Genomic DNA, 288,358 nt, shown 5'->3' with positions numbered 1-288,358 from the left:
CTTCTATGATGAGGTAACTGGCTCGGTGGACATGGGGAAGTCAGTGGATGTTATATACCTTGACTTTATCAAGGCTTTTGATACGATCTCCCACAATATTCTTGCCAGCAAGTTAAGGGATTGTGGATTGGATAAATGGACTGTAAGATGGATAGAAAGATGGCTAGAAGGCCGGGCCCAGCGGGTAGTGATCAATGGCTCAATGTCAGGATGGCGGTCAGTTTCTAGCGGAGTGCCCCAAGGTTCGGTTCTAGGACCAGTTTTGTTCAATATCTTTATTAATGATCTGGATGAGGGGATGGATTGCACCCTCAGCAAGTTTGCGGATGACACTAAGCTGGGGGGAGAGGTAGATACGCTTAAGGGCAGAGATAGGGTACAGAATGACTTAGACAAATTGGAGGATTGGGCCACAAGAAATCTGATGAGGTTCAACAAGGACAAGTGTAAAGTCCTGCACTTGGGACGGAAGAATCCCAAGCATAGTTACAAGCTGGGGACCAACCGGTTAAGTAGTAGTTCTGCAGAAAAGGACCTGGGGGTTACAGTGGATGAGAAGCTAGATATGAGTCAACAGTGTGCCCTTGTAGCCAAGAAGGCTAATGGCATATTAGGTTGCATTAAGAGGAGCATTGCCAGCAGATCCAGAGATGTCATCATTCCCCTTTATTCGGCTTTGGTGAGGCCGCATCTGGAGTATTGTGTCCAGTTCTGGGCCCCCCCACTACAAAAAGGATGTGGATGCATTGGAGAGGGTCCAGCGGAGGGCAACCAAAATGATTAGGGGTCTGGAGCATATGACTTATGAGGAGAGGCTGAGGGACTTGGGTCTGTTTAGTCTGCAGAAGTGAAGAGTGAGGGGGGATTTGATAGCAGCCTTCAACTTCCTGAAGGGAGGTTCCGAAGAGGTTGGAGAGAGGCTGTTCTCAGTAGTGACAGATGGCAGAACAAGGAGCAATGGTCTCAAGTTTTGGTGGGAGAGGTCCAGGTTGGATGTTAGGAAAAACTATTTCACTAGGAGGGTGGTGAAGCACTGGAATGGGTTACCTAGGGAAGTAGTGGAGTCTCCATCCCTAGAGGTGTTTAAGTCTCGGCTTCACAAAGCCCTGGCCAGGTTGATTTAGTTGGAATTGGTCCTGCCTAGAGCAGGGGTCTGGACTTGATGACCTTCTGAGGTCTCTTCCAGTTCTATGATTCTATGATTCACTTGTGGACCATCGGGGCCGCTTCCTGGACATCTACGGGGGCTAGTCCGGCCGGGCACATGACGCCCGCATCCTCCGCAACTCCGGACTCTTTCACAGGTTGGAGGTGGGCACCTACTTCCCCTGGCGGGACTTGACTGTCGGGGATGTGCCTATGCCCATCTGCGTCGTCGGGGACGCAGCCTACCCCCTGCTGCCCTGGCTAATGCGGCCCTACACGAGGCAGCCAGACCAGAACTGGGCCCGGTTCAACGACCGCCTCAACCGGGCCCAAAACCTAGTGGAGCTCGTCTTCGGACGTTTGAAAGCCCGCTTCTGTTGTTTGCTCACCCGTCTCGAGATGGGTGAGCAGACTGCAACGGAGGTACTGGCCGTGTGCTCCGTGCTCCACAACATTGTGGAGCGAAGTGGGGAGGCCTGCATGGATGGCAGCCGAGGCACAGACATTCGACCAGCCCCACACAGCTGCCGTCCGCCAGGCGCGCCAGGATGCGGTGCGCATCAGAGAGGCCCTGGTGGACATGTTTGCCCAAGCCCCATAGTAGGGTCGCCTGGGTCTCCCCAGACTACTCCCTCCCATCCTCTCCCCTTCCCCACCCCCTCCCTTTACCTCCCCCCAATTGTAAAGCGTCGGTTCAAAGCACATCGGCCGTCATCGTGACTGTTCGTCGGGTGCGTCGGGCGTAGTTAGGATTTTTCTTTTTAGTTTAGGCTAGGGTTTAGGCCACCATTGCCTGTCCCGAAGAACAAGGAAGAGGATTCGGGGTTCGTGCGGAAGGCTCAAGTCAGCGTACCTGATTCCAGTCGTCTTCGAGGGATCTCCTGGCTGTTCCTCTCCCGAGGCCCGGAAGGACCAAAGGATTGAGGTTGCCAGCTTCGCCGTCATCTTCCGTCGAGGGATCTCCTGGCTGTTCCTCTCCCAAGGCCCAGAAGGACCAGAGGATTGAGTTTGCCAGCAACACTACCCAGTCGTCCTCCCTGCACCTAGACTATGTTTAATAATCTTTAGTGTGCGTCTTTTAACCATTCTTGCTTGTTTGTTAGCTATGTTAAATATAGTTTGTGGTTTCAATTTTACTGAAAAGTCTCAGTATTTATGTATGTGCCACAAACCAATGACCACTTAAAAAGGGAAGCCCCGGTGATAGAATAAAGAATTTGGTGTCCACAGTTTGTAACCCTTTTAAATTTAGGTGGCTAATTGGCATCTCAAATTATTTCTTACAATTACTAGAGTAACACAATAACCAACACAAGAATCAACTGAAACATAGAACTTTTTATTTACAAGAGGGAGGGGGGGAGACCTTCAACTGGGATAGGGAGGGGGGAGCTACTGGGACGGGTGGCCCCTGCGAGCGCTCCTTCGGGGGCGGACCTGCACATGCGGGGCAGGCTGCATCAGGGCAGGCTGCACGGGGAGGTGGGCAGGAGCTGGGGGCAGCAGGAGCAGGGGCAGGAGCTGGGGGCATAGGAGCAGGGGCCTTTATGGGGGCAGGAGCTGGGATAGGAGCAGGGGCCATTATGGGGGCAGGGGCCAATTCAGGGACAGGAGGGGGCATGGGCTGTGCTACGAGAGGGATGGCGGGGGCATGGGGTACGGCCATGCCATAGTGCACAGAGTGAACAAAGTGTGCCGTGAAGATGGCCATGGAGTTGCCCATCCTTCGGCACTCTGCCAGGAAGGCACCCCAGCCCTCTTACCGCCACTGCAGGTCCCCCTGCACGCGCTTGCTAATGGAGGCCTGAATTGCCTCCACCGCGATGACATGGCGGCGAAGCAGCTGGTCCTGCTGTCGGAGCCTGCTCCTCCGGGGTTGGCCAGCTGGGGGTGCTGCTGCTGCCGGACTGGGGGGCTTGTGCTCGGTCCCGCTGCAGGGAAGAGAAGAAAGGACGGGTCAGTCAGGCAGGCCGTCTACTGTCCCCACACATGCCCTCCACCCCTGAGCCCAGGTGACCCCACAGTTGTGTGGCTTGGGCCCACTCGGTTCCCTCCCTGCCCCCCGTGTTGTATGTTTGCAAGGAGGACCGCCCCTGGAGTAGGGTACTCCCTCCAGTATTGTAAGCACCGGTGTGTGTCCTGGCCCCGTGGAGGGCGGGAGGGTGCTGGTGTTGCGTTCACCTGTGGAACTCGCTGCCGGTGGAGACTGTGAAAAGCTTTGGGCTAATCACTGGTGTTTGACAGGGAGCGAGATGCATCCCCACACAGTGCCTGGGAGCACATCTGGCAGAGGTGGTCTGGGCTCTCAGATCCCATCGCATGGGATATCTCCTGGACGGAACCAGAAGAGTGACTGGGGGGGTGTCCCATCCTTGCAGCAAAACTCAGGGGCCCTTCTCCCTCCCACTATCCCTCCCGCAAGCCCGGTAGCCCAGGGACATGTGTGGCCACAGTGGGGACTTCCCTCAGGGAGCCAGCCAAGGCACCTGGAGCAGGTGAGGGGCTCGGTGGTGGCCACGGTCACAGGACTGTGACGCTGCGGTGTACCCAAGAGCAGCTGGCTGTGCCTCACAGCCAGGTATGGGACAGAGTGCCGTTCTCCGTGCTGCACCCTTGGCGGAGGTGCAGGCTCTGGGCTGAGTCCCTGGGACCCTGGCCAGTTCCAGCCGGCATCCACCCTTCCCCCTGGTCCCGCTGCATGTGTGTGAGCAGCACGGTCCCAGGCGTGCCCTGCAGCTGCCTGCTGCGGCCACGTGCCACTCAGTCACCAGGCTGCACGTGGTTGCACATGCTGCTTGCTGCCTAATGCTACGCAGCGTGCTGCTCACGAGGCCTGAGTGACATGCTCTCCCCGTCCCCCCTCTGGGCACCTGGCTCCCCCCCCCCGCCCTCTGCCCCCCCGCCCTTACAGGCAGTCCCCGAGTTAGTTACGAATGGGGTTTGCTGCCCGTCGGGAAGTAAAGCCTCTGAGGACACCGGCAGCGGGACAGCCGCGGCACATCTGGGCTGTCCGCTGCCCGCGTGCTCCGCGGCTTTGCTCCACGTCTCCCCAGACCAGGGAGACGGGGAGCAAAGCCGGGGAGCACGCGGGCAGCGGACAGCCCTGACGCGCTACGGCTGTCCCGCTGCCGGCGTGTTCCGCGGCTTTGCTCCCCATCTCCCTGGTCTGTTGGTCTCCAGCAGACCAGGGGGACGCCTGTGGTAGAGCAGCTGGGGCGCTGCTGGTTAGTCCCGCAGTGCCGCTCTGGGCGCTACTGGACCAACCCGGCAGCACCCCAGCTGCTCTGCCCCAGGTGTCCCCAAGTCAGCCGCTGCTGAAACTGACCAGCGCTGACTACAGGAAGCCCGAGGCAGAGTTGCTCTGCCCCAGGCTTCCTGGAATCAGCGGCTGATCAATTTCAGCAGCAGCTGACTTGGGGACGCCTGGGGTTCTTAAGTTGTATCTGTATGTAAGTCGGAACTGGCGTCCAGATTCAGGATGGAGCCCGCCTTTTGCGGCCCCTGGGGGCCTCCTCCACTGTGGGTGCAGGGGGCTCACCAGTTGGAGCTGCCATTGCTGCTGAGAGATGTGGCTGGGCAGCACAGGGGTGCCGTGGCAGAGCTCAGGCTGCAGCATCTGAGGCACGCTCCTGCCACGTGCGCCCAGGAGCCTGCGTGCTCTTTAAGCACTCGGGTTACCAGGAAGTCCAGGGCTCCTACGGGGTCTCCAGGCATCTAAAGTTCTTTTTTCCATTTCTGCTTTTTCGGAAAAGCTGTCTATACTGGCCCTTTTCCGGAAGAGTTTTTCCAGAAAAAGGACTTTTGCCCGAACGGGAGCGGCAAAGCTTTTCCGGAAAAGCGGCTGATTTCGTACAGTAGATCGTCATTGCTTTTCCGGAAAAGCAAGCAGCCAGTGTAGACAGCTTGCAAATTATTCTGGAAAAGCAGCCGCTTTTCCGGAATAAGTGGCCCAGTGTAGACACAGCCCCTAAGTCCTCAGGAGTCCAACACCCCAAGAGTCTCTTGAGTACAGCAGCCCAAAAATCACCCAAAGTCCAACACCCCAAAAGTCTCTGTCCCTGGTCAATGCTGCCCCAAAGTTCAAAAGTTTACCTGCAGGATTTTTACCTACCAACCTGGGTGGAATGAGGGGGCGGGGGTTGATACACCTTACGTGGTCAGCCGATGGCCCCGCCTCTCTGTAGGGTTCTGCTGCTGCCTTTAATGTGAGTCACTCCGCCACACTCCACCTGCTGTCCCGTGAGCTGCTCCAGCCATCCTGCAAACTGCCCTGCTCTGCCAGCCACCTCTTTCCACTCCACCAGCCAGTTGTTCCCACAGCTGCTCCACTAGCCTCCTGTCGGTTGTTCCCACCAGCTGCTCCACTGAGTCATTCCCACAAACTGCTCTGCTAGCAGCTCAGCAATATAGCTTCAGGCTCCCCACAGCACTCAGTGATTTCAGCTCAAAGTAGAGTTCAGCTCTTTAGCAATTTCAGCTCATAATAGAGGAGCCTCAGTGCTAGTACACTATTGGCCCAAAGTGAAGGCAGCTCAGTAGTCTGTAACTAGACTCCTAATGGAATCTAAATTAGCTCTGATATTCCACAGTGGCAAGAGAAGGGGGTGCAGTTGGTGTTTCAGACCCTCACACAGTGGGCCCCACCACCAGGTACAAATATCTGTCCTTAGCCTCTCTTACTTCACAGGGTTTGGAACCCATGCCCCTTGTCTAGCGTGTGCTACTTAGTTGATGGTGAAAACCTCTATTGGAAAACAATTCCACTGTTCCACTGTCCTTGATTCACATAATCAGGGTAACAACACTTTATCCCCCCTGCCTCAATAACAGAGAGACTGGGGATCCCGCAGTGACCAAAGTGACCATTTGGGCTGCTGTTAGCTCATACTAGGTGGGGTGGGTGTTCCTATGCAAACAAGATCAACCCCTGAAGTCTTTTTGCACCACTCGCCACAATTCACTACCAGAGGTCAGGGTAGAGCTTATCCTGACCCTGCTTACGTGTCCATACAACAAATCGCCATCAAAATAGTGAAGATCTATATCAAAATAGTGTGTCCACACTCATTAGAGCTTCAATTGCATTAAAGCCCCTGAAGCATTTCAGGCAGGGCATCAGGACAGCAGTCACTTTATGGAGCTGCTGTCTCAGGCTAGCTGAAGCTCCTGCTTAACGGGGCTCACCTCTACGACCATGTCTCAGACTTTTCACCTTTGCCTACCTCCTTGAGGGACAGAAAACACCACACTGTGTGCTCTGGTTGCCCTTGTAGAAGCCACAGCACTTCCAGCATGGAGCTGGACGAGTGGCAAATCAGTCACCAGTGGACAACTGGGCTGCTGAGCTGGGAAGGAGTTGGGTGGGGTAGAGGGTATAGCCGGGACCAGGCAGGCACAGGGTGGGGCTGGCAGGGTGCAGCAAGTGGGGGGCACTCCAGGGCTTAGACATGGGTAGAAGGGAACAGAGCAGTCAGGGGGCGCTGCAGGGACTGGACATGAGGTAATGCTGTTGGGGCACAGTGGTGAGGGGCTGGTAAGGATCCTCCTTATGCCCAGCCCCTGCAGTGCCTCCCAACTGCTCAATCCTCTGCCCCTCCCTGTGCCTGGGCCCTGCAACTCCCTCCACTTGATGCACCCTGCCAGCCCCATCCCATCCCATGCCTGCCTGGTCTCTACTCCCTTCCCCTCCCCCTGTGCCATGCCAACCCTTTCCTGTACCCGGTCAAGGCAAGCAGGCGGCCTCCATGCTGCATGCCCGAGTTTGTGAACGCCGTCTTCAACGTGACCATCATGGCCACCAACACGTGTGGTTCACTAGCTGAAGAGTACCGCACACAGACCAGGGTGATCAAGTCTGGCTACAGAGAGAAGTGTTGGGGAGCATAGCAAGCAGGGGGTGCAACTCCCTAACCTTCTTACAGAATGGATTGTTTAACAATTTCGTTCAGTATCTTTCCAGGTATCAAAGTCAGCCTGACTGATGAATAATTTCCCAGGTCCTCATTATTCTCCTCCTTAAAAATAAATATTATGTTTGCCCTTCTTCAGGCCTCTGGGACCTCCCCCATCCTCAATGATTTCTCAAAGATCATGACAAATGGATCTTAGATTGCTTCAGCTAGTTCCTTAAGTACCCTACAGTGAATTTCATTAGGCCTTGCCAATTTGTGTACATCTAAATTATCTAAATAAACTTGAATTTGTCTTGACCCTATTTCATCTCCTATATTCAATGATATGTACACAGTCCAGGCCAGTAGTAAGTAGATTTGCTTTCTTAGGTCACAATTCTACAAGCTGTTTCATGGGAGCACACTCCTATGCCCTTGCAGAGCCCTTTGACCTCCGGGCGGCTACACTGATGCCATTGTTAAACTCAGCCAGCATGGCCCAATATAAATGGGACAATTGTACCATTATGAATATTCTGGGAGAGTAGTGCTCTTTGATTATGAGTACAGAATTTTAGGACCATGTAATGTATTTATGAAATGGGGAGAAGGAGAGATTATTCATAGGATGGATTAATATAAGGAAAAGACTTTGAATTATGAATTGCTATAGACAACAATATTGAGGGATAGTCTTTGCATACTAATTCCTAATTGTTCCTGATCATGTGATTACATTTGTTATTTTGTATACACATCGTATGATGTGAAGGAATGATAGAAATAAACTTTCTTCATTAAATAAAAAATCTTGATTGAAAAACAAGTATTAGAAAAGTACATTCACTCATGCCCAGGCAGGCCAGCTATCATTACCACCCCAAAAAAACAGTAACAGCAGAACCTTACAGGAAAAACAAACAAAAAGCGCATAAACAAGAGCACTCAATGAAATCATGTGAAGACAAAACCTTCCTCCTATAACATGTCCAGGGGCCACCAGTTTTCCTTTCTGTTCTTTTCCCATTTGTCTGGAGTTCCTGATTCAGGATCAGTTTGCAGCGATCAACACCCAACATGGGTTCAGAATTCATGATGGAATCACTGGATTCCTCAAGATTTAACCTGCTAGGCTGTGGCTTTCTTTATGTTTGCATGCAGTCATTTCTCCTCCCCATCCTGGCACATTTTTGCACAAAATTTCAAACTGCAGTCATATTTAGGACAAATGGTTTTGACACCTGGACAACAGGGGCTTACTTGGACAGAAATGGCTAGATTTTGTGAATAGGACACCTGTCTCTGAACACGTGCACACACATTACTATGGCAGTTTAGACTACGAAATAGTATCTTTACAAGCATGGCAATGTAAAAAATTGGTATCTTTCCAGTAAAAATACCCTTTGAAGGTTTTCTTTACTGTTTGCATGTCCCAGTTACTGTACTGAACTCTATTGCGGTGTGTGTACACTCTGCTATTAGCAAATACATGCTGCTAGCTGGTGCTGCTTATAACTTTTGGTTGTAGAGTGGAAATCCCTCACATTACTATATTAATAAATATTGTAATTAGCCAGAAATTTACCAGGCTTAGGGGCAATTTCTGTCCCATTTCCCTGCTGCAGGCTCCACAAAGGGCTGTTTTTAAGGGGTGCATCAGCTCCTCCACGTATGGAGCTAGAGGCTATGTCTACACTGGCGGGTTCTTGTGCAAGAAAGCATCCACATTGGTGGGACGCCATTGCACAAGAATGGCCCCAGAACCACTTTGGCCATATCAAGAGGTCACCAGTGGCGTCTGTGGGCGTGCGTCGGACCCACAATGAGAAATGCGCTTAAAGGGACCCCTAGACGGCCGTTTCCCTGTAGCTGCATGCTGAGGCACCTCTGTGAGGCATCGAGAGCCACAGACTTGCCCTCCACCTCAGCCCCGGCAAGTGCCCCTGGGCACCGTCACAGCCCTCGTTAGAGCCATGGAGCTGGAGGAACCCCACTCAGCAATGTCCCCCATAGCCATCACTGAGGCTATGGAGGTCCTTCAACAGGGAGCCACACTGCTCCAGCAGGAACTGGAGACCGGGAAGCACATGGTGGACCAGATGAATGCTGCAGCTGCGTTCGAGCACCCCCACCCCACCACTGACAGGCACCTGCGGAGCCATGACACCAGTGGGGAGTGGTGGGAGTGCCTGGTGTTGGGACAATGGGCTGACCAGCAATGGGTGCAGAACTTCCAGATGTGCAGGGGACATTCCATGAACTCTGCACCTGGCTCACCTCTGCGCTCCAGAGGCAGGACACCCGCCTGCACCCCGCCATCCCCGTGGAGAAGAGGGTCGCGATCACCCTCTGGAAACTGGCCACCCCACACAGCTACCACTCTGTGGGGAACCAGTTTGGGGTGGGCAGGTCCACCGTCGGCATGGTCATCCAGCAGGTAAGACCCCCTGGGGGACCGCAGGCTCCCCATGGGGGAAGGAAGGGGCCAGACCAGGGTGGGGGGGAGGCTGTAGGGGCAGGGGAAAGCACCACACCCAGGGGGTCATGCTGTCCCTCCTGCACACAGCTCTGCTGGTGGGGGGGAACCCCCTGGGGCAGAGGGCCCTGGCCTGTGTGTGGGGAAGGGCCATCAAAGGGATGGCGAGCACACCCCAAGGGACCATGTACCCACTGTGTCTCATTCCGTGCATCCCCTGTGCTCCTATGTGCCCCTCTGCAGGTCCTCTGTGCCATCAACGATGTGCTGCTACAGAAGGTCATCTGCCCCCATGACCTGGATGCCACCATCGCCAGCTTTGCCACCCTGCGGTTCCCAAACTGGGGGGAGCCATGGATGGGACCCACATCCCCATTTGGGCACCAGAGCACCAAGCGGCCAGGTTCATCAATCGGAAGGGCTATTGCTCGGTGGTGTTCCAGGTGCTCGTGAACCACCGGGCCAGTTCCAGGACATTTATGTGGGGTGGTCCAGCTGTAGGGATAACATATCAAGGTATTAAAAATGATTTCCCCAAGTGGAAGTGACTCCCCATAATTTCTTCCCCACAACTTAAAGTGTTTAGATGTATTATTATTATTATTATTATTATTATTATTAGTTAAGATTGTTAAATGTTTAGATTTATAATTATTGGCCCTCTAGAATATAATTTGTTAGGAATATAATATTGGGACTATGTAGCCAGAAATAGCTCCCCCCCACAAACAAATAGCTTAGTTTGTTTTTTACATGTGCAATTTGGTGCTTATTAGATAATACAGCAATTCATACTTTAAAACTAAAAGAGCGTATCATGCGATTAAATTAAAACGCAAAGCCATGCTTTTTTTGAGACATTATAGGGTTACCAGGTAGTCTTAAAAAAAATAGTGGACACACTTCATGGAGGGGGAGGGACCAGCTGGGAGGGGAACAGGGCTGGCCAGGAGGAAGGGGGGGGCCGGGAAGAAGAGCTGGCGGGGGGGGTCGGGGGCTGGCCAGGGAAGATCGGGGGGTGGGGAGCGGCCAACGGGAAGCAGAGCTGGTGGTAGGGAGAGGGGGGAGGGCAGAGCGGGGCTGGCCAGGGGAGATCAGGGGGAAGGGCGGGCAGCCAGCAGGAGTGGGGCTGGCCGGGGGAGCTCAGGAGGAGGAAGGGAGAACATGCCACCAGAAGCAGCGCTGGCGGGGGTGCAGTGGGGCTGGCTGGGGAAGATCGGGAGGAGGAACCGTCTGGCAGGATGTAGAGCTGGTGGCGGGGGTTGGGTACAGGAGGGCTGGCCAGGGGAGATCGGGAGAGGAGGGGAGAACTGGCTGCTGGAAGCAGAGCTGGCGGTAGGTGCAGTGGGGCTGGCCGGGGAAGATCAGGAGAAGTGGGGGAGAACCAACCGGCCGGCCAGGAGGGGGAAGTAACGTATCAGCCGGTGGGGAGCGGGACTGACCCGGGCAGTACAGATCCCAGGGCGTTCTTTCCCCCTGCACGGTCCAGGCGAAGCGCGAGTCAGTCTGGCTGCAGCTCCACCAGCGCTTGACCAGCACACAGGAGCACGGACCTGGCTGCCCCTCTTCCCCACTCGTCTGCGCGGATCTTGGTGGCGAGGGAGCGCTCCATGCACTCAATGGCGCAGATGTGGTGGCGGAGCAGGTGGTGGTGGTCCCGGGTGCACTGCGATGGCGCTGGCTCCTTGGCGCCGGCAGGATAGGGCTGGAAAGTCCCTCGCTGGCAGGGGGTCCTGCTGCAGAAGCAGATGAGAGCAAAATGGTCAGTGACCCCTGCCCCATGTTGTCCTGGGCGCCTGTGCCCTCCTCGTGCCACTGCACATGCCACAACACCTGGAGACAGGTGTGACCAGCATGGGGGTATTCCCCTAGGGGCAGCAGGAGGGCCTGAGGTGGTTCGGGGGCCCCTAAGAGGGCCACATGTGCTGGGGGGGGGGGCCTGTTGTGCCTTCCCCTGGGACAGCTACTGTGTCCCATAGGTGGCCATGGATGCATACTGTGTGCAGCAGCCTTGGGCTTCGTGGGGTCCAGCCTATGCCCTTGGAACTGGGCTGCTCCCGGACGGACCCCCCCACCCTGGGTTGGGTGTGCGTGACCCCTGGGGTCCCAGGTGTGTGCTGGGGCTGGCTGTTGTGTTCGTGTGTAGCTCAGTCTGGTTGCACAGGGTTGCACATGCTGCGTGCCACTGCACAGCATCCGGCCAGGCTCTGCCATGTGCTGTGCCCTCTCCCCCACCCCATGGCCCCCCTGACTCCTGCACACTTGTGAGTGGCAGCCGCGACACTCACCAAATGATCCCTTGCCAGCCTCCGATGAGGCCTGGAATACATCATGGCTGCTGGACCGGGCTGGTGGGCTCTGGCTGCCGTCCTTTTCCTCTTCCACCTCCTCGGTGGACCAGTTGCCCTCCTCCTCCTCTGGGTCCGTTGGCCGGACCACTGCAGGCCACTGCTGTGGCCCCCATGTCCCCGAGGATGCTGTGCAGGCTGTAGTAATGGGGACAAGCAGTGGCTCCCCCACCTCCACTCTTGCTGGCCTGCATGTAGGTGAGCCGCAGGTCTTTCACCTTGGCCCGGACCTGTTCCATGGTCTGGGTTGGGTCTCCCTGTGCAGCCAGAGCCTGGGCCATCCAGGCAAAAATCTCTGCATTTCTCCTCCTGGACTTGGAGTCCCTGAGGGCCTCCCTGGACTGCTACCCCAGAGGTAGCACATGCTTGTACTTTTCAGCTCAAGGGTCCTGTGAGACACACTGAGACAACAATTTGCAATATTCAACAAGCTGGTCACCCATGACTTACAACTCCCCTCCTCCAATGCACAGGTCCTCTAGCATCCTCATTGCCTGCCCTGTCAGCATTTCAAAAGGAGATAAGGAATGTGGGTTAGTAGGATTGTCTCTCAGGGTATGTCTACACTACAGCGCTAATTCGAAGCTAATTCAACTAACGCGTCTAGAACTAAAAACTAGTTCGAATTAGCATTTTGCTAATTCGAACTAGCGTGTCCACACTGATTGGGCGCAGGGGGGCATTTAAAACTGGTTCTGGCAGGGCATCAGGTCAGTAGTTGCTTTGTGTGGCTGCTGTCTGAGGCTATCTGAGGCTCGAGCTTAAAGGGACCCCCCTGGACAGCCGGTTCTCAGCTTTTCCTGCTTGCTTGCCGAGGGACAGCAAAGTGTTGGTCTCTGTGCCCGTCTGTGTCGGTGCTTCCCTTCGGGGACGCCACCGCAGGTGGCAACATGGAGCCACAGCTCGCCCTGCACCTTCTGGTGCATTTTCTGGACTTGCTGCTGCAAGCCTGCCACCAATGGCTCAAGGCTACCTGGCTACCTGGTGCACGTCAGTCCCCTGCCTCTCCGCCTGGCCGCCCTGGGGGCCGTGGAGGAGCCGCGGCGGTGCCCCGGCACAGGCGTGCCCCGCCACGTCTGGCGTCTGGACACCAGCACCGACTAGTGGGACCGCATCATCCTGGAGCGCTGGGAGGATCGACAGTGGACCCAGAACTTCAGGATGAGGAGGGACACCTTCCTGGAGCTCTGCGAGTGGCCCGCCATCCCCCTCCAGAAGCGGGTGGCCATCGCCCTCTGGAAGCTCTCCACGCCGGACAGCTACCGATCCGTCGGGAACCAGTTTGGTGTGGGGAGATCCACCATCGGAGCGGTGCTTATGCAGGTATGGCATTTGTCGGCCACCAAGTCAGGGGGGAGGGGAGCTGCGAGGAGGGGATGGGCTGCCCCAGGGACAAAGGGGGGGGCGGGAGGAGGCGAAAGTGCCCCGCACCGGAGGGGTCGGTCTGTCCCGGCCGTACTACACACCGCCAGGGGGGTTGCTTCTGGGAGTGGGGCGCGGGGCACTGCCAGGGCACGAATGCTCCCAGCCACCCGGGCGCCCCACTGATTGGCACTTTGCTGTGTCTCTCTCCGCAGGTGGTCAAGGCCATCAACTGGGTGCTGCTCCGCAGGGTGGTCCGCCTCGCCGACCCGGACGCCGTCATCCGGGGGTTCAGCGCCCTCAGCTTCCCCAACTGCGGGGGGGCCAACGACGGGACGCACATCCCCATCCGTGCCCCGGAACACCAGGCGTCCCGGTACGTCAACTGCAAGGGGTACTTCTCCATCCTCCTGCAGGCCGTGTGTGACCACCAGGGCCAGTTCATGGACATTAATGTGGGCTGGTCCGGCAAAGCACACGACGCCCGGGTGTACCGCAACTCCTCCGTGTGCCAGCGGCTGCAGGACGGGACCTTCTTCCCCGACCGCCACATCAGGGTCGGGGACGTGGACATGCCCGTGTGCCTGGTGGGGGATGCCGCCTACCCACTGCAGCCCTGGCTCATGAAGCCCTACACGGGGCACCTCAATCCCTCCCGCCAGGCCTTCAATGCCAGGCTGACCAGGGCCCGCATCGTGGTGGAGGGGGCCTTCGGGCGACTGAAAGCCCGCTTTCGATGCCTCCTCACCCGTCTGGACCTGGCCGAGCACAACATCCCTCCTGTGGTGGCAGCATGTTGTGTGCGCCACAATTTGTGAGAGCGAAATGGGGAGGCTTTCCTGCCAGCCTGGATGGCTGAGGCTGACCACATGGCTGGACACTATGGTCAGCCCCGCACCGCCGCCATCCGGGAAGCCCAGCGGGGGGCCGTCCGGATCCGGGAAGCCCTGCGGGAGAGCTTCCAGGTGGAGGAGGAGGACTGACCTCTCCCTTGCATGCCCCACTGGGTCCTTCTTCCACCCTACCCCCCTTCCCCTTTCCCCTCCCTACCTACTGTAAAATAAAGACACCTGTTTTTCAAACAAAAACGTATGTTTATTTCACATAACTGGGGTGGGGGAAGGGAGGAATGAGGGTGGGAGAGGGGAGGGGGAAACCTAGGACGAGGGAGCTTGAAGGGGAGGGAAGGGAGGAAGGGAAAGGAAAGCTCAGGGATGGGAGTCCGGCTGCCTCTCCTGTCTCGCCACACTGCGGGTCCGGGGGCGTCGGTGGGAAATGGTTGTGGAGGGGGGGGCAGGAGGGACGGGGGGTGTGGAGGAAGCAGGAGCGGGAGCAGGAGGGGGAGCAGGAGGAGCAGGGGGAGCAGGAGCAGGAGCAGGAGGAATTGGGAAGCGGTCAAGCAGGCTCTGGAGGTGGCCTCCAAACTCCTCCGGCGCAGCCTCAGGTCCTCCTGGACCCAGTGGTCCTGGGTGCGGAGCTGGTGATCCAGGAACCGGAGGTGCCGCCTCTGGTAGTCCTCCTCATTCCTGGCTCTCCTGCTTGCCCGGGCACGGGCAGCTGCTGCAGGCGGTGTGGTGCGCCCTGCAGGCCTAGGTGCTGCGGCTGTGGTGCAACAAGACCAGCGGTCAATTACCCCAGGGGCCCAGGTGTGTGAAACCCAGCTCCCCTCTGCAAGGCCAGGGCCCCTGCAGGATCCCCAGCTGCTGCTCCATGGTGGGCAAGGCCCAGGCGCACGGTCCTGGGGCTCCCTCTCGCCCCAGCTCCCCGTACACATAAGGGGAGCACGATGGTACTCACAGGTGGACGCCTCCCCGGCCTCAGACGACACAGGCAAGCGGCTCTGTGGGGTGCCTCGGGGGTCCCGGGTCCTGGGCAGGCTGCCAGCAGGCTCCTGGCTCTCGGAGCCCTCCTCCTCCTCCATCTCCTGGAGCGGTCCCTCTGCCCCGGGGTCTATCACGTCCCGGGGGGCAGGGACGGCATGAGCCCCCAGGAGGCGGTCCAGGGCGTGGAAGTGGGGGCAGACCTCCGGGTCGGCCTCTGGCTGGCAGGCCCGGGAGTAGGACTGCCGCAGATCTTTGATCTTGCAGCGCACCTGCTCCCGGCTGCGCTGGTGGCCCCTGGCAGCCAGGCTGGCAGCCATGCGGCTGTAGATGGCCGCGTTCCTGTGGCTAGTGCGGAGATCGTGGACATTGGAGGCTTCCCCTCAAACCTCGATGAGGTCCACGATCTCCGCACTTGACCAAGCGGGCGCCCGCCTCTTGCGTCCCCGGGCAGGCTCCTGGGAGCCGCCAGGCTGGTCCTGGGGAGCAGTGGAGGGCTGGGTGTCCTCGGGTGGCTGGCTCATGTTGTGGCAGGTGCAGGGCTCCGGGGCTGGGAGGGGGGTAATAGAGTTTCCCTGGTGTTGGCCAGAGTGGCCACCAGGGAAACCTGGGAAGGGCTAGCCTCCTACTAGTTCGAATTAAGGGTCTACACAGCCCTTAATTCGAACTAGCTAGTTCAAACTAGGCTTAATCCTCGTAAAATGAGGTTTACCTAGTTCGAACTAAGCGCTCCGTTAGTTCGAATTAAATTCGAACTAATGGAGCGCTAGTGTAGCGCCTATGAAAGTTAGTTCGAACTAACGTCCATTAGTTCAAACTAACTTTGTAGTGTAGACATACCCTCATAGACATGAGAACTTCTGGTAGGTTGGTGACCCAGTCTTTCCCTATAACAGAAAACATCTGTTTGGTAAGCTTGTTTTTAACGGTTTGGTTAGCTCTTTCTACTAGTCCTGAACTCTGGGGATGGCAGGGACAGTGGAATTTCTGTTTTGTCCCCAGTGTCATGCATACAGTTTTCATTACCTCTCTGTGAAGTGGGTACCTTGGTCACTATCAATAAAACACGGAAGTCCCCATTGGGGAATTACTTCAGTCATCAGTATGTCATCAGTTAAACCTCATTGCAGGAGGAATAACAGGTAGTTCAAAATAGGGCTTTATTTCGAACGCCCGCTTCACTGCCACGTGTAGATGCGGGCAGTTATTCCAGGTTTGTAAATTTCAACAATGGCTCCCGGACGGGAAGATGCAAATCAAGCGCGAGATATTTAAATCCCAGGCTTGATTTGCAATTCCGAATGCCTACATTTGCAGCCCTATTCCTAAATAGGCTGCAAGTGTGGACATACCCTATTTTAGCTACATCAGCCACAGTGGCCTTGGCCACAGGGAGAGCTTTTACCCACTTAGTAAAGTGATCCATGATCACCAGAACATATTCCTCCCCTCTGTATCTTGGCAAGGGCCCAATGAAATCCATTTGTAACTGTATGAAGGGCTACATTGGTCTTGGCTAATGTTGCATTTTCACTTTCACTGTGTGAGCAGAATTACATTGAGCACGTTACGCAACTTCTCACATAATCATGAATGTTCACATTAGGCTTAGGATGCCACCAGCTGTCTGACATCCAGTGGATCACTCTCTGCACCCCATTGTGTCCCAACATGTGATACATCTGTGTAATAGTTCCTATAAGTGCATTTGATAACACTCATGTGTTCCCTGGACCCCTACAAGTGTTATCATCACATGGCTTGCCCCCATTCTCTATCCATAACCACTTCTCTGCTCTTGGTGCAGCATGTTAGATGTCCCGTAATTTGAAAAAAATTGGGGTTTTTATGAGAGGCTGTGTTGCAGCATCAATTGTGTCTCTTCACCTTTCACTGCTGCTTGTTTGGCTAGTTCGTTTGCCCTTTGGTTCCCTTCACTATAGGGGTCTATCCCTTTTGTATGGGCCTTCACTTTTATCACTGATACTTTTGTAGGTTTCTGTACAACTGCCTAGAGTTTCTCCACTATTCCCCCATTTTGTATTGGGGATCCTGCACTCGGCAGGAATCCCCGATTTACCCAGAAATTAATATAATCATGTATAACTCCAAATGTGTATCTAGAATCTGTATATATGTTTACAGCATAGCCTTTCACAGCTTCACACTCTGTGACTCATGCCTGTAACTCCGCTACTTGCGCAGATGCCCTAGGTAAATTGCCATACACCACCAACTGCCCAACTTGAGTACAAACGGCCCATCCTGTGTGTCATTTGCCATCCATGTAGAAGGAAGAACAATACATGTATAGGCAAGGGCCACCAGGTATTTCAGTTTCTTTTATCAATGGAGGGTCCATGGGCTCTTCCTCAGTGCAGCAACGATGCCGGTGCTCCTCATCTGGGATAGGCATGTGGGGGCAGGGTTTAGCAATGATGCTCACTGCAGAGGTACTGAACGCATCAGCAAGCTTGTTTCTCATTGGGTCCATCTCGCCACATGGACTGCCAAGGATTTCTTTCCTGATAAAATAGCAAGGACAGCATGAAGTACAACAATATTTATATTCTGCATGCCAATAAGGGGTGACACCTGACTTAGGGCCATAGAGGCTCCTTCCACTGCTTGGAGGCATGGTGGCATTGCCTGAGCAACAGTGTCTAGTTTAGAAGAGTACTATGCTCCTGGGCATTGTTTGTCCCCATGTTTTTGCATTAACACTCTTGCCATATGTCCCTCAGGGTATGTCTACACTGAAAAGTTAGTTCGAACTAACGGATGTTAGTTCGAACTAACTTTCCTAGGCGCTACACTAGCGCTCCGCTAGTTCGAATTTGAATCGAACTAGCGGAGCGCTTAGTTCGAACTAGGTAAACCTCATTTTACGAGGAATAAGCCTAGGTCGAACTAGCTAGTTCGAATTAAGGGGTGTGTAGCCCCTTAATTCGAACTAGTGGGAGGCTAGCCCTCCCCAGGTTTCCCTGGTGGTCACTCTGGCCAACACCAGGGAAACTCTATGCCCCCCTCCCGGCCCCGGACCCCTTAAAGGGGCACGGGCTGGCTACGGTGCCCATGCCAGGAGCAAGCCTGCCAGCACCCAGCCAGCAGACCCTGCACCTGGCACGGCACAGAGCCACCCACCCGATGTCCCCCAGCCCACCCCCTCTTCCTGGGACCAGGCTGGCGGCTCCCGGGAGCTTGCCCTGGACCGCAAGAGGTGGGCACATTCCTGGGCTAGTGCGGACATCGTGGACCTCGTCCACGATCTCCGCACTAGGCACAGGAAAGTGGCCGTCTAGGGTAGGAGAGCTGCCAGCCTGGCCACCCAGGAGGAGGTGTGCATGAAAATCAAGGGGGTCCACTGAGACCCCCGACCCTGAGCCCTGAGCTTACAATGGCCGTCCTGGGTCAGACCAAAGGTCCATCTAGCCTAGTAGCCTGTCTGCCGACAGCAGCCAACCCTAGGGACTCTGGAGGGGATGGACCGAAGACAGTGACCAAGCCATTTGTCTCGTGCCATCCCTCTCCAGCCTTCCACAAACCTTGGGCAGGGACACCACTCCTACCCCCTGGCTAATAGCACTCCATGGACCCAACCTCCATGACTTGATCTCACTTCCCTTTAAACTCTGTTCTAGTTGTAGCCTTCACAGCCTCCTGCAGCAAGGAGTTCCGCAGGTTAACTATTTGCTTTGGGAAGAACAACTTTCTCTTACTAGTTTGAAGCCTGCTACCCATTCCTTTCCTTTGGTGTCCTCTAGTCCTTCTTTATGGGAACTCAGGAAGAACTTTTCTGAATGCACCCTCTCCACCCAACCCCTGCTTTTAGAGACCTCTATCCTGTCCCCCCTCCGTCTCCTCTTTTCTAAGCTGAACAGTCCCAGTCTCTGTAGCCTCTCTTCATCTGGGACCTGTTCCCAACCCCTGATCATGTTAGTTGCCCTCCCCTCTCTCAGCCTTTCTCTTCCCCTCTCCCACCTCCTTTTCCCAGTCTCCCCCAGTTTTGTTCAATAAAGACAGAGTCAATGTTGGAAGAAATGTTATCTTTATTTTGTACATCAATAAGAAGGGGGGCTAGGGAAGGATAAGTGGAAGGGGGTGAGGGAGGAATGGGGTACGAGCCCCCGATGGGGAGGACTGGGCTGGCTCTGCGGGCTTCTGGGGGTGGAAGCTCTCCTGCAGCCCCCCGATTGCCCCCTCTCCCCAGATGGCAGCCTGCGGCAAGTGCAGCCGGGCTGATGCCCGAGTGGTGTGATGTGCCCAGTGTGGGTACTCCGGGCACTCCAAGCCAGAACTTCTTTGCAAGCGGGGCACCCCTTAGAACTGTCTGTCCGGGGTGGGGGTCGGGACCCTTTAAGCGCAACCCTCGGCTAGCCTGAGACAGCATCTCCATGCTCTAAGTCCTCCTCTTATGCCCTGCCGGCACTGCTTCCGGCCATCCTTAAGCCCTGTTCAGAGTCCACTCAATGTGGACTTGCTAGTTCGAATTAGCAAAACGCTAATTCGAACTAGTTTTTAGTTTAGACGCGTTAGTTCGAATTAGCTTAGTTCGAATTAACTAATTCAAACTAAGTTAGTTCGAACTAGCGCTGTAGTGTAGACATACCCTCACTGACATGTGTGTACAATGTAAAAGGCATTAATGGATTAGCAAGTCACAATCCTGGGGCAGTACTTAGTCTCTGTTTCAATGTGGTAAATGCCTGTTCGTATTCGGGCGTCCATTCAACTGCATTGTGTGGTCCACTGGCCACCTTCAGGAGGTCATTAATGGGCTGGAAAATCCTTGAATAATTTGGGTTTTGAGTTCAGCAAAAACTGAATAACCCCAACACTTTCCTCACTCCACTGACCGTAGTTGGTTGTGGGTATGCATTAATAGCTTCAGAGCAGTCAATTGTTAAACACTTGTACCCTTTGGATATTAGGTATGCCAGATACAATATTTCCTTCTTTGCGATCTGGGCCTTTCTAGCATTACATTTTACCCCACAGTCTGCTAACTGCTGTAGGATCACATCTAAATTTTTCATATGCATTTGGCGATCTGGTGAGGAGATAAGAAGATCATCAACATACTGTACAACACATCAGCTAACGCTCTATGTAACAAAGTAGGTGAGTTATGAAAACCCTAGCTCAGGTGAGTAAAGGTGCATTGCTTTCCTTTAACAGTAAATGCAAACTAGAATTGACTGTCAGGGTGCACAGGAATGGACTAGAAGTCATTACTAATGTCCAAAGCCGAAAACACTAAGTACAGTAGAAAGAATAGTACTAGGGTCAGGAACTAGGAGAGTGAGTCTGTCAGCATGCTTGTTAATATTTTGATAAACAATAGTGAGCCGCCACAATCCATCTGACTTCTTAACCGTCCAGACAGGCGAATTACATTTTAACTGCATTTCTTTTACAACTCCCCTCTTTATCAACTCCTTGACTGTGTTTTCTATTGCTTTCAGGGCCTCTGGCTGAATTGGATAGGGACCTGTGAGAGGGGGAGGGTTTCCTATATTCACCGCTGGAGGAACTTTCATCAAACTGCAGTCGAGTTTATTGGCCACCCTCACTCCCTTCGGTCCCGGCACAATGTACACACGCTCATCCGGAGAAGAACAGATCAGTGGCACATTAGCACTAGACTTTTGAGATGGTATTTGCAAAGAAGGTGACTTGCCCAAATTTAAATGTCACCCCAATTCTTGTAACTTGTTGATTCCCATTGTTGTACCTTTGGTTTATTTTGGCACATAATAAAATTGCCCCATCTAAAAATGTTCTTCCGTCTTGATCAAAAGGGACTTTGTCAGATATGCTTTCATACTTGCTCCCCCAAGCCCTGTTAAGGTAGTAAATTTAGAAGCTAAAGGTAATCCTGGAATATTAGTGATGGATACTGAGGCTCCCATATCTATAAGGATTTTACATGATACATCCCCAACCCTAGCATTTAGATACAGGCATGCAGATGAGCCATACTGACCTGCTGCAACAGGGGCTGAAAGCCCCTAATCACAGGATTTTTTCATGGAGTTAAGGACTTTTATTAATTGTTCTTGAGACATATTCTTGAGAGGGTCTTTACCCTTGTTTTGGATCAATGCCCTGTCTGGTCACATTTCATACCTGGTCAGCTCTTCTGCCCCCTTTCTTATAACATCCCTTTTTGTTATGACCCAGCATTCCACAATTACTGCAATTACCTCCACCTAAATTTGCTTGTTTAACTGTGGCAACGAAGCTATCTTCCAAACTCATGTTCTGTTTCCTTTTTCCTTTCTGTCCTCAGGTTTGCATTCTGTGTACCTTTTCTCCTGCACCCTGTTCCTGATTGCGTTTGCTAATGTTTGAAGCCCATGTCAATAATTCAGCATAACCCAGAGGCTGAAAGCTGGTTTTCAGTGCCATCTAATATGGGCCACATACCCCATCAATTACCCCTTCTATGAATACGGCGTCTTTGCGCATAGCATTCTGTTGTCCCCCATACTGTTGATATAACTCAAACTTATCTTCCACATATTTTTCAAATGGCTCATTTGGATGCGTATAATGAGTACAAATTAGTACCCGGTCCCAAAGCCACTGTTACAGCTTGTCGGAAGTTCCGTACTGTGGTTTCCATATCAGCTGAGGAAGCAAAAATAGTCGTTATCCAGGTGGAGCTATTAAAGCCGTTGGAAATTCTACTACAGGCTGTGCCTGGACATTTCACTTTTACCTTGGTAAAAACATCAAAAGCATGTAAGCCTCCCACTACCATCCACTCCTGTATCTTTTCCCAGAAGGGTAGGTTGGGTTATTAACCTGCAAAGATGGCAATTCTTTTAACATGCTCCTCAGGTCAGACTGACACATAGGACTGTGCTCTAAGCGACTAACAGTAGCAGGGTCCCCTTCCTCTTGATTAGGATTAGGGACAGCATGCACTCTCACTGGAGCCATGGAACCAGACTGATATCCCCACATTCTGAGTGTAAAGTACAAGGGAGCGGAGGGACAAGATCTTTTTCCCTGCAAAGCTGCTTCATCATACTATTTTTCAACTGCTTGAAATGTTTCTACCTTTACTTCTAACCCTCCCACCCTTCCTTTTAGCATATCATACTTTGACCAGCTGTTTGTAATCGACAATGAAACACATACCAGCCATTTTGTCCTTTTCTATGCCATTTGTTAACCCCATACATCAACAGGCAACATAATATGGGTATTTAGTTGGGTTATTCATCATGTGTCGGATACCCTTGTTTCAATGCCTTGTCATACCAAGACAGGGAAGATTTTACCCTCAACAACCTTACATCTACACTGATGACATCGTCTTCCTCTGATAAGTATTGTGGTTTATACACAAAATCAGTAATACTCACCTGTAATGGGGGGTCATCATCCTTCTTTATTTCAGTTACACAGCCAAAATCTCAAGAAAATGAATAACCTTACTACTACAATAAGTATAAAAGCACTAATTACATACTCTTGATACTATAGATCGCTATATCTCTTCATTAATCACACATCATCCATCTTTTTCACTCAAATATCCTCCAATCTCCAAATTTTCAAATACAATTTTGTTTACAGATCAATGGCAATTTATTCAAATCAAATACCCCAGACGGAAATGCCCAATCGGTGGATTGATCAGTTTTCCAATTTATTTGGTCTGGACTTTTACAATTGTACAACTTCTGATTAGAAGATCTGGATCACCCAACACATTAACTAGAGGTACTTATGGCTATCTCAGCCCTTACAGCAGTGGTCTCCAACCTTTTTACACCCAAGATCACTTTTTAAATCTCAGAACAGGCGAAGATCTACCACCCCACCCCTTCCTAGAAGCCCCACCCCTTCCTAGAAGCCCCGCCCTCTCTATTCTCCTCCTGTCCATCACTTGCTATCCCCAGCCCTTACTTACACACTCTGATAAACAGTTTATTTTTAAATTATGTGATACATAAAATTAAAATCATGTGTTTATAGTTACGAAATAAACGGTCTGTTTTTTATTCATGCTATTTAAATCTAAAATAAAGCATTTATAATTATACATTTTGTGGGGACAGAGTTCTGCGGCTGGGGGCAGGAGAGAGGGAACAGGGTGCTGGGAGGGCAGAGGACAGGGTTCTGCAGCAGGGGACAGAGTGCCAGTGGGGACAGGTTTCTGCAGCTGGGGACAGGATGGCAGTGGGGACAGAGTTCGAGGAGTGGGGATGGGAGTGGGGACAGAGTTCGGTAGCTGGGGACAGGAGAGTGGGGACAGAGTTTGGGGAGCAAGGACAGAGTTCTGTGGCTGGGGCCAGGAGAGTGGGGACAGAGTTCTGTGGCTGGGGCCAGAGGAGTGGGGACAGCATTGTGTAGCTGGGGACAGAGTTCTGTGGCTGGGGACAGGGGACAGCGTTCTGTGGCTGGGGAGTGGGGTGCCAGTAGAAGCAGAGAGTCCCCTGCATCACCCTCCTCCCAGGATTCTCTCCCCCCCAGGGAAACCAGTGCGCGCTGGTCCCGGCGCCAACCTCCCCCCATGCAGGGAAGCCCCACGCGCACGCCTGCCCCGGGGCCGACCCCCCACTCAGGGAAACCCTGTGCGCGTGTGCCTGCCCAGGGGGCCGACCCCCCCACCCACGCAGGGAAACCCTGCGTGCGTGCTCCTGCGTCTGCGCCAAGGCCAACCTCCCCCCCAGTGCAGGGAATTCCCGTGCGTGCGCCTGCCCAGGGGGCCGAGCCCCCCCCACACAGGGAAGCCCCGCGCGCGCTTGCCCCGGCACCAACCCTCCCTCCCCCCCATGCAGGGAAGCCCCGCGCGCACGCCTGCCCCGGGGTCAACCTCCCACCCCGCATGCCAGGAAACTCCCTGCGCACCTCCCGCGGGGCTGACTCACCCCTCCTGCGTGGTGCAGGTAGCCAATGCTCCCTTCCGCAGTACACCCGGCAGAGCAGCTAGCGCACTTCTGGAATCACCGGAAGTTGTGCTAAGCTGCGGGACTTCTGTCCATCCCCGGGAAGCCGACACTACCTCCATTTTCACTTGAGGTAAGTAGTGGGGCTTCTTTGGGGTGGGTGGAAAATGGGGGCGGGGCAGACAGGACGCCTCGCGAGCGACTGGTCGAGGCCTCGCGATCGACCTGTTGGTGACCACGGCCTTACAGTAACTGTTAGTCCTTATGGACTCTTTGATTTCCCACTTCAACAACACTTAGTCAGAGGAACTTACGGCTTAACCAGCCCCCACACTAAGTACAATATCTTAAGACTGAGATCTAAATGTTTCAAAACTGCAGCAAACTCCTTGAATTCCACACCACCAAGACTCGTTTATTACAAGGGGTATGAGAGTCACCAGTCAGGTCAAAGACACACAATCAAATAAAAAAAAAAAGATGGTAAAATAAACATACAGTACTCACTTAATTTGATTGTAGGTCATTGTGACAGAGCGCCTGCCCTGCACTGGGCCTTTAAGCCCAGGGCTCATGCCCTGAGCCTTAGGGTGGCTTGAAGAACCCAGCTGACGCTGTTAGGCTAATGAGGGCCCAGCTGCCAGATATTCAGAGAAGCCCGGGTGGCTAGGAGAGCCCAGCTGTCAGCTATAAAGGGAGGAGCACAGTTTGCTTGAGAGAGATCCAGTGGAGGGCTGGATGCTGAAGAAGCCGGAGCTCCTAGGGGGGATAGCCAACAAGGGCTGGAGAGGGCCAGCCAAGACTTCCCCTGGAGAGGGGCCGGAGACAAGACCCCGGATTTGTAGCTGGATCATGATGCCGGCTTGGTAAACAAGGTAGTTGAGACAGACAATGCCGATGATGAGCAACCCATACAGACTGTAACTTGCCCTGAGAGGGGCTAGATGAGGACAGTCAGGGGGCACTGAGGCGTGGGGGGGGCTTGCTCCCTGACAGACGGTGGAGAATGTGGGCACTGTAACCCCACCCTGAGGTGAAAAGGGGGTTATTGTGAGCAAATGGTGGTCGGTAGGCCACAGGACTAGAATGGGGAGTTGGGGAAAAATAATAATAATAATAATAATGAATAAGTATTGGAGGGCCTGGGAGGCCCTACAGGCTCGGCCCTGGAAAAGGGGGAGCTGACCACTACAAAGGTGGGACCCGGGACTCCCTAGTAAACCAGGTTCCAAGAGTTGGGGGCAAGGGCTGAAAGTGAAAACTTGTTTTGCCTGTGGGCACAGGGGACACCTGAGAAGGGAGTGCCCCTATGGGGTGGGAGCCAGGAGGCCACACCCAGCGAATAGGGACAGAGGGAGAGCAACCCCTGTGAAGGCAACAGGGGAGGCATGGACATGTTGGGCCTGCGGGGAGCCGGGCCACATCCGGAGGCTGTGCCCTAAGAGGACCCAGGGAGCCCCAGCTAGCATGGGGGGAAGGTGGAGGTGACAAACTGCCAGGGAAAAGACTCAGGACCACCGGCCCGGGATGGTAAGGGAAACCAGAGGGTGGACGGAAGGTGGTTTGGACCCGGGCAAAACCAACGCACAAGGGAGCCCAGACTGGAGTCCTGCCCTGAAGTGTGATGGGCCGGGACAAGCAGGAGGCCAGCGAGTGGGCGACAACCATACAGAAGGTGCGTATGGCCAGGTGATGGCTGCTGACCTACGGGCGAGACCACGGGACAGGACAAAGATTACCCTGCAGGTATGGCTAGAGGGAAGGCCAGTGACCGCCCTGGTGGATTCTGGGTGCAGCCAGACAATGGTACGAACAGAGCTGGTCCCGGAGTGGGAGGTGGCTGGGGGAACCATCTTGATGCAATGCATCCATGGAGATGTTAGCACCTACCCCACGGGGTGGGTCCGTCTGTCAGATGGGATAGACGAGGTGATCTGCAGGGTAGCGTTAGCCCCAAAGCTTGTGTATATGATTCTAGGTTGTATCAACAGGTGTGTTGTAAGCAAAACTCGTGAAGTCATTCTGCCGCTCTACTCTGCACTAGTTAGGCCTCAGCTGGAGTACTGTGTCCAGTTCTGGGCGCCACATTTCAAGAAAGATGTGGAGAAATTGGAAAGGGTACAGAGAAGAGCGACAAGAATGATTAAAGGTTTAGAGAACATGACCTATGAAGCCAGGCTTCATGAACTGGGCTTGTTTAGATTGGAAAAAAGAAGATTAAGGGGGGACATGATAGCGGCTTTCAAATATCTAAAAGGGTGTCACAAGGAGGAAGGAGAAAATTTGTTCCTCTTGGTTTCTGAGGACAGGACAAGGAGTAATGGGCTTAAAGTGCAGCAGGGGAGGTTTAGATTGGACATTAGGAAAAAATTCCTAACTGTCAGGGTGGTCAAATATTGGAATAAATTGCCAAGGGAGGTGGTGGAATCTCCCTCTCTGGAGATATTTAAGAACAGGTTAGATAGACATCTGTCAGGGATGGTGTAGATGGAGCTTGATCCTGCCTTGAGGGCGGGGGGCTGGACTCGATGACCTCTCGAGGTCCCTTCCAGTCCTATGATTCTATGATTCTATGTATCCAGTACTACTGGGCCAGGACTGGCCGGGTTTCAGACGCATCCTGCATGACTGGGAGGAGCAGGGGCAACCGCCACCAGCAGGGATGGAGGACTGGAAAAGGGGAACATCCCAAGGCCCGGAGGAAGAACCGGACCCTGAGAAAACCCTCACTTTGGAGGAAATAGGAGGGGATGAGGACTTCACAAGAGACCAACGGGAAGATCCCTCCTTAACCCATGCCTGGGAACAAGGGGCAGGAGAGACTGGGGACCCCGGCGCGGGGGCAGCTGTTCGACCAACACCGCGATTCGAGGTAAGAGCCAATCGATTATATCGGATCGCACAGTCGGCCGACGGGCAGACAGAGGTTAGCCAGTCGTTGGTCCCCGCACGGTACTGTAGGCAGGTATTAGACCTGGCACATGCGAATCCCTGGGCCGGACATTTGGGGCGAGAGAAGACCCTACAGCGCATAACGCAGAGGTTCTTTTGGCCAGGGATTTATAAGGAGGTCAGAGACTTCTGTGAGTCCTGCCCTGAGTGCCAGAGGATGGCTCAGGGAGGGGTGCTGAAAGCCCCTCTAGTCCCTCTCCCCGTGGTAGAGGTGCCATTCGACCGGGTGGCTTTAGATCTGGTAGGACCCCTGGAGAGGTCCCGAAGAGGACACCAGTATATAATGGTCATAATTGACTATGCCACCCGATACCCCGAGGCCGTCCCACTTAAGAACACGACAGCGGCAACGCTGGCACGTGAATTGGTGCAAGTATTCTCCCGGGTGGGAATCCTGAGGGAGATAGTAACTGACCAAGGGCCCAATGTGACTTCCAAACTGATGGCGGAACTTTGCCGCCTCTTAAACATTAAGACCATGCGTACCTCAGTTTACCACCCACAAACCGATGGACTTGTTGAACGCTTCAATAAGACATTAAAAGGCATGTTGCGGCGGTTTGCTGAGCTCGACCCAAAGGACTGGGACCTATTACTACCGGCACTGTTGTTTGCGGTGCGAGAGGTGCCCCAAGCCTCAACGGGATTTTCCCCATTTGAATTACTTTACGGCCGACAACCCCGGGGGATACTGGACTTATTGCGGGAGACATGGGAGGAGCAGGACTCCAGGGTGAAGGGTACAGTACCGTATATCTTGGACTTGCAACAGCGACTCCGGACTGTAGGGGAGCTGGCTAGAGAGAACCTCCTCCAGGCCCAAAATAAGCAAGCCCAATATTATAACAGAGGGGACAAGTCCAGGACAGTCCAACCTCGAGACAGGGTACTCTTGCTATTACCGGCGCCAGACTCAAAATTATTGGCCAAATGGCAAGGGCCCTTCGAGGTCATACGACAGGTAGGACTAGTTGATTACGAAATCAAATTATCAGGAAAACGGAAAGACAAGCAGATCTATCATGACAATTTACTAAAGAAGTGGAACGCACGGGAGGGTATGCTTATCACCTTACAGCCACCCGAACCAGCGCTTGGACCCTGGGGAGGCGACTTGAAGGCAGAAGGGGCAACGCATATCGGGGCAGAGTTGACGGAGGAACAACACCGAGAGATGAACTCCCTTCTTTGGGAAAATGAACAGGTCCTAACTACACAACCGGGTAAGACCCCCTTGATGAGCCACCATATCGCGACAACCCCAGGTAAAAAGATCTGGGACCACATACGACCCCTCCCAAGGAAAATGTGGAAGCCCGTTCAGGAAGAGCTGCAACGGATGTTGCAAATGGGGGTGATCAGGGAATCGAGAAGCAAGTGGCGCAGTCCCATCGTTTTGGTGCCTAAGCCCGACGGCACAATACGGTTCTGCATAGACTTCCGGAAAGTCAACGCAATTACGCGATTTGACGCGTATCCTATGCCCAGAGTAAATGAACTGTTGGAACAGTTGGGTAAAGCACACTACATATCTACGCTCGACCTCACTAAGGGGTATTGGCAGATCCCCCTGACACCAGCCTCTGAGGACAAGACGGCATTTGCCACACCATTTGGCCTGTTCCAGTTCATCACAATGCCATTTGGATTGAACGGGGCGGCAGCGACGTTCCAGAGGCTGATGGACAAGGTATTATGCAAACATCGGGAGTATGCTGCTGCATATATTGATGACATTATCATTTATAGTGAAACCTGGCCGGAACATCTGCAACATCTAAAGGCGGTCCTCGGAGCCCTAGCAGATGCCAAGCTCACGGCTAACCCCGGTAAGTGCCACTTTGGACAAAGGGAAGTATCCTATTTAGGTTATGTGGTGGGACGGGGAAGGATAAAACCTCAGGTGGACAAGGTAGAGGCCCTAAGAAGCTACAAAGCCCCCACCACCAAAAGGCAAGTCCGCCAGTTCCTGGGATTAGCCGGTTACTATCGGCGATTCATCCCCGATTTTGCCACGATCGTGGCACTCTTGACCCAAAATACACGACCCCAAAGGGTCCAGTGGACCATGCAATGCGGGAAAGCGTTCCAAGCGTTAAAACACCGATTGATGCAGACACCGGTTCTCCGTCAACCTGACTTTACTAAATCATTTATAGTACAGACAGACGAGACAGACAGAGGGCTAGGGGCCATCCTCTCGCAGGAGCAGGAAGGGGAGGAACACCCAATCCTGTATTTAAGCAGGAAATTACTACCGCGGGAGCAACAATATGTCACGATCGAGAAGGAGGCCCTGGCAGCTAAGTGGGCAATAGAGGCACTCCGCTATTATCTGCTAGGGGGGACCTTCACCTTGATAACAGACCACACACCATTACGATGGATCCAGACGATGAAGGAAACCAATCCTCGGATCATGAGATGGTACTTGGCCTTACAGCCTTATAAATTTGAGGTCTGTCACAGGCCGGAGAGAACCCATAACAATGCAGACTTTTTTTCTAGGTCCCTAGCCAATAGCGAGGCGGCAGAAGGGGATGGAGCCCTGGGAAGAGGGCTGAGCGATGGGGCAGTGGCGTCCCACACCGACATTGGTGGGGTGACCCTCTGCGGAGCACGCCTGCCGACCCGCTGACATTGCGGAGCATGCTCAGAGGCAGCGAGGGCAAGCCCAAAGGCAGTTAAGGCCTCCAGGGGAAACCAGACCCTGAGGGAAGGGATAGGAGAGGCCCGGCTGGGGCTGGTGGAAGAAGGGAAGCACGAGCCGAAGGGGAAGGTGTGTGACAGGGCGCCTGCCCTGCACTGGGCCTTTAAGCCCAGGGCTCATGCCCTGAGCCTTAGGGTGGCTTGAAGAACCCAGCTGAGGCTGTTAGGCTAATGAGAGCCCAGCTGCCAGATATTCAGAGAAGCCCGGGTGGCTAGGAGAGCCCAGCTGTCAGCTATAAAGGGAGGAGCACAGTTTGCTTGAGAGAGATCCAGTGGAGGGCTGGATGCTGAAGAAGCCGGAGCTCCTAGGGGGGGATAGCCAACAAGGGCTGGAGAGGGCCAGCCAAGACTTCCCCTGGAGAGGGGCCGGAGACAAGACCCCGGATTTGTAGCCGGATCATGATGCCGGCTTGGTAAACAAGGTAGTTGAGACAGACAATGCTGATGATGAGCAACCCATACAGACTGTAACTTGCCCTGAGAGGGGCTAGATGAGGACAGTCAGGGGGCACTGAGGCACGGGGGGGGGGGGGCTTGCTCCCTGACAGTCATGATCCTGAAGGATGTTTCTCACCCTGCTCACTGAGACAAGAAACTGTTGGGATTTTGTGGTACCTAATGGCAACCCAAATGAGTCATGTGTTTGGCAGAATCAAGAGTCTTCGATGCATCATTCAATTCAACAACAAATCTTCATTCAATGTGCACAAAAGGAGAGACCCTGGTACAAAATCAGCTAGGCTCCATTGAGAGAAGAACCCCGCCTCTTGATATTTTATGGCACATGGTAGTTACAAAACATGAACCTTTGGCCAATTGTATCACATTCTTTGTATTCGGCATGACCAATCATGTTTAACATTTCCATATACAGACTTGTTTACCACATGCTTGTACTTTTCCACTCCACCTGTAGAGCTCACCCTCTCCCCTTGGCCTCTTTCTGAGAATGTTCCTAGGGTGGTGAGACACAGCATGCTTCCTTGCACGTGCACACCCTTTAAACCACATTTTGCACAGAATAAACACAAGCATACCCCTCAGCTGGTATGTGTGGTCATTCCTGCTACTCTTACTAAAGTCCACTGTTTTGTTGTCTTTATACCAGAGATTTACCAAAAGCCGTGCTGCACGCCTGTGTCCATGAAGCAGAGTGTTTTGCAGAAGGTTTGCTCTGGTCAGCCTCTACTTTGAACGCAGAAGACTTTCTAGTGGTAAGTTTGTAGTTCAGTGGCAAGACAATGGAAGGGTTATAACACACTGACTTATTGAACTGCTGCAGTGTATCAAGATTGGTTTCTTCTGTTTTCAATAGAGTAGATTCAAGATTTTTGAGAACAAGAGGACAAAGACAGTTGGTCCCTGGGATTGTGGGATATTTTGGGGAGAACTACCAGGAACTGAGGCAGTTGGGGCTGCATGCACACTGCAAAGCAACAGGGCTCATATCCTGGCTTAAGGCTTGACCTGGGCTCCAATCCTGGAGCCCCACAGACTTCTGAGATCCTGGATCCTAGCCCTGGATTAATACAATTTGTATATGGACAGAATGGGAGTTAAATTTGAGCCAGAGACTGAGCCGAGGCTTACATTGCAATGTAGTCATACCCATTATTTTTTTATATTTTGGGAAGCCATCACAGCAGGAGTGCATGTATGTGGCTAGAACTTGCTTCTTGTACAGGTTAGTAAACATGATTATTTGTATCCCACTGTACCCCTGTCATTCCCTCATAGAAGGTAAGTTATAAAGAACACAAACTACAGTCCTTGACCCTGGAGATGGGATACTGATCCAAGAACACAGAGGAATGCAGAGTAACTGCAGAGGCCCTCTGAAACAGAAAACGGCACCCACTGGGAATAAACTACATTTTTAGGGCACGTTTACACTACAGTGTTATTTCAAAATAACTCGCGTTATTTTGAAATAACAAGGCCAGCGTCCATGCAGCAAGCGGGTTATTTCAAAATTATTTTGAAATAATAGGCTTGTTATTTTGAAATAATAAACCCTCATTCCACAAGGAATAACATTTATTTCAAAATAGGGTGAGTATGGACTGTTCACCTTTACTTATTTCAAAATAATAAGCCTCCAAGGCTTCTCACAGGTGCCCCAGTGGCCACTCTGTCCACACTCCTCAAAAGTCTATAGTTTTGCTTCCCCTGCAGCCTTTAAAGGTACAGACAAAAAGGGCTTGTGGCACCACACTGGCCCTGCCAGCCCTGTGCCGCACACCAGTATTCTCTACTATTCCCTGCTGCCATGAGTGTCCCCAGCATTCCTTCTGAGGCCCCCGCAGCTGCAACCAAGCATGCAGCCACCTTGGAAGCCCCTGGCCAGTGGCAGAAGAGGAAGACGCCATCCTGGACTGGCGAGGAGATCCTGGATCTCATCGAGGTCTGGGGAGAGGAGGCTAACCTCCAGGATCTCTGCACCAGGTGCAGAAATGTTAATGTGTATGGTTGGATGGCTGCCAGCATGGCCCAAAAGGGACACGGCAGCACCCAGAACCGGGTGCAGATGAAAGTAAAAGAATTCCGCCAGTCCTACACAAAGTTCCCACTCAGGGTTGGCATCCCAGATGTGCTGTTTCTACCTGCAGCTGGATGTCATGCAGGGAGGGTGAGGTCAGTCCCTTGCCCACCTTGTCATGGACTTCAGCCTGGTCTCTAGGAGGGTGAGACTGTGGACCAGGATGCAAAGGAGGAGAAGGTGGGCGAGGAAAAGGAGGAGGCAGTGATACCACGCCCACCAGCCAGGAGGTCATCCTCAGCCTGGAGCCATCCCCGCCCTTCCAAGATGTCCCCCAGGGCTTGGACAAGGCCTTGAAAAGCACATCAGATGTGTTCCATTACTTTCCCTATCTACACGTGGTGGGAGGTGGTGGCCTGCGAGATGCTGTGTGCTCCTCGCTAAGCCTTCTTAGTATGGGGATTGCACAACAGCCTGTGAACGTGGATGCGCACGGAGCAACAGTTCGGAGCAGACAGTGTGGCGAGATGGAGGAGACTGATTTCCTGCTGGGGAAGCTGTTGGGGCAGAAAGAGGAAGGGACCCCAGTTCCACCCTCTACGGTAAGCGGCGTCTATTGCTCAGACACAAACACCCTCCCCCCTCTCCTCCAGCTGGAAGGGATAGAAGTTGTCTCCGTGTGAGATACTGCCAGTGCTGGACCCAGCGTGTTCACAGGAGAGAGGGAAGCCGAGGTGCCTCGTCCCGCTTTCCTGCCCACAGACTCCTGGCCTGGCCACCACCTTCTCATACCTGTGTGTCCCTGGGAAGTGGGAGTAGTGATACTTCCCTAGGATGTCCGTGCCCTTGCAGAACAGTGTCTGCTGTCTAGGCCACAGACGGCCTGCTCAAAACACGTCACCATCGTCTGAACCGAGATTCTTGGTGTTGGCGCAGACATTAGGGCTAGGCTGCATGCACAGTGTCTCCTGAGATGACTGTCCTTTGCACTTTTCTTCACAGCTGGGCCATCCACTGGTGTAGCGCCTCCACCACCTCCTGCACCATACTCCCAACCCTGGAAGAGCCACAGGTGCTGGTGACCTGGAGCAGGAAAATCTGGAGTGCCTCTGTTCCACGCAAACTTTGAGGAAGACCAACAAGAGCACCATGCTGACCGGGAACTGCATCACAACATTAGGCAACAGCTGTCCTGGCACCAGGAGATGATGTGCTTGGCATACACCAATGCTGTCAAGTGCATGGTGGCTGCCATGGAGTGGTCCAGCAGCTGCCCCTTGGCAGCTGCTCTTCTCCCAGTCCCTCCAGCACCCACATCCACTCCTGTCCCCCTGACTTCTCCTCCGTAGTTCCCCCCGGGCTGCCAAGAGCCCTGCACACAAGGTTAGACACAGATAGAAAATAAGACCCAGAATATCTTACTGCCTCTGTATAAAACTACGGTACGCCCACATCTTGAATACTGTATTCAGATGTGGTCTCCTCACCTCAGAAAAGATATTTTGGCCTTAGAGAGGGTTCAGAAAAGGGCAACTAAAATGATTAGGGGTTTGGAATGGGTCCCATATGAGGACAGGTTAAAGCAACTGGGACTTTTTAGTTTAGAAAAGAGGAGGCTGAGGGGGGATATGATAGAGGTCTATAAAATCATGAGTGGTGTGCAGAGGGCGGATAAAGAAAAGTTATTTATTAGTTTCCTAAATAGAAGAACTAGAGGATACCAAATGAAATTAATGGGGAGCAAAGCTGCTCGGCGTCTCCCTGGTCTGCTGGGGGGGGGAAGGAGAGGAGCCAGATCAGCTTCCAGATCAGCGCCGCGATCCCGTCCGGGTCCCCCGCGGCTTTGCTCAGCGTCTCCCTGGTCTGCTGGGGGGGGCGCAGCTAGGGGGGCACCACCCCGCAGCAGACCAGGGAGACGTGGGGTTCGAGCTTCCCAGACAGAGGCTGGAGCAGTTTCTGTCTGTGGGGAGCTGGGATCCTCCCCTCGCATACAGGGGCTGCTGCCTCTGTATCACAGGCAGAAGTGTGGGGAAGCAGGCAGCTGCTCTGCAATGGGAGCTGTTTTTTAAATTGGCTCCTCTTGAGGACTGATTCCTGTCTGGCATCCCATGCTGCTGCCTCTGATACAGAGGCAGCAGCCCGGGATGGCAGGGAGCTACCTGGGAGTGCGGCCAGAGCCCACTACCCCAGGAACTATAGAATAGTCAACTAATAGTTAAGAATTCATGTGGTTAACCAACTATTCTATTACTTGCCATCTAACATCCTTAGACCATTCCAGCCTGTAACTCAGGCCTATAATTTGGGCCTCATCTTTTACTCCATCTGTCCTGGACCTCACATTCAGACTATGTGTAATTCTTGTAAATTTATTCTCCATAGCATCTCCAAGACACAACTCTTCCTATTCCACACAACCAAATCTTTTGTCTAGGCTTATGTGATTTTGCAATTACTACAACACTCTTTTCTTTGACCTTGACAAGCGCAATTTTGCCCCTTGAACTACGCAGAATGCTGATGCAAAGATTATTCTAGCCTGTTGCTTTGACCATATCACCCATTACTTTGTGTCCCTCCACTGAGTTCCCATTCTCTATTGCAGAAAACTTAAGAGGCTTGTCTTCACTTCACATGCCCTTCATACTACCATCTTTCATTCACTACTGAAACATCAACTACTGACTCTGATTGCCCCATGATGCCAGCCTATATTGCCCAATTCTTTAAATTTTTAAACGTCTCAGAAGGGGAGCAATGTTAGTCTGTAACTTAACCCCCCCCCCCCCCAGTGGTCTTAGATTCTAACAAAAATATATATATAATATCATGAGCTTTTGTGGGCACAACCCACTTCTTCAGATGAGAAAGCGGCTGCTCCATGGCATGTTGGCTCCCCTCATGGATCAGTTCCGCCTGCCACCCCACACCGCTGCCTCTGACACAGAGGCAGCAGCATAGCATGGCAGAGTGCTCTCCAAGAGCTGGGAACACACTGGCTGCCGGCCCTGCCCTCATAGAGTGTTTTAGTAACCATGTAACTGATGCGGTTTTTTTGTGGCTATACAATTACTAAAATAAACATGATCTAACATTCCTATAATCTATTATATATTTCAGAGAATTTGTCTGTTTGATCAAGAATTCCTCCTAAAGGGTATGGTCATCCTCTTATCATAACTTCAAGGATCATAAGGGTTTGGTTGTGCCAGGAAAATGGGATGTGCCTGGAAGGAGATTGCTTATCATAAAACCAAACAGAAAAGAGACAGAATCACCAGCTCAAGTACTGTCCTCAAATTTGACAAAACTGAGTGAATGTTGACAGAGACTGAACCAATAAGAGCCAGAAAAATTGGATAAATTTAGAGTGGCTCTCTGTTTTGGTACAGCTAAATCAACGCTTAAGGTTTGAAAACTAGAAGACAATGTTATTGGAAACCAAATTGATTACAGGCAGTCCCCGGGTTACGTACAAGATAGGGACCGTAGGTTTATTCTTAAGTTGAATCTGTATGTAAGTCGGAACTGGCGTCCAGATTCAGCTGCTGCTGAAACTGATCAGTGGCTGATTCCAGGAAGCCCGGGGCAGGAGCTTCCTGTAGTCAGCCCCTGGTCAGTTTCAGCAGCGGCTGACTTGGGGACGCCTGGGGCAGAGCAGCTGGGGTGCTGCTGGGTTGGTCCAGTAGTGCCGCCGCTCCTCGGCGCTAATGGACCGACCCAGCAGCACCCCAGCTGCTCTGCCCCAGGTGTCCTGATTCAGCCGCTGCTGAAACTGACCAGCAGCGGCTGAATCAGGACTCCTGGGGCAGAGCAGCTGAGGTGCTGGGTTGGTCCAGTAGCGCCAAGAAGTGGCGGCGCTACTGGACCAACCCAGCAGCACCCCAGCTGCTCTGCCCCAGGCCCGGGGCTTTGCTCCACGTCTCCCTGGTCTGCTGCGGGGTGGTGCCCCCCTAGCTGCGCCCCCCCCCAGCAGACCAGGGAGACGCTGAGCAAAGCGGAGGAGGACCCGGGCGGGATCGCGGCGCTTCCAGATCAGCGCGCGATCCCGCCCGGGTCCCCCGCGGGGGCGGGATCGCGGCGCTGATCTGGAAGCTGATCTGGCTCCTCTCCTTCCCCCCCCCTAGCAGACCAGGGAGACTCAGAGCAGCTTTTCTCGCCCCGGAGGACGGGGGTGGCGGGACTGGGCATCCCGCCGCTCCCGAACTCCGGGGCGAGAAAATCCTCGTTCGTAACTGCGGATCCGACATAAGTCGGATCCGCGTAACTCGGGGACTGCCTGTATACCCCTTTTTTGTAAAAACATGGCAAATGATAAGGGTTTATAGGGATGAAGAAAAATTATGTTTCATAGAATTCCCAATTAAATTTCCCCCCAAAATTAACTTCATAAAAATAATACTCGATTTTTTAAAAATGCAATAATTTCAAAAAAGCATATTCCTCTTTCTTTTATTTAAAAAAAATGACTTAAAGACCCCAGCAACGCTGAGTAAATCTGCCACAGGTTGCACTTCTAAAATCTGGGATTTACTGGTCCAGCAACATCTGGAGTCTGGCTTGACCATGGATGATCCAGGATTAGTCCTGGAGTGCTGCAGAGGAGTGGGGACCCAGGAAATGACACGCAGCTCAGCTGGGCTGTGGAGGGTGAGGGAGCTGGCATGTGGCTCAGCTGGGCTGCGAGGGGGGGCAAGGGAGCTGGCACATCGCTTAGCTGGACTGCAAGGGTGCTGGCGCGTGGCTTAGTTGGGCTGCGAGGGAGGGGGCGGGAAGCCTGAGAAGAAGGGAGCTTTTGGAGGGGGAGGGGGCGCGGCAGTAGGGAATCTGAAATGACCTTTCCTGGTCTGGAAAAATCTCTTATCCAGGACCAGTCAGGTCCCTAAGGTTCCAGACCCGGAAGTCCAATCTGCAGTAATAAATGTAACTAACAGCTGTATTTATGTGCAGCATATTCAATGATCAAATAACCATTAGTAACACAGGGGTATAGTTATCCCTAGTGCCGTTCTTTTGAGATGAATGTTATGCCTTTATTGATTTAATTGGAATCACATCTTGGGAGAAAATGACCCAATATATACAAGATTTTATGTTAAATCAGAGATAAGTTTCATGGTAATCATTCATCATTGTGTCCTAAAGGATCTGGTGGAGCTCGTAGGCCAATATAAAATGATTGTTTATTATAGTAAGTGTGGTTCTTCAAGATTACTGACATTAAATCTCATTGTAGATAAAGTATGCATTCTCTGTATGAATTCAGTCTTTCTGGAGAACAATGTTGGTTGGAACTGAACATCCTCCTCCCCCAGAAAAGAAATAGTGCAGCTGCCACTATCACTCAGTTCTTTTAACTAAATACAAAATCTGTAAGATTCCAAAAATGTAGGGGACAAGAGTAGCTAATGTAAATCCACACAGGCAATTGTCTCAGAATCACACAAATACCATGGTAAATAGTCATTCTTTCCTCTTTGAGCATTGCCTTTTTGGATCCCTTCTGCTAGCAACTGATGGTTTTTGGAGTTTTAAAGATTATGGAGAAACCTTGGAGAGATGCACCAACGTAAACATGGTGGAATGAAAACTAACACATATCATAGGAGCCCTGTCAGTTCACACAGATGCGGATTAGCCACTGGGAAAATGGGGCCAGTCTGAGGGACCCTGGCCAATTGGGGGTTCTGGGAAAAATGACATACTGTGCCCCAATCTATTCTGTCCAGCGCTCATGCCAGGAAGAGGAATCAGAGTATGGGGGCTTGCCTGGCTCTGTCTGCCAGGGGTGGACTGGACCGGCAGGATACCGGGAATTTCCAGGTGGGCCATCCTCTGAAAGGCTGGCTGAAGCGGTCCGGCGGCTGCTGGAGGAGGAGGGGGATTGTGACGGGGCGCTGCAGCCCCGCACTTTAAATTCCCTGGCGCCGGCCATGTATGGGGCACAGTGGGGCCGAGGGAGCGCATGTGCGGCGTGCTCAAACTTAGCGCAACAGCTGAGAGGGGAGACGCTAGGGCGTGGCGTGACATCACGGCCCAGGACTTTAAAACCGCCTGGCCTAGAGTTGCACCGCGCGACCCAGCTCCATGCCCAGCAATTGGTCTCGAGCCCCGAAAGCAGCTAGGGCCAGGGCTGCAGGGACTTCTGGGGCCTGATCACAGACTCCAGCGTCGCAAACTGGAAGGCAGAAGGTGGGGAAGGGGGAAAAATAGGGGGAAGGGGTGGGAAAGGAAGGGGCTTGTGCTGAGGGGAGGAGGGGAAGGGGGGAGGTCAAGAGAAGAAAGGAGAAGGCACCAAGGGACAGGGTGGAGGAGAGACAAATGCCAGGGGGCCAAGTGGAGACAATGAGGAAAAGGGCAGAAGGGGAGGTGTCAGTGGGAGGGGGTGTCAGGGTTATGCTCGGAGAGGAGAGGGTGAGGGCATTGAGAGCTAGAGGGGAAAGGGGGAGGTGCTGGGAGAAGGACTGAAAGAAGGTGTGGGCATGAGGAAGGCAGGGATGGAGCAAGTCATGTGTGAGGGCACAGGGGCATGAGGGGAACAGGGGCAGAGGGTGATGAGGGGGTGGGCATCAGGAATAAAGAGGGCAAAGGGTTCAGGGGCAGTGAGGGAAGGGAGGACACCAGGAGGGTGCAGGGGTAAGGGCAGGTGCAAGTGCCAAAGGATTCTGGGGGTGAAGCAGAAGGGCAGACACCTGCAGGGGAGGGACCAGCACCAGAGGAGAGAGGCAGGGCAGGTGTGTAGAGGGAGGTGTTAGGAGAGGGGATGAGGAGGGGTAACTCACATGATCAGAGTGGGGCTACTGGAGGAGTGGGCACAGGGGGGGAGAGAAGGGCTGGTGGAGGGGGGCAGGTCGCAGGAGGGTTGAGGGCAGTGAGAAGGGCAGGAGTCAGGACAGCAGAGGAGAGTAAGCGGGGGGGGGGGGGCAGCAGGCACCAGGGGAGTTGATGGAGCAAGGGTAGGAAACATGGCAGCAGAGGGAAAAGAGAGAGGTTTATAAGATATTTATTAATAACTTGGGTGCCACAGTGGCACATCCAAACAAGCCACATGAACTCAGTACTGGTGCATAACACAAAATTCATTCTGCTCATGGGAGGAAACTCTTAGAGGGAACACTTTCCCCAGCTCTCCGCCCCCGAGTTAATGTCACACACATTGGCTTAATGCGATTGCAGGATAGTTATGTAACGCCCCCTCTCCACCTGGTTACCTTCTTTAAAGCCAATCTCCTTACAGGTTTTGATGGATAGGTCTGGGTTCTTCTGGATCCCACCACCCACTCAACTTTATTTTTTCTGATGGATTTATTTGGCGGTGCCTCCACCCCCCTCACTCCTTCTGGCAGGGTCACCAGGGCAGCTTGGGAGGAAAATTCTAGCCCAGTGTAATCCCCACATCTTTGCCAGATAGTTGGAGACTCCCAGAAAAGAGCACAAACACATACACTATAATAAACACAATTATATTAAACAGGAGACAAATATAACAGAACAGGGTAAAACACTATTTTTAGGGTCACCGGTGCCCAACAACCGTAAGATCAGTGTCCCGTTGGTACGTGTACTTTGTTGGGGCCCTTGATTACTTTTGACCACAAAATTCTTCTCTGCAGTGGTTTAGCAGTGGGGCTGACTAGGTCCAGTACAGCCCAAACGACTCACACATGGGAGAAGGCAGTAAATCCCTTCACAGGTTTAATATGCAGCAGGTAATAAAATCCCCAAACAAATTCCCTGCCTGACCAACTAAAAATTGGTGCACTCACACACTCCATGAATGAGCCTCAGGTTCAGAGATGACTCAGTCACTGCAAAGGGGCTGCTTTCTTCTTGCAGGGATTCTCTTCAGGCAGGAATCAGGCTGCTTCAGTCCCAGAATTTCCCCTCACTGCGAAGGGGTGCAGGGCTCAAGGTGCAGGCCACACAACTGCACCAAAATTCAAACTATATCCTCCTAGCCCAGCATTCAGACCCACACAGCAGGCAGCAGCCCTGAACTCACAGATGTAGCCGAGCTGACCATGCAGTCACTGGTCTCACCCAGGGAGCTGGAGAACCAACTCAGCCTGGCTGTGGAAGCCTCCCAGCAAACTCCACAAACTGGGAATCAACAGTGGAGAAATAAAACCCAGCTGAGGGATCCTGCCTTCAAGTCCTTAGAGGCTAGTTCTCAGGGGGAACCCTGCATGCAGGCCTGGAGCTTATTAGCTCCCACACAGCCAGACCTCCCCTTGCCCTGGCTGGCTCCAGACTCCCCTCAACAATGGTCTCTCCTTCCCCCTGGGAGGGGCATCTCACTCCCTATGGGTTGCTGGGCAGACTCTGGCCCTGGTGCCTCTCCCTGAGCTGCCAGCAGACAAGGCCCCGGGAATCTAAGTAATCTCCTTGGGGGTTACAGTTGCATGAGGGGGTTTTGGTGGGGGCCAAACTAATCCCTAGTGGTAGGAGGATGGTGGGAAAAGTCCTTAGAGAGGGGTGACATGACACCTTTTACTTCTGGTCATGTGTCCATCTTGCCCCGAGAGTGTTACCTCCCGAGGTCTGGCTAATGGGAGTCAGGGGGTGTGGCTAATGGGGGTCAGGGATGTGGTTAACAGGGGTCAGGGGTGTGGCTAATGGGGGGGGTCAAAGAGCAAAATTTTAAAAAATTCTTTGATGTGAAAAATTGGGCCGTTCTCAACCCATTTTCCAGGCCTGTTTTGATTGTCAGTCTGCCCCTGCTACCTGCCTGGTGAGCCTATCAAAGCATGGGAATTTCCCATTCTCTGGCAGGAGCTTCTGGCAGGAGGAATGGGGCAAGAGCCTGCATCCTTACCCCTCTCTCTGGCAGGAGAGTTGGGCAAGGGCAGCCCTTGTGCCTCAACCCTATATCGCTGGCAAGAATGCTTAAAGAGGCAGAGGGGGACTACAGATGGAAGGGGTAAGGAAGGGTCCCTAATTGGTCTGGGCCAGGTCGTTAAAGATTTGCCTGCATCTGTATCCTGTACTGATTCATCAGATTGTTGGGGTCACTGGGCATGATCCTAGGTAACTCGGGGGAGTGGAAGATCACAAGGATCGATGAAGCCCCCCTGCTCTAGGCCCAAGCACCTTAAAAGCCCCCCCCCCCCGGCATAACTTTTCTCTAGCTCGCTGATAGCTGGGAACGGCAGCAAGACCTTGAAGTTGCCTAGTTACTATCAGTGGTATAGAAGAAGAATTCAGATGTGTTTCTGTAGAAGGGAGGAGGAGGGGGGCTGGCAGCATGTCCCAGCGTGGGAAACTTGCTACAGTTCACTATATTCCTGCAAGTAAACAACTTGGGTATATAAGGAGGGAAAACTGCTTACGTTGGTGTGCTTGATCTGAGGTCTAGTCTCCTGGCACCTATTTGAGCGTTCAAATACATTTTTTTGCTTCTCCACACCGATGTGTTTATTGGAGCGGGCACACCGGGCAACGAACCCAGCTGTTGCTCCCCTCGGGCACTGTGTGCCGGCAACAAGATAACCTATACATCAGGCTCTGATCGAACTGCCCAATAAATCCACAGGCTTAGCTTGTAGCAAAGGACCTTTGTCAAGTTTATTGTCAATAAAACACATTCTAATGTCCTGGCTCAATAGTTACACAGACACTAACACATGTAGGCCTGTTGCAATGGACTAGCTGTTAGTGGCAGGACTTTGCACTATCCTCTAAACCAGAGGTTCCCAACCTGATGTATGCGTACCCCCAGGGGGCACGAGAAGCTTGTCAAGGGAGTACGGGGAATATTTGGTAAATAACTAGATTATCCTAATTGAAATATTCCAAAAGTAGTAGTGTTAGTGAAAAAAGTTGTGGATTCTAGAGTCTAGAATGTATTTACTTTCATATTGAATAGGGGGTACGGGAAGGTTTACTGAAAGCCAAAGGGGTACGGGGACAGAAAAAGGCTGGGAACCCCCTGCTCTAAACCAAAGACATTGTATCGGTACATAAAGATGTATCTCAGTGGCAAACAAATTATGCATTACAGCTGGTCCCCGAGTTGCGGTCGACTTACGACCGTTTGCATTTAAGACTGAAGCTGTCGTAAACGGCGGACCCCGAGTTACGAACATGATCCGCACTTACGAACAGCGCGGTTGCATGTAACTCTATGGGGTCTGACATAAAAAGAAACCGAGTTACGACCAATTGCTTGGTCCGTAAGTGGTTCATAAGTCGGGGAGAGATGCAAGGGATATGCTTAGAGGCTTTACAAGGACTATAAATAGCATACACTGATGCTGTTCTCCCTCTCCCCCAAGTGGCAGAGCACGGGTTCATCTCTCAATCATCTCCACTACATTAAAGAAGCCACCAGTATTTGTAACAGAACAGTGAAGGGGATTCACCACTATCCACTACACACTGCTTCACTGACCTGCACAACCAGAAACCACAGGATCCTCTTTTCTGGGTCTACATGAGACATAGCAGGATTCCTCAGTATGGCCTCAGGTAACTTCTTTGAAACAGTCACATTGCAGTCCACCTGATATAGGTTTCAATAGGGTATATCTTACCTATTAAGGCTAAGGGATTAGCGTATATGGGTCTGAGCTTCATGCTCTTTTTTATGTCACTGTTACATGTTAATTATTATATTTCTCCCTGTTATTGTAATAAATCCTTCAATAACACTTACCTTTGTTTTACTTTATCATTTACCGTATATTCCGGCGTACAAGACGACCTCTGAAGTTAAAAAACATCCCCCAAAAATCGGGGGTCGTCTTGTACGCCGGATGCCCCGCCGCCGGAGCCCCTCCGCGGCTTTGAAAGCCTCGGGGGAAGCCGGCGGCGGGGCATCCCAGGCGCGCATGGGCTGCTCGCCCGCCGGAGCCCCTCCGCGGCTTTGAAAGCCTCGGGGGAAGCCGGCGGCGGGGCATCCCAGGCGCGCATGGGCTGCTCGCCCGCCGGAGCCCCTCCGCGGCTTTGAAAGCCTCGGGGGAAGCCGGCGGCGGGGCATCCCAGGCGCGCATGGGCTGCCCGCCCGCCGGAGCCCCTCCGCGGCTTTGAAAGCCTCGGGGGAAGCCGGCGGCGGGGCATCCCAGGCGCGCATGGGCTGCCCCCCCTCCGGAGCCCCTCCGCGCAGCGCGGAGGGGCTCCGGAGGGGGGGCAGCCCATGCGCGCCTGGGATGCCCCGCCGCCGGCTTCCCCCGAGGCTTTCAAAGCCGCGGAGGGGCTCCGGCGGGCGGGCAGCCCATGCGCGCCTGGGATGCCCCGCCGCCGGCTTCCCCCGAGGCTTTCAAAGCCGCGGAGGGGCTCCGGCGGGGAGGCAGCCCATGCGCGCCTGGGATGCCCCCCCGCCGGCTTCCCCCGAGGCTTTCAAAGCCGCGGAGGGGCTCTGGCGGGGGGGCAGCCCATGCGTGCCTGGGATGCCCCCCCGCCGGCTTCCCCCGAGGCTTTCAAAGCCGCGGAGGGGCAGCCCATGCGCGCCTGGGATGCCCCCCCGCCGGCTTCCCCCGAGGCTTTCAAAGCCGCGGAGGGGCTCTGGCGGGGGGGCAGCCCATGCGTGCCTGGGATGCCCCCCCGCCGGCTTCCCCCGAGGCTTTCAAAGCCGCGGAGGGGCAGCCCATGCGCGCCTGGGATGCCCCCCCGCCGGCTTCCCCCGAGGCTTTCAAAGCCGCGGAGGGGCTCTGGCGGGGGGGCAGCCCATGCGTGCCTGGGATGCCCCCCCGCCGGCTTCCCCCGAGGCTTTCAAAGCCGCGGAGGGGCAGCCCATGCGCGCCTGGGATGCCCCCCCGCCGGCTTCCCCCGAGGCTTTCAAAGCCGCGGAGGGGCTCTGGCGGGGGGGCAGCCCATGCGTGCCTGGGATGCCCCCCCGCCGGCTTCCCCCGAGGCTTTCAAAGCCGCGGAGGGGCAGCCCATGCGCGCCTGGGATGCCCCCCCGCCGGCTTCCCCCGAGGCTTTCAAAGCCGCGGAGGGGCTCCGGCGGGGAGGCAGCCCATGCGCGCCTGGGATGCCCCCCCGCCGGCTTCCCCCGAGGCTTTCAAAGCCGCGGAGGGGCTCTGGCGGGGGGGCAGCCCATGCGTGCCTGGGATGCCCCCCCGCCGGCTTCCCCCGAGGCTTTCAAAGCCGCGGAGGGGCAGCCCATGCGCGCCTGGGATGCCCCCCCGCCGGCTTCCCCCGAGGCTTTCAAAGCCGCGGAGGGGCTCCGGCGGGGGGGGGGGGGGGGGAGCCCAGGCGCTCCTGGCGGCTTTGCTCCCGGTGCCTCTGGTCTGCTGGGGACCAGCTCCAGCAGACCAGGGACACCGGGAGCAAAGGAGGCGGAGGGGTGCTGGGGTATAAGATGAAACCCTATCTTTTAATTAAAAAGATAGGGGGTTGTCTTATACGCCCAGTCGCCCTATACGCCGGAAAATACGGTATCTTTCCTCGTTTTTCCTGAATACACACGTTTAAGGAAAGGACTACTCAAGGCAATCCACAGGTGATAGACTCAGACTAGGGGTAATATATTTGCATCTTCTCATCAAGAATCATTAGCCTCACCTTCCATTTTGGCCCCATCCCTTGGTAATACTTTTGGACATTATAAGATTATTTATTATGGATTTGATGGCTCCAGAGGTCCCACAATAATACTTGTGAGGCAAACGTGGTCAAACTTCACTAGAAAGTTGTTTTCATCTATTCTTTCATATAGAGATCCTATGGATCTTCTTCAACATTTTATTTCCGTCCAACTAGAGCATTTATTTACAAGTGCATTTAAACCAAATACTTTGGGAGCCCCAGAATTTCCAGAACTTTTGTTATGGAAGAAACTTTATGAATGCAAATGGCAATGTAATTGACAATTTCTGATCCAAAATCACTCCCAAAGACTGAAAGTTTTGGATATACAACTATGTCCAACTCAATGGAAAACAGCTACATCTAATATTCCAAAAGCAGCTATAAACCTGGGACTACACTGTGGGTATTTTGTATAGATCAGAATTGTATTAAAATACGAAGTATGTTTTGAATCAAGTGTGAATGTTAATGACTGACTTACCTTCTTGATTCTATCAAACATGGAGTATATGAACTATCACCCCTGCAATCCTTGAAAGCTACTTTGCTTCATCTATAGCTGCCTGCTTAAATTGGACAGTTTCCATTTTGTTCACCATTGCCAGATCAATTTTCCTTCCCTTTTTTCCATGAGCATTCTATCACTTCAGGAATTCCCACCTATGAAGGCATAAAAGACCAGAGACTGTGCTTGTGTGATGCTGTCTGCCACGTGGGCAATCTTTGTGTGGATCAGGACTTGTCTGCTCCAGAGCTTCACAGAAGTATTCTAACAGCCCAAAGTGGAAACATAAAAGAATAGGCCTCTTCACCATCCATCCATTCCACCTCCGTGGAGCCCTGCTTACCTGGAAACCACCATCTATCTCCAGAGGGTACTCTTCTCACCTGCTGTCATGGCTCCTTCCCCACTCTGGCATGATAAAAGCAGAAGTGGGGGCCAGCAAGTGTACCCCAAAGCCTTATCTACCAGGCTTTGGTATAAAACTTCCCCCAAAATCTTAAAAACCTAGATTTTGGGAATAAAACTTCCGCTGCCACCACCCAAATATTAATAACGAGATTAGGGGAAAGATCATTTGGGAAATCTCACCCCATTATAAAAATCAGGACACACAAGTAACCAATGCCAGGATAATAAAAAGAAAAGAGAACACTTTTATTATTACAACAATATTCCTGTTGCAAGCATAAGGATCAGACAGAAAGGTAACAAAATATACTCATGGAGGAGTTACACCATGGGCTAGAACTTAGTTAAAAAGAAAAGCCAAACATCTCTTAAGCAGTGCCAGATATCAGATCCCATACCCAACCCTTAAAACAATAAAGCCTAACGAAACTACCTAAACTTTACCCTACTTACAGAAAGTGAAGAATTGTTTCTTGGGGAGGGAGAGAGAGAGAGAGAGAGAGAGAGACGTGCTTGTCCCTCCTTGTAGCTGCAGAGGACTCACCCTGAGAGACAAAAGGAGAAAGGAAAAACCCAAATTCCTTTGTCCCAGTTTGAAAGTCCCACCTGCATTTCTACTGGTCACTCCACCTGGCTAGGTGTAGTTAACTCCTTAATCCCCAGGCTGCTGGCTAACCCTCATAATCATGACACCTGCAATAAAGGTAATCAATTGACAGGATTCCCCAGTGTTCCACCTCAATGGCTTTAAATTAGGTCATAAATAGTTGGTCCTGGCCTTTGCTGCACCTAATAGTCAAGGGAATACAAATTTCTATATCAAGGTATTTACAAGAACTGACGCCAAAGGAGGGATTGGGATTATTGGGGGCCTATGCTTCAAGCTCATTTTCCATCACTGATTCACTGGTGTTAGTTTCTTTTTGCTTCTATTCCCATCTTCCAACATTATATTTTATCTTTAATAACACTGACTTTCTTTCAGATACTTACCTGGTCTCTTTTTTCACTACATACATACAGAAAGGGAGGGAGGAAGACATTTTGTTACTGATCTTCAGGTGACAGACACTGATAGTAGATTCATGCCCAAGTCTCTGGGAAAAAAAAAAGGACTTCCCAGTTTACATTATTCCCATACCAACCAAAGATTTCTTTCAATCCAATGACTCTGGCTCCCCTTTGAGATAACAGCTTATTCAAATAGCATTTTTTCAAACATATTAGTCCCCCTCTCATAGCAGTGGTTCCCAACCTTTCAAGCAGATGGACCCATTTTTAATCTGTTAAAAATTGTACCCCTCGCCCCCAGGGGAGAGGTGGGAATTATGTCCCTTGGCCTGTGCTGCTTCCTCAGCTCCTGCCCCTTCTGTCCTCTGTCCATCCATGGAGGATACGGTGGGAGCACTCTTGTGGCTAAAGGCAGCTTCTGCCCTGGCACTCCACCCTTGGTCAGGTATGGAGCTCTGGGGGAAAAAAAAGAAAAGGAAAAGGAAATATCGGGCCTACCGTGGGATTGGGAGTGGGGAGAGGGCTGGAGCGTAAATGGAAGTGCAGCTGATGGTGAGAGGATGGATGATACCTCCTGGGGTATCAAGAGCCCATTCCGAAGGCGGGAAGCAGAGTGTGTGTGGCTGGTCATGAATAGCGATCCCTGAGAGAGGATCGCCTGGCAGAATGTCTCAGTCTTGTGGTAGGCCCGATCCTTAATTTTTTCCCTTTCTTAAACTTTCCACGGACCCTCTACAGAACTGTAATGGACCTCCAGGGGTCCACAAGTTGGGAACTACTGCCCTATAAGTTAATAGTAGTAGTCCTAAAATTCTGCAACATTTGTATTTTTAGAATTAAAAACAGAATATTTCTATTGACACTCCAATGGCTGATGATTGTAGTATTTTCATTTTGTGGAGTTATGATAGCCACAGGCTATGGAGATAAATATGCTCATGTTTATTGCCTAACCACCAACTCTGCTCAGACAGTGAAGGTTTTTATGGGGTACACTGCAAAGATGTTTCATGTAAGGTGGTCTCTTCTGAGAAAAGGAATCCTCTGCAGTTGTTCTGAAAATGGATGTGTATTCTTGGATTCTGAGATACTTAAGGTCTCAAATTTCACTGGTGCTGACACTATAAAAAAACAAACCAACACTACTTCTGTTGTGCCTATAAATAACATTTAATGTCCACACTGTGTCCCTACTTTCTCCACACTATAGATTCTGGCTTGGTTCCATGCCTATATAGCTGTGCTAATATTCTGAGATAGCCATGTCACAGATACAAGACTACAATAATCTATACTCTGCCCAGACAGTGGAGTCAATGACTGTCTCCTACCATTTAGGATTATAGCAACTCACATTGCATCCAGGACCTTTTGAATGGACAAAATATGGGTCCCTTGTGTGACTATCTAGAGTATGATTGACTGAATATTATCTGTAGAGTAGCATTACAGATGACAGCTGTGAATAAGAAATGGATCATCATGCACAGGAATAATTCTCCAAAAGGTAATTAGAAGAGAAGAATAACCTCTTCTGACTCCCAATCACTTCCCACCAGGTATCCAAAATACTTTTGGGAAAGGTCATGAGATCAGAGCCTGTCCCTATGTCTTCCCAACAACAGGTGTGTATGGATTACTATAGCTCTAGTGTAACAAACTCCTTGGCCTCTCGGATAGCAAGGATGTATAGCAGGGGTGGTGTTAAGATTAAAATCCTAAATAGTTAAATGTTCAATTTGTAATGTAATTGTCGAAGCAAAAACACGCTCCTCTGTGTTTAGGCAGCTAACAAACAGCTTTATTAATTAATAAAGCACAGCATGAGCCAAACGTGGTCACAGCAGAGCTGGGCCCAGTAAGGCTGCTAATGCAATCAATCCTAGTATCTTTATACCCTTAGCCAAACAGTCTGATGTCAGGGCATCCAATTACAGAAATCCTCAATTAAATTTGGAAAAACAAAGCCTTATCAACAAGATGGCGGACAGGTACGAGGGAGTACATCTCCTGTCCCAACCAGCCCAATTAACACATACCAATAGCCCATCCTGTAGGCCTCTTCTCATGGGGTGACAGAAAGTTCACTCTGGTCTACGTGCTTGAGAGAAAAGCTGAAATGGTTTCTGATATACAAGATGGCTTCTAGCTAAATATGAAAATGGTTTCTACAGCTTCTACAACTGTTTGGTTTGTGATGTGCCCCTGTTAAAATCAAAATGGAAGAACAGTCATCCATTTTGTAAATCAAAATGGAAGACAAACCACTTGCTCTGGGACTGCCAGACCATGATTTTCCCGCTTTCTGGCAGAAAGGAGGGAAACAAGTTCCAGTTCAAACTGGTTTTACCTCATAAGTACATCCTACAGGGTATCTCTAGCAGGGACGGACTCTGTAGGGTCTTTCTGGCAGGGGTGGATGCTATGGGGTCTCCCTCACAGGGGTCTCCCATCTCAGAGGGCATAAAAGGCCAATAGCCAGACATTTCAGGGCTGCCCATCCTAGAGGCAGGGTTTTTCTCTACAGGTCATCAGACTCCATAACAAGACAGCTGCTGCAGCCATAGGAAGACCCCATCACCAGGTACCCTGACCTTCAGCGCTGAAGAGGACTACAAGGGCTCTCCGCTGTGCTCCTCTCTCAAAACTCTCGGTGAGCTGAGAGACTGAGGTCCTGAGCAGCCTTCTGGGATCTATCAAGGAGGTTGCTATAAACTTTAGTTATACTTACCATACAAATGGAACCGATTACTGTACCATTCATTATTTGTTGTTTCTTATTATTACCTACTAAATCCCCTATTTTGTAAATTTACTCTTAATAAATTGGTTATTGTTTGGTTCACATAAACTGTGTCCTTTGATTAATTAAAACACGCCACCAGACGATAGACGCTGGCTGTCACAGGACTCGAACAGAGGGTCTAGTATTATTAGAGGGGACTCCTCTACAGCCTTATCTTTTCTCCCACCTAACAACTGTCGACCAGGGCAGGACCCTGTGATTGGCAGGACTCCTGTGACCAAACTGACAGGTTCTCAGATTGGTTATTTTTTGGTACAGTAGTCAGTAAGGCCAAAAGGCTCTGGGAGTGATTACGGGAAAGGGCCCTGATTGCAAAGCAAAACATAGATACTGTGAGACCCAGGGAGTTTCAAGGCGGATAAAATCTGTGTGTAGCTGGAGCCAGTAATGACAACCATTAACCTCATTCTTTTTCACTTTTTGGCCGAGATTCTGTCTCAGAAAGAGACTACTGGGTCTCATGAAGAGACTTGACTGTGGGAGTCTCGTGAGGAGACTATTGTGGGGACGGCATGGCCACCCCAGTGACAGGTGTTTACGGCTACCTGACATATCAGGGCCTAGCCGGAGAAAAATGTCTGTACGTTTTATTTTTCTAGAGGGTAGGGTAAGTCCCTTAGGAAAATTTTATCGATGATGGACCGGTTGTTCTCACTAAAAGGATGGGAAACGGAGTCAAATTATCTCTGGATTCACTGTGAATTTATTTGAGAAAAATCAGAATCCATGGAAGGAGGGTGCAATTTCTGGCACTGATGCCCTACCCACTCCAGACCCTAATTAGCCTGGGGGCAGAGGATTGGAAGGGCCTCTGTGGCCAGGATCAACCTGCTTGGTAGGCTGGATCTGGCCTATGGAGGCCCTTTTGCTTACCCCTGGGGTGCGTCTAGACTGGCAAGATTAAAAACTTGCCAGCTGTCTATACTGGCTGCTTGAATTTGTGCAAGAGCACTGTCTTTGTAATGTACAAAATCAGTGCTTCTTGCGCAAATACTTTCACACTCCTGCTCAGGAAAAAGCCCTCTTGCGCAAGAATACTTGTGCAAGAGGGCCAGTGTAGACAGGGAAGAACTGTTTTGTGCAAAAAAAGCCTTGATGGCTAAAATGGTGATCGGGACTTTCTTGCGCAAAATCACGTCTAGAGTGGCCACGGATGCTTTTGCACAAAAGCACTTTTTGCGCAAAAGCATCCGTACCAATCTAGACGCGCTTCTGCGGAAATACTTTTAACAGAAAAACTTTTCCATTAAAAGTATTTCCGCAAAGTCATGCCAGTCTAGATGCAGCCCTGATGTATAGGGAGCTCATGAATAGAGCCCTGTGCAAATCTATATAGCCACGAGCCATGTCTGAGGATGGGAAGCAGGTACAAATTTTGTATCTTTGAGGGACTCTACTTTTGGTCTGATGAAATGAAAAAGGAAATTGATTTTGAGAACTCATGTTGAGTTTGCAAGGCTGACATAAAAGTTAAGCCCGTGTCAGTCGCTGCAGGATCAGGGCTTCAAAGAGTAATTTTTTAAAAGATCAGCTTTTAGCAAATTCACCTAAGATCACAGAGTGAAAAAGAATTATACAGAATAGTTAAGCAAGCTAAAACTAGTTGATTTGAACATACACATTTTACATTCTACTCTGGAAGGCTTTCTGAGAACACTTGAAATATGGGCCAACTCACCCTACTCACCAAGCCCACTGTCCAACTAAGTTAAATTGGCCCCACAAGTGAAAACCTAGATTCAGTACTTCTGTTTTGTGTGCAGAAACACGGCTTCTCTCCTTTAGCCAGCTAAAGCACTGATCACGCAGCAGCAGCAGCTTTTCATGCAAAGGAATGACAAAACGGGTATGAATCGCTTGTGAGTGAGTAAAGTGACGCTGGCAGAAACAATTCTCTGCACTTGCTCTGAAAAACCACTCACTTGGATTCTCCTCCTCCGGGCTGCGAGGCGCACGGGGCTTGTCCCCGCCCCGACGCGCTGCTGCTGCTGTGGCGGGCAGGCAGGGGCACCACAAAGATGACGGGGGCGTGGGCTCCGGCGGGGCGAGGCCCTTTGCCACCTCCCGCCCCGCCCCTACTGGAGCAGGCACCGATTCTGATGGCGGGTGGCTGCGGCGGCCGCGTTTGGAGCCGGCAGAACAAAGGGACTCCTGGCCAGCCCCCAAAGGACCCAGCCACCTGGTGCTACTGCGCATGCTCGCATCGCCTCCCGAAGAGTCCTGTAGCTTCGTCACGAGCGGGTGCGGGGAGACGCCCCCTGCCTCAGCTGGGTGGCTAGAGGCAGCCTGCTCCAGACGGTGTTTCCCTCTCCTTTCCCCGGGAATGGTACCGCCTGTTCTGAGACGCCTGCAGGGAGAGCGTGCAAACAGAGAGGGGAGGGGAAGAGATAGTTCTCGCGAGAAGTAAGACCGCAGTGTTATTGGTTGGCATGGAAACGGCGGTCCCTGGCTGTGGGCGCAAGTGCGACTGGGCCGGGACCCCGCGCTGAGTCTGTTGTTTCCGAGCCGGTGGGTGCAGGGGCGTGGCCAGGCGCAGTTGGGGAGCCGCGCACGTTGCGGGGCTGACGGTCCTCTCGGCTCTGGTGCCCGCGGCAGGTCTGGGAGCGGAGGCCGGGGGCCTCCTCCCACAACTGCGCTCTCGTTGTGTCCCCTGTAGCGGGCGGGCGGGCAATAGCTTGTAGTAACCGGTGCAGTCTCCAGGGCCGGATTCGGCCCGCCAAGCGCATTGATCTGGCCCGTGGAAGCCCTGCCGCTTCCTCTGCCTCCGGGCCAATCCACCTGAGGAGGTGGTAGTGGGGGCGGGAAGCGCACAAAGTCTCCTCCCTCCCTGCCCCCAACCTGCAGGATGCGCGGGCTGCTGGCAGGGCGGGAGGAGGCTTTTGTACGTCTCCCCCGCCCCCCATTGGCGGGCAGTGCGGGAAGTCTCCTTCTGCGGGACACAGCTCTTCTAAGCCCTGTGCACTCCTTGCAGGAACCACCAGCTGTTCAGAGCAGCTAGTGGTTCTCTCTTGGGGGATGAGAAGGCAAAGACTGCCTGCTTCCCCAGTCCACAGACCAATGGCATGGTGAAGCACTGAAGAGTCCTGGCTCCGCTTCTTCTGCCTGTGTTCCCGCCCATTGTGGGATGGCCCAGGGCCACTTCACAAATGTCTGAAGTGCGCCCCCTCCCCCCGCCGCGTCAAAAATGATTGCCCACTCCTGCACCAGGGGGAAGCTAACCAGGGCAGGGGCTTCATGCTGCTGGGCCAGTGGTATGTAGGAAGTTGCTCCCTATCAGACTGAGCTACTTAAGGAGAATTTAGGGGCACTGAGCATGTACCACTGGAGCAGGGGGCTGGGTTTGCACCATCAGGAGTGCAAACCCAGCTCCCTACTCTGGTGGTACATGCTCAGTGCCCCAATGCACTCCTGATGTGCCCACACACAGGCTCAGAGGGTGCTGAAGGGGGCCATCAAAGGCGCTTGGTAGCACCATCACCCACTGCTAGCACTGTGAGGGAAGCATGACAGGGAGCCGAGGTTATAAGAGAGTGACCAATCTTTTATTAGAAATGTAGCCGTGTTAGTCTGGTGTAGCTGAAGCAAAATGCAGGACTATGTAGCACTTTAAAGACTAACAAGATGGTTTATTAGATGATGAGCTTTCGTGGGCTAGACCCACTTCCTCAGATCATTCTGGTGGTGAAAAAGATATGCAGTAGAGCTCTACAGAGCTCTTTTTCATATCTGAGAAAAGTACACAAATAATTTTTTTAAAAATTTTATATTTCCCACACCTGAAGAAGAGTGCTGTGTAGTTCAAGACCTGGTCTCTTGTATTGCCAGGAGCTAGTCCAATAAAATATATTGCCACAGGTGAATTTTATCTCTTACATCTATTAGCATATTTTTCAACAACCCAGAGAAATGTGTAAAATAGATCTTGTGTCATGTGGACTTATCTCAGTTTGGATGAATGGCTTGCACTTAGTCATATATGGAATTTCAGTCATTCTTTCCACATTTCTTGAAAAGGAACACATTTTATTGAAAAATCTTTGCAAAATATGAATTTTAGTGTTAAAAGTTTTCATTTTAGAGGGAGTTTTCTTTCTCTTCCCCCCTTCCTCCTTTGCTCCCCTTTTCCCCATTTGGTAATGGAAAAAGGGAGGAAAGATATTGAAAAATACAAGACCAAATGTTTGTTTTAGTGAAAAGTAGATATTTTTAAAAAATCCCCAACATGGCTATTTCTGGACTAAGTTTGAGAATTTTTTACCATTTCAGAAAAATATCTATAAAGAGTAATACGATATAAATGTTTCTCACATTAACTAGTTCAGGGCAATATATATCAAAGAGTACAGTACAGCTGGTCCCTGAGTTATGAACGCATAGATTTACAACCGTTCATATTTACGATCAACTAGGAAGTTGAAACCCGAGTTACGAACGAAATCTGCACTTACGAACAGCACGGCCGTACATCAGTGAATGTAATCGGGACCGGCTGTAGAAGGAAATTACGTGTGAGAAGTTGCGCAAGTTTATGGTGTACTTTTCACCTTTCTGTCTTCCATGCTCACTATCCTGTACTTCAGTGAAATTTGACTTTTCTTTTTTTTTCTATGCCCATTCTCTTGCTAAGTCCTATAATTTCTTCTTCTTTTAAAAAACTCCATATTTTTGCAGTAGCTGTGTCTTGTTTGGATTTTCTTTCCATATATTTTGCAAGGCATTTTGGGAGGACAGCATCTGAAGGTTTGGGAAAGCTTACCTGGGCTTGAAGTCTGTGCCATTGCTCATTTTCCCATAAATAATATTAAACAAGCCAAAATATAGGATGGGGAGCCAATTGATTGAATGATCAAAAACTTTGCAAATCGGAATAAATAAGTACTGTAACTTGCTCTTTTCTGTAATACCTGGATTATTTCTGTGCTTGTAAAAAGTTGTGTAAATGTAACATCTTCTATGTATGCTTTTAAATAATAATATTGTGGTACACTTTACACTGAGGTGAAAGTCATATTGTCCAATGCCTTTTGACAGTAATATGCATTTAACATCACTTTACTGGGATATGTCCTGTATATCCACTAAATGCTTCAATCTTGCTAATGAGCCAAGATTTACAATGGTTTATATTGGTATTTCATTTTGATGAGACCATTTTTTGGCCTGTCACTAACCTATTTAAAGTTTGGTTGAGTTTGGGATCCTGTAAAGGCTGCATAATTTCTTAGGGGTAGGACTTCTAGATTATTTGTTATCTAAGCCTTGTGGGTTTTTTTGTTTAATAAATAAGCTATTAAAATGTGATAGCATTTGGTGTTCTCTGTCCCTTTTAGATAACAATGGATATTACAAGGGGAAATTTGGATGAAATTTCAAGGCCTGCATCTAACTCAAGAATTCATCCTGTAAGCAAAGCTTTAAGTGCATCTTTGGAGGTTCTAACACCAGAGCCGTGCTTGTCAAAGGTAATTATAGGAGCTTTGGCAGATCACAACCTCTTTGCATCTTTTTTTCTCTTATCTATAAATGGAAAAGGATAGACCTTTGTAAAACATTTATAAAGTGCTTTGTGGAAGAAAACTGATATGTAAATGCTAGTGAGTATTATCACAGAAAGAAGATCTAATTTCAAAAATGTGAGTATGCAGGTCAATTCTTTGTATGCATTTAGATAATATCTGCTTGCTTTAATGATTTATACATGTCTTTACTCCTTTCCCTCTCTGTTAGCCTAGATCAGTGGTTCCCAAACTTTTCGGCATAACGCCCCCTTTTTGATTTTTGAGAAACCCTAACTCCCTCCCCCCCATAGCAGCAAACTTGTTGGGGGGGGGGGGAGAAAGAAACACAAAAATAGCAGCAAAACTTGGGGGTGGGGGGGCGGGCAGAGCTGGGTAGCCTTGCGCCTCCCCGCCCCCCCGGAAAATTTCTTCACGCCTCCCAGTTTGGGAACCCATGGCCTAGATCATATTCTGTTTTGTGTACCACTAGTCAGATGTTAACTCAATTTTGCCCTCAATTAAACGTTTGCTACCACATTGATAACTGGAGGACTGCACAAATGTAACTTGGGACAGTGATTGTAATGGCTCATAGAGTACCCAGGACTGTGAATCACCTTGTTACCCCCTCCTCCCCAACTCTCCTACCTCCAGTGGGCGGGAGACTTTTTGTATTTAATTGAATATTAGCCTTTTTGCTACCCAAACAAAGTCATCTTGGCTATGACAGCCCTTACTTTGCCTTGCAGATTATAAATAGGTACACCCCAGTTCCTGAGCCCCTTTTCTGCATTTCCCTGGAGTGTCCAGACCCTTATCCTCTAAACACTCTCAGAAATATGAGATCTACTGGCCGTAAAGAAACAGTGTACACACCATCTTGAATGATTCAACTCAGGATCGGCTCTTTGTGTAATGTCACAGCACTTAAAGATACTGTGACCGTGTGTCCCCGCCCTCCGCCCGTCTCTTGGGGGGGGGGGGGGGAAGCGGTCACTCGACTCTCCGGAAGAGTTATCTAGTCTCGGGCGACGAGCCCGGTCGTGGTCCGGGTTTCCTCGGGAGGAGAGAGGGAAGGGGGGTCCGGGCCCGTCCTCACTCCCGGACCCCAGCCCAGGGCCCTGAGGACGGAGACTACCTGTAAGTCTCGGTCCAACTGGTGGGGGCGTGCCCCTAAACGCACCAGCCCACGGGCTATCTCGCCGCCCTGCCCTGGGCTGCTTCCTTCCTCTCTCCTACCCCGGCTCCAGGGTGTCACTCCTTCCCTGCCGGTTCCTGCTGCCGAAGCTGACAGTGCTCCTGCGGCTTCTCCGCCGCCGGTTTTTCCCCTGCTCAGTCCGTCGGCGTCTCTGCGGGTCCTCTACTGCCCGGAGGGGGGGGGGGGTACTCTCGCGACCTCCTCGCGTTACCCCCTTCCTCTCCTTGGCGACCAGCCTTTTGAATCTCTCCGCCGGCCCGGGGGGGGGGGTGTGTTACGTGCCCCGCCCCCCCCATCACGCGCTTCTTCCCTCCCCGCCCCTTCGTCGGAGCCGCGTCCCGCTCAGCTGTGCCGCCGCTCCTTTCCAGCTGGGCGGCGGCATCAATCAGCTGAGCCGCGGCTTTGCTCAGCCGCGGCGCGTGAACAGCCGACACAGCGGTGGTAAGCGCTCTGTTGCCCTTCTCCCAGGGCACAGAGTCTTGGTGGTTGGGTGCGGGGTCTTGGTGCCCCGTCACAGATACTTTTCATGAAAATGATACATTTATTATTAAATATTTGAGATTCAGGTGATGATAATGAGAACAAAAGAAATTTATAAAACAAAATCATAACATGGCTTCTAGAAACTAAACTGAATAGGATAGCCTTCTGTCTACAGAACTTTATTTCACCCCAAATGTCCTTTGTGGTGTTGCACCCAAGGTTACTTATGACCCTGTTTTTCAGAATGCATGTTAGTGTTTTCACAAAAATTTTGCTCACACTGATGCAACTTGCCCCAGATGCCTTTTTAACTCCACCAGTGGTGTAGAGTTCAGGTTGAGATTGGTCAATGCAGTGTCAATGTGGACTCTGTTACTTACATCCACTATTAGTGGCCTCCAGAAGATGTCCCACAATCCTCGCCTTGATCACTCTGGTCACCATTTTGAAGTCTGCTGTCCATTGGTCAGTACCCAGGAATCCACCTATCCCTTTTAAGGCCCGTGACTTTTTCAAATGTCATTTCCTGTTTTCCCAGTATGGAGAGGTCATATAGGAATTCTCGAGCACACTTAGCAACTGCCCAGCTGAGCATGACAGTTCCATGCTGCAAATATGCTCCTGCCTTGAGTATACAAGAAGTGTTGGATCTCCTGGGTAAATGGGAAGAAGAGGCTGTGCAGGCACAGCTCCAGTGCAAGCACAGCTCCAATCCAGCCATAGAAATGTCAACATCTTCCATGAACCAAGAGATCTGCTTGTAGAAGAGGGACTATCAGAGGAAGCAGGAACAGTGCCACATGAAAGGAACTGCAGCTGGTGAACCGGAAGGCAAAGAAAGCCAACAATTCTTCTGATTTGCAGCTGCAGATTTGCTGCTTTTACACAGAGCTGCATTCCATTCTCAGCTTATACCCCACCACCACCACCCAAACCCCCATGAATACTCAGGAAGAGTTACAGGCCTGTGAAGAGGAGGAATATGGGGGACAAGTGACCAGCTGTGCAGTGAGCCAAGACATGATTTATAGCCTTGCGCAGTCCAGCTAGTTTTTGCAGTCCAGGACAGACAAGCATGATACAGGGGAAGGAACCTTTGGTAAGTATGCTGTTTGCTTCGATATTGCAGGGATGAAACCTAGAAAGTATCTGGACTTACCTATTGATTTATTCATTTTTACTTATACTAGATGAGGTAGTGAAACAGCCAGTGGAGGTAGAGTTGCCATCTGCTTTTCAAACTCCAAGTGGAGTTCAGCAGAGGGAGCCCACTGGATTAGTTTATGTGCACTAGTTTGCCTTATGACTCATCTATAGAGATCTTGAGGAAACCTTCAGGGAGGTAGTCTGGAATTCTCTGTTGAAGGTTTCCGGGAGGACTGCCTTATTTTTTCTGCCACAATAGAATGCTTTCCTGTGACAATCAGTGAGTACTTCAGCAGGCATCACTGCAGCACATAGGCTAGAAGTATATGGTCCCAGTTGACATCTGGGTACCTGCAGGAGCTGTTGCCTTTCAACCTCTGTTAGCTTTGGGAATGAAGTATCAGCTAAAATCATGACAGCCTGTGCTAGTATTCAGTACAGTTGCACAATAAGTATGTGCTCATGCCCATAACTTACCTCCTTCCCACAGGGTCATGTTCATGGTGGCATTCCAGCGATGGTGCTCTATCAATTCCAAATAAAAGTGAGAATGTATTTCTTGCAACTTGTCTGGAAAAAGGGGAGTGAATTCAGTATATCAGATTTCCATTTATCTTGTGAATACATTCACAATTGGACTGCTGTGCATTGTATCTTTTACAACTGGAAATGTGGCCTTGAGGTTCCGTCCATCCACATTAGCAAAGTGACTCAGCCAGATAACAAGGAGAATGAAGAGGACACAGGATGACATGTTCCTAGAGATCTTGCAAGCCTCTGCTACTTTGGATACTGAGCACTGGGCTTAAAGAATTACCCTTGTGGACCTGAGAGGAGAAACATCTGGGAAATGGTCAGGGAAGTGCAGCGAGAAATGTAGATGCTTCTCCAGCAGTAAAGAACATGCTACAGACTCTTGTTGACCTTCAGGTTAAATAGTACCATGCTCACCTCCCTCTTCAGCCCATAGAAATCTACATTCTGGAACTTCTCTACACTAATTCACTTGCCCATCAGCCCCCACAAACGTCCACCTGGTGTCTGGATCCAGTGCACTACCTTTACCACTCTACCCTGAGTGAGAGTGTAGGCAATCACAGCTGCACGTGCATTGTTCTGTGAAATGGAAATGGCCTTTCTTTCCCTTACAAAAGTTCTTTTCTGTATTACTTATTAAATTTTATGCAGTCATAAATGTGTCTGTATGCATGGCTGTGGAATAAATTCTATTTACAGATTCTTAATCTTTATTCGTTCATAACATAAACTAGCTGGGGCTGATATTCACAAGTAGTAATAGGTGCATTTGCAATGTTACATTACTACACACACTGCAGTTATTACAAGATTCATAATATAGCCTCTTTGAGCTAAACAAGTCAATGTTGAGCTCTTCTGATATCTGGCTGCTCAAAATCATCAGGTTCCACTTCTTCCCTTCACCTCTACAGAAACTTTTTCCCTTTTACTTCATAGATGTTATGCAGCACACAGCTATAGTCAGACTCATTGGGATATTTTTGTCATTGAAGTCCAATCTCTTGAGTAGACAGTGCCAACAATCTTTTAAACATCCAGAGGCATAATCAATCAATGGATTTCTCAACTCCAAATTGATTCCTGACCGACTGGTAGCAATAAAGTGTTTCAAGTTTCTGTAGAGCAGTCTACTTGCTTCTCCACGTCAGTGCAGATTACATTTTGGTGTTGCTACTCCGGAGGGCACTGCTTGTCATTTTGGACCAGAAGCAGTTCTCCACCATCTGCAGTTGCTCCATGAATGCCCCCTTCAACTTTGAATTGTTTCTTTCTATATTCCACAGCAGTCTAGCTTCCAAGGAATCATTATATTGCCTGTGGCTCCCCTGCTGGTTCTGTAAATACTGTAGTATCAGGTGCCCCATGCTTGCAGTGCTCATCACAGTAGTGCAGGATCCATACCTCTGATACAGATGATGGACAATTAAGAAGGATGTGTGGGTTTGTGGAAAATTAGAAAAGAGGTGTGAAACATTATGGGATAAAGATGAAATTATAGGATGGTGACTACTACAGTTTGGAATGTTGAAATCATGCTTTCAGTCACTATGACCAATTTTTTGGGGCCCTTTGAGGCATTGCAAAACCTCATGAAAACGCCCTGTGCTAGATGATAAGTTGCACAGTGTAATTGCTATCCACAGTGAATTGCTTTCTGTATCAGTGTAGGTACTGCTAGCAAGGACACATGTCGCTGACAACACAAGTAGTGTAGTTTGGACACGTAAAAGCAATTTTAATTACTGTGACAGTTTTATGCTGCTGTAACCCAGGTCCACATAATTCTGTAGTTTTGACATGACCTTGGTCTTCCAGTATATGAGACTAGCTCCCTTGCATGCAGCATTTCTAAGATGTAATAGGACCATTCATTAATTATTTGTGTCACAATGTTCCTTAATGCCTCTTTCATGTTAGTAGGTCTTGTAGAAGCTATTTTATGTTTAGCTAGAAGCCATTAAGGAGCGTGTTTTTGCTTCAACAGTCTTCTTAATGGGTGAGAGAAATTATTCCAATGCTGGGTTTCCTAAGCTCAAAGCAAACATTTTCAAAGTTGCAAAGCAAAGCACACACATTTCCTTAGAGCACTGTTTCTCAAACTGTGCTCCACAGAGCCCCAGGGCTCCACAAGACATCTCCAGGGGCTTCGCGAGGTTGACAAACTGGAAACATCGATAGGTACAACACACACAATCAGTGGACCACTGGGGCTCTGCATAAATTTTTATGCACGTAAAGGGCTCCGGAGCCCAAAAAGTTTGAGAACCGCTGCCTTAAAGCATGGAATACAGACATTGCAAGTGAGATTAATGCACACAGTAACTTACAAGAATTTCATGGTCTAAAGGCTGAATACATTCTTAAAACTAATACCTAATTAGAATAAAACAAACCAGCTCTCCTGTATGTTAGGTTTCCAGTTATGAGATTGTTAGTTCTTAGCTACTGCTTATGGCCTTGCTCAGGGCTGGTGCTTGGTTTTCCAGCATCAGAACAGTTTTGAGGTACTTATCAGTTTAAATACATAGGATCTATTTATACATTTCACAATGCTGTTAATGACTGGTGGGACTCTAGCTTTCATGTAAAGTCTAATACTCTTTAGTGAATCAGGTATCAGAGGGGTAGCCGTGTTAGTCTGAATCTGCAAAAGTGGCGAGGAGTCCTGTGGCACCTTATAGACTAACTGAAGTGTTGGAGCATAAGCTTTCGTGGGCAAAGACCCACTTCGTCAGATACATGTATAGTTAGTCTATAAGGTGCCACAGAACTCCTCGTCGCTTTTAGTGAATCAGATTATACATACCGGGATATTCTTGTAACCCCTTGCCAGTTGGCACTGAGGAGTTCTTAGAGTCACAAAATGTTTTATTATTTATGATAATTAAAGCTTCATGAAGGTTGTGGGCTGTGATATTGTAGCAGGAACTACAATTTTTAAGACACACCTTAACTTGGTGTAGTTGTCACAAATTTAAATGGAATTGTTACCTTGTGTGCCAACTTATAATGCCACAAACTTGAATTTGGCAAAGGCTAAATTCAAGTGAGTGACATTTGTGATTCTCAGCTTTGGTCTGTCTACCTGTCTAATGAGGTAGTTGGACCAAGTTTGAGTGAGTGATGTCACAGCCTAGCACATGGTGTTGCAACACCACTCAAATTTGAACTGACTGTACCAAAATCGTAGCTATTTCAAACAGTGGCTGCGACTTTTGAACAATAGAAGTCACAACTTTCCTACAGGCTTAATGCTGATTCGTGAGCGAGAAAAGGCACAACTTTACTTTCTGATCCAAGGTTAATAGTTAGAATAGATGAGACAGTGTTTTATTGGATCAACTTCTGCTGATGAAAGAGGCAAGCTTTCAGGCTACACTGAGCTTTTCTTCAACTCTGCATAGTTCAAAAACTTCTCTTTCACCTAGGCTTTGTCTACACTGCAGGGTTTTTGCACAAGAAGCTTTTTGCAGAAGAAATCTTTTACAAAACTTCTTGCACAAAAGCGCATTGCAAAAGCAATGTGCTTTTACTCAAGAGAGCGTCTGCACTGCATGGACGCTTTTGCACAAGAAAGCTCTGGTTGCCATTAACAGAATGGCCCCATCAGAGCACTTGTGCTTTTTCTGATAGACTCTTTTTGTGCAAGAAATCCCTGCAGAGCGTCCACACGCATCTTTTTGTGCAAGAGCTGTAGCGCAAAAAGGAGTTATTCCTGGTGGGGAGAGGAATAACTACCGGCAAAAGCCCTCTGTCCTGTTGATTTACTGTATTTTTTTTATTTTGCATGAAAAAGTGCTTGAGGTGTGGATGCTCCACCTGTTTTTGCACAAAAAGTGACCGTTTTTGTACAAAAACCTTTTAGTGTAGACATAGCTCTAGGGTACATCTATGCTGCAATGCTATTTTGGGATACCAGAGTATCCTGAAATAGCTATCCCACCTCTTCACAGCAAGCCCATTATTTTGGGCTTGTTATTCCGATGTCCCCGTAAACCTCATTCTGTGAAGAGTAAGAGACGTTTTGGAATAATGCTTTATTTGAAATTTGGTGCTGTGTAGACAGAGCCAAATGACAAAATAAGCTATTTCGAAATATCAAAATAAGATATGCAATTTGCATAACTCAAATTGCATATCTTATTTTGAGTTATAGTGACTTGTAGACCTGTCCTAACAGAGGTTGATTCAATAAAAGATGTTACCTTACCCATCTTATCTCTCTAATATTCTGGGATAAACAAGGCTACAACTAACATTGCAAACAAGTTAGAATAAATGTAATTGTATTTGTAAACTGAGCACACTTGGGAGATCTCAGCTAAGTGGAAATCCTGATTAAGCACATCCTGGCCAAGGGGAGAGCTCTGTAGTAAGTGGAATATGATTAAGAGATGTTTCAAGTGCCATTATTTAATTATCTCATTCAACAAATTCTAGTGTAAGTATAGTGTTTGCCTCTACCATGAAAATATTAATATTTGAAATCAACTTTTAATTTTAGGACAAGGAGTGTGTATAACGTTGTATCAGTGTCTGGGAATCAGGATGCCAGAGTTCAATTACTGCATTTACTTGCTGTAAGGTTTTCAGCAATTCATTTTACCACTTTGTGCCTCAGTTCACACATCTGTAAAATTAGGGTAATACCTATGTGCCTCACAGAGATGTTGTAAACTTTTTTGTGTGAAATACTTGGAGATCCTTGGATAGAAGCAGCTGCAGAACTTCAAAATCTGGTTTGATGTCACTGTTGATGGCACTCATATAAAACAAAAGAAAGTATTTAAAAAAGGTTCATGCTTCTGTGGAAATTGTTAATTTACATAATTTTTAGGTTTCTTCACCAGTTGATCATAAAGAAGACAATTCAAGGAACAGTAGTATAGAGGATGATAAAGATGATGATAGTAAGAAGAATAAAATGAAGAATATGAAAACATCTCCACAGTATTCTGAGGGTGAAATTAACTGCATTTTCCAGCATCAGGTGCAAAATACTGATGAGTATCCAGGTATGAGATTGACAAAGTTTACGTCATTGGCCAGCAGTGTACTGTTATATAACGTGTAACGGGTAAAATTTTAGTGGGTAAAATTCTACTCTTGGATCTGCAAATGGGGACTGTATGCCTGCATCTACACGCAGCAGTGAAACAGGAGTTCGAAGTAAACCCCTAACTCGAATTAGCTGTTACTCCTCTTCGAATGGGGTTTACTTGGAACTCCCGGGTAGTTATTCCGGGCTAGTCAGTTTCCAAAATGGCGACCGCCCGGAAACATGCTAATGAAGCACGGGATGTTTAAATCCCACGCTTCATTTGCAATTTCGGTCGCCCTCATTAGCCTCCCTCGAACTAAGGGGCTAGTGTAGATGTACCCCTAGTTCTTCAAGCAAGTGGACTTGAACACATTCCTGTAAAGCAAGAGGGAATTTTAGTGAGGAATGCTGCAGATAACTATCTTACCAGATCCTTAAATTTATTTTCAATTTAGAAAAGAAGACCAGACCTATTGCTTACTGATATATGTAATTCTTCATCGAGTGTTGTCCCTGTGGGTGCTCCACTCAGGTCTCGGTGTGTGCCTGCGCCGGGGATCAGAGATTTTTGGTAGCAGCGCCCCTTGCGCCGCGCCTGCGCATACAGCAGCCCTTCTGCCCTGGAGCCTGTGGAATGCGCACGCGGTGCGAGTCCTGTCAGTTCCTTTTCAACCGTCCCTGGCTGAAGACGAAGTTCACAGCAATGCTCTTCTTCCTGACAGGAAAAATTGAAATCCCCTATTATTTTTAACTCTTTACCTCCTAATTTTGTTTAGTTTGACCTTTTTCAACGTTGACTTTGCTAAAAAGCAAAAAAAAAGTGACAGCCGCCACAGCTTTTCTTCACCGCAACAATGCGATTCCTGCAGAGACCCAATGTCTATCTCAGATGGCCAAGCCTCATGTGTCAAATGCCTGGGGGAGTCGCATGTGGTACAGAAATGCCCTCATTACTTGAATAGGACGGCAAGAGCAAGAAAAGACCACAAAACATGGCTCAACATTATTATCTGGGCAAAGTCCTTCAATTATCAAGGGACAAACCAGAGCAGGTGCTGACACAGCAAAAGCCGTCTGGTAGGGCAGCTTCATCATCCCGCAAAGGCTCTCAAGGTGCAAGGGTTTCCCTGGCACACTCCCTGTCCGAGCTGTCTAGAGCCTTTCTTTCCCCGGTGCCATCAGTCTCTGGTACTGTGGAGAAACGCAAGTCTGTGCCGTCCAGAAGTGCCCTCATTGGCTGAATATGAAGGCGAGGGCCAGAAAAGACCGTGAAATGCGGCTCAAGACTATTCTCTGGGAAAAGGCTCTTCAATTACCAAGGGACAAACAAGAGCAGGTGCGGGCATAACGAAAACCCTTGGGTAGAATAGCTTCATCACCCCACAACGGCTCTCAAGCCGCAAGGGTTTCTCTGGTGCACTCCCTGTCCAAGCTGCCTTGAACCTCTCATCCCCCGGTGCCATCAGTCTTTGGTACCGCAGAGAAATGCAGATCAGTGCCAGCCAGGAAAGTTGAGGCACAAACTAAAACCGTCACATCAACTGGTGCCACTGAGGTAGCAGCTTCAGATAAGCCGTATATGCCTCCTCCATCAGCTCCGGTGAGCTCCCCCTCTGCACCCAGTCTGACTGGGCAGAGTGATTTTGACCGCCCCATGGCACTGCAGTACAAGAAAGCACGGCACCTACAAAACTCTCCTTAGTCTGATTCAAGGGGCGCACTAACACTTCACAGAGTGGCCCCCAGTTGCCTACACTGCTATCCCCAATATCTGATTATGGTAGCAGGCATAGGAGCAACCTCTCATCATGCTACTCCTCTCCTTCTCCATTGCTAGCTTCCTGGTATTCATACAGGGCAGCTCCCACCTCAGTGGAGCTGCTGGGATACAGGGTAAGAGTACCAACAGCTGTCCTCCTATACCTAACATTCAAGGCACACAGCCTCTACAGCCCAGCAATTCTGCACCTCGAGGCACTCACCCACAACCTCTGCATGCTCCTCACCTGCTCACCTGCCCTCGGTAATTTCTCAGGCGGGTTCCAGTGAGCATGACAACTTACCTCAGTCAGATTCAGAGGGTGTGTCTAGACTACAGAGTTTTGTCGACAAAAGTCCACTTTTGTCGACAAAACTATACCTGCGTCTACACTACTGCTGAGTTCTGTCGACATAACGTCGACAGAACTCAGCAGTTTTGTCGATGCTGGTAAACCTCATTTTACGAGGCATAACGCCTTCTGTCGACAGAGTTCTGTCGACAGAAGGTGTTATTGCCTGTAGGGTTGTGTCTAGACTACAGGGTTTTGTCGACAAAGCAGCTTGCTTTGTTGACAGAACTGAATGTAGTCTAGATGCTCTTTGTCGACAGAAGCTACTGTCGACAAATCTTCTGTCGACAAAACCCTGTAGTCTAGACGTACCCAGAGAGTCCCTGACATGAACCTAGATCCAGGCAGGAGAAAGCAGTATTCCAGATCTCGCCTTCTCCTCCGGCACATGACCTGAAACATTTTTAGGAACTTTTCAAACAAGTAGCACAACCATAGGACATTACATTACAAGAGGTGCAGGACAAACAATACAAATTACTCACCATATTACAACCCTCAGAATCCTTGAAAATAGCTTTACCCATCAACGAAGCTATCCTTGAACCTTTGGATGCTTTGTGGTAAAATCCAGCCTCTGTTCTGCTCACAAACCGCACAGCGGACAAAAAATATTTCATCCCTGCAAATGACATGGACTTTCCACCTTCAAAAAAATTCGCTGGTGGTGACTCTGTGAAACACAATTTAAATCTATGCCCCGTGACAAAGAACACAAACGGCTAGACACCTTGGGCCGCAAAGTGTGCTCTTTGGCCACACTTCAGGGCTGAATATCTTAATTATACAGCACTGTTGGCTAATTACAATCATGCCAATTATGCCAAATTACAAGACTTGCTACAGGACCTTCTTGAAAACAAGCAACTTCACCTCTAAACCAGGGTTTATCAATAGCTAAAATAGCTCTTCGGGCCAGTATGGATGTCACAGACACCGCAGCTAGAGCCACAGCCACAGACATAGTAATGCACAGGACCTTGTGGCTGTAGTTATAAGGGGTACCAAAGGAATTACAAGCAAGGGTGGAGGATCTCCCCTTTGACAGGAAACAGTTGTTTGCTAAAAATATAGATGAGATCCTATACGCTATGAAGGACTCTCATACGACACTATGCACCTTGGGCATGTACATCCCTCCCAATAAGAAGCATAAATACACTTCCTACCAAAAAAAGAGGGATTATAATTACAACTATTACAGGCAGCAGCAGAGACCATATGATAACAGGCTCAAGCAATGGCCTAGTAGGAAGAGGAATCAGCAAAACCAGTCCTCCACAAATCAATCCACCTCTAACAAGCAGCAAATTTGAAATTTTGGTCGGCGGTCTGAGCGATCACCTCATAAGTCCAGTGCAGTCCAATGTCATCTTTGGTCATCGCCTGAGACCTTTCTGCCAACAGTGGGCGCAAATTACCACAGACAAATGGGTCCTAGAAATTATCAGATCATGTTGTATAATCCCCTTTACGTCAGTGCCCCACATGCAACCCCCTACCCTGTCCCTCTTCAGGAACCCCTCTCATGAGCCTCTGTTATGGGCAGAGGTGCAAAAGCTACTTACCTTAGTAGCAATAGATCATTATCAATACACAGTCCTCTCCTTTGGCCTCTCTACGGCCCCTCAAGTATTTGCAAACACCCTAGCTGTAGTCACGGCCTTTCTCAGAAGACAAAACATTATCTTACCTTACCTAGATGATTGTCTAAGCAAAGGCCCTACCTATCAGCAAACTACTGTCATGACAACTATTACCAGGGAATGTTTTTCCCGACTTGGTAAAAGATAAGAGTTCATTGGCGCCTTGCTAGACTCAGTCACAGCAAGAGCCTGCCTCCCACCACAAAGATTTAGGATGATCTGCGACTTCGTTCAACGGGTCAGACAGGCCCCTTTTTCCACGGTCCGGGCGTGCCTTAGTTACTGGGGCATATGACAACGTTTCTGGTCTTGTTTGCAAGGCTGCACTTGCGTTGCCTACAATATTGGTTCGCAATCAACTATATACCAACCCGACACTGCCTTGCAAAGCACCTCTCACTTCCTCCACCAGTCCTGCAGTCCCTCCAATGGTGGACATCTCTGAACAACCTCCTCATACTCTTCCACTGACCAGGCCCTTCAGTTACTATAACAACAGATGCATCACTCATGGGCTGGGGAGCCCACTGTGGTGCAGTGTCAATACAGAATACATGGGCCCCACACGAGAGAAACTTTCACATTAATATTCTAGAGCTCAGGGCCATTCTCAGGTCTTGCACCCATTTCTTGTATCCGCTGCCTCGGCGAAAGCCATGTACTGCAAAAATGCGTGTACTGTTCAAAACTCACGGTTAGGCCTTGCTGTGATCATGAAATGAGGCTCTGCATTCTTCTTTTTGATGAGGTGCTTCAGCCTGCTGGTTCAGCCTCTCCTTCTCGGCCCGTTCTGTAACCACAGAAACGGAGTGCCTCCTCTTCGACTAGGGCTCCTCATAAGAAGCCTAGGCCCTCCCCAAATAGATTGCTGCCTTTAACTTCTCATGGCAGAACTACTTCAGGGTCTTCTCATGGCAGAACTACTTCAGGGTCTAAGTCGGGCACTTTTGCTACAAGTGCCTGTTCAGTTTCTAAGGCATCTAAAAGCATGTCTGGTGCTTCCCGCCACATGGCTGCAACTTCTCCAGTGACGGAACCGGCGGTGGTGGCACTGAAGTCATTGGCACTGACTCTGCCGACGTAACTACAGGCACAGTCGGGCCGCCTCTACTTCCTCTAACTCAAGCTTGGCACCAGAGGAGCTGCCAACCTCAGCACGGGAGCATATGACTGATGGGTCATATGGCCTCCACAACATACGTCATCCTTCACTCCAGACTACACTTTTGGCTGCTACAGCACTGGCTGATCACACTATACAATCCTATCAAGCACAACGTACACAAGGGGGTGACCGTCAGATCTTCTCTCCACTGGTGGATGGTAGATGACAATTTACTGTCAGGCATCTCGTTTCATCAACTGCCGCCTTGTCACATTTCCACAGATGCCTCCCTCATTGGCAGGGGCGCTCATATGGGCAATCTTTCCGTCCAAGGCTGTTGGTCGCCACAGGAGTCTTTACTACATAGAAATCTCCTGTAACTGAGGGCTGTTGCCAACGCCTGCAGACATTTTCGCCCCTGTGAGGGTTTCGGGGTGCGATCACCCCCTCCCAGTCCGAGAGGGGGGGTCTGCGGACCCCTTTTGGTCCTCCTTTTGTCCTGTGTCGTCCCGGGGCCGCCGGTGTGGAGTCCGGGCCCCTGGGGTGCGATCACCCCCTCCCAGCCAGAAGGGGGGGTCAGCGAACCCCAGGCCGTGAGTACCCGCCGAGCGAGATGGGGGGGCCGGAGCCCCTAGCCTTAGGTCCTCCTCCCCCCAGTCCGGGGTTCTAGTTTGGTCCCAGTCGGTTAGTGTGGCTGTCGGGTGCTGGACGCTCCCCGTGTGGAGGGAGGGGGACCCGGTCCCGCCCTCTCTCCGGGTCCCAGCCCGGGGCCCTGAGCACCGGGGCCGCTAGCGCCCCGGCACGGTGGACGAGGGGGGGTGAGGATTCTCCCCCCTGTGGCCCGTCCACCCACGGCCGCCAGAAGCGCCCTGCCCCGGGCTCCTTCCTCCCTCCCGTTGGGTCTGCCGTCCGATCCCCGTCGCCCTGGCGCCTACCTTGACTCGGCGGTCTGTGGTGTCTCGCGTTCCGATGGCGTCCCGGGGGTGAGCTCTCCGGCCCTGGCACGCTCCTGGCCGTCCCAGTCTCTCCTGGCTCGGCGCGGTGGGGTCCTCCTGCCGTCTGGCGAGGGGCTGAGTGCTCGCCAGGGGCAGTGGCTGTCCCGGAGGCCCCGGGACCAGCGCCGGGCCGGCAGCCGGGCTGTGTGGCGCTCACGCTCCGTCCTGCGGTGGGGGCTGCTCCTCCGCCGCCGCGAGGAGCCTGCGCCCCGCTTCTCCGGCGGCGGGCACTTTTAAACTGGCCCGCCGCGCCGGCCGCCGCCCGGGGCCCCGCCCCTTCCGGGCACGCCCCCGCTGGCGGCCCTCGCCAGTTGCCGTGCGCCCCGGCCCCGCCTTCCCTGCGTGGGCCGGCGGGGGGGGGCCGCCCATCGGCTGCCGGCGCAAGCGCGGGGGAAGCGCCCCCGCCTGCCGCCCCCGGCGGCTGGAGTTGCGGGGTTGCTGGGGGGTCTGCGGCCGGCCGGCAAAGCCCCGCCGGTGAGGACTCCGCTCGCCCCCCCCCCCGGGAGAGTGACAGCCGGCGGGGGCTCCGCTCCCCTCGCCCCTGGTCCGGGGCCGGCCCGTCACAGCCCCCCCCCCCCCCCCGTCCGCAACTCCACAGCGGGCATCTTCACAGACATAGTAGCCATGTGTTATATAAATCATCAGGGTGGTGCACGATCCTGATTGCTGTGTATGGAAGCAACCCGAGTATGGAATTGGTGCATTGCCAACGGCACTACCCTTGTTGCATCCTGTTTACCTGGCATCAACAACACGATGGCGGATTCCCTCAGCAGGAACTTCGCAATAGACCGCGAATGGGAGATAGATCAAGAAGTTCTCCACTCTATCTTTCGCCACTGGGGCACTCCTCGAATACACTTATTCGCCACCGCCAACGACAGGAAATGTCACCGCTACTGTTCCAGAGCGGGCCTAGGCCGCCACTCCTTGGGGGATGCCTTTATCCTCAATTGGAGAGGTCCTGTCATGTATGCTTTTCCACCTATCCCTCTTAGCTTCAGAGTCCTACAGAAGATCAAACTCGACAGAGCCTCGGTAATTCTGATAGCGCCCGAGCGGGCACGTCAACATTGGTATCCACTCTTCTTGTGATTCGCACAACTCCCACCATATCACCTCCCACTAATCCAGATCCTCCTAACCCAAAAGTGAGGTTCTCTCCTGCACCTGCACACACTTCATCTCTCAGCGTGGTACCTAGTTGGCTAAATGCCTCCAAGGCCATATGCACTGACCGTGTCAAGGTAGTTCTTATACACAATGGCTGCGTCTAGACTGGCATTATTTTCCGCAAATGCTTTTAATGGAAAAGTTTTTCCGTTAAAAGCATTTGCGAAAAAGAGCATCTAGATTGGCATGGACGCTTTTGCGCAAAAGCACTTTTTGCAGAAAAGCGTCCATGCCAATCTAGACGCGGTTTTGTGCAAGAAAGCCCTGATCGTCATTTTCACCATCGGGGCAAAACAGTTTTTACCTGTCTACACTGGCCCTCTTGCGCAAAAGCATTTGCGCAAGAGGGCTTATCCCTGAGTGGGAGCATCATAGTATTTGCGCAAGAACACTGATAATCTTACATTAGATCGTCAGTGTTCTTGTGCAAATTCAAGTGGCCAGTGTAGACAGCTGGTAAGTTTTTCCACAAAAGCAACTGCTTTTGCGGAAAAACTTGCCAGTCTAGATGCAGCCAGTAGGAAACAGATAGGAGTACAGATAGTTCGAACTACGTAGCCATTCCGAACTATCTAGCCCATGCCGCGTGTAGCCGCGCGGCACGGGGTTCGCACTAGCCGGCTTTTAAAAATGGCGGCGCCGGCTTTATGCTAATGAAGCCCGGGAAATTCAAATCCCGGGCTTCATTAGCAAGTTCGGTATGCATACATTACCCTGCTAGTTCGAACTAGCGGGGTAGTGTAGACATACCCTCTGATATATGTAGGGTTGCCACTTGGTCATCCTATCTCACGTTTGCCAAGCACTATGCTATCCAAACAAGATGGCTTTCAGATATTTCCGTAGCATCTGCAGTGCTTTCTTCCTTACATAGGGACTTGTGAATTCCATCTCCTTTCCTCGGGTGGGTACTGCTACTTAGCCACCTATTGTGGAGCACTCACGGGGACATCACTTGAAGAAGAAAGCGAAGTTATTCACCTTGGTGCAGTAACTGTCGTTCTTTGAGATGTGTCCCGTGGGTGCTCCACTACCCACCTGCCTACCCGCTTTGGAGTCTGTTTCATTCTCTTGCAGATTCTGAGACGGGTCCGAGGAACTGGATAAGACCAGATCGTGCAGTGCAGGAGAGCGTGAACACCGTGAGACACCCCTTCCTGCTCCGCATGCATGGTCCAACTGACTACGGCTTCGAACATCTCCGTCCTGCGACTCTGGGGCAAGCCCAGCACCTATTGTGGAGCATCCATGGGGACACACATCTTGAAGAATGACAGTTACTGCTCCAAGGTGAGTAACTTCGCTTTTCTGTACAGCGCTTATCCAAGTGGATTGCGGGCTGCATATACACCCTATATGAACTTAGGGGCAGACAGCCACCGCAATCCATCAGGGCTCATTCCACATATGCGGTGGCCACTACAATGGTCTTCCTGAACAATGTACCATTGGCAGACATTTGTAGAGCAGCCATATGGTCCTCACACCATACTTTCACTCAACACTATGCCCTACACAAGGGGCCAATACCCTCCACATCTTTAGCAGATGCAGTCCTTCCTTCTTCCACATAGGAAGACTCCAATGCCCATCTCCATTGGGCGGGTACTGCTATGGAGTCACCTGAGTGGAGCACCCACAGGGAAACCACTTGATGAAGAAGAAGTTACTCACCCTGTGCAGTAATGTTAGTTCTTCGAGATGTGTGTCCCTGTGGGTGCTCCACTAACCTCCTGTCCTCCCTTCTGCCTGGAGTCTACAGGGACTTTAGGTAGAAAAGGAACATATGGGACTCATTCCACAGGCTCCGGGAAGGGGGGAAGGAGCTGCTGTGCTCACAGGTGTGGCGCGAGGGGCGCTGCTACCAAAAATCTCCGATCCCCGGCACAGGCACGCACCGAGACCTGAGTGGAGCACCCACAGGGAGACGCATCTCGAAGAGCCAACATTACTGCACAGGATGAGTAACTTCTTCTCTTTTGGCATCAATTGTTAGTGAATCCTGTTTCATTTTGAAATAATGGTAATTTCTTAAAGAATATTATTTTTTCTTCCCTAGGCTGCTTTTTTTCAGGTCAAATGTCAAAATCTACCTGTGTGTCCTATCTTTTGGAACCATAACTTTTTGTTGAGCAGGTAGAGGAACATATTGAAACTTTAGATGCTTTGCAGCATTTTTAAAATTGAGCTGTTTAAAATCTTTTTGGTCTGAAAAGATTCAATCAAAAAAAATCAGGGCACATTTTAGTTGTCAGTGAGATTTATCTCAAAATCTGTAAGAATGAGAATTGTTTGTGATTTTTTTGGAATTCTTGCCTTATAATGGGATTGTGGTTACAACTGTTGCTATGGATAAGCCACTACTGCCTTAGAATAAATATTACTTAGCTGCCAAACAAGAATTCTGGTCTGAGGTGTCCAGAAATACAAACCTCTACCGCTTAGCTTATGGAAGAATTCTGTTAGACCTGCATATTTCTTTCCTGCTGTAATCGACCAATGGAAAGCAACATGTGCGAGTGAATTGTCCTATTGCAACATAAGTTGCTGCCAGATAATTACTGTTGGCTTGTAATTTTTTTAAAATTAAATGCTTGAAGCTCACATTCTATTTTATATGTAATCTACAGCAAATTCTACCGATCTAGAAAATACTGAAGAGAAAGATGTAGATTCTATGATTCAAGAAGCGATAAAGAAGATGAATAAATTGGATAAGATACTGGCAAAGAAACAATCTAGAGAAAGAGAAATTAAAAAACAAGGCAGAGAAGTGAGGGCAAAACTTTGGGAAGAACTTAAGGTTAGAAATGTGTGTTTTTTAAATATATGCCAATATTTGAGAGTGCTGTTATGTGGAAAGGAACAGTCTAGTTTCAAGAACATACTTTATTATTCAGTAGTCATTGCCTGGTGAAGGATACTAACACAAAAGGGAACTGAAAGAACCATACGTTATTATAATCCCCTTCTTATTACCCCCTCCAAGTCTTGGTTCTCAGCTATGATTTCGGGAATGTTTGCACTTACACCCTTTTTCGAGAGAGGGATGCAAATGAAGACATTCAAAATTGCAAATGCAGCTGGGATTTAAATATCCTGTCCTTCATTTGCATATTCACATTATGGCGCTATTTCGAGTGGGGGAGCCCCTTTGCTCCCCCTTCCCACTAAGTACCCATTCACCTGGCTGGGCAGGAAGAGGCTTCATATACTCCCCACCCCCAGGCCCCGATTGGCCTGGGGGCGGGGGAGCATACAGAGCCTCCTCCCACCCTACCCCTGCCCTGTGAGCAGCACACAGCACTGCAAAGTGCCATGCGCTGCTCGCAGGGAAGGAAGAGACGTTATGCACTCCCCTGCCCCCAAGTCCTGATTGGCCTGGGGGCGGGGGAGCTGTGCGAAGCTTCCCTTGCCCTGCTCCTGCCCTATGCAAGCATACTGCACATTGAGCATGACGTCTCCTTCCACCTTGCGAGCAGTGTGCAGCGCTTCAAAGCTATGTGTACTGCTCACAGGGTGGGAGGAAGCTTTGCCCGCCCCTAAGCCCTAATTGGAAGATGATAAGCACTGACTTAGCATCTCAGAGAAAATTCAAAAATGATTTCAGTGTCTCCCTTGAGGCTTAGATATTGGTGTTGCAAGGGACACACCTTAGGGCTAAGTCAGACTGTCAGCTGAAGCAAAGTATGTTCTTTGGTGTATTCTGACCATGAGGCTAATGCCAACGCTTTTTGTAATGACCAGTCAGCAACTTTAGATGTATTATAATATAAAAAACCCATGATAATTTGTCATTACCATTACATATTTATTCCTGAGGACCCACCACTCTTATCAATACTTAGGTAATATGCAGATTCGTCTAATGAATTTAATCTGTGTATAGGATCTTCAAGTCCTCACAAAGCTACTTTTGAGCTTCTTGGTCGGTAGGTATCTTCTTCTCCCTGAAAGTATCTTGCATTCTCATCACCTGGTACAAGGGGGTTTCAGTACATAGCATGCTTTCAGTGAAAGCTCAGTTACATATTCTGTCAAACATGGTCATTCTGTGAACTTAGCTGGCCTGCATCCCCAAGGTCAACATAATTTCCCTCATTCAATAGGAAGTGGCATTATACCTCTCTACTTCCTTTGCATTCAAAAAGGACTATAAGTTAGATGTGAACAGAACCGACAGAGGAACAGAGGTAATTATAACAAAGACTTTCAAAGCCTCTGATGCAACTTCTCTCACTACTGTACATTCTGTGGAGAGAGCAAAATTTTTGTTGGCAGAGAAATCACACATCTTATGAAGATGTCTGATAGAGCTGGCGAAAACTCTGGGGTAGTTTGCAATTTGTTTTTGGTCTGATTCAGAGCAAAAATATATTCTATGGAAATTTCTTCCAAAACAAAGACTCTAAAAATTTATTTTCAGAAACATAAAAATATGATGTTCTTGAAAGGAACTGTATGAAATTAACATGTTTTGTTTCACCATAGCAGTGGTGAAGCTGACAAGAATGTCAGATTCCTTCAGTGGCTGCTTAGGCTCTGTAGCACAGAGTCAGCTGTGTCTAGCAGAGTGTCCTCCCAGTCTCCAAACAACTGTTTATCAGTGTTTTTGCCCCGTCGGTTCCAGATCTCTCTATACTTCGTGTATCAGGCCATTTCTGGTATGGAGCATGATTACTTGCTCTGTGGCAATGGCGCCATGCACTGGCCAATCACATGTAAGACCTGTGAAGGAATAAGTGCACACATAATCTTTGGAGATTCTAGCTGCAATTATATTTAGTCAAGATAGGTGAATAGGGTCTTGTATTGCTACCAGTCCTGCCTATAATATGTATAAAATTAGTTTTGAAATGGTAAAGCAGTATATGCAATATCAGTTATACTGCAAGTTTACCAGGATTCAAATTTATGTATGTATAAAACTGCATAATTACTATCGTAGAATCATAGAACACTAGAACAGGAAGGGACCTCAAGAGGTCATCTAGTCTAGTCCGTGCCCTCACTGCAGGACCCAGTACCTTCTAGACCATCCCAGATAGATGTCTATCTAACCTGCTCTTAAATATCTCCAGAGATGGAGATTCCACAACCTCCCTTGACAACTTATTCCAGTGTTTAACTACTCTTGACAGTTAGGAATTTTTTCCTAATGTCGAACCTAAACGTCCCTTGCTGAATTTTAAGCCCATTGCTTCTTGTCCTGTCCTCAGAGGTTAAGGAGAACAATTTTTCTTCTTTCTCCTTGTGGCACCCTTTTAGATACCTGAAAACCGCTATCATGTCACCTCTCAGTCTTCTCCTTTCCAGTTCTTTCAACCTTCCTTCATAGGACATGTTCTCTAGACCTTTAATCATTCTTGTTGCTCTTCTCTGGACCTTCTCCAATTTCTCCACGTCTTTCTTGAAATGTGGGGCCTAAAACTGGACACAATACTCCAAATGAGGCCTAATCTGCACAGAGTAGAGTGGAAGAATGACTTCTCGTGTCTTGCTTACAACACTCCTGTTAATGCATCCCAGAATCATGTTTGCTTTTTTTGCAACAGCATCACACTGTTGATTCATATTTAGCTTGAGATCCCCTATGACTATGCAGTGCTCATTCCTAGATAGTTGCTTCGCATTCTGTATGTTTGACATGGATTGTTCTTTCCAAAGTGGAGTATTTTGCATTTGTCCTTATTAAACTTCATCCTATTTATCTCAGACCATTTCTCCAGTTTCTCCAGATCATTTTGAATGACGATCCTTTCCTCCAAAGTAGCTGCATCCCCTCCCAGCTTGGTATCATCTGCAAACTTAATAAGCGTACCCTCTATGCCAATATCCAAATAATTGATGAAGACATTGAACAGAACCGGTCCCAAAACAGACTGCTGCAGAACCTCACTTGTTATACTCTTCCAGTAGGACTTATCCAACCAGTTATGCACCCACCTTATAGTAGCCCCATCTAAGTTGTATTTGCCTAGTTTATTGATAAGAAGATCATGCAAGACTGTATTAAATGCCTATATAAATAAGGTGCAATAATTATATGAGTATACATAGCTTAAACGTGTGCTACTTCCAAAAAAGGTCAGCAGTAGCAAGTAATTCAAATCACCTAAAAAGTACAAAAAAAAGTAAGAAAATAATATATACCCCCAAAAGCTTTATTGACAAAAAAGGTTTTTAGTTTGTGCGCTGAAGTTTATTAGGCTTGGGCCTCTGACAGAGCATCAGGAAAAGTATTTTACTGATTCTAACCTGATCATATATTTGCTGCTGTCTTATATTTTCATGTTTTCCTTCTTTTAAATAGTCTGTAACCTCACTAAGTGCTTCAGGAACTCAAGAGGAAATAGAAAATACAAACAAATTTTTAGCTTTGACTTCCTCTTTGCAGGAAATAGCTGGTAAGTAAGTAAAATAGGTAAATTATAAATATCTCATAGATATTTATAAAAACTTACATTTTGAGTATAGCTGTATTTCTGTAAAATTCTAAGATATCTCTCACATTAGAACAGAATAAAATGTTTTCCTTAACAAGTACAGTTTTAAACTTTTATCAATAAAATAGTCCTTGCATGTAAAAATTTGTGAAGACAATTTTTTTATACCTTAGACTGAGTAAAGCGTATTTTTGCTGCTGTACATGCTTTCACAAGGTAGCATTGCTTTACAGATTTTTGTTTGTAATGTTTCATATGACCGAGTAGCCTTGAAGGTTTGAGTAAGTAGAAGAAAAGAAGGAGGAATGTAAATAACTTATATCTGTGATAGTTAAATCAGGGCTGATGTTAGAAAAAAAATTCAAGCTGTTTTATAGACTGTGTTGAACTCCATTTTATTGTAATTAGTACAGAACCCTATATGTGTCTTCAGAATCTAACTATTGGCACTTTTATTTTCATTTTTATCTCACACATTTATATTTTGATCTTTGATCCCCAACCATTCAGCCTTGCCTGGAAATTCATTTTTAAAAGGCCCTGTCCCGCAGAGCAGATATATGGCCTCCTGCAGCGTGAGGTTGTGGCCTTAACTATCCTATTGAAAAGGAAGTTTGGCCCAGCAAATACTCTGAATGCTGTTGCTTCTGCTTCTCAAAGGATATTTAATCTACAGTCTCTACATGGCCTACTCTTCAGCATTTCAAATGGAACTGGAATTCCAGTGCATTGAGATCCTGACTTACAGCACGTTTAAGTAAACTTCTGGTTACAACAATAATCAGATTCAGAGTTTCAAAAATATATCTTAAGATTCTGGTTATTAAATCCAGGGCCAGATAGCTATTTGAAGTCACAAGCAGCATTCTGTGGAGGTAGTTGGCTCTGCAGCATTGTTACAAAGAATAATTTAACAACTCTTTCTTTTGTATTTAAAATGGAGCTTTGGTCTTGACACTTTTGATTTTGTCTGTGCTTTGCACTGAATTATCTTGGCAATGCTTCTACTGTTCTCAAATTTATTAATTGTTTTGTCCAGCACTTAAAGACAGTCATTTTGTTTTTGGTTGGAGAAGGATTTCTTGGAGTATAAATTTTTGACCTCTGTAATCTACAAAAGTTTTTAGATCTCTTAAATAAAAGAATTATCAAAAGTTGTCTTTTTGGTAGCCTGTTGCACTGTAGTATTTTTATTCTCAGCATCTCGTGTGTGCCAAACTTAAAAATATTATATTACTGGCTGTTACAAAATTTGAGAGAATCTTTACTTGGAATAGTCTTGGATTACATTTTTTTCTGTCAGAATGTTTTTAGGTATAGTTGCCTGACCTTTTTACACTAGACCTGTAGTGACTTCATGTAATTTTATAGCTGAATTATTCCATTCTGTACTGGACTTTTTGAAAATGGTAAAGAAGTATGCACAAGAAAAGGATTTTTACATCAATAATTTACTGTTAAGGGGCAAAAAACCACAAGATTTACATATCAACTTTACAGCAATTTAAAACTGTCCAGTAGGTGTCACCATCTAATAAAAAATAATATGCTTTACTCTTTACTGCATATCTTAATCTTTAAAATATGGAGAGAAAATTTGTTTATGAGATTATTATTAATAAAACTCCACGTTGCACTTCCTTTTTCTTTTCAAAGGTAGCACCAGGAGAGCTGTGCATAGTTCAGATTTTTCCAGGCTCTTCCTTGCCTCAAGATTTTATATAGCATGATACATGAAAAGAGTTATCAGGTCAATTTTGCATGCTTGGCAGCAGAGGAGATAGCCCTTATTTAAAATAATGTAACTGAAAATAATTGACATTGCCTTTTAACATGTAAATATTTAGTTTTTATTTTATTTGTCAACAATAAATGACGCAAGGGAGGCTGTTTTGAAAATAGTAATTAGAGCGACTGTGATATCAAATGCCAGCTACATTTACAAAATCACTTATATCCAGCCACTTGTGCCTCAACCTCTCTAGCAGCAGAAACACATCTGCCCTAATTGTCGCAAAAAATAGATTTTCAGCTATAAAAATCATTCATTTGTTACTAAATGACATCCATCATCATGCTTTCAGTTGAGAAGGATAGTATTAATTATTACATGCTGTTTGTTGTGTAGTTGATGTAGTTATAGTTATAACCATAGTCGTATCTCTCAAAAGTATGTAGGTCCTTACAGCATGTGCACTTTGGGTGTACACATATTGCAGAGCAGCCAGTGAGGGAGTTCTTCTTAACTAGAACTTTCTGGCTAATTCTTGCCAGGAGTGTGACTGACACTTGGAGTACTTGAAGCAGCACTGGGACTTTGGCACCCATTTCTCCCATATCACACTTCTGACAAAGGCCAGTTGGATTTCTGACAATTTGGATACAGCTAGACACCCAGTGTGAAAATTCCTTGGGCACTTATCTTTCAGTTGAATCTCCTAGATGATTCCCCAAATGGCTATTCATGTCCACCGAAGCTTTTGAACATTTTCGCCTTAGGCTGTATCCTTTATATACAATTACCAGGCTTCTAGAAGCCTTAACATGCAGGAGCAGAAAAAAAATGTAATCTCATTTACTCAAAACTTCTATCAGACTTCATAGATAAATCAGAAGTAGTATAATACATTTTGATATTTTCCTACAATCTTAGTTTGCCTCATTCATAATGTCTTTTACTCACATATTGACTCTCTTATTCACCTCCCATCTCCCCCCCATATTCTCTCTTCCTCTTGTTTGTTCCATCTATTCTATCTCTTGCAAAATGTTTTATTATGTTGTTGTTGAAAACTGAAGAAAACAAATAATAAACTTCTATGATTTGTGTTTTGTACATCCAGAAATGTACATAAATCATATTACTAAGTCACAAAAATCGGCGTTAAATATTCAACAGTTATTCAGTACACTTCTAATTAACAGATCCTTCCCATTCTGAAGAAGATGGAATGTTTATGTCAGTATTTCACACACAAATTAATTCAGAAGATTATGACCACAATGAAAAGCATGCTGTACAGGGTAAGCCCTTATTACCGACCTATAATTATGTAATAAATTATGTAATGTATTTTGGAGTGAATGAGTAAAATCTTCCAAAAATCAAGGCTGAAAGGGAAGCATTGTGTGCCATATACATGTTGGAAAAAATAACATTCCCATGATGTATATAATATTGGAAGATTTACCCAACATTGCTCAGGTCCTTACATTTTGTTTTTTGGAAAATAAAATTCAAACGTAAATATTTCATTTGCATCATTGCTCTGAGATGGCATCTTGGGGCTAGCTGAAAGCGCCTCTTCATGGCTGCTGCAACTCCAGCAGGTAAAGACTGGGGAAGGGTGCATGTCTCTTTGCTGGGGCAGGTCCAGGTTTGTATGAGCTATGTCAATTGTGTGGCTTATGTCGAAGCTTATTTTAGCTTTTGGTGCTGTCTACACAGCAGGAAGTATGAGTTAGAGGTGGGCAAGAGGCTGCCAGTGGGCTGGATTTGGCCCGCCAAGCCACCAGATCTGTCCCGCAACCCCCTTGCCAGAACCCTCACGCAGAGATCAGTTCATGTTTTAGAAAGCCAGCTGTTCTCTGCTCCGGTCTGCCTATGGAGGGAGGAGGGAGATGTTTCCTGCTGTTCCCGTCCCCCAGCAAAATCTCTTAACTGCTATTGGCCAATCTCTCAGTTTCCGGCCAATAGGAGCCAAGAGTTTTTGCTGGGAGAAGGGGCAGCATAGGAAGCCTTCTCCCTCCCTCCTCGTCCCCTCTCCTGCCTCTTATGCTCAGAGAGGAGCCACGTGGAGCAGTGAGCAGCCCGCAGCCAGAGCTTGCCTCTGGCACCCCAGTTGGCATCTGGCACTCCCTTCCCCAACCCTCTGCTCCCCCATACCCCAAACCTTCTGCCTCTTCCTGCATCCATACCCTCTCTCAGATCTGGCACCCCAATTTCCTTCCCCAGATCACAAGCCCCTCCTAGCCGAGGTCACATCCCAAAATCCTGCACCCGAGTCCTCTGTCGTAGGTCACAACCGCCTCCTTCACCCAAACTCCTTCCTAGATCCCATTCTCCCTCCTGCACCTCAGTCCCTCACCCCAAGCGCCCCTTTGCACCCAACCTCCATTCCAGAACCCACACCTCTCCATTAATATCCTGGAGGAGTGTGGCCCTTGACCACTTTCCAAAATTTTGGAGTGCCCCCCCAGATTATTACCCACCCCAGAGTTAAAGCATTCTTCCTCCGACTTCCTTTACTCCTTGTGAATAGAAATCCTCCAGCTTGATATTATTTCAACATGATGTTGAAATAATTGCTTGCTGTGTAGACGCGGACTATGTTATTTCAGAATAATATCAGTTTTCCAAAATAATGCTGCTTTGTAGACATAGCCAAAGATAATAGTTAATGCTTCTGAGATTGCTTCTGCTAGGTCTCTAGGCATCATAAGGTGAATTTCATCAGATGCTGCCAGCTTGAATATATCCCTGTTTTGATTTATGTTCCTTATCCCTTATTATTATTTGTTAATACTAATTCATATGATTTTAATGGACACTGAAGCATATTTTATCTGTCTTGATGTTATCAGTTATTAGCTCTCTTTCCTTGATAAGTAGAGGACTGATTCTTTCATATATCTTTCTCTTGCGCTTAATGCCTTGTTGTCGAACCAGTTCTGAAGCAGTAGCCTCTATAATGGCTGCTGCTATAATGAACTAGTCTCACTCAACCAGCCAAATAGCCACATGTGGCTAGTGGCTAACATGTTGGACACCATGGTTAATGTATACAGAAAACCTGTTATTATTGAGCTTTATGTCTCTTGCTAGATGTAAGTCATTTTGTGCTTTAGCCCTTTTGATTGTATGCCTACATGCATGTGCTCTTTTGTATTCATCCTTACCTTTGTCCTTGTTTCACTTTTTGTAAAATTCCTTGTTGATTTTCAGGTAATTAAAGTGCTCATGACTGAGTCATATACTTAATATGAGGCACCATCTTCCCCTAGGTATTGCAATTATTAGACCTATGCTCTTAAATCTGACAGTTGATGCAAAGTGCAGTATTACCCATTCTCTAATGTACCTATTTTGGATCAATGTTCTCTTGCCCTATTTGGTGTCTTCAGACTTCATTAATCTCCTTCAGTTTTGTGGGTTTTTTTCAGTATTATTATGGTATAGACTGAACCTGTCTTGATGTTTGAGGCTCTCCTGACAAAGACCAATATCCTTGCTAGCTTTTTTAGATATTTCTGTTGTTTTGATACTGTTGCTCATGAGGTACTATTATAGCAGGCATCAGTCCAGGTAGATTGAATTATGTTTCAGTGCCTGAATTCCTCCCTCTCTGAGATTCCGGTGGGTGGCATTGGACAGTTGCTCTTCTAATCAAATGGTTCTTTTCAGCGGGTATACATGACCACTAGGGGAGTAGTGAAATATTTTAAGTTGGCGTTGCCACTAGTATGCCAATGACACTCAACGCTACCAACATATTAAGTGATTCAAAATAATCTGGTTTCTTGGTGACTGGCTAAGATGGGAAACTGGATGAGAGGGGTTTGGCTAGATTATTCACAATAGGAGAGATGAGGTATATGTGTGTATTGGAGGTGTGCTAAGGAGGAGGTGATATTTGCTGTTTCTAGTCAGGCTTCTTAATTGTGGATTGGGTTGTAATCTTGAGGTCTTTTGCATTCTTGGCTGATCCTGGATTCCCAAGTAGTAGGAGTAGTTGAGAAGATAGGCCCTATGCCAGCAAAGCAGAGAAGACTCTGCGGCTGTGTCTAGAGTGGCCAGTTTTTCCGGAAAATCAGCCGCTTTTCCGGAAAAACTTGCTAGCTATCTACACTGGCCGCTTGAATTTCTGCAAAAGCACTGACCTCCTACTGTAAGAAATCAGTGCTTCTTGTGGAAATACTATTCTGCTCCCGTTCAAGCAAAAGTCCCTTTTGCGCAAAGCTTTTGTGCAAAAGGGCCAGTGTAGCCAGCTCAGATTTGTTTTCCTCCAAAAAGTCCCGATAGCAAAAATGGCGATCGGGGCTTTTTTGCAGAAAAGCGTGTCTAGATTAGCACGGACGCTTTTCCGCAAAAAGTGCTTTTGCGGAAAAGCGTCCATGCCAATCTAGACGTTCTGTTTTGAAAATGCTTTTAACGGAAAACTTTTCCGTTAAAAGCATTTCCAGAAAATCATGCCAATCTAGACGCAGCCTGCTTGACTATAAGTACCTGAGTACTCATAGTTAGTGGAATGATTGATGTGCTTAATATTACATTTAAGCCATTTACATGCTGTTTTGGATTGGGACCATAGTCTCTTTCCTCTGGTATAGACATCAGATTACAATCTTCCTTGGTGTATTTATTCCCACAACTATCCATGTCTCTGTCACTTCTGTATTACATGTTCTAAGTGGGTTTACCCTTGAAGGTCATCCAGACTTTGGCTAGCACAGAATGCAGTGTTAAGCACTTATTACACTTGTACTTGTGGACTGCACTGACTTCAGTGTGCATGCAAAATATTCATTTTTATCCATAAAATCCTGCATACTTTGGTTCCTACTTAGCTTCAAGATAATGTCTTTCCTATGCTCTGTAATAGCTATTTAAATGATTTTGGATGCTTTTTCCTAATAGGCCCTAGATTTGAACTCTGGAGGATTGGAAGCAGGTTTTTCTTCACGGGGGAGGCCCTCCACTTGCATGTTCCCCTCCTTCATTGCTACTTGCACAGTCAGTTTTTTGGACTTTAATGTTGCAAAATCTCTTCATATATTATGACTTTGGTGTGAAGAAGTGGGTAGAACTTATATGAACCAAGGATCTTTCTTTAAATTATTTTTACTGCATATTCTTTAATTTGTAATTCTTTAAAATACAATATATGTGCTCCCAAGGAGTGTGATAGTCAGTCGTTTATAAATCCAATGATAAGTAAGCACATTCTAGGTTTAAAGCCAAATAATCCCCAAACCTGTGTCTAACCCCAGGATCAAAGGAAAAAAGAGACAATTGTGTTAAGTATGCAGGAGAACAGATTGATTTATAGAACATTAAATATGATTGCTTAGTTTTGCCACTTATAAATCTGCATCATTCCAATAGTTGTAAAAGAATTACCATTTTAAAATTATTAGAAGTCTCTGAATAGCACAGACCATATATTATTTTTAAGTGTTTTTTGAGAAACTGTTCACAAAATATTAAATCTGAATATAGCTTAAGGGTGATATAAATGTTCAGTCTCCTACTTTTTAAACAATCTTATTTGATTATAAGAATTTATCTTTAAATTTAATTTTCACACAATGTATTTAAGACTGTTACTAAGAAACCATATTTGTTTTATAACATGCACAGATTTAAGGTGAGTTTTGAAAGAAAAGTTGTTACAACAAAGGACTGTAGAACATCAAAGACCTCATCTGTTTTTCAGCTGTTTCATTTAAGAAATCTGCTAGAAATATTCCCAAATGCTTTCCCAAAAAAATCACTGCTTAATTTATCTAATACTGGTGGTATAGTTCAAACAATAAGAAGTTTAAAAAGAATTGATTTAAAATCATGTTAATGTGTCTAACATTTTTGAGGTCAGATGTCCATAAAAATATTTTGGCCTTCACAAAACTATAATCTTATATAAGAAATAACTTTGCTAAATGGTCACCCTGAAAAACTTGCATTTGCCACATTTAACTATTGAAATGGTTATAACTAGAGTTTCTCATGGTAAATGTAGGTAATACTTCTAATATTATAAATACAATAAATAATAGTGAAAATAGTAATCACTGTTTTTTTTTGTCTATTGGAGAGTCAACAATCACATTTTGCAACTATTTTTTCTTAACTACAGACCGTCTAAATGAAATCGAAACAAGTGGCTCATTGAAAATAACAGAAAAAATACACCAAAAAAGTGAAACTAGAAGTAAAAATACTCAAGATTTTATTAAAAAGAACATTGAGGTATGTGTTGAGGTCTAACATTACTAAAGGATTAGGGAATTACTGATGTATACTAAAAGCATTGCCAAAAAATTACGTAATGGTGTATAGGCAGTCCCCGAGTTACGCGGATCCGACTTATGTCGGATCCGCAGATATGAACGGGGATTTTCTCGCCCCGGAGGACTGGAGCGGCGGGACGCCTGGTCCCGCCGCTCGCCTCCTCCGGGGCGAGAAAAGCTGCTCCCCGTCTCCCTGGTCTGCTGCGGGAGCCAGCAGACCAGGGAGACGGGGACCAAAGCGGCGCAGGACCCGGGGCCGGACCCGCGGCCGCTTCCAGATCAGCTGGAAGCGCCGCGGGTCTGGCCCCGGGTCCTGCACGGCTTTGCTCAGCGTCTCTCTGGTCTGCAGACCAGGGAGACGCTGAACAAAGCCGCGCAGGACCCGGGGCCGGACCCCGGCGCTTCCAGCTGATCTGGAAGCGCTGCGGGTCTGGCCCCGGGTCCTGCGCCGCTTTGCTCAGCGTCTCTCTGGTCTGCAGACCAGGGAGACGCTGAACAAAGCCGCGCAGGACCCGGAGCCGGACCCCGGCGCTTCCAGCTGATCTGGAAGCACCGCGGGTCTGGCCCCGGGTCCTGCACCGCTTTGCTCAGCGTCTTTCTGGTCTGCAGTCCAGAGAGACGCTGAGCAAAGTCGCGCAGGACCTGGCCGGACCCACGGCGCTTCCAGCTGATCTGGAAGTGCAGCGGGTCCGGCCCGGGTCCTCCGCCGCTTTGCTCCGCGTCTCTCTGGTCTGCTGGGGGGGACGCAGCTAGTGCCCCCCTCAGCAGACCAGGGAGATGTGGAGCAAAGCCCGGGGCCTGTGGTAGAGCAGGTGGGGCGCTGCCGGTTGGTCCCACAGCACCGCTCCTTGGCGCTACTGGACCAACCCGGCAGCACCCCAGCTACTCTGCCCCAGGAGTCCTGATTCAGCCGCTGCTGATCAGTTTCAGCAGTGGCTGAATCAGGACGCCTGGGGCAGAGCAGCTGGGGTGCTGCTGGGTTGGTCCAGTAGCGCCGAGGAGTGGCCGCGCTACTGGACCAACCCAGCAGCACCCCAGCTGCTCTGCCCCAGGCGTCCCCAAGTTAGCCGCTGCTGAAACTGACCAGCAGCTGACTACAGGAAGCCGGAGGCAGAGTTGCTCTGCCCCGGGCTTCCTGGAATCAGCTGCTGATCAGTTTCAGCAGCAGCTGACTTGGGGACGCCTGGGGTTCTTAAGTTGAATCTGTATGTAAGTCAGAACTGGTGTCCAGATTCAGCGGCTGAATCTGGATGCCAGTTCCGACTTACATACAGATTCAACTTAAGAACAAACCTACAGTCCCTATCTTGTACGTAACCTGGGGATTGCCTGTACATACATGTCTACAAATAAGGTTGGTTTCTTGATCAAGGAACATTCCATTATTAATGCTGGAAAAATTCATCTGGATTAAACGAACAACATTGTATTACAAAAATTTGTTGCTCATTGCAAAGTGCTGCTGAGTATTCATCCTTCATTGCCCAAATTTGCAAATTAGGTCCCCATTTGCTTTAAGATGGTCATATAACAATGAGAGTTTATATTTTTCTGGACACAGCCTATATGTTTTGTAGACAAGTACTTCTTTATAACATTTTTTCTTAAAGGAAATTTGGTTTTCTAAAAGTTAATGGGTGGATGTTGAATTAAACTACAATGTGCTACAATGACTACTGTTCAGTCATTATTGCTCAATCTTAGTGCAGATGAGCAATTTACTATAGCAGAGAACAGTTCACTTTCCAAGCATCATTTGGTTCTTGACTTTTCTACTAACATTATCTGAAACTAAGTTGCCAGATATGGTAGAGGTTTTTTGATGCAGGCACACTTCTGTGCATGAACAGTAATAAAAAAAACTAATTTATTTCGTACAGGCCACCAGATTTGTGAATGCTTGTGATCAGCTAGGTTTTGGGTTTTAACTAGTAGCACAGAAATGAAAACCTCTTTTCCATTTTCAGTATTCTGAGCAAATTAATTCTTATAGTTTTATGCTTTTCTATCTGTAAATCCTTCAGCTAGCAAAGGATTCAGGGAGCCAACTGGTTATTCTAGAGGAAGAGAAGAAAAGATTGGTTGAACTGTTGAAAGATATAGAAGATAATAGCAGTGAACTTCAAGGCATTGAGGTATGTACACTGACTCATGACTGGACTTTCTTGGATGTTTATGATATGGAAAGAGAGGTAAATATTGAGGCAAAGTTTGCACATGATACAAAATTATTCAAGTGAGTTAAGTTCATAGTACACTTTGAAGAGTTACAAAAAATTCTTATAACATTGGGTGATAGGGCAACAAAATGGCAGATGAAATTCAATGTTGGTAAGTATATGGGCATTGGGTATAATAGGCCAAAGGAGACTCTGCTGCATCTGTGAGGCCTCCTATTCCGAGGTTGTGGTGAAGTTATTATTTTATTATGCCCCACGCAGGTTCTAGGGTGCCATATGTGTTACTCAGCTTTCTGGGTTCCTCTGGGAAATTACTGAGGAACCTGGGAAGCTGAGTAGCACATGCTGCTGCCTCAGCTGCTCCGGAACCTGCATGGGTCATATCATATGTGTCTCTGAAAAGACACATTTGCCTGGGGCAGGTTGGGTCTGGGGAGGGGAGGTGCAGCTGTGGCTGGCTCTGGGAAGGTGTGTGTGGTGGGGGCAGGAGGATTCCTTTGGACAGGTTGGTGGGGGGACAAAGCTCCTCAGGCTGAGTGGAGGGGCAAAGGGTCCCAGAGCTCCAGCTGTGTGGTGTGTGTGTGTGGGCAAAAGAGATGTAGCTGCGGGCTAACCTCCCCAAAGAGGGGGCTCCATCAGTTACCCATTATGAAGTACACAGTAATGCACATTACTATGCATACTCCCACCCAAACATACAAAATGGTGGGGTCTACATTAGCAGTTATGACTTGAGAAAGAGATCTTGGGAGTCATTGTGGATAGTTCTCTAACATGTTCAATGTGCAGTGGCAGTCAAAAAAACTAACAATGTTAGAACTATTTGTAAAGGAATAGCTAAGGAGAAAGAACATATCATAATGCAACTACAGCCTCTCTCTGACTTACGAACTGGTTACAGACCAAGCAATTGGTCGTAACTCGGTTTGTTCATAAGTCAGACCCCATTGAGTTACACGTGACTGTGCTGTTTGTAAGCGCGGATCACATTCGTAACTTGGGGTCCGCCATTTACGACAGTTTTGGTTGTAACTGCGAACGGTCATAATTCGACCGTTTGCAACTCGGGGACCGGCTGTATATAAATACGTGGCATGCCCACTGCTTCAATACTGCGCCTAGTTTTGGTTGCCTCATCTAAAAAAAGAGGTAATTGAATTTGAAAAAGAATGGAGAAGGGCCACAAATATTAATAGGGGGATGGAATGGCTTCCGTACAAGAGAAGATTTAAAAGACTGAGGCTGGCCATCTTAGAAAAGAGACAACTAAGGGGGGATAGAATAGAGCTCTATAATGATATGAAGATAGTGAATATGAATGTGTTATTTATCTCTTCACAAAAACCAGGGGTCACCCAATTAAATTAAAAGCATTAGGTAAGTATAATGTTGATAGGGTTGCCAGATGGTTTCAACAAAAATACCGGACACACTTGACATTACATCACAATCTACATTACATCTTACTTAGAAAATGCTGGACTTTTATATCTCATTCATATTTTCTCAATTTGTTTCCCAAACAGCTCAAATACTGGACTGTCTGGTTCAAAACCAGACTCCTGGCAACCCTAAATGTAAAAGTTATAAGCATATACTGTGGTAACACCATCAACTGAATGGGAGTGAGATTGACATTAAGCAATATCTGGTCGTATAACTGTGTTACAGTTTGTACCATTGAAACATTATATGATTATATATTTCTTATAGAATACGTGACGTTGTGATGTACTAGGGCAAAATTCAGACTAGTGAGGGAGTGCCCTGCAGCTATGGGTGCCTTACAATGCCTTGCTCTAGTAGCTTCCGTATAGGTCACTTACAAAGAACGTTCTAGCATGCAAGCCGCAGCCTGAGTGTCATTGTGTATAAATGCAGAGCTACACTCTGGCTCTAACCAGCCTTGGTTGTACTGCATGTGACCCCAGCCCACCCTCATTTTTGGATCTTCCCCCAGAAATATACTATGGATAAAACTGTAAAACAAGTTTATTAACTGTAAAGAGATTTTAAGTGGGTGTGAGTAATGACGCATAAAAACCAGAAATGATAATGAGAAAAATAAAGATCAAATGATAATAGTATCTATTTAAGATACTATCTTAGTTACAAAGTAGAATTTCTTATCACGTTCCAGAATACTGATCAACTTTCAGATCAGGATCCCTCCTGCAAAGTTCAATGTGCGCTTCCTTTTGTCTTAGAATCATAGAACTGGAAGGAACCTCGAGCGGTCATTAAGTCCAGTCCCCTGCACTCATGGCAGGAACAAGCACCATCAAAACCAGGGTGGGCAAGATGTGGCCCATGGGCCAGATGCAGTCCACCAAGCTGTTGGATCTGGACCCTCAAGTGCTTTAAGTGGCTGGCTGCTCCCTGTGTCTCTCTGCTCTGGCAGGTGGGAGTGGGAGCCAATGGGAGTGGAGAGATTTTGCTGGGGCAGGTGCAGCACATGAAGCCTTCCTCCCTTCCATCCACCCTACCCTGAGCAGAGAGGCACATGAACAAAGCAGCCAGCTGCCTTGAGTATCCTGAGACTGCTGGCAGTCAGGGAAGCTGCTTCAGAGTCCTGCAGGGCTGCTTGCTTGGAGCTGTCAAGATACGTGTGCTTCCTGGCCAGAACCTGCTTCTGGCACCCCACCCCCTCTCTGAACCCCAACTCCCTGCTCTAGATTACCATGCAAACCCTAACCCCCTCCCAACCCAGGTCAAAACTTCCTCCCAGATAGTGCTCCCTCTCCTACATCCCTCCCCCAGGCCAGAATCCTCTCCTGCACTCATACCCCCTCCCAGATCCTGCCCCCCAGTCCCTTTGGAAAAGAGATTTCTTGTCATTTACAAGTTTTGAAAAATTCTGTGTCAGACTAGTTTGACTCAGACTTGCAAGAATGTAATCTTTCTCAAATATTCTAAGAGAATAATAATAATAAGACTTGACTATGCTGTTGGAAAAGCATGTTCTGATTTTATGAACTGGAAACTGGCAGTAGGAGTCTGAGAGAGAAGTTTCTTTTTATAAAAAACTTAAAATCGATAGGGCTGTTTTGAGAGTACAAGAGAGATTATATATGTATTGAACTTGCTTGTAGATGTTACCTTGACATCATAACATGCTATTTAAAATTGAAACTAGTTATATTGTTTACTTCATTTCCATGTAATTCTTCATTTCGTCAGCAAGCTGCAGCCTGGTGTGACATTTTCATTAATTGGCTACAGAAGGGGATTTTGTGACTTCCTTCACTTTCTGTCAGGTTATGCAGTACATTATTGTTTAAGGAGCCCTTAGAGAACCAAATTTTGACCTGCTGAGGTGACTTTTATTTTTTGGACATGGACATTATATATTGCTATAAAAAAACAGTAAATTTTGCTACTAATCTGTTGGTTGTGTGTTGAATTTAGTTTGACATACTCTGCTAGGGGTTTTTTTAGCCTTATTTCAGGTTTTTATCATAATAGTATGCAGACTTCCTCAGAGTTCTGGCAACTCTTTGATTGCTATTAATTCCATGTGTATTCCCTTACGTAATTCATGTTTTAGCCTGCGATATATATACAGGCAGTCCCCAGGTTACGTACAAGATAGGGACTGTAGGTTTGTTCTTAAGTTGAATCTGTATGTAAGTCGGAACTGGTGTCCAGATTCAGCCGCTGCTGAAGCTGACCGCCAGTTCTGACTTACATACAGATTCAACTTAAGAACCCCAAATCAGCTGGTGCTGAAACTGACCAGCAGCGGCTGAATCAGGACCTGGGGCAGAGCAGCTGGGGTGCTGCCGGGTTGGTCCAGTAATGCCCAGAGCGGCGCTACAGGACCAATCGGCAGCGCCCCAGCTGCTCTTCCCCAGGGTCCACAACAAAAGCCTGGTCTGCTGGGGGGGGGCACACTAGCTGCGCCCCCCCCCCCCAGCAGACCAGGGACACAGGGAGCAGAGCTGCAGCGGCAGCGGGGTGCCGCGCCTCTGAGGCTTTGCTCTGGCAAAGCCTCAGAGGCGAGGGACCCTGCCGCGGCTGCGGCTTCAGTCCCGGTGCCTGTGGTCTGCTGGGGACAGTCCCCAGCAGACCACAGGCACCGGGACAGAAGCCACAGCAGCGGCGGGTTCCCGCACTTCTGAGGCTTTGCCAGAGCAAAGCCTCAGAAGTGCGGGAACCCGCCGCTGCTGCGGCTTCGCTCCCGGTGCCTGTGGTCTGCTGGGGACCGTCTCCAGCAGACCAGGAGCACCGGGAGCAGCTTACGAACGGGGCTTTCTCGCCCCGGAGCTCGCAGGCAGCAATCCGCCACCTCGACCTCCGGGGCGAGAAAGCCCCGTTCGTAAGTGCGGATCCGACATAAGTCGGATCCGCGTAAGTCGGGGACTGCCTGTAATCTGTTTTTGGATAGAGAGATATCATCAGGAAAAGACAATAGTAAGAGTTTGCAAGGCACTATTTCTGGCATGAATTGTACTGAATTAGGACTGATGAGTATATTTGTCTCAGATTGCATCTTAATAACTTTCTTTACACAGTTGATTTATATAGGAGATTGGTTTTAAAGAATTTTCACTAATCAGTTCAAAAACTTAAATTTAAAACATTTTAAGTTTAATTTAAAAAAATACAACATGTCAGAACTACGAGCCACCTTGAATATTTTAAATAGAAAAGCGGGATAAAAAGATTTAAATAAAGAAAAAAATACTCTAAGATGTCATTTTTAAGTTATACCAGTTTATTGTTTAGACTAGAGTAATAAATTGCTACATTTGGGTTTTTTTCCTTTACTAGTATCATTTCATGGATTAATACATTTGTCTACCAAAGATTATGGATGCAGTCCTGCAAGATCCCCAAATGCTGAATGCCTACTGAAATCCACTGAGAATTCCATGTTCATAAAGCTTGCAGGCTTAGGCCTTTTATTGAAGCACTGCATTCATTAACTGATGATTTCTTTGTGCTTAGGTACTCAAGGAGTGATTTCCTCTCCCATCTCTCCCGAAAAACTGGAGTGTAAATACCACTGTAAAGTACATTGATGTAAATCCAGAGTTAATCACTGAGTCAATTTAGGCCAATGTTAGAGTGGAATTTTGCCATAGGTACCCAAGTGAGTGCCTAAATAACCAATTTAAAGTGTCACTACACGTGTCCTTCTCTAGGAATTGCACCTTGACACAGTGGGAAAGCCTATGACTGGAGAGTTGTGGCAGCTGGAGGTCTAGCCCCTAGTAGAGCTACCCATGCTCAAAGTATAGGGACCAGATGTAAGGGCATTGAATGATAGGCCAGGGACCTATCCTCGTAAAAAATACTTTATAGAAACAGAGCAAGGTAGCTATCTGAACAAGAAGCCTGATAGAAATGGTGGAATGGTGTACATGCCCTAAAAGATTTTGGTGCAGGAAGGGTCCGCATATTTTCTCAGCCAAACTACATGTGTTTGTATACAATTGTATGCCTGGTCTCAGAGGATATGAAATAGTTAATTCAAAATAAGTTATTTTGAAATAACGCATCTACACACAAAATGCATTTCAAAACGGCGTTTTGCTATTTCGAAATAGCGTATCCACACTGATTGGACGCTGAATTGCGTCCAGGGACAGCAAAGCATTTTTGTCTCTGCTTGCTTTAGTTGCCCTGATTCAGGACACCACAGCACTCTGCACCATGGAGTGCTGTGGAGAGTGTGTGGAGAGATGTGCCCTCCCTCTGTGTAGAGGGGGCTTCTGGAGGGAGGGCATCATGAACCATGGAGCCAGAGCTGCCTCTGGGCACTCTGGTGCTCATTTTGGATGTCTTACTGGAAGCCTGGCTGCAATTGCTGGAAACTGCCTGGCAGCATCTGCTGCAGTCCAACCTCCAGGTCCTCTTCTGGACCCCCCGGGGGCCGGGGAGGAGCAGCAGCAGCAGCACCTGGACGCCAGCGTGCCCTGCCGCATCTGGCATCTGGACACCAGCAGCGACTGGTGGGAACACATCGTCCTGGAGCACTGGGGAGACCAACAATGGTCCCAGAACTTCAGGATGAAGAAGGACACCTTCCTGGAGCTCTGCGAGTGGCTCGCCCCCGCTCTGTGGCAATGGGACAAGCACATAAGGCCCGCCATTCTCCTCCACAAGCATGTGGCCATCACCCTCTGGAAGCTCTCCACGCCGGATAGCTACTGATCTGTGGCGAACCAGTTCGGCATGGGGAGATCCACCATTGGAGCAGTGCTCATGCAGGTATGGCAATCTCTGGCCACTGTGTCTGGGGCGGGGCGCAAGGAGGGGATAGGCTGCCCTAGGGAAAAGGAGGGGAGGGGTTGCAAGTCCCCTCCCCGGGAGAGTTTGTTCTGTCCCAGCCACGCTATGGACTGCCCACAGTGGCCAGGATTGCAGGGAGGAGGGGTGGCTCCTGGGGAGTGAGGGTTTGGGGCAGTGGTGGGGAAGAGCACTCTCAGCCACCCTGGCACCCCAGTGACTCTCGGTTTCATGTATCCCTCTGCAGGTGGTCAAGGTCATCAATAGAGTGCTGCTCTGCAGAGTCATCTGCCTCACTGATTTGGACGCAGTCATCGAGGGGTTTGGCGTCCTGGGCTTCCCCAGCTGCGGGGGGGGGGGGGGGAATCGATGGGACACACATCCCCATCCGTCCCCCAGAACACCAGGCTTCCCTGTACATCAACCGGAAGGGATACTTCTCGGTCATCCTGCAGACTGTGTCTGACCATTGGGGCCAGTTTGTGGACATCAGCGTGGGCTGGTCTGTCAAAGCACATGACGTGCAGGTTTACTGCAACTCCTCCGTGTGCCAAAGGCTGCACGCCGGGACTTTCTTCCCCGACGGCCACATCAGGGTTGGGAACGTGGACATGCTTGTGTGCCTGGTGGGGGATGTAGCCTATCCCCTACAACTCTGGCTCCTGAAGCCCTACACGGGACACCTCAACCCCTCCAGACAGACCTTTAATGCCAAGATGAGCAGGGCCCGCATCGTTGTGGAGGGGGCGTTTGGCTAGTTGAAGGCCTGTTTTAGATGCCTCCTCACCTGCCTGGACCTATCTGAGCGGAATATTCTGCACGTGGCGGAAGCATGTTGTGTGCTGCATAATTTGTGCGAAAGGAAGGGGGAGGCTTTCCTGCCAGCCTGGATGGCAGAGGCCGACTACTTGGCTGGCCTCTATATGAAGCCCCGTATGGCTGCCAGCCGGGAGGCCCATCGGGGGGTGGTCCGTATCCGGGAGGCCCTGCGGGAGAGCTTCCACCCGGAGAAGGAGTGAAGTCTCCCTGGTGTGCCCCAGTGGGGCCTCATGCCTTATTCCACCCTCACGTCCTTCCCCTTTCCCCTCCCTAACCCCCCTTTCTGATGTAAAATAAAAACACATGTGTTGCCAAAAACAAACTCTCTCATAACTGGGTTGTGGGGGGGAAAAGGGTGGGAGAGGGGAGGGGGAAACCTGGGAGGAGGGAGCTGGAAGGGGGAGGAGAGGAGAGGAGAAGCTCAATGTTGGGGTTCTTGCTGGTCCACCTGTCTCCCAGCACTGTGGGTGCGCGGGCCTTGGAGTCCCTGGGGAGAGCAGATATGGAGGATGGGATGGGTGGGGAGGGGGGAACAAAGAAGTAGGAGGGGGAGCAGGAGTGAGAGGAGGAGCTAGAGCTGGGGTGGCCACAGGGGCTGGAGCGGCAGCAGGCAGCAATCTCTGCACCAGGGTCTGCAGATGGTTGCGGATGGCACGGCCCTGGTCAAGCAGCACCTGCAAGCTCTCCCGCTGCAGCTGCAGGTTTTCGTGCACCCAGTGCTCCTGGCTGTGGACCTGCCTTCGCAGTAACCCCAGGTGCTGCCACTGGTATTCCTCTTGGTTCTGGGTGAGTCTGCTGGCCCGGGTGCGGGAGGCTGTCCTGGGCGGGGTGGTGCACCCTGTACTCGCAGCTACTGCGGCTGTGGAGAAGTGATCAGTTATCCCTGGGGACACAGTGGGTGAAGCCCAGCCCCCCTCTGCAAGGCGAGTATGGTGGGTCTTGCACCATGATGTCCTGCTATCCCCAGGAGTGTGAGCGGCCTCCTGTGCTGTATATAGTGTGGGTGTAGGGGGGAGGAAGGGGTGATGTGCCCTGCCTCTGCGTAGAGGGGGCTTCTGGAGGGAGGGCATCGTGCAATGTCCCTCCCTGGGGTCAGGAGCATGTTATGTGCCTTCATACATACATGTGTGTGGGTAACAGGCCAGGGCCCCTGTGTGGCAGCCAGCCAGGGCCACATGCGCAGGGTGGCACGGCACATGCACAGGTTGCTGCATGTTCTGTGGTCAGCAGGGCCCACACGCATAATCCTTGGGTTCCCTCCCGCCCCCTGCCCCTTATAAGGGGATAGTGATGGCACTCATATGTCGAGGCCTCCCCGGCCTCGGATGACACTGGCGACAGGCTTGCTGGGACGACTCGGGGGTCCTGGGTGCGGGGCATGCTCCCTCCAGGCTTCTGTCCTCCTTCTCCTCCTCGGTGTCATGGGCAGGGCCCTCTGCCCCAGGGTCAATGACCACCTGAGGGGCACGAACCATCTGACTCCCCAGGATGCGGTCCAGGTCATCATAATAGGGGCAGGGATCTGGGTCAGCCCCTGGTTGGGAGCTGCTCCCTGAGGCTCTGGCATAGGCCTGCTGCAGCTCTTTTATTTTCATGCACACCTGCTCCTGGGTGCACATGTGGCCTTTGGTGACCAGACTGTCAGCCATCCACCTGTAGACGGCCGCATTCCTGTGTTTAGTGTGGAGATCGTGGACATTGGAGGCCTCCCCCCAAACCTCAATGAGGTCCACGATCTCTGCACTAGACCAGGAAGGCGCCCGCCTTTTGTGGCCCCTGGCAGGCTCCTGGGAGCTGCCAGATTGCTCCTGAGAAGTGATGGAGGGCTGGGTGCCACTGGGTTGCTGGCTCATGCTGGGCAAGGTACACAGATTGCTGGCTGTGTGCTGGCAGGCTTGCAGCTGGCACAGGCCCTGTGGCCAAACTGAGTCTACACCTTTAAGGGCTCCGGGGCTGGTGGAGAGAGCAGAAGGGTTTTCCTGGTTGTGCCCAGAGTAGCCACCAGGGCACCCTGGGAAGGGCTGGAGGCTTCCTATTTCGAAATAAGCATCTACACAGCGCTTATTTTGATTTAGCTATTTTGAATTTGGCGTTATTCCTCGTGGAATGAGGTTTACCAAATTCGAAATAAGCGCTCCGCTATTTTGAATTAATTTCAAAATATCGGTTTGGCTGTGTAGACGCTAGGAAAGTTATTTTGAAAAAATGGTTATTTCAAAATATCGGTTTGGCTGTGTAGACTTACCCAGAGTGGTATGTAGCCATGGTAGTCTGTATCTGCAAAAATAACAAGGAGCTCTGTGGCACCTTAGGGCATGTCTACACTAGGAAATTATTTCCAAATAACTTACTTCAAAATAATAATTCCCGAAATAACTATTTCGAAATAGTGTGTCCACAGTACAGGGAAGCCTCAAAATTAGTCTGAGGCATGCTCCCTTAATGTGGATGTGCTACCTTGACTTAGAGTCCCAGGAAGCAGTAATTACTTTGAATGAGTCTGGGGAGTAGTTATTTCAAAATAGCAGCCATGGAGCATCCACTCTACTGTTATTTCAAAATAAGTCTTATTTCTTGTGGAAAGCAGAAATAACAAATCCGTTATTTTGAAAAAATGGGCTTAGTAGTGTGAACGCTGCTTGTTATTTCAAAGTAATTGCAGACCAGGACTTAAAGACTAGAAGATTTATTTGGGCATAAGCTTTGGTGAGTAAAATCTACTTCATCAGATGCATGACATTCACAAAAGCAAACTCTCATGATTTTTGTCTTGATTGTACTTAGTTCTGTCATGTTCCCACTCTGCTTACCAGATAACACTGGTGTGCTGGTTGTGGCATCTGATTTCTTGCAGAGAAGTTATAATGCGAAGATTACACACACTCCTCAATTCACATATACATCACATTAATAAGTTTCTACTTATGTTTGAGAAGAAATCTTTATTCAAATCCTATTTTTTCAAGCATTTGAAACTTAAAAATGATCTTTTGACTTAAAATTTCTCTTGTTTATTATGCAATGACATATTTGTTAATAGAAGCCTGTTTGAGTTCTGTTTCTGAGATTTAAATAAACACATTTTTACATGTCAAGAAGTCTGAGGTTTTGTTTTGCTTCATTTCAAGATTTCTAAGTTAATGAGGACATGTTCATCTTGTTTAAAAATCTTTTGTTTAGAAAGAATAAGCTTTAAGGGTATGTCTAGACTACAACACTATTTTGAAATAACTAGTGCTATTCCGAAATAACTTAGTCCGCGTCTACACATCAGTCAGTTATTTTGAAATAGTGTCAAAATAATGTCCAGCTGGAAGTCTTCTTACTCTGACTCCTGTAACCCTCATTGTACAAGGAATAAGGAAAGTTGGAGGAAGAGTGCTCTATTTCAAAATAAGTGCAGTGTAGATGCTCCCTGTTTCGAAATAAGATACCCAATTGGCGTAGCTCATTTGCGTAGCTTATTTCAAGGTAAGCTCTGCAGTGTAGATGCACTTAAGTGTTGCAAAACTTTATTGTACATATGCAATGTTAAATTTTAAATAGTAATGGAAATATGATTGTATAAATGCATGTCTTTTAGAATGTATTTTTTAATGGAGGAGGTTTGCATACACTTTTAAAAAATGTTGATTAGTTATATTTAAGAAAAAAAATGTATGCCTACAATTGGATGGGATTTTTGTTCTCAGGTACTCTAGAGGAACTTCATTAATTTCAGGGGAGTTCAGATACGCACTTCTGTGGCTGAGAACTCATTGTATTTTAGTTCTGAAAAATAACATTTCTTTGAGAAGTAATACATGTTGCTTTTTGACTGCCATAAACAACCATTTTCTTTGGTCATATGAAATAACCACTTTGCTTAACTTTTTATAGGGAGAAGTATCTAGCTGGCTAATACCAGGAGAAGGGTATACACCTGAACCAATGGAATATCATCACCTACATGAAATAGATGCTAAACTCCAAGAGGTACTCTCTAATGGAGATATCTCTGCAAGTCACAGCTCCTGCTCAAAAGTTCCAAGCCAAATTTATCAGGTACAGTAGTGCACAATGCTTATGAATTATAGATTTCTTTTTTGGAATATGTGTTGATGTAGGTAGAGAAGTGCACACTGCACTTATTATCAGGAAGTCTGAGTACTGTAACTTTAATTTTATTAAACACAAAATGGACTTCAGTTGCTCTTTGATAATGTGATGTTAGCATACTTGATGACAGTTTTATCTTTTAGGGACTAAAATTGAATTTCCATTTTTGTTTTTGAAGTTTCAGGCAGTTTCTCATGATCCATTGTTCAAATATGTGTCGTGAGAAAGAGTAACAAAGTAGTGAAAATAATACTCCTTTGAATGCTGGTAGTAATAAAAGATGTTAAAGTTCTTTCAGTTGGAAAAAAAGCATTGTTCAGATTTTGTGCATGGAAGAGTCGAAATTCTAAACAAAAGTTTAAACAAAAAACTCTTTGAGCTAAAGATGTGTGCAATTGTCTTCTTCCTTGAGGTTTATAGTTTTTTAAAATTGTATCATCAGATTTATTTTTACATTATCTCTGCATTATTTCTTTTTTTTGGCAACCTGTTTCTGACTTTTTGTATAATAGAAATGTTCCTCCAGCTGTGTAAGTGCAGAAGAAAGCTCTACATGATACTGATACTACTAGTAACAGATGTTTTAGAGTGTAAAGTAGCAACACTTTCTGATTGTTATTTTAATCATATTCATAAATATGGTTAATATACATTGGTTTTAGGCTTATTGGTGCAGTCTGCAAACACTATCCAATATGACACTCACAATCATGAGCAGTTGCCATGTGGTTTGATTTATTTTAGATCTGAGGGAAACCAGAACATTCCAGAGACACTTAACTACTTTCTTATTTATTGCAAGCTTTAAAGAGTTAATATAGTTGTTCAAGTTTTACAAGCCTCAAAAACAATTACTATACAATTTAAACTTTAAATACCATAAATTTTAAAGCAATTATTACAGCACAAAGCAATGCAAAAGCAATTAATAGAAGATCTACTATTGAAGATAGAAGATCATATAATAATTATGCCACTTACACTTCACTTGTATGCCACCTACAATACCAGGCAGGAGGTCGTGGTCCCTTTGATTCCCACCTGTCAATGGGAAGGGTGTATTTACTTCTAGTTGCAACGAGCAGAACCCGTGGGTCAGTCCTGCTAACTCCCTCCCATTGATTCTTCTTAATAAGCCCATTTTATAGCAAAGCGAGACTTGGTCATTTTAATAATATTTACAAATTGATTACATATTTTGTAAAATACCTAAAATGCCCAATACCCTTATTTGGGGTACATCCTGCTACTCAGGATGTTGCAAAGACTGTGTGTATAGTTAACAGTTTTATGTCTGTCTCTGAAATTTTTGCTTATCAGAAACAGAAGTACCAGTACAAGTTTGATTGTCATGTGTTCTTGACGTGATCTCGCTGTACCAGTTAATCTGCATTATTATGCATAACATTCCTGCCTCTCCAAGCATCCCTCTCAAGCCTTGCCTGCGGGCTTACGTGCACCAGACTTGAGACAGGCCTGGGTTTTGCTTGTTAGAGATCCGCAGTGTGGTCAAGGCAGACATTATTATTTCAGTCAAGGCAGGGCCATCCAGGCTCCCCTACAGTGGTACAGTTGAAGTTAGTTGAATTATTCATTATATAGATTATAACTTAAGTTTTTTAGTTGACTTGACCAAAAAACAAAGCAAAAACCAACCCCCCATTTAAATTGCTGAGTGTGTATATATATTTTTAGAAAGATTTAAAACATTACTTTTTAGGCATGTTGTAAAAAACTAAAGAAATCTAGAGTTTATGTGTTCCGTAAACAAATATTCTGCACTACTAATTACAAATTGATCATACATGTGCAGTTTTGAAATATATAAAGGTGGCTTCTAATTTAGGAAATTATTTTCAGGATTCTGTATATCTTTGTTTTTATATAAATATTCTTTCAAATGAGAAAGGTATATTAACAATTAAACTCTTTAAAATGGGGGTGGGGAACCTTTTTTGGGTCAGGGCCACTGACCCATAGAAAAATCAATCACGGCTGCACACAAGTGAGGAACAAACAAAAAGCAACCACCAGCATGGGCTCTGAGCCTCAGGGGCCAGATCCAGGCAAGCCGGGGCATGCAGCTCCCCCAGCCTTAGGTTCCCCACCCCTGCTTTAAAAGTCTCGCATTTTTTATAATACTTAAGTTTGGTGATAGGTTTTATCTAACCTTTGTGTTAACCAAGTGGTTCCCAGATAATTGTTCTCAAACAGTAATTATTGTATAGATATAAAATCATGAATTTACTCTTACTGCCTCACTCCTGAATGAAATCTTGATCTTCTGCAGCCTAACACCAACATAGTGCATTTTTCCAATCCTTTTAAAATGCCTATTTGACAGTAACTTTTTACTAAATAGATAAGGTCAACAAATAATCCCTATTACTTCAGAGCCCTAGGGAGCCTTTCCACAACTACAGAAGAGAGCTGGAAAAGCCAGCTTCATGGAGGGTTTTAATTATTGTGTGGGCTTCAGTATAAAACTGACCCAAGAAAACTTCAGGACATGGGTTCCCAAACTGGGGGGCATGCCAAGAAATTCCAGGGGGGACGCGTGGTGACCCAGCCCCCCCCCCCCAACACCCTTCCCCAAGTTTTGCTGCTATTTTTGCTTTTCGGCCCCGGTCAGTTCCTTGCCCCCCCCCCACCTCCCCCACAACAAGTTTTGCTTCTATGGGGGGGGGGCGTGAGGGTTTCTCAAAAATCGAAAAGGGGGCGTGAAGCCGAAAAGTTTGGGAACCGCTGCTTCAGGAGTATTCTGTGAAGAGCACAAAGACTGAGAGAAAGCTTTTGTGCTATCTTTCCTTCTCTCCCCAAAGTCCTGTGACAAGGGCAAGAGTTTGTAACTTTTTCTTTTACCATAGTTCTAAAATCCATGCTTTTTGATCCAAAGCCTCATCATCTCCTGTTTCAATTATAGTAAACTTCCGATAATCCGGCACCTTTAGGACCCAGGGGTTGCTGGATTATCAGATATGCCAGACTATTAGAATGGGGGGCTATGAGGGGTCTGGGGTGGGGTAGAGGGGATGCCACCCCAGACCCCTCATAGCCCCCCCTTCTGATAGTCCAGCTCTGCCCCAGGCGTCCCCGATTCAGCCACTGCTGGTCAGTTTCAGCAGCGGCTGAATCGGGGACGCCTGCGGCAGAGCAGCTGGGGTGCTGCCAGATTGGTCTGGTAGTGCCACCCCTCGGCGCTGCGGGACCAACCCGGCAGCACTCTGGCTGCTCTGCTCCAGGTGTCCCCAAGAGCAGCTGGGATGCTGCCGGGTTGGTCCTGCAGCCCCGAGGGGCAGTGCTACGGGACCAACCCGGCAGCACCCCAACTGCTCTGCCCCTGGCTTCCCCGATTCAGCTGCTGGTCAGTTTCAGCAGCGGCTGAATCGGGGAAGCCGGGCGCAGAGCAGCTCCAATTGTCCGGCTGCCCCGAGCACTTCCGGGTTCCCGATGGTGCTGGAACATAAGGGCTACGTCTACACTGGCCCCTTTTCCGAAAGGGGCATGTTAATTTCACAGGTCGTAATAGGGAAATCCGCGGGGGATTTAAATATCCCCCGCGGCATTTAAATAAAAATGTCCGCCGCTTTTTTCCGGCTTTTAGAAAAGGGGCCAGTGTAGACGAGCCCCAGGAGTGCTGGAGCATTGGATGCCGGACCAATGGAGTTTTCCTGTACTGTAATCTCTTCCTCTTGGATATTTTAGTGTGAACCTCTGCTCCTCCTGTTGTTCAAATTGCTGCTTCCAAAAGCCTTTCTTATCTGTTGTTTCAAGATGTTGTCTCCTCTGAGTCACTCCACTGCAACTCAGACTACTTGTTCTTGCCTTCAAGGCCTTATCCCATATTCTCTCTTTATATTACAGTGTTGGTCTTCTTTTACTTTTCCTCTGCTTCATCAGTGATTTCAGCCTATCTCCTTTATTCAGTTCTATCACAGAAACTCCCTCCTGTCCTGTATTCCTGGAATGCTTTCTCCTGTTCTTCTTCGAGTGATTGCTCATGTCCATTCGAATCAGGTGTGCGCACTGCGTGCACCGCATCTTCCGGAGCGTTTTCCCTAGCGGTACCCGTAGCGTCCGCAGGGCGCCCCCTGGAGTGGTGCCGCTATGGCGGAGCATAAGTACCCCTGCCAGTGCTCCCCCTCCTCAGTTCCTTCTTACCACCCGTGACGGTTGTTGGAGCTTGTTTCTCTGTTAGAGTAGTTAATGGTTCCCATTTCTCTTAGTGTTGTAGATAGTTGTAAATAGTTCAAATTAGTTAGATACTTAGCAGTTCTTTAGTTATTTGTTTTTCTCCTTTTTCCCCTTCGGGGGGTGAGGAATGCCTGGGCGCAAGGCTTTAAGGCTTGCACTGTATGTGCTAAATTCATGCCCAAGGGAGACCCTCATGATAGCTGTTTAAAGTGTTTGGGTGAGGGTCACGTAGCCGATGCTTGTAAGATCTGCAGGTCGTTCAAGCCGCGCACGAAGAGGGAGCAGGACTCTCGTTTGAAGCTTCTTCTCATGGAGGCGGCTTTACAGCTGGCACCGACTGGACATTCCACGGTGCACAGTGCGCTGGCGTCGACGCATGATGCGCCATCCCGTGCGCGGACTTCGGTACTGAGACCTCGGCACCGCTCTCACTCCCCGACGCCAAAGAAGTCAAGGTCTTCTCAGGGTAGGTCTCGGAGCCGGAAGTCCTGGTCTGGCCTATACCATCACCTCGAATCCCCGGTGCAGGCATCTCCGAGTGCTGCAGTGTGGTGTAAGAGAGCTGGACAACCATCAAGTCCAGGTCAGCTATCCTCGCATCGTCCTTCGATGTCAGACACTTTTGAGGCAGCGCAGGACCTGATTAGCCTCACTACCTCCCCTCCGTCGTCGGTTGAGGCGGAGAGGTCGAGGTCTTCGACGCTGGGAGCCATGTTGGCACCGGCTTCTCCTCCGCACCAGTTGGATTGGTCGGCATATGCAGCAGGACCATCCCCTGTGGGACCAGTACCGCTTCCCTCTACCTCGGTGCCAGCCTCGACACAGGCCACCAGGCCTCGCCCGACTGGCCTCGACCCCATCGCTCTGGGACTTCTCCCAGAACCGGTCTTGGCTGCCCCGGTGCCGTATTTCTCAAGCCTTGTGGCACTGTCAACATCACTGGCTCTGACCCTCTTGACAGGGGTGCCGCTTCAGTCTTCGGTACCGGGCTCTTTGGCACCGATGCAAGTGCAGGCACCGGGCTTTTCGACATCGCTGCAGGTATCGGCATCGGTCCCATGGGCCATGCCAGTACCACCAACGCCAATAACGCTGATCTCTTTGAGGGCAACCAGTAGGGCTCCAGCGCCTTCTGTCTTGCCTGCTGTGGTGTCCATGGGGGCAACAATGAGGGCGCTGTCTTTGGGGCAACTGGACTTGGGAGTTCCACGCTTGCAACCGGCACCGACTTCGGCACTGCAGTCCACATGCACTGGGTCGATGCTGCATGCGGCACAGGGGCCTGTCTTCCCGGCACCGGTACGCCCTCACCGCACGCACGCGGGCAAGCCAGAATCTATGGCCAGGTTCGCCCCTCCGATAGTGGCAGGGCACTCGTCATTGGCACCACCCTGGCCTGAGTCTGAATACTCTTCAGATTCTGATGTGGGCTCTTTCAGGTTGGAGTCCTTGGGAGCTTCGTCACATCATAGATCCCGTTCCTGGCACCGGTGTGACCGTTCGCGAGTGCAGCACACTTGGCCACCTCAGCTGCACTGGCCTTTTTGGACGCCGTGGGCATACCACCAGTGGCAAGGGCCTGTGCCCCCCTCCGCGGTGTCCAGTGTCTCTGGGCACCAGGCACCTCCGTCGGCATCGCTGTCATGACCCCCTTCCTCGCCCCAGAGGGCTGCTACTATCGTTGCCTCTAGAGATCCGCAGGCTTCGGTGCCGGACCTGCATCCGCACGCGGTGCCGCCTGCCAAGCCGCCCCCTCCATTGCGCCTTACGCTGGATTCGGTGCCGCTCCAGGAGTCGTCGTCTTCTTTGTCTCCTGACGAAGCTTTAGCGGATCCCGCACCGGCAATGTTGACTATGGATGCTCGGTTGCATCAGGATCTGCTCCGGTGTCTGGCCTCCAACCTGGGTGTCCCAGCGGAGCCAGTAGTGGAGGACACGGATCCCATGGTAGACATCCTGTCCGTTGATACGCTGGCCCGTTTGGCTTTGCCACTCAGCAAAACTGTGGCTAAGATCACTAACGCCCTGTGGCAGACCCCGGCTTCTTTAACCCCTACCTTAAAGGGAGTCAAGAGGCGCTATGATGTCCCGCTGTCGGGCACGAGCACTTATATTCCCAGCCTGTCCCGGGGTCCTTGGTAGTCCAAGCCGTGGCTCAGAAGGAGAGACTTCCACAGCTGGGGCCGTCCCCGAAGGCTAGAGAGCCCAAATGCCTCGACTTCATGGGGTGTAAGGTGTATGCCACTGGTGGGGTGCAGCTCCACATTGCTAACCAGCAGGCAATGCTGAGCCGATACGCCTATAATACATGGCAGGCAATGGATAAGTTTAAAGATAAGCTTCCCTCCGAGGCGCGTCAGGAATTTGCGGCTATGACCACAAAGTGCAGGACTATCGCCCGTAAAGCTCTTCAGGCTTCCCTGGACGTTGTTGACTGTGCAGCCCGCACCATGGCGTCGAGTGTAGTTATGCGCCTTGGTGCCTGGCTGCAGGTGTCTGGAATACCTCCTGATGTCCAGACTATTATTCAGGATCTGCCTTTTGATGGCAAGGTGTTATTCTCGGGGCATACGGATTCGAGGCTCCATATGCTCAAGGACACGGGGTCTACTCTCGGGTCCTTGGGGATCCACATGCCGGCTCCTCAGCGACGTCAGCTTCCCTACAGACAGCAAGGGAGAACGCAGTCCCAGGTCCCCCGTGGGGATTACTGGAGATGCCGTCCTCGTGCTCCCAGTGGAGGTGCGAGGGTGACTGCAGCCCCGTCGTTGGCCAGAGGTTGTCGTCGCCGCCCGAGAGGGGACAACCCCCGTGGGGTTGGACAGGGCCCCTCTCAATAGTCCAAGCATCCATTTTGACAGTCCTCTAGAGCATTGAGCACCAGTTCCTCCCCCGGCCCCCTGTTTGGGGCCAGGTTATCCCGTTTTGCCCGCGCCTGGGCAGCAGTCACCACCGACGCCCGGGTTCTGAGAATAGTCAGAGATGGCTATACTATCCCCTTCCTGGGTTTGCCCCCTTCCAACCCGCCCACCCCTTCCCCTTTCAGGGACACCTCTCATGAAGGCATTCTCTGTCAAGATGTGTCAGCGCTCCTCCAAAAGGGAGCGGTAGAGAGGATCCCTTCACATTTAAGGGGTAAGGGAATTTAAGGGATTTTATTCCCGGTATTTTGTTGTCCCAAAACCCAAGGGCGGGGTTCGTCCCATCCTAGACCTCAGGGACCTCAACAAGATGGTGGTAAAATCCAAATTCAGAATGGTAACCCTGGCATCTGTGATCCCGGTATTGCAGTTAGGAGACTGGTACGCAACTCTCGATCTCAAGGACGCTTACTTCCATGTGGCAGTAAGACCCAGCCACAGGAGGTTTCTCCACTTTATTGTATCCCGCTGTCACTTCCAGTTTACGGTGCTCCCATTTGGTTTCTCGACAGAACCCAGGGTCTTCACGAAATGCATGTCGGTCGTAGTGGCTTTCCTCCGCAAAAAAGGGGTACACGTCTTTCCTTACCTAGACGACTGGCTGATTCGTGGTCGATCCTACGAACTAGTGGAGGCTCATATTTCCCTTATAAGGACTCTCTTCGTAAGACTGGGCCTCATGCTCAATGAAGAAAAGTCACTGTTGACTCCCTCTCAGTGCCTCGAATTCGTAGGGGCTCTCTTGGATGCCAGGTGAGAGCATTCCTCCCTAGAAACAGATTTCTGGCCATAGTGGAGCTGGTCTCCGAGTTAACCCGGTTCCTCACTACGACCGCCCGAGTCTGCTTGAGACTATTGGGCCACATGGCGACATGCACATATGTGGTACGCCATGCTTGCATGAGGCTCAGACCCCTGCAGGCCTGGTTAGCAAAGTCATTCGACCAGTCCAGGAGTCTCTGGAACATGGTTCTCACGGTGCCTCCAGAGGTAATCACCATCTTACAGTGGTGGACTCAGGAGGCTGTGGTGTGCAGCGGGGTTCTGTTTACTGTGCTTCCCCCTTCGATCACATTGGTGACAGATGCCTCAGACCTGGGCTGGGGAGCACACCTGGGGCGTCACAGGACTCAGGGCTTGTGGTCTCCTGCAGAGCGAGCCCTGCATATAAATGTCCGAGAGCTCAGGGCAGTCAGGAGAGCCTGCGAGACCTTCATGTCAAAGCTGTTCCACCGCTTCGTCCTGGTCCGCCTGGACAACACGGCAGCTGTTTTTTACCTCAACAGGCAGTGGGGAGCCTGGTTGCCTCCCCCTCTGCCGCGAGGCTTTGTGGCTGTGGGACTTGTGCATAGCACACGATATAGCTTTGTAGGCAGAGTACCTGCCGGGGTGCAAAAACTTGCTGGCCGATGCTCTGAGCAGGTCCTTCCGAGTCCACGAATGGTCCCTCAAGGATTCCGCCCTTCGTCCGGTCTTCCACACGTGGGGTTGTCCCCTACTAGACCTGTTTGCCTCGGCACACAACACCAAGTACCAGAATTACTGCTCCCTGTTAGGCCTGGGGGACCACTCCAGGGGAGATGCCATGACTGTACTGTGGCTGGCGGGCATCCTCTATGCATTCCCTCTGTTTCCTCTAATTCCCATGTTTCTGACCAGGTTCAGAACCTTCAGGTCCACGGTCATCCTGATAGCCCCTCGGTGGCCCAGGCAGTTCTGGTTCCCGATCCTGATGGATATGCTTGGCGAGGAGCCTATAATGCTCCCGCCAGTTCGGGATCTCCTCACCTTGAGACGGGGAGCTCATGGTTCACCCGAATCTCAGCTCTCTCCACCTGACGGCCTGGTTTATCTGTGGCTGACCCAACCAGAAAGGAAATGTTCCCAGGAGGTGCAGATGGTGCTCCTAGGTAGCAGAAAGCCATCCACTAGGCAGTCCTATGTAGCCAAGTGGCGGCAGTTCTTGTCATGGGCGTCCAGAAGGGGGGTGCACCCATCCTGTGTACCTGTCTCGTCCATTCTGGACTATCTTTTCGAGCTTAGGTCTGGTAGCCTCTCTACCTCTTCTATCAATGTCCACATGGCATCACTCTCCGCCTTCCATGTTGGGTCGGCAGGAGTCTCTCTGTTCTCTGACCCTGTGGTCAAGATTCCTTAGGGGTTTGGATAAGTTGTACCCCTCAGACCTCTCCCCGCTTGAGACCTTAACCTCGTGTTGTCTAGACTTGTGTCGCCTCCTTTTGAGCCGCTGGCCACGTGCACTTTGACGCACCTCTCTATGAAGGTTGTGTTCATTGTAGCCATTACGTCGCCTTGCATGGTCTCCGAGCTGAAGGCGCTAACTGTAAACCCACCCTACCTAGTGTTCTTGGAGAATAATGTGCGGCTCCATCCTCACCTGACCTTTCTCCCCAAGGTGGTGTCACCGTTTCATCTGTCCCAAGAAATTTACCTCTCGGTTTTCTTTCCAAAGCCGCATGCCTCTCCTAGAGTGCTCCACTCCCTAGACGCTAGGTGGGCGTTAGCCTTTTATGTCGATAGAACAAAACCCTTTCGTAAGTCCACACAACTGTTCATTACTTTCGTGGACAGAATGAAAGGGCTCCCTATCTCGACCCAGAGGTTGTCCAGTTGGGTCGTGGGGTGTATCAGGAAGTGTTATGTCCTGGCCGGGAAGGTCCTGCCCCGGGTTATATCACATTCCACCAGGGCGCAGGCGTCCTCTGTAGCTTTTGGAGCGCAGGTTCCCATTACGGAAATCTGCAGGGCAGTCATATGGTCATCAGTGCATACCTTTACGGTGCACTATGCGCTGACACAGCAGGCCAGGGAGGATGCAGGGTTGGGCTCTGCAGTTCTCAGCTCTATGTTATAAATGTGTGAGGTTTTTTCTCTGTACTACATTGCACTTTATTCAGTGGTTCTCTGTGTTATGTTACTGGAATAAACATGTTTTGGGTTGTTCAACTTTCGTGAACTTCTCTTTCTGGGTGCTCCGACCCCTCCTCCATAAGTGGGGTTGGCTTGGAAGTCACCTGATTCGAATAGACATGAGCAACCACTTGAAGAAAAGAACGGTTACTTACCTGTAACTGTTGTTCTTCGAGATGTGTTGCTCTTGTCCATTCGATTCCCCCTCTACCTCCTCTTCGTTGGAGCATCCGGCAAGAAGGAACTGAGGAGGGGGAGCACCGGCAGGGGTACTTATGTTCCGCCATAACAGCGCCACTCCAGGGGGCACGCTGTGGGCGTTATGGGTACCGCTAGGGAAAACGCTCCGGAAGATGCGGTGCCCACACCTGATTCGAATGGACATGAGCAACACATCTCAAAGAACAACAGTTACAGGTAAGTAACTGTTCTTTTCCTCAGCCAACATCCCTGCTCTCATTGAAATCCTTTGTTAAAAACTCTTTTTTGCCATGTTTCCTAAAGGAGTGAGACAAAAGAAGGGTAACCAAACTAAACAATAGAGCAAATGGAAACTTGTTACCCTGGTCCATCCTTGCTTCTTCTTTCTTTTCTTCCCTATGTCTGTTAACCTTTGTATGTCGTCAGTTTGTATTTAGGTTGTACACTCTACAGATTTGTCTTTTAGTTGCTTTGTAAGGCACCTATCACATTTCTGGATGTTTTGAAAAATAGTAATACAGTAGACTTCCGATAATCCAGAGTATCGGCGGGGGGGCTGTGACTGGTCTGCCGGGACCTGCACTGCGACTGGCGGGGGCCGGGGGGGGAGGTGCGAACCCTTCGCCATTTTGCAGGGAAAGCCCCGCACAGCCACCGGCAGCAGGCCAGCTGGGGCTGCAAGCGGCAGCGGCGGACTTGGGGAAGTGGTGGGGCAGAGCAGCTGGGGTGCTGCCGGGTTGGTCCCACAACGCCACCCCTCGCCTCGCCCCCTCTCCTCCGCCGCCGCTTGCAGCCCCAGCTGGTCTGTAGGAGGTGGCTGTACGAGGCTTCCCCCACCTCCCTGCAAAACGGTGGAGGGTTTGCCCCTCGCTGCGCCGTTCCCGCCGACCCAAGCCGGATGCAGTATGGGTCCCGGCAGACCTATCACAGGGGTATAATCCCCTTCCCCTCTCCTCCCCTTCCCTTTCCCGGCCTGTGAAAGCGTGTGAGGCTCACAGGAGCTCCAGTTGTCTGACTGGCTGGAGCACTTCTGAGTTCCAGTTGGTGCTGGACTATCAGGAGTGCCAGACCACTGGATGCCGGACAATTGGAGTTTTACTGTAGTTATTGGGGTTGAAAGAAGAGAACATTTGTTCTTAAATGTTTCCTGTTGAATGCTCTGGGGATTTCCCTTTTCTTGTAATTGTGTTGAACTTGTAGAATGAATAACTTGATTTATAAACTTTAACTGTGACAGATCTGTTCTGCACCAGAGATAATGTGCTCCATGATAAAAGCATCTCTTTTACAGATTGTACTGCTGATGATTTTTAGGAGTATGACCAATAACAGATATATGTGGTGAGGTTAAGTAACCAATAATACATGCAAGGGCATGGAGTTATGGTATTTTGCATGCTTCATCATGCAGTCAAAGACTAAGCAAATAAAAAAGGAAAATTTTAAAGAATAAACCTAGAGAAAGAACACACCTTCTTTTAGCACTTTTCTTCCATACACCATCATTCAGTAGATGAGCTATGGTTAGTAGTAATCACTCAAAGTAAGTTGTAATGTTATATTAATATTAGAAACACAAAAAGAATGGTAGAATAACATTAGGGTTCTAAAGTCAAGCACTCAAAAGTTAGGAAATAGTAGAATTGAAGTTGTCTATATAACTTACACTTAGCCTCCTTGGGCATCTCTGTGTTATGTCTTTAATTTGTTACCAGATTTGCCGAGTACTCTGGGGTATGCTCATTTATTAGGGTTATTCTTATGGACCTGGGGGGAGGTTAACAATTCTATCAGTGTGCTGCTTGTGCTTACTTGTGCTCTCATATGGAGCTGAATTCTCCCTGCTGCCAATTCCCCCTCCCACTGGAGCTCTCCTGCAGAAACTAGGTTCCTCAGGGTGGGGTTCTTCCCACCTTAACAACACACACAGACACTCACACCCACTAACAGAGCATGTTTGAGAGGACTGGGTAATCAGCACTCCCAAGCTGACCCCTCATATGTCCCTGGACACAGCAGGCTGGGTTTAACAGCAATGCCGCACTGCACCCTCATGTGCCTTTGGACTTAGTGGGCTGGATTAAGCAGCACTTTAAACTGCCATCCTCATAAGCTCCCAGGTTCAGCACCCCCATCTCCACTTTCACACCACAATCATTCACTGGTATGCCAAACGATGAGGATATTGGGTACTACAGGGATCTTTAGCTTGGGTACAAGAAGTGTTGTTGCAGAGTGAATGGGGAAGCCAAAATAACACCCGTTGAGGAAGAGTGAGCGAAAGAGAAAGAAAGAGAGAGAAGCAACCAATTTAACAATGAAAGTTATTTATTTCTGGGTAGTGAATATATATATATATAGGGAGCCAAACACACAAAACAGTTACAGTATTAAATCTAACAGTTACAATATTAAATCTAAATTGAAACGGATTACAAATGTTAGGGCTAGCTAACCATATAACAGTTTACATAGGGCACAGTCAGGAGGCTATGCTTAGAGAGGTAGTTGGGGTGGGGGAAAGGGTGAGGAAGATAGAGAGAGAGGACTCACCACTCCATAGAGTTCGCACTGATCGGGGTTGCCAGATGGTGATGGGAGCCTTGGGTCCAGAGGGCAGGAGACATGCAGAGCAGAGCCCTCAGCACGATCAGACAGGAGATGAAGAAGTCTCAATGGAAGTGATGAAGTTTAAATCCAGGTATCAGAACAGTTTTTCTTGGACAAGGGTAGGAGTTTTTATAGGGGTAGGACAATAGTTCAAAGAGAACACTGGATTTGTTTATGGGTAAACAGAGGCAAGACAATAGAGACTGATCATACCTGATTATGGGTGATATTCCTTGAATGAGCTCACACTGCAACTAGGCAGTTTCATTATTTTGGATGTCAATAGGATCCATTACTAGAATTGATCAGATAATGACTAATTTAGGGGATGAGCAGTCGTGGGTTCATTAGCATCTGGAGCAGAGATTTCCTATCAGGCAATGCTTCTCTGCTTTTGGTAACCCATAGTTCAGTGTGGTTCCTGCTTTGGAAGGGTTGATCTCCATTCTGTATGCTAATGGAGATGTCTCTCTGTGCTGTGTTCCATGCAGATGAGGCTGGGGTGTTTCCTTAATTCTATCACCCTTGTCTGAAGCTGTTTAGGTGTGTCTTCCCTGGCCTTTTCATTGATTTGTCTTTGATTCTAGCAGAGTCCTGGAGGAGGGGAATGGTTTTCCATGAATGTCACTCCCTGGCTCCCCAAGAGCACAGGGCTAGTAGTAACAAGTTACATAATTGCATGCTATGTTTGCCACAAAGTGCCTGCCTCCATCACTGCATGGGATGGACCTGTTCTGGATATGAGTTAGGGTTGTTTGTTGAAGGTGTTCGATTGTTTATAGAATCCTTGCCTCATTTGTTGTGGCAGCTACGTGTTTAGTGAAGAAGGCATGGGATTGTGGGAAGAGAATGGATAGTTTCACAATTAAAGTAGTTGAATGCTGCCTTGGAGATGTAGATTTTGTCTCTACCTTTGCCTCAGAATTATTTACATCAGTGTTTCTTAAACTTTTTAAGACAGAGGAACACCAAACAATAATGTATTATTATGAGGGGCACCAAGGCCGGGGAAAAGTTATTGAGCCCTTTAAGGGCAGCCATTTTGAGCTCTGTTGTTCTCCGTTGTCCTCCGACTGTGGAACACAGTTTAAGAAACACTGTCTTACATAGTGGTAGACAAATCACGTAAGCCAAACTTTTTTTCCACACTAATTGTGTGTTATTCATCTGGTCACCTAAAGTGAGAGCTTGGGATCTAACTAACAAAACTGCTTAGTATTCACAAATGGCAGCTGAAGTCAGTGGAAACTGTGCTTTGAATGTATAAAGTGATGTATAATGCTAAGTACTCTGAAAAATCACGATCTAATTGGAGAAATTGAATACCTAAAATTAGTGGCAAATTATATACTTAATCTCTCTGTGCCTCAGTTCTTTATTTATAAAATGGGAATAATACATCCCTTGTCTTGCAAGGATGGTTTGAAAATTAATGTTTTTGAAGCATTCCGATGCTATAGAGATGAGCACCATAGAAAACCTAGGAGAAAAATAATAATTCTGTATATGTTACAGTGTTTGGACAGTGTGTAATAAATAAGGAATGGTACCACACACTTGGAAGAAATGAGGTTGAAGCAAAATACTGAATAGCCGCTTATTAAGCAAACACTTTCCAACCTGTGCACTGACTGAAGCAGGGATCCTGTGGAAAAAATAGTATTTGATCATGTAATTAAAAGCAGTATGATAATGAATATGCACAAGGGAGCAGAGTGAAAGTTGCACAGGTAAACTTTTGCTGTAGTTGTGTGTGTAACTTCTTACCTTTATTAAAAAAGCAAACTAAAAAACCTGGTTTGGCCATGTCATCTCATTATTGAAATCCACATAGTTAGTTATTAGGGTCAGAACATTTAGATCCACTTGACAGATTTCTATCACTTGACCTAAGGGCATAAGTAGTGTTTGTTGTGGTAATAGCATTGCATTCTTTACGTAGAAAGCAGTAGTAGCAGTCCATTGCATTCTTTAGGTCAGTGTTCTCCAACCTTTTTAACTACAAGATCACTTTTTCAATTTAAGTGCAGTGTAAGTTCTACCTCAAACCCTTTCCCTACTTCCTTCCTGTCCCTTCTTTGAGGCCCTGTCCCTGCTCCATCCCTTCTCCAAGGCCTCACCCTGCTCACTCCATTCCTCTTCATCCCCCATCCTCACTCACTTTCACCAGGCTGGGGTAGTGGGTTAGAGTGCAAGCTCTGGTTTTGGGCCAAGGAGTTTGGAGTGTGGGAGGGGCTCCGGGCTTAGCCTATGGTGGGGGATTAGAGTCCAGGAGGGGTTTCAGGATGCAAACTCCTGGAAGGAGTTTGGGTACAGGGGGACTCGCATCTGGGTCAGGAGGTTGGGTGTAGGTGGAGATTCAGGGCTGGGACAGGCTTCAGGAAGCAGGCTCTAGCAGGGCACCACTTAACTGAGATGGCTTCCGGGTGGTGGAGCAGTGGAATTAAAGCAGGCTTACTCCTGCCCTGGACCTGCACCACTCCTGAAAGCAGCTGGCATGTCCAGCAGTGGCTCCATGTGCTGCCCCTCATCTACAGGCACTAAATCTACAAGCAACTTAACCCCCCTTGCTGCAATGTAAGCCTATTGCTTTTTGTTTTATCATCATCATAGGTTAAGGAGAATACTTTCCCTCTCCTCTTTGTAATAACTTTTTAGATCCTATAATAGAAAGCTATTATCTTGTCCCTTCTCAGTCTTCTCTTTTCCAGACTATCCCAATTCTCTCATTCTTCCCTTATAGGTCATGCTTTCTAGACTTTTAATAATTTTTGTTGCACTTTTCTGAACCTTTTTTAATTTGTCCTTTACAGAAATGTGGTGCCCAGAACTGGACACAGTATTCCACTGGAAGTCTAATCAGCACAGAATAGAGCGGAAGATGTAATTCTCTTGTCTTGCTTACAACATTAGTGTTAATACATCTGTAACTCATGGGGGTGCTCCTTGGGAAATAAAGGGGACTCCCCTCAGGGTCAGTGGGGGCGCCACTCCAACCCACTAAAAGCCGCTAAGCAGTCAGTAGCCCGGCTCTAATCCTGGGCAGGGGCTGCAACAGTCAAGCAGTCTAAGCAAACAATCAGTAGCCCAGCCCTAACACAAGGCAGGGGCTGCAACAGTTCAGTAGCCTAGCCTTAGGGCAGGTGAAAGGCTTCTCCCAGGAGAAACCAACCAAGTCACAGTGAGTACGCCTAGGTATGAAGTCTGTCTCCTTACACAGGAAAGGTTCAGGCCCTTTGCCTGTGGCTGCACGCCACTGTAGGGGAGACTGCCACCCAATCAAGAGGTGGTAGGGGGAGCGCGGGCCCTCCCTTCACCACCGCACCCCGGCCCAGGGCCCTAATAGCAGCTGGTAATCAGCTGCCAGGTCAGCCAGGATCCGGGCCAAAACTCACTGACCTGTTGCACTGGGGTCAGTGGGGGATCCAGTCCGCAACCCACTGGCCCCAGCCAGACCAAGGTCAGTGACCCCTGGGCCGGCTCCAGTTCTCCCTTCCGTCCCAGGTACCTGGTTCCCTGGGAAGTTTCTAGGCGGCAAGGGGCGGGGTCCCCTGGCCACAATAGCAGGCCTGCGTGGTAATCCTCCCAGAGAGAGCTGGGAGGCCCAGGCCAGTTGTCCAACTCTGCTGGCTCTGGCTTTGAAGCCTCTGCCGACCAGAGTGGGGAGGCTTTTGGCTCCTCAGCTGTCAGAGAGGCAGAGGCCTCTGGCTCCCTTGCTGGCTGGGGAGAGAGTGCCTCTGTCTCTGGCAGGGCCCAGACTGGCCTTGTAGGAAGTCCTTTTATATCCCTGGGCCTGCCCCCTGACTTCCTCCCAGGTGAGTCCTCCAGGTGAGCCCAACCTGGCTCATGGAGAGGCACTTCCTCCTCAGGATCAGTGGGTGGCCACTCTAACCCACTACAACATCCCAGAATGATATTTGCTTTTTTTGCAACAGTGTCACACTGTTGTCTCACTTAACCTGTGGTCCACTATGACCGCTAGGTCCCTTTCTGCAGTACTCCTTCCTAGGTAATCATTTCCCATTTTGTATGTGTAAAACTGATTTTTCCGTCCTTTGCATTTGTCCTCGTTGAATTTCATTGTATTTACTACATATCATTTCTGTAGTTTGTCTAAATTATTCTGAATTATAATCCCATCCTCCAAAACACATGCAACTGATCCCATCTTGGTATCAGCAAACTGTAGAAGTGCGCTCTCTATGCCATTATCTAAAATTGTTGATGAAAATATTGAATGGAATCAGTCCCAGAACTGATCTGTATAAAACACCACTTGTTATGTCCTTCTTGCATGACTATGAACCATTGATAACTATTCTCTGGGAATGGTTATCCAACCAGTTATGCACCTGCTTTACAGTAGCCCCATCTCTGTTGTATTTCATTAGTTTATGTGAGATTGTATCAGGTACCTTACTGTAGTCTAGGCATTCCATATCTACCACTTCCCCCTTATCCACAAGGCTTGTTCTCCTGTCAAAGAAAGGTATCAGGTTGGTTTGATATGATCTGCTCTTTACAAATCCAGGCTGTGTCACTTATCACCTTATCTTCAAGATGTTTGCAGATGGATTCCTTTATCATTTGCTCCATTATCTTTCCAGGTACAGAAGTTAAACTGACTGTAGTTTCCTGTGTTGTCCTTATTTCCCTTTTGAAAGATGAGCACTATATTTGTCCTTTTCCAGTCTTCTGGAATTTAGATAAGCTAAGGGCTCAGATATCTCCTTACTCAGGTCCTTGATTATTTTAGGATACATTTCCTCAGGCTCTAGTCACTTGAAGACATCTAACTTGTCTAGGTAATTTTTAACTTGTTCTTTTCCTATTTTAGCTTCAGAATGTACCTTATTTTCATTGTCATTCACTGTGCTAGGTATCTATTCACCATCAACCTACTTGGTGAAAGCCGAAACAAAGAACTCATTAAGCACTTATGTCTTTTTCACATTTTCTATTATTCTTTTTTCCTTTTCATTGAGTAATGGTCTTACCCTGTCGTTGGTCTTCCTCTTGCTTCTAATATATTGGTAGAATGTTTTCTTGTTATTCTTTATGTGTGTAGCTCGTTTGAGTTTATTCTGTGTCTTGGCCTTTCCAATTTTACACCTTTATATATTTTTTATTTATTTTTATTCATCCTTTGTAGCTTGACCTTTTTTCCATTTTTGTAGGCCTCTTTTTGATGTTTAGATCATTTTAGATCTCTAGATTAAATCAGGATGGTCTGTTGCTATTTTTACTATCTTCCCTACACAGTGGAATAATTTGCTTTTGTGCCCTTAATAATGTCTCTCTGAAAAACTGCCAACTGTTTTCAATTGTTTTTCCTCTTAGACTTGCTTCCTATGGGCTCTTCACTACCAATTTTCTGAGTTTTCTAAAGTCTGCTTTTGTGAAATCCATTGTCTTTATTTTGCTGTTCTCCCTCCTATCATTCCTTAGAATCGTGAAATTTATCATTTTATGATCACTTTCATAGAAGCTTCTTTCCACTTTTAAGTGCTCTACCAGTTTCTTCCTATTTTTTTTAAATCAGATCTAGAGCAGCCTCCCCTCTGGTGGCTTTCTCCACTTTCTGAAATAACAAAGTATTTTCCAATACTTTCTAACAACTTGTGCCTTGCTGTGTTATTTTCCCAGCAGATGTCTGGATAGTTGAAGTCCCAGTTACCACCAGCTCCTGTGTTTTGGGTGATGTTGCTAGCTGTTCAAAAAAGCTTCACCCCCCCTTTTTTTTTTGTTAAGTGGGCTATGGTAGACTTCTATAATGACATCACACTTGTTTTTTACCCCTTTTAGCCTTGCCCAGAGGTTCTCAACAAGTTTGTCTCCTGGTGAGATAGAGCACGGTGAGTTGCTCTGAAGGAATGGTGAGTGCACTCTGTGATCAACAGGACGAGCTTTGAGCAGCTGGATGGAATCTTCAGAGGTTTCGTTGTTATACTGTTGAAGTCGCTACTGACTGCCAAGGAGATATTACAATAGCTTACAGCAGCGTTTCTCAAAGTGGGCCACAAGCCTTGTGGCTCCCTTGTGGCTCCCATGTAGCAGACCCTCAGGATAAGCACACAGATTTGATAAATTCTTTTGAGAGGTCATGTGGCAAAGTAGATGAGACTAGGAGTTGTCATATTAGGGTATGTCTACACTATGAGATAAGGTTGAATTAAGATATGCAACTTCAGCTACATTAATTGCAAAGCTGAAGTTGAAGTACCTTAACTTGACTTTTGGTGCTGTCCATACTACAGGAAGTTGAAGGGAGAGTGTTCTCCCTTCAGCTTCCCTTATTTCTCATGGAAGCAGGACTACCGGCATCGACAGGAGTGCTCCTCTCTGTTCGAATTAGCGTGTCTTCACTAGACCCGCTAATTTGAACCCTGGAAGATTGACAATGGCAGCTTTGATCTTCTCTCTAGTGTAGACATATTTTTAGAAACCTAAAGTGAAAACTTGGCCTCGTTGAAGTTTATGGTACAACTCCCATATACTTCAGTGGGCCTAGGATTTCACCCTGGGGTTCTATTTTCAACTGAGTGAGAAACCACCTTGTTTAACCTTCTGGTTATTTTTTTCTGTAAAATGGCGAGCGGGGCTAATATTTGTCTCCCTTCTAAGGTAGGAGGATAAAGGTCTGCTTTAGTAATGAGGATTGTGAAGGGTATAAAGTTATTTTAGTAAAAATACTACAGAATTATTACAAGTATTGAATCTACATCACCTGTCTCCCATCCACTGGGCTTTCCAGTGGTCTAACAAGTATCTTCATAAGAGGCAGGGAAAAATCAATTTTGCTGTGTCCGAGCAGGAGGTTCATTTTTATGTGGCTACTTCAGAATGTTGCATGTAGCACAGTGGAGCTTGGGACTATGCACCATGCAGCTGGAATGTTCAGAGAAGTGTTTTGTTTCAAAGCATGGAGTAAAACATTTTTTGAATGATTCTTTTTTGCAAAGTTAGATTTTCAGGTGGACATCTCCCACTGCCCACATAGAAGTAGAACTGTTTTCTGTCCCAAATGCTACTTTTTCATTCTTGAAAAAGTGTATTTTGCTGGTAGAGCTAAGATATGATTTCAGTATGCAGGATGTCGGTATAAAGCATGCTATCAGATGCTGTTATTTAATGTAAAACATACTAAATTTAACTAGGTTTAAATATGTGACAATAGAGTGTAATATTTCATGTTACACTAAACGATTTCAGGGTATACGACTGTTTAGGACTGTATCTATATTAATCTCATTCTCTCCATTGTACTTTATTTTCTTTTATCTGCATTGGTATATTTTTAATCACTATGGATACAAAAAAGAAACATCTGTGCTTTTGAGTTTTCTGTGATCTCTTAAAATAGAATAACTAAAGCAACAGTGCAACTGATCCTTCTTCAGTACAAACTGGAATATCTTCTGATACCTTTTTCAGTTTTTTTCATGGCATTTCCTGTTTTTCTAACAAAATAAATTGCTTATTTTATTTATTTCTAGAAACCTAAAACTGGCATAAATACTTCCTAAGATCCTTTTTGGGAACAATGTGTTGCATCAAGCATTCTGGTGAAATGATGTGGCAAATATGTGTGATAATTTGGAACATTTTCAAGTATTTGCTATTTTAATGTAACTTCTTCCCAAACTTTACTTTATATATGAACTACAAGTTCTTTCTATGTTGTTGTCTTTCTGATGCATCTCACTATATGCAACTGTTAACATACTTTCATGGCACTTTGAAAAACAATATGCTATTTTTTTAGCCCACCATCCCATTCTCAATTAAAAATGGGAAGGTGTAGTTATGTAACAAGGTTGTCTGCCTCTTTAAGGGTTGGATGTCCAGGGATAGCTAGCCACATTCAGTTATCAGACCCAGCTGGGAAAGGGTCAGGTGATTTCTATAAAGGGCTGAGATTACTGCAGGATGGTGGTTGCCTTCTGTGCAATGCCCTAGAGCAGTGGTTCCCAACCTTTTTTATACTGCGGATCGGCAAACCCATTTGCAGGCTTTTGGCGGACCCGTGTGATTTTATTTGCATATTTGCATATTAATTGTGCAAATAATGAATATGCAAATAAAATGTTACTTGTCTGCCAACCCGCTGACCCTTTCTTGTCACTGCACATCCCTCTACCTCCAACCCCAGAACCCTCTGACCCCGCCCAGCCAACCCTGGTACTTATTGTCTCTGTATTATTAAACCTGCCTTAACCCCAGCCCTCCTCCTTTAAGCCCTAGCCCCAAACCAGTCTCTTGCTCCCCAGTACCTAACACTCTTTGACCCTTACCTCTACTTCCTGTGTTTTTGACACAGTTTGCAAATAAAAAATAATATACACCGCTAATAATACCACAAAATACAGTTATTATTAATTATACCAACTTAAAAATGCCCCTCAAAAGTCAATTTGAACACTGTTCATTGAAGTCTCAATTCATATAAAAGTATCCACCTGCCATCCATGTAGTCAAAACACAATATAAAATAACAGTGAAGCAAAATGAATGGGAAATACATTTAGTGATCTTGGAGTACCACTGTTTTCTCTCTCTCTCTATATATATATATCTGTAGCTTATAACACTTTACTTTCTAAACAAATAATAATCACAGCTGTAATCACACTAAATGGTACCCATCGAACTGACACTATCTCTGCAAGTATGCAGATTGTGAAGTTGGATTTAGAAATTTGACTTCATTGCAGAAACAGGTGTAATTTGTAAGAAAATGTAAAGTCACTGTTTTTTTTATTTTTAAAAATGGGTTTTCTTACATCACAATCAGTGGAGATGAAAAAAGCCTTATATCAATTCCCAGTAAATGCCATGCCTGAAGAGGAGTAACTTAATCTTTATTATTGGTTCCCTGAGACAGTTCTACATTCATATTGAAAATATGAAGATGATACACTGGTATAATGAATTTATGTACAGAAATAGAGATAATTGTGATACTGGGAGCCATTGTTGTGGCCTTCGCACTTTCAAATAGTCACTCTGAGAAATAAACTTCATACTGCATGATCCTCTGGTGTTATGGTTTAAAGCCCCACAGTCATTTATTTGTCATATGCATTTTGGCCAGAAAATACATTGTTTTAAAATTACCACATTTTTTATAAACTGTAGCCTGTATGCTGAAAAGTTTTTATCTGAATTATTAAATTTAGAAAACCTTTCCCTTTTCCAGTTAAATATGGTAGTTTTTTTTTTACTCAAGAGTGTGTGTTAATCAGGAATGGATGAGTTGTTTTTTTAAAACAAGAGTGATTAATTGGACTAGGATTTCATTTAAACAGTTGGACATAATCTTTTGGGTTAAAGATAATTAGATATTGTCAAATGCATTTAGCATTTCCAGTAGACTAGCTTCCATTCTGGTCTTTTGTTCAATATTACATTAATCCAACAAATAGTCCAGTTGATTTCAAGAATAATATTCACTGTGTAGAAACATTTGAATCTGGTCCCAGACTGCTGAATATTTGTGAAATCATGTAGCTTTGCTTTGTAGTAATGGTTGCAGACCAGTTGCATATGTGCTTGATGGTTTTGCTAGGGCGTAGAGGATTGGCATTGTCTCACATGTTCCCACATAAATCCACTGTGTAAAGGCTGTATTGAAGAAAAACTATTGAAACTGAGATGCTGAAAAGTCCTCCCTCCACTGTTAAATATTTTGTAGAAACACTCCTAGAATGAAAATCTTGACTATGAATGTTTAATCTTCTCGATTACAGAATTGATAAGAGTTAATGAATACCTTTTTTGGAAAAAAATTCTGTTTGATATTTAAATATGATTTATACACATTGACCTAAATGTGAAACTAACCAATTATACATAAATTTTTGTGTTCTCTCACTTTTTTTTCTGTAAAAGTCTATTTAGCTATTTTGCCACTTTAAAGCATGAATTTGAATAAGATGTTTTAGCTGTGTCCACTTCTTTTTGTCAGGAATCTCTGGCTTATGCAAACAGAAGTTTGAACGCAATTCCTGGTGAGAAGGTCTTGAGAGACACACGTGAGCAACGTGAGCAACAAAATCGACTTAAAGAGATTAACCAACAGCTGAAAAATCTGGAGGGAAATCTTGTAAGCCAGAATTTATAATTGCATATGATTAGCTCCAGAACGAAGAAATATTTCACACATATATATGTAATTATATATATGTGTGAGTGTAATTATATAAGTTTCATGTGAAAAGTTACTCTAGTTTTGAGAGAGATTCCCTGTTCTAATGATACTCCCTGTTTATATATAGGGAATGTCTCTCAAACTCACTTTCAGAAAGGAAGAAGCCTTTCAACAGTGAAAGAAGTATTTTAAATATTTTCTAAAAATGTATGGAATTGGTGTGGTTTCTTCAAATACGTTTTTGAAATAATTCAGTGTGATCCAACATTGACTCTGTAATCTGATTTTATTTAATTCATATTATATATTTTTTAAAAACCTGACAGTTCCAGAAGGCCAAGAAAGCAGGAGAGTTAAAATGTTATAAGTGTATAAAATGTGAATTGTAATTCAATACTTTAGGGAAAAGCTGCATAATTTCTCAGTCTTAATAATAATAATAATAATAATAATAATAATAATAATGATAATTTGTTGAGGGGTGTCTCTGGGGGTGCTCCACATTAGGTGCTGAATGTCCCTCCACCTCTCGACAGATTTTTCTCTAGCAATACATTGGAAGCTGTGCATGTGTGGTGCATGCGCGCCCTGGTGCCATTGCGCATGCACGCCCCCCCTCCTTTCAGTTCCTTTCTACCGTCCCTGGCTTCATATGGAACTCTTCAGTGCTCTCATTTCTCTTCATCTTGTTATAGCAATTTTACTTTTCTAGTTAGCTTAGTATTAGGTTCTTACTGTTTGTTTAGTGTTGGCTTAGTGTTACTTATAGCTTTTAAAAAAAAACAAATCTCAGATCGTGGACAGTTTGTCTGATCATAACCGTGGCTTGGGATCTCCCAGTTTCAAATGTTGCGCACTCTGCAATGAGGCAATGCCAGCCTCAGATGGACGTGTAAACTCTGTCAAGTACCTTGGCAACTCGCACTCTCAAAAAGACTGCCCACATTGTGCTAAGCTTAAAGCATGGGCACGTAAGGATAGAGAGCTCAGGCTCTGACCTGGGCTCAGGTCAAATTAACATGGCAAAAAGGGATAAACCCACTGGAGCCACAAAAAGACGGGCAAGCTCACTGCCTCAGGACATACCACACTAATACCAACAGTGGTACTTTCCCTTGCAACAAACCCCGCTGCCAGCTTTGTCCACATAATCACTCTGTTGACACCATTATTGGGCCTAACCAAGTGAGTTATAAGATCAAGAATACATATTCCTGCGCCTCCAGAAATATAATCTATGCTATTATGTGCCGAAAGTGTCCATCTGCTATGTATATTGGACAAACATCTCAGACACTTCGCCAAAGAATCAATGCCCACAAAACAGACATTAGACAGGATCACAAAGAAAAAACAGTTGCTTGTCATTTCAACCAGAAAGGACACTGTCTCAATGACCTGCTAACCTGCATCCTACTTCAGAAGACATTCAAATCTGCACTTGAAAGGGAATCCTCTGAACTGGCATTCATGCTAAAATTCGACACTCTCCGCAGGGGACTTAACAAAGACTCCAACTATCTTACCCATTACAAAGATAGCTTCCCCAATTATCACCTCTAATACTATTAACCCACATACATTTACCCTTCCCCACCTCTAATATCATTAACTCACTGGCATTCACCTTCCTTCCCCCCCCCCCCCCCGTGCATCCCCCTTCTGTTCTGAAATGTGATTTGTCCTTTTCATATGTGTTCATTTTTTTAAATTGTATCCTTTGGTATATATGGCTGTGACTATTTTCTTCCACTATTTGATCTGAGGAAGTGGGTCTGGCCCACGAAAGCTCATCATCTAATAAATCATCTTGTTAGTCTTTAAAGTGTTACATAGTCCTGTATTTTGTTTCAGCTACTCTCCTAAGAGGCACTCTGCTGACAGGCAATTGGATCCCTCCAATATGTGCCTCAGCACTTTTGACTGCCCAGGTATCTCGGAGAACTGCTCATCAAACAAAAAAGTGCGAAAACAGCTGCCCCTTCAGAGGCAACAGGCCACACCATGCCTGCCTCAAACAATGAGGCACCGAGCAGGACGCCGCTTGCCTCAGCACCAGCTCCAGCAACGCCTCAGGACCGCAGCACGGCACTGTAGCCTTTCACAGGGCTTACAGGGCAGCCACTTGGTACCAGCCCTCCCCCTCATTGTCAGGGCAACCCCTCTTGCCGCGAACTCTGCTCTCTCAGCACTGCAATACTCAGTGACAGCACAGCTCCCACATACTCCCCTCATGAACTACAGGGAGATTAAAGACATAGCAATTTCTTCTACACACCAATCTCCTATTTTGAGTGACAATAGATATCCTCACTCTCCTTTTTCTGATTATACAGAATCACCTTCCCCCCTCTCAATGGAAGAGAGAGATGACTTAGCTGTGTTTTCACCACAGCTTTCTCAACACTGAGAGGGGTCAGGAATGCCAGTTAACTCTGTGCAACCAGATTTCATCCCAACACAAATGGCTTCTTGGGCTCCATTCCCATGGATGCCTCCACCCATGATTTACCCCCAGCAGTGGCAAATGTGGAACCAATGGCCACAACAACAACATAGGAAGAGGCCATTTAAATCCAAACATATGAGCTATGTCTACACTACGAGTTTTCTCTGCAAAAAATATGCTAATATTTCCCAAAAAAGGAGGTTTTCCGATCTTGTGGGAAAAGGGGTTTTTGCAGAAAAAGAAAATGTCCACGTTGCTTGTTTTCGCGCAAAAACCCTAGCGCAAAAATGGATCAGCAGAAAGTATACAAATGAGATTGCGACTCATGTAAATGAGTCCCTCATTAGCATATTTTTTTTGCCGAGAAAACTTGTAATGTAGACGTAGCCATGGTGAAACCTCGCACTTGCCTGACCAAATAACTTCATTCGTCTTTTGCAACTTTACTTCAGGCTAACTCTCCTTCTACCATGGAGGAGGCAATCCTACCACCATCCTCTAACAACGTGGAGGATGTTTCTTCCTTTCAAGACCTTTTTAAAAGAGTTGCAACCAATTTAAATATCGCCGTGGAAGAGGTGCAAGACTCTCACCATGATCTTACAAGCATCCTCCAAACTGCACCATCTGCAAAGATAGCTTTACCTATCAATCTAGCCATACTTTAACCGGCAAAAACCTTATGGCAGACACCTGTCTCCATCCCACCCACATGCAGAAAGGCAGATCGTAAATATTTTATCCCCTCCAAGGGCTCTGAGTTTCTTTTTACATACCCTCTGCTCAACTCCCTTATAGTGGATGCTGCACAGCAAAGAAATAAGCAGCAGAACCGATCCACTCCATCTGAGAAGGACAATAAAAGATTTGACTAACTTGGCAAAAAGGTTTATGTTTCGGCTACACTTCAGACAGGAGTAGTGAACTACACCGTGTTACTCAGTAAATACGATTTTAACAACTATGCAAAGTTTAACACATGTATTGAAAATATCCCTGACAATAAAAAGACACAATTTAAAGCTATCATCTCTGAAGGGCAAACAATATCATGTATAGCATTACAAGCTGCCCTCGATGTAGCAGATACAGCCATGAGGACGACAGCCACAGCAGTCACTATGAAAAGGGCCTCACAGATCAATTCTGCTTTTCTCCGTCAAGTTCATCTAGCCGTGGAGGATCTCCCGGTCAACTGTGAGAAGCTATTCTCTATGAAGACTAATGAACTACAGCCGGTCCCCAAGTTACGAACAAGTTGCAGACCAAACACTTGGCCATAACTCAAAGTGTTCATAACTCAGATCTCATTGAGTTACATGGTAACCGCACTGTTCATAAGCACGGATCGCGTTTGTAACTCAGGGACTGCATTTACAACCGCTTTGGTCGTAAGTGCGGATGGTCGTAAGTGGAAGTGGTCATAAGTTGGAGACCGGCTGTACTTCAGTCAGTGAAGGATTCCAGGACTATACTACGTTCACTGGGCATCCAAACATCTGCAACAAGACCAAGACAATTCAGGTACCAACCACATCAGAGACCAAAGTACCCACAACTCACTTATTACCAGAGGCAAGACCACCTGCCGTACCAACACTGTGGGCAAGGTAGACAGCAAAGATGACGTACTCAGAATAACAACCCCAACCGTTCATCCCAATCCAATAAGCAAATTTGAAATAACAGTTGAGAGACTGAAAACCATTTCACTTACCTCAGAGCCTCAAAGTGTATCAAAACTATTCCACTTTCATTTGTTACCGTTTTTACAAAACTGGAAAACTATTACTTCTGACAAGTAGGTAATACAAACTATCTCCGCAGGTTACACCATCCCTTTCCTCTCCCTCCCTCCTCTCCAGCCATCCACCCCATCCCTCTTCAGAGACCGCTGTAATGAGACCATATTACAACAAGCGGTGGATCACCTGCTCCAGTGAGGGGCCGTAGAACCAGTGTCCCTGGAGTTCCACAGTACCGGTTTCTACTCACCCTATTTCCTGGTAGAAAAGAAGACAGGCGGGTGGAGACCGATCTTTGATCTTAACAAATACATAAGAAACAAATACATAAGAAAACAGAGATTCAAAATGGTCACTCTGGCCACCATTATCCCAGCTCTGGAGTTTGGTGACTGGTTTTCATCTCTCAACTTGCAGGATTTTATACTTTCATATATCAATTCAGCTGATTTATAGACGTTTCCTTCATTTTCCCTTAGGTTGCCAACATTACCAGTACACGGTCCTACCCTTCGGTCTCTCGACAGCACCCAGGGTATTTTCCAAGGTGTTAGTGGTCATCGCCACACCTCTCAGGAAATGTGGAGTCACTGTCTACCCTTACTTAGACAATTGCCTTATCAAAGCAAGGACCGAACAAGTATACAGTAATTACTCATTTAACATGTGCCCGCTTAACACGTTTTTGCGATAGCACAATTCTTTTTTTAGGCAACATTTTTTTAATAAAACAACCATCCCTGAAATAACACGGAAGTGCTCCGGTCAGCCACTCTCTCAGCTGGGCTGCTGTGAGCCACATGTGTACTCATGGCTCCAGCCTGAACTTGCTAGCAGCTGGCCACTGAGCACAGGTAGCTGCCTTGAGATGGGGACATAAAGTTGGGGGAGAGAGGAGACTGGGTTAGAGCAGGGAGGGGAAGTGTTTGGCTCTGGGGAAGAGAAGGGGGGGAGGGAGATTGGGATGGGAGTATGCCCCTGTGATGGGTCTGCCGGGATCCGCACTGCGTCCGGCGAGGGCGGTTCAGCGGGGAATAGTGCGGCGAGTGGCGAATCCTCCGCCACTTTGCAGGAAGCCGCGTGCAGCCATCCGGGCGCCTCGCCCCCTCTCCTCCACCCCCACTTGCAGGCTGTTGGCTGCGTGGAGCTTCCCCCGCCTCCCTGCAAAGCGGCGGAGGGTTTGCCGCTCTCCGCGCCGTTCCCCGCCGACCTCCCCTCGCCGGATGCAGTGCGGGTCCCGGCAGACCCGTCACAGAGGCACACTCCCAACCCAATGCCCCTCCCCTCCCCTCTCCTCTCTTTCCCTTCCCCACAGCCAAACACCTCCCCTCCCTGCTGTAACCCAGTCTCCTTTCTCCCCCAACCTTATGTCCCTGTCCCAAGGCAGCTGCCTGTGCTCAGCGGCTGGCTGCTAGCAAGTGCAGGCTGGAGACGACTCAGCACCAACAGAAAATTGACTTAGACACCAACGCTTGAAACGCAACCCCCACCTTTTCCATTATTTTCAATGGGAAAATTGACCCTGCAGAACATGTTTCTACCGTATCTACCGTGTTAAATGAGAAATTACTGTATCACCAGCATTCTCTCGTGGCCTTAGTTGTCTACATTCTTTAGGACTCCTAGTAAACCATGGCCAATCAATGCTTACGCTTACCCAAACCATCCAATTTATTGGGGGCGCATCTCATTTCCATTGCAGCCAGGGCCGCTTTGCCTACTGACATATTCATCCGCATCAGACAACTGATGCCCTCAGTAACGGCTCATGACTGCCTACAACTTTAAGGTCACATGGCATCATGCAACCCTGTGGTGCCCAATGCATGACTATTCATGAGATGTCTCCAAGGCTGGCTCCAACTCAAATACAAACTGCCCGTCCATCACATGACCAAATCACTAACATTACCATATGCAGTTAAGGCATCCCTACATTGGTGGACAAAATCATCCTACCTATGCACAGATATACCCTTTCAAAGCCCAGAACCCACAGTAATCATTACTACAGACGCTTCGCTCACTCATATGAAAGGCCGAACAGCACAAGGTGTACGGTCTTCAGCAGACTGCATCCTTCACATCAACGTTCTCGAACTCGGGGCAGTTCACCTTGCATGCCAAAAATTATTCCCCCATATCACGAGGTTTCATATCAGAATATATACGGACAACATGGCATGCATGTTTTATATAAATAGTCAAGGCAGTGCTTGGTCATAGGCTCTCTGCAAGGAAACCATAGCGCTTTGGAATTGGTGTGTAGCCCGAGACATCCGTGTAACCACATGCCACCTCCCTGGGGTCCTCAGCTCAACAGCAGATACCCTCAGCAGAGCCCTACCACGGGACCATGAATGGGAACTTGATTATACATTAAGGGACAAAGTAAAACTCATCCTCATTGCACCTTGTTGGCGTCGTCAACCGTGATTTCCCCTCCTGAACAGGATGGCACGCCTTACATAAGAGGTTCTTATGTAAAGTGCACTCCTCTTTCCACATAAATCAAACCATATACTTACCAGTGTTTTTTCCAAAGCCTCACGCCAACGGTTTTGAAGCACAGATGTACACCTTAGACGTCAGAAGGGCACTTTCCTTCTATGTCCATAGAGTTAAACCTTTCAGATCATCTTCACAACTCTTCGTCTCCATTGCAGATCACATCAAGGGAAAACAAATATCATCACAGATATTATCACATTGGATTTCGGAATGCATTGCTACATGCTGTTCGCTAAGGGTATGTCTACATGCTGTTCGCTAAGGGTAGTCCTAATCCGAACTAGCTACTCCGTGCCGCATGTAGCCGCGCGGCACGGGGTTCGAACTGCTGGCATTTAAAAATGGCGCCAGCCGGCTTCATGCAAATGAAGCCCGGGAAATTCAAATCCCGGGCTTCATTTGCAAGTGCGGTATGCCTACATTACCCTCCTAGTTCGAATTAGGAGGGTAGTGTAGGCATACCCTAAGTAATTTACCTATGCCAATTCCAATCTGAGCACACTCCACAAAAGCGGTTGCCATGTCCATCGCTTACCTGAGGAAAGTTGCCGTGGGTGACATATGTGCAGCAGCCATGTGGACATCAGAAGACACTTTTTCAAGTCACTGTGCACTTGCCTTGGGACCTCTCCAGCATACTAAACTAGCAAAAGCTGTATTACAAATGGTGTACTTACCTGATCCGAAGTTCCTACCTCCATAGAATATATTGCTTTGTAGTCACCTAGGGTACGTCTAGACTACATGCCTCTGGCGACAGAGGCATGTAGATTAGACTACCCGGCATAAGAAAATGAAGCGGCGATTAAAAAAATTGCCGCTTCATTTAAATTTAAATGGCTGCTGCGCTGAGCCGATCAGCTGTTTGTCGGCTCAGTGCAGTAGTCTGGACGCTCCGCGGTCGACATCAAAGGCATTTGTCAACCTCCCAGGTATGCCTCCTGTAGTCTAGACGTACCTCTAATGTGGAGCACACCCAGGGACACCTCTCAAAGAAGAAGAGGAGATTACTCAGGTTACTCACCTTGATATCATTCTTTTATAATTTTTATTTCTCATAATTTTGACAGATAATATCTGTCTTTTTTAAAAACATTTTCCCATTTTTATCAGTTTAAATTTTCACTATGGGAAATTATGGGGGGTCAGATGATAATTATTTGACAGCAAATGTTGAGATTTTAAAAGTTAAAGCTTTATAAGCACTAAACCACAAATTATCATTCTCAAATATCAAAATGTACAAAATAAATTGCCTTAAATCAGACTCTTATAATTGCTCTGACATTTCTTTTACATTGTCTTTCTGTCAATTTGGATTATTATTGATGGAAATAGTTCTTTGGGTGCATGCTCATGTCCATTCCAATTAGGTGTGTGCGTGCCATGTGTGTGGAATCTGGAGCTTTTTCTCTTAACAGTGCCCGTTGGGCCAGCCAGGGAGCCCCTTTGGGTGGTGCCGACATATCGGTGCATATATACTGAAAATCAAAGGGAAAAACAGGAAGATTTCTCATAACTTCTGCTCCTTGTTTTCAGCCCCCCTCCTTTTTTTCCTTTCCCCTTCTCCCCTATTTATTTTGGGTCTGTACATCCTAAACTCAAAACTCTGGTCATCTGAAGAAGTGGGCTGTGCCCATGGAAGCTCATGATACCATCTTCATGTTTTGTTAGTCTATAAAGTGCTACCAGACCTTTTTTTGTTTTTTAAGTTTATCCTGTACAGACTAACTCGGCTACCCCCTGAAGCTTCTAGATCTTGTTATACATTTCCTAGGTTGAAAAGCTCACTATCAAAGCTTTATTCCTATGCAAGTACTCATGGATTGTGATTAAAGTCACTTTTGTCTCTTTAAGTTAAACACATTGTCTCTTGGGTCTATTATTGTAAGGCCTGTTTTCCAATCTTTAAATCAATCTTGTGGCTCTGCTCTCAAACCTGTGCAATTATCAACATCTTTATTGAATTGTGGATATCAGAATTTGCTTGCTAGAGAAGCACTCTGGAGAGAGAGATTAGACATGATGTTGGACTCTTTGCTAAGAGAAGCATAGAAATTATCTGCCCATGAGGAGCTGTGAAAAAGGCATGTAAGACACATTGAAGTTCTGGGGATGAATGAAATAAAAGTAGGCAGCCTAGGAAAATACGATTTGGGTGTGGGCTGGAGGCTCATTGTTGTTAGTGGTTCTTACTTAAGGCCCTGTCAGGATGTGGGAGAAATTCCCTCTTTAGTTATGGCATCAGCAGGGGTGTCCGAGGACAGATGGTGGTGCCCTTGTTTAAGTCCAGAAAGGATCATGGTGTCAGACTGCCAGAGCATAGGAAGGGCTTTAAAAGACTTTTGAGCTGACTATTGAGAGATGAAGCACTCGTTTCTTTTAAGTTTTAGAAGTGTGTTTTTGGTTGGACTCTTGTTTTACACTGAAAGGGGAGGTCTTTTCCTATGGTTTGCTAGAGGGCTAGCCTGTAGCCATTGCACCATAGTGGAGAAGAAACTAAGCAGATAGGAAAACTGGCATGGTCCACTTGATATGGGAAAACACATTTCTATTAAATAAGTTATAAATGGTTTTGGACTGACCTGAAGAGCGCTGGGTAACTTGAAAGCTTGTGTCTCTCATCATCAGAAATTGGTCCAATAAAGGCCCACCCACCTTGTCTTTCTAGACGAGAGGTTTTTAAGCATAGTTAATTGAAAAAGCATTTTTGTAGTTGAGCAGGGGAAAAAATTGGTACAAGAAGTTTCATGTATAAGTCTGTCATCCAAGAATTGTCTGTCCCAAGAACAGAGGTCTGAGTGTAGTCTAGAATCCATGCTTTAAAACTGAAATGAATACACGAATTATGTCTTGTATAGAGAGATTAATAATACAGAGAATGGAGTTTGAAGAGTGAGCACATGCTCATTTCTGCAGTTGACCAATGATGATGAGTGATGGCCACTGATGGGATGGTAAAAAAGAAACCTCAAGAAAAATATTTTTTGGTTTACATCAATCCAGAAGTCTTTCATTTGCTATTGTGAGTAATTCCTTAAATAACTGTAACTGGAAGAGATTGGAAAAAGTAATTTTTTAGTATCCAAACTTGTTCATTTAATAAACTTTTGAATATAGTTGGTTTCTCGGCCTTCCCTGCATGACCTTTGTTTGCTGAGAGATTCAAGCTCTTTGTCTTAGATAGAAGAGCTCTATGTAAGCTCACAAGCTTGACTCTCTTACCAACAGAAGTTGGTCCAATAAAAGATATGACCTTGTGTCCCTCTCCCCCAAGTTTTTCTAATATCTTAGGGTCAACATGGCTACAGGAACGTGTCATATAAAATAATTATATGATGGTTTCCTTTTGTATGGAGAAAACAATCTATTATATCAAACACTTTACAAAATACTGTTGTAACAGTATGTTTAACTCCTTTTCTCGTGTCCAAGATCAGTTGTTTCATGTACTGTTCATTCTGAAACACATCTTCTGTGGGGTGAAACTGTTCTAAGGTATTTTAAAAATTAATTGGGCAACTTTAGTGTCTATGAAGGCAGGGGAAAATAACTTTCCTTCTAGGTGGCACAGTTTCAAGTGAGATCTATGATCCTCTTTACTAAGGAGCTGAGGCAGGTGTATTCATTCACTTCCCTTGACCTGTGCTGGTGTGAGAGAGAACAGGGAAATCCAGTGGAGCTGGGGTCTATGACATCTAATACTAGGTGGTCACCACTAGCTCCTAAAATCCTAATAGCTTCCACCACCTCCTCCCTTACTCTTGCGTGCACATGCAGTAGAATTTTCTTCCATAACTGTTGTTCTGCTGAGTCTCTTAATGTTAATTCACAATTTTAGTATTAAAAATAAAAATAAATCAGTTGTTCTGTTATGCTCTAAGTAAATGAGAATAATTAAGTTGTTTGCAAAATGTCTTCCCCTTCCAGTGTCTTAAAAATGTCCTTAGTAAAACAGTATATGAAGGAATGTATTGTATGCATTGTTTAAAACACATTTTGGAATCTCAACCTAACTAAAATTTATCTGACTATGGTTTCTAGACCCTTGTTGAATTTCTTTTTGGTTTTCCATTTGACCTAAGTTCACTTGTTCTTCATTTGAAGTGATGGCAGTATCTTTCCACATTCTTTCATCTTTCAGTTTCTTGGAAACCATTGAGCTTAGCTTTGTTTAGTCAATTGCATTGTTGTTACTGCTTCAGAAATGTTCAGCTTCCAAAGACCTGTTGCTGAGCATTGATAAAAAGAATGTTGTATACAAAGGGTAAAAATCTAGTGAAGTTTGGTGGGTTTTCTTGTTTTTTTTTTTACATTTTGAAATATGGCTTCCATTAGTTAGTATTTGTAATATGGAGACCCTTACTTGGAAGATATGGTGTTTCTGTGATGGCAAAGGTTTTGATTCTACATCTAGGCAAGCTATTGCTAGGAAACTTCTCTGAGTCGCCTATTTTCTTTTCAATTAAGCTACAAAAATAGTCCTACTTCCCAACTCTGTAAGGCCACAGTGGCCATACATACTTGTAACTGTTTTGGTATTTTCAAAGGAAATTAGATGGTGGGTGTATGTGCTGATATATTACCTCAGTTGGGATCCTGTCAGCTTCTTTTTAAATATTTTAGATTTGCTTTATTTTAGCAACACAGTACTTAGTACCAGTATACTTCTCATAGCCTTTTCCATTAATTGTATCTTCCATACTCATTTTTCTTAAGGAGCACAAGCCAAACACAGTTTTTTTAAATTTCAGACTCAGTGCCATAGGGATTGTCTGCATAGTTGTAGAAAGAGTTTGTCAGTTAACATTCTGACCAGACGTGATTCAACAGCCAAGCATAAAATGTGGTTGTAAATTCTTAACAGTGTTTCTGGTATTTTGTGTTCACTTTTTGTACCCTGTCATGTATAAAAATGTAAATCTCAGTGTGGTAAAATATATTATATACATAATATAAAAATAATTTCCTGTGCCTCATGAGGAAGTCAATATTTTAGACTAGGGATATGTGAAATCTAGAAAATGTTAGCACACTTTGGTGTTTTCAGAAAATATTGGTGCAGAATTTCTCTTTAGTCCCTTGATGGTATAGTATCTAGTAATGATGTAGAATATACGTCTGTGAAAAATATCACAAGGGAAAATACATTTTAGTGCTGCTTTGCTGAACAAAGCCTCGTGGACCATTTAAATCCTGTATGAAGACCATAGTTGAGGCTAAAATAGTGCATATTATCTTGTTTGAGTCCTGTGCACTGGCTTGAATGTAACTCAGTGGGTCCGATCCAGCAGCCTCCATGTAGGCAAAATTTGAGCTGAAGTCAACAGGAGTGCAACACACACACACTCTCTCTCTCTCTAGTTTTGTCAGACCTGCAATATGATTGTTTATCTAGTGAATTTGCACTCATTTCTTAATGTGATTTGAACATCACAGAAGGAGAGGGATAGCTCAGGGGTTTGAGCATTAGCCTGCTAAACCCAGGGTTGTGAGTTCAATCCTTGAGGGAGCCATTTAGGGATCGGGGCAAATCTATCAGGGATGGTACTTGGTCCTGCCCAGGGGACTGGACTTGATGACCTCTCAAAGTCCCTTCTAATTCTATGAGATAGGCATATCTCCATATCAAGTAACATCTTGAAAAAAGCCATAATGTTGTTTTCAGAATTCATTTGGATCTTACAGTGGTGGTCCTGTTAGAAACTAGATTAATATAGAAATAGACTTGCCAATATATGATTTTTATTTCCCATAATTTGGACAGATAATATCTGTCTTTTTTAAAAAAACATTTCCCCATTTTTATCAGTTTAAATTTTCACTATGGGAAATTATGGGAGGAGGAGGTCCAGGAAGACTGTGACCCCTTGATGGACATACTTTTGGCGACCACTCCAGGGAGAGTGGCACTACCGCTTAACAAAACAGTGGACAAGTTGTCCAAAGCCCTAGGGCAAACCCCAGCCTCAATCCACCCACCCACCCACCCACCCAAAAAGGGGTGGAGAGGTGTTATTTTGTCCCCCAGATGGGCCATGAACACCTCTTTACACACACACACACACACACACACACACACACACACACACACACACACACACACACACACACACACACACACACACACACAGCTCAATAGTGGTACAAGCTGTGGGCAGAGGGAGTGCTAGGCCCCCCTGGGTCCTACCCCTAAATCAAAAGAGCCCAAAAAGCTTGACCTCCCTGGGGAGGAAGACATAAGCTACAGGGGGCCTGCAGCTCTGCATCGCCAACCAGCAGGCAATGCTTGGCAGATATGCCTTCAGTACTTGGGCAGGTATGGACAAATTCGAAGACCGTCTCCCTCAAGAGTCATGGCAGGAATTTGGGGCTTTAACAGAAAAGGGAAGAATGGTGACACAGACAGCATTACAGGCTGCCCTAGACACTGCAGACTCAATGGCCCACACAAAGACCACAGCGATAGTGATGAGGAGAAGTGCGTGACTCCAAGTATCGGGCATCCTCCCGGAGGTACAAAACATGATCCAGGACCTCCCCTTCAGGGGGTTGGGACTGTTTTCAGACCAGGCTGACTCAAAACTACACAGCCTCAAGGACTCTAGGGCAACCTTAAAATCTCTGGGGATCCATATCCTGGCCCCTTAACCCAAGGCCAAGTGATAGACCCTTCCAGTGTGGGTTCGGCTCCGAACGGGGAAGGCAGAGACGCTGTAACAATGGCCGGAACGATCTGCCCAGGAATAGATATAGGGGCTCTAGATCTGATTCCAACAGGGGATCAGGTCTGCCTCTGGGCCAACAATCTAAACCCTCATTTTGAGGGTATACTCGAGGACAGCTTAGCAGTTGAGCTGCTGTCACCCCCTTTTGGTTGACGCTTGGCACTTTTCTATCGGGCCTGGTCCTGAATAACTTCCGACTGATGGGTACTAGACCTAGTAGCAAAGGTCTATGCAATACCATTTCTATCCATCTGTTCTTCCACCCTCCTCGCTATCCCTCTTCAGGGACCCCTCTCACAAGATTCTGCTGAGACAAGAAGTATCTGTGCTTCAGCAGCTCAGAGCAGCTGAGCTTGTCCCAAAGGAGTTCAGGGGTAGGGGCTTCTACTCCCAATATTTCCTTATTCCCAAGGCAAAAGGGGGCCTATGTCCCATTTAAGACCTAAGGAACCTAAACTCATTTGTAAAGAAGACAGAGTTTAGGATGGTCACCCTAGCCTCCATCATCCCTTCCCTACAGAAAGAAGACTAGTATGCTGCCCTCGACCTAAAGGACACTTATTTTCACATCTTGGTGATCCCCGCCCACAGGAAATTTATCAGATTCACAGTAGGTTGGGATCATTTACAGTTCACATTCCTGCCCTTTGGCCTTTCCACAGCGCCAAGAGTGTTCACCAAATGCATGGCTGCAGTGGCAGCTTTTATGAGGTGCCACAGGATCCAGGTTTTCCCTACCTGGATGATTGGTTGATAAGGGGGACATCCTGAGAACAAGTGATGAATGATATCTCTGTAACCAGGAAGCTGTTTCTCCAACTAGGCCTCATAAATGAGGAAAAGTCCACTGTGGACCCCACACAAATAATAGAATTTGTGGGGGGCCTGCCTGGATTCTGTCATCAAAAGGGCATTTCTGCCCAGAGGCAGGTTCTTGTATATGAACTCAATGATCTCAGACCTCCAGAGGTCTCCTATAACCACAGAGAGAACATGTATGCTACTTCTGGGCCATATGGCAGCTTGCACCTATGTGGTGAGCTACGCCAGGCGGAGGCTCCGACCCCTACAGAGGTGGTTGAGGAGCTTCCACAATCCAGCACGATCTCCCCTGGACGTAGTGGTCACGCTGCCGGAGATGGTGCTCCATTCACTGGACTGGTGGTCATAGGAGGAGACGGTATGTGCAGGTGTTCCATTTACCAAGTGAGCCTGTTGGTGCAGTTGTTTACAGACGCATCGAACACAAGTTGGGAAGCCCACACAGGAGCCCTCAGGACTCAAGGAATGTGGCCCCGGGAGAGAGTTTCCTACATATAAATGTCAAAGAGTTCAGGGCAGTCAGGCAGGCATGTCAGGCCTTCCTTCCCCAGCTAGAGAACAAGGTGGGAGCGGTACTGATGGACAACACGACCACCATGTATTATATCAACAATAAGGATGGAGCTCGTTCCTCTCCCCTTTACAGAGAAGCCCTAGTACTCTGGGACTTACGCATTTCCCTGAACATCCACTTGAAGGTGACCTATCTGGCGGGGTCCAGCAATGTCCTAGAAGACAGGCTCAGCTGCTCCTTACAGGTCCATGAGTGGACTATCAGGAAGGATATTATCTAAGAAGTCTTCCAGAGGTGGGGTTATCCCCTTCTGGATCTGTTCGCCTCATGAAATAATGCCCCAGGGCAGAACTACTGCTCATTCATGGGCCACAAGCTTGGATCTCACAGGGATGCATTGTCTATACAGTGGCCTCAGGGGCTGCTGTATGCATTTCTCCCCTTCTTGCTAATCCACGGGACCCTGATTAGGGTCAGGTGGTTCGGCGCAAGAGTCATCATGGTGGTCCTGTGTGGCCATGCCAACACTGGTTCACCACCCTGTTAGAACTAGCAGTGGAGGACCTGGTGAGATTGCCTCTAGTCCTAGACCTGATTACCCAGGATTTGGGAGGAGGAAGGTTGTGCCACCCGAACCTAGCGACCCTCCGCCTGGTGGTATGGCACCTGCGTGGCTGTCAGGTGTAGAACAGAGGTGCTCGTAGGAGGTACAGTGCGTATTGCTAGAGAATAGGAATCCTTCCACCAGGGTGCTGTATGAGATCAAGTGGTGGTGGTTTGCTAGGTGGACAGAGCAGAAGGGGATAAACCTATTGTGTGTCACTATCCTGCTAACCTTAGACTACTTGCTACAGCTTAGACATCAAGGCCTCGCTACATCCTCACTGAAGGTGCATTTGGCAGCGATTACATCCTTTCATGCAGGGGAGGGTCACAGGTTTGCTAATGCCATAGTTAAATGGTTCTTGAAAGGAGTCAACTATACGTGCCCCCCGGTGCCACCCTGGGATCTCAGTCTGGTCCTTACGGGCCTCATAAGGGTACCATTTAAGCTATTAGCCACCTGCTCCTTAAAATATTTATCATGAATGGTAACATTTTTTATCTTGATTACCTCTGCCCAGAAGGATCTCAGAACTGAGGGCCCTCACTTCGGAGCCCCCACACGTCTTCTTGACATGACAAAGCTAGACCGCACCCCCACCCGGCCTTCCTCCCTAAAGTGGTCTCTCAATTTCATGTGTCAGGACATTTACCTTCTGGTGTTCTTCCCAAAACTGCACACTTCAGCTAGGGAGCAGGCCCTGCACTGCCTGGATGTGAGAAGGACCTTAGCGTTCTATATAGAAAGAACAAAGGAGTTCCGTAAATCTCCACAACTTTTTATTTCAGTGGCCGAAAGGATGAGGGGCTCGCAAGTTTCAGCCCAATGTTTATCCTCATGGATTACCTCCTGTATTAAGGAGTGGTTTGATAGCGTGGGTAGACCACCACCTCCACTGACAGCACACTCCACAAGCGCGCAGACTATATCCGCGGCATTCCTAGCACAAATACCTATTGTGGACATTTGTAGGGCAGCCACATAGTCCTCTGTGCATGCTTTCTCGGAGCACTATGTGATTATGCAGCAGGCCAGGGCAGATGCGACCGTTGGCAGGCGGTGCTGCAGTCTGTGAACGTGTAGATGGCATTAGTCTCTGACCCCACCTCCAAGGACATGGCTAGGGAGTCACCTAATTGGAATGGACATGAGCAAACACTCGAAGAAAAAACGGTTACTTACCTCCTAAGTGTTGTTCTTCAAGATGTGTGCTCATGTCCATTCCAAATCCCACCCACCTCCGCCTTGTCAGAGGACTCTGGCAAGAAGGAACTGAAGGGGTGAGGGACCAGCAGGTATATATGCACCAATATGTCCGCACCATCCCAGGGGGATCCTTGGCTGGGCCAACGGGTACTGCGAAGGGAAAAAGCTCTGGATTCCATGCATGTGGTGCGCACACACCTAATTGTGATGGACATGAGCAACATATCTTGAAAAACAACAGTTACGAGGTAAGTAAACGGGTTTTTGTTAGTGATTCGTGTCTGTACCATGAAGTTGACATTTATCAGTATTTACCAATAAAAAAAATCTAATCCTCCCAACCCTATAAATAATATATATACAGCCGGTCTCTGACTTACGACCATCTGCACTTACGACCAAAGCAGTCGTAAATGCGATCTCCGAGTTACGAACGTGATCTGCAGTTACGAACAGCGTGGTCGCCATGTAACTCAATGGAATCCGAGTTATGAACACTTCGAGTTACGGCCAAGTGTTTGGTCTGTAACTCATTCGTAACTCGGGGACCGGCTGTATAGACAAAAGTATATATTACAGGTAGTATGTATACACAGTATCCTCTAATATCTGGTTTCCTTATAAATGTGTGCATGCTTAAAAGTACAATATTTATTTATTATAGTGATTTCCTATTAAATGTTTCACTGCATACACTGAAGGAAAAATGCAAACCACATGTCTTTATGAAGATAACTTTTATACTGTCACTATGTTGACCTCACTTCAGCAAAGCACTATTAGCTAGCAGGTATTGATGCTTTCATAAATAACTTTTAATCATATTTTGCTTATGTAAGCTTGCAGTATGTGTCCTATTCATGTGGTTATACAGAACTATTTCAGAATGAAAAGTGGTAGCACTTTCCTACTGGAAGTAATTATTAGTATGAAAACCAGATGTTCTGTACGTAACAAAAAATGATAAAGGAAAGCGCCACTACAAACAACATGCAACAGGGAAACCAATTAACTTCAGTGCAATTATTTTGCTTAGATCCTTAAATAAAAAATTGCTATAAAGTTCTTCATATTGACAGTTTTTCATGGTAGTGAAGGTCACAAGAGGTATCACTTAGCTAGAATTCTCTTTATATGTTTTCTTCTTTGTGAAAATGTGATATATTAATTTCAAAACAATTAATTGTAAAAACAATATATACAGTACTTATTTATGTTAACCCTTAGTAATTTAACACAAAACTTTCCCTGCAACATTGAGACCAACTGAATTGAATAAATTTATAACTGTAAAGTAACATTGTAAATTTACATTATGTTTGGCATCCCATGATCTCCAAGGACTTCACAACTATTTGTTAGGTCTTGATCCTTCATATAATGTTTGGACTTCTGTGTCCACAGAGAATCTTATTGAATTAATAGAGGCTTTGTGTTGGCACAACAGTCTCTCCATGTACTAATAAGTAAAGGTCTGGTATCTTAAGCTTCACCGCACTAGGGATGTTAAGTAGCAGTTAATTAGCTAATTGAGTAGTTGATAGAATTTACATCCACTATTTGATTAGTCAATAAGGCGACAGAGGAAGCTTGATACCCCCACCGGGGCTTTGCAGTTTAAATGTAGTAGGAGCCGGGTGTGCAGGCTGCCTGGTTCCTACTACGTTTGAACTGCGGAGCTGCAGCGGGATTAGCTCCCCTCTAGGACAGCTGCAGCTCTGCATTTTAAATATAGTAAGAGCCTGCCTGGCTCTTCTTACATTTAAAATGTAGAGCTACAGCAGGGTTGCTCCCGTGCTGGTGCCTGCCGCAACTAAACAGTCCCGGTTTGCGCCAGCTCTAGGACTGCTGCAGCTCTGAATTTTAAATATAGTAAGAAGATGGTGGGCTTTTATTACATTTAAAATGGGCTCTTATTACATTTAAAATGCAGAGCCGCAGCAGGGTTAGCTCCCGGGGGTGGCATGAGCTGGGACTGAATAGTCCCAGCTTGCATTGGCTCTGGGATCGCTGCGCTCTGCCTCCCCGGCCCACCTTCGCACTGGCTCCTGCTTCCTCCACCCCCACTTGCTGCTTCTTATAGAGAGGCAGCGGGGAGGAGGGAGAAGGGTACCAGTAGTCGAGTAGTGACTTGACTATCTGATATCTTATCAGGTGGTCGGCTACTCAAATAGTTGCTGACATTCCTACATCATACTCCTATGAAGCATGTATATAATAATATACAGATAGGAGGCATAGAAGTAAAATGACTTCTCAAAAACTTCAGTGAGTTTGGTAGCAAAATGGGATTAAAATTTGAGTCCCGGATTTCCACTTATTCAGCATTTTCCTTACTCGTTTCAACTTTTCCTACCTTTTACATCTTTTCCATAACATTTCCTCCATTTTTTACTTTTTAAAAATATATTTTTCCCCCTTTTGAAAATACAGTGTCACAAACCCATTGCTGTTATACCCTGGCTACCCTAGACTTCATGGCATCAGGGAGATAACTTAGACTTTTCTGTTTCCAAAATAGAGATTCCTGTTATTTGTACTAAAGAAGAACATGTTAAATAGTATTGGTATACAGTCTACAGAACACCCATGAGCAATTCTTATTCCGCTAGTTATCCTCTTGCTCTCTGAAGTCTCAGAGGGGTAGAAGTGGGTTTTGCCCACGAAAGGTCATGATACTAGCTATACATTTTTGGTTAGTCTCTAAGATGCTACAGGACCATTATTTTGTGTGTGTGTGTTGGTTTTTTGTTTGTTTGTTTTGTTTTTTGTTTTTTTATAGATACAGAAGTGCCTCATTTGCTCTCCTTCTGTGACCTCTTTACTTATCTCAGAGATCCCATCCCATTCCTTCTCCTAATCTCCCCCATGTCCACTCCTCTGTTTTCAGCTCGAATGCTGTTGTTCCTTTCTCAGAGACATTTTGCTTTTTTTTTATAAACAGGATTAAAACTGATTTTGGAAATATTCTGCAAGCTTTCCCTTATGAATCTAAAGAGTCTAATCACACAAGTTTTTCATTGCACTGTATTTTATTCTAATCAGGATGTTCTTCTATAACCATTCAGCTCATTTGGTATCATGGATATAGGTGATAATGAAAGAGATGTCCCTATTTGTGGATAATGTTAGGTTGATACTGGTCAGTTGATTAGGCTATACATTTGGGCCTCGTAATAGAAAAGAATGTCTCCCTCTCCAACCCTTTACATTTGGTTATTATTCCACACTCCTAGCTGGTTGTATAAAACTCAGGGGAGGAAAATGTTGTTTGAATTGCTGCTTATAGAATTAGCTAGACATTTTTGGCTACACACAAGTTAATGGTGTATTCCTCACCAAGACTCTCCTTTCTGGGTGCCAAACTGTAGCCAGACAGACTGCCCCCTCCCCCCCATCCATCTTATTTGCCTCTCTGAGGTTCCTGAAGCATACAGGGCAGAGAAGGAGCAATAACATCAGCATAGTCTATGCTGGCTCATCTGATCCTGAGAAGCTGAAAATATAGATGTGAGAAGAGAGTGATTAAGGCAATAAGCTGACCTCGAAACTGCGAGAACTGCCCGGCTGGCACCCATGTTGATATGATCACACACAGTCCCTTGGAGAGGAATTTCCCACTGAGAAAAGAATGCCCAGTACTTCCAATTTAGTTATCTCTCTTACAAGTGTAAATTAAGTTCACAACTCCCTTGTAAGAACTGGTCTCACAAAAGACAGACCAGCACCATTTGGCATCACAGATAAGAAAGAGAAATACGTGACCCCATGGGTATAAAGATGGGTCCAGCAGCACACTCACTTTGAGTGTCAATCTACCCTCTACCTGCTGGTCGGGTTAGGTGTTTGACCTCCCGAGGTTCTATGGGGACGCCCACCTCGTATTTTCGTCTTTCCTAGGAATTGAGGGACTGGCCCTGGCCTGACATGCTGGAGTCGAGAGGCACAGAAGGGGGTAAAAATTGTACCTGGATGTGGTCCTCTGTCTTAAGTGTACACATAGACTTAGAGCTCTTTAAAGATTAAGCTGTTACTTGGTACCATTATTTCTATTTTTCTATCTTTATCTTCTTTGTAACCATTTTTAAGATCTATATTTGCTAGCAGTTAAGAAAGAGAGCAATAGCTATTGTAACCATATGATTTATAAGCTTCTTTAATAAACCTGTAACTGTTTAAGTTTTAACCTGACTCCTTCAGTTGCTGTAACAGAACCAAGCACAATTTAAAAGAACTTCAGCGGTCATAAGGGACAGGTATAGGAACACACCCTGCCCTGACTGTCGGCTGACACAAACCAGTTCAAGTAAATGGCTTTCCCTCAGTGGTGTAAACAGCAGTTCTACTTATGCTACTGTACCACCAGCATGTACATCTTCTTTCTAAGCTCCAAACTATTTCCACTGTCTCCCTCTGGGCCATATCCTTTTCTGCTGTACAGGGCAGTTGGCCTTGACTTTTTGATGGGATCCAGCTGTCTTGATCTTTTAGCCACATAACCTTTGCCTGCCTGTACTTCCGTAGGTCATCCCAGATTCCAGAGGCATTTTGCTGTTTACATTTATCTTATCTCTCTGTGAATGAAATTATCCCTTAGTAGCAGGTTTACAGTGAAAATGCTCATGCTTACTTTCAGAATTTCCTTTCTGCAGACATTCACTTAAAATTCATTGTCTGTTACATATTTGAGACACTCTGTCTGTTTGTTCAAAAACTCCTTCTAAATGGTAAGAGCTAGGACCATCAAAATAGATATACAGCTTCCTTTTATCATAACTTAAAGTAAGGTAAGGGTTTTGTTGTGCCAGGAAAATGGGATTGCTTCTCATAAAAACAAACAGAAAAGAGACAGAATTAGCAGGCAGGTGAAAGGGGCTGTCTGGGGCCGTTCCTCCCCCCGCCCTGTCCAGCACTGTCCCAGTCCTAAGCCTCCCAACCCACATGTTCCCTATTGAGAGGTTGAGGAGGGATGAAGCTCTCCCACCAATTTATACAGGAACAGTGCTGGCTGTTTCCCTTTTTGTCAGGGAGTAAGGAGAAACCGCACAGTTTGCTGCATTCGTCAGTCTGGCTGGGGAGCACAGGGGGCAGACGAATCTGGATCTGTCTTATCTGGGGGGACACATATCCCTCCTCTGACTGTATCTTTTGGAGCTGCAGTGGCCATGGAGAGGCGCTTCTCACCTGGCTCCCAGCCTCTGTGGTGAGAGAAATCTAGGATATTCCTCTCTCTCTGGGGGTATGTCTACACTTGCCCCCTAGTTCGAACTAAAGAGGCAAATGAAGTGTACTGAAATTGCTAATGAAGTGCGGGATTTAAATATCCCACGCTTGATTAGCATATTCGCGGCCGGACGCTATTTTAAACTGCTGGTAGCCCGAATTAACTCGCCACGTGTAGACGCGGTAGTCCGATCCAAGATTGGCACTCCAAGATTTTGGAAAGTGGTCATGGGCTGCACTTTTCTGTGGGGTCTAGGATGGTGCAGAAGTGCACATGGGGTAAGGGACTGGGGTGCAGGAAATGGTGTGAGGTCTGAGAGGGAGTTTGGGTGAAGAAGGGGGTTGTAACCTGGAGCAGGGGATTTAGGTGCAGGGTCCAGGAGGGGATGTGGGTGCAGGAGAGAATTCTACCTGGGGGAGGGGTATTGGAGGGAGTTGTGACCTGAGGTGGTGGTGGGGGAAAGAGTTTCGATGGTGACCTAGGGGAGAGAGTTGAGGTTCAGGAGAGGCAGGAGTGCCAGAGGCAGGCTCTGGCTTGGAGGCACTTACTTATGTGTGTCCCAGCCAGCAGCCCTGCAGCACCCCCATAGCAGGCTGGGCTCCCTTCCTGCTGCAGCCACAGACTGCTGAAAATGCAGGCTGTTCTCACCATGTGACTCTCAGTTCCAGGTGGAGGAGAGGCTTGCACTGCCCCCATCCCCCAGGCCAAGCTCTCCGTTCCTATTGGCTGGTTGTTTCCAGCCAATAAAGCTGAGGTTTGGGATGGAGGTGGGGAGATCATACAAACCCTCCTCCTCCCTCCAGACCACAGAGCCACATGGAGCAGCCCTGCGCTTAAATCAGTGGCAGCTTCTTGTCTGAGGGTCCTGGCAGGATGTCCGCGGGCTGGACCTGGAGGTTTGGCAGGTCGAATCCAGCTTGCGAGAGGTAACTTGCCCAATCTTGTCCTCGAGTATAGTTTTCAAAGAACATCCATTCTTGATTTAAAAACTCAGTGATGAGGAATCCACCACCATTCTTGGTAAATTGTTCCAATTGTTAGTTACTCTCACTGTTATAAATTTACATCTTATTTTCATTCTCTGTTGGTCTAGCTTCAACTTCTAGTCATCGGATCATGTTATACCTTACTCCACTAGATATTTATTCCCCATGCAAATACTTATAGACTGCAATCTAGTTATCTCTTAACCTTCTCTTTGTTCCCTTTACCTTTAATAATGATAATAGTATTTTTTCCACTATGTTTAGTTCCAGCTTCTTGGCAGTTTTATATGCCAAGTGATAATACAAATGCAATAGAATTTAGCATTGGGAATGCTGGACTGATGATGCCAAGTGAATAATTGGTGGTCATTATTGCAGATTTTGATTATGCAGATGTAGGGAAATTCAACAGAAATTGATTTATTCTGATAAAAATTTCAATACAAATCTTGACATTTGTTTAATATGATATGGGTCAGCAACTGACATTTTTTCCATGTGATAGATGTTTGATAAAGGATGTTCTTTTAAGTCAGTACATTCATGTATCTCTTGCTTGATTTCTTGCCAGAGGTTCACAATAACATTTAGCTACAGAGAATAAAGTGAACGAGCAAATCTTTTTAATTAACCTGTGATTATGCATCATGCCCCATTTATTAAATCAAGCTAGTGGGGACAAAAGCCAGTTGTTTCTAATAATTTTCTGCTGTTGTTGTGGTTTGTATACTCCAGTATTCTGGAAGTCAGATGGAGTTACCAGACCATAAAATCCAGCCAGCAAGAAATCTGGCACTAAGAGAGCTCACGAATTTATTAAGTGATGTGAAACTCTGTTGTTTTGTGCATATGTTACATAATTGCTGTCAATGCAAAACTGTTAAAATTCCCTGCTAGTAATAACAGGCATAACATTTTATGGCTTCAAGAGGAGATAAAAGAAAGATCTTAGTCAGCATTTCAACAATATCACAGCACATGTCAGTTTTATTATTGTGAGGCCTTCAGTTTTGGCAGATGCTCTCCATTCTGGCTATGGTCCTGTAATTACCATATAAATTAAGCAGTGAAATAAACTGAGTGCAGCCTTATCCCTTCTTCTTGTAACCAGGTTGCAAGTACTGCAGCGTGAAACAGGCATAATTCAGGCTGATTATGTTTAGAAGGCCACATTTTGAAATGCTGGGCCTTTATCTCTATTCAGATCGATTAAAAATAAATTGAAGCTGTTTAGTTGCTGTGCAAACAGAAGGATCATTCTTTCTGCACAAGGTACTCTCCATAATAGCATTCCAGGAATTAATTTAATCCATGCAGGGTTGATTCATAGCCACTCATTATATTTTAGCATACATTCTAATGCTTCAAATTATATGTGTCCTCACTTTAATGAGTTGTAACTAGTCCTTAAATTGGGAGCTTTTCACTTTCCTTTTATATAGTAACAGGCTTTACTCTGGGAGATGATAGGATTAAACTACAATAGAAAGTCTGGGGCACTGAACTGAAATAGATAATGGATGTATTTCTTTTTGTTGTGCATTTTTTAACGAAGTTGAATTCTGTTCTTTTCAGTGGATTTGGTAAATTTTAAATAAAATCAGATACCTATAAAACTATAAATACCTTTTTATCTTAGATTATTATAATAAAATAGACATTTCTATGAAAATCATAAATATACATGGAAATAAAGAGTGGCATAGAGAAATATAAGGATGATACGTATTGATCCCAAGATGGTAATTTCTACAACCTAAAAATAAAGTGTGCAAAAGAAAAAAAGGTCATGTATAACATTTTCAGTAGGCCTAATATTTTATTCCATCCTATCATTTCAAGTATTTTTCAGAGGTGGATATATTATGGCTGGAGCAGCTGAAGAACCAAAAAATTAAGTGATTTTATCCAATGTTACTTATTGAGTTAATAACAACATTAGTAATATAAACTGGGTTTTTTCCCTCAAACTTTAGCCTTATTGACTGCTTAACTTCTCCTATGCATGCAGTTCCTATAAAATCACACTGACTAATTAGACTTTACTGGAATATTTTCTGTAATTAAATTGTGAACCCATGAAACAATTTCAGAATCCCTAAGCCTGTTTCAAAGGGAGCTGTGCTTCTCTATTATTAATAGGTGTTTGCAAAAGGAAATTATATTGGACATACCAATTTTGCTTGAGAAAAGGAGTTCCCATGTTTCCTATATGAAGATGTCATTCTAGAAGGACTCTCACCACTGGATCAGTTGCTTCCCATAGCTAGGTGGAGCTCGTCAAGCTTGAATATTTGTAGTCTGTAAGGCTGTAGTAGGGGGTTAGTGTGGGATTCCTACATGAGCCAGAACTCTTAATTGCAATAATTGAAACCTTCCAGGCAGTTGCTATTTGAGCAGAAAGTGAAGATTCTGAAAGAAAAATAACAAAAATAAAATGATTGAAAAATTAGTCTCTCAAAATGCCACAGAAATAAAGATATAAGGGAAAATAATCTCTTTGGTAGCAGGTTCCTCTCCAGTATCTGAGGGAAAGTCATCAGGTGGGTGAGAATACAGCTGGAGTGAGATCTTCAGAGAAATATAGTTAAAAGGAAAGTAATTCCCCTTGGTTTGTGGATACCATATGTGCAGGATTTTCACTCCTGGACTACGTCGACACTGGCATGATCTTGCGCAAGAACTTTTTTGCGGAAGAGTTCTTGTGCAAAAACTCTTCCAGAAGAGGGCGCCTACACTGGCATGTGCTTTTCTGCAAGAGATGTGCTTTTGCGCAAGAGCATCCATGCCAGTGTAGATGCTCTCTTGCGCAAGAAAGCTCCGATGGCCATTTTAACCATAGGGCTTTCTTGCGCAAGAAATTCATGTTGCCTGTCTACACTGGCCTCTTGCGCTAGAACAGTTGCACAAAAGGGCTTATTCCTGAGCTGGAGCACCAGAGTTCTGGTGCAAGAAGCCCTGTTTTTATACATTAGAACGTCAGTTTCCTTGCGCAAGAACATGAGGCCAGTGTAGACAGGCAGCAAGTTTTTGCGCAAGATCGTGCCAGTGTAGACACAGCCCTGGAGAATAACTTGCTTGAGGGATGTCACTAAAGAAAAAGCAGTAACAGAAACTGCTGCTGTCAGCAGCACACACTAGGCTAATGCCAACAATTTACAATATTTTAAAATAGGGAAGTGGTGAGATAAGGTTTAACATTTGGATAGCTTGGGTATGCATCCAAACTACAAAACGTATGTTGGCCATCTCAAAAAACAGGTCTCAGCCAGGAAAGAAACAAATATTCTAGTTTGTGAGAGAGTTGCTGCTCCTTCATTTCAGAAGCAAGTTCTGCACTTCTGAGAAGACCAAGTAAAATTCCTCCCTAGAGTCAGAATCCTAGCAATATCACTTTTATATAGAATGAGGACCATGTGGCTGCCTTGCATATATTTGACATGGAAATATCCTGAAAGCAGGCCAACAGGTTGCCCTGTCTTGAATTGAATGGCCTTTAACATGATCGGGGCAGCCACTGCCAGATCAGAGTGCACTGTGTAAATGTCTAGATGAGCAAAGTCACATAGCTAGAGACACACTGGTTCATAAGATGATCATGTTGAATTTTTCTTTGTCCATATACTGATTTTCATCTCTGAGACACACAATGGGGCCAACGGCCACTATGGTGCAAGAGGGGTAAGGTATAGGGGGGCCTGGGTCTGTGCCCCAGAGCCTTGGGAGGATAGGGTGGCACTGCCCAGTGTGTGGTGCTGCTTCCCTTCCCTTCCCCAGCACTCAAAGCTGTGAGGAGTACCTGGGCATTTTGGCTGCTGCCTTAGTAACAGCGGCAGTAGCAGGGAGCTCCGGATCCCTTTGAACTATTGGGTCCTGGTGTAGTTGCCAATTTACTGCCCCCGGTCAGTGGGCCTGGAGACTCAGAATGGACTGTTTGATTCTCAAAAAGTATCTTGAATAAAACCTTTCTGTTGCTTGATGGTTTAATTTAGAAGGAGACACTGGATTTACCTTCAGTTTCTCTTTCTTAGAAGCAGGCTTTGCAGTACATTTTTCGTGGGCGTGGGAGTTGGATGAATGAAATATAAAACTGAAGCCATAATTACTTATGGTGATTAAAGATCAACACTACCCCTAACAAGAGTAGAGGTATTAACCTCAATGTCCTGGATAAATTCCTGCATGGATGATTATATTCTGCATATTGAAATTCCCCTGTAATTTTAATTTAGTTGATGTGTAGATCCCTGCAAATCTGCGTCTGCTGATATGGATGTGGATATCTGTGGCTAATTTCTGGAGATACAGATGCAGGTGTGGATACAAACTTTGTATTTAGAATCCTACAAATTTGCAGATAGCTGATTTTTATCCATGGATAGCTGCATCTGTGGATATGGATTGGATAGCCACAGCTCATTTTTCCTGATGTAGATGCAGATACAAATTTTGTATCCACGCAGGCCTCTGTTGATTTGTTCTATGTTATATGTAGCTTTTTTGAAATGTTGTAAACTGCTAAACAGTTGATTTGTTCTACTTAAGTAGTAAATGAAGTGATTCCTGTGTGGTTTTGTAAACTACTCTGGGATCCTTCAAAAACAAAGGTGAATAGTAATAGAGAGGTAGCCGTGTTAGCCTGATTTTGCTAAAACAAAAGGAAAAGCTATGTAGCACTTTAAAGACTAACAAGATGAGCTTTCGTAGGCCAGACCCACTTCCTCAGATCATATTCTGGAAGAGAATTGGCATGACCATATATACCAAAGGAATACCATGAAAAAAGTGAACACATTATTAAACTGACAAATCAGATTTAGTACAGAAGGTGGGGTGAGGGAGAGGGAGGGAGAGAATAAATAGCTATTTATGAGACAATGAATGGCTAATCAGGGGTGATAAGTGGAGAAGCTATCTTTGTAATGGGCAAGGTAATTAGCATCTCTGTTAAGGCCCATTCGTAAAGTGTCAAATTTAAGCATGAAAAAAAAATTCTGAAGTTTCCCTCTGTAATCTTGTGTTAAAGTCTCTTTGAAGTAAGATGCATGTAGTAAGGTTGTTAAGACAATGTCCAGGTAGGTTGAAATGAAAAGCAACTGTTTTTTCCTTCTGAAGATGTCTGATGTCTGATTTATGGGCATTAATTCTTGGCAATGTGTCTGAGAAGTCTGTCCAATATACACAGCAGAAGGACACTGTTGGCTCATGATGGCATAAATTATATTTCTGGATGAACAGGAATATGTGTTCTTGATCATATAACTGACATGGTTTGGTCCAGTGATGGTGTTACCAGAGTAAATATGTGAACAAAGTTGGCAACGGAGTTTGTTGCAAGGAAAAGTTCCAGGGTTGGCATTAATGTGGTATGTCCTGTGGTTGTTGGTAAGAATCTTCCTGAGGTTAGATGGTTGTCTATAGGAGACTATGGGTATGTTCCCCAGAGCCTCACGGAGTGTAGTATCCTGTTCCAGTATAGGTTGTAGGTTATTGATGATGCGTTGGAGGGGTTTTAGTTGGGGGCTATAGGTGATGACAAGTGGTGTTCTATTGTTGGTTTTCTTGAGTCTGTCTTGAAGTAGATGGTTTCTGGGCAGTCGTCTGGCTCTTTCAATTTGTTTTTTTATTTCCCCTGATGGGTAATTGAGATTTACAAATGCTTGGTAGAGATCTTGAAGGTGAGATATTACTAATATAAATTATTGGGTTAGAAATTAAATCTGTTAGGGCACTTTTAAATTACATGTGTGTCTTTACTAAACTAGTGTTGACCATGTTTTGATAGGTTTAGCCTTGGACTCTAGTAGCCTGTCTTCCATTTTGAAAAAAAATCTCTTTCATTCCTGTTTTTATTTTTCCAACAATCTATTGTCTGGAGAAGAACGAACTTGGCAGGCCATCTAATATTTAAATTAGTTTTCCATCTGTATTTTAATGTACAGGCAGTCCCTGGGTTACATGGATCCCACTTACATCGGATCCCTACTTACAAATGGGGTGAGGCAACCCCACACTAGCTGCTTCCCCCCAGCAGACCAGGGAGACGCGAAGCTAGTGCCCCCCTCCCCAGCAGACCAGGGAGACACGGAGCGGATTTTCTCAGCAGATACCTCAGCTTGAGAATAAAGGGAAGTGAGGTGTGGGAGAATAAAACTGAGCTCTGGAGAAATGTTTGGCTAGAGTTTCCCCTACAATATGTACTGGTTCTGACTTACATACAAATTCAACTTAAGAACAAACCTACAGTCCCTATCTTGTACGTAACCCGGGGACTGCCTGTACTTGCATACCTGGAGTCATCTAGCCTGCTTGTTAGAATTGTTCTGAATCAAATTTTGCATTTCTTTAAAGCATTCAAACTTAAGGTTACAGTTCTGCAGCTAGTTCCAGGATGAGATGATCCCATACCCCATGCAGAAGTCAATGAGTTCCATGTGGGTGGAGGTGTCTGTTAATGTAGAGGTGTTTGAAGTATCGGTGCCAAAATTATCACTGAGTTTGGGAGATGGAGCCTTCCAGTCCATACTTGGTTTCATATTCATGAGCAGAATTAGCAAGACATCAGTTTTTGGACAGACTTGCATAAGATGAATCTGTATGCTTTTAGAACACAGCCTTTAAACAATAAAGAATGAACTCCCATTATTGTGAATAGATATTAACAACAAAGTAATTTTAAAAATGTGGGAAGGAAGGATGGTGGTTAAGCATTAGAATAATATATCAGTTAAAGTTTGACACTTCACTGAATCTACTTCACATGCGAATAAGTAAAAAATTAATCCCCAAAACTCTGAGTATTTTACCCCATCTGACCTGATATTTGGATGTTAGCCAGGTACAGAATGACTTAGTTAAATCTTTCTTGTACTTTCATGGTTGACCTCCCTGTAATCTCATATGGTGGAAAAAATTTCATGGGAAAATGAACCTTATGGAAAAAATGTTTGATCAGATTAGACAAATTTGCTGTCATTTACATTTGTGCAACCCATTGAGAAAATATATCTGAGTTGTTGGAAGACCCCATATTACTACCTCTTCCTTTTTAATATTAATTCACTACACTGCCTGTCTGTCCTTCATTCAATTATACTATATATCAAGTACGGGAATGAGCTATTAGACTATATTTAAATGGTCCCAGTGCCCTAAGGTATTCCAGGACATTCCCATGTTTATGAAAATATTCTAATGGCTTTTCCAGGTAGCAGAACGGAATGTTTTAATGAGATACCGGAATCTAACTTATGAAAATCAAGATATGTCTACTACAGGAAATCTTTATGCCAGTATTTTGTTAGTCCTCTTTTTTGTTTCTGTTGATCATAATTCCCTCTAGGATTTGTGCTTGCAAGGACGTGCAGAAAGAATTTCAGTCCCGTCCACCTCAGCAGATAAGCTGATGGTGGTCAGCATGTGGGGGAGTGGGAACTGCTTAAAAAAGCCTCCACCAGGACTTTAGCAGGGGACAAGGCAATGTGGCGGGTGGCTGCTCCGTGTGCTGGAGCTGGAACTGGGGCTGTGATGCAGCTGTTCCTGGGGCCGAGGCTATAGTATGGCTCTCGCCACTGGGACAGCCATACCATGGCTCCGGCCCCAGAAGCAACCACACTGCAGATCCAGCTTCAGCTCTGGCAGCTGCCACATGGCTCTGCCCTGGGAGCAGCGGGCAGCCATCATTTCCCTAGCCATTACAAAACACTATCAACTGTTCAGTTGTGGTAGGTTAGGTTCTGCCAACCTTGAGAACAGCAGCAGTTTCTCTTTGCCAAGGAAACTATTCCTGCCACCATTTATTACTGGCGCTGTGTAGCAGCGCAGCACAGGTTTTTAAGAAAAACAGCTTATTGTTCAAACTTTGCATTTGAGTGGATGATGTCTTTTTACCCCATGTGTGACTGAAGGCATGATACAAATATTAGCACTAAGGGTCCACCATAATAATAGGGATGCTTCGGATTTAAAATCTCTTTTTATTCTTTGTGACTGGAGAAGGGCTGGAGCTGCAGTCAGGGACACATGGTGGCTGCCTGGGTGTTCCTTCTAGCTGGTGGGTGCCACGGTGGCACAAGATAAAACTCACTCCGCTCATAGATGGAAAATCTTAGAGGGAACACTATTGTTGATATTTGTGGGAGGATGAATAGGGGTATATCACCTCATTACCCACCTTCCATTTCATCTGGATCTTTTATTGAATTAATTATTGTGTTTCTCACTATCATGTAAATAATAGCTATTGTAAAGTTTGAAAAAATAGCTTTAGTGCAGGAGCAAGCAGAAGATGGGATTATGCAAGGAAAAAAACCTCATTTAAATATTTTTAGTAGCAGTTAAATATGTATCAAGAAAATTGAGAAATATTTGAAAGATAAATGTAATCTGAAAGGGAGTCTAAACCCACAGTGTTTGCAAAAGAAACAGAGGCATTCTGAGATCCCTTGTAGAACTTTTTAGGATGCTTGCATTATTAATCTAAAGTTATATATTATTTTTTGCTGCAACCCTATTCGTTCCCTGCCTTGTATTTATTTATTAATTTATTTTGGTTTTACCTTGCTTTCCATGTTACTAGTAGCTAGTCTTCTGCTTGCTTTCTTGGATGTAGTTCTAACGATTTGTGTGGGGTGTATGGTATGTAGAGTGGCTCTTCCCCATCCAGGAACTCCAGCTGGACCATTTTGTTCTGCATTTGTCTGTTTCTATCTAATTGTATCTATCCTAATCTAATCTAAGTATTTACATTACACCTATTTATCACGGCATCTAGTTCTTATTACAGGTATCCTGGACCTTAGAATGAATGACTTTTGTGGCAGGGTCAGGCCAGAGGGCTACTGCAGAGGGGGGGAAAAGGCAGCCCAAAAAGCGTAAAAGACCTGTAAATAGAAGCAGAGGGCTGAAGGACAATTAGATGCAGCTGGGAGGGAGCCTGGGATCAGCTGTTGATCCTGGGCTCCACGCGGCACTGCCGCTTTAAAACACCGTGTGCAGCCTGACACTGGGTTCCCCATGGCATTTCAAAGCAGCAGGTGCTGCACAGAGCCTGGGGTCAGCTGGAGAGTCTCCAGCTGATCCTTTGAGCCATGCGGCGCTGCCACTTTGAAACTCCACATGCAGCCTGGGGACACTCCAGCTGGCCCTCGACTGCACACGGCGTTTCAAAGTGGCAGTGCTGCATGGAGCCCAGTGTCAGGCCCCAGGCTCCAAGGGGCACTGCACCTCCTCTTTTCCCCCCCTTGCTGCCTCTTTCTGATAGAGGCATTATCGGGGGGGGGGGGGGGGGGGAAGAAACTAGTCAACTAGCCTGTCAGCTATCTGATAAGCATTTGCTTATCCGATAATTGACTAGTTGACTACTCCTTCACATCCCTAATAGTAATTATTTTATTTTTGAAAATTCTACTCTGTATGCAAAAACAGGGAAGAAATTTCACGGTGTTGCTTGCAGATTTTAGCATTGTTTGGTTTATGATTTTTAACTTTCCCTACTCTTACTGTTTCTGCAACAAAATGTACACCAACCATTATCTGACTCAGTTTACTCTTAACCTAATCTGTTTAAACATGTGCCCCAAACTCTGTTTTATTTAGTAATATTTCCCTTAAGCTATGATCTGCCAGTTGACCATCCATGTACACCATAGGTGTTGCAAAATAGTGTTGATACACAGTACAGATAAAGAATTCTGGAAGCTAACATAGGAGTATCACTTACATTTTAATGTTGAACTCTTAATTATTTATATTGTCAGAATACTTTGATGAAATATTTGAGGGGATATTGATTGCAAGAAAGCCTGGAAATGTAAGGAAGTTGCATGTTAATTCATATACTTTCCCTTTAAAATTCAGGCATACAGTAATTCTATATAGGATTTATTTCATTAAACCAAAAAATAACATTTCTGGAAGAAGGTCAAGAGATTTCATGTTTGCATCTGACTCTAGTGTGAAGTGCATGGGAGGAAAAAAAAGGTACACTGGAGAGTACAGGATTGATCTTGACATCCTTACTTAGATGAAAATCACATTGGCTTTAATGAGAGTTTAACATAAGGAAAATAGCAAGATTGTACAGCAAGAGCATATCACCTTTTGAAAAACAGTGAAGAGTATAATAGTTTATTGGAACTGAGTTGAAATTCAACTTTTTAAATATCGGCAGTTTCTTATCTTGATGACATGATGTATTTTGCATTAGTGCTCCTTTGTTGTAGCTTTAGACTACACTAATAAAAGGAAATTATCAAGAGGAGTTAGTTCATCTATGAACTCTGGCCACATTGAAGTTAATGACAAAGTTCTCATTGACTTCAGTAAAGTTGGGATGTCATCTTGCGACAATTTAGGACATTTAATTTTGTATGAAATTCTTTAAAAAAAAACCCTTAACAAAAACATGGTTAGCCATGAACCAGTAGTGCAAGGGCCAGTGTAATCACACCATAAAGGGACACAATAAATGTATTTTAAAACCAAAATAAATTATTATAGTGTTTCCCAATTTTATTTGGCCATGGAACCCTTTTCAGCTTGAAAGAATTTCAAGGAACCCCTATGGTTGCCAGGGTAAAATTTGTTGAGCAAAAAAAAAAAAAAAAAGACCCGCTGCAGTTTGTCAAACAAAAAATTGGGAAACACTGAATGATTATATGATCCACATTCTTGTCACACTGTGATGTATTGTTTTATCATTTTATTATCCAGTTCTTTTCACCAGCACTCATTGATATATCCTAATCTGGATTTCTGTGGTTTCCTAAAATGAGCTCTAGCAGTGCCACTGGAAAAAAAACCACTCTTAAATGTATTGCTTTGTCAGCTATGCAAGGATTCTTAAAATATTTGGATATGTAAAATTTCTTCTTCAGTGGTCCCTGTGGTTGCTCCACTTAGGTGCTTCAGCTCTGCTGTACACATGGCCTGGAGATCTTTCAGTAGCAGGCCCCTGGCTGCCGGCATGTGCTGTGCTATTGCACAATCACTCAGAATGACAGTTAGGCACGCGCCGGCGGCAGTTCCTTCTCAACTGCCGCTGGCATCAGTTGCGTGTAGCATAGTCTCCCGAGAAGCTTTTGAAAAGAAGAACATGAGAATAAACAAAAGTGCCGCAGAACACAAACAACAAACGGAGTGGGTGCCGGTGCTGCTACCGCTTTCCACTCACCTGCGGCATCTTAAATAAAGAAAAAAAAGCCTTTCACACCAGCACCTTATGATCTCAAAATCAGAGCAGGGTGCGGCTTCTTTATTTTGGCAGACGGGTACGGAGGGAACTGCCGCTAGTGTGTGCCTAACTGTCATGAGTGATTGCACGATAGTGCAGCACGTGCTGGCAGCCGGGGGGGACTGCTATTGAAAGATCTCTGGGCCATGTACACAGAGGAACTGAAGCACCTAAGTGGAGCATCCACAGGGACACATCTCGAAGAACTCCAGTTATTGCACAAAGTGAGTAACCTTCCTGAATGCAAGAGGAGGGCTATAAGTCACTATTTCTTGTTTTCATTTGTACTGTTGTTTTGCATCTGTTCACAATGGAACACCTATTAGCTATAGAGCACCAGATTAAATGCAGTGAGGTGTAGTGAATCTCACAGCAGCATGGCAAGTTTTTTTTTATTAGACCTGCCTTTAAAAATAAATATACAGAAGGAACACTGCATTCCTAATAATTTTGTATACAAAAGCAAAGGAAACAAAATCCTTACACATAGATTTGTTAATAGAAAAGTCTGTTGTCTTTGAATTAGTTTCTACATAGTGTAGTGCGTTTATTATGCAGATGATTGCTAACAGAATATTGATTGTTTTGAGTATGTCTTTGTGCATGCATTCCCCCCACTTTGCTTCATCTGTTTTAGAGGCAGCAGGGGGAGGGAGAGGCAGGAGCTGGTACCCGAGGGAGAGCCGGCTTTCAAGAAGACGTGCTATAAATAATCCAGTTTAGAGTCACACTTCTTCTCAGGCTTCCAGCAGCTCATGGAAGCCGCAATTTGGACTTCTACAATTGCCCTAATCATTGCACATGCCAAATACTGTGGGACAGCATGGAGCACCAGTCAGCATTGTGGCAAATTGAAATTAAAGATCCAATCTGCCTTCTGATTCATTGATATGATCTAGAGTTGACAACTCCAATCTCCAGCCTTCCAGTTCTGGCAGGCATTGTTTCTCTGGTGATTAGGCATGAGGGTAGGAGTATGGATATATTACTTCATGCAGCCAGTTATTAAGATAACTTACTTCACAAATTCACCTCAAAGCTACATAAAAAATGCTGACTGTAGTCAAGATGTCTCTTTTCTGAAATAGTTGAGACTCTCAGACAGTACAGCAGATATGACCTCTTTAAGGAATAGCAGGCACAGGCAGTGCATGACTATATTTTGGATCACTGGTGCATTTTTTTGCTGCCTCTCCCTCCCCTTGCTGCCTCTAAAACTGAAGCATCAAGGTGGAGAGAATGCATGTAGTCAATAGGATGAATCGATAAAGACTAACAAAACATGTCCATAGTATCATGAACTTTTGTGGACACAACCTACTTCTTCAGATGAATGGAGTAATTAAAGTTCTAAAATAAGTAGGAGATGGTGGGGGGGAGAGGAGGAGAGAAGGAAGGGAAAAGGGGGAAAAGTCAATTAGAGTGTTCATGTTACATGAAGCTGATAGAGAAGGTACAAACTGTTCTTAAGTACCCATTGTTTGATTTTTTAAGTCATTAGGATGTAGAAGGTAGTGTGCTAGCTTCAGATCTTTGTGATGGGTCCCAAACCTGTAAATTTAGTTAAGTTCTAAAGCTTCCTTGTGTTTTTGGCATGTGGGATTAGCCCAAAACAACACTGTGACTTTGAAATCCACTAGTGCAGTGTTTCCCAATTTTATTTGGCCACGGAACCCTTTTAAACTCTAAATTTTTTTTGCGGAATCCTTAATAACAGTCTTATTTATGGAGCTGAAAAAAGCAGACCACAAATAAGTAAGGATAATAATAAACAAATGCTAAACAGGGTCATGAGATCAACACTTAGTTTAATTGCACATATTTAAAAACAAAAATCACATTTAATTTGTACAAAAAAATTTAAATAATAAAATGTTATTGTAGTGGTATTTTCTCATGGAACCCTTATTTTCACTTCGTGGAACCCCAGGGTTCCGCGGAACACCATTTGGGAAACACTGCACTAGTGAGTGCCAGGGCAGCTTAAAATGCTCTCCAACAGTTTTCTGCATGTTGCCATTTTGGATATCTGATTTGTGACCATTTCTCTCCCGCAGAGATGTCCAGTTTGGCCAATATACCTGGCAGAGGGGCATTGCTGGAATTTGCAGGCATAGATCACATTAGTGGATGTGCAGTTAAATGAGCCTCTGATACAGTGGCTGATGTGATTGGGTTCAGTGATTAAATCAATTGTGTAGTTATGTGGACAGAACTGACACCAGATCTGATTGTTCCTGGATGATTATGATGGAGGTGCGCTACATGGTTACTGGAAAGAATTTGCTTGAGGTTAGGGGGTTGTCTGTAGGCGAGGACTGGCCTTTCCCCCCAGACCTGTGAGAGTGAGGGGTTATTTTCCAGGATAGGTTGTAGATTGTTGATAATACGTTGGAGGGGTTTAAGTGGGGGGCTGTAGGGGATGACAAGTGGTATTCTGTTGTTTTGTCTTGGTCTGTCTTAAAGTAATTCATGTCTGGGTACTCTTCTGGCTCTGTTGATCTGTTTTTTCGCTTCTTTGGGTGGGTATTTCAGTTTTAAAGATGTTCTATATAGATCCTGTAGGTGTTTATCTCTGTGTATGGGATTCAAGCAAATCTGGTGGTATTTTAAGGCTTGGATGTAAACAATAGATTGAGAAATGTGTCTTGGATGGAAGTTAGCGGCATGAAGGTAAGTGTAGCAGTTGGTAGGTTTCGGGTATAAGTGGATATAATGGGTGGGATGAGTTTCTTCTATGGTCCATTGTTAGCGTGAAGTGACCTTAATTGGCATTTAAGCTTGGTCAAGTTCATTCTCAATGAGCTGGAGAGACTGGATGTAAACTACCTTGTGAGTGTTACCCTGGAGCAAACATATTTGAGAGAGAGATACACAGCCAATATTTATAGCTTCAGGTGTAGTGATGATCAATGGATTTAAACAGGACAGTCTTATTTAGTAAATCATAACTTTTCCATTGACACCACAAATGATAGACTTAGTACAAGATTTGTTGCAGTTTTATAACAGTAGCCATATCACTGGTCATACTTAATCATATAGCATGACATATGAGTTATTTTTTACATCATTATCATATCAACTAAATTAGCATTTGTGTGAAATTTGTCCCTTGTGTAGCAGATATTTTGAATACTTAGTGAGAACCAAGTTGAAAATTTTACTATTCACATAGCTTAACCCAGGGCAGCTGACAGAATGTCAGGGCCAAGTAGGGGAGACAGCTCTGTGCTCTGGAAAGGAGTGGGGCCTCAGGCAGAAGGGATGGGGCCAGGAGCAGCTAGCGTTCAGTATTGCACAAACTGAATTGTGCCTCCTCCTACCCAGCCAGTTCTTGGTGCTGCCTGGCCAAGAACGGCCAAAGAGTTTGCGGGGCCCAAGGCAGTGGGGCCCTGACAAGCGAGTGGCTGGGTGAGCAGAGTTGAGATCTGGGCACTGTGGGACCCTGACAACTGAGTGGCCATGTGGGTGGGTACAGGAGCTGGGCAGAGTGGGGCCCAAGGCAACCGCCTTGTTCACTTTGCCCATAGGCCGGGCCTGCGCCCAGAGCTCATTGCCTAAGGCTCCAGTGGAGAGCCTGGGGCTCTGACCACAGTAGCTGTGGAAATGCCTGGAAGCCCCAGTTTGAATCGCCGGGCCAGTGGGTCATTGGCTTCTTTGGACCCCCTGTCAGCAGACCAGGCTTAAGTTATCAAATTATATTAGATTTTTGAAGCAGAATTGAACATAATGCCAAATTGCACCTTCAGATCTCCAGTTCCTTTAGAGGCTGTATGCATATTGTGACAGGGTCAGAACAGAAGGCTATAAAAAGTAGTGGAGGGGAAATATATGAGCCTCTCACTAAGGAGATCCCTGCTCCCAAAGAAACAGGGAGCAGCTGGTTTAGAACCAGTGGAGGCAATTAGAGGCAGTGGAATAGCTTAGGCTAATTGACCCTGCAGGCCAGCATAGGCCAATAAGGATACCTGGGGATAATTAAGAAAACCTGTTTAGACTGGCTATAAAAGAGGCTTGCCTGCAGTGGTTGGGTGAGTGCAGCTGGGAGGAAGGAGGAGAGCACTGCTGGGAGTAGGAGGAAAGGAGATCACAACTAGGAGGACGAACTGGAGAGAAGGAAGGTGTGGGGAAGTAGCCCAGTGGTCTTGGAGTTGTATTATAGCAGTTGTTGGGGATTCACATGAGCAGCTACTATCTCAGGGCCCTGGGCTGGAACCTGAAGTAGAGGGTGGGCCTAGGTTCCCCCAAACACCCACCTCTCCATTTCCACTTGGGGAAAAGGACTGTGGAGTTTATTCTCCGTTTTACCATATGATGGTCAATGATGAAAAGAGCTCAACAAACAGCAAATTAAAGCTCTGGAATGGTGTCCAAACTTGTGGGATGCTGTGAGTCTCTGAGGCAAGCAAATCTGCCAGGAAGCGCATGACCCACTGAGTTTTCATAAGAGATTTGTCACAATATGCAACTCTCATTACAATCTCATGTGCATCCCAGGATAGTGTTGGTACTATAAGTTCTTCTTCAAGTGGTGTCCCTGTGGGTGCTCCACTGTAGGTGTTGGGCTTGTTCTGGTGCTGCAGGTCAAAGACTTTCAGTAGCCATAGTCAGCCAGACTGCACATGAGCATTCAGTGCCTCGCGCCGTTCGCCCCCTTTGATCATTGCACGCGTTCTGGCTCCCACCAGTTCCTCTCAATGATTCTTGGTTGCAGGCGGAGCTCTGTTCTTCTCCTCATCTGGTCAGAGTTTTCCTGTCAACAGTTAGTTAAGAAATAGCTAGTGTTAGTTTTCAGTGTGTTTACAGTTCTATAGTTCTTTTCTCAGATTTAAAAAAAAGCTTAATTTGTTAGCCGTTTTACTTAAAAAACAAAAAAGAGAGTTGATTTAGTTAGCTTTAAGTCCTCAAGTATCCCTAACTGGAGACAATGCCTGGTTCACCAAGTTTTAAAAAGTGCTCTTTATGCCGTGAGGCCATGCGGGTGTCTGATGGCCACTCAGCCTGTATTTGCTGCCTCAGTGAGGCACATGTCCCACAGAAGTGCACTGGTAGAACTCGTAGGGACAGAGAAACGATCCTCTTTGAGAAAGTCTTACAACCCGCAGACCTCACTCCGCCACCAAGTTCAGAGGAGGGTGTGACGCAGAAGTGTAGAGTTTCTTCTCCAGGGGTGACTGCGGTGGAGAAAGTCAGAGCGTCCCCCACGTGATCTCTACCTGCTGAATGTTGCACTGAGGATAACTAAGGCCTAAATTTGCATCTGATTAAGTTAATTAAGGCCTCAGTGGAAGTTGCAGTCGACACCAGAACCTCATCTATCATAGGTGTTTGCTGACCCAAGAATGCCGCAGTAAATGAAAACGTTGCTCACTTTAAAGGGGCCAAACCATATATTTCGGTAACCGGGTTTGGTTCTTTAAAGGATTTGAAACCACAGAGAGAGGAATACTTCTTTTTAGGGTCAAACAAAGATTATTTATTTTTTCTATTTACTTTATAATCAATTTTTCCATTTAAATCAATTCATTATTTTTGATTCTTTTAAGACAATATAATATACAAAGAAAAAATAGAAAAACAGTACAGTTAAAAAAAACAAGAAATAATAACTTCTCCTACTGATATACCCTCCTGAATTACCTTTAAAAAATTTATGGAATTAACAAATATATAATACTCACGTTAAGAAAGATAGAAGCATTGCTTAGATTCAGGAGATATTCTTTTCTTTATGTTTTTCCTTTCTTTGGATTTTTCGTTGCAACTTATGACCGGTATTCGTTCCCCCTTCAGAGCTTATGTGCGGCAGCAAGATTCAGCGCCGGGGAGGGAGCCCTGGTTGATCAGACCTGGCTTTTTGGATTCGCAACCCGTCCGCTCTTGGTCTGTTTCAGCCCACCTTATATACCCTGTTTCGGTATTTTGGTACTCCTCCACTCGCCTGACAATTGCTGACATTAGATTTTTGTTGTCTCATTCTGCCCTTACAAAAAACTTTCGTCTGCTCCATTTGGGGTAATCAGCACTTTGTTGCATACTGCTGTCTGAGTTACCTACTTCCCTAAAAGCGGGGTTATTGTTGGTCAACCAATCAAATTTTGTTTTTATTTTTATCTCCTGTATCTGAGAGTGCTGCCTTTCCTTTACACTTACAATTAAACTGGTGCTCATTTGACATATTCTGGGTAGGCCTCAATACCTTCCTTTCACAATATATTGTAAAAGTTTTAAAAGCACAAAAAGGAAAAGCAGGTGAACACTTTTTATCCCAACCCCAAGAAGGAAAGAAGATAGAAAAGTACCCCACAAACACAAGGTTACACAAAATACAATAATTACACAGTCCAGTAGTTGACAGTGGGTGAGAAGCTCCTGTCTCTCAAACCTTTGGCTAATTTAAAGCCTCTGATGAAAGACAAGGAGGAGATCCCTCGCAGCAATGACCCTCTATGGTGCTCTCAACCTCAAGCCTTAGGCTCCTTTCGAGCCCTCAGCGAGGAATGGAGAAGTGATCCCTCGGAGACCCTGGGGACAGGTATGGTGCAGGCAGGTGGTGATGATCCTCATCTGGGGCCTTCCGCTCCTAGGCGCAGGAATCATCGGTGGAGACATGCCTGGCGCTGATCTTCAGGTGGCTTCTGCTCTTCAGCAGGAACCGATGATAGACAGCTACCTATCCCTAATACTGGACACAAAACCTGACTAGCTAGACTCGACGCTCCCGTCACGAACAAGTACCTGGCTGCTGGTGCAGTGAACTGATGCACTAATCCTAACGGACACACTCGATGACGAAATCTAGCTAGCCCTAACTAACTATAGACTAACATAAACAGACAGGAGACAAGCAGGAACAAAGGTGGCGCAAACGAACATAGACAACTGCTAGCCAGGCCTTCAAAGCACCCTTCTCATAAATATTCATGATCTTTATCTTTAAAATCATTGGACCCTGTACAGGAAGACAAGGGTCCCTGATTGGGTGCTTTGATAAACAAATTGTAACAGCCTGGATCAGTGTGCCGCATGCAGCAGCACAGTGTGATGTGCAGTTACTTGCGTGCCGTGTGCAACATTCCTAAAAACTTCTATATTAACATTCCTGACAGCTACTACATATTCATAACAAATCATACATATTAATGATTGCTTATACATACAGGCAGTCCCCGGGTTACGTACAAGATAGGGACTGTAGGTTTGTTCTTAAGTTGAATTTGTATGTAAGTCGGAACTGGTACATATTGTAGGGGAAACTCTAGCCAAACATTTCTCCAGAGCTCAGTTTTATTCTCCCACACCTCACTTCCCTCAGTCCTTTATTCTCAAGCTGAGGTGTCTGCTGAGAAAAGCCGCTCCGCATCTCCCTAGTCTGCTGGGGGGGGGGGGCGCTAGCTTCGCGTCTTCCTGGTCTGCTGGGGGGAAGCAGCTAGTGCGGGGTTGCTTCACCCCGTTTGTAAGTAGGGATCCGATGTAAGTCGGATCCATGTAACCCGGGGACTGCCTGTATTAATGAGGTGTCAAAAATGAGCAGGCTACATGAACCTGTCAACACAGTCAGTAAAGGGGATAAGCCTGGTACATCCGGCACTGCCCTGGGGCCTCAAAAACCTCTACAGGTGCCAAATCTAAAAAGCTGACCACCTTGGCACCGAGACTGACAGCGGCACTGGGAGGCCAAACTGAGAATATCATGGCACCATTAGCACAACCATCTCAGGCTATCGCCCTCTCCACCGCTGGCACCGACAACAGTGCTGTGCACTTTGGCACTGACAACAGTGCCGTGCACAATGGCACCCATTATGGTGGAATCACACACATCGGCACCAGTGGCTCCATAAAGGGTGGAAACAGGGTTGAGTCCAAGGAGCAGCACCACATCAGCATCGAGGAAAGCCGTGGAAAATGCAGATAACCGGTAAAGTTCTATTTCTTCATCCCCGACTTTTTCTCCAGTATTGTCTTCATTGCTACCGGGTCGTTGCTCTCCCACACAGAGTGATCCGTGGTACCGTACTAGACACATCTCTCATTCTTCTCAACACACTGTGAGATCTCCATACCAGGAACCACTCAGGAAATATCCAAGGCAGTGGGACAGGCACAGCTCGATGTCACCGTCTTTGAGGTTTTCTCATCACTTGCCTAATTCGCCAAGACGGTTTCCTCACTCAGTATATTACAGGTAACATGGCAGTGTTGTATTATCGTGACATTCATCACCTGCTCACTCTGACCGTTATTATGAGCATTCCCGTAGACCGCATTACTCATTTCGCCATTACTACAGATTCTCTGCTAGTGGAGGTGGTGCAACATAGGGTGAAGATACCACAATACAGAAAGACTGTGGCAGACAAGGACAGTAAAAAAACTAGACATCTTTGGCAGGAAGGTGTATTCATCGGCTACTTTGCTCCTCCGCATAGCGAACTAAGCTGCCTTGGTGCCGAATCATAATTTTGATAATTACTCAAAGTTGACTAAACTGCTTCAACGTCTCCCTGACTCGAAGAGGCCGCTCCTCAAATCTGTTGTGCAGGAGAGCTACACATAAGCTAGGGCAGGGTTAGAGGTTGCCTGGATGTAGCTGATACAGCCGCATGCTCCACTGCTATGGGTATCGCTGTGAGGAGAGCGTCATGGTTAGCCACAGCTGGAATCCCCAAGGAACTACTAAACAAAGTAGATGACCTCCCCTTTGAGAAACAGAGGTTTTTCGCAGAAAAGTTGGACGAGGTCCTCCACTCGGGAAAGGATTCGCTTACAACATTACGTACGCTAGGGATGTATACTCCCCCATGTAGGCACAAAAGATACTACCCATATCAAAGGAGATATGATTTCCAGTACCAAAGGCAACACCATCATCCATATGATCAGCCCCAACCACCTCGCGCGTCCAATCAATCTGCCACAAAGCATCAGGTTTGACTCCTCAGTCGAAGGCATGCATACAGGTCACGTTGATATGCATCATCATGTCCTCCTTTGTTCCACCACCAGCTGTGTCCACTTTAACACCACTGGGCCAACATAACATCGGACTGCTGGGTGTTGGAACTCGTGGAATCTGAATTCACAGTCCCGTTCACCTCCTTTCCTCCCACCAACCACGTCCTTCTTCAGGGACCCATCTCTCAAGGATCTATTGAAACAAGAAGTCCATCGCCTCCTGTCTATAGCAGCTGTATAGAGGGTTCCACCTCAGTTTGAAAGAAGAGGCTTCTACTCCTGTTATTTCCTAACTCAGAAAAAAACGGGAGGATGGATACCTATTCTCAAACTATGGAAGTTGAACCACCATCTCCGGAAACAGCACTACAAAATGTTGACCCTTACTACCACAATACCATCACTAGACAACAAAGACTGGTTTGCAGCTCTCAACCTGCAAGACGCCTATTTCCATATTACCATTCAATGAGTGCACAGACAATTTCTTTGTTTTGTTGTCAGCAGCAGTCATTTCCAATACTGGGTATTACATTTTGGCCTCGTGTCTGCTCCCAGTGTTTTCTCAAAAATGCTTTTGGTAGTGGCAGCACATCTGCGTCACAGGGATGTCATCATATTTCCCTATTTGGACAACTGCCTTATAAAGGGTAGATCGTGAGAGGAGACTTTCCGCATGGTTATGTTAGTCAGGCAAACCTTCGACTCCCTCGGCCTTATAATCAACGAGCAGAAGTCCACTGTGGAGCCAACTCAGACTATAAATTTCATAGGTGCCAGGCTCGACTCGATCTCGGCACAAGCATATCTACCAGCGGAATGATTCCAGGAAATACAAGATCTGGTAACCATCTTGGTACACGCCCCCATAATATCGGTACTTATTTGTCTGTAACTGATGGGGCATATGGCTGCCACCACATTCGTAGTACACCATGCATGAGTACATTTCTGCTGTCCTTAGCATTGGTTGGCATCGGTGCACATTCCAATAAAGCACAGTGTTCAAAAGTTAGTAGCTCCTCCAACCTACGTTCACAGTTCCCTGTTGTGGTGGACCAACCCATGCTACCTCATGGCAGGTGTCCCGTTCCATTGTCCACAACCTACAAGTCAGCTAACTGCAGACGCTTTCCTCATCGGTTGGGGCACACATATGAATGGTATGAAGGTTCAGGGCAGATGGTCAAAATCAGAAGCGATGCTTCACATAAATCTTCTAGAACTCAGAGCAGCTTTTCATGCATGCAGACATTTCCGATCCCTGTGACGGACCGGGCCAAGTCTGGGCACAGCTGAGGGCGTCTGCTCAGGGCGAACTGCTCTAATTTGGGGCTCCTTACAGCCCCCAGACTGGAGACTTTCCCAAATAGGCCACAAACCAGTCCCACGGAGCGCATCAGCTGCCTGCCTGGCCAGCCAGAAGCCTCATGAGCAAAACCCCCTCCGACATCCCAGCAATATCCATGCCCCAGATGGCCCTGGGCCTCATACACAGGTGAGGGGTTTTAGAGCGCAATCCCACCTACCCTGAATTGATTCTTTCAGTTTCAAGAAACTAGCCACAGATCCCAGGTCAATTTACACTCTGGATCTTACCCACAAATCACGCTGAGCCAATCCTTTAGAATCCAACATCTAAAGGTTTATTATTAAAAGAAAAGCATGAGAGTGAGGTTGTTAAAGTATCATACATTACATGCATCGAATCTCCCAGTTCTCGATGCAGGATTGCAGCAGAAATGTTATAGCTGCTGGCTTAAAAGTCATTGGTGTACATCCTATAGCAGGATGGGTCCCCCGTTCTTCCCGGCTTGTGATTCCCTGTGAGGCCGCATCTGGGATGAAGAGCTGAGCTGAGCACAACACGAAGGTTGCCACATGGCCCCTGTATACTTCCTTCCTCGTCTCTTCTTGGCTGCAGCAGGTCACCTGGCCAGCGGCCTATCTCTGTGTTCCCTGCTGGTAGCCCTTAGGTATCAGTCACCATTTTTGAGCTGTGTACTTGGCCAATAGAGGGCTAATGTTCCATGGAGACTTGCTCATTAGCATGTCCATAGGCTGAGCATTCTTTGTCTATTGCTCAGCCAGAAACAGAGAAGTTTCCAATTTTGACACAGAGTACATATTTATAACGTCACACCCAGATATTATACAGGAATATGTAGAGCATATATAGAATCAGAAGAAAGTAAGCTTTCATTTGACACCTCACATGAGCCCCTTTGTATCAATTTTTGGGGCAACCTTCCTCCCCCATGGGTGCAGCAGTGATCTGGCTGCTCCCTAAAATCCAGTAACGTGACAATCCCACATATCCGGAACAACTGATTGAATATGAGTCAGCAGTGTGATGCTGTTGCAAAAAAAGCAAACATGATTCTGGGATGCATTAACAGGTGTGTTGTGAACAAGACACAAGAAGTCATTCTTCCGCTCTACTCTGCGCTGGTTAGGCCTCAGTTGGAGTATTGTGTCCAGTTCTGGGTACCACATTTCAAGAAAGATGTGGAGAAATTGGAGAGGATCCAGAGAAGAGCAACAAGAATGATTAAAGGTCTAGAGAACATGACCTATGAAGGAAGGCTGAAAGAATTGGGCTTGGTTAGTTCGGAAAAGAGAAGATTGAGGGGGGACATAATAGCAGTTTTCAGGTATCTAAAAGGGTGTCATAAAGAGGAGGGAGAAAACTTGTTCATCTTGTCCTTTGAGGATAGAACAAGAAGCAATGGGCTTAAACTGCAGCAAGGGAGGTTTAGGTTGGACGTTAGGAAAAAGTTCCTAACTGTCAGGGTGATCAAACACTGGAATAAATTGCCCAGGGAGGTTGTGGAATCTCCATCTGTGGAGATATTTAAGAGTAGGTTAGATAAATGTCTATCAGGGATGGTCTAGGAAGTATTTGGTCCTGCCATGAGGGCAGGGGACTGTACTTGATGACCTCTCGAGATCTCTTCCAGTCCTAGTATTCTATGATTCTGTGACTTAGAATTTTGACCAACAACATCTCAACAAAATGTATTACGTCAGTCGACAGAGAGGAACTCCTTCACGGTCACTGTGTGAAGAAGCAGTCCGACTATGGAATTGGTGCATTCAGAACAGCATCACACTAGTAGCATCTTACTTGCCTGGCACCAACAATGCTATCGTGGATGCTCTCAGCAGACAGTTTCCTCACAATCATGAGTGGGAGATATGCACAGACATCCTTTCATGTATCTTCCGCCTCGGGGGAATCTCCTCGAATACATCTATTTGCCACCAGCGAAAACACATAGTGCCAACACTATTGCTCCAGGGTGGGCATGGGGAAGAGATTGCTGGGGGATGCGTTCTTAATCAGCTGGAAGACCTCTCTACTTTACGCGTTTCTCCTGACAGTGCTCATACCCAGGATGCTAGAGAAAATCAACGTGGACTTGGCACAGGTAGTCCTCATAACTATGGCATAGGCAAGACAGCCGTGGTATCCATTCCTCCACCTAATGTCTGTATAGATGCCTTACTATCTTCCCCCTCTGCTGGACCTCCTTTCCCAGAACCACGGCTCTCTCCTCCATCCCAGGCTAGAGACCCTAAATCTGATGGCCTGGCTCCTGACTGGTTCAAGGCATCTGAACATCTCTGCTCAGAGCAAGTAAAAGCTGTCTTAATGCAACTTACCTTGCGAAATGGCGCTCTGGTGTTCCAAGAATCAAATTGACCCCACCGCTTTACTCCTCCATCAGATACTCGATTACGTCCTTCACCTGCAGCAAACTGGACTTTCCATATCTTCGCTGACAGTACATTTAGTGGCTATCAGTGCTTTTCATCATCTCATAGAAAAGGTATCAATATTTGCTCACCCAATCACTAAGAGATTCTTAAAAGGTCAGATGAACATTTACCCTCCACATAGGCCACCACCACCCTCCTGGAATCTGGATTTAGTATTGGATAAGCTAATGTATCCTCCGTTTGAGCCGTTAGCCACAACATTTCTACAAATGCTCACATTGAAGTTGGTATTCCTCTTAGCAGTTATGTCTACACGCAGAGTCAGCGAATTGGCTGCTTTTATGGCAATACCACCATTTACATCGTTTACCAAAGATTCAGTCATGTTACATCTACCTTTATTCCCAAAGTTTGTTCCAATTTTCATATCAACGAACCCATAGTATATTACCTTCTTTTTATCCGAAGCCTCATTCTTCTCCATTGTGGTGGGGTGCCCCACCGCGCACTGTTCAGCCTTGACACACGCAGGCCCTGAGGCGTAGTTCATGATCCACGCAGGCTCTGAGGCCTAGTCCTTTGCGAACACTGGCCCTGAGGCCTAGTCCATTGTACCCGCAGGCCCTAAGGCCTAGTCCATTGCATACGCAGGCCCTGTGGCCTAGTCTGTTGCAAACACAGGCCCTGAGGCCTAGTCCATGCTCTGGGAAGATAGGGTATGGGGGCCCGGGCCCTCCCTCTCTACCGGGCCCCAACCCAGGGCCCTATCAGTGGTGGGTAGTTCCCACCACTGGCTCGGCGGGGAGATCTCCCTGAAACACGCCAAGCCCACCTGCTCTGGGTTGCTTCCTACCCCAGCCCCCTGGCTGATGGAGATCCCACCTGCAGGCACTGGGCTGGTGGCAGTAATGACGTTAGCAGGCCCGATGTGCGGGGCGGCTTCGACAAGGGCTTCAACAGCGGCTGGGCGGGCGGCCCACCGTGGTTGGCGTTGCGGTCGCGCTTGGCCCGAGGACTGAAACAGCGGAGGTGGCAGGCCAGGCAGCTCTCGCTCTGGCGGCTGGTCCAGTGGTGCTAGGTTCAGTGGCGCTTGGTCTGGCGGCGGGTCTGGCTGAGGCTTCGGAGGTTGGGCCAGATGTCCTCCCTCTCTGGAGGCCAGCCCCAACTGAGCTGTCTCCCTGGCCTTTATATAGCCCATAGTTGGAGCATGCCCAGCACTGCTGCGGGGGTGGGGCCTGCCCAGGCCGGCAGGCCAGTTTGCTCCTCCTTTGGCAAGTCCAGGGCTGGACCGCCCCGTCACATCCATACACTTGACATACATCGAGCACTTGCTTTTTATATTGACAGAATCCGAGAGTGGCGCAAAACGGATCGCTTAACAGTGTCATTTGCAGAACGAGCCAAGGGCAATGCCTTATCCACCCAGTGTATTGCAAGACTAATAGTAACATGTATCATCATCTGCTATGCCATTCGTAACAAACCACTTTAATCCCAACCAAAAGCCCACTCTACTAGTGCCGTAGCTACATCTACAGCCTTCATGCATGGAGTCCCATTTACTGATCTCTGTCGAGTGGCTTCTTGGTCGTCTCATAATACCTTCATGAACCATTACACAATCATACAACATCTGGCTGTGGATTCCACTGTTGCTTCAGCAGTGCTTGTGATTACAGACAAACCTTAGCTCCGGAGCACACTCTGAGTACTGCTGTGTAGTCATCTAAGGTGGAGCACCCACGGGGACTCCACTCAAAGAAGACAATGAAGTTATTCACGTTGGTGTAATAACGATGTTTCTTTGAGATGTGTGTCCCTGTGGGTGCTCCATGTATCACCCTCTTCCCTTCTCTGGAGATTGTCTCCTTTTTCTTGTTACAGATAACCAAGCGGTGAGAGGAACTGGCAAGCGCTAGACCACTTGTGACGATCAAAGGGTGCGAACGGCACGAGGCGCTGACCGTGCATGCATGGTCTGGATGACTACGGCTACTGAAAGTCTCCGACCTGCGGTGCCGGGACAAGTCCAACACCTACAGTGGAGCACCCACGGGGACACACATCTCGAAGAAACATCGTTACTGCACCAAGGTGAGTAACTTCGTTTTTCAGAACTGACCATTTAAAGATCTTTTAATTTTAAAAACTTGCTCTTTTTAATTACTTTCTTAGCAAAGCTTTCATTCAGCAATCAAAATCTAGTATTCTAATATGTAAAAGAAGAGTAGAGTTACTCTTTGTAGAACAAAACCCCCAAACAATTAATTTAGAGTTTATCAGTGAGGATTGTGGTTTCTGTAATTGTGTGACACTTTTTCTCTAAATGTTGTCTGCAAATCTTTCGCTATTTGTAGAAAGGTTTATGTCCACTAATCACCACAATGATCTTTGGAGTGGAAATAGCAGTTTAACTAGAAATAGCCATGTATTTCAGATTGCTATAGATAGTGAGCTTCTAATGGGCTTGCCTGTCAGTTATTTATGTAACTCATTTGAGCTAAACATCATTAATATTTATATTTATATTTATATTTGTCCAGCACATAAAAATCTAGATCTACAACTTACGTGAAATATCAATTGCTTTACAGTAGAGGTAGATCTGGCCCAAAGAGATGGACTGTTAAGCTTACATGCAGTGTGTGCACTGCCACAAAAAAGGAGATCTTGAGAAAACCATATTTGCACATGCAGACTGAATTGTTATGCGTGCAAACTAGTATGTATGTGTGAATTGATTTTCAAATACAACAGATGCCCCACAATTTGAAAATTTGATCCAAGATGTTATCTCTATGGGTATGTCTACACTATGGGACAAGGTCGAATTAAGAAACACAGCTTCAGGTGCATTAATTGTGTAGCTGAAGTCAAAGTACCTAACTCGACTTTTGGTGCTGTCCATGCTGCAGGAAGTTGAAGTGTGAACACACTCCCTTCAACTTCCTTTACTCCTCATGGGAGCAGGACTACCGGCATTGACCAGAGTGCTCCTCTCAGTTCAAATTAGTTGTCTTACCTAGACCTGTTAATTTGAACCTTGAAAGATTGACAGCGGCAGCTTCAATCTTCTCTGTAGTGTAGACGTACCGTAAGTGATAGTAACTTTTAAAGATATAGATAGATTATCTTCAAAATAAGTTATATGACTTCTGTAATAAATTAATGTGTTGTTTTGACATAAGTTATGATATAGTAGCTGTTTCAAAAGCAATTAAGAAGTGAGTTAAATTTGAATGATTCTAACATCTTGAATGAGACAAAGCTGTTACATGTAACATGTTTCCTTTTAATGGTATACATTCTATGTATATAATTTTCAATTTCCTTTTTAAAAGCTAATACTGGGTAATCAGCACTCACAGGCTGACCCCCTCATATGTCCCTGGACTCAGTTGGCTGGGTTTAACAGCAATGCCACACTGCACCCTCATGTGCCTTTGGACTCAATGGGCTGGATTAAATAGCACTTTAAACTGCCATCCTCATACATCCCCCAGATTCAGCGCCCCCCAATCCCCACTTTCACACCACAATCATTCACTGGTAAATCACACGATGAGCAAACTCCACAGGACTTTGGGCACTACAGGGATCTTTAGCTTGGGTACAAGAAGCGTTGTTGCAGAGAGAATGGGGAAGCCAAAACAACACCCCTTGAGGAAGAGTGAGCAAAAAAGAAAGAAAGAGAGAGAGAAGCAACCAGCTTAATGATGAAAGTTATTTTATTTTGTGGAGCCAAACACACAAAACAGTTACAATATTAAATCTAAATTGAAACGGATTACAAATGTTAGGTAACTATATAACAGTTTACATAGAGCAGGGTCAGGAGGCTATGCTTAGAGAGGTAGTTGATGGGGGGGGGGGTGGAGAGAGAGAGAGACCTTACCACTCCATGGAGCTTGCACTGAATGGGGTTCCCAGATGATGATGGTAGCCGGGGGTCCAGAGGTCAGGAGACAAGCAGAGCAGAGCCCGCAGCACGATCAGACAGGAGATGAAGACGTCTCAATGGATCTGATGCAGTTTAAATCCAGGTATCAGAATAGCTTTTCTTGGGGCAAGGATAGGAGTTTTTATAGGGATAGGACAATAGTTCAAAGAGAAAGAGGAGAGAATATAGAGACTGATCACTCCTGGTTATGAGTGATGTTCCTTGAACGAGCTCACAATGCAACTAGGCAGTTTCAGTATTTTAGATGTCAATAGGATCATTACTAGAATTGGTCTGATAATGACTAACTTGGGTGTGAGCAGGCCTGGGTTCATTAGCATCTGGAGTAGAGATTTCCCATCAGGCGGTGCTTCTCTGCTTTCAGTATCCCATAGTTCACTGCGGTTCCTGCCTTGGAAGAGCTGGTCTCCATTCTGTATGCTAATGAGTTCTATCTTCAATGCAGATGAGGCTGGGGTGTTTCCTTAATTAGTTTAGGTGCGTCTTCCCTGGCCTTGTCATTGCTTTGTCTGATTCTAGCAGAGGCCTAGGAGAAGGGGGGGGATGGTTTTCCATGAATGTCACTCCCTGGCTCCCAAGAGCACAGGGCTGGTAGGTAACAAGTATGGTTTTATCCATCCCATAATTTTATCTACATCTCTTTCAAAAGTCTTACAAATCTTAGTGACCACCATCTCTGTGAAAAGCATGGATTCTGTATGTGCAGTATTTAAAGAGCTACAAGAAGAGACTTATGGAATATGTTGATTCTTTGCAGGCTAGATTGCCATGCACCATGGAAGGAAATAATCCAAGGTTGTTGTTGGCAGTCGCAGAGCAGCTGCAGACTGAGTGCCAGGTTTGGGCTCGAGAAACAAGCTCTGATTGGTCAGATTGCATCATTATGCAGATTTCAAATGAAAAGCAATGACTGCAGAACTTTCAAATGCTCCAGGCCATTACCCTGGACATATGTACAGAGCTTGCTCATTTCAGCAAAACCAAAACTAGATCTGCATTGATGGTGAAGAAGTGAGTGGTGATCGGTGTGTGGAAGCTGGCAACTCCAGTTTGCTACCAATGAGTTGGAAATTAATTTGGAGCTGGGAAATCCAGTGAGGGTATAGGAATTGTTGTGATGTAGACGTGCAGGACCATTAATTGCATCCTGCTTTGAAGGATTGTGACTCCAGACAATGTGCAGGACATTGTGGATGATTTTGCAGCTGTGAGATTCCCGAACTACAGTGGGGTGATAGATGGCATGCATATATCTATATTGGCTCCAGACCTTACCACAGAATACATCAACAGAAAGGGCTACTTCCTCTGGTATTACAAATACTGGTGGATCACTGGGGGTGTTTTGCTGATATGAATGTGGAATGGTCAGGGAAGGTGCATGCCTATGAAGAAAATTGCAAGCAGGAATATCTTTATAGTTCAGAGGATTACTTTTGGGGATGTTAAATTGCTGATAGTGTTCCTGAAAAACTTAGCCTACTCCTTACTCTTGTGGCTCATGAAAGTGAAGCTTGCTTACCTTGATAGCAACAAGGAGCACTTCAATCACAGGCTCAGCAGGTGCAGAATGACAATAGAATGTGCCTTTGGTCACTTGAAAGGCCGCTGGTGCTGTCTATTAATGAGCTTAGACTTCACTGAAAAAATATCTAAATGATTATAGCTGCCTTCTGTATGCTTCATAATATCTATGAAGCAAAAGGGGAAGAAGTTTCCACTGGGGTAGAGGGCCTAGGTGGATGTCTACTGATTTTGAGCAGCCACATAGCAAAGATATGAAAAGAGCTCAGTAAAGAGCTACATGGCTCAGGGAAGCTTTGAAACACCATTTGAATAATGAGCCACAATAATGTGTGTTGCTTTTGGGTGGTGTGCCTGAGATTTGGGGTTTTTTGCATTCCAATATGAACCTCGCAATGAGTGCTATGTATGTAGGAATATAACACTGGAAATGCACTTATTGCTATTGTGTGTGAATAATCTCAAACCAAGTGAGCATATGATATGAATTAATACAAATTAATTAAGTTTCCATAAATAGACTTTTTATTTGAAACATGTGTAAGCAGATATCTTTACAACTGAATTAAACTTTATAAATATAGGGAAAAATCTTTTGATTCAGAACGAACAGTCATTTCTAGTTCAGAAACACACTAATGTGTCTCAGAGGTCATTGTATGTGTGGCTATGATTGTACTCTTCCCCTGAATGGAATGATAGGCATAGAGTGATGGCCTCAGACGCAACATGGAATTTTGGGAGTGAGTATAGGCAGTTCCTGGAATACAGTTATTAGGACCGCAGAGAGAGGTGAGCAAGGATCTTTTGAGCCTGGAGTCAAGACTCTCCAGCATGTTTATTTGAGACGACATGACAAATCAACCCAATCATATAACTGCCGTTTTCCATGATTGGCTCAAGCCCTTTTACCATCAGTGGGCAAGCATCACCACCGACCATTAGGTCTTAGAGATCGTGTTGACAGGCTAACCATCCCTTTCATCTCCATACTTTCACCTTTCCCACCTGCTCCATCCCTCTTCAGGAACCCCTCTCATGAGCATCAGTTACACCAAGAAGTCCTACGTCTTCTTACCATTAGAGCAGTAGAAATTGTGCCACAAGAATTCAGGGGCAGAGGGTTCTATTCCAGTTATTTCCTTACTTAGAAAAAAACAGGAAGATGGAGACCTAAACTCGATCTCTGAAGACTCAACCGCTACTTACGGAAACAATGCTTTAAAATGGTGATGCTTTCAACCATAATTCCAGCGCTAGATCCTGGGGATTAGTTTGCGGCCCTCGACCTGAAGGACGCTTATTTTCATGTGACCCTTCACCCCGCCCACAGAAGGTTTCTTCAATTCGTGGTTGGAAAATACCACTACCAGTATCGTGTTCTACCCTTTGGACCCTTGTCAGCTCCAAGGGTTTTCTCCAAAATACTTGCAGTCGTTGCCGTGCACCTTTGATTAAAGGGCATACTGATTTTTCCTTATCTGAACGATTGCCTGCTGAAGGGCCCATCCAAGGATGAAACCTTGCTCGTGGTCTCCACCACATGAACGACTTTCAAGTCTCTAGGGTTGATTATAAATGACCAGAAGTTAACCACGCAGCCAACACAAAATGTAGGGTTCATAGGGACGTGGTTGGACTCTACAACTGCGAGAGCATACTTGCCCATGGAGGTATCAGGCAATACAGGACCTCATCGCCATACTTACCCTGAGACCAACAGTGCAGGTCATTATGTGCCTGCAGCTCATGGGCCACATGGCGGCCACAACATCTGTTGTCCATCACACAAGGCTCCACTTCTGGTGCCTGCAATAGTGGTTTGCGTCAGTATACGTCTCTTCAAGACATCATGTCAGCAAACGAGTCATGCCTACACCCTGATTGAAATGGTGGGCCAACCCATGCAATCTTCTTGCAGGGGTTCCTTTCCACCAACATCAGCTGTCCGTTCAAATCATCACGATGCCTCACTCATGGGCTGGGGTGCCCACATGAACAATCTGTCTGTACAAGGGTGCTGGATACTCATGGAGGTGAATCTCCATATCAACATTTTAGAGCTCAAGTCTGTATTCAATGCCTGCAAACATTTCAAGACACATATTTCCAGCACCATGACCAGAATTCTCATGGACAATGTTGCCACCATGTATTATATAAACCGTCAGGGGGACGCCCAGTGCCGTGCCCTCTGTACGGAGTCAGTGTGGAACTGATGCATCTGCAATGATGTCACACTCACAGCTTCATATTTGCCGGGGGTCAACAACACCACTGCGGACACACTAAGGAGACAGTTTGTACCTCATCACGAGTGGGAACTCCAGGACGATGTACTCCGACACATCTTCAGTCTCTGGGGTTTCCCACAAATAGACCTGTTTGCATCCCAACAGAACTCCAAATGCAGACAGTTCTGCTTCAGAGCGGGAATTGGAAAGGACTCATTGGGCGACGCCTTTCTCCTCAGTTGGTCAGGCCAACTTCTGTATGCATTTCCACCCACTTCGCTCATACCCAGAGTAGTACAGAAGATCACAAGAGACAGAGCCAAGGTGATCCTGATAGCACCTTCATGGGCTCACCAGCCGTGGTTTCCCTTTCTTTATCAAATGTCTCTTCAGTCACCTCGTCCACTTCCTGATCTCCCTGACCTGCTAACTCAGGACCATGGGACCCTTTTCCATCCACAATTCCATCTTCTCCAACTCACAGAATGGCTCCTCAATGGTTCTTGAACACTGAGGACCTTTGTTCATCCCCGATAAAGTGAATACTTCTACACAGCCGGAGAGAAGCCACTAGGGCTACCTATATGCATAAGTGGTACAGATTCACCGCCTGGTGCATGGAAAAACAGTTAGACCTGTATAGTGCACCACTGCATGATACTCTAGAATATCTTCTTTCCGTACAGCACACCAGGTTACTCATATCCTCACTAAAAGTGCACCTGGCCGCTATTACTGCTTTCCATAAGTCTATGGATGCTACTTCCTGTAGGGGGTTTCCCCCGTGCGGAGGGGCTTACGTCCGCCCCCCTCAGTTCCTATAGCTGTTAGTGATGCGCCTGGCTTTGCTCCGCTCAGCTCGGCCGGCTGGGGGAAGGGGGTCCGGGCCCGCCCTCGCTCCGGACCCCAACCCAGGGCCCAAAGGTCAGGGAAAGACTCCCCACCTAGCGGGGGGGGGGGGTCGAGAACCCTAAACTCCCCCGCTCTCAGGGTCCACGTCCCTGCCCTGGGCCACTTCTTCCCCCCAAGTCCAAGTGTTTCACCTGGGCTCACCCTCCGGTCCCGCCCAGGGTCTCCAAGTGCTTTATTAAGGGCCTAACTAACCTCAATCCCTCTCATAGGCCCCCTCCACTGCCATGGGACTTGGACCTAGTTCTGGATACTCTTATCAGACCACCATTTGAACCACTGGCAACAGTACCTCTGTCGATGTTGACAATGAAAGTTATTTTTCTGTTATCAATTACCTTTGCCTATAGGGTCCGTGAATTAGCAGCCCTGCTAGCAGTACCACCCATATACTGTCTTCAGCAAACACGGCGTAACTTTACGACCACATCCAACCTTTGTTCCCAAGGTCTGTTCTGAGTTCCACATCAACGAACCTATCGTTCTTCCTGTATTTTTTCCTAAACCTCATGCTTCCACTCAAGAGATATTACTGCATTCCTTCGATGTACGTTGCGCATTAGCCTTCTACATCCATTGAACCCAAGCTTTTAGAAAGTCGTAACGCCTTCTCTTATCCCTTGGGGAGTGGTCTAAAGGACATTCCTTATCATCCCAATGCATATTGAACATCATAGTGGACTGCATTGAGAAATGTTATACTATCCAAAACAGACCAGTAACTCCAAGAGCTCATTCCACAAGAACTGTGTCCACTTCCACAGTGTTCCTCAAGGGAATTCCCTTTACAGACATCTGCCATTCGGACACTTCAAATGTTACCTTCATGAAGCATTATGCCATACTACAGCATTGGGCCTCGTACGCTGCAGTAGCCTCAGCAGTGCTTTTCACGGCCATCAAACTGTGACTCCAAGACCCTCCATCTGTTCATCCTGAACCACTGCTGCTCGATCACCTATAGCGGAGCACCCACGGGGACATCACTCGAAGAAGAAGAAGTTACTCTCCTTGTGCAATAATGATGGTTCTTCGAGGTGTATGTCCCCATGGGTGCTCCACTACCCACCCTCCTCCCCACTTCGGAGTCTCTGTCTTGTCTATCTTTCAGATTCTCAGGCAGACGAGAGGAACTGGTGAGCCAGACCGCGCATGAGAGAAAAGCACGAATGTTGCAAGACGCTGACCGTGGATGCGCGGTCCAGCTGATCACTGATATCAAGATCTCTGATCTGCGGCACCGGGACAAGCCCAATACCTAGAGTGGAGCATCCATGGGGACACACATCTCGAAGAACCATCGTTACTGCACAAGGTGAGTATCTTCTAATCTTCCTGAAAACACCATCCTGGCAACCATAGATATAGAATCTCTTTACACCAACATTCCACACTACGATGGATTACTGGCTATCAGGAACACTGTCCCTGATGATGCCATTGTACACCTGGTTACAGATTTCTACAACTTTGTCCTCATGCACAACTATTTCCAATTTAAAGTCAGTGGCACAGATATGGGCACCTGCATGGCCCCACAATATGCCAACATCTTGATGGCTGACATTGAACAGCATTTGCTCAGCTTCCATCCCTTAGCATCTTTACTCTTCTTATGCTACATTGATGACATTTTCATCATATGGATCCACGGGAAGGTGACCCTTGAAGAATTCCACAGGGATTTCAACAACTTCCACCCTACCATCAACCTTAGCCTGGACCAGTCCACACAAGAGATCCACTTCCTTGACCCTACAGTACAGTTACATGATGGACACATTTCCACCACTTTATACTGGAAACCTTCTTTTTTTAGGAAAACAGCTGCTTTAAATAGTGACTGGCATCATATATTTAGTACCCCAAGGTCTGAGACTCTGTAACGCTGAAATGCTGGCTGTTCCCTCTGGGTGGTGCTGTTGCTGAAATGCTGGCTGTTCCCTCTGGGCAGCCTGTGCTGCATGGGGAGTACGGGGCCCAAACAGCTGCTTGCGCTGCTTGCTCCCCTGCAGCGGCCCGGCTGAGCGGTGCAGAAGTCAGCCGAACACCATGGCGGGAGGAGAAGGGGGGCAGGACGGTGACGTACATGGCCAGGGGGCGAGGCCTGGCTGTGTACGTCACCGCCTCGCCCCCCTTCGCCTCTTGCCATGGCGCTCGGCTGACTTCTGCACCACTCAGCTGGGCCGCCGCAGGGGAGCCCAAACAGCTGCTTGCTCCATTTGCTCCCCCATGGCGGCCCGGCTGAGTGGCGCAGAAGTCAGCTGAGCGCCACGATCGGAGGCGAAGGGGTGCATGGCGGTGATGAGCGGCATGACAGCGGCTCCAGTCCCCGCCCCCTGGCCGTGAACATCACTGCCCCGCCTTTTTTGCCTCCCGCCGTGGCACTCAGCTGACTTCTGCGCCGCTCAGCCAGGCCGCCACGTGGGAACAAGTGGCGCAAGCGACCATTTGGGATCCGCGCTCCCCATGCAGCACGGGTAGTGCGGAGCCCAAATGGCTGTTTGGGCTCCACGGTCCCCCAAGTGAGAGGCAGGAGGGGGAGGAGAAGAGAAAGAGAGAGACAGAGAGGGAGGCAGGAGGCGGAGGAGAGCTGAGAGAGGGATGGGGGAAGGCAGTAGGAGGAGGAGAGAGAGAGATCTGGAGCGAGAAACCGGAGGCTCAGGAGAGAAGACCGACGTGGAGGAGAGACCTGAAAAATCCCGTCTTATGATGGGCTAATTGGCTAGTTTCTAATAGTAGGGTATTTTCAAATTCTCTATTGATAGCAAAATGGCAGTTTTTAAATGTCATTGAAATTTAAGGAGTTTAGTATTAGCATCTGTCATAATTGTGGGATGTAATAAAAAGAGGTTGGTTGTTGCAGAGGCTAGAAATCAATAATTAACATTTGAAAAGAAAATGCAAATTATGATTATTTAGCCATTGTAATCTGTTTTTTATTCCTTTTATTCTAATATACATTATGGCACTGCTACAGTTGATTGCTTCATTTATAGCTTTCCAAGATTTCTATTTTTGTGCAGTTACTGAAATTAAAGAAATCCTTGCTTTTTTATGTCAGTCCCAGCATACTACTCTCCATACTCTTTAAAGCATGCAATGCAAATTCTTGTTTGCTTAAAACTATATTGTGTCACTCTGTTTATTTCACTTGCACTCTCCTAAAGCTTTTCAATTCAAGAAACTTTTAGTTGCCATAAGTGAAGCTGGATTCAAAACCAGGTGGCAGAGATGAATAGACAATGTCTCTGGACAATACTTCGTTGAATTCCATTTCACAATACCTACCCCGATGAGATTTTTTCTTTTCACTCATACAGCACTTAAATAGAGCCCAGTGGATCACTGAATAATGCTTTCAGAAACATTTAAAAAATTCCAAAGTTATTCTTTTAGTACCTTTGTCTGTTTCTTTATTATCTAAATTCAGCCCCTGTTTTAATCCTTCAGCCCCTGTTGTTTCTTACATTATTCCTTTCAATTCACCACTCATTGTTACTTCTGCCCAAATTCCCCTCAATTAGAATGGCTTAGTCCATTGTCATTCTTAATCTCATATTATAAGGAAGTATTGTGAGTACCAAGTGTAATTTTTATTGTGGTTATAAATAGCTGCAGGTAAGGCTATAGTCCAAGTGTGTATTTTCCTGCCCTTCTCTTCAATCCTTAGTATGAATTTGAAATTGGATTCTGAATGTGATATATTTGTCCTGCATATTAACACTTCTAGAATATATGACTCCAGGGGAGGAAAATTCCTCTACTGTGACATCAGTTAATGGTATTATGTTGTATAGTAAGCAGGAGTGGCAGAAAGCCAGCCAGTCAGCCAGTAGGCATATAACTTCAGGTTCTTTTGTGGCAATATTCAGTACTGGTTTAAGCAGGGTTTAGAAGCTTTAGTCAGTGCATGAAATTCCATCATTTTATAAGAAAAAAAGAATATTAAACACAGTTTAGCTCTAATTAGAGTTGGCTGGGGACAACTTTTCTCAAGAGTCTGGGATAAACTATTGTGTAGATTTTATTTTGTCACAGTGCTTGTTGCAATGGGTTTTCAGTTTGGCTAATTTGTGTCTGCAGAATGGGTTTAAACTAAGGCAAGGCAGTAGGCATTTCTGCTTGGGTGAGCTAAATTTTTTTAATAGTAATTTTAAAGTACAATTTGCTTCTCTCTTCTAAGAGACATGATAGAGTAAGGGAAGTCAATTCCAAAGTATTTTCTTATTTTCTCACTTTCAGAATTCTGCATGGGGAAAAAATCAATAGACAAGAAGTGTTTCCTAATGATTAAAGCACAGGACTGAGAGTCAGGATACATGGGCTGTTTTGCTCGTTCTGTCACTGAGGTACATCTACACTTCAGTAAAGAAACCACAACACTGAGTCTCAAATCCCAGGTCAGCTGACTTAGAGCTTGTGGGGTGTGGACTGCGAGGTTAACAATTGCAGTGTAGCCATTTGGGCTCAAGCTGGAACTTGAGCACTGAGACCTTCCTCTTCTCAGGTATCAAAAGCCCAGTCTTCATCCTGTGCCTGAATGTCTACTCTTACAGAGTTCAATCCTGCAGCTGGAGTTGGAGCAGGTCACATGGCCCAGTGACCTATCCCTGCGTGCCATGTCAGCAGTCATGATATTGGCTGATTTGCAGGTTCCAGACACATTCCTCAGGTGTATATTGGCCTCTCTGAGAGCCTTGTACCTGGAGCCTTGCTAATTAGCATAGTCACTGACTGAACATTCCTGGCCCATTGCTCTGTCTCAGACAGAGAATCTTCCAGCATCACACAGAGTACATATTTATAATTCCACATACAGATATTACAGAAGTACATGAATAACATACATTAAATCAGTAGAATAAGCTTTCATTTGACATCTCACATGGCCCCCTTTGTACAGATTTTGGGGGCAGCCACCCCCCCCCCCTTGGGTGCAGCAGTGACCTGTCTGATCCCCTTAAAATCCAGTAACATGACAAAGGGTGTGCACTAAAAGATCTTCTGGCCACTGGAACTTAACAGAAATGTTTATCTCAGTAGATTGGAATGGACAAAGTTAAAAAATCAGTAACTTTAAGATAAATTAAATAGTTGTGAAACTCCTTTATTCAAGCAGTGCTGCACAGTCATATTTGCCAGCATGTAGTTTACTGCTCAGAATACAATACATTCAGAAAAAGACAGATTAAAAAATGGTCACTTAAAGTGCCTTTTATTAAGAAATAATGGGCTGCTTATAAATTAGATGTCACTAAAGGGGCTTAAAGACAGTGGCTTGGTTCATAGTCAGGGTATGTCTAGACTGCAAACTTCTTTTGAAAGAAGCTTTTTTGGAGGAGATCTTCCAAAAAATCTTTTTCCAAAAGAGAGCGTCCACACTTCAAAAGTGCATTGAAAAAGTGATCTGCTTTTTCGAAAGATAGCGTCCACACTCAGGGTACGTCTAGACTACCGGGTTTTGTCGACAGAAGTTTTGTCGACAGTATCTGTCGACAAAACTTCTGTCGACAAAGAGCATCCAGACACATTGAGTTCTGTCGACAAAGCAAGCTGCTTTGTCGACAGAACTCTGTAGTCTAGACGCAACCCTACAGGCAATAACACCTTCTGTCTACAGAACTCTGTCGACAGAAGGTGTTATGCCTCGTAAAATGAGGTATACCAGCATCGACAAAATTGCTGAGTTCTGTCAACGTTATGTCAACAGAACTCAGCGGTAGTGTAGACGCTGGTATAGTTTTGTCGACAAAAGTCCACTTTTGTCGACAAAACTCAGTAGTCTAGACACACCCTCATTGTACACTCTCTTGCATGTAAGCTGTGATAACTATGGACAGATTGGCTAAAAGGGTACCTGTGCTTTTTCCTGGAGGCCTTTTCTTTCAAAAAAACTCCCTCTTCTGCATCCACACACACCTCTTTCGGAAAAGGCATTCTTACCTCATAGAATGAGGTTTAGCAATGTCGAACCCCCCCCTGCATTCTTTCAATTTTCTTTCAAAAGAATGCAATAGCAGTGTGGATGTAAATGAAGTTTTTCCAAAGAAATCCTGCAGTCTAGACGCACTCTACATGTTGAGGAAATGGGAGTAACTGAGGAATAATAGAGTCTTGGCTACATAAAAATTAACCAAAATGGAGAATCACTGACATGATGTAAATTTGAAGCACTTGGCTGACTGAATGTGTAGCTCTGAGTGCTTTAAAACATGTTTCTCAATGTAAGGATCATGGCTTAAATATGGGTTTCCAAAATGTATCAGAGGGACATGTGATGTCTCCATAGGGCTGGCTGGTGTTGTAGCCTCCAGGGTCATGGCATCTTTCAGATTTGGCCCAGCCACTTCTGCATCCTGATAACAGAGAGCCAGTCAAGCCAAATGTAAGTGACTCACAAGGCAACCCAGTGCTCCAGATCACAGAGCTACCCACACAAATTTGGTTCAGTTGGCCCCCTAGGAGTAGAGTGGGGCTAAACCTCAATAGTGCTGTGATTCCAGAGGCAGCCCCTGGACTAGGGAGCGAAATCCAGCCAGCCCTATGGGACCAGAGTCCCAGAAGACTCTGGTGAGGTGAATGCAGACTGATCCCCAGGAGCACCCATCCCTGGGGGCAGCACCTTACCTGTAGCCCATTTATTGGGTTGTGACAGGTCATTTCTCCCTCCAGAGCTTCTCACACCATTGGGGTAGGACTTCACCCAGCTCCCTACAGGATTACAATGGGTCCTGAGCCAAGAGATTGGGAATCATTGCTTTAAAACATACCAGTTGAGTCAGCAACCCTTTAAATATGACCTGGACTTGCCCTTTGGAGTGCTAATCTCACAGTGCATTCAGAGGACATACTCAGACGTACTTAGAAATTCAAGTTGTTCTATGATAAATGATAAGTAGTGTATCAAGTGTATATAAATTAATTTTCTAAAAATTATTTGTCTTAATATTTTTCCTACTTTAGGGCTTGATAAAAAAGTAAACATTGAGGGTGCGTCTACATTGCACCTGTAGCTTGAAATAAGCTATGCAATTTGAGCTACGCAAATTGTGTAGCTTATTTCGAGGTAATTTCAAAATAATAGGCTTGCTCAAAAGACATGGAATAGCTATTTCAGGATACCGGAAATAACCCAAAACAGCACCTCAGAGTATATGTACCCTGATAGTCCTAGCTACAGCCATTGTTGGTGAATGCTGCTTCACAGGCTCATTTGCTAATTCAGTTTTGTAGAAGTTTCCCTCTTTTCTGGAGGGCTTATTTATGAGTATACTTGATTCCTTCATTTCAGCACATGGACAGCAATGGGCAATACTTCATTTGCAGCGATTGAATTTCTTCCAGAAATTCCTCTTCCTCTTATTCAGTTCACAATGCAAAATTCTATGCCTTAATTTTGAGAAAATATGTTTGCTAGTATCACTCCACAGTGATACTCCTATATTATGCAAAGGAAAATGTTCCAAATATGTTTGAAATACTTGCCTCATTTATCTCTCAGTATATAACTGCTGAGAAATGCTGTGGGGCTCTGCTGATGTTCTCGATAAAGGTGAGAAATTATGCAGGTATGCAGAACTGCTGGACATGCTATGATTGCAGTCAATCCCTAAATGGGCTGCTCCTGAACCAAATTCACTGATTGCTATAACTTTAAAGAAAAGTAGCTGTCAGCCTGGAGCATTCCTGTGTTGACAAAATGTAATGGCATCTAGCAGATGGTCGACCGTGTGATTAGGAATAACTTTCTTCATCACAGTACTGTATGTATTTATTTGTCAGTATTTTATTGGTACAAGATTTATTTTTTGAAATCCCAGTTACAGTTAGAACAAGATTTCTCCTTTAATCTTTACCATTTTTCTGTACTACTTAGTAATAGTAAAAACTGACATTTATATAGTAGTTTTTGTCTCTAAGGTTCACAGAGCACTTAAAAACCTCACCCTCCAAAGAAATCAGCAGGGTCGAAACACATCTGTTTTAATAGTGCATAGCAACAGATTTAGAACAGGAAATGAAGATAAATATCTTTTCCAATGGAAACTGCAGAAAGAATTTAAGTAGGCAGAAAGTTACCCAGACTGAAATTTGGCCAGGGCACCAAGGTAAATCCCACTATACTTACATAAAGAGTCATGGGATCTTTCTTCCTCAAGTGTGCTGTGTGTACTTGTGCCAAAAATTTTTCCCTTGGTGGCATCCGTTGGGCTGTCGCCAGCACACTTTGGTGCCACGCACTTATGTACCAGTACAAGGGGCCCCACTGGCCCCATATGCTCTCATTTCCTTCTTACTATCCGTAATTGTTGCTAGAACAATTCCTCTTGCCTTGACAAGTTTTTCTGTACCCGAAGTCATAGTATAATAGGGTATGCCTACACTACCACCCTAGTTCGAACTAGGGTGGTTAATGTAGGCAACCGAAGTTGCAAATGAAGCCCGGGATTTAAATATCCCGGGCTTCATTTGCATCTTGCCGGGCACCGCCATTTTTAAAGCCCCGGTAGTTCGGACTCCGTGCCCACGGCTACACGCAGCACGGAGTAGGTAGTTTGGTTTAGGCTCTCTAATCTGAACTATCGTTATTCCTCGTGGAACGAGGTGTACCGGTAGTTCGGATTAGAGAGCCTAATCCGAACTACCTACTCTGTGCTGCGTGTAGAGGCGGGCACGGAGTCCGAACTACCAGGGCTTTAAAAATGGCGGCGCCCGGAAAGATGCAAATGAAGCCCTGATATTTAAATCCCAGGCTTCATTTGCAACTTTGGTTGCCTACATTGACCACCCTAGTTCGAACTAGGGTGGTAGTGTAGACATACCCATATAGTTGTAGTGTAAATAATGTAGATAATCAGAACTCTTTTCCCCTGGGCATCAGTTTCCTGGTTTCAAACTTTGTGCCTTCTGTGGCAAGTTATACCAGTGAATACCCAACCTTCCAGTTGTCTGAAGTGTTTGAGAGAGGCTCACATAAGAGAGCACAGCCAGATTTGCCAGGACTTTCAGCTTTAAAGAAAGACCGAGAGGTTTGACTGAGGGCTGACCTAATGGAAGCTGCTCTTATATGTCCTTTAGAGCAAAGTTGCTCAGATTTGGCCCCAAGCACTTTGGTCTTGGTGTGAAGTTCTCCCTGCAGCACAGTATATCCTGGCAGTGTTCTCCATCTCCAGTGCTGTTGTAAAAACATAAAAAGCAGTGCTCTGAGAGAGGGCACTTGGAAGCAAGAGGAAGGCAGTGGAGTGCAACCCACATCAGGCTACTCCTCCATCCTGATCCCCTGGTACCACCATTGACTCCAGAATGTTGAGGCTGGTAAGGGACTTCCCACTGATGCTAGAAAGTCACTGTGACCCCAGTAGAATTGCAGTGCTGTCAACTGAGAGGCCTTTGTAGTGGCCACGGACTTATTATCATTTCTAGTACTGCCAGCTCCAATGGAGCAATCATGGGCTCCAATGAGCAGATGCAGAAGAGAATGTAGTGCTCTGAACTTCCTGGCACTGGGACCTTTGATACCTTCCAGAAAAAAGCTGACCTTGCTTTGGCCCCCATACTGAAACCCTTATCCCCAGCCCACTCCAAAGTAATGTTTAAATGAAGTATGTACATTTTCATTTTATGTTCTAGAAAAACAAAAATTAATCTAATTAAGGACCTGAGCAATGCCAGGTAAATCTTCTAGTGATTTATATTTTAAGTTCAGCTTGTTTCATATATATTAAAATAGGTTGTATCTATGTACAGTGTTGTCTATTAAAACAAATACAGAAATCAGTGCACAAAGTATTAATCAGAATTATAGCAAACAAACAAACAAACCCCAGTGAAGAACACATAACCTTCTCCCTCTGAGTTATCAAGAAATCTGAAGTTGTTTCTCAGCAAGCTGTTTCCTTAAAGTGAGACATACTCATCTGAAATAGGGATGTTATATATCAGTTAATTGAATAGTTGATTAACCTCAGGAATTCTTATTGGTTACTCAATTATTGTCTAGTCCCTCGGGGTGGAGCTGGCAGCCAGTGCACTCTGGCTTACTCTTGAGGAGCCCCCTGACACTCCGTGCTGCTGCCCCTGTATTAGAAGCAGCAGCACGGGGTGTAAGGCAGGAGCTGGTCCACAAGTGGAGCCAGTATAAAAATCAGTTCCCCTTGCGGAATGGCTGCCTGTTGCCCCATGTGTCACCCTCTATCAGAGTCAGCAGCGTGGGGTGGCAGCAGCTCCTATCCGGAGTTGGTCTGAGCTCTTGGACCCAGCGCAAGCCGGAACTGAGCCGGGCTGCCTGCCCACCCGGCTCCTAATACACTTTAAATGCAGAGCTGCAGCAGAACTAGGTCCCAGTCCCAGCACAATCCAGGACTAAGCTGGGCTACTGGCCAGCCTGCTAAAAAATTTAATGACGGTGGTGGGGGGTGGGGAATGCATGTAGTCTATAGCATTAACTTATACGCTTTTTGCTTATCGGTTAATTGACTACATTATTGCACCCCTAATATGAAATATAGCACACAATTCAGTTAGGCAGAACCACAGCTTATAATATATATATAATTTAGAACTAGGAAAGTTTTTTTCACCGATGTATATGCTACTCTTTGAAGGGAGCCCTGAGGTTGACAGGGTTGTGAGCCACTCTAAACAGCGTTACTGACCATTTAAAAATTAATGTTCAATGAACTTTAAGTTTTACAACACATAAAAATATCAGATCTTTTAATAATTAAATGTAAAATGTCTTTCTAACAATGTCGCTGAATCTTATGTCCAGTCTTTGTTAGTGCTAGATCACGTCAAATTTTACAACATCAGCTCAATATTTAGATAGCATAATGCTCTGAATCAGAATGTCTTGTTTGTTACACAAAGATTGAATTGTGTTTGTTAAAAACAGAATAGTTTGCAAATCATATGAAATACCTTAGAATCATAGAATACTAGGACTGGAAGGGATCTCGAGAGGTCACCAATTCCAGTCCCCTGCCTTCATGGCAGGACCCAGTACTGTCTAAACCATCCCTGATAGACATTGATCTAACCTACTCTTAAATATCTCCAGAGATGGAGATTCCACAACCTTCCTGGGCAATTTATTCCAGTGTTTAACCACCCTGACAGTTAGGAACTTTTTCCTAACGTCCAACCTAAACCTCCCTTGCTGCAGTTTAAGCCCATTGCTTCTTGTTCTATCCTCTGAGGACAAGATGAACAAGTTTTCTCCATTCTCTTTATGACACCATTTTAGATACCTGAAAACTGCTATCATGTCCCCCCTCAATCTTCTCTTTTCCGAACTAAACAAACCCAGTTCTTTCAGCCTTCCTTCATAGGTCATGTTCTCTAGACCTTTAATCATTCTTGTTGCTCTTCTCTGGATCCTCTCCAATTTCTCCACATCTTTCTTGAAATGCAGTGCCCAGAACTGGACACAATACTCCAACTGAGGCCTAACCAGCACAGAGTAGAGCCGAAGAATGACTTCTCGTGTTTTGCTCACAACACACCTGTTGATGCATCCCAGAATCATGTTTGCTTTTTTTGCAACAGCATCACACTGTTGACTCATATTTAGCTTGTGGTCCACTATAACCCCTAGATCCCTTTCTGCCGTACTCCTTCCTAGACAGTCGCTTCCCATTCTGTATGTGTGAAACTGATTGTTCCTTCCTAAGTGGAGCACTTTGCATTTATCTTTATTAAACTTCATTCTGTTTATCTCAGACAGTTTCTCCAATTTGTCCAGATCATTTTGAATTATGACCCTATCCTCCAAAGCAGTTGCAACCCCTCCCAGCTTGGTATCATCTGCAAACCTAATAAGCTTACTTTCAATGCCAATATCTAAATCGTTGATGAAGATATTGAACAGAGCCAGTCCCAAAACAGACTCCTGCAGAACCCCACTTGTTATACCTTTCCAGCAGGATTGAGAACCATTAATAACTATTCTCTGAGTACGGTTATCCAGCCAGTTATGCACCCACCTTATAGTAGCTCCATCTAAGTTGTATTTGCCTAGTTTATAGATAAGAATATCATGCGAGACCGTATCAATGTCTTACTAAAGTCTAGGTATACCACATCCACCGCTTCTCCGTTATCCACAAGACTTGTTATCCTATCAAAGAAAGCTATCAGATTGGTTTGACATGATTTGTTCTTTGCAAATCCATGCTGGCTGCTCCCTATCACCTTACCACCTTCCAAGTGTTTGCAGATGATTTCCTTAATGACTTGGCTGGACTCGATGACCTCTTGAGGTCCCTTCCAGTCCTATTATTCTATGATTCTATGATTCTATGAGATGGGGACTATAATTGCCCTTTTCCAGTCTTCTGGAATCTCTCCTGTCTCCCATGATTTTCCGAAGATGATAGCTAGAGGCTCAGCTACCTTGTCTATCAGCTAATTGAGTATTCTAAGATACATTTCATCAGGTCCTGGTGACTTGCAAGCATCTAACTTTTCTAAGTGATTTTTAACTTGTTCTTTTTTTATTTTATCTTCTAAACCTACTCCCTTCCCACTAGCATTCACTATGTTAAGCATTCCTTCATCAGACTTCTCAGTGAAGACCGAAACAAAGAAGTCATTAAGCATCTTTGCTATTTCCAAGTTTCCTGTTACTGTTTCTCCCTCCTCACTGAGCAGTGGGCCTATCCTGTCCTTGGTCTTCCTCTTGCTTCTAATGTATTTATAAAAAGTCTTCTTGTTTCCCTTTATTCCCGTAGCTAGTTTGAACTCATTTTGTGCCTTTGCCTTTCTAATCTTGCCCCTGCATTCCTGTGTTGTTTGCCTATATTCATCCTTTGTAATTTGTCCTAGTTTCCATTTTTTATAGGATTCCTTTTTTATTTTTAGATCATGCAAGATCTCGTGGTTAAGCCAAGGTGGTCTTTTGCCATATTTTCTATCTTTCCATCGCAGCGGAATAGCTTTTGGGCCCTTAACAATGTCCCTTTGAAAAAACTACCAAATCTCCTCAGTTGTTTTCCCCCTCAGTCTTGATTCCCATAGGACCTTACCTATCAGCTCTCTGAGCTTACCAAAATCCGCCTTCCTGAAATCCATTGTCTCATTCATGTCAGTGATAGTGAGCTTGACTCTAGTTTCAGTTACACCAATATAAAATGGGCAGTAACTCTAAATACTTCACTAGACCTAATTCAATTTTACCACAGTTTAGCCAAGATCAGAATCTGGTCAGTAGATGCTAATATAGTGAAACCATTTGTTGACTGCACAAATCAAAACACATTTCTGAATTGTTATTCAGAAGGATTTGTTTTCATGTCAGATATAAAGTGTTCACATGTTAGATTATCTGTTTAGTCAATTTGTCAAGATGTTCACGTTAATGTTTTTGAACCAAAAGATTGCACTTCCGTACCTTTCATGTTTCTTTGGCTCTTTCTTTTATTGTCCTCTCATTTTGTTGGATATTTGGAAAGACATGCTGTGCTGGTTGCTTGTAACCTACTGATTAAAAACAGACAAGTCAAGCACACTTAAGATTTATCAAGACAACTGGAAATACTTTATGAGCATGACTCTTAAGAGGTATTTTGTTTAACTTGCACATGGAGAACGTATTTCATCACATCTTTTAGTTTTACAGATTACCTCATGTGAGCTCCATCCTGATAACAATAATCTGAGATTTTTGGCAAAATCAGGATAAGGAACAGGTCAGAAAATTAGAAGTATGAAATCTAGTCTATACATAAATATCTTTTTGACCTAAAGAGCTTTGGTCAAAGAATATAATTTATGCTCAATTTTCATATCAGATGTAAAAAAACAAATGAGATTGTCTATATCTGTAGGAATTTTTTCAACTGTACGTGGGTAACTAGGGGTGAAATCTTGACCCTATTGACATCACTGGAGTCAGTGGCTACTCTAGGTTTCTGATATGGCCAGTCTCATTCACTTAATCACACTACCTTTCAGAATGAATTTGCAAATTATACATGTTTGGATGTGCTACCTGAAACCACAGTTCTTTGAATTTTTGCACATACCCATTCCACTTCAAGTACACACACTAGTGCACTGAAGCCTTAAAACTTTTTCCCTTGTAGGTGGCACATGCACTAGCAACATGCTTGTGCTGCTAACTGAGAATATAAAGGACCAGAGCCAGCCAACTTCACACTGCCCCATGGGCAGTAGGCAGGGCTTCACATATTTTAGAAAATGTTTTTCTACAGCTCTTTTCATGTGAAGAGGTAGTTTTGAATATTTGCAGTTGTAGTACTCATTGATGGTACTCATTTTAGGTTTAAGCTGAACATTTTGTACCTTTATTTGGCAGGGGGCAGTGTTCATTTCCTGTCAGGGCATGCTGAAGTTTCTGGGTTTCAAGGCTATTTGTCTTGTTCTCCATCAAGATAAGGAGAACAAGAAGGGTCAAATGTACATAAAGAAAAGACTAAGACTTTTTTAGAATAAGACTAAGACTGGTCAGAATAAGACTATGAATAAACTTCATCAGTGATCATTAACCCCACGGTCTCAGAGTGACTTTATAGACTTAGCAGAGGAAGAAGCAAAAGGGGCTCTGCCACTTTCTGCTATACACACACTTTTGTGCCTACCAGACTCCTTTGGCAGACCCCCTGTACTTCGGTACCTGCTACCGAAAGAACAGAGAAGAGTATCAAGTGCCTTGACAAGAACATAGATATTTTTATTCACGTCCAGCCCCAGGGTCTTTGTTGGTGGCAATTGTGGATGAGAAGGCAAGAAGGGGCCAGGCAAAATCCACTCCCAAAAGTAAAGATGCCAAAAAATTGGATCTCTTTTGGAGAAGAGTTGTGAATCTTCAGGTTACCATTTAGAATTGCAAATAATTAGGCTTTGTTAGCTATTCAGTGGAGTATGATGCCTGAGTTTCAAGATGATGCAAAAGAAGAGATTTTGGTGTCACAGTTTAGGGTAATTACACCTGTTTTCACACTTTGTAGTTCAAGAACACCTGCTTAAAGTTTTCCAGTTCCTGGCCATCGCCTCTCTTGGGCAAGGATCTGGGTCTTTCTCTCTCTTGACTGGGGATTTGAAGGTTACACAGCTCCCTGAATTTTACATTGATGTACCCAACCAGTGAGGGTGGGGGGAAGAGCAAAGGGCTAATTGCCCCGGGTCTTTTTGAATTGCTGTTTGAGTGCCATACTGTGTGCTCCATGTGGCTCTGACAGCTGGGGGGACCCTAGCACCTGACAACAGGTGAAGCTGAGGGCTGGTCACCCTTATCCTGCCCCTTCCACCAGAGGGCCCCACCCCTTTTGGAGGCATAGAAGCCCCCCCCCTCCCCACACACACATCTTGTCCAGGGGCTCATGGAAGTTGTCAGCCACCTGATTGGCTACAGTTATTATAAGTTACCACGCAGCTCCATTTAAGCAAGCACATTTATTCTTCTTCGAGTGATTGCTCATGTGCATTCCAGTTAGGTGTGTATGTGCAGCATGCACGTGCTGTCAGAAGTTTTTCCCTCAGCAGTATCCTTAGGGCCAGCAGGGAAGCCCCCTGGAGTGGCGCCAGTATACTGGCCCATATATACCCCTGCTTATCCCCTCATCCACTGAGTTCCTTCTTACCGCTGTGAGAGTCTTTGGAACAACCTTCAGCTCTTTACAGCAATCGTTGTCTTCAGCATTGTTCTTCTCATTCTTTCAGTTAGTCTCCAGCTAAGTAGCTGCAAATTAAGTTAAAGACTCTTTTGTTATTTTCTGTTTAGCATGCCCGGTCCACAAGCCTTTAAGCCCTGCAAAAAGTGTCACAGGCCTGTGCCCTGTGGTGATCCCCATTCATCGTGTCTAAAGTGTCTGGGGGAGGCTCACCTCACAGAAGTCTGCAAGATCTGTAAGGCCTTCAAATCCCGTACTAAGCGTGAGAGGGAATCGCTCCTCAAAATCCTGCTAATGGAGGCAGCTCTCAGACTGGCACCAGCATCAGACCCAGCACCAGCCTCTCAAAGCGCACCGGCGTCGGTGTGGGACAGTTCTGCGCACCGTGCCTCTCCGGCACCACAGAGGCCCCGGCACTAGTCCCAGTCTCTGGCACCTCAGAAAAAGAGGAGACCTAACAGGGGCCGGTCCCTGTCCAGACATGCTCCCTCCATGCGCCCTCCAGCGGGGTACACAGCACCAACGAGTCTAGAGCCCAGGCGTTCCAGGTCAGGCAGACCTTCTTCCAAGCACAGGGAGATCAGTCCCATGGAGGCCTTAGAGGCAGCGAGGGTCCTCATTGACTCCTCTCTCTCTCCTCCTCCCACCCTGACATCTCCAGGCAGCACGGGGAGAATCGGCACTGGCCCCCTTCCAGGGCATCTGAAGGTCAGGTGCAGAAGGTTGGAGGCCACCTCCCACCCCTACCAACCCCGGCGGCAACGCACCCGGCACCTGCCACTGAGATGCCCATACTCTCGCTGCCACCCCAGGACACGGCACCGGACTTGGCGCGGCACCACTACCGGTCCAGGGGGCCCCAGCACCTATCTCTTTGTGGGATGCCTCTTCGTGGCATAGCATCGCCATGCCACTGCCTCTTCCTCGCACCACGGCAAGCTAGAATCCATGGCCAGAGATGCGATAGTTTCATCGGCACCCCCGCTGGCTCCACCTTGATCCGCCTCGGAGTATTTGTCCGACTCCAAGGCGGAATCCACCTGGTCCTTAAGGGGTTCCCGGTCCAGTTCGCGGTGCTGCTCCTGCTCTTGGCACCATTTCCAGCACCGCAGCCATCCTCACCTATGCCAACAACAGTGGGCACAGCCAGTTCCAGTGCCAATGTTTCAGCAAACGTGGCCCCCACAACCTCCGGGCCAGTGGCCATTCTGGACACCCTGGGCGTACCACCAAAGCCAAGGCGTAGATCCACCCAGACCGGGTTCCGTCTTCTCAAGCCCATGAGCTCCCCCTTCAGCAACACCTCTGGCCAGGTCCCCTACTTCGGTCCAGTTGCTACCTCCAATTGGCTCCAGTGAGCCAACCTCCCCCATCCTCGTCCCTGCGTTCCTCACAAGATCCACCGCACATGGATGTCCCTGTAAGAGAAGTCCAGAAGGGGTCATCGTCCTCTTCTCTGATGAGACCTTAGGCAATTCCGCACCACCCATGCCCTCCATGGACACTAAGGCCCACCAGGACCTTCTCTGCCACCTGAGCAGACCGATCAGAGGCTCTATGGCCTCAAGGATACCTGGGCTATCCTAAAATCCTTGGGCATGCACACTTCTGCTACCCAGAGGTACACTTTTGCAAATAAAAATGTTCTTAAAGCACCCCTTCAGACCCCACGTCCTGACTTCTCCTGTCATTGGAGCAGGAGTGGTAATGGCAGAAACAACAGGCGCTGATCATGCCTGACTCCAGGCAACATCAACGGGCCCCCCAACAAACCCTCGGGCTCTGATCAGGGGGTTTGACGAGGTCTGTAAACTCCTTATTTAGGGAATCCTCCTCACTCAAGGTTTCAGGCATTCAAGGATTAGACCCTTTCCCATAAGAATTGATTGCTGACTCCAAAGAGTTTTTATTTATCAGAGGTGTCCAACCTTGGAGGTTAAACTGCTTGTCTTTTGATGTCATTGTGGAAACAAAAGTTACAGAGTTGCTTACCCAACTCCTTAACCAAAAGAGGGGTTAGCAGAGGCTAGGCCTGAACTGAAGTCTGCCTCAAGTTTTTCCGGTGATGATCTGGCTTGGGTCTGCAGCAGCAGCAAGGCCCAGTTACAATAGATCCCACAAACAATAACAAAAATAAACCAACAACACTGGGTAGGGTAGCAGCGATAATAAAACACGAACGGGTTTCAAGCGAGTGACACTCTGTCAGGCCCGCAACCCACAGGATAGGCCAAGGCCTCACCTTTAGCTGCTCCAGCCTGTGCTAGGGAGAAGGAAACTCTGCTTCCCGGACCAGTAGGCCCTACCGGACCCGATGAGGGAAACACCGCTCGGTTACCGGTTATGTATGCTGGGGCTTGGCATCCCCAAGCTCCCTTGGACGGACACACAAACCGGATTTAACATAGTGGGGTGGAGTAAAAATATTGGGGAAAGGGAAAATCCAATCCCTCCCCAAGTTACTGGACTGCTAATGGTGTTATTCTGTTGTTTCATGCACTGTCAGGCACAGCCTATATAAGTCTAGGTGGTGCCTCTGGACCTGACTAGGAAAAATCCTGTCATGTCCTGCTGCGGTTGCATAAGCATAAGCTTATTGGGTAGTCAAGTCGACTACTTGACTACTCACTTCCCCCTTCCTTGCTGCCTCTTTATCAGAGGCAGCAAGGGGGAACCTAAGCTGGTGCTGTGGGGTAGCCGGCTAAAAAGCCAGTTCCTCCCAGAATCATCTCCGTGGTGCCGTGGCAGCAGCCCCTGTCCGCAGCCAGCCTGCGGGACCTGATGCGAGCCAGGACTGAGCAAGCCAGCTCGCACCAGTCCAGGACTGCTGCAGCTCTACATTTTAAATCCAGCTCTTACTACATTTAAAATGCAGAGCCATGGTGGTCCTGGCTCTGTCCCGGTTTGCGCCTGTCAGGGACCTACTTATGCTGCATCTCTGCAGTTTAAATGTAGTAGGACCTAGGCTGTCTGCATGTCCTGCTCCTGCCACATTTAAACTGAAGAGCTGCAGTAGAAGTAGCTCCTGGATCAGCACGTAGCCTAATTTCTATTATCCTTCCCCTATCTCACAATAACTGGGTTGCTACCCCCAACTTTCTATAGCCCCTTGTGTCTTCACAAAGTGCATGGTCATGGTAACAGCATCTCTTAAACAGGTGAGGATCCAGACAGGTATATACATATCTGGACAATTGGCTGACTCAAAGTCAGTACAGAACAGCAAGTGGAGGAGGTCATCAAAAAATGGAAGAAGTCATTCAGTCCCTCTTCCATTTGTTGGACCTGTTGACCAACACTGACAAATCTGTTCTCCTCATAGAGGATTGGATTTAAAGGAGTGCTTCTAGACTCAAAATCAGTGAGAGTAAATTTGAAAGCCAGGTTTCACTTATACAAAGAATTCAAGGTGTATTCTCATTCCTATGAGGAATTGCCTGAAACTTCTATGTGACATGGTAGCTTTGCATATATGTGATTCAGCATGCCAGACTTTTACCTCAGAATCATGCTAAGGTGTTTGAAATCTGTCTATTGTCCCCCTCCTAATTTGTTGAGCAGTTGTTGACTCACATACTTATAGCTCTCCTATCTTCCCAGGATTGGTGGATGGTTCCTGCTGATGTATGAAGTGGAGTTCCATGGAGTTCCTTTTGCTCCAGCTTCGTCCTTTGTGACCTTAGGAAACTTTTAAGATTCATAATCTTTTGGTCAAATCAGAACCTCCCCTACACATAATTGTCAGGGAGCTTTGAGCTCAATCCTCCAGCTGCTAAGGCCACACATAGAGGCTTGTTCTGGGGCAAAGAGTATCTCTTTGATATAAGTTATATGTATCCTATTTATAACACACATGTACAAATTGTCAGCGTTGTTTTATTCAATTGTCTCTAGCATAAACTTCTCTCTAACTCATAAGAAAAATAGTCCTTTCTCATATACTTTATTAAATACAATCATTTGATTAATCACTTATTATTCTTGATTTTTTTTAAAAAAGGAAATTTCCACATAGCTTATTTCATGAACATATGGTTTAGCTTTGTGGTTTTTGGGTACACAGTGGCCCATGTTCATGTGTATGTCTAATAGTCAGATACATAGGATGTTTTTATTATATCATTTAAATCTTTCACTGCAGAATATGAAATGATTTCATATCACGTTTACATTATTATTCTACTTCTTAATATATTATTTTATTATATTGTTACTGGATGCGTTTTCCCTTTCTATGTCTGTTCTTGTGTTTCTCTGATTTTGCAATATAAGATTGGAATTTATTTTTAAGGGCAAATAATATATAATTAAAAATGGGAATTTAAATTTTCCATTCTATCATTAAGAATGAAATATTTTGTTCAATGCAATCCTCATTATATGAATTTAGACCAAATAAACTATTGGAGCATCTTGAGAGGAATGATGGTCCAATTGTTAGGCCATTAGTATGGCCTATGAGTCAAATTCCTGCTGTAAGAAACACTTCCCATGTGACCAATGACAAATCGCGTCGTTTGTCTTTACTTCAGTTCCCCATCCATACAATGGGAATATAGCAGCACTCTTTTCACAGGAGTATTATTAGAAGAAATATGTTAAAAATGGTGAGGTGCTCAGAGATGAAGAATACAGAAGTATTGTATATTGCTAGCTAGTTATTTTCCTAAGTTTTTGGCAACTAACTTTTGTTGTCTTGGGAGAAATCTTTGACAATGAAAAATATACATTCATTTTTCATGTGTACTACATTAAATAAATGCAAAACATTGAATATATGGACAAATCTGGAATACAGCTCATTAACAAATATGGAAACGCACACTAAAGAAAGACAAATTGATTCTTCAGACAGCATAAATAAAGTCCTAAGAGACATATCTAAGAAGCATTCCTGCTTTACCCTCTAGTCCATGAATAAAAGATGCAGAATTACAAGGCATTTAAAACAGAGGATGAGCTCAAGGCTGTTTGGCCCAGGTGTTTCAGTAATGCAGATGTCCTGAGAACCTTCCTCTGTGTGGTGTGGTGATCTACTGTTAATACACAGGGATGTAATATAAAACTCGTAAGGGTCAATGTACATCGAAGCTCAATCAAGCTTTTATTGTTAGACAGACTTTTTAGCCTCACATAGCCTTCTTTGTTCAGAGAGGTTTGTAAGATACTTTTGATATAGATGTAGGAATGCGTGACCAGGTGAAAGAAAACTCATGCACATGAATGCATGAGTTCACATGACTGACCTGTAAAAGGGTGGCAGTGCACAGCAATCGCATCACAGGAGTGCCTAGAACAATGAGTTAAATAGGACATTTGGGTAATGGAAAAACCTATTGTATGAAACATGATGAAAATTACAAATAATTTGCAACTAGATTCCATGTTGCTGATTTTGAGACTCAGCTGACCAAACCAATTAACTTTTACTATTTTAAGCCAGTTCATCCCTTCAGCATTTTACTGAAGTTTATTTTGTCTTTACTGGCTTTGCTATCCGCTTGTAATCATCTTACCATTGTTACGTGATTGTGCAAAATTCCTTGCCTTTACTTAATGAGGCATTGACTACACTGCAGGGTTTTTGTGCAAGAAGCTTTTTGCGGAAGAGATCTTCCGCAAAAACTTCTTGTGCAAAACCGCATCCACACCTTAAAGCTCATCGCAAAAGCGATGTGCTTTTGCACAAGAGAGCATCCACACTGCATGGATACTCTTGTGCAAAAAAGTTCTGATTGCCGTTCACAGAATGGCCATCAGAGCACCTGTGCTTTTTGTGACAGGCTCTTTTTGCTCAAGAAACCTGTGTTGATCATCCACACACACTTTTTTGCGCAAGAACTCTTGTGCAAAAAGGAGTTATGTCTCATAGACGGAGGTAAACCTACCCCGCAAAAAGCCCTCTGTTCTGTTGATTGACTAGATTTTCTTGTGCAAAAATGTGCTTGAGGTGTGGACGCTCCACAGATTTTTGCACAAAAACAGCTGGTTTTTGTGCAAAAAACCTGTAGTATAGACATAGCCTGAGTGTGTCCTTAAAACTATACACATATAACATTTAACTTTCTCTTCTCTGCATATAACTTTCTGAAATAAAATAATAAATAAATTAGGAAATAAAGAACTTGTGGCTGCGGAGGATATAAGCATGGTACAATGCTTTTGATACACTCCTGAAAATACATTCTTTACGTGGTTAATTCAGCTTTGGTTTTTTGTGTGTGTGAAATTTGAATAAGCTTGACACTTGTGCCCAGGGAAAGAAACAAAGTGCCTTACCTTCTGTCCTATTGATCATCCTACAAATTATTCAAATATACTCAAGTACATCCCCCAAATACTCAGATTAGGATAATCTGTGGTTAACATAACATCTCCAGACTTCTAGACCTTTAGCCTTCACATAGATATTCTGTATTCAGTGAAACTGATTATGCAGGAGGCAAGGAAAATGCATGTTTAGAGGAACACAGATCTTTCCATGGATACCTATGGAATTTTACATATTAAGGCTGACCTATGACTAAATCAAAGCTCAAGTTCATTTAACTTGAATAGTTTGACTAGTCATCCTGAAACCATTTAAATGCTCAAACGTCAATAAGATCACATTAAATTCAGCAGTGCTCTTGGCAAAATGAGTTGTGTCAGTTAAATTGATTTTATCCCTCTTAAGGTGCTACTATAGTGCTTTAGAAAAAACAATCAATAATTTTCGTATAGTGTTTCCATAGGAACACTCTGTCTGAATTACTGTTATGAAACAAAGCAGCCTTTTGTTAAATGCTTTCAAGATATTCATAAAATATTTGTGGTATTACCTGCTGATCAGTAGCCATGATAATAAAAATTTCACATAAATATGAGCAGTGCAATATCTTCTTCAACAAAAACTTGTCAAAATTAATTCAGATCAAAAGCACAGTTGTGAATGTTAGTTGACTTTTACTAAAGTAACTGGATCAAGAATTCCAATATGCAGTAAAAAAATTACCAAACTGCTGGGTACAGAGAGTTTTGTGTTTCTACCATTGACCTTGTAAGGTGATCGTGCAGACTGCTTCTAAATTAATCTTTCAGAATTTGTCAGTGATATGTGAACTTGGACCTCAAAGCAAAAAGATGCAATTTAGTTTTAGTGAAGTCAAGATCATTTTACCATAGATATTTATTTTAAAACTATATTATTTCTTAACTTAAATAATCTGATAATTTTTGTATGTTGGTGTTTTTTCTTAGCAAGTGAAGTTTTGATCTTGATTTTACTTTCACCCCAGTAAAGAAGTAATTCCATTGAAGTCAATGTAGGCACATTTATGTAAAAGTGGTGTAAATGAAATTATAACGTTCACCAAAGAGCAACATTTAAAATGGATACTTTATTTTAATTGTTATGGAAATAACCTTTCAACTGGTGGGTGTATAGAAACTTTCATATGAACCACAAATATAACTGCACCTGAAATGAAATTAACTGCATTACTCTTGCTAGAAATACAAAAATATTTTAACCTTTCTGTTCTTTGAAAGAGAGATGTCCCTCTGGGTGCTCCACATTAGGTTGGTGTGCTGCCGCCAAGCTCAGTGACAGAGATTTTTGACAGCTGTACCCCTGGGCCGTGCATGTGCCAGCCAAGACAACCATGAGCTCCCTAACTGCCTATGCTGCACATGAGCAAGCCCCCCTCCCTCCTCTGTTCCTTCTCTACTGCCTCTGACTTCAGATGGAACCTTCATCTCTCCTGACAGCATTTTCTCTCAGTTTCCTCTATTAGAATTAGACCCCTCTCTCATAATTAGATAGTTTGTTTCTTCATTACAGTTATTTTAGGTTAGAGTTCTCCTGTTTATGTAAATAGGTTTCTCCTTACGGACACCACACTTTAAACCGTGGTGCTGTTTTTTTCTCCCCCCTTCCCACCTAAAAAAGAGATCTCAATTGACAGTTACAACTAACATAAAAAACTAAAGATCTAGAACAGCAAATTCAAAAATGAGACTACCAGTTTTCAATACAAACCAGGGTTTTACACTCCCAGACCCCCCCCCCCCAAAAGTGGGGGGGAGTGAAAGAGAAAAAAGAAAATAAACAAAATATAAGAACTATAAGGGAACCCCTACCATAACAGTGCCTTCGCTTGGGGGTAACAGTTCCGGGATCCCCCGGGTTTAAACATTGTGTTACCTGTGGGGAGGCAATCCTGGCATCTGATGGACATGATGAATGTGTCTGATACCATGCCTGTCACAAATGTCCTCACTGCTCTAAAATGAAGGCAAGGATTAAATGTGACAGAGAGCTCAGATTGAAAATTCTTTAAGACCTGCCTCAGACCCTGGCCAGTCAGAACATTAAAAATGCAAAGAAAAAGCACTCTCAAAGAAATGGTCTGCCTCCGTGCCGAATTCAGCCCTGCCTGCAAAAGGCTGTCTCCGAAGTGCGTGCTGCTGGCCATATCCGTGGCACCATGTCTCAGTACCTTTGACACCCCAGGCACCGCCAGCACGATGCCGGCAAGGGCTAAGGATTCCTCCTTTCATTCTGGGGCTTCAGGCTTCCAGCTGCCCACCCCTCCCAACATGGAAACACCCCATGCCGAGAGCAGTGCATTGTAGAGTAATGCTGCCTCTTTGCACTTCAAAGCCGGCACCGGAGTTGAAAGTGCATTGCACTCCATGCTGTCTCCCTGCCCTCTCCCTCCAGAGGTGCCGAGGCTTTGCTCACGCAGCACCATCCACGCTGTCATAGCAATATATGTGGCAAAGCGACTTGTTGATCTCTTCTACTCTCAATTCTCCTCTTCTGGATAACACTAACTCACCTATTAAGCCAGCCTCTCCAACATGTCTCAATCAAAGTTTCTCCTCTGACTCAGAGAATCTGATCTGGGGTTTTCTCCCCACGAATCTCCACAGTCAGGACATTCATTATACTCATCTGCTCCATACCCCCTCCATATCCAAACCTGTGGGGACCCCCACCTATGCCTTTTCCACAATGGCAGTATGAGGGGGGTGGCACCCCCGATCAAAATCCAAGTTAAGTCGTATCCAACGCATAAAAGACGAACATTACAACAATCTCTAATAGATGTTGGGCTGCTCACCGAGAACTTGCTAGCCAGTCCCACATCAGCAATCAACAGCCATGAGGCAGCCCCTCCCCCAACTCCTTTCACATCCGATGACTTCGTTTATTTCCAGGACCTGCTCAAACAAGTTGCGACTGAATTTAATATCCCCTTACAAGAAGTAACAGAGAACCAGCTTGAACTAACGCATATCTTACATTTGGCCTCGCCATCAGAGATTGTATTACCCATCAATTCCGCCATTATGGAACTGGCAAAAGCAATATGACAGACACCAGCTTCGATAACCGCTACTTCTAAAAAGGCAGATAAGAGATACTTCATCTCACCTAAAGATTGTGAGTTTCTCTTTACCCACCCCATGCTTAACTCACTTGTAGTAGAAGCAGCTCACCAAAAGAGCAAACAACAGAAGCAATTTAGGTCCGCTCCCTCTCACCAGGAAAGCAAAAGGCTTGACATGTTTGGCTGAAAAGTATATGCCTCATTCACCCTCCAATTCAGGGTGGCCAACTATGCCATCTTGCTAAACAAATATGATTTTAAAAACTACGCCAAGATCCGTGACTTCACTGCTGATATACCTGAGGAGAATAAATCGCAATTTGAAGCTCTAATAACAAAGGGCCAGTCCTTAGCAAGAATGGCCCTGCAGGCCTCCCTTGACATGGTCGACATAGCAGCACACTTCACTTCAACAGCTATTGTGATGAGAAGGGCAGCATGGTTCATAACTGTTTCTTTCCCCAGAGAGGGGCAATCCTTTATAGAAGACCTGTCCTTCAACTGGTTGAAACTCTTTGCTATGAACACTAATGACTTACTGTACTCCATGAAAGACTCAAGAGCTAGTTTACGTTCTCTAGGTATCCAGAATAACATCAGAAGAAGAGGCAGGTTAGGTACCAACCCTATCCCAGACTTCACATCTACCAATACAATCATCAATATCACAGGCAAGACCATTTCTAACATAGCAGGATCAGGGGCAGACAGCAACATAGGGTGCCCTCAGTCGGCTATTTCACAACAGTCCCAGCAATCTGGCAAAGAAATTTAATTAGATAGTTGAGAGTCCAGAGATTCCCTCCCCCATTTCAGCACAGTCTCCATCATCCGGTCTTTTTCATCATCGCCTGAGACCATTCTTACAGAACTGGCAACATAACACATCTGATAGATGGGTCCGTCAGATCATTAAACATGGGTACACTATCCCCTTTGAGTCCATATCCCCTTCCAATCCCTCATCCTGGTTCCTCTTCAGGGACCACTCACGAGACAGCACTATATCAGAAGGTCCAACATCTTCTGCACTTAGGCACCATCAAGCAAGTCCTGGAGCAGTTCAGGGGAAGGGGATTTTACTCACACTACTTCCAGGGGCAGCCCTAGACTAGCTGCCAGCAACTGGTGCCCTAGGCGAACCATGCAATCGGTGCTCCCACCTCCAAACCCCTCAATGATATTGCACCATCATTTGGCGCTCCATTTAACTTGGCACCCTAGGCAACCACCTAGTTCGCTTATATGGACGGGCCGCCCCTGACTACTTCTTAACTCAGAAACGATTGGTGGGGATGGAGACCCATGTTGGACCTGCATGCATCAGGAAGCAAAAATTCAAGATGGTGATGCTGGCAACCATCATCCCTGCACTGGAAAGGGGGGACTGTTTCTTGTCCCTCGACTTACAGGATGCATATTTTCACATCTGTATTCACCCTTCTCATAGATGGTTTCTCCGTTTTGTTGCAGGAACCTATCATTACCAATACAGGGTTCTTCCCTTCGGCCTTTCCACCACCCCACATGTTTTCTCCAAGGTCCTTGCCATCATTTTGTCTGCCCTCAGAAAAGACAATGTTGCAGTCTTCCCTCACTTGGACAATTACCTTGTGGTAGCGCACTCAGAGATAGAGGCTTATGATCAGTGTTTCTTAAATGTGTTCCGGGGAACACCGGTATGCTGCGAGGCAGTTGGAGGTATGCTGCGGAGAACAACAGAGTTCAAAATGGCTGCCCCCCTTTTTTTTGTTCAATTTTTTTTTCTTTTGCTCAACAAAAAGTCCTTCGTGTTCCTCATTTAAAAAAAAATTATTGTTTGGTGTTCCTTGATCTTAAAAAGTTTAAGAAACACTGCTTATGATGCTTCCTGTCTTTCCACCAACTAGGCCTCCTGATAAACAAATTGAAGTCCTTCCTCATTCCTGCCCAAAGAATCCAGTCTATAGGAACCATACTGGACTCCACCCAGGCCAAAGCATCACTTCCTCCTGAAATATCAAGGACCTAGTCCACTTCTTACAGACCAAGCCCAGGTCATCAGCCCACGAATGTCTACAATTATTAGGGTACATATCAGCATGCACTTTCGTGGTGCCCAACGCACACTTACACATGCAGTGCATGCAGGAGTGGCTTCAACACATCTACAGGTACAACATACATCCCCTTTCCAAGTCTATCCAAATAGCAACACAGGTGAAAGCATCTCTCCTATAGTGGTCAGATTCCTGCAATTTACTCATGGGCATCCCCTTCCACACTCTGGAGCCAACAATCTCCATGATCACGGATGCTTCCCTGTTGGGACGGGGAGCTCACATTGGCCAACATACCACTCGGGGCCTGTGGTCTCAATCAGAAAAACTCTTTCACATAAACACCTTGGAGCTGAGGGGTGTCCGCTATGCATGCAAAGAATTTCTGCCTCTTCTAGCCAACCACTAGATCCAATTATACACTGACAATGTAGCCGCAATGTTCGACATCAATTGACAAGCGGGTGCACACTCTCACGCACTTTGCTCGGAGGCTGTCACATTATGCAATTGGTGCAATATCAGTATCACCACAGTCCATCTCCCGAGAGCTTCCTCCGGAATACGAATACCAACTAACCCCCAAGATTCTGTCTGATATTTTCCACCTCTAGGGCCAACCAATCATAGATCTATTCACTACTGCCATGAACAAACAAAGCCAACATTACTGTTCCAGTGCAGTCATTGGCAAAAGTACCTTGGGTGATGTCTTCCTAGTGACCTGGGCACAGCATCTATTTCCATCTACAGCCTTCCACTGATACCACTCCTAAACAGAGTTATATACAAAATCAGGAGAGACAAAGCTCTCCTCATCCTCATAGCGCCTACATGGCCTCAACAAGCATGGTTCTTCTTCGTGTAGTGTCCCCGTGGGTGCTCCACTGTGGGTGTTGGGCTCGTCCCAGCGCCGCAGTTTGGAGGTCTTTCAGCTGTTGTCTACCAACCGCTCATGTGCGGCGACCATCTTGCGGCTTTTCACGTCATTTCTGGTCATGCGGTCTGGCTCCCACCAGTTGTTCCTGACCATCTTCGGGCGAAGATGGAGAAACAGCTCCCTCTCGCATTGATCCTATCAGGACTGAGAGAAGATAATTTGTATTTAGTTAATTAGTTAAGGTTATAGTTAATGTTACAGTAGTTAGATTCTAGTTAGCTTAGCGCATTTAAAAAACCAACCATTTTCTCTCACCATGCCTGGGTCACCAAGGCTTCAGAAAATGCCTGACGTGCTGGGAGTCAATGCCTGTGTCAGACGGGCACTCCTCATATATAAGGTGCCTGGGGAAAGGACATATCCCCAAAAGTTCCCACACTGTATGATGCTGATGGCCAGGGCACGCCGCGACCAGGAGATGCGGCTTAAGATGCTCTTCTTTGATAAGGCACTTTGACCACAGGCGGAAACGCTAGCTCAACCGCCGTCTCTTCCCACCACAACTTGTCGGCTTTCTCCCAAGGCGACGAGCTCAGAAAAGAGCCGATTGCCATCTTGTTCCTTACCAGCACTCAGAGTGATCACGGGAGATAAACCGGGCACCTTGGGCATAGTGGCAGCTCGAAAACCACATAAAGACAAACTGGTGTGTAGTACATCGGCACCGAGCCCAGCAGTGCATTCGGCACCAAGACTGAAGTTGGCACTGACGTCGGCACCAGTTGCGGTATCGGTACAGTTGGCATCTGTGCCATCTCCCTCCAACCTACCGGCACTGATGCCGGCCATGGAGACCATATCAGTGCATCCTGCACCTCATTCCCTGGCACCGACAAACTCGGCACTGGGATGCACTGTAGTGACGCACAGGGTGCCAGCTCTACTGGCACCAACACCTAAGGCACCGGCGCAGTTGGCACTGACACACTCGGCACTGGAACCATTGGCACCAGCGCAGCACTCTCCAACACCTCCATGCTCGCACTGAATTTCAACATCTAGTGCGACACCACTCACGCCTCTTATGCAACTCTCCCCTTCTTCCACTGGCAGAGGACGAACAGCGAGTCCGCAACAGGGGATCTTTTCCCCCAAACCCTCTTCTCCACCTCCAACTTGGCATGAATTCAGGCAGCTCCAACCTAGTGTTTCCCCTCGACCAAGGCACTACTATCATCGATACTATCGCTTGCCGTCTCCCTGCTATTCTCAGCACAGATCCAGATCCTCAAGGTCTCCCTCATATTCTGGGAGCTCTAGATACAGGGACGACCACAGGCGTAACCTTGGTACGATGATCGCTGGCATAGATACCATAGCCATCGAGAGCGATATTCCCACTCAGCTCGCACCTCACCTTCACCCGCTCCATCATTCATAACCCGTGACAGGAGCAGATCCCCCACCTTGCCCTCAGCCAGATCACCTACTCCATCTAGTGATCAACCACCAACAGAACAGCCCACCATGGAAGTAGTGCACACCTCTGACACGGAGGCATCCCATCAAAGGTCCCCTGTAGATGTGGTGTCGTCTTCGCCGGACGATGCCATCCTCACTGGAGATACCTCACTGTCAGATGACCTGAAGGAATTTCAAGAGTTGTTCAGGCGGGTAGCTGACACCCAGTACGTACAGTTAACGGAGTTCCAACAGAAACAACATAATCTGTTGAGAAACTTATATCCTTCCTCCCACTCATCCAAGATCACTCTCCCACTGGATGAGGCCATACTTGAAATTGCCAATGGGATATGGCAAACTCCTGCCACGGTGCCGCTGACCAATAAAAAGGCCAACAAAAAGTATTTCGTCCCAGCCAGTGGGATGGAATTCTTGTTTAACCATCCCCAGCCTAACTCCTTGGTCGTTGATGCCGCTCAACAATGGGCCAAAGCCCCTCAATACAAAACCACCACTGGAGATAAGCACAACAAGCGCCTAGATCTCTTGGGCAGAAAGGTGTACTCCTCGGCCACGCTAACGCTCCGAATGGCCAATTGCGTGGTGCTGTTAGCGAATCACAACTTCGACAATTACGCGAAGTTCGTTCCCCTACTCGACTACCTTCCAGATACTAAGTGACAGCTGCTCAAAGCTATTATTCAAGAGGGCTACACCACCTCTCGTTCAGCGCTTCACATTGTTCTGGACATAGCAGATGCAGCAGCAAGGGCAACAGCAACATCTGTCATAATGCGCAGGGCCTCATTGCTCCACATGTCAGTGGTTCCGAGGGACCTTCAATCTAAAGTCGAAGACTTGCCCTTCAACAGACAAGGCCTCTTTGCGGTCAAGACAGACCAGCTGCTTCACTCCAGCAAAGATTCGTGCACCATGCTCAGGACCTTGGGCGTGTATATACCGCCATATCGACAGAAAAAGTACAAAGAGACAAAGACCTTTCTCCTATGCACAACCACGACAATACGAGCACCAACGACCTAGGCAATGGCCTCAAAGATGACGGCCACAAGCCACCAGATCAACAAATCAGCAACAAACCAAATAGCAAGTTTGATGCATGGATCAAGGGATTGCAAGCCATTCAAGCCGATTGCTTTTCCACCATCGCTGGCCTGCAATAACAACAGACAGATGGGTCATGCAGCTAATAATAGCGGGCACGTAATTCCCTTTGTGTCCCTTCCTCCTACCACCCTTCCCCTCCCATCCCTCTTCAGGGACCCATCTCACGAACTCCTCCTCAAGAAGGAGGTAGCTCAACTACTTGACATCGGAGCAATAGAAAGGGTACCAGAGCCCTTCCGAGGGAGAAAGTTTTACTAACGCTATTTTTTAACACAGAAAAAGTCGGGGGGTTGGAGACCTTCGCGATCTCAATCAATACGTATGAAAGCAGCCTTTCAAGGTGGTGACCCTAACGACCATCATACCGGCACTTGAGCAACAAGACTGGTTTGCATCCCTCTATTTACAAGACACCTATTTCTGTGTGACAGTTCATGTGGCCCACAGGTGCTTCCTTCGCTTCCTGGTAGGCTTTGATCACTACCAGTACAAAGTCCTGCCATTCGTCCTTTCATCAGCCCCAAGGGTATTTTCCAAAACACTGGTGGTAGTGGCGGCCTTCCTACGTCGATTAGGAGTCATCATTTTTCCTTACTTAGATGACTGTCTTCTCAGAGCCCAATCATTCGACAAAGCCTTAAGCTCTGTCAACACAACAAGACTGCTCTTTGACACCTTGGGTCTTATAATCAACGTCCAAAAGTAATCTCTCGTACCTCAGCAGACCATAGAATTTATAGATGCTCACCTCATCTCCATCACGGCACGCGCCTACCTACCCAACTCCAGACTTCGTAGTATTCAGGATATTGTCCAGGTTCTCACTATAAGCCCCAGAGTCCCTGTGCTTACCTGTCTGCAGTTGATGGGGCACATGGCAGCGACAACATATGTCTTTCCACATGCTCGACCACACTTCCGATGCCTTCAGTACTGGATATCTACAGTATACACACGTCACAAGCGCGACATCCACAGAATGGTCACTGTACCAAACATGGGCAAGCAATCCCTGAAGTGGTGGACCATCCCCCAGAACATGCTGACAGGTATACCATTCCACAGACCCCAGCCAACTGTCCAGGTGACTACAGTCACATCCCTACTCAGTTGGGGAGCCCATATGCAGGGCAAGCAAGCTCAAGGTAATTGGTCGGCTCAGGAATCGCTAGGCCATATAAACCTGCTCGAGTTACGAGCTGTGTACAATACTTGCAACCACTTCCTCCCCTGGATATGCAATCAGGGAGTGTGAATACTCACAGACAATATGACAACTATCTATTATAGAAATAGACAGGGAGGAGCCTGCTCCCGTACACTGTGCAGGGAAGCTGTGCGTTTATGGAATTGGTGCAATCGCCACAATATCATGATTACGGCAGCATACCTCCCTGGGGATGACAACATGACAGCAGACATGCTCAGCAGGCACTTTGCCCAACAGCACAAATCAGAACTACACCCTGAGGTCTTACAGAGCATACTCTCCCGCTGGGGCCATCCAGCGGTGGACCTCTTCACCACACAGTACAACGCGAAGTGCGCTCATTACTGCTCCAGAGCAAGCATAGGCCTCGCATCGAAGGGGGATGCCTTCCTATACAACTGGGTCAGCAACTTCTGTACACATTCCCACCCATTCCCCTAATCCACAAGGTCCTAGAGAAAGCAGCTGTGGACAGAGCAACATTAATCCTAGTAGCACCATACTGGCCATGCCAGACTTGGTTTCCTTACCTGTTCCATATGTCACCTCATCTTCTGTATTGTCTTCCCAATCGGCCCGATCTATTGACACAGGATCATGGGCAACTACTGCATCTGCAGCTGGGTTACCTCGCTCTGCCACTTGGCTCCTGACGGCTTCCAACAAGAAATAATAAGTAGTTCAACAGCTGTCGACCATGTTCTTTTACATAGTAGGAAAACCTCAACCTGAAATACTTACCTGTATAAGTGGAGAAGGTTCACTGAATGGTGCTCACACAAGAACTCGGATCTTCATGGAATGCCTCTATATTCCATTTTGGAATATGTCTTGCATCTCAAACACTTTGGACTTTCTCTGTCTTCTCTCAAGGTGCACTTAGCGGCTATCACAGCTTTCTGCCAACCAACTGAGGGCTTTACCGTCTTCAAGCACCCTACTATGAGAAGATTTCTCAAAAGGGTTGGCCAACCTGTTCCATGAACACACACAATCCCCAGACCTGTAACCTAGAGTTGGTCCTAGATACTCTGATGCAACCACCGTTCAAGCCTTTGGCCACATCCGACTTCAACACTCTTACCATGAAGGTTGTGTTCCTGTTAGCAATCACATCTGCACACAGGATAGGAGAACTGGCAGCCTTGTTGGCATCACTTCCGTACACCATTTTCATGCCACAGGGAGTCATCCAATGACCACAACCATCGTTTTTGCCCAAGGTCAACTCCAGTTTCCACGTAAATTAACCTATCATTTTACCTGTATTCTACCCAAAACCATATTCCCTCCAAACACCATGCAAGACTTCACTCACTTGACGTCTGTAGGGCCCTGGCATTCTATATTGAAAGAACCTGCAATATATGAAAATCTCAACATCTGCTAATCTCGCTATCTGACTGTTCTAAAGGTCGCCCATTAACCTCTCAGCGAATATCAAAGGGTAGGTCTATGCTGCCACCTTAGTTTGAACTAGGGTGGCTAATGTAGGCATTCGAACTTGCAAATGAAGCCCGGGATTTAAATATTTGCATGTTTCCGGGCGAGTGCCATTTTTAAATGCTCATAGTTCGAACTACCTGCCCACGGCTACATGCAGCATGGACTAGGTAGTTTGAATTAAAGCTCCTAATTCGAACTATCATTAAACCTCCTTGCAGTGTAGACATACCCAAAGATAATAGTGTCCTGCATTACTAAATGCTATGAACTAAGAAACGTCACATTACCTCATATGGTCAGAGCCCACTCTACCAGGGCAATAGCATCCTCAACAGCCTTTCTCAAAGGAGTCCCCATCAAGGACATTTGCCAAGCAGCAATGTGGTCCTCCAACCTTACGTTTGCAAACCACTACACGCTACCAAAGATCATCATCTCCGACACAGCAGTAGCCACTGCGGTCCTCTCCTTAGTGGCAACAACTGACTCCACACCCTCCACTGTATGTCGGCTATTGTTGTGGAATCACCCACAGTGGAGCATCCACGGGAACACTACCTGAAGAAGAAGTTACTCACCTTGTGCAGTAACGATGGTTCTTCGAGGTGTGTGTCCCCTGTGGGTGCTCCACCACCCGCCCTCCTCCCCTCTTTGGAGTCTATTATTTTGTCTTCCAGACCTTGATGATCAGGAAGAACTGGCAGGAGCCAGATCCCACAACGAGAAATGGCGGGAAAAGCCACAAGATGGCCGCCGTGCATGCACGGTCCGGCAGACAACGGCTGAAAGATCTCTGAATTGCAGTGCTTGAGCGAGCCCAACAACCACAGTGGAGCACCCACGGGGGGACACAACTCGAAGAACCATCGTCACTGCACAAGATGAATAACTTCTTCTTTCCATTCTCGACCAGGATGTCCCTTGATCAACCCATCCACTTACCTCTTCTCTGAGACCTGCTCCTCTTCCCATCATCACAGACCAAGCCCCTGAACCTCGCCTCTCCCCACCTCACAGCTTGGCTCCTTAATGGCTCTTGGGCTTTGGAAACGAAAATGTAGACACTGTAGATTCAAGCAGGAGGATTTATTACGCACAGCACTGATGGAGTCTCATCTTGCCACTTGGGCTCAGCAAGCACTGCTAAGCAATTGATTACAATTGATTACATAGGGAGTCAATGAGCGGAGGGAAGTTCCCGAGCCCCTAGATAGGTTATGGCAGCAAGATATATGAGCATGGTACACCAATAATCTGAGGGTTTGTCTACACTACAGTGCTAATTCAAACTAGCGCAGCAAGACTTAAAAACTAGTGAGAATTAGCGTTTTGCTAATTCGAACTAGCGTGTCCACACTGATTGGATGCAGGGGCGCATTTAAGGGCAGCTGAAACCGGTTCTGGCAGGGCATCAGGTCAGTAGTTGCTTTGTGTGGCTGCTGTCTGAGGCTATCTGAGGCTCGTGCTTAAAGGGAAGCCCCTGGACAGCCGGTTCTCAGCTTTTCCTGCTTGCTTGCCTACCTCGCTGAGGGACAGCAAAGCGTTGATCTCTGCGCCCGTGTGTGTCGGTGCTTCCCTTCGGGGACGCCGCCACAGGTGGCAACATGGAGCCAGAGCTCCCCCTGCACTTTCTGGTTCAGTTTCTGGACTTGCTGCTGCTGCAAGCCTGTCAGCTATGGGTGGAGGCTGCCGTGCACCACCTGGTGCACGTCAGCTCCCTGCCTCTCCGCCTGGCCACCCTGGGGGCCATGGTGCAGATGCGGCGGCGCCCGGGCGCCCGGGCGCCGGCGTGCCCCGCTGCATCTGGCATCTGGACACCAGCAGCAACTGGTTGGACCGCATCTTCCTGGAGAGCTGGGGAGACCAACAGTGGACCCAGAACTTCAAAATGAAGAGGGACACCTTCCTGGAGCTCTGCGAGTGGCTCGCCCCTGCTCTGCGCAGAAGGGACACTCGCATGAGGTCCGCCATCCCCCTCCAGAAGCGTGTGGCCATCGCCCTCTGAAAGCTCTCCACGCCGGACAGCTACTGATCCATCGGGAACCAGTTCGGCGTGGGGAGATCCGCTGTCGGAGCAGTGCTCATGCAGGTACGGCACTCACCGGCCACTGGACCGGGGGCGACGGGGGGCTGCAAGGAGGGGATGAGCCGCCCCAGGGAAAACGGGGGGTGGGGGGGAAGGAGGCAAAAGTGCCCCGCACCGGAGGAGCCGGTCTCTCCTGGCCATACTACACGCCGCCCGGGGGGGGTTGCTTCCGGGAGTGGGGCGCGGGGCACTGCCAGAGCACGAACACTCCCAGCCACCCGGGCACCCCACTGATTCGTGCTTTGCTGTGTCTCTCTGCAGGTGGTCAAGGCCATCAACTGGGTGCTGCTCCGCAGGGTGGTCTGTCTCGCTGACCAGGGTCTGGAGGTGGCCTCTGAGGGCACGGCTCTGCTCCTCCAGCACCTCCAAACTCCGCTGGCGCAGCCGAAGGTCCTCCCGGAGCCAGTGCTCCTGATTGCGGAGCAGCCGCTCCAAGAACCAGAGGTGCCGCCGCTGGTAGTCCTCCTGGTTCCTGGCTCTCCTGCTGGTCCGGGCGCGGGTGGCTGTTGCAGGCAGGGTGGTGCGCCCTGCAGTCTCAGGGGCTGTGGTGAAACAAGAGCAGCGGTCAATTCTCTCTGGGCCCAGGTGGGTGAAACCCAGCCCCCCTCTGCAAGGCCAGGGCCCCTGCATGACACCCAGCTGCTGCTCTGTGGTGGGCAAGGCCCAGGAGCACGGTCCCTGAGCTCCCTCTCTGCCCCCCCCCCGTACACATAAGGGGAGCATGATGGTACTCACAGGTGGAGGCCTCCCCAGCCTCGGACGACACAGGAGACGTGCTCAGTGGGGTGCCCCGGGGTTCCTGGGTCCTGGGCAGGCTCCTGGCAGGCTCCGGGCTCTCGGCGTCCTCCGGCTCCTCCTCCTCCGTGTCCGGGAGTGGTCCCTCTGCCCCGGGGTCAATCACCACCCAGGGGGTCATGGACGGCGTGAGCCCCGAGGATGCGGTCCAGAGCCTGAAAGTGGGGGCATGCCTCCAGGTCGGCCCCTGGCTGGCAGGCCCGGGAGTAGGACTGCCGCAGGTCCTTAATTTTGCAGCGGACCTGCTCCCGGCTGCGCTGGTGGCCTCTGGCGGCCAAGCTGGCAGCCATGCGTTTGTAGATGGCCGCGTTCCTGTGGCTAGTGCGGAGATCGTGGACATTGGAGGCTTCCCCCCAAACTTGGATGAGGTCCACGATCTCCGCACTTGACCAAGTGGGCGCCCGCCTCTTGCGTCCCCGGGCAGGCTCCTGGGAGCCGCCAGGCTGGTCCTGGGGAGCAGTGGAGGGCTGGATGGCATCGGGTGGCTGGCTCATTTTGTGGCAGGTGCAGGCTCTGCTGGCTGGGTGCTGGCAGGCTTGCAACTGGCACAAACAGTGTAGCCAGCCTGTGGCCCTTTAAGGGCTCCGGGGCCAGGAGGGGGGCAGTAGAGTTTGCCTGGTGTTGGCCAGAGTAGCCACCAGGGCAAGCTGGGAAGGGCTAGCCTCCCACTAGTTCGAATTAAGTGGCTACACAGCCCTTAATTCGAACTAGCTAATTCGAACTAGGTGTTAGTCCTCGTAAAATGAGGTTTACCTAGTTCGAATTAAGCGCTCCGCTAGTTCGAATTAAGTTCGAACTAGCGGAGCGCTAGTGTAGTGCCTATCAAAGTTAATTCGAACTAACGTCTGTTAGTTCGAATTAACTTTGTAGTGTAGACATACCCTAAGAGATTACATAGTAGCTCTGCCTATAGCTCAGGTTAACATAGTTGCTAAAACACAAGTATCCCCACCGCCCTCTGAGAATTCCCTTGCAATACATAAGCTAAATGTCTAAAATTAATGTTATTAATATTATTAATATCCTGCACAAAATAGATTAAAACATTTTAAATGTTGACTAAACCTTCCTGCACTGTTGAGATTTGATAAATAATGGTAAGAAGCTTTTGTCACGAAGACTTTAACACTCTACTTCAACAACATGGTTATTTAATTTTTTTGCCCCCAAATCAGGAAAGCATGTAAACATGTCCTTAACTCCATCCTTATTTAGGATGGCACCTATACATGTACTTGTGTAAGTATAAAAGTCAATGGATAAGTATCTGAACTTAGAAAGGCTATTGTTAAATGGTAGAAAGTAGGTTTAGTTTAATTTTAGATCCCCAATATATTATTCAATAATAGTTTGACAAATTACTTTGTGTAAGTTAAGTATATTCAACCTATGTAATTATACTGCAAAGTCACATAGAGTTAACATTGTATGCTGCATTGCCATAACATTATTTTCACCTGTAATTAACTGTGCAGAAGATGGGAACAAAAAAGGATGATTGTGGTGCCAGCCTTTACAGAGATCCTGTACAAAATAAGATGGGTTCTATCTAGCTTCTTATGCATCTGCCATGAGGCCAGTGGCACTGTGATTCGTGATTTTGGCATTTGTGTACAGCTGCATTGTTTTCATAGGTCTGTGGCTCCCACTGCTTCCAGTTACAAAAACCACAGCCTTCTCTTGCTTATTAAAGAAAGACACTCTTTCTGGTTAGCTACAGTAGATGCATTAATAGAGAACTAGGAATTGCAAGAATTTGAATGAATGTACTTTTTCAGCTGTCTGGTGTTCAAGCACTTGAAAAAGAGCTTATCAGTGAGAAGAACACTACAAAGACCCTGAAAGTGGCTCTTATTTCTAAGGCCTGGAACATTAAAAAAACTAAAATAATGGCAGTGGAAGGAAAGAACAGTGACTTTTTTGTGGAGGAAAATAAAGGTTTATACAGGAATTTGGATGGATAATCAAAGTCCTGTACAATGCTTTTTAGTGCATCTGTCATCATGCAAACAGTAAATGTTTCAATTACTGCTCTTTGCAAAGTCAGATTTATAAATGCAGGAATTTCTATTCAGGAAAAGGCACACACACGCACAAAGTTGAAATTCGAAACATACCTGCTAAACAGGAATCAAAACACTGCAACCAGCTTGATAGTTTTTCAACAGAACACTCACACAAATACCTATATTTAATCATGTTTTATTAGTAAACAAAAGGAATCTAAAGTATATACTATTTGTGAATTCACTAAGGGTATGTCTACACTATAGCATTATTTTGAAATATCTTATTTTGAAATAGTTAATTCAAAATAAGTTATTTTGAAATAACACATCTACACATAAAATTCATTTTGAAATAGCGCGTCCACACTGATTGGATGCTGAATCACATTTAAGGCCAGCTGAAACCAGTTCCAGCAGGGCATCAGGTCAGTAGTTGCTTTGTGTGACTGCTGTCTGAGGCTATCTGAGGCTTGTGCTTAAAGGGACCCCCCTGGACAGCTGGTTCTCAGGTTTTCCTGCTTGCTTGCCTACCTCGCTGAGGGACAGCAAAGCATTTTTTTCCCTCTGATTGCTTTGGTTCCCCTGACTCGGGACACCACAGCACTCTGCACCATGGAGCCAGAGCTCATTTTGAATGCTCATTTTGGATGTCTTGCTGCAAGCCTGACAGCAAGTGCTAGAGAGTGCCTGGCAGCTTCTGCGGCAGCCCAACTCCCACGTACTCTTCCGGACCCTCTTGGGGACAGTGGAGGAGCAGCGGCCGGACACCAGCGTGCCCCGCTGCATCTGGCATCTGGACACCAGCAGCGACTGGTGGGACCGCATCGTCCTGGAGAGCTGGGGAGACCAACAGTGGACCCAGAACTTCAGAATGAAGAGGGACACCTTCCTGGAGCTCTGCGAGTGGCTCGCCCCTGCTCTGCGCAGAAGGGACACTCGCATGAGGTCCGCCATCCCCCTCCAGAAGCGTGTGGCCATCACCCTGTGGAAGCTCTCCATACCAGATAGCTACCAATCCATGGGGAACCAGTTTGGCGTGGGGAAATCTACCGTCGGAGCAGTGCTCATGCAGGTATGGCAGTCTCCGGCCACTGTGGCAGGGGAGCGGGTGCGAGGAGGGGATGGGCTGCCCTAGAGGGGAAGGAGGTGCAAGTCCCCTCCACGGGAGGGTTTGTTCTGTCCCAGCCACATTACAGACTGCCCGCGGTGGCCAGGGCACCGCGGGGGTTACTCCTGGGGAGAGTGCATGAGGCAATGGTGGGGAAGGAGCACTCTCAGCCACCCTGGCACCTCAGTGACTATCGGTGGTTTTGTTTGTCCCTGTGTAGGTGGTCAAGGCCATCTCAATAGAGTGCTGCTCCGCAGAGTCATCCGCCTCACTGATGTGGACGCGATCATTGAGGGGTTTGGCTCCCTGGGCTTCCCCAACTGTGGGGGGGCAATCGACGGGATGCACATCCCCATCTGTGCCCCGGAACACCAGGCCTCCCTGTACATCAACTGGAAGGTTGTGCCTGACCACCTGGGCCAGTTTGTGGACATTAACGTGGGCTGGGCCAGCAAAGCAGATGACGCGCGGGTTTACCGCAGCTCCTCCATGTGCCAGAGACTGCACGCTGGGACCTTCTTCCCTGACCACCATATCATGCCTGTGTGCCTGGTGGGGGATGCGGCCTACCCACTACAACCCTGGCTCATGAAGCTCTACAAGGGACACCTAAACCCCTCCTGGCGGGCCTTTAATGCCAGACTCAGGAGGGCCCGCATTGTGGTGGAGGCGGCATTTGGCCAGCTGAAGGCCTGATTTAGATGCCTCCTCACCCGCCTCGACGACTTTGAGAGGAATATTCCGCACATGGTGGCGGCGTGCTGTGTGCTGCACAGTTTGTGTGAGCGGAAGGGGGAGGCTTTCCTGCCAGCCTGGATGGCGGAGGCCAACCACTTGGCTGGCCTGTATGTGCAGCCCCACACAGCTGCCAGCCAGGAGGCCTATCAGGGGGCTACTGGTGTCCGGGAGGCCCTGCAGGAGAACTTCCAGATGGCAGAGGAGTGAAGTCTTCCTGGAATGTCCCACTGGGGTCTTGTGCCTTATTCCTCTCTCATGCCCTTCCACTTTCCCCTCCCTAGCCCCGCTTCCTGATGTCAAATAAAAACATATGTTGCCCAAAAAACCCTCTCCTTATTGACCATAACTGGGGTGGGGAAGGATGAAGGTGGGAGATGGGAGGGGGAAACCTGGGAGCAGGGAGCTGGAAGGGGGAGGCAAGGGAAGGAAGGGGGAGAAGAAGCTCAGGGTTGGGGGTCTTACTGGCCCACCTGTCTCCCAGCACTGTTGGTGTGAGGGCCTCAGCGTCCCCGGGGGGAGCAGGTATGGAGGAAGGGTGGGGGGGAGGAAGAAGCTGGAGGGAGAGCAGGAGTGGGAGAAGGAGTGATAGCTGGGGCGGCTGCAGGGGCTGGAGCGGCAGTAGGCAGCAATCTCTGCACCATGGTCTGCAGGTGGTCGTGGATGGCGCGGCCCTGGTTACGCAGCTCCCGGAACTTTCCCACCACAGCTGGAGGTCTTCCTACACCCAGTGCTCCTGGCTGTGGACCTGCCTTTGCAGTAACCCTAAATGCTGCCACTGGTATCCCTCCTGGTTCCGGGTCAGCCTAGTGGCCCAGGTGTAGGAGGATGTCCTGGGCAGGTGGTGTGCTCTGCACTCGCAGCTGGTGCAGCTGTGGAGAAACATGAGAAGTGGTCAGTTCTCCCTGGGGACACAGTGGGTGAAGCTCAGACCGCGTCTGCAAGGTGAGGACAGCAGGTCTCCGCACTGTCATGTCCTGCTATCCCCAGGAGTGTGAGCTGGTCTGGGACTGTACCCGTGCCCCTGTGCTGTATATAGTGTGGGTGTTGGGGGGAAGGGGAAGGATGTGCTCTGCCTCTGAGTTGAGGGGGCTTGTGGAGGGAGGGCATTGTGCAGTGTCCCTCCCTGGGGTACGGAGCATATGCTGTGCCTTCATACATAAATGTGTGTAGGTAACGGGCCAGGGCCCCTGTGTGGCAGCCAGCCAGGGTCACATGCCCCAGCTGGCCCGGCACATGCACAGGTTGCTGTGTGATCCATGCTCAGCAAGGCTCACACACATGGTCCTTGGGCTCCCTCGCCCCCCTGCATAAAGGGACAGTGATGGCACTCACGTGTTGAGGCCTCCCTGGCCTTGGAAGACAGCGGTGATATTGCTGCTGGTATGCCTCGGGGGTCCAGGGTGAGTGCCATGCTCCCTCCAGGCTCCTGCGACTCTTGGCCGTCGTCTTCCTCCTCCTCCGTGCCCTGGTCAGGACCCTCTGCCCCAGGGTTGATGACCACCTAGGGGGCACGGACCATTCAGTCCCCCAAGATGTGGTCCAGGGCCTCAAAGTAGGAGAAGGGGTCTGGGTCTGCCCCTGGTTGGGAGCTGCCCCCTGTGGCCCTGGCATAGGACTGCCTTAGCTCCTTAATTTTCATGCGCACCTGCTCCTGGTTGCGCATGTGGCCTTTGGTGGCGAGGCCGTCAGCCATCCATCTGTAAACGGCCGCATTCCCCCCTCTAGTGCGGAGATCATGGACATTGGAGGCTTCCCCCCAAACCTCGATCTGGTTCATGATCTCCATACTGGACCAGGAAGGCATCCTCCTTTTCCAGCCCCTAGCAGACTCCTGGGAGCTGCCAGACTGCTCCCGGGGAGCGGTGGAGGGCTGACTGGCATTGGCTGGCTGGCTTGTGCTGACAACTGGGTCAGGGCAGCACCTATGGGCTCTGGGCTGGCAGGCCTAGAGCTGGCACAGGCCCTGTGGCCAATCTGAGTCTACCCCTGTAAGGGCTCCGGGATTGGGGGTGAGCGGAGGAGTTTTCCTGTTTCGGCTCAGAATGGCCACCAGGGCACCCTGGGAAGGGCTGGAGGCCCCATATTTCAAAATAAGCGTCTACACAGGGCTTATTTCGATTTAGCTATTTTGATTTTAGCGTTATTCCTCTTAGAAGGAGGTTTACATAATTAGAAATAAGTGCTCTGCTATTTTGAATTTATTTTGAAATAGGGGTTTCCCTGTGTAGATGCTAGGAAAGTTAATTCGAAATAATGGCTGTTATTTCAAATTAACTTTGATGTGTAGACATACCCTGAGGCAATATGGTTGGAAGTACTGCAGGGGAATTTGATATTTGTGTTTTGATGTGGTCTAGCTCTGTAATAAATTTGAGCATGATATTAATTTGGGTGCAGCAGAGAATCATATCCCATCATTGCTTAACGGAAAATTGCTACAACAAGAAGCATATAGGGAGTGCATGACAGTCAAAGGTAAAAGAGATAAAATTTCTATTTTCCAATATGGACTCCTCGTGCAATGAGGAGTAACAATAAATTCGAAGGAAGGGTTTTGGATCTGACTACTGAGTCTACATGTGGCGAGTTAATTCGGGCTACCAGCTTTTTAAAATGGTGACAGCCGTGAATATGCTAATCAAGCGCAGGATATTTAAATCCCTTGCTTCATTAGCAACTTCGGTATGCTTCATTTGCCTCCCTAGTTTGAACTAGGGGGCAAGTGTAGACATACCCTGAGAGATTACGTAGAATCAAAGGATAAATTTGAGTGAACTTTTTTTACAGATTTCAGTCTTCACCCTGGCTACGTCTACACTGGCCCCTAAAAACAGAAAAGCGATGCAAATCAGGTAAGTCAGCATAGGGAAATCCGCGGGGGATTTAAATATCCCCCACGGATTTAAATAAACATGTCCACCGCTTTTTTTCCGGCTTGGGGAAAAGCCGGAAAAAAAGCGTCTAGACTGGCGCGATCCTCCGGAATAAAGCCCTTTCCGGAGGATCTCTTATTCCTTATTCCTGAGGTAGGAATAAGAGACATGTTTATTTAAAACCCCCGCGGATTTCCCTATGCTGACTTACCTGATTTGCATCGCTTTTCTGTTTTTAGGGGCCAGTGTAGACGTAGCCCCTCTGTCTATTGTTCTATATCAGTGTTTCATCTAAAGAGCAATAAAATATCTGTAGGCAGTATTTTTAAATCCAAACATTCAAAATTCATGAGATTTAATAGATTTGGAATTATTTATATTTGTCATATTGTTCATGACCATGTTTCCAATTTTTTCTCCACAACCATGAGAATTTGCTTTTTAAAAAGTTCTGAAAGAAAGCTGAGATTTTTACTTAATTGCTTGAGCTCAAGAGCTTAAAAAGAACCCAGCTATTTCAAGACCTCTCATAAAATTGCGAGAGTTGGTAATAATGTATATGTGTATGTGAATTGTAATCTTGCATTCAGCAAATCTCTTCCCAGTTACACAGCTGGACTTCAGATAGAAAAACAAGAAAGATGAATCTTCAGTCAGTTACTATTCATGAAACATGTGTTGCCCTTGAATTTGCAGTAAGTCAAAATTTTGACGTTATTTATTCAGACTTCAGCTGAAGAAAATGCATAGCAAAAAACTGAAGTGGTCACAGTTTTGCTTTTTATTTTTCAAAAGCCTTGAATATAAGAACAGTCATAGTGGGCAAAGGTCCATCTAGCCCAGTATCCTGTCTGCTGACAGTGGCCAATACCAGATTCACCAGAGTTTATGCTCCTTTTTATTTTCCTCACTAAGATTTAACTTCTACTTTTTAAAGAATGGGTTTTTTTGTGTGTGCTTCTAACTGCTTTTAATTTGTTATTTAGCTACAATTATACTTTTTTGGTTCTCTATGTTTTGTTTTGTTTTGAATTTGGGGTATATATATATACATTTGTATATGTATCTAGACGGGATTAAGGTAACTAAGATGTCAGAGTAACTGAGATGTCAAGGTTTGAGCCAGCAAGGAATCTAAATTCTTTTACAGGTTCACTGGAAGTGTTTTTTTCAACTTAAGGGTGAGTACTGGTAAGCTGCTATGGGAATCTCATAATTCAGCAGTGCTCACCAATGTGTAGATACTTTTTTATGAGTTCCTGAAAAAAAGAGAATAGGAATTCCTGACTACTCTTTTTCATTTTGAATTGATGGCAGTATCTTGTGAAGGACCTACATATATCTGTCTTTTCCATTTCCACATAAAACACAAGAGCCCTATGGAAGAATACGATGAACGGTATATTTGCTTTGGGAAAACATTTTCTTTGGCTTTTCAAACCTGTTTAAACTAGTTTCAGTTTCTGAGCAAAGAAAATACTCCTTTTAGTAAGTGGAGGAATATGAATTTAGCCAAAAAATACTAGGATGAACATTATCTCTACTCATGTCACATAAAAGTAAGAAAAGCAAAGAAAAGATTCAGGTAAGCCAACAGTAGCATTAGTAAATCAGCAAACATTCTGAATGTATCTTGCAAAACATTTAGTAATTCAATGTGAAACCATTATTAATTTTCTCCTGTAGTCACTAATTAGTTAAGCTTCAGAGGGCCATGTAAAGAAGGACAAGGAATTTTTAAAACAAAGCTGAGATTTTAACCTTTTATCAGGACAACGGTTTTTCTTAACATAACTACAGTCTCTCTCTGACTTACGAATCGGTTACGGACCAAGCAATTGGTCGTAACTTGGTTTGTTCTTAAGTCGGATCCCATAGAGTTACATGCAACTGCGCTGTTCGTAAGTGCGGATCACGTTCGTAACTCGGGGTCCGCCATTTACGACAGCTTTGGTCGTAACTGCAAAAGGTCGTAAGTCAACCATTCGTAACTTGGGGACCTGCTGAATTGATTTATCAGAAGCTTCAGAGGGGTAGTCGAGTTAGTCTGTAACAGGAAAAACTTAAAAAACAACAGACTTTGTTAGCACCTTAAAGACTAACAAAAAATGTAGATCAGTGTTTCTCAGCCAGTGGTATGAGTATCCTTATGGATACTCAAGAAAAATCTTGGGGTATGTCAACACAACTGACATTTGGATAAAACTGAATTTTTGTTTTAAGTTTTACAGTGCTTTATTATTTTTGTACTTTTTACACTCAAAAATTTCATCACCTGCCCAGCTACGATTAAGTTGTTTAAACAAATGTGTTGCAATGGTAAAAAAAAAAATTTTGTGTCTGAAAAATGTTGGTACTGGGGGGTACTTATAATTTTTTTTAAAGGGGTACTTTATAAAAAACGTTGAGAAACAATGCTGTAGATGGTATCATGAGCTTTCATGGGCACAACCCACTTCTTCAGATTAGTTTTCTCTTTCTGGGCTTTTTCATACAGTGATTATGTAGGAGTACCAATTAAGTCAATTCCCCCAGTGGTAGATTGTGTATGTGTATATAGATATAGGTAAATGACAGTGGAAGCTTTATGTCAATATGCAGGAAGATATTTTTAATTGGACCCGTGATAATTAGGAGTTGGATTCAAAGTACACTGGGGGAAAAAAGTAAAGATTCCTTTTGACTTCAGGAAGTTTTGGTTCAGGCTCTAGACATATGACTTTACTAGCAGGAGGATTTGAAAAACAAAAAGTTAAAAAACATTTTAAAAATATCAGTAGAACATTCCTGAAAGAGCTGTTTTATGATCATTAAAAAATATTGTGAGTATGGCTTTGGGGTTCTTGCATATTAATAGTCTTACCATGAGAAGATAATTGCAGCCTTCACTGTGGAATGGCTACCATCCTCAATAATAACACATATACATACATGCACATATTATCTGTGATGATGATTTACATGTGCAGAATTGCTTGTGATCCAGGATTCTCACCAGAAGTCCACTTAAGCATGTAAAACTATGTAAAGATCAGGTAGTCTTTAAACATTGCTCTGGCATGGAGATTATTTTGTTGTAAATTAAAGACTACAGCCAGTGAACTATAGTACTGCTGGTTATTTGTTGTTAGTTGTAATATTATTTTGTTTATGAAACACAGAAATAGTATAGTGGTTGGGTATCTTATACAAATTTTATGTACGTTATTCCTTAATGGTATAATTATTTGCTTTCAAACCAATATCTAGCAGTTTGTACTTTTCTTAACCTTAATAGAAGTAGGAGTTTAACTCCTAATATGTCACCCCTTCAGTGGGATGATTTGGATCTGATTGTATCCTATGCAGTTCCTATGTTTTTAATTAGAAAAATAAAATAGAGACTTTGGTTAACATTGACATAACTAAAAAATGAGGTAGGTTATCACTATCAGACGTAGCTCTTTGTTGATAGTGTCAGAAATCGCAGTTTCATGTTTGTCAGTGCTTTTGACTTTAAACAAAAGCAAAGGGTTTGATCTTGCAAAGTGCTGATGGGTTTGGCCTGATCAAATAAAGCAACTAAGCACTTAAAATTAACCATATGCCTAGGTATAGTGTTGGGTCAGAGTCAGAGTGCCCTGCATCCTTGTGAGATTGATACCTTCAGTAGAAGACTGTGTTCATTGTCTGTCCAGGTTTCAGTTCACAAAAATCCTATTGTAGCAGGGACAGTTGGGATTAACCTTGGGAAAAGGGATTTCGATTAACTGATTGATGGACTGTCTGACAATGATTTTTTACATGTAACATAGATTTAAGTAAGAAAAGGAAAGTGAAATTAGTGTTTTGATTTTCTTTTGGTCTATAAATTGTAGAGAAAACTTGATGTAACACGTGTATTTATTTTTAGGCCTCTTCTTTCTGTGTAGAAATTGATTTTAGGTTTGTTTGTTTTTTAATTTATGCCTATTAAAATAAGGCTGATTTTGTTTATTTGAACATAAGTTAATGTTGAACTTACTTTAAAGCAGAAATAGAAGTGATAGAAAATAAAAGTGATTTTATTAAGTACAGATAGTAGGATGTAAGTGATTGCAAGTGAAAACAGGTAGAGCAAAGTGAATTACAAAATTAAAATAACAAGAAATGCATAGCTAGTTCTTACGGACACTGAAGTTTATTATAGACTCACCCTAAAACTGTTCTTATTTTGGCTAAACCTCTAAGCCAGGAAAGATCTTTTTTCCTTGGAGTTTCCAGTTCATTCTCTTGGGAGTGACATGCCAGCCAAAGACAAAGGGACAGTTCTCCTCCCATTGTTCTATAGATTCCACTTTGGGCTGAAACTTGGAGTTCTCTCCCCTACCTTCTATGGAAAATTACCTGGTCTGACCCGACCAGTTGGAGTGATCATATGTCTTCCTGAGACCAACCACTGCTTAGACTCAAAGGACAAAAGAGGCTGTTTAGAAGTAATTGCCCAGACTTTGAGGGAAACACCCTTAATGGCTTTCATTTGCACTTTTTAAACCATAAACCATTCCATACTCTATATTTCTAACTTTATATGCAAGAGTGATATATGCACCAAAATAAGATATACAGATCTAGCCGATTGTGACATTAAAATTGACAGGTTACTTGAGGTATTTTGTCCAAAGCATTTTTGAGTTATGCATATACGTATCTGTAAGCCATTTTCATAAACCATTGGGGGCGTGAAATCATCAATCCCAGTCATTCATAATCATTCATGTTTAATAATAAACAGTCTCCATTTGTTTCTGCATGCAATGTATTAGATTAAACAAAAGTAGCTTAATGAATGGTGTTGACTGACAAATATGTGTGATGTATGGCATTGTCTGGCTGCTGATAGGGCATGTTGGTGTGAGATACTAAATGGAAAGTTAAAGAGAGCAAGGATTGCCTTGTCAGTGATTTGGCACAGTTATGCACTTAAAATGCTATTTATTATTTAGTAAATAAATATATAAAACTTCTAAATGATACCTGTGCTGAAATGTCAAAAGCCAGACTTTCAGTAAGTTACTGCATTCTTCTAATGGGTTCCTTTCAGTGGGAAGGGAGAAGATTATTTCAGAACAGATTACAAACCATATATTTAACATTGCATTATAATTAAAATACATTCCCAATAACCTTAAGGAATCAAACTGAATAACTTCAGAGACATAGTCACAGCAGTTAACTTGTACTACCTCCAAAGTGAACAAGAAAAATATATCATATCACAAAACAAAAAGACTTAAATATTCCTTTGTGTCTTTTTCTAATATAGAAAATGCATTTAGAAGTCTGTTTCCATTATTATATAGAAATTGAAAACATTCCTAATGCTTTGAACTTGTAAGTCCAGAGTCACAACAGGTCTGTACACAAAATAAGTACAAGTATGCATTCCTACCACATGTAGTAAGATTTATCCTATAGACCAATTCCACTGAGGAATTCAGTTGAACACAAAAGACCCTCAGGTAGAGAAAGGCAACTGGGGCCAGGCGAAATAGCTACATGCATAAATACATTCCTTCTGGAAAGGTCATTAACAGGCATCCAGGTCTCCAGGCGAGGAATTAGTTTCTTGGACCATTAGCAGTAAAAAGCCAAACAATTGAATGGAATTCAGTGCCCTATTAAAAAATTAGCAAGAAATTGGAGTTTTTCTAATTAAGGATCCAGACTTCACAGATCATTTTCCTTTGTCTAGTTTGTGGTTTCTATATTCTAAATGATATGAATAGGATGTATGTATATGTTATTAAAATAATATCTCTGTAAGTGTCTTGTCTATTTAATGAGGCCTTGTAAATATATTACAGTGAGGACAATGAAGGCTTACAACTAGAATTTAGTGTCATCCTAAAAATTTACTGTTGATTCTAAGTTTTGAGCCTCATAAAAGGCATAATTAACCATAAAATAATTAATTTGTTTGACATATACATATATTATATCGTATCAACTTTTTATATAATCCCAGATATTAAAGTGCTTATGTGGTTTTCATATAGGCTGTGTCTAGACTGCAGGGTTTTTTCGAAAAAGTAGCCTTTTTTCGAAAAAACTTCACCTGAGTCTAGACTATAGCCGCGTTCTTTCGAAATTAAATCGAAAGAACGCAGCTTTTCTTTCGACAGCGGTACTCCTCATTTCACAAGGAAGAGCGCCTTTTTATGAAAGTGCTCTTTCGAAAAAAGGCGTTCTTGAATGCAAACAGGGCTTTTTCGAAAGAGAGCATCCAGACTGTCTGGATGCTCTCTTTCGAAAAAGCGGCTCACTTTTTCGAAAGAAGAGGTTGCAGTCTAGATGCTCTTTTTCAAAAGAATCTTTCGAAAAAGCCTCTTTCGAACGAGGCTTGCAGTCTAGACGTAGCCATATACACATAAGTATATTCCTGTAATTTCCCTCGGTTATTCAGACTTCTCTAAATAGAATTTCTAAAGCCAGTGCTTGAATGGCCACTAAGCAATGTCTTTGCTCTGATTTCAGTACTGACCTTCTGTCTCATAGTTGTGAGAAGATGACTTGGGGTAATTGTCTGGCTATGCCAGAAGAAGAACAGGAAGGACTAGATGTGGCTTTTATTGGGCCAGGACTTTATTTTTAAATATCTGGGAGTGCTCAATGGGTAAAATTGTACAGTTCAGGAAACTTCATAATAATTTCCATATACTCATGGGCTGCCATCAGCTCTCTCCCACCACTTTCCGTTTCCATTCTGATCCCAGCCAACTTGTTGCCTAGATATTCTCACCCTCTCCCTCTCTTTGGAGATTTAAGGGGGACATAAAGAGGGAGGAATTAACTCCACTGCTGTTATCTTCCTTTCCAAATGCAAACAGATGGACATCATACCTAAGGGTGAAAAACCCATTACAATCTACATGTCCCACGGATTACAGCCAGAGATTATTTCACACTCTTGCAAAAAAACTAAAGAATCACCTATGGAACAAACAGAAAAAAATCAAGGAGGAGCTCTCAGCATTAGAAACTATCATAAAAAACCAGGATCTCCCATTCCAGATACTCTCGATTCATCCAACAACATTTTCAACCTATCTAACTACTCTCTTAGCCCAGCAGAGGAATCTGTCCTATTTCACAGACTCTCCTTCTGCCCCCACTACCTCTATGAATATGATTCAGTTCTGTGGTGATCTGGAATCCTATTTTCACTGCCTCCACCTGAAGGAATATTTCCAATACTCTAATGTACAGCACACTGACCTTGTTGCTCCCTCCTGCCAATACCACAAGAGGAAGGCCTCTATGTGGACCCCCACTAATGGTTGTAACAAAAGTCTTGATTCCTACATCAACTGCTTCCGCACATGTGCTCAAGCTGACATTGTCAACAAACAACAACATATAACATATAACCTCAGTTATACAGAATGCAATGCTATACATAGCCTCAAAAACAATCCTAACATAATCAAAGAGGTTGACAAAGGAGGCGCTGTAGTCATCATGAACAGGACAGATTATGAACAGGAATCAACCAGATAATTCACCAATACCAGATACTACAAGCTCTCTCCTGTGATCCCACTAAAGAATACCAACGAAAACTGAAAAAACTGCTCATGAAGTTCCCTGATGCTACTCAGGAACGAATTTACACTAACATCCCCCCTAATCCCTGACCAGGAGCTTTCTATCTGCTACCCAAGATGCACAAACCTGGAAATTCCAGGCGACCCATCATCTCAAGCATTGGCATACTTACAACAGGATTATCTGGCTATATCAACTCCTTCCTCAGACCCTATGCTACCAGTACCCCCCAGCTACCTCCGTGACACAACTGACTTCCTGAGGAAACTTCAAAACATCAGTAATCTACCTGAAAATATCATCCTGGCCACTATGGATGTAGAAGCCCTTTATACCAACATTCCACATGAAGATGGATTACAGCCATCAGAAACACCATCCCCAATGACAACACTGCACACTTAGTTACAGAACTCTGTGACTTTGTCCTCACTCAAAACTACTTCCAATTCAGAGACAATTTGTATCTCCAAGTCAGCGGCACAGCCATGGGCACCTGCATGGCACCACAATATGCCAACATCTTTATAGCTGACCTTGAACAATTTTTCCTCATCTCTCGTCTCCTAACATCCCTACTTTACTTATGCTACATCGATGACATTTTCATCATATGGACCCACAGGAAAGAGACTCTTGAAGGATTTCACAAGGATTTCAACAACTTCCACCCCCCATCAACCTCAGCCTGGATCAGTCCACACGGGAAATCTACTTCCTGGATACTACAGTATAATTAAAAAATGGACAAATCTCTACCACCCTATACCGGAAACCCACTGACCGCTACACTTACCTTCATGCCTCCAGCTCCAATTCCAGACACATTTTTCAATCTATTGTATAAAGCCAAGCCCTAACATACAACCGGATTTGCTCCGATCCCACAGACAGAGACAAACACCTACAGGATCTTTATAGAGCATTCCTAAAACTGAAATACCCACCTGGAGAAGTGAAAAAACAAATTGACAGAGCCAAAAAAGTACCCAGACATGAACTACTCCAAGACAGACCCAAAAGAGAAAATAACAGAATTCCACTTGTCCACCTATGGTCCACAACTCAAACCTCTCCAATGCATTATCCATAATCTACAACCTATCTTGGAAAATGATTCCTCACTGTGAGAGGCCTTGGGGGAAATGCCTATTCTCACTTACAGACAATACCCCAACCTGGAACGTATTCTTTCCAATAACCATGCTACATAGCTACATCATAAATATCCAGGAACTCATCACTGCAATCAGCCACGGTGCCAACTCTGCCCACATATCTATACAAGCGAACTCATTACTGGAGCCAACCACATAAGACACCAAATCAGAGGCTCATTCAACTGCACATCCAGTAATTTAATTTATGCCTTCAAATGCCAGCAATGCCCCACTGCAATGTATATTGGAAAAACTGGGCAGTCCTTACGTGAAAGAATTAATGGACACAAATCAGATATCCGTAAAGGGAACATACAAAAGCCTGTGGGGGCACACTTTAATCTCCCTGGGCATGCATTAACAGATCTTCAAGTGGCTGTTTTGTTACAAACCAACTACAGGAGCCAAATACACAGGAAAGAATTAGAGCTTCAGGTCATTTGCAAGTTCAATTCTCACACCTCTGGATTAAACAAAGATACTGGATGATTAGGTCATTACCTACCTATCAAACAATGAGGGCAACAATGGTTCTGTGTCTTTGAAGTATCTCATGATACCATCTAGATGTTTCATCAGTCTTTAAGGGTTTGACCCTTTGTTGTTTGCTAATTAATGTTTCTTATCTGCCCCCTTTGACTATCTAGTCTTTAGGTGCTTATAGACTCTGCTTTTCCTTGATATATTTTTTACCCACTGCCTTTTCTTGTTCCCCCTTCTCAATTTTCCCTTCTTCTACTCCCCCTCCCATTTCCCCTCTTTAATTTGGTCCTAGACATCCAATATTCTGGTCATCTGAAGAAGTGGGCTGTGTCCATGAAAGCTCATGATACTATCTACATGTTTTGTTAGTCTATAAAGTGTTACCAGACTACTTGTTGTTTTTTCAGTTTACCTGTACAGACTAACTTAGCTACCTCCTGAAGCATCATCTTTAATGTTCGCCAAAAATATGTCATCTCCCCAGTCGGGTAGGTGAGCCCCATTACCCTTGAATAACTATGCCCCAATAAACTATGCTCAGATGAAAAATTATTATTCCCCTTTGACCTCCTATAAATTAGGCTACTATCCTGTTCATGTACCTCTTAGTCATGTGCACATTACCAAACTCAAGGATGATTGTAAAACTAATGCTATGTGAGCCTATTGTAGCCCCTTCTGTTCACTACCCAGTATGAGGTTATTCTACATAGGAGAAGTCTTGTAACTTTTTACACAACTTTGGGAGACTATGCCTGAGGCTCTTTTGTGAGCTCTGTATAGTGTGTCAGTTGTGTGTTCACTTTAGACCACATTCACTTAGACAAACCACTAGGAACAGGCTTTATTCTAAAGAACATAGAACAGGATTACAGTTTAACAGCCTCCTCTCTGCTTGCAGCCTATGTGCTCCCTGGTAGGGCAGTGCTGAAACCCTCTGGGAGAGCAGAGGGTAACATCCTAGCAGGATCCAAGAAGTTCTTCCAACATACCACAGTTTATAGTCCACCGTTTGAAGTTCCCAGGACTTCTCATGAAGCACACTGGACATTGGGCTACACTATTTAGGAGCTTTAAAATGTACACAATCACTCTAAAATCATTGAAATGTAGGGCTGGAAGGGATCAAAAAGCTGTCAAATCCAGTTCCCTGAACTGAGATCGGACCAAACATCCTATAGACATCATCCTGTTTATTTCTCTGAATGCTGGCTTTTTTTTCTTTGTCCAGGAACAGTTTCTCACATAGAAGATTTAACACGTCAAGACTGTCTTAAACCTTTCCTGACGTATCTTCTCTCTTGTTCTATTTTTTTGTTGGCAACCTAATACAAATACTCCTTGGTAGGAAGTTTCGGTAGTGAACACACAGCTTGATTTTAGATGAATAATTAGAGAATTGAGTTACTCATGCAAGTCTTTGTTTTTAGTTTTTGAATATTTTGGTAGAAAATATTCCCATTTCTCTATGCTTTTTGAAACCTGCAGCCAGCTACAAAAGCAAATCCTCAAAATTGCAAGCATTCATTTGTAGATTAATATTTTTATAACTCAAGATCAGACTTCAAGAGACCCAAAATCCAGAAACCCTCGCACCTGAATAAATGAAATGGCCAAGAGTAACTCAGCCCCTCTTCTATTAGGCAGGAAACCAACATCTTTTAAAAATTAATTTATGTGGGTTTTAAAAAAAATACTCATTGCACTTCTGTGCCTTCTTCATATTACTTCATAATCTGTTAATTATGCAATAGATTATTCAGAATCTGTTCTTCATTTACCAAAAAACTTATTGTAGCTCAAAAACACTCATAAATATTTTCTTTGCTATGGGAACAAGTAATAATATGAAATCAAACCCTGTGAAAAGAGAAATACAGATAAACTTTGTCAAAAGACTGGTGTTTAACTGAATTTGTCAGTCTTTCAATAAAAATAATGTACTCTGAATAGACATATATAAATAATGCCAGATTAAATGAAGGTAGCCCTTTAGGGCCAAGTCTTCAAAATCTAACGGTCAACATGTACAAAAGGAAATATGCATTAACAATTTAACGAACATATTGGTATAGGCAGATCAGATAATGATACACAATAATAATAATAGGAACCGATACTACAAGTGTTGTTTTACATGTAGAAAGAATATTTACATACAGAGTAGAGAAGTATGCAATGGGAAAGTGGAAAATGTGCTTGTGGACCCAGATCTTCAATGGTATTTTTAGCACCTAATTTCCATTGATATTAATTGGATTTAGGTTCCTAAATATATTTGAGAATCTGGGCTGTAGCTTATCATTTACATGTGTGATTACCAGTTTTGTATACAAAACATAGGTGCACATTTCTAAAAATCTGAAGAACCTTGTATATTAAAGTGTTTATTTTAAACTGATAAGGTGTTACTCCTTACGTTAATATTTACATACTTCTGCAGATTGTCATGTAATCACTAAAAGTAATTCCCATATAAGTGGCACTGTGGATTAAAAAGACAGAAATAATATATAGTCTATAGTTATATTGTGTTGTCAACATAGTCTGAAATCACTATACAGGGAGTCCCCGGGTTACATCAATCCAACTTACGTTGGATCCCTAGTTACAAATGGGGGGGGGGGGGCGCAGCTAGTGCGGGGTACCTCCCCCACTGTCGCCGCCTCCGGCGGCATGGGGGGCGCTTCCCCCCAGCAGACCAGGGAGACACGGAGCGGCTTTTCTTGCCGCAGAGGACGCGGGTCTTCTGGGGGGAACAAGACACCAGCCAAAAGGGGCACCCCAGAGCAGAAAAATTAATTTCCTAAGGAACAGCAGGAGCACAGGCAATGAGACCCATTGTGTTCCAGTCCCTACCTTGGGAGCAACAGCTCTTTCCCTCTTCAGCACTAGAGCTGCAAGTATTTTGTTAGCGTCATGTGAAATTAACAAGTCCCTTCCAGCCTGACAGAGGTGAAGCTGAAAAATTACCCAGTGGTGTGGGTGGGCAAGAATGGGGAGGAGCAGGACAGAAGGGAAGAGGGGATAAGCCACAACCCCACACCCTGGCTGGAGCGGAGCAGAGTAAGCCCCGAGGGGATGGGTCTGGTTGCAAAGTGGGTGAGTGGACAATGAGGGCACACCTGTGGCTAAACTCCTGTTCCCAACACAGAATTTTTCTTTAAAATTAATCCTGTGGATAAATTCACACACACACTTCACAGGAAGGGATTTCCATTTTCTGCTCAGCAGAATACAACAACAGCTTTGATTGTATCAATATTTCACTGTGCTCTCCAATGACTATTGATTACACTTAATACCCATTTCACTGAACCATCTGTAGCAAATTCTATTTGGAACAGTAATATGCATTGAATAAACTTTTTTTAGTTATAAAAAACAAAGATTCTGACTATTAAATGAATAACTGGTACCCCAAAAGCTACCCCAATTCAGGTACCCCAAAAGGAAGATTTGGAAATAGCATGAAACACTGAAACTTATGATCAATTTTTAATTAAAATATCAACCAAAAAAACCTTCATATCAAAACAGTATGGCTGTGTCTATATTGGCACCTTTTTCCGGAAAAGGGATGCTAATGAGACCAGTTAGAATTGCAAATGCCACGGGGGATTTAAATATCCCCCGCGGCATTTGCATGAACATGGCTGTCGCTTTTTTCCAGCTCGGGGCTTTGCCGGAGAAAAGCGCCAGTCTAGACGGGATCTTTCGGAAAATAAAGCCTTTTCCGGAAGATCCCTTATTCCTCTTAAATTCATGATTTCAGGATGAGGGGGAACGTAGTGTCTGTGAGGTAATGACATAGGGGTGATAATAGGGGAAGTTTCTGTGAGTTAATGACATTATGAGTGATAATTGGGGAAGCTATCTTTGTAATGGGTGAGATAATTAGAGTCTTTGTTTAAACCTATACATAAAGTATCAAATTTAAGCATGTATTACAATTCTATTGAAGTCTGGAGTTAAAGTCTCTTTGAAGCAATATGCATGTTTTAAGGTTATTGAGGGAATGGTCAGTCTGGCTGAAATGGCAAGCAACAGCTTTCTCTCTGTGAGAGAGTCTTATGTCTGTTTTGTGTGCATTGATTCTTTGGCGAAGTGTCTGAGACGTTTGTCCAGTGTACATAGCAGACAGACACTTTAGGCACATGATGGCATAAATTCCCCACTCTATTCTAAAATTTGATTTGTCAATATCACATGCGTTCATTTTTTTGATTGTATCACTTTGGTATATATGGTTGTGCCAATTTTCTTCTACATATTGATCTGAGGAAGTGGGTCTGGCGCACGAAAGCTTATCACCTAATAAACCATCTTGTTAGTCTTTAAAGTGCTACATAGTTCTATCTTTTGTTTCAGCTAGACCAGACTAACACGGCTGCATCTCTATCATTAGATGAGAGTTTACCTATGCACAGCCTTGACATCCATCTCTGAGACCCTTCTAATTCTGCTAACTCCTTTCAGAAATGGGACCAATTGAATACAATATTCGGAGTGAGGGCATATGGTTGAATTATATAATGTTATTATAATTTTACTTACTATTTATCATCCTCTGGGCTGGACTTTTGCATAATTACTATGCATTAACACCCAGCAGATTTCTAAATAAGACTTTGCAAGTATTAATACTCTAGATTAGTTCTAAAACATTGCATAATCTTTATGTTCCTTTTTAGTATGTTAATATATTGTAAATCCATGTGTACAAATTGTACCTCAAATTGAATGACTGTTGCTTTCATCAATATTTGTTCTGACATCTTTAGATTGCAACACAGTTTTGCATGATGAATTTCCTGATTCTTTTTTTTTTTTGTATAATGTTTACTTTATAGATTAGCTATCAAGATTTTTTTACCTCTGTTATCAGTTTGGGATCTTAAATGGTCTTTTGTTCTTTTAAAAGTATTTTCCCAAGGCATCATCATTGCTGTTGAGTCTGTGCACCCTTGCAATTGAACTCAACTCATGCTACCTATTATTCAGTAGCTGATGGTGGCTTGATAATGCAGGCTTTTCCACATCCTTTTTATCTATTTGATATTTCAAAGAACACTGAGATTCAAAGGACACTAAGATTTGAAAAAACACTCATTGTAGAGTGATGACTGGAAGTGACCCAGATCTCTAACTTGTTGATTTTATAGAGTCAACTTGAAACTTTTAATACCTGAAACATATTTAACAAAGAAGTATTCATTTCTTTTTGACTGAAGACTGTTCCCATTCATAAACATGAATGAGCAGTTTTAACAATATCTCTTTGGGTTATATCTCGTCTCATCAGTGTCATGTTAGGTCAGTACTTAGATAAGAGTTCTGCAGAAAAAAACATGATACTACAGGAAATGGTGGTGATGCTGGTGGGTGGCACTGTACTCTGAGTCAGTGTTGGATCAATGATCCTATATGGTTCATGGTGTTGGAGGTTTTGTAGTGGGCCAGATCTCCAGGGAGTATAAATTGGTGTAGCTGTATTGAAATCATTAGTTGATTATCTGACCCATCATGTTTGGATGTCAGGTAAAACTGAGGCCCTCATTACCGTAAAATCTCGAGTATAATGCGGACCTATGTATAATGCGCATCTGCCTTTTAAACGTCAGAATTCTTGAATAAACTAAACTCTTATCTATAATGTGCACCCCCATTATATTCGAGATTTTACAGTATACTATTTGCCCCCATATTCCTCCTGCTAATTCTTCTAACACCATATAAGCAATTCCAAAGCACAATAAATCTACAAGGTCAGATTAGGAAGCTCCTCACAACTCAAAGGCACAACTGCAAACACAAACCGAGCTTGCACCTGCCTGGGGAGCATCCCCTGCCCAGCTGCCGGACCCGTCCCATCTCCCCTCCGCCCCTCCTCCCCCCACCGCCCAACTCGTGCCTGCCGAGGGTGAGTTTAAAACTTAAAAAAAAAACCTCCTATAGATAATGTGCACCCCGCCTTTGATGCTAAAAAAATGGGGGAAAAGTGTGCATTATACTCAAGATTTTACGGTAATTGTGATCTGAAAAATAAACAGTATACTTTTTGTAAAAGTAACATTGTTACCCCTAGAACTCTTGCCAAATTGCTCTTTGAATATCTTCACTTTAGCTGCCTAATAAACTCCCTGTAGTTTCAGCAGGAAAAGATAACTTCCTTCATTACCTGCATTACACCATTGTGTGGCGTTGCTCTGCTCTGTTCATAGAGGAGCATTGAAGGTTTTTGCATCATAAACTCTATCTAGCAAAACTGCCTCCACATTGTTAGTATAAGATATAGACAAAAAAAGGGATACATGGCTGTCAGAGCTTCAAATATATAACCCGAATACCAGGGATCTTTCAGCTATGTATTCTGTTTTTCTTGATAACTGAAGGAGAATAGAGCCCTGAAATGAACAAGAAAATACTATATTTTATAAAGTCACTAAACTATTTAACATACCATAAACAACTATGCTTTTATCTTTAAAAACTACACGGGGGCCATGCCCCCTGCTCACTACACTCACCACCTCCTCTGTCTGTGGGGGTGGGCAAGCCCGGCTTTTGCCCTGGCTGCCGGGGTGGGGAGGGTCAGGATCCATACCAGACCCAGCCACTGGGCAGGGAAGGGCAGGGGACCACATCAGCCCTGGCCTCTTGGCCCCCACTGCCAGCCACTGGGTCCTCTCACCCCCTCCCCTTCACAGCTGCAGCCAGCCCCAGCCTCTCGGGGCCCCCATCCCTCTGCCCAGCCTCCCCGCCAGGTTCTCAGCTCCCCCCCCCCATCACTGCAGCCAGCCCTGGCCTCTTCCTGACACCCTCATCCCTCTCCCCAGCCTCTTGCCCCCACATTTTCCTCCCCTGCTGCAGCCAGTCCCAGCCTCTCGTGCCTCCCACTCCCACCATCGCAGCGAGCCCTAGCCTCCGGATTCCCTCCCCCACAGCTGCAGCCAGCCCCAGCCTGCCCCCCAGCCTCTCAGCGTCCCTCTGGTTACAGGAGGAAGGCCGGGGCTGAGCCAGGGTGTAGCGGGGATGGCACACTGGGGCTGCCGCGTGCCTGGCTCTTCAGCCTGGAACTTCCCCCTCTCCCCATCCCACAAGATTAGTGTGCCAGCACTGGCTTCCTGTGGGGATGGGGGGAGAGAAAACCCTGAGGCTTCACATTGGATTCGGATCACGGAGAAGTGCATATGCTGCTATGGGGAGGGCCAGGGGCCCTCTGTGCTCAGCAGTGTGCACACTTCTCTGTGAGCTGAATCCAGCGCAGAGCCTTGGGGTTTTCTCCTCCACCCCCACCTCGCAAGAAGACAGCTCTGGTGCGCTAATCTTGTGGAGCAGGAGGCAGAGACAAGGTTCGAGGTTGGAACTCCAAGTAGGTGGTGGCTCAAGTAGCTGGAGGCAGAGGTTCCCCCCTGGTCCTTGGAGTGTTGGGTCCACCAGCGCAATGAGGAGCTGTTGCTGCCGCCCTGTGGCTGTCATGCAGAAGTGCCAGGGGCCAGTGGTGAGTCCAAGGGGCACCCCGGGGGAAAGAAGAACCCTGAGTCATGGCCACTTCTTCCCCTTCTGGGAACTCTGTTGAGGCTGGAGGCCGGGGGGGGGGGGGGGGGGGGAGAGGGAAGAACATAATGTCGTCACTCTGTCACCCTACCGGAAAGGAGTTTTTTTTAATAAATAGAAAGTAATGAAGTCTTGTGTGAGACTGTAGGTGAAATGAAAGGCCTTTCCATTAAGTGCCTGGTGTACATCAGGCCGCTAACTTAGACTCATAGACTCATAGACTTTAAGGTCAGAAGGGACCATTATGATCATCTAGTCTGACCCCCCGCACAGTGCAGGCCACAGAATCTCGCCCACCCCTCTTAGAATAATAACTTGCAGAATCTGATCTAACTGTGTTGTACTCTGTGGAAAGGTTTACATGTAGTTTATTTACTATGCTCACCCACTTATCTTATTTACATACAAGCATATTTAAACTCAGTATAGCCACAAGACCACTAGCATTAATGTTCAAGAATCCTATTCATTCTTTTGTGTCTTCTAAACTCTTTTGGGGGGGTGTAGTTTTATTAATAGTTATAATTTGATAAGAAGAAATTCTTGCTTATTTTTTCCAGCCTGAAGAACTACCTTGTCTCTCTGAAGGGCAGCTTGTGACTCTTCTGGAAGAATGCAAGCAGTTCCAAAGAACAATAAGTAATGTTACCATGCCAGAATCACAGGAATCTCTTTCTGATGGAATAAATCTCTCTTGTTACACAGCTCAAGACTCCACCCTGCTCTCCAGCTCCACTCTTTCCAAACAGTTAGATGAAGCTGGTAGCATGAGGATGTTAACAGCTCAGGAGAGGGCTGGAATCGAAAATAAAAGTGTATGTGAAAGTGCAGAGAGTGAAATCTCTGGCTACTATCTAAGTAAAGCACTGGCCATTAGTCATTTATCAAAGGGTTCTCTGCCCCAAATAGAAGAACCTGGTGACCTAGAAAGTTCACAGGAGATGGAGAATAAGAGTAATACTGAAGGTTACTTTATGTCAAGAGCACTCACTGCAAAAACATTGAAAAAACCTTCTTTTTTGGATGAACTATTTGATTGCATCAGCATGAACAATGAACTATCCACAGAGGCTGACATTCCCAGCATACCATTGCAGACCAGAGGAGGTGAGGCTTTTAACAATAATTTAGAAAAGGCTTTTTGATTAAGATGAACAAAAGAAGCAAATTCTCACCAAAGGTATTCACTAATGCACTACAGTTATGTGGTGGGGCAAGAAAGTACTTTTATAAAGCATAAAGCTATTCCAAAAATAACACATGCAAATTGTTTTTCAAAATTCTTGCTTTGATGAAATTGCCCCCCAAATTAATAGTCTTATGAAACAGGAGGAGCTGAAAGCTCATGCTGTCATATGGGGTATTATTCATAAAGTCAAAATGGCTAAGAATTTAAACATTGAATGGTAACAGATTGCAAAACCCAGTGAGGATTCAGTCTGCTTACATTCTGAAAAAAAAGAGCCTCAATCCTGCTTGTAGCAGTTTCTATCAGTTCAGAGTAACAGTCCCGGAATCTTATTATTTTTATAGTATTGATTGTAATTAATACTGTTAACTGGAAAATAATGCTAGAAAAAGATAGAACATTTTTTATGATAGAAAATTCTGTTATTTCTTTTTTTCATTTTGAACTTCATTTCTGTTTCTGGAGGACCGATATTCTCATGTTAATTCACATGAATCCCAAGATATGTCTGTTGAGTTGTTTCTCTGATATAAGCTCCATACTTAAAAAATAAAATAAAATAAAAATATATTGTAATTTAAATATCAGAAAATCAGAATTGCTTACAGCACTTTAACCCTTATGTTGACAAAATGCATGTGGCATAAACATATACTAACTATACATATTTATGTTCTACGTTTTTGTTGTTGTTTATGTTCAGTAAAGAGAGACTTATACACATCACCTAGTGCGCAATTAAATAGAGAATATATATTACTATAAAACTTGGTGTGTCCACATATTTCTAATCTCTTTTATGCAAATGTAAAACATTTGTTCTTTGATAATTAAAACAAATCCACATGTAGATGTTTAACCTAATAGCTGTGTGAGTCACTCTTCCTTTTTTAAAAAAAGAATTTGTGTTCTAATAAATCAACTTGGCACATAGCTATGCATCAATGCGAGCTAAAAAGTTACATTGGATTGGTAAAACACTGGTAATATTACTGAGTTTGTGATAAATTAAGATAGTTTGATTATATGATAATTTAACAGAATTCTCTTTAATTTACTATATTAGAGCTCATTGTTTACTAACTTATTGTCATGATATACCCAATTACTTCCAAATTTGGAATCCAGTACCCTTTTTATTAGCGCATATAATACTTGATATAATCAAACTATCTCAATTTAGCACCATCTCACCTCCTTATTAGAGTAGCATTTTTGAGCTCTGATTATTATGATTGCTTTGATTGCATATTGTTCTGTTTCCCCCATTCTGTAAAAAAGATGCCTTGCGTTAGGTGGGGTGATAACAGCCTATCAGGAACAAGGAGGTAAGCAGGACTGTCAGTAACTGAACCTGCAGAGTTAAAATCTTGCTCACCACACTCAAGTCTTATTTTTACAACCTCATTCTGGGAGCATGGAGAAGCAACTCTGCATTATCTTTCTTCTCTTTTCTTCTCAAAAGAAATGTGATAATGATAGGCATATGGATAACTGAGAGAAGAGGTCAGAGAAGGATGAGAGATGATGAGCCAGGAAGCAAATAAGAACAGAATTCAGACACAAAGATGAGCATGATTTGTTGGCTAAGAGACACATAGCTTTTTGTAAAGAAATATTGTTCCACATCAGTTTTTCAGAATTCTTTAAGGGGTCCAACAAACATGTGGCAAGAGTGATCCAGTTGATAAAGTGTACTTGGTCTTTCAGAAAGCCTTTGATAAGGTCCATCACTGAAAAGGCTGTTAAGCAGTCATGGGACAAGAGAGCTGGTGCTCTCATGGATCTGTAACTGGAAACAAAGACAGGAATAAATGAGGGGAAACAAAGGGTAGTAATCAATGGTCATTTTTCAGAATGGAAGGAGGTAAATAATTGTCTCCTCCAGGGTTTTGAACTGGGACCAATGCTATTTAACATAGTCATAAATGATCTGGAAAAAGTTGTAAGCAGTGTAGTGGAAAAATTTGCAGATGAACCATTATCTTAAGTAGGGCTGTTGAAACTGTCAATTTCACTTAGTTGCTTCCTCCTGATAGGAAAGTGGAGCCATTCTAGCATAATTTGAAGTGTGTGTCTTGCAGAATAGGGAAGAGAGGAGATCATAACAAAACAAGTACTGGTAAATAATTTTCCCATGTAGAACATCACATAGTGAAGCATTTAAAGTCTATAGAATTACATTATTAAATGTATTACGTATGTCTTAATATTTTAATATATCAGCATGATATCATCTGATGTATTGATTTTTTAAAATTAATTGTTGAATAATATTCAATTATATACACTTTAAAATATGTAAAGTTTAAATTCACATAGTTATTTACCAACCTGTTTTGTTTATCAAATGCTTTGACAGAAAGTGGGTTAGTAGCAGAGATTTGCTGCCCAAACTTTTGTGGATCTGTTTTTTCATAGTGAAAAGCCTCTATTCACATCTCTCTGCTGTCACATGAGTCTTTGACCAGGATTAGGTCTTGGTCAGGTAGCTGGAGCAAGTGGATATGGCTCATGAACTGCTGATGTTCTACAGGACAGAGTGAAAAGAAGTATAAAAAGGGAAATGAGATATTTGTAATGTCAGTTTTCATAACTGACAGCCATTTTCAAGTTCCCCACAAATTAAGTCCAATAGTGGGTTTTTCAGATCTGCCATTTCTGGCATTAAAATACATGTAGAAAAACTTCAGAAATAAATGGGAGGTATTTTAATTATTTTTGTCATTTATTACTGATGATATGTAGTATACTACTAAAGAGTTGATATTGCTCAATTTTGAGAGTTCAATCAGTAGATACGCATGAGTGACTGCTCTTATTCCCAGCTTTCTCTGCTCTTGTTGGTATTCAGGAAGATTATGTATCACAAATCAGTTACTACTTTTTTCATTTATACTTGCACATATTATTGTCCTTAAGCAATTCATGTATGATTTCTTCTTTTTGTGCAGATGATCTGAAGATTGAAGACGTGACACCAGAGTAGTATACATACTCCTACTTATAGTCATTTTTATAAAGCCTTGGTAAAGTACAGTTCAGTGATCTTCATTAATTTTAGACTCTGGATACAGAGAAATCATCATGCACATATACACTGAATATCTTAATTATTGCTGTGAAATAGTTTCTTCTTACAGAGAGAGTTATTATTTTCATGCATTACAGATTAACTGCTAAAATAGAATATTCCACTTCACTGAATTTCTGGTGAATATTTTACATAATATTGTTCATTGTTTTACAAGCAATGTACATTTTTCAACATACAATAGTAGATAAACTGTTTAATTGAATTTGGTAAAACTGAGTATGCACTTGAAAAATATGATGTCAATTCTAATAATCTATTTTTTCCTTTTTTTGCATACACTTCAATGTTTTGAAGAAAAATGGCTAAAATCTGATGTCAGCTATTCCTGTAAGCAAGGAAGTGGTGGGCACTCTCTTCCTAATTCAACAAAGTACATTATCATTTGCTTAAATTTAATCCAGTCACAACTCTCATCAACAGGACTATTCCTATTCATAGACATAAGCATATGCCTAAGTACTTTTCTGAATTAGAGCAAGAGTACTCATCACTTTGCAGGATTAAGCAGTACAGGTTGAACCTCTCTAATCCAGCATTCTCTGGTCTGGCAACGTCCATGGTCTGGCATGACTGTTGTAGCCAGATGTCCACTTATCGTGGGCATGGCCAATTTTCCCATGGTCCCATAATGTTTGTTTTCAGCTGAAAGTTCTTGCGCTCAGTATTCTGTGCTGCTATTTAGCTCTAATTTACCCCTAAATATCTTCTAAGAGACTAGTAAGCAATGGAAGAGTTGGTAATGCTGCTAAGTATAAGCATATTTTTATGTTTTATCTACTTATTTCTTTGTGCCAATACAGTAAAATTGTGTAACACTAACACTTTGTTATGCAGAAAGCTGATAAGCCTTGCCTAGGTATAGGCATATATAGGGTGTATCAGTACAGTCATAAACTACTAAGAGCATTTCAAATATTGTTCTTCTTCAAGTGATGTCCTTGTGGGTGCTCCACTGTAGGTGTTAGGTTCGTCCCTGCGCTGCAGATCGGAGTTTTGAGCAGCAGTGGTTAGCACCAGCGTCTCATGGCATTCGCACCATTTTGCACATGCGCAGGGTCTGGCTTCCACCAGTTCCTTCATAACTGCCCTCAGTCGCAGACAGCAAGCTCCTCTCTTCAATTCTTCTAGTCAGAAAAACAAAGAGAGTTATTAGTTAGTTGTTGTAGTTAATATTAGTCAGTTTGTTTCCTACTTACAGCTTATAGTTAATAGTTGTAGTTTGTAGTTTGTTTTAAAAAAAAATTCTTTGTTGCTACTGGCCCTTTCAAGTTTCAAAAAAACCCCAGAGTTAAAACCAAATCAACGATACCAGGTTCTCCGGGATTTAAGAAGTGTGATACTAGTCACAAGCCCATGCCGGTCTCCGACAGCCATTCTTCATGTATTCGCTGCTTGGGTGAGGTTCATGTGCCTCAGAAATGCCCTCACTGCTTGAAGTTAATAGCAAGAGCCTGGAGCGATAGGGAAATGTGCCTCCAGATGATTCTTTTTGACAAGGTGCTCCAGCCAATGGACTCGGCATCTGCAGCTCACGCAGACCCTGCTACCATGCAAAAATGGAAAGCGTCCTCTCCAGGGTCAGCTCTGGTGAAAAAGACATGGGCTTCACCATCACATCCCCTTCCGCCGATCCCTATGAGCAGGGTGAGCGTAGGAGATAAGCCCGGAAGGTCCAGTACTGCCTCTTCACACTTAAAGATAGTTCTAGTCGCAAAGGGAAAAAGACGACACCTTGAACACCGACGGTACTGAGATCGGCACCAGCAGCCCCAGCTTCCAAGGCTCCGGCATGGACACTGACTCCGGTGGCACTGCCGGCACCCATGGCTATTGAGCATCAGCACTGGAGAAGAGTGATGCTTTTTCGGCATCGAGGAAAGAGTCTGCAAAAACCAACAGGCGTTGGAGCCCAAGCCCTAGTTCTGTTTCTCCAATGTTCTCCCCAGCACCTTCTTCGCTGGCACCAAGGTCACCAGAACCGCACATCCTTCAAACGGAACATGGGGCATTTTCATACTTGCCACAAGGGAAATCTCCATCTCTGTTCCCTGCGGCACCATGGAGAAATTCTCATCACCACACGAGGCACCTATCTCTCTCCCTGCCTCGCTCATATAGAGGATAGGTAATACTTCCTCATTCACCAATGTTGTCTCCACATGTTGCATATTGGGAAGAGCACAGAAGTGCATTCTCTTCAAGACCTTCCTTACCTCAGCGATCGCATCATCACCACAGTTATCATCGCGACCATACACCTTACTAGCAGTCACATTCTAGGAGATGGTCCCCATGTTGCTATAGGTCTCCCAGATATCCACCTGCCTCCATGATGCCATGGGAACATCATCTGCTGTTGCCACCGCGGAGCTCCTCACCCCAAACACATCACTCGGAACCTGAGAAGGAGCAATTATCAGATGCGGCGGTAGACTAGTCTGACATTTCCCCCATGGACCAATTGTCATCCTCTCCTGACAAAGCTGTAATTCCGGTGATATATCGCCCCCTGATGATCTTAAACAGTTTCAAGACTTGTTTAACAGAGTTGCGCCAAGTCAGGAGGTCCAATTGGCGGAGGTACAGGACAAGCAATACCGTCTCCTTAAAATCTTCAGCCCCCTCACCGGGCTAAAGCAGCACTGCCAATAGATCAGGCAATTATGGAGGTAGCAGAGGAGATTTGGCAGACCCCAGCCTCTGCTCCACCAACAAACAAAAGGGCAGACAAGAAATACTTTGTCCCATTGAAAGGGATGGACTTTTTATTTACTCATCCCCAGCCTAATTCTTTGGTTATAGACACTGCTCAGCACAGGTCCAAGGCCTCTCAGTATAAGAATGCTGCAACTGAAAGGGACAGCAAAAGAATGGACCTATTCAGGAGAAGGGTGTACTCTTCAGCAACACTATTACTCTGTATTGCCAACTATGCTGCACTCTTGTCGAATCACAATTTTGACAATTACACAAACCTCACAATGCCTATGGAACACCTGCCAGACTCGAAGAGACTGATCCTAAAATCCATTGTCCAGGAAGGCTATGCTTTTGCCAGGACAGGTCTCCAGATTGCGTTAGACGTCTCGGATACAGCCGTCTGTTTGACAGCTACTGCAGTTGTGATGAGAAGGGCTTCCTGGTTGCAAATGGCGTGAGTTCCAAGAAAACTGCAGAATAAGGTTGAGGACCTCCCATTCGACAAACAGAAGCTCTTTGCCGAGAGAATGGACGTGGTCCTCCATTCGAGCAAAGATTTACGTACCACTTTTTGTATCCTTGGTATGTATACGCCTCCATACCGACACAAGCATTACATGCCTTACCAAAGACAACAGCAATGTGGTTTCGACCAGCCATGAACAAGGCAGAGAGCCCAAAGAAGGAGCAATCAGACCAACCGTGCCCCCAATCAACCATCCAACAAACAGCAGATTTGATTTCTCGGTTGAGGACTTGCAATCCTTCCTGATGCCAGTCTGAACGATCATGCCTCACCCATATTTCGCCACCGTCTAAGACTGTTTTCCATCAATAGTCCACCATCACATTGGGTTCTGGAGATCATATCATCCAGCTACACCATCCCCTTCCTTTCTCTGCCTCCAACCACCCCATATACCCCGTCCCTCTTCAGGGACCCTTCTCACGAGAACTTTCTAAAACAAGAGGTCCATCATCTCTTCTCCATCGGAGCTGTAGAGAAAATACCAGATAAATTCAAGGGAAAAGGGTTCTACTCCCGCTATTTTCTCACCCAAAAGAAAACAGGAGGGTGGAGATCCATATTTGATTTTCGAAAGCTCAACCATTATCTCAGAAAACAACAGTTCAAAATGGCAAATCTTGCCTCAATAATATTGGTGTTAGATGATGGGGATTGGTTTGCAGCCCTCGACCTTCAAGATACCTACTTCTACTTCACCATTCATCCTGCCAACAGGTGATTTCTTCGCTTTACAGTAGGCAGGGAGTATTTTCAGTATTGGGTGCTTTCCTTTGGCCTTTCCTCCACTCCCAGGGTATTCTCAAAGACCCTGGGGGTGGTGGCAGCATACTTGCATCGACGGGCTGTTATAATTTTCCCTACCTCAACTTTTACCTTATAAAAGGCCACTCTTCAAAGGAGAGACAACATATGATAGCAGTAGCCAAACTTTCAATTTCCTTTGTCTAATTATCAACAACCTGAAATCCACGCTCAAACTTTCTCAGACTTTGGCGTTCATAGGTACTTGTCTCAATTCCACTACAGGACAAATTTACTTACCCAACCAAAGGTTCCAAGCCATCCAAGACCCGGTTGCTGTACTAATCACCAGCCCTACTGTTCCAATACTCACATGCCTACAACTAATGGTCCATATGGTGGCCACAACCTATGTTGTCCACCGCGCACAACTACACTTCTGCTGTCTTCAACACTGGATAGCATCCCTGTATACTTTGACAAAACATCACGTCCACAAAATAGTGACTCCTTTAGCCGATGTTCGCACATTCCTCATATGGTGGACTGACTCACACAATCTCCTGGTAGGAGTCCCATTTCACCGGCCTCAACCTTCAGCCCACATTACCACAGACGCCTCCTTCATTGGCCAGGTGCCCCCATGAACGGCATGTCTGTACAAAGCTGATGGTCATCCTTAGAGGCAGCTCTCCACATAAATTTTCTGGAGCTCAGGGCAGTCTTCAATGCCTGCAAACACTTCCAGAACCACATCTGCGACTCCACTGTCAGCATACTCACTGACAATATCACCACAATGTACTATATAAATCGCCAAAGTGGTACTTGGTCTCGATCCCTTTGTGCAGAGGCAGTGCACCTCTGGAACTGGTGCATTCACAACAAGACCACTTTAATAGCATCATACTTACCTGGTGACAACAATGCTGCCGCGGATTCCCTGAGCAGACTTCTCGCACCGGATCATGAGTGGGAACGGCGCAGCGACATATTCCAGTGTATTTTCCATCACTGGGGTTTCCTTCTGATAGACCACTTTGCCACGAACAAAAATATGATATGCCAATATTATTGCTCCAGGGCAGGTATCGGTTGGGGATCCCCAGGGGATGCTTTTCTCCTCAACTGGGGAAGGGCTCTTCTGTATGCATTTCCCCCTATCGTACTTATACCTGGGGTCCTTGAGAAAATTAACACAGATGGAGCCAGGCTGATCCTTGTAGCGCCCTCCTGGGCCCACCAGCCGTGGTTCCCTTCTCTCCACCGAATGTCTCTGTATCTGCCAATTGTTCTTCCCAATCTACGAGAATTGCTGACCCAGGACCATGGCACCCTCCTACACCCTCAGCCCCAGATCCTGTACCTAACCACCTAGTTCCTAGCTGGTTCTGCACATCCAAAGATCTTTGCTTGGCACAGGTCAAAGAGGTCTTGATACACAGTAGAAGGGACACCACCCAAGCTACTTACCTCTGTAAATGGCAAAGGTTCTCCTCCTGGTGCTCTGCTAATCAGATCAACCCATATGCAGCACCTCTTCATCAGATCCTCAAGTATGTCCTTTACCTGAAACAGTCAGGTCTAGCCATTGTTTCCTTGAAGGTATATCTTGCGGCAATTACTGCCTTCCGGCACTCTATAGTTTGCTCACCCAGCTACGAAGAGGTTCCTAAAAGGGTTGACCAACCTTAACCCACCTCACAGACCCCCCCACCTCCACCCTGGAACCTGGTCCTAGTGCTGGACACTCTTTCTCGACTACCCTTTGAAACCTTGGCTACTTCGTCGCTCCAAATGATGATGCTGAAGGTGGTCTTCTTGCTTGCTATAACATCTGCCAGCAGAGTCTGTGAACTTGCACTTCTGATGTCAGTACCACCAGACATCACCTTCAACAGAGATAGCATTGTATTACGGACCCATCCAGCTTTTATCTCCAAAGTGTGCTCTGAGTTCCACATTAATGAACCAGTCATCTTCCTTTCCTTTTACCCTAAGCCACACACCTCGCCACAAGAGGCAATCCTCCACTCTTTCGATGTGCGCAGGGTGCTCGCCTTCTACATTGATAGGACTTGGCTTTTCCACAAAACAGAACGTTTGATAGTTTCCCTTGCTGATCAATCCAAGGATGAAACACTGTCATCCCTATGTATTGCTAAGCTTATAATCTCGTGCCTTACCACTTGCTATTCCATATACGATAGACCGCTTCCATCCCAACCAAAGGCTCATTCTGCAAGAGCTGTAGCTACATCCACAGTGTTTTTATGAAGGGTTCCTCTTCAGGACATATGTCGGGCAGCCACATGATCATCCAATGACACTTTCATGAAACATTATGCTATTGTTCATTGTTTGGCTGTGGACTCCTTGTTAGCCTCAGCAGTACTTTCAACATCAAACAAACCTTGACTCTGGAACCCCGCCATCCAGTCTACACAGTCACCTACAGTGGAGCACCCAAGGGGACATCACTTGAAGAAGAAGAGGAAGTTATTCAACGTGGTGCAGTAATGACAGTTCTTTGAGATGTGTCACCATAGGTGCTCCACTACCAACCCCACTATTCAGGGAGATGCCAGCCACGCATGTGCAGTCTGGCTGACTACTGCTGCTCAAAACTCCAATCTGTGGTGCTGGGACAAGGCCGACGCCTAAAGTGGAGTACCCACGGGGTACACACATCTCGAAGAACCATCATTACTGCACCAAGGTGAGTAACTTCCTCTTCTGTTTATTTGCCTTTGCAAAAAAAAATATAAAAAGAAAACTACTCACTAAAATATTGATCTTCCATGGTTCTGCAAATTCTCTGGTTCAGTACCCACCAGGTCCTGAGGGTGCTGGAGTAGAGAAGTTCTACCTGTAGTTGAAGATAAGAATATAATCCATGCAGCAAGTAGCCTTAGATTCTAGGTAAGGTACATGTGACGGACGGACCGGGCACAGCTGAGGGCATCCACACAGGGCGAATTGCTCAAATTCAGGGCTCCTTACAGCCCCCAGACTGGAGACCTTCCCAAACAGGCCACAAACCAGTCCCACAGAGCACTTCAGCTGCCTGCCTGAAGCCTCATGAGCAAAACCCCTCTGACACCACAGCAATATCCATGCCCCAGATGGCTCCGGGCCTCATACACTGGTGGGGGAGGGTCTTAGAACCCAATCCCACCTACCCCGAACAAGTTCTGTCCAGTTCCAAGAAACCAGCCACAGATCCCAGGCCAATTTACTCTCTGGATCTTACCCACAAATCACGCTGAGCCAGTCCTTTAGAATCTACAATCTAAAGGTTTATTACTACAAGAAAGAAAAGCACGAGAGTACGGTTGTTAAACTAGCATACATTACATGCATCGAATCTCCCTGTTCTCGATGCAGGCTGTAGCAGAGATGTTATAGCTGCTGGCTTAAAAGTCCTTGTTGCACATCCTATAGCAGGATGGGTCCACAGTTCTTCCCGGCTCGTGATTCCCTGCGAGGCCGCAACTGGGGTCAGAAGCAGATCTGAAGACCACATGGAGTCGACTACATGGCATATTTATACCTCCTTCCTGGTTTCTTCCAGGCTGGCTAGAATCACATGGCTAGTATCCAGGTGTGTCTTTGGCCTTCAGAGGCCCATTGTCCCCTGGAGCTTCACTCATTAGCATGTCCATAGGCAAACATTCCTAGCCAATTACTCAAGCACATTCAGACAGACTTCCAGTCTCTATACAGAGTACAGATCCCTAACTCCACACACAGACATTATACAGCTATATGTAGATCAGATACAGAATCAGAAGAAAGTAAGCTTTTGTTTGACCCTTCACATGGCCCCCTTTGTACCATTTTTGGGGTGAATACCCCCCATGGGTGCAGCAGTGCCCCAGCTGCTCCCTTCACAATCCAATAATGTGACAGTACGTAACTAATTAGCATGGAGACTATGAGTCAGTCACTGTTGATCTTTCTTAGGATCCGCTTCTCAATTGCACAAAAGCTTCTTTACATTAATTGGATAGTATATAGTAACCTAATAACGTAACTGAATGTCAGATGCACATTTCTTAATGGGAGTTTTGTCTGAATAAGAACTGAAGATGGAATTTAGAAGTTGAATCTAACAGAAGGTATGCAGGATCTGGAATGATAATATTGGAATCTGAAACTTTCTGGTAATGTCTAGCAGTAAGAGGGGAAACAGCAGCTGTTTTGTGTTTGAGATAACAGTTATAAAAATTTACTTTGTCTCCACTCCCTTTCTCACTGCTCTGTACCTTGACTTTTTAGCTTTCTTAAAGAAGCAATCTCCCTTTCATCCTGTGTATTATTGTGTGAGAATAAAATAACTTTTTTAGGTGATTTTTTAAAAAAGAATCTGAGGAAAAATAGTCATTCTAACAAAGATAACTTGGTAGTTACAGCAAAGAAATCTATTAATTTAATGTGGACTCCACATATATCACATTAACAAGTTTTCAATTACCATAAGCTAAAAATATAAATTTTCTTTTAGCTATTGTGCTGGCTGTTCACCATTCAGTGAGAAGAAACTTCTGATTTCACTGATACAAAGTCAATGTTGGCAGAGGTCATACATGATCTAATCTGAACTCAAACTAATAAAAACATATTCAAAGTTTAATCTGTGACAGTGGTATAAATGCAGGTGGAGTTTACCCCATTGATTTACTTGGGATTTACATGGATGTAATAGATCAGAAACTAGCTCAATATGTTTACCTTATGAATTTAGACAACTGATGCATTATAATTTCCATAATCAAGTGCCACTTGTCCTTTTAGCAGTTTAATTGTGTGCTCGGGAGCCACACCCACAGCCATTCAGATCAAGGCCACCACGTAGTATGAAAAATTTATATATTATATCAGAAAATAAAAACATAACAGTGAGGTTATCATGGAGATGAACAGTCTAGGCACTTATTTGTAGAGCATAAAAATTAAATCAAAATACTATCTCACATATACAAAATATCTGTGAGGTAAAACAAAGAATTGACAAATATACAATTGTAGTGGACAGCATCACCTGACAACCTGGTGCATTGCCACCATTGTGTGTGTCAGTCTCCCCAAGGGAGAGTTTTAATAAGTTCAGTAGGGCTTGAAATTGAACTAGGTCTTCAGAGGCCTAGTTTTTTAACCCCAAAGGCAGAACATCATACAACTAGGCCTGGCTCAGATTCTGTGGCACACATGGGGCTATCATCCAAACTGGCCTTTATAGTTTCCTTGATGAAGAAGTTTCCCACAGCTCTCTTCCCTGCAGCTTTGGTTCAGGTCAGTTTCAGAGCTTCTGCTAGCTTAGCCCCATCTGGCCTGCTATGAAAAAAGAGGGAACATTTATGCTGACCCCTATCCTTATTGCCTGGGATCACTTCTCTCTCTTCCCATATCTTTTTCAAGGGCAGACTATCTGTCACAACTGTATACCTGCAATCTTTATTAAAGTAAAAACAATATGTAAAAATGTGTAGAACAATAAATCCAGACTCAAGTTTCTTTGATAAAACACAGGTAAGAATCTTCTCTGTATCCATTTTACTGGCCTTACTTACTTCTGTTTCCTATTCTCCAAGGGTGAGACTCTGTGTTGCAATTCCAAGAGATGCAAAACAGAACTTACGGTACAGGAAATTTTCTGCAGCCTACTGCCACACCTTACACAGGCCCCAGGTTGTCTCCAACCCCAGAGCACTTTTGTGCCCTCCTGATCCTTGGCTGCTCCGGAGTTGGAGACATCCTGGGGCTTGTTTAAGGTGTGGCAGTGGGCTGCAGAATTTGCTCAATGATACAGCCTCTCCACCACATACTTTCCTGCCTTCAGCTCTGGCCTCAGCAAGGTGCCTATTCTGGGGGAACCCTTCCACAGCTGGATATAGTACTCTTAGGGCTCCTTCTTACTATCTTGACACTTGCATGCATCTTAAAGGGGCCACATCACTGGTGAGAATCTCATCTCAGGTAATCTAAAAATATGTTTTGTGAGCACTTGATCTGACTCATTGAAGTTTTTGGAATGGTTCTCGACTTCCTCAGTAGCACTTGGATAAGTCTGTAAGCATCTCAGTTAAAAAGTACATGAAAAGTTGATTTACTAAAAAGTATAAGACGAGTTGTTTTACTGGCTCTTTCAGTACTCATCTGTGTCACCTCATTTTAAGTTAAAGATGCATAGAAACCAAAATTGTATTTCTGGTAAATTTCTTATTTTAGAAAATTGTAGACTTTATTTCACATTCTGAAATGATGTCACTCTGGCCCTTTTTGCAGGAACATGTTTCCCTTCCCTTTGTCATATGACTCTCTGTTTCCCATACTAGAATAAAAATACTGTTATTGAGCTTTATCTCCCTCTGTGTCTCCCTTACCTTTCCCCCATCCCTAAATATAGAGTTTGCTGAACCACCTCCAGCTCCTGTTGCTTCTAACCAGAGAATTATGAAATGAAAAGAACAAGAAGAAAAAGATCTTGCAGGGAGGAGAGAGAAATCATGAATTCTGGCAGAGAGAGAGACAGACAATAAGCCTACTGACTTGCTGCCATCTCCTCTTCTGCTACCCTTGCCTACAGCTGTTTTTGGTACATCCTGTTCCAGCAGGTTTAGACCCACTTCTCCACAAAACTCTTACACTGAGTTATCTCAGTTAAATTTCTTTGTGCATGGAACATGAAGTTCCCTGGCAACACTTTTTCCCCTCCTTCCACCTTTCATGAATGTCAAGTGGGTTCTAGAACCATGTCGATTTTATCCCTGGGGAGCTCAGCCATACTATTTCCAATTTTGACAAAAATAATTACGTTGTGCATGGGATACTTCAGTTCAGTAGGACACTTCATTCCACGATTGCCTAATGCCTCCCCCTTCTCTTCTTACTCCACTCCTCTTCCTAAAGCATATGTGATGAAAGCCCAAATCCAGCAAGACATTTAATCACTGGCTCAGCTTTCAGCACATAAATAGTCCCACAGGATTTAAACTGTACTTAAATGTTTTTCTGCATCAGGGTCTAAACTAGCAGGTTCAGTTAAATGATACAGTTGCAATGATGAAGATTACCCTCAGATGAAGGTGGGTAATCTGGTGGAAAGACCCTTCTAAGAGTTTGTCTATATAAGGACACTCTTGAAAGTGTCCTTGTATAGACAAATCAACTTGGGGTTTGAAATTAAAGCACTAAATTAAAAGTGCCTTAAACCTTATGTGGATGCTCTCATTTAGAAGTGACCTCTACTTGCCACTTTTGAATGAGTGCAAGCACACATGTTGAATTTGCTTTAACTTTTGTCTGTTGATGTCAGACCTTTAGTTGATTTGCTGTAAAATTTCTGAAAGTCCCCATGTAGACAAGGCCAAAGATAGCAACAGTAACTGATATCAACACTTGTAAAATACTCAAGTCTTTACTTCTGGAACATGAACTTGGATGTACATGTCACAAATGCCTCCAACTGAGGTGACGTTTCACATAAAAAGACTGTAGTTGAGAATCCTCAGACTGTCTCTGAAATCATTCTTTCATACATAAGAGGGCAATTTGTGCAGAGTCTCATGGGCAACATGATTTCTATTTCTTTATCTAAGGTTTTTATATTAGCACCTATCACTCTAGCACTTGAGTATTTCTCAGGTTAACTTAGTTGGCATAGCATGGTCCTTAATGGATCTCCTGTAAACTTCAGGTCTTCATTGGTTATTGTTTTATTTTTTGCAGAAGTGGTTGTTGTAAGGACCATTCTGGTTCTGATAGAAAAGTTTTATCAAAGGTCTTGCATTTTATTCTAATAGCCTTCCTCAAGTGGATTCCTGTGCTGAGATTGCCTTACCTCCAGCTTTCAAGGACTTTCAAGGACTTTGTCATAGGCATATGATCTGCATTGGTCCAGAGGAACATATCTTTCTTGCAGTGCATATATGAAGATGCAACCTTTAATTGTAGCTGTACCCTAACCCTTGAACTTGAAGCAGAAGTAGTTTAAAAGCCTGCGGAGGTAGAGGACAGTTGTGATGTGATCACTCATAAAATAAATAGGCAGTTGCATTCTGCACAAACTGAAATAATTGAATTTGCGTTTACATTCAACTTCAGAGACAGTGAATTATGTTAATTCAATCTGGAGATGAAAAATGCATGGATCACTGTGTCCAGACTCTTGTCTAGGAAGAATTCAGCTCACTCTCTTATAGCTATATTGACTCTACTATTCTAATGGGAGAAAAAAGTAGTAAGCAGATATGACACTCATTTTGCAGATTGCAGATCTGTTAGGTAATCACTTTTCAGAGAACAAAGCCACAAAGCTCAGCACCAGATGTGTTATGACATCATTGGGAATACAGTACCTGATGGCTTGTAGTCCATCCTGATGTGGAAAGTTGGTGTAGAGGCATTGGCACTCTTACAGCAGAGCTATCTCTCTCCTCAGGCCCTATCCTACTAGTACTTCTATCTTTGAGACACCACTGACTTCCTGAGAAATCTACAATCCATTGATGATCTTCCAGAAAACACTATCCTAGGGTATGTCTACACTACAAAGTTAGTTCGAACTAACGGATGTTAGTTCGAACTAACTTTAATAGGCGCTACACTAGCGCTCCGCTAGTTCGAATTTAATTCAAACTAGCGGAGCGCTTAGTTCGAACTAGGTAAACCTCATTTTATGAGGATTAAGCCTAGTTCGAACTAGCTAGTTCGAATTAAGGGCTGTGTAGACCCTTAATTCAAACTAGTGGGAGGCTAGCCCTCCCCAGGTTTCCCTGGTGGCCACTCTGGCCATCACCAGGGAAACTCTATGCCCCCTCCTGGCCCTGGACCCCGGCACGGGCTGGCTACGGTGCCCGTGCCAGGTGCAAGCCTGCCAGCACCCAGCCAGCAGACCCTGCACCTGGCACGGATCGAGCCAGCCACCCGATGCCCCCCCAGCTCTCCCCCTTTTCCCGGGACCAGGCTGGCGGCTCCCGGGAGCTTGCCCGGGACCGCAAGAGGCGGGCACCCGCCTGGTCTAGTGCGGACATCGTGGACCTTGTCCACGATCTCTGCACTAGGCACAGGAAAGTGGCCGGCTTGGGCAGGAGAGCTGCCAGCCTGGCCACCCAGGAGCAGGTGTGCATGAAAATCAAGGGGGTCCACTGAGACCCCTGACCCTGAGCTTACAATGGCCGTACTGGGTCAGACCAAAGGTTCATCTAGCCCAGTAGCCTGTCTGCCGACAGCGGCCAACCCTAGGGACCCTGGAGGGGATGGACCGAAGACAGTGACCAAGCCATTTGTCTCGTGCCATCCCTCTCCAGCCTTCCACAAACCTTGGGCAGGGACACCACTCCTACCCCCTGGCTAATACCACTCCATGGACCCAACCTCCATGACTTGATCTCACTTCTCTTTAAACTCTGTTCTAGTTCTAGCCTTCACAGCCTCCTGCAGCAAGGAGTTCCACAGGTTGACTCTTTGCTTTGTGAAGAAGAACTTTCTGTTACTACTTTGAAGCCTGCTACCCATTCCTTTCCATTGGTGTCCTCTAGTCCTTCTTTATGGGAACTAATGAAGAACATTTCTGTATGCACCCTCTACACCCAACTCCTGCATTTAGAGACCTCTATCCTGTCCCCCCTCCGTCTCCTCTTTTCTAAGCTGAAAAGTCCCAGTCTCTTTAGCCTCTCTTCATATGGGACCTGTTCCCAACCCCTGATCATTGTAGTTGCCCTCCCCTCTCCCAGCCTCTCTCTTCCCCTCTCCCACCTCCTTTTCCCAGTCTCCCCCAGTTTTGTTCAATAAAGACAGATTCCATTTTTGAACACAATTGTCCTTTGTTTTGTACATCAAGAAAAGGGGCTAGGGAAGGGTAAGTGGAAGGAGGTGAGGGAGGAATGGGGTACGAGCCCCCGATGGGGAGGACTGGGCTGGCTCTGTGGGCTTCTGGGAGTGGAAGCTCTCCTGCAGCCCCCCAATTGCCCCCTCTCCCCAGATGGCAGCCTGCGTCAAGTGCAGCCGGGCTGATGGCCGAGTGGTGTGATGTGCCCAGTGTGGGCACTCCGGGCACTCCAAGCCAGGACTGGTTTTCAAGCGGGGCACCCCTGAGAACTGTCTGTCCGGGGTGGGGGTCGGGTCCCTTTAAGCACAGCCCTCGGCTAGCCTGAGACAGCATCTCCACGCTCTAAGTCCTCCTCTGATGCCCTGCCGGCACTGCTTCCGGCCATCCTTAAGCTCTGTTCAGGGTCCACTTAATGTGGACATGCTAGTTCAAATTAGCAAAATGCTAATTCGAACTAGTTTTTAGTTCTAGATGCGTTAGTTCGAATTAGCTTAGTTCAAATTAACTAATTCGAACTAAGTTAGTTCGAACTAACTCTGTAGTGTAGACATACCCTTAGCTACTAGGGATGTAGAAGCTCTCCTCACAATATGCCAACATTTTCAACCTCATGCATCTTCCGAAGTGGGTTCCAGCCCACTAAAGCTTATGCCCAAATAAATGTGTTAGTTTTAAAGGTGCTATAGGATTCCTTACTGCGTGTGTGGTAATGCAACACTAGAAGTTAAGACCTTTAAATATTTTTATATTTGCAATATGAATCAGGATTTGGCACTGGGTCTGTCAAACTAAAAGGCACCATTTCAACCCATAGAACTATTTGAAATAAAATAGGATTTAATAAGGCTTTCTCAGCTCTTTGCTTATACCCTCACATAGCCAAGCAAAAGATATCACACAAGTTATCACACAAGCTTTACCAGACTTTTTGTGTTTGATTTTTGCTGTCAAAAAGAGAACGTTTGACTGTTTCTCGTCATGTTTCCCAGTATGAGTTTTCCACCAGGTTGCAAATAATTCTGTTAAAAAAATGTAAGGTTTTTATTAAAAGAAAGGTACTTAATTTACCAAATCAGTAACCTTATTGTTCATAAAAAGTATTTTATGTCAACACTTCCTCATCTGATGATAGAAGATTTTTGCATAAAAGCCATCTATTTTCTGAGCAGAAAACGAACAATCCATTCTGCCATTGTCAGTGAAACTCTGAGTAATGTATGTTGTCTGTAGTATTATTGTTCTTTATTGGGAAATGCTCAAGTGTTGATAATGGATAACTTCAGTGATTATGTGTGTCAATTTTGCATGGCTGGCTTTCTTTTAATGATAAACTCCACAGTAGTTTTTGTTTAGACAGACAAATGATAGGAGCAAGTACATCTGAGACCTGTTTTATAGCCTGCTACTAACATATTTCTGAAATTACTTTCTGTCATTTACAAGCAAACATTTACAACATTTACATTTACAAATAGCCTAAATAAGCACAATGCACAACACACACAACTACAATGTAAAAGTTAGCCATATGTGCTAGTACCCACCGTGGCATCTATAGGTAATGCCATTAAGAAAAAAACAACAACAACGGAGCACCAAAAACTACCCATGACCCTTTGCTGTTTTTCTAGAGAAGAATTTGTTTTAAAATATCCAGTTGAAGACCATAAGAGCAGGCGGCAGGTGCTAGCACTAGTGTCTGTATGTTTTTGGTGCTTGAACAATCTTTTAGCTATGGAAAAAAGGAATATTAGGACAGATTTTTGACTAATGGCAAATTGGCATTGCTTCACTGAAGTTGGAACAACACCAATTTACAATAGCTAGCTGCTGAAAAGTAACAAGGGTCATGGGTATCATCATGAGATTTTTGCATATTCTCCAGGATTTGGTATTGAAACAATTGAGAAATTCCTGAGTATACTGATTTCAGCCTCATTATTTTTCAGCAGTGAATGCTGTATATATGCTGTTGACAGTTTGCTGAAGTATGTGCTGTACTGGAAATTGGAAATGTCTGTAATATTTTTATGAACAATATACATATTTGTTGACTCAGTTGGCTTGATATTGCTACTCAGTGGGTGCAATAAGGTTCAAATATCTTCTAGAACAGAGAGAAGGCAAAGAGTGGGTCGTATAGATGTAGAGAGAGGGGGTGAAAAAGATATCAAGGGATCCAATCTACATATTTGAATAGAAGAACTCCAGAAGGATAGTTAAAACCCCGAAGATCAACACCAATTTGGAAAAGTAACTGAACACGCAAACATAGTGTGGTGATGTTGAGAGAACAAAGATGACAGATGTCAGGAGCTGTGTTAAGAACTGGATTCACTCAGACAGAAGCTCATTTGGGACTGAGAGGGAGAGAGACCGGATGGATTCTACAGCAGAATAGCTTGGAGGAGCACTGGCTTTGGTCAACATGAATCTTTGCTTCCCAGAGCAAAGACCTGAGCTCGTCCCAACACTGTATCCCAGTTGACTACTAAAATCTACCTGGCTTTGAGAAAGCTGTCTGATGTTGTTGCACATTGTTGCCGGCAGGAGTAAGTCTCAGGTCTGACACTGGGTTCTCAAAGTACAAAGACATGCTACACAGGTATCTGTCAGACACAAGCAGTTTATTTCCTGACAGCTATCAGCTGTGCCCATTAACTAAAAGAACATGATAGGAAAAACAGCATTTCTTACATCCTTTCTGCTAGCCAGGAAATCCGTTTCGGCTGCGGTTGAAGTGGGAGACTGTCTCAGCTTCTCAGACGCCGGTACCCAAAGCCCATTGGTGAGGTCCAAATTGCTGTGCTCTGGTGCAGCTTTAAATACTGTGTCTCTACATTGTTTGTGGCAGTTTGGAAATATCCGGAGGTTACTCATTGCTTGTTACAGTATGGCTCAGCTGTACTGCTTGTCCTTTGACTTTGTTTACATGATCAGTACATTTAGGTAAATAATATTGTTATGTTCCCACCCTTATCTACAATTAGTTCTTGCTACAATAGCGTATGTTCCTCGAGGCTTGCTTCTGGCTCATCAGATATAGGGAAAAGGGAAAGGGGGGGAAAGAATGCAGGTCTCACCACCCCTAAACTTGTATGTCCAAAGTTCTTCCATAATTAACCCCTACACACATACAGATTGACATGGATTGATCTCTAATGGGGTAAGTGTCTCTGAACAACTGTCTGCCTCATTCAGATTCCCTGGGCAAAGCTAACGGTACACAGTGATGCAAGTAAACAAAATGTCTTACCAATATGGGAGGGCACAGTAGCTAAGAGTGTCACATAACCTCCCAATGCTCTTCTCCACTCTCCACCCCATGTTACCTGGGGGGAGGGACAGAACTGCTGGCAGTTTTTCTCCTTTCTCCCTGCCCTTGCCAGCCCCCTCATCCCCAACCCTGTACACAGAGACAGAACTCCATGGAAAGGCTGGGAACAGCTGGGAATTCTCATTTTCTTACAGTCCCTCCCAGCAGGGGAAAGGAGCAGAACTTCCAGCCCTGCCCCCTTCCCTCCACAGAACTTGTGTCTGTATGCAGGAGTGGGGAGAGAGGAAAGGAGGGGAAAGAGGGCTAATTTCTCCTTTCCTTGTTGGAGGGGCAGCAAGGAGAGGAGCAGAATGCCAGCAACCCTTCCAGCTGCTGTAGCACTCCCAGCTCCTCCCCCCCAAGTCACAGCCCTCTACAGAGATGCAGCAGCTTAGTGGAGGAGCTGGGGACCGCAGCAGTGTGGCAGCATATCTTCACAGGTGATTAATCAACCCGCCCATTCAGTCAGCCTTGAGCCTCTGACTGAGTGGGGCTCATTAATCATCTGTGAAGCTGTGCTGCAGTGCAGCTTAAAGCGAACAGTGGATGTCAGCTGTGATGGATCGGGCCGGGTCTGGGCACTGCTGAGAGCGTCCGCTCAGGGTAAATTGCTCAAACTCAGGGCTCCTTACAGCCCCTGAATGGAGACCATTCCCAAATAGGCCACAAACCAGTCACACTGAGCGCTTCAGCTACCAATTCAGCCAAATTCAGCCAGCAAGAAGCCTCACGAGCAAAACTCCTCTGACATCCCAGCTCTCCCTGTGCCACAATCAGCCCCGGGCCTGCACACAGGTGAAGGGTTATAGAACCCGATCTCACCTACCCATTCTTTGGTCTTTCCAGTCCCAAAGAACCAGCCATAAATCCCCGGTCAATTTACACTTTGGATCTTACCCACAAGAGCACGCTGGGCCAGTCCTTTAGAATCTTAAAATCTAAAGGTTTATTAATAAAAGAAAGAAAAGCACGAGAGTACGGTTGTTAAACTATCATACATTACATGCATCGAATCACCAAGTTCTCAATGCAGACTCTCAGCAGAGATGTTACAAACTGCTATCTTAAAAGTCTCTGGTCTACATCCTATGTCAGGATGGGTCCACGATTCTTCCCGGCTCTCTGTCCCTCGCAAGGCTGCATCTGGGATCAGGAGCAGAATTGAAGACAAGATGGAGTCCACCTCATGGCATTTTATATCCATCCCTGGTGTCTTCCAAGCTGGAGCAGGTCACATAGCCAAGTGACCTATTCCTGTGTCCCATGTCAGCAGCCATGAAATTGGCTGGTTTGCAGATTCCAGACGCATTCCTCAGGTGTGTATTGGGCACCTTGGCAGCCATTGTCCTTGGAGCCTCACTAATTAGCATAGTCATTGACTGGACATTCCTTCCTTATAGCAGGCAGTTCAGGCCCACTGCTCTGTCTCAGGCAGAGAACACTTACAGTATCAGCACAGAGACCATATTCATAACTCCACATACAGATATCATACAAGCACATGAATAGTATACATAGAATCAGTAGAACATAAGCTTTCATTTGACACCTCACATGGCCTCCTCTGTATAGACTTTGGGGCAAACACCCCTCCATGGGCGCGGCAGTGATCTGGCTGCTGCCTTTCAAATCCAGTAACGTGACAGCAGCAGGGAGTATTTCCTAGTATGCTGTATCAGCTAAAAATAACTTGCTGGTACAGTATGCTAGATTGTCCCAGCCCACTTGTACCACTGATGGTTTGAAACAGGCGTTCTTCTTCAAGTAGTCCCTGTGGGTGCCCCATTACTGGTGTCAGGCCAGTCCCGGCGCCATGGCTCAGAGACTTGTCATAGCCATGCTTGGCTGGACCGCGCATACGCAGCTAGCGCATCGCGCCTTTTATCTGTCACATGTGGTCTGGCCCCGCCCAGTTCCTCTCAACTGCCCTCGGTTGCGGACGGAGCTCCCTCCTCTCTTCAGCTTTCTTCAAACAAGTATCTGTAAATAGTTCAAATTATTAGTTAAGTGCTTCAACTCACCCCTTCTCCTTATACTTAGTACTGTAATTAAAAAAAACAAAACAAAAAAAACCAGGGTTTTTTTCAAGTAGTTTAGCCGTTGCGGATTAGCTGCAAATAAGTAAATAAATAAATAATAATTCACCAGATGACCTGATAATTCCCGGCTCTCCAGGGTTTAAAAAGTGTACCGTCTGCTGCGAGGCAATGCTGGCCTCGGACGGCCATGCAGAATGTATTAGATGTTTGGGTGAGGCGCATGTGCCACAAAAATGCATGCACTGCTGCAAACTAACTGCTAGAGCTCGAAAAGACCAGGAAATGCGTTTAAAAATAATTCTATTTGACAAAGCACTAGCGCCTTTGGACCCCCCCCTCCCGCGGCTACTTCCACTGAACACCTTGCGCAGAAACGCAGTGCTGCTTCTCCTGGGACTGCCACTTCAAAGAAAGTAAGGGCATCTCCAACTCGGTCCTTACCAGCCACTTCTGTCAGAGTGAGCTCTGGGGATAAGCTGGGCACATCTGGTATGGTCTCCTCCAGCTCTCGGCACACTTCGAGCGGCTAGTTTGGCACTGAAAGCGCAACCATTGCTGGCACCATTGGCACCACAAAGACTGTTGAAGGAAATTAGACCAGCAGCACTGACATCCTTGGCACTGGCGTCGTTGATTCCAACAACCTTGGCACCGTCTCTGCCGGCACCGGTGCCGGCACCAACACTGACCACTACAGTGGTACCTACATCTTTGTCAGCACCGGAAGAAATTCAACCAGCACCACGCCACCCAGCAACAACATTGGACATCACCATGGCACCAAGGAAGGCGGTCACAAAGACACATTAGCACTACAGTCCTCGCTCTCCCTTTCCAATTTACTCTCCAGAGCCATCTCCCTCCCCATCTCCACTGTCTCCAGTACCAACTGCCTATAGTAGGGTACGTAGAGATCATCTGTAACGTAGTTCATCTTCTTATCACCGACGCTGTAGGACCTCTAGCTATGACCAAAGAAGACACTCTATGTGCTATTCTCCTTTGCACCACCCACGCTTACCAATACGATCACCATGTCGTGGCTATTATATCTGACACAGCAGTGTCTTATCCTCTGCCCGTTCATCACCTACATGTTCAGAACGATAGTATGGGCACTACCATAAATCGTACTACTACATCCCAACTCATGACCAAAGATCACATTTATACAGGAGGTCCTCATGTCACTGTCACTCACCCAGCCCCCGTTCTTTACCACCTGAACCTCTGTAGCCAGATGTGAACCCCCATTTTAACATCCATCTTTGTCTGCGAGAAACCATGCAGGGCACATAAGAGCAGGAAAACAGCATATTCTTTGAAAACCTTGGAGCAGGAGGTTTAGATATGCTGGCTCAGTGACCGTGACCAACTGTAAGCAGAGATAGGAGGGTGGTCAAACTAATTGTTGACCAAGAGGCTGTACATCGTGCCCTTGACTTAACCCATATTGATACGAACACATACCCGTCCACGGGGGAAGGAATCTCCCGCCCAACAAGAACATCCGGCAGTCCTAATTTAGTTATCTTCCTCTCTTACAAGTGTAAATTAACTTGTAACCTGCTTGTAAGAACTGGCACCACAAAACGGACGAGTAAAATTTGGCCTCTTAAGATAAGAAAGAGAATACGGGCCCCCAGGGGTATAAAGATGAGTCCAGCAGCACACTTGCTTTGTGTGTCAATCTACCATCTATCTGCTGGTCGGGTTTGGTGTTTGACCTCCCGAGGTTCCAGAGGGGACGCCCACCTCATATTCGTCTTTCCGAGGAATTGAGAGACCGGCCCTGGCCTGACACGCTGGAGTCGAGAGGCACAGAAGGGGGTAAAAATTGTACCTGGATGTGGTCCTTTGTTTAAGTATATATACATAGTGTTAGAGCTCTTTAAAGATTAAGCTGTCATTTGGTACCATTATTTCTATTTTCTATCTTTATCTTTTTCCTGTAACCACTTTTAAGATCTATCTATATTTTACTAGTATTTAAGAAATAGAGCAATAGCCATTGTAACCATATGATTTATAAGTTCCTTTAATAAACCTGTAACTGTTTAAGTTTTAATCTGACTCCTTCAGTTGCTGTAATAGAACCGAGCACAATTTAAAAGAACTTCAGCCGGTCATAAAGGGACAGACATAGGGAGAGCTTGGGCGTTTGGATCTGTGTCACTCCCAGGTGACAAGATCCGTTGGGGCACCTTTCCAGCCTTTCCCAGGCTGCCTGCTGCGAAGGAACTTTGTGTTCTAGCAGTTAAAATCTAAGGTGTAATAAGTTCTTCCTACATACTGGGGCGTCTGTTAGCCTGTTTGGCTACCCTCTGCGACGGGACCTCGGTCCTAGCAGTAAAGTCACGGACGTTAAACACTCGGGGCTCCTTTCAGCCTTCTGGGCTGCCCGCTGCGACGAGACTTCGTGTCTTAGCAGTTGAAGACGTAGGAGACATACCCACACACACTGCCCTGACCGTCGGCTGACAACCTCAACGGTGCTCACCTCTACCACCTCCACCATCTCCAAAGAGTCCGACTACTCTGCTAGAGCACTCGGAACCAGAGGAGAGACAGCTGTCAGAACTGGAAGACCCACAGCCTGAGACATTGCCTACGGGCCATTCATCATCTTCACCGGATGAGGTGGTGACTCCGGTGATGCCTTACCACCAGATGACCTGAAACAATTTCAGGATCTTTTTAAGCATGTGGCAGAAAGTCAAGAGGTACAACTGGGGGAAATTCAAATAAAACAACATCGGCTGTTAAAAAATTTACATCCTCAGCACCGGGGTAGAATCACGCTCCCCATCCACAAGGCGATTATGGAGGCTGCAGAAGAGATCTGGCAGACTGCAACGTCGGTCCCACCAACAAGTAAAAAGGTGGAGAAAAAGTACTTCGTCCCTTCAAAAGAGTTGGAGTTTCTGTTTAACTCATTGGTGGTTGATGCAGCCCAACACAGAAACAGAGTGCCTCAATTTAGGAATTCTCTCCTGGACAAAGATAACAAAAAGCTGGACGTCTTTGGGAGAAAAATCTATTCATCATTGACATTGTTGCTTCGTATTGCAAACTATTCCGCTCTTCTTTTGAATCATAATTTCGACAATTATTCGAAGTTACCAGAACTTATGCAACATCTTCCTGAGGTGAAAAGACCACTACTGAAATCAGTGGTACAGGAGGGATACGCTTCATGCAGGGCTGCACTCCAGATTGCCCTGGATGTAGCAGATATGGCTGTGCAAGTTACTGCAACAGGCATTGCTATGCAAAGATCTTCCTGGCTTTTGTCAGTGGGAGCTCCGTGGGAGCTCCAGAGTAAGGTTGAAGATCTCCCATTCGACAAGCATAAGCTGTTTGCTGCTAAGACAGACAAGGTTCTTCACTCAGGGAGGGACTCTTGTACCACTCTTCGCATGCTTGGAATGTATACGCCTCCTTACAAGCGTAAACGTTATTCCACCTATCCAGGGGCAGATGATCATTTTGCGGGGCCCAGGGCAGTCCAATTTCGCGGGGCCCCCCTTTGCCACGGTGCATGCGCGGTGGCGCCATGCGCATGCATAGTGGCACCATGGCGCATGCACGGGGCTTCATGCACGTGAGCGGCCGCCCTGCCCTATATCCACCCCTGCACCTACCAAAGAAGATACGATTATACTTTCCACAAACAATAGTAGTGCAATCTTGATCATCCGTGCTTCAGGCAACGACCAAAATGGAAGCAATCTCAGACAGCCCGTTTGTCAAATCAACCTAATTCAAAACAGCAGATTTGGCTGCCTTGTCGAGGATGTGAGCAAATCTCCCATTGTCAGTGCAGGAGAAAATCCTCCTCTTCTGTTTCACCATCAATTAAGACCATATTTCCATCAGTGGGTCAACATCACCTCAGACCGGTGGGCCTTAGAAATAGTAGCATCTGGTCTCACCATTCCACTCACCTCCATACCCCCAACTATCCCACCCACCCTGTCTATCTTCAGGGACCCATCTCACAGTGACCTATTAAAGCAAAAGGTCTACCGCTTGCTTATTATCGGGGCCATAGAGAGGGTACCCATCGAGTTCTGAAGGAAAGGTTTCTATTCTTGGTATTTTCTTGTCCCCAAAAAGTCCGGGGGATGGAGACCTATTCTGGATCTAAGAGGCTTAAACCAATACATTCGGAAGCAACATTTCATGATGGTGACTCTGACTACAATTATACCATCGTTGAACAACAGAGATTGGTTCGCAGTCCTCGACTTGCAGGACACGTATTTCCACTTTGCAATACATGTGGCACACAGGCGTTTTCTTCAGTTCGTAGTAGAAGACAAACATTTCCAGTACAGATTACTGCCTTTCGGCCTTGCATCTGCCCCCAGGGTGTTCTCCAAAACCCTAGCAGTAGTGGCAGCTCACCTTCGCAGGATAGGGGTGACGATATTCCCCTATTTGGACGATTGCCTCCTCAGAGGCCGCACCTACTCAGAGACACGCAGAATGGTAGCAATAACGAGAGATACATTCGAATCCTTCTCATTATAAACATACCAAAATCATCCCTGGAACCGACTCAAGCGTTGATTTTCATAGGAGCTCAAATCGACTCAATTTCAGCATGAGCGTACTTACCTGTAGAATATTTCCACATAATTTAGGACTTAATAAATGCCCTGATGCAGTCGTCCACACTTCCCATGTGCATTTATCTGCAATTAATGGGTCACATGGCAGCTGCCATCATCGTGGTCCGACACGCCAGGTTACATTTTCGCTGCCTCCAGCATTGGCTGGCTTCCGTTTGCATTCCTGCGAAGCACAGCAACCACAAACTAGTAGCTCTACCATAACACGTTTGGGAATCTCTCCAGTGGTGGACTAAACCAAAGAACTTTTTGGCAGGATAGGGTTCTTTCCTCAGTTCCAACCTTTGAAGCAGATAATTATAGACGCTTCCCTCACCGGTTGGGGTGCTCACATGGGCAAGTTAACAGTTCAGTGACGTTAGTCCGAAGGAGAAATGTTGTTGCATATCAACTTGCTCGAGCGCAGAGCAGTATTTCATGCCTGCAGGCATTTCAAGCCCTACGTAAAGGGCACAACAACCAGAGTCCTCATGGACAACATTGCAACCATGTATTACATCAACAGACAGGGAGGGGCTTGGTCTCGTCCCTTTGCACAGAGGCGGTCCGCTTATGGAATTGGTATATCCCCAACAACATTACCATCATAGCATCGTACTTATCTGGTGCCAACAATGCCATTGTGGACTCACTCAGCAGGCACTTCCCTCATGACTATGAGTGGGAAATTCGGACCAACATTCTGCATCGTGTCTTCTGTCACTGGGGGTTCCCTTCGATAGACCTGTTCGCTACTCACACCAACGCAAAGTGCACGGAGTATTGCTCAAGGGTGGGAATCAGCCGTCAGTCCTTGGGAGATGCCTTTCTCCTTCATTGGGGAATGTTGTTACTCTATGCAGTCTCACCAGTTGCCCTTGTACCCAAGGTGCTAGAAAAAATCATCATGGACACCGCTTCAGTGATCCTCATAGACCTGGCTTGCTCCCAGCAACCGTGGTACCCAACACTTCACCAAATGTCCACGTGAACACTATACTGGTTTCCCCTCCTGCCAGATCTGCTCACTCAGCAGAACAGCTCTCTGTTCCATCTGAAACCTGAAGTCCTACATCTGACCTCTTGGATGCTGAATGGTTCCGTGCATCTGAGAACCTCTGTTCTAAGCAAGTGAAACATATATTAATCCACATCAGAAAGGACTCCACAAGAGCTACTTACTCTTCTAAATGGTCTAGATTTAAAACGCGGTGTAACAATAACGATATAAATCCATACATCTCACCGTTGCATGTTATACTTGATTATATCCTCTACCTGAAAATGACAGGGCTTTCGATAGCTTCCTTGCGGTTTCATCTAACAGCAATTAATGTTTTTCACCACACTGTGGAGGGAGTGTCAATATTCTCCTATCCTACCACCAGGAGGTTTCTAAAGGGGCTCACAAATCTTAATCCACCACCCAGGCCCCCACCACCTGCATGGAATCTTTACTTGGTATTAGACACTTTAACACATTCTCCGTTCGAACCTATGTCCACGATTTCTCTGCACTTACTTACGATTAAACTGCTTTTTCTGCTCAACATACCCTCGGCACACAGAGTAAGTGAGCTAGCAGCCCTCATGTCATCTCCACCATATACAGTGTTCATTAAGAATTCAGTAACGTTGAGATCCCATCCAGCATTTATACCTAAAGTATGTACTGATTTTCAGATTAACGAACCAATTGTTCTTCACTGCTTCTGTCCCAAACCACACGCCTCTTCGCATGCAGCAGTTCTCCATACGCTTAACATATGCAGAGCCCTTGTGTTCTATATCGACAGGACGCAAACAATCCGTGAAACAGACCGTCTCATATCACTAGCAGACCGCTCTAAAGGCCAACCGTTATCTTCTCAGCACATTTTGAAGCTAATAGTTGAAATGCATTACTACCTGTTATTCCATCTGTAATAAATCCTTTCCGTTGCAACCTAGAGCTCATTCAACAAGAGCAGTAGAGGCATCTACAGCCTTTGTAAGAGGAATTCCACTTTGTGACATTTGTTGAGCAGCAACTTGGTTTCCAATGGCACTTTCATGAGGCATTACGTGATCATGCAGCAGTTTGCTTTGGACTCCTCAGTGGCCTCAACAGTACTTCCATGTTATTACAAACCATGATTCTGTAGCCCACCTTACAGATTGGGGTACTGCTCCGAAGTCACCAGTAGTGGAGCACCCATGGGGACTACTCGAAGAAGAAGTTACTCACCTTAATGCAATAACAATGTTTCTTCGAGATGTGTCCCCATGGGTGCTCCACGACCCACCCTCCTCCCTGCTCCGAAATCTTGGTTTCTTTTCTCATTTCAGATGACCGAGCAGATGAGAGGAACAGGGCAGGGCCGCACTGTGCGTGACGGACAAAAGTGCGAACGGCGCGAGGCGCTAGCTGCGCATGCACGGTCTGGCCAAGCAAGGCTATAAGTCTCCAAGCCACAGTGCCAGGACAGGCCCGACACCAGTAGTGGAGCACCCACGGAGACACATCTCGAAGAACCATTATTATTGCATGAAGGTGAGTAACTTCTTCATCTGGAGTCCAATGGCTCAGTGTCAGAATAATTGAAGCTATATGGTCTACCCCTTGGGGAATGGGTGAACATTTGGGGATCTCATACATTAGGAGGGTACCCCTAGAAGAGTGTTGCGAGGCCAGGGCACAGTATAAACTGTAAATCTATAATATGCCATATGCTGAATTTATCTGGAGTGGCTCCCATATTGTGTCATTAATGAAAAGGGTACAATAAGGTGGGGAATGGTACAGAGGGAATGAAAACTGCACCTTGCTGTGAGAGCTGCATTTTAAGAATGATTTTCCTTTAATACCCTCCCACGTCCTTTTGGGAGGTCAGAATTTTTTCTGCCACTGCCCTCTTAAAGGCTTTTGGCATTGGAAGTTTGCAGTGGTGGTGTAACCATGTTGGTCCCATCATTAGTAGAGAAGTGAACGAGAGAATATCTGTTGTTAAACCAACTTCTGTTGGTCCACTAAACAAAACAATCCCCCCCCCCCAAAAACAAAACAATTCACCCTCTTTCTCTCAGACTATGAATGACAGTTTTAAGTTCTCCCAGGCAGTTGTTGCCAGTAAGACTCCCCAGAAATTTGACATTCTATACCAGGTTCCAACAGTAAATCAGTGGATCTCATTAACATATTTTAATGCATACTGACCAACCATGCATGCCTTCATGGAACATACATTCACACTATGGAACACATTTCATCCTATGCTTACCATATAGGGCCATGGTGTCCAACCAGTTCTGAAGCTAGAACTGGTCACACTCAATTGGCCAAATAGCCACATGTAACTAGTGGCTAACATGTTGGACACCATGGGCATGGGGTACAGTCCTGGCTTCTATGGACTTCAATCCTGGCCCTGTTCTATTTTTTAGGAAAATCTTTATTTTCACATCATGCCTGTGCATCTTTGAGATTAAATGGGTGAGTACTATATTAGTTTGCTAGTCTGACTGAGTTGAGCCATCATAACAGAGTTAATATAAATTGACCCATTAATTCAAGTGGCCCATAAAATCAGTGATTAGAAATGAAACATTATTCAAAAAAATATGTAAATATAAATTTTCATATTGATTTATTGTTCCTTGTATGTAAGAAATTTTATTGTACAACTTACACAGCTTTAAAATGTAAAATGGTTTTAAAAGTGTACAAAAAAGCACATTCTTAGAAAATTATGCTATAGCAAAAACATGGGAAGAGAGCAAAAATCTTCAATTCAGTGTGCAAACATTTTATAAAAATAGAAATACTAGCTCTACAGGTAGCACTTCCTGATAAATTACTTAAATAGCGTATCTACACAATTATGAGATTAACTATTAAAATGGCAATAAGAAAAATAATTTATAAAAATACAAGCAATGGTATACAAGAGGACAGAAAAATATAACACAACATTAGAAATAGTATTTGGCATTGTTTCAATGCCATTTTCTTATTGGGAATATACTTTTCTGCAAAAAGAATTGGACTATGTACAGCATTTTTTAAAGTTCTACAGTAGCTTTAAAGTTTGTTAGACATTTAACCTCTGCTTGATCCAAAGATTTCTCAGTCACACAATGAGGTAATATTTGTATGTACGTTTCATCTTGTTAATTTTTCTTCTTTTTTGGAAAGAAAGGTTTATAGGTATAATCATGCTGTCCTTTACATCTGGAACAGCTTCAGTTAACATAAGTCTCACTACCCCTTTCCTCTCCCTGGAGCTCCTAAAATCTCATCTTCTCTGTGAAGCATTCCTACTTCTACAACGACACCTGGATCATTCCAATATGCAACCTGAAACTTCATAAAATGGCTGCAACCCAATGCCGTAGTGACAAGTGCCATTTGCAAAATTGTCAGGGCAGGGATTCTATAGTTTGTCTGTCTTATTTTTGGCCAAAGGTGAAATACCATATACATCTAATGGCACTATGTAAATTATTAGATAGTAACAAATGCTGTCCAGTCTCTCCAGTAATAGGTGCGAGAGATAGGAACTGATAGCGTCTAAATAAGATTTGTGGTTTCTTAAAGAAGTAGAAAGGCAACCTGCCAGGCTAAAACCAATTGCCTTCTGCAAAGTAGTAAAAAAACCAACACATAGAATGCTGACTGAGATGGGGGGAGGGAACATTCCTTCCTTGTGCTCCACATTCTTTAAAAGGAAAGTTGCTCTTTGTAATTAATACATCTCAGCTATATGATCCAAACAAAAAGCTTTCTAAACTATAAAAATCTAGGTTCAGTATAGAACAGAATTAATAAATAATCTGTATTTACAATTGTACAGTCTTGAAGACTTGTAACAATGATTATATGGATAGTCTTGACGCACTTTTTTGTTTTGTTTTATCAATAGTCCTTCAGTCATTGCGACATCCAGGATAAGTAAAATAAATATTTTACATTTTAAGATTTTATCCACAGCCTTCTTCCTCCTCCCAAAAAGTGAGGAGTTCAAAAAAGTCCATGAAATCTGTAGAAAAAGGAATGTTATTATCATTTGTTGTGCCTTTTTAACCATAAAAAAAAAAGCCCAGATGCTTCTTCTTTGAAGACCAGCACAGGTGCTAGTTGAAATGGTGTGCTTTTCAGCACCCTTTTTCATGTTCGCTACATCTGCACTTGCTACATGTGGAAAAAATATAAATCTCTGTTTAATCAGGCAATGGCATTAGATTCCAATTGTGAAGCCCAGGTCTCACCATGCTAGTGCAATCCTGTGGGTCAATCTTTATGCCTCCTTCCCCCAATGGGGTCAGTTTTGCAGTTTCTGCTTTGGACAGTATGGATTAACTTGCTAATATAGCTAGTCTACATCATGAAATAGAACATTTTTCATCACCTGAAAGATATTTAGTCCAAAATATAACAATTTCTCCAAGTTTCCTGGATATAAATTCCAGAAAGCATAGACACCTTCTAGACAAACATGGCAATTTTCTGTTTAACCTTTAGAAGTTCACCCCCTTTCCCCACATATTGAAATGTCTTTAGATTTTAAGTAGTCCACAGAACATCTAAAGATGTCTTATTACAAAAATTGGTACTTGGTGCAACCACCAGTTAGAGGCAGTGACATTTCACTGTGATAAAGAACAAAGCAAATGTCTTTCTTACTGAAGCAAATGTGTGCTTTTTATGATGAAGACAAATTTTCATTCATGAAAAATAATTTTTCCTCTCATTTTAGATGAGGTCATATGTTGAGTGTGCTTTCAATTCCATTCTTTCAAAATCGTTCTTGAGGCAGGTCATGTGTTTTTTGTCCACATTTGTGCAAGCAGAAAAAAAAAAAAAAAAAAGGAAGAATACAATGGTCCCAGGGTTTGTAAAAATTAAACATTTCAGAAGGTGCAATACCTGCATTTTAAAATAGTTTCTGTATCAATAACCTCATGATTATGGATCTGTAGAGGAAGGGGGGAGGAAAGAGAAAAAAATTACTGAATGAATTAAAATCTCTGTATTAATAATAACTACAGTTAGGGACTAATATGCCCCTTTGGTAGCTGTTTCTTCAGTCAGACTAAGAAAGATTTGAGATATGATGGGCTAGGTTTTTGGGTGTGCATGCACACTTATGCAGCTGAATACATAAACCCTGAGCTGTGCATACATTTTGCATGGGTCCAAGCCAATTAGGATTTGTTTGTTTGCACATATGGATACATATGAAAGTAAGAATTTCATGTTGAAGTTTATACACATGCATTTAAAAAATCTGGCCAGGAGTTAAAAAAAAAAAAACACACTAGCTATATTTCAAAGCATGAAGTATATATATTTTATATTTCTCCTAAAATGTGTCCTGCGTTAAGCATCTTCAATGTTTTGCTTTAAGTGGATGGTAACTTATAACAATGCAAAATTAATTACAGGTAACCCCTGACGTATTACTCCACCACATTTACGATAGCTCCTAAAATCTCCCAATATACGTTCAGAGCTCACATTTACAACAGCATATGACACAGCCTCCACGTATCATCCCAAAACAGGAAACGCACGAGGTCAGTCAGACTCGCCAGTCTGCAACTGCTGCTTGAACTGCATGCGTCTCTACCACATTGGTCTTCACTTTTTAGTTATTTTTGTGCATTATTTGAACTATTTACTTTTCCTCCATTTCCGTCATCAATTTTGGTATTTTTAGGGTATGAAATGGGATTCCAAGAATGGAACCACCATTTATAACATTGCGCCTATGGAAAATAAGGGTTCAACTTACGATGGCTCAACTTATGACTGTTCTTCAGGAACCAATTAGGTCGTAAGTGCGGGGGCCGCCTGTAACAGGTTTTCCCCACAAAACTCACATAGGATTTCAAAGAAATCCTTCATGTGGTTCAAGAGCAATATAAGATTATCACAATGTTATATAATACCACAGAATTTAAATTGATAAATTTCATCTTTAAATATGCTTTAAAGAAAATTGCCTCAGAAGAAAACAATTGTTATTTCAATGTACTTCAGTAAAATGTCATACCAACAAGACACCATCCTTACCTCTGCATTCATATTTAAGGTCTGAGAAGAATACCATTTCTTGAGAGAAGACAAATAATCCTAACCGACCGCCAGCATATGTCTTATCGTAGATTGGTCCTGAATCAGCCATGATTTTCTTCCCTTCATACATTACAACTCTGCAAGGAGAGCAGTAATAAATCATCCTTGCTAGCTGTGGTAAGTTTTTAACTTTAATATAAGGCTAACTATTACCAAGATGACATTGCAATCAAATCTCTTCATATATATCACATTAATGGAATGGTTACCTAATGTATCCAGTCTTTGGTCTGTGACTAAGACGCCATCTATAGGCAGTAAAATCTTTCCAGCCTATGTGACGAGGGTCATGCCACAAGGTCCGTACCTAAAAAGGATACCATTATAAATAGCAAACAGTTTGACAATCCAACCACATTTTGAGAAGTATTTTATATGTAAAATAAGGGCCCACAGCTGGACTGTATATCCAAAAGATAGACTGAATCAGAGATGATGGGGGATGTGGGAAGGGAATGTGGTGTCACATTCCCCTCCAAATTTGCTGTTTGGTTTGTACTGAGCATGCTCACATTAATGGAGTCTTTTGAAAACCGATTTAACTCTACTCCTAGACAGGTTCCTATTTTATTATTCAGTCAGGCTAGTGCTGGACATTGAATGTTTCAGGCCATCAGAAACAATGGATAAACTTAGATTCCCTTTGGAGCTGAGGGATCCTACTATGTAGAGCATATGAGTCAATCAAATTTCTACTCAGTAAACGTTTAACTACAAATTACAAGGTGTTAGTTCTGAGAGCCCCTTCCTAACAGTCTCCCCAGAATTATCATGCTTATTGTTAGAACACAAGAATGGCCATACTGGGTCAGACCAAAGGGTCATCTAGCTCAGTATCCTGTCTGACAGTGGCCAATGCTAGGTGCCCCCCCGAGAGAATGAACAGAACAGGGAATCATCAAGTGATCCATTTCCCGTCACCCATTCCCAGCTTCTGAAAAACAGTGGCTAGGAACATCATTCCTACCCATCCTGGCTAATAGCCATTACTGAACCTATCCCCCATGCATTTATCTAGCTCTTTTTTGAAACACGTTAAAGTCCTGACCTTCACAACATCCTCTGGCAAGGAAGGAGTTCCACAGGTTGACCGTGTATTGCGTGAAGTAATACTTCCTTTTGTTTGTTTTAAACCTGCTACCTATTAAGCTTGACCGCAGGTGCAAAAAAATATAATTAACCTCAGATTGAGTTCTTACCTGTCCCGGGGTGTTGCCAGTGTGCCACAGAGCATTTCGAAGGTGCTCTCCAGGACCTGTAGTGGAGTTCACAACTTTGATAGAAAGACCTGAGTATCCCTGAGCTCTGGTTGGTGTTGAGTCCCAATAGGACTGGGTGATCTGCTTCCACATGACTACATAGAAACGGCTGCTAGACTGATAACCAAATACAAAGCCAGCATAGTCATCATCTCTTTCTGTATTGATGAAGAATGTGCCACTGAAGTCCACAGCATTGAATTCATCAAATCCTGGATGAAGAATAAAGAAACCAAGTTTGAAACTTCTGCTGCCTTATGCTGGACCTTAAGCTAAATGTCTAGCCTTTTCTAGGCTACTATGAGGAGGGAGGATCCAAAATGTTTTTACTCACCAACTGCAAGTCCAGGATCACAATTGACAGTCTGTACCAGTTCTTTACCCTGGTGACGAACCACCCAGTTAGGATCATTTTGCGATGTTCCCTTGGGATCCAGGGGAACCATCTGAAATCGACGGAAATCTGTCTCACTGATGTCAACATTCTCAGGACAGATGTCATCAATGTCTGGCACGTTGTCGTGGTCAAAGTCATCTTTGCAAGCATCACCACGTCCATCACCTACAAAAATATAGCTTCAATGACAATTCTGAAAACTCATTGACATAAGTTGAAAATGATGTATCATTAAATTTGCTTTGAAGTCATATGACAATTGAGACTGAAATCTGTTGCAGTGTAGTAGTGGCACAGCCAAAACAAGGCAGATTCTGGTAAGAAGCCTAGAACTGCTTTATATTATCCACCTTGGTATCTTAGCATCAAGAAGAAGTTTTTGAAAGCTCAGACTTCAGTATATATTAAATTTCAGTAGCCATGATTATTAAGATTCATACTCGCTCCCTATCCAAATATTTTTCATTTTGGCATTTCCCAAATTTTATTAATATACTGGGAATCAGCATAAGCTCTGCAGTAAAAAGAGAAGGACACTATATTGGTACTATGTGTACACGTTTATTCTCTTATAAAAAAGAAAAGTTATGATTTTAAAATATATCTGCATGTAATGCTAGACATGCCTTTGTAGAAAAATACAGGTTTTGATAACATAATGTTCATCTTACTTACCATCAGAGTCAGTCTGGTCTGGGTTAGCAACCAGTCGGCAGTTATCTTTGTCATCAGGGATACCATCATTATCATCATCATGATCACAGGCATCACCTTTGCCATCCTTGTCATGGTCTGCTTGATTAGCATTGGGCACATAGGGACAATTATCTAGGTTATTTTGATGGCCATCTTCATCTATGTCCTGATTGTTGTCACATTCATCACCTATGCGGTCAGAGTCAGAATCCTCCTGTTGGAGAAGAGGGAAGGCTTGAAGAACAAGCTTTAAATGCACACCACTGCTGCACTTGAGGATGCTAGCAAGAAAGACATAAATACAAACCTTGAAGGCTTGAATTTAGGCTTGCTATTCACTTAGCAAAAAGAAACTGTTAAATTCTTACACTCTTTTTGCAATTCAGAAAAGGCCAACTGTGCTAACTTCTTTTGAATTACTTTATTAACATTTCACTAACCAATTGCTTCAGGCTTATTTATTTGAATACCTAGGGTTCAGAGAGTAGTATGATTTTCAGCTTTTCCCCAGTATTTGTATAATTATGCATGTAATGTTTCTGCCACTGCAGGCTAGTCTCCATTTATTCCATGAGATCTTCAGAGATCTGGTGTCAATTTACCATTGTATCTTTCTTTTCCAAGCACCTTATGATATTGACTTTAGTATGTACCTCGCCATTAGATCACTCTCTCTGATTAAAAGACTGTTTTGACAGACTGTTGTATGGCTTCAGCTCCATGTCATAATTTTCCTAATTACAAGAAAAAGCCTCCAAAGCCCTCTATAAACATAGGCTACATCTATACTCAACTCTCTTGCACAAAAAAATATGCAAATGAGGTGAAGCAGTGAATATCTCTATACCTCCTTTTTATACTTAATGAGCAGCCATTTTTGAGCAAGGGGCTTTTGTGCAAGAGCCATTTTGGCTGAAAAAAAGCGTCAGAACGGCTCTTGCGCAGAGGGTTTTTTTGAGCAAAAAGGAGCTGTGTAGATGGCTTCTTTTTGTTCAAAAGCCCCTTGTGCAAAAATGACAGCTCATTAAGTATGCAAGTGAGGTGTGATGATATTCATCGTTTTGCCTCATTTACATTTCTTCTTCTACAAGAGAGTGCAGTTTACACGTAGCCATAGAGACTTAGGGTACGTCTATACAACAGTGTTATTTTGAAATAATGTCAGTTATTCTGAAATAACAGTGCACATCTACACTACAAGCCTCTATTTTGAAATAATGTCGAGCTGGAAGACTTCTTACTTTGACTCATGGTAACTCTCATTTCACAAGGAGTAAGGGAAGTCAAAGGAAGAATATTCTTCCTTTGACTTCCTGCTGTGTAGACAGTGCCAAAAACCAAATTAAGCTATTTTGACTTAAGCTACGGAATTGATGTAGCTGAAATTGCATAGCTTAATTCAACTTTAGCTCTGCTGTGCAGACATACCCTAAGTGTTATGTGAGGAGAGATAGTTACTTCCCTTAGAAGTGGGCTATGCCAGGAAAGCCCCCTTCTGCTTGTAGTTTGTATATACACATCTCACTGTTTGCTTAGTTTCTCTAATATGATCACATGGCATCTAGCTTTATATTTGTTAGGGCTATCAAAAGTTAGTCTGACCTGTATTCTTGCACAGACTCTTCAGACCCAGGAGTTACTGAAATGTCAGAGGCCATTTTAACTTACACATTCTGAATTGCTACAAGTGCTAGAATTTAAATTATTTTTTCCTTAATACTCTATCCTACTAGAATACCTACAGGTGAGAGTGTTGTGCATTAGTTTAATACAATTATTCATGAGAACACTCCATTGAAAGCCATAGAAAAAACCTTAAAATTAATTGAATGGACCATGATTTCCCCTATTTCACCTATTAGAAAGTAAATGGCAAATGTTAAGAGATCTAATTTTATAAGCATAATTTAAATCCTTGCATGCAACATTGCCTGGGCAACTACAGTCCTATGCTGGATTCCACTGATTTGCAACAACTTTTCTGAAACCATTCCAATTATGCCCCTGAAGCTATTAATCTTACTACCTTTGACTTGACAGGACTGTACAGGCTTTACCCACCACTCCTGTTGAGCTTCTTAGAGTGAGCAAATTCAGTGGGAGGGGCTAGAAACTCCTCTCACCCCCACTTAATCTTGTAAAGATTAGTTTTGCATATTACTTCTGAATGTTAGAACACACCTTTGAACCTTGACATAAAGAGGGAAAAGCAGGCAGAATTGCCTTTATTGTGTTGATAAATGAAGTCTTTTGAAATGTAGTTATTTTATACTGCTTTAACCTTTGTCTTCCAAAAGGCAAGGTGAGTCTATACAAAATGACATGCAATGCACTAGTTAAGCCTCTGCCCCTCCCATGCCTAAGATCTATAGTCTGTTCCTAGCATACCATGATATTTAGCATACGCCCTGCACTGGTGTCAGGCACCTGGCAAATGTTTGTTTTTTCCTTCAGGGAAAAAAAAACAGCTGTGCGTTCTGTCTCATATTACTCCTTTATTTTGGCTTATTTGGATCAATTTTTTTTAAAACCTGGACTTAACATCTGTGACTATTTGTAATGTACATAATTTTAGTTTCTTGTATAGCATGTTCATTTGACTGCACTCCAGACTGGATAGTAGAATCAATGGGAAGACATTTTCATAGACTGTTTACAATTACTTGTTACTCATGTGACTTTCACGCTGCATTACGAGAGTTACTGCAGTTGACAAGATACATAGACAAATTTACAGACATGAATGTTTCCCATTAAATGCTCAGGACACATGACTTCAAATAAGAGTCCCAGAAACCTCCATTACTCTATTTTTCAGTTAACAGCTAGCAGCTGGGTGAGCTCCCTGTGAGTTATGTTATCACTTAATAAAGGCATCATTTGTCATATCAGCATAGTGTGTATAACAAAGGGTAAAAATGTAATGGTAAATAAGATTTGAACAACAGATACTGATACAGGTCAGAGTACAAAAGCCTTACCTGGTCTGGATTGTGTGCCATAGGGCAGTTGTCACATTGATCTCCAACCCCATCCAAATCTGTATCCCTCTGGTCTACATTGTAGACATATTGGCAGTTATCCCTTTCATTAAGAATGCCTAAAAGGAGCAGAGCAGAGATGAATTAGAGTTTACATAGATCATAATCTCCACAATCTGAATACTGTAAACTGACAGTGGCACTGCAGTAAGTAAATAAGGCTTACAATTAAGTCAACAGTTTCTATAGTGATAAAATGAATTACTGTAGATTATGCTGCAGAAGAGTGGTTTATCTCAACGCCTATTGAGTCTCCTGTTACAGCTATTGCCACTGTGAGTGGAGCTATAAACCAGGACGATCTACTGCAACAAATCATAGGCTCCTAAACTAAATGTGCATATAGCCTTAGTGGCCTGCAGTCTTGACTTGCAACCTGCAGGTGACTTGATCACACACTTGACTTTCTATCTATAGACAGTGGTACCAACAGAGGCAACATATAACTGCCATCTATGCAATACTGCTCTGTATATATGTAGGAGGGTGCAAATGGCAACAAAACACTTTACCATCTCCATCAATATCCACAGCACATGCATCTCCTTCTCCATTGTTATCAGTGTCAGTTTGATCAGGATTGTGATTGTAGGGGCAGTTATCACAGCGGTCACCAACATCATCCCTATCATAGTCATACTGCTGCGGGTTGTAAATGAATGGGCAGTTGTCCTGTAAGAGGAAGGGCAGGCACAAAATGGCTATTAACAAACAGAAAACTAGTTTGGTTCTTTACCAACACAATTCAAATGTATGACATTCAGTTTAGAAAGATCTTTAATGCAAGTTAGGAAAATGCTTGAAAAGTCAAACTAGTTAAATCCTCTTCCGTGAACAGAGCAGAACTAGAGGTTTTTAAAATTACACTCAGATTGGATCCATTACAAAGTGATGTCTGGGAGAAAGTGGAATAAAACAAATATAGAATCTGCAAAAACAACATGCACCTTACTTAGGAACACTGGCTGGTATTTCAAAGCCCTTTGCATCTCAGCCAAATTCACTACTGGTATAAATAGTAGAAGCGATTAAGTTGCTGTCAATTGCAGCAGTAGTGAATTGTGACATTCTGAAAACCTTGGTTAGGCTGCCATTTAAAACAATTAGAATTGTTGCTTTATGAAAGTGAGGAGTGGGAACAGGAGAGTTAGCTATCTGCCATGCTGGAATGTTAGTGTATACTTGCTGAAGCTTTAGCTGTCTCAAGAATGCATGAGACTATGAAGGAATAAAGCATGAAGAGAAGAGTCAGTCAATCTCATTTTCAAACTCAGCCAGCTGCAGCTAGTTCCTGGAACTACTGAATATCCAATTGGAGTTAGGCATCTCTTTTCAATAGTTAACTTTCCCTTCAATTTCCTACAACCTTTTGTTAAGATTAAGGTCAGAGGCCAGGCCTTGACTGTTGGGAGTGGAGAAAGAAAAAGCAGCACTAGGAAGGGCATGAATCTTTCATGTAGCATTACCCTGTCATCTGGAATGTTATCATTATCATCATCATTATCACAGGCATCACCAATTCCATCCTTATCATAGTCTTCTTGTCCAGAGTTGGGAAGATTGGGACAGTTATCCTAGAAAGGAGAAAGTGCAGAAGTATTATCATCCTTGGTATGAATGCCATCTTTACTTTTTTTAAAAAAGTGAACAGCTAGAAGTAAACAGCATAATTACAATCTCATTTACTGCATTCTCTCAGTGTAATTCTATTGATTTCACACACTCTTCATAACTACTATGGACCGTGGATAACAATTTCAAAAGTCACTTAGGCTTTTCTATACTGGCAATTGAAGGTCAATTTGTCATTCCCAGGTGCTTAACTCTCCCACCCCAAGTGACAAAAGCTTTGCTGCTTACTGTAAATGGTGCTTTGTCAGCAGGAATGCTCTCCTGCCAACCAACCAAAAATGCTGCTGCTCATAGGGGGTAAAGGTTTTGTCTGCACTTTTGTTTATGCTGTTTGACTTTTAGTGACAGTGTAACATATCCTTAGAAGCCTAAGGGCCTCTTATTTTTGAAGCTGGGACTTAGACACTTTTGAAAAAAAAATCTTTATATCTTTTTCTATGACCTTTGAGAATGTTTATGGGTGGCCAAAAATAGGCTTTGTAAGAACTTATACGTGGTATTTTTGTAATTACTGTAATGGTCAGAATTCCTGTATGTTCCAGGCATGACTCAACTACTGTAATAATAGGTTCTGATAATCTGGAACTTTTCTTTGGCATTGCCATTATATCCCTGAAAGGATATAGTCTTATCTTGCACTGGAGATAGTTTAAGCAAAATACAGGACTATGTAGCACTTTAAAGACTAACAAGATGGTTTTTAGATGAGCTTTCATGGGCCAGACCCACTTCCTCAGATCAAGACCACTTGATCTGAGGAAGTGGGTCTGGCCCACGAAAGCTCATCATCTAATAAACCATCTTGTTAGTCTTTAAAGTGCTACATAGTCCTGTATTTTGCTTCAGCTACACCAGACTAACACGGCTACATTTCTATTACTATTGGAGATAGTTTAATACCTGTAATTAGTCAGAGATTGAGTCATAAGCCTTTAAAACATTGAGTATTTAGCACATTCCTTAGTTATATACCAAGGCAATTTCTTAAAAAAGCAAGCAGGAGAACAGGGGAATTTGCTTACTTTTTTGCAGTGGTAAGTGGCATTGGCAACACAGACAAGGTCCTCATTTGGCCATCCATCTAAATCTGTATCTTCACCACAGATTATGCCATTGCCAGCATAGCCTGGTTTACACTCACAGCGGTACATAGGATCACTGAAATGGCCAAGGTAGTTGCACTTGGCATTCTTGTTGCAGTCATGAGTTCCATCTGTGCATGGATTACGTGGCTTGCAGACCTAAGAGACCACACACATACAAAGATAATAAGTCTGCTGCAAAAGAGTCTCTCCCTCATGCTTCCTGGATATGCAGCTAAGGCTAGAGGAATGTATAGCTGTTCATGTACAGGTATAAATAGTCACATGTTAAGTATTTACATAGTTTCTTTATTGGCAACATTTCAAAAATGTTTATTCCCCCAAATTCATGACATTCACACCTTTCCACAGCTTTTAAAAGGCTAAGAAAGCACTGCTTTTAAAAGTCATGTTACTGAAGCAGATTATATGCTTGTACTATGCTGGTCTTTTACAATAACCTTTATTTTCCTAAACTATGAAGGCTGGTCAAGAACTTGCTTTTTCTGAGAATTCAGAATGTGCTTTAGAATATTCAAGGCTGGTGGGTGGTTTTATAAACCAGGAAAATTTTCATCTTGGGAGTACCTGCTTGTTAGCTGTGGCATCCTCGATACCTCGACCAAAAGGCTGTGTTCCAGTGAAACGTGGTGGGCAAGGCAAGCAGTTGTATCCAGGTTCAGTGTTTTCACACCTGTGCACTCCATTGAGGACAAAGCAGGTATCAGGAACCTCTTGACACTGAAGTGAGAAAGATTGGAGTATGAGGGAAAATTAGAGATTTTTTTTTTTAGGGGATTTGGACTTTTAACTTGTAGCTTAGTGTTTTGCCCTTTATTAGAAGAGAGACTACAAACAAGAACTCAAGCTTTCTGACCTCATCAATATCTTTGCATTGAACACCATTGCCATGGTAACCAGTGGGACAGGCACCACACTTCCAAGAACCATCAGGGGAACTGGTGCATGTCGTTCCAGCAAAACAGGGATTAGACAGGCAACCATCTGAAACACAAGATTGAATCACAGTAAACTTCAACTATTTAAGTTGTCTGTTAAGGGGTTGGCTATCCCCAACATGTGAATTGAAACAAACAGTTTGGAGGTTCTTTTAGAGGAATATGGCAGCATTTCAGTCTTAAAAACAACCTCACTAACCAAAGGAAAAATAAAGGTAAAATTCTACATGTCAGGGACTTTAGATTGCCAAATTAAAGTCAGTCATTTGATTCAGTTGCATTCTTCACTACAGAAAGGAAGTATTGTCTAATAGGTTGATCATTGGCCTAGGAGTCAGGAATTCTTTCAGATCTAACCTCAGCTTTGCCACTGACTTGTGTTGTCCTGACAAAGTCATTCAGATAGTCTGCCCTCAGTTACACAACTAGAAATCAAAGAAATTTATACTTAAATCATATCTTACTCTGGTATTTTAGCAATGTAATGTAAGTCAGAATTTGACTCTCTTCTTTTAGTTAAATGGAAATTGACTCAGATGGTGTAATTTTTGCACAAATGTTTGAAGATGCAAGTGCTGCTTAAAATACTATTTTTTTTAACTAGAGTTACTCACCAATTGGACAGTCGTGCTTGTTGCAGACCTGCACTCCTGTGGCGTCACCTACACAGTCCTTCCCACCATACTGAGGCTCAGGGTCATTGCAAAGACGTCCACGTTTTTGAATACCTCCTCCACATGTGACTGTGCATACATCCCATGGAGACCAGGGTCCCCAGTTTCCATTTACTGCAGAGAAAATCCATGGAAAACGTAAACATTCACAGAATTCATTGTAAATTCAGCAAGATACTACTAGCTGCATATAAGTACTGATGCACATATTTCAAGACCACCGCTGCACTTGGACACTATGGAAGAATAAAGGATAGAATGGTGTACCTAAATTTTTCATTTCTGAGTTTTCTAAAAAATTAGAGCCTGAGTTTTATTCAAACTAACTTTTAATGTATTTTGTCTTCAGTATTTTTTAAAAATATGAGATTTTACATAGTACTTGATTTAACAGGAGACAGTGGTCAGGAATAAGATTACTGTATACAAAAACTTCTAGCTTAAAAGGTGCTTGTTGCTTAAGCTAAACAAAGAAAGAAAGAGTCTATTTGACCCATTTACTTACTTGGGCAGGGGTCTTTCTGGCATGATTTGGTTTCCCTTGCCTCACCCTCACATGGTTTGCCATTCATCTGTGGGACTGGAGAGTTGCAGAGACGGATTCTAGTGATCATGCCAATGCCACAAGTAACAGAGCATGATGACCATGGTGACCAGTGGCTCCAACCACCATCCTGTTTGACTTCAGAAAAGACAAACTTATGTTACCATCTGAGATTTTCGAGCTCTTTGAGGCATGTTAGCAAAGTGCCTAGAAAACTTTTGGTACTGTGTGAATGACAGCATTAAATACAAACCCCAATTTTGCTACCCCACCATGATGGGTAGAGATTTAAAAATGAAATGCATGTTGGCCTGAGATTTTGCTATGTTTAGTTCAGGCCCAATGTCAAAAACAAACATTCATGCTGGCTTCCACTGCATACATTTCAATTTTGATAGGAGTTTTAGTAGGAAAAAACAAAAATCTCAGGAGCTTCTAGAGCAGAGCTGGGCAAAATATGATGTGAGCCACATCTAGCCTGCCAAGCTGCTCAATCCAGCCCACAAGAAACTCAGAAAGCTCCATGCCTGCCCTGCTCACACTCAGCACTCAGGAAAGCCAGCTGTAGAGCCATACGTGTGTTTGAATGCTGAGAGCCCAGGGGAGGGGGCAGAGGTTTCTCATACTGCTCCAGCCCCCAATAGTTCCTATTGGCCAGTTTCTGGCCAATAGCACCTGCCTGTTTGCAGAACAGGCAGCATGTGAAGTGCCCCCTTCCCCCAGGCTTACGGTATTCAGTTCTGATCAGTAAACATGGTCCCAGCAGCTGCCCTGAGCAAGTACGGGGGCTAGAAGATCGGGACCCTGGAGGGCTTCTGGCTGGGATCCAGGTAAGGTGCCTCTGGCACCACAGCCTCCCCCTCCCCCAACCCTCTACTCCCCCTCCATGTAACCCAAACCTTCTGCACCCTACACCTTCTCAGACACTACATCTCCTCCTATACTTCTCTTCAGGACACAACCCTCTCTCAGACCTTGCACCCCAGTCTGTTGTCCCTGGCACAATTCAAATCCCCGTTCTCCCCGCCCCCCTGCACGCCTCTGCCAGGTCACAACCTTCTCCCAGGCCCTGCACTCCCTCCTTCTGCACCTCTCCCCCAGGCCAGAATCCTCTCCTGCAGCCATACCTCTCCCAGACCCTGCACCCCAATCCCATGTCCCAGGTCACAACCCAAACAAACCCTTGCAACTCTACCCCAGATCACACTCCCCTCCCAGACCCTGCACCCTTCCTCACACTAGTCTTTTGGCCCTAGGTAACAATCCCCTCCTTCACCCTAACTCCCTCCCAGATCCCACACCACAGGCTCCCTTCTGCACCCAACCTCCATCCCAGACCCCCACACCTCCTCCATTAATATAGTTGAAGAGTGTGGTCCTCAACCACTTATCAAATTCTTGGATCCCCCCGCCCCCAATCAAAAATTGCCCACCCCTATTCTAGAGCTAAAAAAAATCAATGTTTTGTACCATTGGTAAGCAGCTTATTGTGGTTTAAATCATGATTCTGACTCGTGGTAGCTTAATACTTAAATTACAATTGTAGAAGCCAAGGATAGGCTCAGGTAAGGTTTCACAATTTGTCTAAGCATATGAAATACTTACACCTCTTATCGCACTCCTGAATGTGGCAGGTCCGAGTCTGTACAGAGGAACCTTCACAGCGATTATTGAGACTGTCACAAGAACGACCTCTTTGTTGAACCCCATTTCCACAGGTCACAGAGCATGAAGTCCACTCAGACCAAGGGGACCAACCATCTTCTGCATAGTCACTGGCTACAAGAGAAGTACATTTCTGCTTACAATGTGAATAAAAAATGTATACACTATGTTTAAATCCCTTTCCCACCAAGAAATCAGAGGTTACAATTATGTCATTTGCCTTCCTCTTAAAAAGCATTTCAGCATAAACTTTAAAGTCTCTGGGATGCTGAATTGTCTCAGTGAGAGACAAGCACAGAGGAAGACAAGGGCAACACAGCAGTTTAATGATGTTCTTTCCTTTCATAAGAACTCAGTTCACTGGAGGACCAGATTAGAGTTAGGTGAGGGCTGCATGTATGTTCTGTTTTTGCTTGTCGTGAACAATTAGACTATTAGTGGAGTTGCTTGGAAAAACTTCAACAGAACTATTTTCTGTCAGAAAATATAGTTCATCAAAGTCAAAATGCTTTGCAAAATCGTGTTGATTCTGCCAACATTTCATTTGATAAAACCCTGAAAAAAGTTCCAAATTCAGAGGATTTAAAAGCAGGATTTATGTTTGATTGGTATTAGGGCATTCCAGTTTCACTACTGATCACATCAGACTAGATCTGTCAAATGTTCTAAATAGTGTGGGCTTTTGAGGGACTGTCAAACTTTTTATGAGGCATGTTTCTTTGGATCAGTGCCATAAAGAGGAAATTCAAAAGAAGGTCACCATATCTGACATGTCCACTTTTCTTTGCAAATATGTACTAGGATCCAAGTCTGGTCCCTCTGAAGAATGATCATGTTTCCAGAATCACAGTGGCCATTACTTTGATAAGTGATTATTAGAATTTAATATAGCTAGCTTACAAACAATAGTCTATTTAGGTTAGGTCTACATGATCATTTGAGTATCTCAGTTAACGCAAACTAAGACTAATAGTTCTCTGGTGGTGTAATTCTATACTCACCTGCTTACATTTTAGTATGGTATAGCTAGGTAAGAGAGACAATACAGCAGATTATGGCAGAAATATCAAGCAAGCTGTAACTACTTACGCCAGCATCGTGGACAGCACTCCCCATCAGGAACAGTAGCATTAGAACAAGGCATGAGAGGGCAAGATACTTTCCTGCATATAGTGGCAGAGTTCTACAAAAAAAGAATCACCACTAAATTTATGATGAAACTTTAGTTGAAAAGGTCAAATGCTAAAGATAGTTATCTACTGAACTCACAAAAGATTCAGTAGTAAGTCTATTACATGAGACTCCTTGTTGTAGTCAATAGTGGCTGTACCAATCCTTTGTGGACTATTTTTCCGTTATTCTTTAGTTACTTTTCAACCAAGGGTGGAAGTGTTTTAGAATTTGTAGAAGTTAAGCAAGAGAAACTGCCAAATGTCTGAGTCAGATTCTGCTACATAATATCCCAAATATGTCAAACTTTAAAGACACTAACAAAGAATTTGAAACCAGCTTTGTCATGTGTTAATCTGAATTTAAATTGATTATATAAAGTGAGTTGAGTGGAGTTGGCTCAAAACCCAGAAACCATAATTTATAGTTAGATGTGGCTTTGATCTCTGAGCTGAAAGCAAAACAAAAAAACTCCACCAGAAGACTGAATGAGAACTAAAATGTAGTGTATACTTTGGCTTCTTATGTTTCTTTTAGGACAACAAGCCTTCTGAGTGCTATAGTTTTAGAAACTAATGAAGCAAATTGTGACAGCTACCAATATTCGACAATGAGAATCACAATGTCATTAGCTGAGTATAAGTTTAAAAGAATATTCTGCCCTACAAATAGTCCATTTATATCTAATAATTAAGCCTTTAGTTTCCAATTTGAATTGGGTTTTGTAGATTTGTACTCTGAAGTGTTTTTAATAAGATATAATTAGGATTTGAGGAAAGTCATAAAAGGAGTTTTTAAAAAGAGGGCTGGGGAATTATAGTTATGATGTTATTCAGTATTTTAGGATATTTTATAGTACTCTGGAACAGAACATGTTGAAGAATGAATTCCTTGTACAGTTTGGTGGTAGTTTTGGCTAGCAGTTACCAACTTTATGAAATAATCCTTCTTTCCAGTCTGCAAAATGTCTGCAAACTCAGTGGCATGAACAGTTTCATTATAGAATCAAGATTTTCTTTTATTTTTGAATTAATCTAGTGAAAAGCAAGGATTCATTCCTATTCATTTCAGTTAGTAAAAGGTGCAATTGAGTACCTAATTTAGACCTCAAGTATTTCAGGGAGGAAACCTGCTGGCTACTATAAAGATAAAATTGCTGGAGTGCTGAAAACTTAGTTTACTTTTTGGTTTATGTAAACTAAACAGAGGCATTCCCCAAATAGCTAAAATAGACTGGTTAATGGACAGTTATATCAGTTGCATGATTTTAGGCTACTCCCTTCTACAATGCTTCTTCAGTAGCATCAAATGAAAGCTGCATTTACAGCACAACTACCACATCATTGATACTACATGGATCTTTCAAAAGATGATACAGTATGCAGTACCTAGTTTTGTGTAGGATTCATTTTTTCTACATAATAAACATAATTTAGGCAGCAGTTGCTAAAGCCGATGCATTATGTTGTCATGTTGTGAATTGTAAAGTCTTTACCTGGCAAGTACATTCAGTGCAGCTATCAATAGTCCACTCTTCTTTGTTTTTATGCAGAATTCCATTATGAATGCACACTCCGGGAGTGATCTGGACTACTTTGGCAATCAATTCGTTTTCTTCAGTCTTAATGGAACAGAAAAGTAAGAGCATTATAGGTGACTTCTGTACTAAGCTCTCCTTTGTCTCTACACATGGGCTGTGTCTAGACTGGCCAGTTTTTCCGGAAAATCAGCCGCTTTTCCGGAAAAAACTTGCCAGCTATCTACACTGGCTGCTTGAAAATCCGCAAAAGCACTGACTTCCTACTGTAAGAAATCAGTGCTTTTTGCGGAAATACTATGCTGCTCCTGTTCGTGCAAAAGTCCCTTTTGCGCAAAAGGGCCAGTGTAGACAACGGAGATTTGTTTTGCGCAAAAAAGCCCCGATCGCGAAAATGGCGATCGGGGCTTTTTTGCACAAAAGCACGTCTAGATTGGCCATGGACGCTTTTCCACAAAAAGTGCTTTTGTGGAAAAGCGTCCGTGCCAATCTAGACACTCTGTTCCGAAAATGCTTTTAACAGAAAACTTTTCTGTTAAAAGCATTTCCGGAAAATCATGCCAGTCTAAACATAGCCATGGAGTTTAATCTACAGGTATTAGAGGCAAGTTACCTAGTATTTGAGCGAATTGTAATGAAGACAACTTTGGATTTCTTGGCACTTACCACTTTGCGCACTTTGTCTTGAAGGATTGTCACCATGGACCGCAGTCCTTGCATTTCTACAAACATATTTGTGAGTTCTTCACAGGAGAAGCCACAGACTGCCTGGACATCCTTTGTTTTGTGGCCAATGTAATTAGTGCGGATAGCTGGGCTGGAGCCATTGATGGGATTGTCCAAGGTAATGATTGCATTAGTAGCTAAAAACAAAAACAGCATATGCCCATTAATATAGATGCACACGCAATGTTACAAGTGCAAAATTCATCATCTAAAGTGTGCATAACACCTGCTAATGTAGCTGTCACCAAGTCCATTTATTTATCTATAAGCCTGAAAAAATCCTGTATTTTCTTATACAATAATGATTTTCATATCAGCATACTTTCACTTCTGTCTCAACTTGTCTTCCTAGCATGCTGAGGAATCCTATTTTTAATAGGTCAGTAGATTCAGAAAAAGTTGTAGACTTACAGCTGGAGCAACCTTTGTTCCTTAGAATGGCTTCCAGGGTTGTTCCAAAGACAAACCGCACATTCTGCAGCACTCCCTGTTGGCAGAGGGAAAATGACAGTGTTTTGTAGAAACTATAGGGGAAAGACGTGTAATTTTGCCCAGGAAGCCAGTTTCAATTTCAACAAAAGTTTCAAAGGCACTAGAGTGAGGCATATGTCCAGAATGCTTCACTACCCCTTCTACCTGGTGATAGCAAGTCCTGTGTCTGAATACTCTTTTCACCAGCTCTCAGTGTATAACAACTCCACAGATGCACAATGTCCTCTTTTCCTCTATATTCCAGGCTTTATTTTTGTTTACTAAAATTTGCTAGACAACTGTTTATCTGATCAGTGTAGTAGGGTCAGAAACTTCAAGTTTTTCTTGTAGTCTGAGAAATTTCATCAGGTCTCATCTAAAACAAGTCTAGAGCTTTAAAGAGCTTGGGATTTGAAGAGGATTTTCTGCAGTTCACTTAATATGCAAATAGATTGTGGGGACTATTTATATTGAAGGTGGACAATTTTCCTGCACAAGCTGATCAGAACCCTCCTCTTCTCATTACTACTCTTTCTCTAGTGGGGGTAGGTTTGGACGTTGTGCCTTTAAGGGTTTCTCTCATTGAAGGAACCCCATGAAGATGCTGACTGAGAGAAAGAGTCTTACCTGGAAGTTGTCATTGACATCACCCTTGGCGATGCGGAGCTTGGCACTGCTGGCCAGGTCTCTGGTGAAGATGTTTTGGATGGGGATGTCCAGTTCAGCATTCTCCATTTTCTCGCACCCTACATACAGCTGGGCCCGGTCCTCCTGCACGAACAGGGTAATGTTCTTCCAGTGGCCAGTGGCTAATAGGGCATCCTCCACTGAAACCACCTGCTGCTTCCCATCACCAAACAGGCTCAGATCCAGAGTGCCTGCTTTTCCATTAGACACCAGGTTGAAGATATGGCCCGAACTGTCCTTGCGCTCCACAGCCAGTAGGGTGCCCCGACTCTTCTTGGCCTGCCGGAGAGTAGCCAGCAAAATGAAGCCCTTTTCAGCATAGATGGCATCCAGCAAATCTTGGAACTTGTCATCAGGCATGGCAGGGATGCGGCTGGCATCCTCAATGCGGTAAGCAGGGCTGGAAGGCTCAGGCCCCTTCACCAACTGCACCCCAGTTGCACGGCGTCCGGCTCCTTTGCGAGTGAAGCCAATGAGTTCGAAGAGATCAAATACACTATTATCATCTCCCCCAGACTCTGTGGAGAGACCAGAGTAAGCATTGTGAACAAAGATAGAAAGGGGCCAAATGGCTGTGCAACCCCTGGGATGGGGGAGCAGTCAGGTGCTGGGGGCTGAGAAAGTAGCTCAATCCCATTGTGAGCTGGTGTTCACTGAGGCTGAGTAGG

General features: G+C 45.5%; 2 protein-coding genes across 9 annotated transcripts in view; one reads left to right on the top strand and one right to left on the bottom strand.

The window, feature by feature from the left end:
- Positions 1 to 51,405: 51,405 nt before the first annotated feature.
- FSIP1 (fibrous sheath interacting protein 1) lies at positions 51,406 to 252,845 on the top strand. 8 transcript variants are annotated; one of them, XM_075927069.1, is made up of 13 exons: positions 51,406 to 51,679; positions 54,684 to 54,815; positions 63,056 to 63,233; positions 72,920 to 73,092; positions 76,603 to 76,696; positions 79,661 to 79,759; positions 84,592 to 84,704; positions 86,770 to 86,880; positions 97,858 to 98,022; positions 120,901 to 121,038; positions 236,535 to 237,081; positions 240,118 to 240,192; positions 250,640 to 252,828. In XM_075927069.1, the coding sequence occupies exons 1-12, from the start codon at positions 51,548 to 51,550 to the stop codon at positions 240,150 to 240,152; spliced, it is 1,917 nt and encodes a 638-aa protein (XP_075783184.1). In that variant the 5' UTR covers positions 51,406 to 51,547; the 3' UTR covers positions 240,153 to 240,192; positions 250,640 to 252,828. The 8 variants fall into 8 exon arrangements, with proteins under 8 accessions (XP_075783184.1, XP_075783183.1, XP_075783182.1 ...); XM_075927068.1 differs by having other exon boundaries at positions 240,118 to 252,845; XM_075927067.1 differs by lacking the exons at positions 240,118 to 240,192; positions 250,640 to 252,828 and having other exon boundaries at positions 236,535 to 237,997.
- Positions 252,846 to 267,636: 14,791 nt separating this feature from the next.
- Positions 267,637 to 288,358, bottom strand: part of THBS1 (thrombospondin 1) — a 22,208-nt gene continuing 1,486 nt past the window's right edge. Inside the window, exons 3-22 of the mRNA XM_006123938.4 lie at positions 287,631 to 288,208; positions 286,944 to 287,019; positions 286,473 to 286,669; positions 285,765 to 285,890; positions 284,189 to 284,282; positions 283,040 to 283,213; positions 281,396 to 281,572; positions 280,831 to 281,004; positions 280,135 to 280,262; positions 279,846 to 279,998; positions 279,198 to 279,416; positions 278,010 to 278,117; positions 277,056 to 277,215; positions 276,484 to 276,602; positions 273,482 to 273,716; positions 272,744 to 272,971; positions 272,350 to 272,621; positions 271,360 to 271,457; positions 271,088 to 271,227; positions 267,637 to 269,985 (exon numbers count right to left, since the gene is read on the bottom strand). Of these exons, the coding sequence (XP_006124000.1) occupies positions 269,978 to 269,985; positions 271,088 to 271,227; positions 271,360 to 271,457; positions 272,350 to 272,621; positions 272,744 to 272,971; positions 273,482 to 273,716; positions 276,484 to 276,602; positions 277,056 to 277,215; positions 278,010 to 278,117; positions 279,198 to 279,416; positions 279,846 to 279,998; positions 280,135 to 280,262; positions 280,831 to 281,004; positions 281,396 to 281,572; positions 283,040 to 283,213; positions 284,189 to 284,282; positions 285,765 to 285,890; positions 286,473 to 286,669; positions 286,944 to 287,019; positions 287,631 to 288,208 (3,464 nt within the window). The 3' untranslated portion in view covers positions 267,637 to 269,977. The remainder of the gene's footprint in view (positions 269,986 to 271,087; positions 271,228 to 271,359; positions 271,458 to 272,349; positions 272,622 to 272,743; positions 272,972 to 273,481; positions 273,717 to 276,483; positions 276,603 to 277,055; positions 277,216 to 278,009; positions 278,118 to 279,197; positions 279,417 to 279,845; positions 279,999 to 280,134; positions 280,263 to 280,830; positions 281,005 to 281,395; positions 281,573 to 283,039; positions 283,214 to 284,188; positions 284,283 to 285,764; positions 285,891 to 286,472; positions 286,670 to 286,943; positions 287,020 to 287,630; positions 288,209 to 288,358) is intronic.

Source organism: Pelodiscus sinensis, chromosome 4 (assembly GCF_049634645.1).
Source record: "Pelodiscus sinensis isolate JC-2024 chromosome 4, ASM4963464v1, whole genome shotgun sequence".
Lineage (NCBI taxonomy): Eukaryota > Metazoa > Chordata > Testudines > Trionychidae > Pelodiscus > Pelodiscus sinensis.
The sequence above is the reverse complement of the archived record's forward strand: the minus strand, read 5'-3'. Positions and strand labels throughout refer to the sequence as shown.

Coding starts and splice junctions, on each gene's coding strand:
- FSIP1 (XM_075927067.1), top strand. CDS start 51,548: ATGCTCGCATCGCCTCCCGAAGAGTCCTGTAGCTTCGTCACGAGCGGG. Junction 54,816..63,055: donor CAGAGCCGTGCTTGTCAAAG/GTAATTATAGGA, acceptor CATAATTTTTAG/GTTTCTTCACCAGTTGATCA. Junction 98,023..120,900: donor TTCCAAGCCAAATTTATCAG/GTACAGTAGTGC, acceptor TCTTTTTGTCAG/GAATCTCTGGCTTATGCAAA.